Source organism: Perca flavescens, chromosome 12 (genome assembly GCF_004354835.1).
Source record: "Perca flavescens isolate YP-PL-M2 chromosome 12, PFLA_1.0, whole genome shotgun sequence".
NCBI lineage: Eukaryota > Metazoa > Chordata > Actinopteri > Perciformes > Percidae > Perca > Perca flavescens.
Window position 1 is genome coordinate 12,763,851 of NC_041342.1, and position 261,612 is coordinate 13,025,462.

The 261,612-nt window shown below is 40.9% G+C and overlaps 3 protein-coding genes and 2 long non-coding RNA genes across 8 annotated transcripts; 2 read left to right on the top strand and 3 right to left on the bottom strand.

Annotated features, from left to right (window-relative positions):
- The first annotated feature begins 41,962 nt into the window (after positions 1-41,962).
- Positions 41,963-94,612, top strand: LOC114564993 (calcium-binding mitochondrial carrier protein SCaMC-3). 2 transcript variants are annotated; one of them, XM_028592755.1, is made up of 9 exons: positions 41,963-42,156; positions 43,296-43,494; positions 72,711-72,859; positions 82,948-83,106; positions 88,963-89,115; positions 89,429-89,542; positions 90,982-91,149; positions 92,893-93,043; positions 93,143-94,612. In XM_028592755.1, exons 1-9 carry the CDS (start codon positions 42,145-42,147, stop codon positions 93,331-93,333), a joined length of 1,296 nt encoding a protein of 431 aa, XP_028448556.1. In that variant the 5' UTR covers positions 41,963-42,144; the 3' UTR covers positions 93,334-94,612. The 2 variants fall into 2 exon arrangements, with proteins under 2 accessions (XP_028448556.1, XP_028448557.1); XM_028592756.1 differs by lacking the exons at positions 41,963-42,156; positions 43,296-43,494; positions 72,711-72,859; positions 82,948-83,106 and adding an exon at positions 87,335-87,419.
- On the bottom strand, positions 65,860-67,821 carry LOC114564994 (uncharacterized). 2 transcript variants are annotated; one of them, XR_003693874.1, is made up of 3 exons: positions 67,800-67,821; positions 66,637-66,707; positions 65,860-66,492 (listed from the first exon to the last, which is right to left on the bottom strand). It is a non-coding gene; the product is annotated as an uncharacterized LOC114564994 (long non-coding RNA). The 2 variants fall into 2 exon arrangements; XR_003693873.1 differs by lacking the exon at positions 67,800-67,821 and adding an exon at positions 66,797-66,901.
- Positions 94,613-100,401: 5,789 nt separating the features above from the next.
- Positions 100,402-103,433, top strand: LOC114565511 (uncharacterized). The gene is made up of 4 exons (XR_003693937.1): positions 100,402-100,563; positions 101,119-101,305; positions 101,415-101,494; positions 101,662-103,433. It is a non-coding gene; the product is annotated as an uncharacterized LOC114565511 (long non-coding RNA).
- Positions 103,434-120,177: 16,744 nt separating this feature from the next.
- ptch2 (patched 2) lies at positions 120,178-150,070 on the bottom strand. 2 transcript variants are annotated; one of them, XM_028594040.1, is made up of 23 exons: positions 149,482-150,070; positions 147,553-147,745; positions 138,416-138,605; positions 138,259-138,328; positions 138,070-138,161; positions 135,545-135,653; positions 135,347-135,433; positions 135,081-135,202; positions 133,906-134,053; positions 132,617-132,748; positions 132,351-132,506; positions 132,126-132,218; positions 131,881-132,006; positions 130,663-131,050; positions 130,013-130,537; positions 129,152-129,294; positions 128,796-128,976; positions 128,400-128,680; positions 126,720-126,857; positions 126,033-126,175; positions 122,640-123,045; positions 121,982-122,531; positions 120,178-121,768 (listed from the first exon to the last, which is right to left on the bottom strand). In XM_028594040.1, the coding sequence occupies exons 1-23, from the start codon at positions 149,626-149,628 to the stop codon at positions 121,734-121,736; spliced, it is 4,455 nt and encodes a 1,484-aa protein (XP_028449841.1). In that variant the 5' UTR covers positions 149,629-150,070; the 3' UTR covers positions 120,178-121,733. The 2 variants fall into 2 exon arrangements, with proteins under 2 accessions (XP_028449841.1, XP_028449842.1); XM_028594041.1 differs by lacking the exons at positions 120,178-121,768; positions 121,982-122,531; positions 122,640-123,045; ... (3 more) ...; positions 128,796-128,976; positions 129,152-129,294 and adding an exon at positions 129,475-129,551.
- Positions 150,071-160,778: 10,708 nt separating this feature from the next.
- On the bottom strand, positions 160,779-196,116 carry eif2b3 (eukaryotic translation initiation factor 2B, subunit 3 gamma). The gene is made up of 12 exons (XM_028594120.1): positions 195,756-196,116; positions 194,757-194,922; positions 191,953-192,110; positions 185,060-185,219; positions 184,646-184,757; positions 173,519-173,608; positions 171,630-171,766; positions 169,907-170,097; positions 169,144-169,206; positions 168,762-168,910; positions 164,065-164,168; positions 160,779-160,996 (listed from the first exon to the last, which is right to left on the bottom strand). The coding sequence occupies exons 2-12, from the start codon at positions 194,902-194,904 to the stop codon at positions 160,944-160,946; spliced, it is 1,365 nt and encodes a 454-aa protein (XP_028449921.1). The 5' UTR covers positions 194,905-194,922; positions 195,756-196,116; the 3' UTR covers positions 160,779-160,943.
- Between the last annotated feature and the right edge of the window lie 65,496 nt (positions 196,117-261,612).

Here is a 261,612-nt window from a genome sequence, read left to right on the forward strand (position 1 = left end):
AAGCGCTGACATTACAAAGAAAAACGGAACTTGACTTGCCTAGGAAACAGAGAAAATTTGTTTTAAAATTATTGGAAACTAATCCACATTTAAATGTTGAGGTTACGAAACCAGTTGATGAATTGACACCTAGAGAGTGGATGTTGAATAAATTGGGATTTTATTATGTCGAGCCGTTTCTGAGCGATTTAGAAAGATGGACCGATTCTAGATATCCTATTTCCGGTAGTTAAGAGTGATTTAAATTTGGTAAGAGAATATGTAGTTGAAAATACAAAAGTAGCTGATTCAACATGGGATATATCATATATGATGGAAGTTCTAAATGCGTGGGAACTTTTGAGTTCACAATAGCCCGAAAATGTTCGAAAAGCTAAAATACGAAAAGATAAACGCTTATTTAAACATTTCATGTTGGCTCAAGAGACAGGAGAGCAAGGGGGAGAGAATGGTGTTGCAGCCGCATGCCCTTTGACCCTTCCCCGGGTCAAAGCTAGGAATCAACATGGAGACAAAAAGTCTAGCTCAGAGACAGAGCCATTTAACTATAAATCATTATATCCTGCTTTGAATAATATCACAAAACCACCGGTAGACACAGCCGACCAAATAGATGAAATAGACGAAGATTTAATATGGGCATTTGCAAATACGAAAGATTCAACAAATTATAAACCAATTAGGAAAGTTGTGTCAGAGGTTATTTTCCCTGAGAAATGTGATACAAGTCTAAGCTATAGAGCATATTTAGGACAATGTGAAGAGTTGTGGTTTTTGAATTGTTTGAGAGCGTTTGAAGCTGCAGAACGAAGGTTTTCTGATGATGAGAGTGCAATGAGCGTAAGCTGATGTTTGTGCGTGAGTGCATTGAGGCTAGATTTAAAAGGATTCTTGTTATAAAAAGGTCTGACCAAAATCAGGAACTTGAGAAATCAGATGTGTCGGATAACATTTTTAGATGCTTTTATACAGCATTAACAAAATATCATCTAGACAAAAAGGCTGATATTACATGGAAAGCCCTTAGTCATCACCACATAGCAAAGATTATGTCTTATGTTTCAGATGACGAGGTGCAGAGATTTTTACACTGGATTGTTGTAATATTAGACTATAATAAACAGCGTATGCAGGAGTCTACAGAGATGGAGAAAGATGAACATGTTGAAGCTCCTTTATTAATTTTTGATAAGGTTATGGAGAAACCGCTAACTTTGGCTGAAATTTCGAGAATCGCTCAAGACGCGCCCAATCCGTTAATTAACCCATTAGGATTCATTAATTGGTGGACGTCAGTGCTACTGCATGGAGCTATGTCTGGGAAGGATGTGAGATATATTTTGATGACTTTAATGCCTAATGTGTCAATGGAAACTCTAATTGAGGAATGTCCAACATTGAGCTTTGATAATGATGGCCCAGTAGAGGGAGAAGTTACCATTAGTGATACATTTCCCTGGTTGTCTAAGACACATCAGACAAATCATGTGACTGAATTAAAGGTGTATTTAACAAAAACGCTGTGGCAGGACAGGATGTCACGCAAATATTAAACTGCAAAAAGAGATCAGAGGAAAATGTATCTGAGTTTGCGATTCGGTTTCTTAAATGTTGGAAGGAACAGGCAAAATTTGATGTGTCGGATAAGGCTGACGCATTTTTTGCATCAATGCTGATTAATGGACTGGGTACGAAAGATGCCTTTACACTGAAATTAGCATGTCCTGACCTGTTCTCATTAACTCCTGCAGAGTTATTGAAGAAAATAAGAGCATTAGAAGCAATTAATCTCTTTACCTCAAACACGAAACTTCAGGCTGTCAGTGAACAGCTCCAAAATGAAATTTTAGGATTTCAAACAGGAAATAGAATGAGAGGAAATGCAATGAGATGAAGAAGCAGAGGAGCTAGACAATCATATGATACACCGCGTTACAGATATGGAGGGAATAATGATGGTACAAGTTATCAAAATAATATTAATAATCGTGATGTGATTGACCAAGAGCGTAGGGCCAATAATTCGTGTCTTTATTGCGGGAAACACGGACACTATATTCGGAATAGGACAACCGACAGAGGGACACGAATAATTTTCAGCTTATGAAAGTGCAGTTATTGGATTCACCAGCGACGTTACCAAAACTTTCGCTACGAGTTATGGGAAAATTACTTCCTTTTTTAGTTGATACAGGAGCTACTTTGTCCTGTATAAGACGTCAGGATCTTAACTGTCCCATAAGTAAAACATACCTGTTTTCGTTATCCTTTCAGCAACAAAGTGGTATTTTGACCAAAACTTGATTTTCATAAATCCCCAAGAGTCCAAGGAAATGTAATATCAAAGCTTTATATTCCAAAACCATCTCTTCGCCTCACAATGTTTAAGTTTCTGGCCGAATCACAAAAATGCGAAAGTTTTCCATTTCCGCACTTGTTATCGCCGCTAGCTTCGCTGCCCAGCTTGCTAAATGCTCGAAGTGGGCGTCATCGTGTACAGACAGTATCTTCTTTGTAGTTTATTGGCGGTTGGCAAACCAACTTAAATGTGCATTACCGCCACCAACTGGACTGGAGTGTGAACGAGAGATAAATGCAGAAAATAAATAAAAAAAAAAAAAAAAAATAAAAAAGTGTTCGGGTCCAGCCCTAGTAGTTTGTATCTTATCTACACAGTCAACCATGTCAGGTGGTTGTAAGGCGAATCAGCACTTGGTAGAACAGTTGTCGTGTCCCTGTGACCTGTCTTGAGCGTGGCTATGGTGAGCTGTGCCGCGCTCCACTTTGCCACACCGTCCTGGGTCGTTGTCACTGCCCGATGTGAGACGAGTGCAGATGTGAGTTGCGCATGCGTCAACTAGCCTACAAGAACCTGCTAACGAGAGACTTCTGTAATGCAAAACAATAAAAATGGACCTACATAAGTAAATTCGTTCACTACTGGCTACAAGTTGGCAATCAAACGCAACCAAGGCTGTCACTTAAATGGCGTTTTGAGCTAACATTAGCAATCAAAAATATCATGGATAGCTAAAACGTTTTTAAACGTTTAACGAGAAGTTAATTATTTTATTGATTTCACACGTGACGTTATGCCGTAAACCGTGAGCATACGGAACTCACCATTTTATTTTTTTAAATTTAATATTTTGTCTAATTTATTATTTTTATTGAGCACATAAGTATACAGCCACAAGTGTAAAACAAACAGGTCAAGAATCAGGTTGATTACATAAAATTGAGAGGTGAGATTTGTGTGTGTGTGTTAATGAAACCAAAAAGCCAAAATAAATGCACAAGAGTTTCTTTACCCACAGAATGTACAGTTTACGTTAATGTCTTTTTTTGAGTGGTTGGTTGGGTAAAACCTATGAAGCATTTTAAAAGTCAGTCTTCTGCGGCAGAAGCCAGTCCTTGTCCCAACATATCGCCAACAAAGCTGGACCAATGTGATAAAGAGGAGGGTGTACTAATGATGTCATTTTGAAAAAGTTGACATATTATTTTGTTAATATTCTATCTAATATAGAAAAGCAACTTCTACCAACATTGGTATCAAATACATTATGCGCAACTCACATCTGGACTCGCATCGGGCAGTGACCGTTGTCACCCTGAATGTTTTCTTTTTTTTTTTTTTTTTGTCGTGGTAAAGTCTCAAATTTTTTTTTTTTTTTTTAAGAGGACTTAAAGGGTCTTAAAAGTCATTAAATTTGCCTTTTAAAAATGTGCAGATACCTTTTTGTACAGTGTTATAAAACACTGTACAATTTACATTTCTGTATTGTATTTGTTGATTTATTTACTGATTATTTGATTGTACTTCTTTGGGTATGTCAGCATTGTTGTGGGCAAGGGAACGGTTACTGAACCTTGAAATACCCCAAATAACAGTCTTCAGGCTGAGTCATGTAGACTCTCCATCATCTGATAATCAGACAGTAGCAGGTAGTGTAGATGCTGCGGTAAACTAAACCTCTTCCATTTGCATTGCTCTTTTACTGGCTCATTGGTACTTTACAGCAACAGCACCGACCTCTGCTGTTCAGACATAAACTTTGCAGATACTGTAAATACAAATTCTGTCTGGGTGTCGCTCATTAGTGATTAGTGATCTTACTAAATCAGAATTACATTTTTGTGAAAGAACTTTCTTGAATGTGTTAAGTCTTTACATCTTAGTAACAGTTTTCAGAAGCGTGGGTCTGGAAATGGAGAACCTCTTGCTAGATTTCTAAAAGGTCAAAACTAGTCATTTTAATTTAGTTAATGGGGGTTTGTTTCTTTACACCGGCTGGTTGTTGGGTTTCAAGGTTTGCCATAATAACTTGCGGTGTGTTTGTTCCATGTATCAACAGGGGTGTCCACATGTATCTGGCACACTAAACACTAACCACATGGGACTTCAGCTTTTACTCAGTGTAATGTTCATATTGAATTAAAATATGTTTCTCCCACAGATGATGAGCAGGATGAAGGTGTGAGGACACGTTCCCAAACTGGAGTCATGAAAATCTACTTGGTGTGTGTGACTGTACTTTTACGTGTGTGTGTGTTACTTTACTTTTACTTCTGTGTGTTACTTTACTTTTACTTTTGTGTTACTTTACTTTTACTTCAAAATAAAAGATTTTAACTGACGCTGGGAAAGTCTGCTGGTTGAGCTCAATTTGTTTATTTCTCACATGAAATAATAAAAACAAAATGTAGAAAATGTAATGCTCATGGATGGTCCAGGTAATTCTGAAAGAGGGCTTCACCAATTGTTTACAGAATAACTCAGATTATAAATCACTTGGTTCGACTAGTCAAGCAGTTCATATTGCCAAAACACCAATTTCAACAACTGATTTCTGAGAAATAACTGTTTGCTTTTTAGTTTAACCTTTTTATTTAACAGGGAGACTTCTGCTATATGTGATAAAGGCTGATGTGAAAAAATGCTGTGAAAAGTGTTATTAAATTAATCCAAAGACTAAAACTATTTGGTTATAAATTGAAAAGTGAAGGTCGCAGTCTGATCCAAGAACATGCCAGTCCAGATGTATCAAGTCATACAGTTGTATAAACTTGGTTTATAGAACAGTGCAGTATGTTTAACTTTTAGTATACGGTGTACACCCATGCTCTTTCAGCACATGAAAAGAGGTCACTTGAGTTCTGGACTCGCAACTAAGTTCTACGACTTCCAGTGTGCGCCTCAAAACCTTCAGAATAAAAACTAAATATTTGAAACTTGTTTTGCAATTTTATATACTCAGCAAAAAACACCCCTTTTTTTATAGGACACTGTAATTTAAAGATACTTTTGTAAAAAAATAACTTTAGAGATCTTCATTGTAAAGGGTTTAAACAATGTTTTCCGTGCTTGTTCAATGAAACAAACAATTAATGAACATGTACCTGTTTAACAGTCGAAAAGACAATAAGCGCTTAAGGGCGGTAAGTCAGTTATAAGAAAATTAGGAAAATATAGAGACCCTTCTACTGACTCTGAAAAACACCAAAAGAAAGAAGCCCAGGGTCCCGGCTAATCTGTGTGGACCTGCCTTAGGCATGGTGCAAGGAGGCATGAGGACAGCAGATGTGGCCAGGGCAATACACTGCAATGTCCCTACCGTGAGACGCCTAAGACAGCACTACGGGGAGACGGGAAGCACAGCTGATCGTGCTCGCAGTGGCAGACCACGTGTAACGACACCTGCGTAGGATCGGTGCATCCGAATATCACCTGCGGGATAGGTACAGGATGGCAAAAACAACCGCAAGAACTGACCAGTCTTTTGCAGTACATTAGGAGGAGATGCCCTGCAGTACTTAATACAGCTGGTGGCAAGTATGTTTATTTGGTTAATCGTGCAGCATGAAATATCCATTATTTCATGTTTTCAGCGATAAATCCATAAACAATTAGACAACTTTGGAACAAAGGCTTTGGCGCCAATGCACTCCAGCATCACAGCGTTCGGTGTCACAGCGTTAGCGGTCAAAAATCGTTTGCCCTTTACCTGCTGGCAACAATTTGGAGCTCACCTTTATAACCTTGCCCCAGGTAATGCCACAGCGACACCCAATGTACATTACATGTACACTTGAAACAACATATTTGGCTCCTACAAATGTTATAATAAAAAAAAGTAAAGCGAGCTGGTCAGTATTGCGAACCCCTTCAGGCTGATATAAGACCTCTCCGCTTCGCATCGGGGTCCTGCATCATCCTGTCAGGTGATACGTCCTACATTATCCCTTACTTACTGGTTCATGAAGTTTGGGGACGCCACGTGATTTCAATGTGAGCCAGAATACGTGAAAACAGCTGTGAGGGTGTGCAGGGTCTTTACTGTAATAGGAGAAGCATATAAAAACATGACATTTGTAAACTTATTCCTTTATCATGGTGTTGGTCACACAATATAGAGGATAGACAAATAATTGACTTTAAGCCAGGATGGATCCAAGGTTGTGTTGTGGAAGTTTCCTTTGCAGCAGGGGGTAGAGTTTGAGAGTTTAGTAAATTGAAACAAATAAGACAGACTGAGACTAAAACCTAGTTGGGTTTTTGTATTTTATTAAAAGATATATTTTGCAAAATAGGAAGAATACAAGTTCACAAAAAGCACATAGCTCGGTGTGTCAAAGATTCTTCAAATGAGTGGAAGGAAGAGTGAGCTTAAATGCACATTGGGAAAAGGGGAGTGACATTTGAACACAATCAATTGTATACATGACTTGCACATTCTTTCAAACAATAAAGATAGCAACCTTCTAGACATTTTTTTCTGACGACAGTAAAGATATAGATCCAGTACTGGCATCTATCAGGGAAACAGGCATACGTCATTCATCTAATCCTTTGCCCCTTTCTGACATACATCCTAAAATCTAATCCTCTGTCCTTTCCTGACGTACCTCATAAAAAACTACTTCATCTAATCCTTTGTCCCTTTCTGCCCCAGCTGGGATCACGCTCCCCGTACATCTAAACAGACAAGGGGGGGTGGGGGGTCTGGGAGGAGGATGTTAGATTTTGTGGCCTTGTGGGTTATCAGTTCACACAAAGGGCATACACTTTCTCTCAGACTCTCTGTCTATGAAGTATAAACACACTCCAATCCACATGCAGGAATGCGAATGAACTGTCTTTTCTTTGGTGTATGAAAATGCAATGTGCTGAATAAAAACATAAGGATTATAAAGAATAAATGCTTAAATGTGATTTTGCCATTACAGGTGCATTGAAGGTTCAGTACCCTGATTCAGGTTTGGTCCCATGATTTTTATTCCACAACAAAACATGTAGGAACAAGACTTCTAGTTTGGTAAGAGGAGTGTGAACATTCTATGGAGTGGTTGGAGTAGATAAGGGATGAGTGTTCCATGCCATGTCATGGACAAAGTGAAACCCTAACCTGACAGGTCGGGGGTTTTGCAAGCTGTATTGCAATAATTGAGTCACCATAAGTGTTGTAATTTCTGGTGTAACTCTCTCTCTCCCAGTATGGACAGGGATGGCACTATGACCATTGACTGGATCGAATGGCGCGATCACTTCCTGTTCAACTCTTTCCACAACATGGAGGAGATCGTCCACTACTGGAAACACTCCCATGTGAGTCACCTGGTTCCAGTGATAGTAATGTTACAGTTAATAACAATGACTTTTCAACAGGCCCACCCAAAACATTTCCTCAAAAAACATTAATTAATTAATATATTATAATTTGGTGAAGAATTATTAAAAATCGGCAAATAATCTCATAATTTGTGCTAAAATTGTCTTAATGTCCATCCATCCATCTTCGTCCGCTTATCCGGTGTCGGGTCGCGGGGGGAGCAGCTCCAGCAGGGGACCCCAAACTTCCCTTTCCCGAGTCTTAATGTTTAGTTTTCAAAAACAATTTAAAAAAACTGGTCATGTCTATTTTTATGTTTCTGCGCAAGTTCAGCAGACAGTGAGGTTTGGATCGGATGTAGCTTGTCGGTATGCTAAGCTAGGTCCCAGTTATCTGAGAGTGTGAAAATCATTTCCAGTAAAGGACAAGGTTGCAACAGCAGTTGTTTAGGTACCTTAAAACGGTCTCAGAGTCATCGCTGCAACCAGGAGATGGAGAGCTGAGATCCACAACGCCGAGCACATCTTTGTCTTGGACGCCGCAGGATGCTAACGCGGCTAGCGCGACCAGCGCCGGTGTTATAGCCTTTGCCTCTGCCTCGCGAGTGGATGATATAGCCCCTATGGATATAGCCCTGTGGATCGGTCTTCCGTGGATGAGCCCGCAACTCAACCAGTGCTATAGTATCCGGTCACTTCTTCTGCTGAGTTTAATTGTGTAGGACCGCCAGAGGATAACAGTAAGGTATGTGGCTACTCTGCCTGTATTGTATTATGTCGTTATATGAGATATATGGATTAAAATAATCAATTAATAACCCGCTACAGAAGCTGCAGGCGCAGTTCTATTTCTATAACAGCTTGTTACTGTTGTCAAGTTGTTGTTCCCTCCTGGTTTTCTCTTGTTATGGCCAATAATGCTTTAGGGCTATTAATGCGATTTATTTATTTTTGTTAAACATGTTTTTAACATGTATCATCACACTAAAGTAAGGAAATAACTTGAGTCTTGTTTTACATGACAGATGACGTTGTCAATGAACATGTTCTGTGGCCGAGTATTGATTGAAACTGTCGGGCAGTGTTGTTGATCTGTATATTGTTGAAAACTTAAAACAGTTGAAAAGAATTGTGAAATATTCGGCCTCATGTTATACGAGCAGAACTAAACTATGTTTTGGGGAAATATTAGATTCCTGACCACTTTTACAGTCAATAGGCCTTAGGTTAGGAGAGATGCGCTATAGCGCAGCCAGGTATGGTGCGTAATGGAGATTCCAAAGCGCTCTTCTTTTGGGCAGAACCAAGGAGAGCGATCGCGGATAGGTCCGTCCTTTGCACCAAAACTTTTTACAATGCAACAACATATAAATAGCATCAAGCTATTACAATCTTTATTATGTAAGCACATATAATATATATAACAGTATATTAGCCTGTCATTTTTATTAAGTTAAACAGGGATTTGATAACGTTTTTAATTTAAGGCCCACCCACAATTGGTCTGGCCCATCCAAAACTGGAATCCTGGCGCAGTGCCTGGTTGCCAGGCTGAGACCGCAGCATTCACAACAATGTTGCTAGACGCTTTTCTCACATAGCCAGACATTACCCCACAGCACAGCGGAGTAGCTAACGTTAGAGGCTGGCTATATTGACAGTCATAAAAGCCTGTGCTCACGCGGAGCTCTGTAACCAACTAGGGCTGAACGATTAATTGCATTTGCGATAATATCGCGATATGTTAAAACGCGATTTCCTAATCGCAAAGGCTGCGATTTGGTCTCGATTTGATGACTCGCGAGAGCAAATCAGTCTGCACTACGCAGAGAAAGCATCAACCTAGCACACTAACGCTACACTGTACCTTGAGCTGATCTCTGTCATTCAAACAATTCTGAGTTGAAGTTTAAAACTTTTACAGCCATTTTAATAAAATGAAGGGTTTTGCTCGGGCTCGAGTCCATACATGCAGTTAATGGATACAGGCACGCAGAACTGAAGGATCGGTTGGCAACGAGCTAGCTCTGATTAGCGGTTATCTCCGATTAGCGGTTAGCTCCGTTATAAAGATATGGGTGGAGGAGCTGCCACTGAGAGGGGTAACAATCAGACTGATAAATGACGGTTCGGGGAGCTTTCACAGCAGCGTGGCCGCGGTGTTTCAACGTTTTATTAGTACAGTTAATCCCACAGCAAGACCACCAGCAGCTAACGTAACGATAGCCTCTCTGAGCTAGTTCAGTGTTGACGGTGTCAGCACGCAACTTCACGAGGGGGAGGGGCTGGAGGCAGCTCCTCTCTGTGCACTGTAAAAAAAAATTGTGTGTATGTATGTATATGTGTGTGTGTGTATATATATATATATATATATATATATATATATATATATATATATATATATATATATATATATATATATATATTGTGATATATATATATAAATAATATGTATGTATGTAATTGTGTGTTCATACTATACAATGATTTATTGTTCGTCTTTGTTGAATAATACAGAAGACAAAGAGCTTAAAAAAATAATCGAATATTAAATCGCAATTGCAATATTTGGGGAAAAATTCGCAATTACATTATTTTCAAAAATCGTTTAGCCCTATAACCAACTGACAGACACACTTTTTCGGCTTAAAATTACAGTATGAACCGCTAAAAACACAACAACCTCACTGTCCTCTCCACGCGCCAGTCAGGCACACTTCCTCGGCTTAGAATTACAATACGAAACGCTAAAAATACCACTATCTTGCCGACGGAACACACTTCATTGGCTTAGAATTACGGCAACAATCGCTAAACACAATGCAAACTCACAGTCCTCTCTTTCCGATTTACAGCCCCCCTCTCGTGGCTTAAAATAACTCACCGTTGTCGCTGAACTACACGTTGTAAACAGCCATGGGCTGCTTGCCTGGTCCTCCGGTAACGTTAGCAGTTAGCAGGGTTAGCATGGCGGCGTTAGCCAGGACCAGTCGGGATCACTTTACTGGCTATGTCTCAATTGTTTTTGCGAGTAACCAACTCGGGTACTCTAGCTATATAATTCAATGTTAGTACACAAATGTTGAAATGACAAAAAATGCCCATCCCTAGTAGCTGTGATAACAATCAACAATAAATAGTAAAGTAAAAATATCTGAAAAGTCTACTTGAGTATACAGTAACGAAGTATTTGTACTTTGTTACTTCCCATCTCTGATGTCGTTCATAGTTGTCAGTACCCGATCCGTTCTGCCTGCACGATCTGTTCTGCGCATGCGCAAGATGTTCGCGCATGCACTATTGTACGAGGATTTACGACACTACCCGATCTGTTCCACGCTAGCCTCCACCGGGAAGCTAACGTTAGTTTAGCTAATAGCTATTTCGACTAACCGCTAGCTGATTGTAGCGGTCTGCCATTAGCCTCCACCGGGAAGCTAACGTTAGTTTAGCTAACGGCTAATTCGGCTAACCGCTAGCTGATTATAACGGTCTGCCGTTAGCCTCCACGGGCCATATATATATCTATATCCACAGGCAAGCTAACGTTAGTTTAGCTAACAGCTAATTCGGCTAACCGCTAGCTGAGACAGCATGTAAACTTTAAAAGAACCTCAAAATAAAACTTGAAAATAAACGTAAACATATAACAGCTGTTACGTCAGTTCTACTTTACTTGTGCTCATTTAAAATACAATCACTCAATACTTGTCTTTATTGTTATTACTGTAAAGTCTCAATTTAGCTGTAGCCTGCTTTTCCCATTAAGTTTGACTTAACCTTATTTTAGACTGAATCTAGTTGCCGGTTAGCGGTTAGCCGAATTAGCCGTTAGCTAATCTAACGTTAGCTTCCCGGTGGAAGCTAGCGTGGAACAGATCGGGCAGGTCGTAAAACGGTATTATCATCTGGGCATGCGTGAACAATTTGCGCATGCGCAGAACGGATCGTGCAGGCAGAACGGATCGGGTACTGACATGCGGCTTGCGGCCGCTCATGCCACGCTCGAGCCGCGCCCGAGACTCGTGCCTGCTAGAAATAGAACCAACGCCTATTTGTCACGCGAGACGCGAGCGTGTTGGAAGCGTTTCCAGGCAACATAGAATAGGAAAATATGTTTATATGTCATTTAGACACAAATGCATATTAATAAATGATCTTGATGTTTGAAAGTCTCTAGGTTTTGACATCAATGTAGATATAAATGTATATTTTCAAATGTTGCACCTGTCATACAGAACGAAATATTCTGTAACATATTTTGCAGTCAATACTGCCGACGTTGTCTTGCTTTAATCAAATCAGTAGGCTATATATAAAAGGGTAGGATAGGCTACAATAACAACGTAGTGTGTGTTCTGAGTGACGGTCCAACATCAGATAGGCTATATAGGCTCTTTACAGCTACACAGACAGCCCACTCAACAATTTTTCAGAGTTTGAATCTGTCGGCACTATGTCCCGAGATCAGCCCTCCCTGTACCTAGCAGCAGGAGCAGCGCCGCGTCAGACACACTTCTGGTGTGTAGGACACAGAAAAATCCACGCAGCTGAGACGCAACAGAAACGCCACACTCGCGCAACGCGTGCAGTGTGTAACCGGCCTTAGGCTACTATCTACAGCAATTGATTTCAGGATGATGATAGCTTACAGTTAACAGGGTGTTAAAAGTATGTTAACGTTAACTTAAGTTAGCTGTGTGTCAGCAAATGTATGCTCCCATAAGCAGGATGTTAGGCGTAATGGGATCCGGGTCGGCAACATCAGCGGACACGTAGCCAAAGGTTTGGCATTCATAATGCCCTCAACTTCAGCGAGTACCGTCCGCAACACGGTCTCCGGCACAGACTGCTCTTTGAGGATGACCTTCAACGCCGTCTTAACTGACTTGATTTCTCTCTCCCAGGTCCCACCGAAGTGAGGAGCACTTGGTGGGTTGAAATGGAAAGGGATTCTCTGCTCGGCCAACTGTTGCTGCAATGTTGGGCCCATGGTGTAGAATGCCTCTCGCAGCTCCCTGTCACCTCCAACAAAGTTTGTGCCATTGTCTGACAGTAGCTCAAAGGGCTTACCACGTCGAGCAACGAGTCCGCTGCCTCTCTAAACAGACATCAAAGCACAGTGCCGCTCACTCAACAGACATCAGACTGCAGTAACGCCGTCCACCTGCAGGGGGCGTGGACAGGCTTTCCAACACTAACGTTAGCTTAAGCTAACTCTGACAGTTAGAGAGAGTGTGTGTGTGTGTGTGTGTGTGTGTGTGTTGGAGTGAGGTACTTCGGATGATGGTAGTTTTTATTAAATGAAATATGACAGAGTTTCAGAAACACTACAAAGTGACATAGTCACTTTAATGTAATTTGAGTTATTGGCTTCTTTTACTAACATTGTGTTGCATATATAATTTCTTCCTCTTCTCTTCAGTCTGTTCTGCCAGAAAAGAAGTGTCTTCTTTGTGAAAAGAAGGAAGACTTTTGTAAGCTGGTCCCTCATTTACAGGGCCACAAGCAGAACGCAGTTAAACATGCAAGTATGTTTTTTGGAAAAGATACAATATCTCATGTTTTATTGAAATAACTGTTTACAAATATATGATGGTATCGCCTCATGACTGTGGTGAACAATGGATGAAATTTAAGACCTACACATTAAAGTACAGCCAAATGCAGTGTCACAATATTAGTTGAAAAGTTAATAAATTTATTCAAATTGAATAAAAGCAACAGAGTAATAATAATGCGGTCTGGCATATCTGGCATCATTATTATTGCTACATGACATTTCACAACATCATTACTGGATTTATGTATTTTGAACACCAGAAGAAACAGAACTGATTACTTTGTATGTACACCCTGACACATGGTCCCCAGGACATTTACTTTGTCATTGAAAATATCTCTGAGCATCTGAAAAAGGAAAATTTGTTTTTAGTAACAAATAAATAATACAATTATTATTCTTTTTATGAAACAAAGCGGTGTGAAAAAATAATTGAATATGTACTTGCTGCATTTATTTACTCTCTTTTTCTCTTTTAGTGCTTCGACCTAGAGAGTGCCTTCTACTCAAATGTGCTCTATTGTGACCAGCCAAGGAAAAGGAGAACACACACAGACAGTAGTTGCATTACCAAGGACTCACCCATGTAACAAACACAGCTGCTGCCACCCACCTTTTGTGTCCTCCAAAAGGTGGGACTTTGCTGTGACCCTAGAGCAGGGGTCACCAACCTTTTTGGAACTGAGAGCTACTTCATGGGTATTGAGTCAGACGAAGGGCTACCAGTTTGATACACTCTTCTGAAATAACAAATGTGCTCAGTTTGCCTTTAGTTATATATGATTATTAATGATTAATGATGCTCATCTATGTGAAGACAATCATCCTTTTAATTATTTCTCATTATCAATAATTATCAACAATGACTTAACAAGGTGGGAAACAGATAATATCAATTATTAGAACAGGCCTGAGGGCTCCTCATGTGGTCCTTGGGGGCTACCTGGTGCCCCCGGGCACCGTGTTGGTGACCCCTGCCCTAGAGACACCCTGAGCTATGTATGCACCAAACAACGTGTCAATCCATCCAGTAGATTTTGAAATATTTGGAGAAGTGAAAACTTTGACCTGTTGGCAGGGCTACATAAAAAGTCAGGGGATCACCAAAGTCATTAGAATTCATCTTCTGGGAACTATACCACATTTCATTCCATGTAGTAGCTGTTGAGATATGTCAGTTTGAACAGTTTACAGTACCGACTGAATGTCACTGCCATCCACAGAGCCACTCTGCATTGAGTTGTTTGAATATGGTTAACACTTGGTTAAAACAAGTTAGGGTGGGACAAGCCAAACACTACAATATTTCTACCTTCCAGACAGAAGCCCAAGAAATAAAAGTGGACACACTACCTGCCAGCAGCAGCAGCCATTATACAACTCCAAGTGATGCAGGATCATGGTGGGAGTGCATGCCACACACACAAGCTTGCAGGCACTTAGACAAACCTTTTTTGCCGGTTAAAGCTGCAAACAATACCCAACCTCTCAAAACATCATGCTGTGAGAAGAAAATGTGAGGCAATCCAGCAACAATCTCAGCACTTTCAACACCCTCCCAGGTAACTCTTATGTGAGCGGAAGAACAAAGAACTGAGTGACCTTAAGAGAGACGGGAATTCCTGAGAGAAGAGCAGGTTCATCTTCTCAGACCAGCGGTCAAACCAAAGAGAGACGGTGAAAAAGATTGTTCATTGATCACCAGGATACCAAAAACTCTAAAATACTTAAATAAGGTTGTTCGGAACACAAAAGTTACTCTCACAAAACAAAGAGGGTTTGATGGAGATCAGATGAATAAGATAAAAAAAAAAAAAAGAAGGCAAATCCTTACCCAGCCCCTTTCACATCAATCTAACATGTCCTCTCATATATTTACATCCACATCTTCATGGTTGACTCAGTGTTCAGTAGCCTGACGTGGTCATACTCAGATTCTAGTCAGAATGTGAGTCTGAAACCGCTCCATTGGGTTGTGATTATGGGGCGTGTTCCAACCGAACCAGGAAAAGAAATGCCTCTGCATTCATTGGATAGACCTCCAACCAATCAGAGCAACGGAACTCAACACTGTGTATCGTCTCCATAGCAACCACTCTTTGCACATTGCATTCGTTCTAACTTCCGACTTTTAGACTTTTTTGAAGCTGGATATATCATTTGTTTCTTGTAAATATAAATGTGGATAACGTTAGTGATAGTGAAATGCTTGCTACAGTTGCATTTCTAGAGATGGATCGGCGAAAACACGTTTTATTTCTCTGATTCACGGCTTTGTTTTAGCGCCGGCGGTCCCTCTCTTCAGTCTCTCTCTATGTCTCTCCACCATATAACGCTCTCTCTTCAGTCTCTCTCTCTATCTCGCTCCACCATATAACGCTACTGTGCTTTCGGGCAGTTGTTGAGGCTCCTCCGCTGAGGATTTTAAAATGAATGCGCTGTCGATATCGTCTGTAACAGACGCGATGGTGGAATCTACACCTCAACAAATTCAACCCAAGCGTTCTTTGGTGACGTGATTGATTCTGTTACTGTTGATCATCTTTCCGACAATGTGATTGGTCCAAACAGATCCTGTTCGGGCAATAATTGCTTCTCAATGGAGCGACTCCAGACCGAACTTCCCGACCTCAAATTCTGTGGGCGGGGCTAAGTTTGGCTGGCATCCAGGCTAAGTGTTAAGCACTTTTACTGCAAGAATGTTCTGGTTTCAAACCAGCGGGGGTCTTTCTGTGTTCAGCAGCATGTGTTTGCATGTGGTTGTGTTTCCTTACAGTACAGTCACGATCTCTCCCATGTCTGTGTGAGTTTCCTTCCTTCCTCCCACAGTCCAGACATGTTGAACAGGTGAAACATTGAATCTAAACAGTCTGTAGCTGTGAAGCCTGTCCAGCTTCACTTCTCTTCTCCTAAAAAGTGTTATAGCTCATTAGCATATAAATCAAAATGTTATCACAATATAATTATATTGTGTTGTTTATTACTGTGATTTCACCAGTGCCTTCCTCTGATTCGGTCTGTACCCTTTATTTATTATCCTAGTTTTGCACAACATATTATCTTGTGCAAAACAAGAATAGGCAGGTACAAGTACGGATTTACCTACAGTATGTACCGTTGGAGCCTAATAATTACAGTAAACTAACCAGTTATTATCATCTCCAGGAGCCTGGTTGACTGAAACGTTTTACAGCAGAATGAGAATAAACCCAAAGTTATATTATTTAGTCCAAAGCATAAAACCTATCTGCTTTATTTTGTCTTGTCAAGTAGTTTTAATCAGGCAGTCCTGCATTATTTCCTGACTCTTTTTCACACAATTTTCTGTGTTTGACTTGGAGAAAGTTAACAGGCTCTGTCTATTTACTCTATGGATATTCTTTCTAACTTCACCTTTAAAACAAACACTCTTACTTGTTGGCTTTTAACTGTGCCAAACATGTTCTTCTTAAGCCTTACTGTAAGTAATCTGCTGTTTGTGATATACATACTGTATGTATTGATTTTGTTTTTGAATAAAATGTTATTAGCAACAAATTCTCTCAATCAATTCATTTTTATTTATAGTATAAAATAACAAGAGTTATCTCAAGACACTTTACAGATAAAGTAGGCCTAGACCACATTCTATAATTTTCAAAGACTCAACAATTCCAGTAATTCCCCCAGGAGCAAGCATTTAGTGCGACAGTGGTGAGGGAAAACTCACTTAACCAAGGCATTGTGCCCTGGTTCTTTCCCATTGCCAAATAATCCTTTTATTTCCTTCCTCCTGTCACCAATATCTTCTTCCTCCACTTTTGACTCCACATCTTTAAAACAAAGTAAAATGCATACATTTCCAAGCAGTGGTGAGAGGGATTGAAATTATACTACGGATATAGATTTTTTTTTTAAATACGTATTTGAAGTTTTGTTGTTGTTTGCAGTTCAATGTAGCCTATTATGTATTAGCAAATTAAAAGAACTAATCCAATACAATATGAACTGATGTTTGCTTGCAGTTCAATGTATTACATATTAGCAAATAAAAAAATTAAATAATCCAATACGATACGAACTGATTTTGTTTTTGAATGACATTCTATAAAACGGGATTTTATTTTGAAGGTGAAGAAAACAAGGGGCGTGGCGTGAGCCGAGGGGGGCGTGCCACGCGGCTGTTGGTTCAGGTATAAATAGGACACACAACACAAACTAAAGTCAGTTGATTTTCTGGAAAAATGGAGGTCCCACAGTGTCCTTTGGTTCTGCGATTTTCAGATAATGTCAAAACATGAGTAAAGCTAATGTTAACAATTAGCATCACTGCTAACGTCCCACAGGTTAACATTACTGGTAGCCACGTTTATGCTAACGGTAAATTATGTTGATTTGTGTTTGGCATGTAGCTAACTACCAGCATTGAAGGAAGTGGTATACGTGCAGTTTAGTTATTTTCCAAAAACTTGAGTGTCCCAAATAATGAAGGTCTTATTTGAGACAGGTTAGTTTATTATTTTCCAAAAACTGCGCGTGTCCCAAAACTACCATAAAGATACCATCTGCGGGATTATGACTGAACGCCTCGTCGTCTATATGAGTCTACACCTTAACTCAGAATCCCTCCCAGACGGGCCGTCGGGTCCGGATTAGCAGAGCCGTTCGTGATCATATCGCAGCAAACGCTGTCTGCGTGAAGTTATTAAAAACTGTAACCACACTTGAAACCACCTATGGAAACCACTTTATCGGCATTTCAACAAAATGCAGAGCCGATGTAGTTTGCAGCACTGCGTGTGTGCGAGTGTCTGTGTGTGTTTGTGTCAGAGCGCTGCTCTCTGTCAATTTTAAGAGAGGACAGATAAACTTGCGCTTATGCGCTCTCAGGTATCGAAATTTCAACGTTTAACGTACATGTTGCAACTGGCAAAATTCACTCGGACACTCTCAAATTTTGGTCGCAGTCTGGAGCCCTGTTAGTGCCGGGAAAACATTTGGCCTCATTCTGTTTTGCCACAAGAATTCTGCCAGGTAAGACTGAAATAACGCTGTTGCTGTTGTTCCGTACTGCTGCCTGAGCTGCTTCTTTGCGCGCATCCATGTGTTCTCGATGTTTTGACTGTGGGGTCATCGGGTTCTACAAAGTTGTGCTGATGGACAATGATGTCGTGGATGTACGAAACGATTCGGCTTCCCGGTGTTCTAGCCCTACTGGTTTCTACCCTAACTGGTTTCCGTATGTCGTGTTTACCTAACAGCTGCCGATGTGGTCCGCCTGCGTCACCAGATTCGTCACACAATAGAGAGCCGAAGTCCCGCCCCTTCCGGTGGACCTCATGGGACCTTAAAGATGAACTGAACTGAAATAATTAGGGTTGATAATGTGTTGGTTATGACAAATAAAGAGGAATTACACTAAAAATTTTAATAAAAAAAAAATCAATATAGCTTTTTTTAAGCAACACAAAAATTACGTTTTTAGGAGAGTCACCCAGGTTAACCTGAGGTTAACCATAGATGCACGGAGGATTCACGAGTTTCGCCGCGGCAGATTTTTTTCCTTGTGGTCGTTGATGGATATTGCACAAATGGATACTGCACAGATACCGCTTACTATGGAACTAGCAGCTTTATCTGCGAGTTGAACTCTCTCTGCATCAACGATGTGCCCTGAGGCGGTGGACACCAGCTAGCATCAGGGTGAGTAGAAAGGGACATTGGAGTCTGTTTACAGACCTGCTGTGGTTTAGCTAGCAGCTAGTAACGCATTATTATTGATCTGTGATATCATCAGAGTCAGGATTTATTCATACAGTCTACGTTCAGAGTGCTAGCTTGTGGAGTTTGACATAAGTGTTTCCAACGTGTTTAGCTGCTAGCCCTTTCCCTAGGTTGGAGCGCGTGGTATCTAGCTTGGTTTTGTGACCCACTTTCAATGAATGGCCAGTGTGTCAGTCTCAGTTTTGTGGAACGCTATAAAGCCTACCCGTTAGGCTTTATTTGGGTGTGTAAGTGAATATGTACGTGTTTTGTGTATGTGACAACGTTACATCCAGCCATTTGCCTAGTAGACTAGCTAGCATGCTGGATAACAGCTAAACATACCTCTCTGTCCTCTGCCTGATGTGAGCGTTTCAGCGCCCTGTCTCTACGGCAGATAGCATCGCTGGTGTTGGTACTTGCCGTGGGTCTATCGGTCGGCCCTGTACTGTAGTCTGAAAAGTTGATCTTTGAGGGTATGGCCTCAGGTTTCAGTCTGTTGGACTTAACCCTCACCAGTGACCCTGTTGTATCAAAAGTACAGCTCTCGCAATAGTCGGTCGCTAAAAAATGCTGGCTAAAGCCAGGGGCCACTGGAGGGCTAGCCAGTTTTAAGGCGGCTAGCCATGAGTTTAGGACTGGTTTCCTTGTCAAAGGTAGCCTGTGGAAATGTAACATAACCCCAGCTGCCTTAGCCCTATAAAACTCATTACTGCAGCCAGGGGTAATACAGTATGAACCCCCCTAGACCTGTTGGTTTCAGTTTCCTCAGCCATGTCCGTTAGCCTCTGACTGTTTATGTTCTATGGCTGCTTACCATGCCAGTGACGTAGCAGGTTGTGGAATTCCAACATGGCGGCGCCCATGTAACAACAACAACAACAACAACACTTTCAATGTACCATTTCATCCCTTTTAACAAATTCAGCCATTTTAATCATTGTACCAACGAGAAAAAATAAAATACATCTGTTATATCACCTTTACTCAAATTCCAGTTCAGTTCATCTTTAAGTCAGAAAAAATATGAACGGTAGTGAACGGGGAGAGGCAAATTATTTTTTGATCCCGTTTGAATTGAGCCATGGATTACAAATATGATCGTCAATTTAAAAGAATTTTTTCAACCAAAGAAAGTCTCAGTTACCTGTAGGTTTGTCATATGACCACTTAGATTTGTCTGAAACCGCTCAGTGGACTACATCTCCCGTTTCACACAATCTACGTCACCTAGCTTGATGCTTGGTTTGCTCGCTAGCTAGCTAGCTAGCTTACCTCTGGTCCACAACACATGTAACATTATCTTAACTGCTGTGTTTTATCCAGTCAAGTGTTTTCAGCAGAGAAGCAAAAGAACAAGTAAGATCCTCTGCTCATTAGGGGTGGGGGAAAAAATCGATACAGCATAGTATCGCGATATTTTTCGTGGCAATACTGTATCGATACACAGACGCCAAGTATCGATCTTTTATGATATGTGTGTTGGTCAGTTTGTCTGCTTGACAATCACATTTTGCACCAATAAAACTGAAGAGTGATGAACAAACAGAGAAATGTATATTTTTAGATACAACAGATGTTGACAAAATTGTCCTTTCGGGACATCATTTGAAATTTGGAAAAATCTGAAGTTGTAAAAAAAGTAAAATATTGCAATATATCGCAGAATATTGCAATATCTTTAAAATCGCAATAATATCGTATCGGACATAAGTATCGGGATGATATCGTATCGTGAGGCCTCTGGTGATTTCCACCCCTACTGCTCATTTGTGTAACGTTTAGGGCTGAACGATTAATTGCATTTGCGATAATATCGCGATATGTTAAAACGCGATTTCCTAATTGCAAAGGCTGCGATTTGGTCTCGATTTGATGACTCGTGAAAGCAAATCAGTCTGCACTCCGCAGAGAAAGAATCAACTTAGCACGCTAACGCTACACCGTACCTTGAGCTGATCTCTGTCATTCAAACAATTCTGAGTTGAAGTTTAAATCTTTTACAGCCAGTTTAATAAAATGAAGGGTTTTGTTCGGGCTCGAGTCCATACATGCAGTTAATGGACACAGGCACGCAGAACTGAAGGCTCGGTTGGCAACGAGCTAGCTCTGATTAGCGGTTAGCTCCGTTATAAAGATATGGGTGGAGGAGCTGCCACTGAGAGGGGTAACAATCAGACTGATAAATGACGTTCGGGGAGCTTTCACAGCAGCGTGGCCGCAGGGTTTCAACGGTGTTATTAGTACAGTTAATTCCATGGCAAGACCAGCAGCAGCTAACGTAACGATAGCCTCTCTGAGCTAGTGCAGTGTTGACGGTGTCGGCACACAACTTCACGAGGGGGAGGGGCTGGAGGTATATATATATATATATATATATATATATATATATATATATATATATATATATATATATATATATATATATATATATATATATATATATACACATATACATATACACACACACACACACACACATACATATACATATATATACATATATATACACATATATATACACACATATATATACATATATACTACCGGGTTTCTACTGATGCAAAGCTTAATACTAAATCTGTGAGGTACCCCTTTTAAGGGACAGTGTAAAATACCCTATATAATCACCCCTTTAAATAACGTTGGATATAAATGTGTCTTTCCCGTTTGTTCCAGGATTTCGTGTCGGAATTATACATGCAGTCCATATTTACGGAGGTGGGCAAGCAGACTAAAAAATCCTTAGTCATCCCCGGCTCGCTGAGTCCCAGGACCGGCACTGGCTGGCATAGAGCGTCGGGTGAAACCATCTATGCTCTGGCTGCACCGGCTGATGGAATTGTGCTGCTCTCTCTGCCACCGCAAGGTGGCAGACCTGCCAAAATGTACAAATTTTTCGTACTCTGCACACATTTTGACCCTTAAGTACGCTTGTACGATTCGCTGCTCTCTAGGTACGCATTTTGTTGCATCTCTCATTTCTCCGGTTTCAGTTTCTATGCAATCTGATGTTGATTCTGCCGCTGAGCAGTGGAGTGAAAAGCTTTCGGCCAGTCCAAACGCTGCATTTTAAATCTCCGCCCACCTGCCCCACCTAGCCAAATGCTTTGCGCGTTTAATTCAATTCAGTGCCTCAGCGAGCCAGGCTGTCCGGATAACCGTAGGCTTGCATGCCATGGCTGAACCGCCTCAAAAGGTTTGTAACAATTTGTTATCGGGAGAGATAGCCTTGCCTCCACATGTCCAGGCTACCTCACCTAGACAGTATATAGAACCTCCTCAGTCCTCCACATGTCCAGGCTACCTCACCTAGACAGTATATAGAACCTCCTCAGTCCTCCACATGTCCAGGCTACCTCACCTAGACAGTATATAGAACCTCCTCAGTCCTCCACATGTCCAGGCTACCTCACCTAGACAGTATATAGAACCTCCTCAGTCCTCCACATGTCCAGGCTACCTCACCTAGACAGTATATAGAACCTCCTCAAGCGTTCTGCACAGTGTGCAAGACAGACATCGACATCAGTCACCATGGGGCAACAAGGAACGAACACAGTCCCATAAACCCCCTGAAACATAATGAAATTAAAAAGAAATGGATGATAAGAAAAACATGTTCATAGTGTCCATCAGTGATGGGAGTAACGCGTTACAATTCAGTGGTTGAAATGACTGCAGAGACGGATACATTTACGACACGGTCATTATTTCCCCGAGTTTTGTTTCCCGTCACTGTTCCCCGTGGTCAGAGCCAGAACCAGAGACGGTAACTGACAACATCTGTGTCCTGTCAGTGACGACATCAATGTGACTGAGCAACTGACAGATAACATGTCGAGAATTAATGTTAAGTCTTGCTACAGGTAATATTACATTTTATCAGCGGTGGAAAGTAACTATAGCCTACCGTCTGCTACTTTAATTCAATTTTAATTGGGTATTTTTCATTTAATCCTACTTATTAGGCTACTTCTAGTCCACCACAATTCAGACTTAGTCAAGTAGGCTATTTTAAGTTTTACTTAAAGGTCCAATATGTAATATTTGTACTGTAATAAATCCAAAAATGACACCAATGCCTCATCAGATATTAAGGAAACATGTTAAACTGAAATACTATCTTTTCTGACAACAATGCTAATTTCAGTATTTTTCTTTTTGAAATTTACATTCCGTGACGGAATTTATGTTTATGTTTTGATCTGTGTGTTGTTATCAACGGCCCAGTTTGACAGCCAGGCCGGGTTGCCAGATATACCTGTAAAAACGTAAACCCAGCGCGCTACAGCTGTAACGGTAGTACAGCCATGAAAGCAGCAAACAAACAAACAGGATCAACGGAGATAGATTCTACATGACATAAAAAAAGAAAACAGCATGTTTCTAACAGTTGCGTGACCAGAGACGTAACAACCCCCTGGTAAATATTGGATATGTATTTGAAAGATGGAGACAGCTTAGAGACCAAAAGGACGCAGAGTTGGCTTATTTTCTCCTGAACCGGTAAGCATTAGCTTCAGGCTAATTTATCACAGCTACTAGGGACGGGCATTTTTTGTCATTTCAACATTTGTGTACTCACGTTGAATTATATAGCTAGAGTAACAGAGTTGGTTACTCGCAAAAACAATCGAGACATAACCAGTAAAGTGATCCCGACTGGTCCTGGCTAACGGCGCCATGCTAACCCAGCTAACTGTTAACATTAACGGGCAGCCCATGGCTGTTTACAGCGTGTAGCCTCTTCAGCGGCTGGAGCCGACAACGGTGAGTTATTTTAAGCCACGAGAGGGGGGCTGTAAATCGGAAAGAGGGGACTATGAGTTTGCAGTGTGTTTAGCGATTGTTGCCGTAATTCTAAGCCAATGAAGTGTGTTCCGTCGGCAAGGTAGTGGTATTTTTAGCGTTTTGTATTGTAATTCTAAGCAGAGGAAGTGTGCCTGACTGGCGTGTGGAGACGACAGTGAGGTTGTTGTGTTTTTAGCGGTTCATACTGTCATTTTAAGCCGAAAAAGTGTGTCTGTCAGTTGGTTACAGAGCTCTGCGTGAGAACGGGCTTTCATGACTGTCAATATAGCTAGCATCTACCGTTAGCTACTCCGCTGTGCTGTGGAGTAATGTCTGGCTATGTGAGACTAGCATCTAACGTTAGCTACTCTGCTGTGCTGTGGAGTAATGTCTGGCTATGTGAGAAAAGCGTCTAGCAACATTGTTGTGAATGCTGCTGTCTCAGCCTGGCAACCAACGTGAACTTCGAGTCTGGGCAGGAGGGGGCGGGGGAGACGACTCTCCAGTATTTTGAATTGGTAGTGCAGTAACTATTTTAACCGCTAGCTGCCAGTATTACACACAATATTACATATTGCACCTTTAACTATTTATTTTATAGCTTTAGTTGCTTTGCAGCGTCAGATTAATAATATGAATGAATATAGATAGATAGATAGATAGATAGATAGACTTTGACCCTGTGGTGAAATTCACAAGCTACCTGCATTACAATTCAGAGACCGTAATATAACTAATTACTCTCAAATGACAGTAACTAGTAATCAATGTATTACATTTTGGAATTAACTTGCCCAACACTGGTGCCATCCTTCCCATTAGTTGGGGGCAGTTAGAAAAGTGGTGGAATGGCTAGAAAACTAAAATGTTTTAGAAAGGCCAGGTGTTGATTAACATAAGAAAAGGTAACAGACTATTTATGTGACGGCTTAGAATTACGGCAACAATCGCTAAACACACTGCAAACTCAGTCCTCTCTTTCCGATTTACAGCCCCCCTCTCGTGGCTTAAAATAACTCACCGTTGTCGGCTGCAGCCGCTGAACTACACGTTGTAAACAGCCATGGGCTGCTTGCTTGCCGTGTCCTCCCGGTAACGTTAGCTAGCAGTTAGCAGGGTTAGCATGGCGGCGCTAGCCAGGATCAGTCGGGATCACTTTACTGGCTATGTCTCAATTGTTTTTGCGAGTAACCAACTCGGGTACTCTAGCTATATAATTCAATGTTAGTACACAAATGTTGAGATGACAAAAAATGCCCATCCCTAGTAGCTGTGATAAATTAGCCTGAAGCTAATGCTTACCGGTTCAGGAGAAAATAAGCCAACTCTGCGTCCTTTTGGGCTCTAAGCTGTCTCCATCTTTCAAATACAACTCCAATATTTACCAGGGGGTTGTTACGTCTCTGGTCACGCAACCGTTAGAAACATGCGGTTTTCTTTTTTTATGTCATGTAGAATCTATCTCCGTTGATCCTGTTCGTTTGTTTGCTGCTTTCATGGCTGTACTACCGTTACAGCTGTAGCGCGCTGGGTTTACGTTTTTACAAGTATATCTGGCAACCCAGCCTGCCTGTCAAACTGGGCCGTTGATAACAACACACAGATCAAAACAAACAAATTCCGTCACGGAATGTAAATTTCAAAAAGAAAAAATACTGACATTAGAATTGTTGTCAGAAAAGATAGTATTTCAGTTTAACATGTTTCCTAAATATCTGATGAGGCACTGGTGTCATTTTTGGATTTATTCTAGTACAAATATTACATATTGGACATTTAACCCAGTGCGCCCCTTGTGGACACAATAAAACGCCAGCAATTACAACATGAGAAACGTCACATTCATAGCCTTAATTATTACAAGCCACTTCCAAAAACTAATATAGGCTACATAATGTGATTGTGGACTTTAAGCTGTAGCCTACATTTAAAGTGTTGATAGAGAAATCACAACAGATATGTTGGGTAGTTTAAGATACGCTGAAGGGAAGCTACAATAGGCTATTACAATAGACATGAGGAAATTATATAGGCCTATTCTTGTTTCAGATCAACCCAAAACAAAATGTTGCTTTGATGTTAGCGATCACTGTGAGGCGATATACAGATCAACTTTCTTTTTGAATGTGTTTTTGTAAGTGGCTTGTAATAATTAAGGCTATGAATGTGATGTTTCTCATGTTGTAATTGCTGGTGTTTTATTTTGTCCACAAGGGGCGCACTGGGTTAAACCCAGAGAGAAACTCATATTACTAAAGATGAATAAGCTCATTAAAAATATCAATAGCTACTCTGCTGTGTCGGAGTTAGATTTCAGAACAACTTTATATCAGTTTGGATGGAATGATTCGATTAGAGACGCATTACAATGCTTGGTTAATTTGCAGCAAAACTAAAGTCGGTTTACACTGTATTACAACTCGTAGTTTTGCAGATTGTGAGGTGTATATATTAGGCTACTAGTATATTCTATCAGTCACAATGTGTAGCTAGTAGGTGGCTGTGATGAAGTAGTAGTAGTCCATATGGCCATATCTATGCGAGGAAAGAAACGTGAAAACTATCATCGGGTATTTCCTCAACTAAGCCCAGGTAACCAGTTGTTTTAGATCAGCTCAAATCAAATTGTTACCTGGTTGATGACGTAGCTGATAGATACGTGACTGGAAGCAACTTCGTTCAGAGCTTCGATAGCTCACTGCGTAGAGCTGCGAACTCAGGTGTTAACTATTATATTTATGCCACAAGATCGAAACCAGCTGGACCCGAACTTGAATGATTATATTTTTATTTTTTTGTAGGTGGCTGTGATGTGGTGATTACTTAGACAAACATTTTTGCGACAGTAGATCTGGAAAACTATTTGAAAATCGGCAGTAATGTTTGTGATTGTGTGACGAATCTGGTGACGGAGGCGGACTACATCGGCAACCAGTTAGGGTAGAAACCAGTGGGGCTATAACACCGGCAGGATACACCCCTGAATGATTGGTCTTTGTCACGTCCGGTCCGGTGGTGAGTTTGGGAATTGGCCTCATTTAAATTCCTCTCATCCACGTTTAATTTGATCCTCCTCGAGGACCTTGCAATTTGACACAATCGTTTCCGAAGAACGTCGCCCTGCCATTTTTTTTCTCTTGTAAATAATGCACATTTGCAACAAAATGACAAACTTGTCACGCGCACATGAATTACTGTCTGTTAAACAGCACAGGTGGTTTACCCGGTTCATAATTAAAGACATTGTATGGGGAATTTCCGATTCGGCGGTTAACCCTACAATCTCCACGACCCACACATACTGCATGTGTAGCCTATTATTTAATGTTCCAGAGCAGTACAGTGTAGAGACTTGCTGTCTTTTTGTAGCTGGATATTTTTGTTGTTTCTAAATATGAATGTAGATCACGTTAGCGATAGTGAGAAGCTTGCTACAGTTGCATTTCGAGTGAGAAATCGGCGAAAACGTTTTATTTCTGATTTAGGCTACTGATTTGTTTGAATGCCGCCAGGCGCTCTTCTCTCTTCAGTCACTCTCTACCTCATTTGTTCGCATACCGTTACGTGCATGCGGGCGCTCGTCTCTGCCTTGTCCACCAGTTGACAATCTGGAAATCTATCTAATAAAGCGAGACCTATCTGTATGTATGCGTTTGTGTTGGTGGGAAGGTAACCTGCACGTCACACGCAGACGTAGGGTTGGGTATGGTTTAGATTTTTTCCGATACCAGGAGGAACGATTCATTTTTCACTTAATTAATTAAATATTTTCAATTAATTTGTAGTGCAACCTGAAGCCAGATGTAGGCTATCAATCCAACCACAAAATAAAGTCCCATTCAGGAGGAATACAAAATACAAACTTTAAGTAAATAGCAAGTGCAAAAATAATAAAAATAACGAATAACCGCTTGTTTAACATCCAAGCTCTTTTCTTTTTAATTTAACTTTTATTTGTACCTAAAGGCTGGTTAAGCACTGTAGGGAGGAGAAGTTGGACAGTTTGAGTAATTTTTTTTTTTGTCTCGTTCCAGTGATTGGCGTCGAATGATGGGTGATGGCGTCGGATATGCGTTAGCATGTTAGATGTATTTCCACTCACATACCCAACTGCTGCTGAACAATGCAGACACAGTCCTCGTCTTATTCACCACTCTCTCTCGCCTGAAGCCTACTACTGTAACTGAACCGAAGACCAAAATTTGAGGCGGGGACGGCATTAGACGAGGGCATGACACTGGAGGTTCCAGGATGCAGCCGTACAGTCTCGAAGTTTTCCAAAACTTGCGATGTTAAACAGGCTGGCGGGTCCTCTAACTCCAGTGGGTCGCCACCACTCGCCATACCACTTTCGTGCTGCTATCTCTGACTCACTCACTGGACCGTCGACCTGACAAAAACATGCATGTAGGCGGAGGAGCTCTTAGGAGATTAGGTGTCCCTAGAACCCGCGTAGGGCCTACATGTAGTTCCGCATTACATTAATTTGCACGCAAGTTTTATTTATTTTATTTAGTAATGCGTCGACGCAAATTATTTGCGTCGACGCATTTACATAACAGATTACGTCAACCAATCGTCCCAGCCCTAGATACCGGTGCAAAACAATACTTTTATATGTATGTATGTATGACCGACCATAACGGGCTGGGGGATAGAGCACTTCCATGACGCTAATGTTGGGTTACTCCACATTTTAATTGTGATATTTTGTGATTACATTCTCCATCTGCAACATTCTCTGTCAGGTAAATGTAGTAGCACAACATCTTCCTCTGATGTAGATGTAGCCTACACTAAGTTAGGTGCATATTAAGTGGTTCGGTGTCAGGGCGGATCTACAGGGGGGCAAGGGGGGGCAGGTGCCCCTCCCCACTCTAGAGCCTCTCCCCCCTTTACCGTACACCCATGCCACCCTGCCAAGACCTCTTGCCACCCAATGTAACATTTTCTAGAGCTGCCACGGTTCGGTGTCCTTCTGTAAGTCATTTTGGGGTACAATTTGGTTTTGGAGAATTCTATGAGCGGCAATACCAAAGACCAAGCAATCGGCTCGTTCCAAACAGGCACATTTTGAACGGGCTCTGTACTAGTATAAATAAAACGGACTGCTGTGCACAATGACACCGACAGATGATTGGTGAAGGAAGATTGATTCAAAGTACTGAGTGATACAGAGTGTACTGTAAAAATTAAAATATTTTCCTTATTTGGGGGGCTTAGGAACATTTTGGGGTAGCGTCAGCACCCCTAAAATAGGCCTAACGACATCCCTGGTTTTAATGCAGAAATGTTACATATTGTACCTTTAACCAGTATATTCAGTAAGAATATGTATTATGTGACCCTCATATCTTCCTGTTTGATTTTCTACAGAATTATGCAATTTCAACAATTTGGAGTAAGTATAATTAATGATTGTAGTGTTTATAACAAAAATACCTAATGTAAGAAGTTAATTTCAACTATGTAATTGATGATTACACATGTATGTTCCTCAGCATACAACAAAGGACGTCCCTGTTAAGGAAATCATGGAGCAGTATCTGTCCATGATGTCCTTAACAGGGACCCTAAAGGAGAAGGCAAGGAAAGTCTGCCTAAATCTTAAAATCCCCGTGTCAGCTTGCGACCGGGTTTATAAAGCTTATGGCAATTACAAGGTATGTATTTTAAATGGTCTTACCTGAGATTCAGAACTAACTATTCTGGGTTGTTGTGGAGATCTACACATAATATCTTCACATACATACATCTACACATCAGATATTGAGGAATCTATAGTATCCTATAAAAGAGGATGTGTGATAAATTGAGTCAGGATTTTATCAATTTTAAGTGACTTCTAATCACGTAGCTCGGACCAGAAGCTGTAGGACACAACAAGATGTGTTCCAAAGTCTCAACAGCCATCTCAGAAAATACACAATGATCTAGGCTACTTCAAATATGAACCTTTTCTAAGAAAGTCAGCCACCGGTCAGATTTTATAAATTATTTAAAAGTTAGTCTCTTAACCTTGAGGGGGAATGGGCCATTTTATGAATGTATGGGTATGTTTTTCCAAGAACAAGGTATCCATATTCGGAACTTGTACAAACAATCTTGTTAATAAAACCATTCTTTAGGTTTTAGAGCATCAGTCTGAACCGCCTTGTTGTTGCTGGTTGGTAACAAGCGTGTTCTGTCTCTTTTAATGTTTGAACGGGCAGCGCTTCTTCTCTTGTCCCGCGGATGTCTGCCAGGAAACCACCTCAGTGATGATGGCGCAAAATTTTAAAACGGTTGCTACATTTGAGCGGGAAACTCCGCACGGCTTCAGAGACGTTACCGTTGACCTCGGTAAGAGAGCCGCTCTGTGGTTAGCACACAAGCTAACAGCTAGCGCCGCTAGCACGCAGTTTGATGTTAGCAGCGTTTAGCTAATGTAGCTGCTAAAGCTGTCATGAAAGCATCCAGTGGTTGAGAAAGTTTCCAGATTACTTTACTGCAGTTAAAGTTCTGTAAAACTACTCTGTTACAGTAAAAGTTCTGCAAGTTATGTTTCATTTATAATAAAAATCAGATTGTATAAACTACATGTGTTTTGTGTGCAGAAATCTTAATGTGTAAAGTAGTTTCCCAACAGTGAGGGGGCCTTTCAGTATGTCGAGAGCGGGACGCAGGGCTCTGTCACCAGCAACCGATTAATTCACTGGTGAGTCACATCCTCCTTTAATATAAACTATAAAGAAATGGAGTCCGCTAACGTCAACAAACGAATCCCTTTACATGTTAACATACTGTTAATGTTATCACATTATGACAAACTGCTAAATCTAAAATCTTCCACATGTATTGATCATATTTTCACTAATGCGGTTGAGCTATGCTCAAAAGCATTATCTATACCTACTGGCTGTAGTGATCATAATTTAGTTGCTGTTAGAAGAGCAAAAGTGATGAAGCCTGGACCTAAAGTAATAAAGCAGACCTGCCAACATGTAGGCATTTTGCGTACTCTGCACGCATTTTGACCCTTCAGTACGCTTGTACGATTCGCTGCTCTCTAGGTACGCATTTTGTTGCATCTCTCATTTCTCCGTTTGCAGTTTCTATGCAATCTACATCTGTGACGTTGATGCTGCCGCTGAGGAGTGTAGTCAGGGGCGGATTTAGTCATTTTGGGGCCCAAGGCAAACACAGACATGGGGCCCTCTACATCTCTTGTTTCCACCCTTTTGTCCATCCTTATTTTTCTAAGAAAGTCCTACTTGTAACTTCTCTTCAGCAGTCTTCACACAGCAATGATGTCTAGACATCTGGAGTTGCATCTGTAAGAAAAAAAGAAGAAAAAAAAACACAGAACATTCTGTTTAACAGATGCATCCACTGTAAAATTGTATTTAAAATTTTCTCAGTACAATAATATGTATTGTCTTTTTATAGGGAAGAGCTGCCATTGGTTGTCATTTACCTTGTTTGGCGTATCTCTTATATGGATCTGCTTGCTGCTACATGTTGTTTGTGGACTTCTGTCTTGTGTTACTAAAGTGAGAAGAAACACACAAGACAATAAGTGATCAATTATGGAGATATCATTTTAATAAAAATAACTTACCATTTAAAATGTTTACCTTTTTTCTTTCACTGAATTTGTCCTGCTCTCCCTTTTTTTTCTGACCATTTCTTCATTTCTCTTGTCTCTGTTTTTGCATCTGTCTTTCTCATCTTCTCCCTTTGGTCTTTGTCTTTCTCCTTCTCCATTTTCTATTTGTATTTGTCCGTCTTTCTCTTCATCTCACCTTTCTTCTATGTCTTTGTATTCTCTTCCTCTCTTGAATGTATTTATGTACATTGAGTTTCTTTGGCTTTCTCTTACTAATTAATTCAGCTTTAATGGGTGAGTAACAAATGAAGGACATCTTGGGCTGATCTCTCTCTCTCTCTCTGTGTGTGTGTGTGTGTGTGTGTGTGTGTGTGGGTGGGTGAGTGTCTGTGTGAGTGGGTGGGTGAGTGTCTGTGTGTGAGTGAGTGTGTCTGTGAGTGAGTGAGTGTCTGTGTGTGAGTGAGTGTGTGCCAGTGTGAGTGTGTCTGTGTGTGAGTGAGTGAGTGTCTGTGTGTGTGTGTGAGTGAGTGAGTGAGTGTGTGTCTGTGTGTGTGAGTGTCTGTGTGAGAGTGTCTGTGTGTGAGTGAGTGAGTGAGTGAGTGTGAGTGGGTGTGTGTGTCAGAGTGTGTGAGAGTGTCTGTGTGTGAGTGTCTGTGTGGGAGTGTCTGTATTGTCATGTCTAAAGCGCTGTAATCTGACCTTGCGAGCTTTGGCCTCAGCAAATCTTGCTATCACTGATTCCATATCCAGTGACTTCCTGCTCGATGGAGAGAACAGCTAGAGCAGACTAAGACTAAGACTTCTATGTTGGAAAATCTGTTCTCTACTGTGACAAGAGCTGTATCTATTAGAGGTAGAAAAAACTCTTTTGAAGAGCTCTTCTGCAGTTGACTGAATGTGCTCTGTTCCCTCATAATCAAACTGTTTGGTTTTTCTTATCTGACGCACCTCAGGCCAGCTCATCTCCACCTCCAGCTTCTCTGCTATCTCCCTGGCATCTGTTTTAGCAGAATGAAATCCATGACTGCGAAATTCCTGAAGGAATTCTTTCACTGCCCTGATTTCTTCCCTCACTGTCTCGACTGAAACTTTGGGGCTCTGAAGGATCTTACTCACTTTGTTTATCTGGAACAACACATTGTACCACACTATGGTACTCACCACAAAAGGCCATCTCTGCAGCTCCTTGCAGAGGCTTTCAGCTGTTGAGACAACATCTGCATCTCGTTTCTCTGCGGCGTACTCCTTTAGAGCAGTTAATGCCTTCACGATTTCAGGCAGCTGGTAGCGAACAGCTTTCACAGCTTCAACTCTGCACTCCCACCTGGTTGTTGACAATGCTTTAAGTGTAAGATTCTTGACGTGTTCTTTGAGAATGGTCCAACGTTGAACTGAGGAGCTGAAAAGAGTGTAAAGTTGCTGTAACAGCCCAAAGAAGCTGATGGACATCACAGAAGACTTGGCTGCATCACCGACAACAAGATTCAGTGTGTGACTTCCACAAGGAACATATAACGCTTTGTCGTTTAATTCCAGCGCTCTCTTTTTGACTCCCTGCTTTTTACCCTGCATGTTGCTCCCGTTATCGTAAGACTGGCCTCGACAGTTGCAAAGATCCAATTTTAGTGTTTCTAGTTGGCCTAAAAATGTCTCACATAAGCCTTTTCCTGTTGTGTGCCTGAAGAAATCCAACAAAGTGCTCATGGATGGAGACACCCTTTGATAACTCACAATTAACAATTCGTAGCACCACTGAGAGCTGCTCATTGTGACTGAGGTCTGGAGTGCAGTCCATAATTACTGCATAGTATTTGGCTGTTTTCACTCTCTCTACAATTGCATCAAGGGAAATAAGGTCATTTTGGATATGCTTGCTTAAATAGGTGTCAATTAGCGGTTTTGCCTGAATCCTCCTCAGATGCTCTCGCATCACTGGGTCAAACTGAGCCATTAATTGTACTTGGCCAAGGAAATTTCCTATGGAGGAAATATTTATTCATAATTCAAATTGAAAGTCCAAAGAGAAATTGAAAGTCCAAAGGGAAAACAGAGCAAATTTCAATTTAACATTGGATTTTAATTTTCATTTGGCTTTTGAATTTCAATTTAACATTGGATTTTAATTTTCATTTGGCTTTTGAATTTCAATTTCCATTTACGATTGCCTTTTCATTTGGACTTGACACATGTCAATGTAAATGAGGAGGCGTGGCCCAAAGGCTGGTGGGAGGGTCTGAAACGAAAGGGGTGCAGAGGCACCTTATGAGCAGCAGGGGGAGCTTACTTCTGTCTGCAGATTCACCACTAGGCTGGGTCTTGTTTCACATGATAGAAAATGATGATGTAAGCTAAACACAAACCACATTTCATGCAACAACCGTGAAGTTTTCATGTAGTTACTATAATTGGGCCCGTGTTAGTGAGGACTAGATTAGGACTGGATTTAAAGCTGATTCTGGTTCCCAACTTCGCCCCAGGTGTGTCTGTTTAAAACACGACTCAGACAACTTCTCTCTTTTGATGTTATATTTAATTAAGCAACAGTAGAAACATGGGTGTGGGTAGCTCTGCTTACGTGTGTTTGTGTGTGGTCAGATTTCGAGGACGCACACACACGCGCACACACACACACACACACACACACACACACACACACACACACACACACACACACACACACAATCTCAACCGGATCGTCATTGTCCGATCTGCGACCTCTCCTTTTTCTTTCTCTCACTTTTTTCTCCGGGTGGTGCGCGCGGTGTGAGGTGCGTGTCCGCGCTATTTTCCAACGTGTAGCCTCCTCACAACAATCTCTCCTTATCGACGGCCTTTTGTACAGCCCGTGTAGGCTACTTTTTCAGACTTCCAGCTAACAGCGGTGTCTGTGAACATCCCTGGCCAGCCAGCAGGGAGGCGATCCCGGCCGCCACCAGCTGGCTGTCCCGTCAGACTGAAGCTTCTGACAACATCGGAGAAAATGTGCAGTTGGCCATCAACGTTTGTAAAACTGCCCATATTCAAACTCTACACAGTTAATTTATCGCATAAAAAAGTCTCAATAGTGAATTTAGTGGTGGAATAGCAGATAAATTGTAAAAAGTTTCCAGTTGTTTGCTGCTGCTAATACGGCAAACTCCCGATCTAGATAGCCCATAGAATCGATTGCTTTTTTATAATAGCGCGGACACGCACCTCACACCGCGCGTTGAGATTGTGTGTGTGTGCGTCCTCGAAATCTGACCACACACAAACACACGTAAGCAGAGCTACCCACACCCATGTTTCTACTGTTGCTTAATTAAATATAACTTCAAAAGAGAGAAGTTGTCTGAGTCGTGTTTTAAACAGACACACCTGGGGCAAAGTTGGGAACCAGAATCAGCTTTGAATCCAATCCTAATCTAGTCCTCACTAACACGGGCCCAATTATAGTAACTACATGAAAACTTCACGGTTGTTGCATGAAATGTGGTTTGTGTTTAGCTTACATCATCATTTTCTATCATGTGAAACAAGACCCAGCCTAGTGGTGAATCTGCAGACAGAAGTAAGCTCCCCCTGCTGCTCATAAGGTGCCTCTGCACCCCTTTCGTTTCAGACCCTCCCACCAGCCTTTGGGCCACGCCTCCTCATTTACATTGACATGTGTCAAGTCCAAATGAAAAGGCAATCGTAAATGGAAATTGAAATTCAAAAGCCAAATGAAAATTAAAATCCAATGTTAAATTGAAATTCAAAAGCCAAATGAAAATTAAAATCCAATGTTAAAATGAAATTCAAAAGCCAAATGAAAATTAAAATCCAATGTTAAATTGAAATTCGCTCTGTTTTCCTTTTGGACTTTCAATTTCTCTTTGGACTTTCAATTTGAATTATGAATAAATATTTCCTCCATAATTTCCATTATCAGACTCGAACAATTTGTCTGAGTGGCCACGAAATGCAAGATTGTGCTCTGCCAGATGGTTTACAATTGCAATAAGTCTTCTTACAATCTCTTTCCAGCGGTTTACTTCAAGAGCAATTAGATCTTGGTTTACCTGATCTATAGCTGTGTTTGTTTGTAGTTTCTGTGAAAGATTGCACCAAGCATCCATGTTTGTGATGTGTTCTGCAGACCTCTCATGCTCTGTCAAGTGGGCAGAAAGATTTTTCCAGTAATTGAACCCATTCGCACTTAGCTGAGTGGCCTTTTCTCGGTTACCAAACAAGCGGCAACAAAAGCACATAACAGTCATTTTTAAGCAGCCAGAGGGAAGTTTTGAGTGAAAGCTTCTCAGCCAATCAGCGGCTTCTACCCCACGTGTGGCCTCTTAAGCCCCGCCCACAGGCTCCATCATCACCAGCAACTGATCCAATGAAATGGATGACGTTGCGCGCAAGCTTTTCAAGCAAGCTCAAAAAAAAAAAAAAAAAAAGACACAGACGGTAACTATTAGCTAATATGAAACGCAAAGCAGCTCGTTTTCATTTAAATTCAGCAAGAAACGCTCCGAGGAGCAGGGCATTTTAAGTAACGTGGTTACCATCCTGCTCGGCCACCCCACCCCCCCCTCACACCATCAATATCCTGGCGGCGCTAGTGGTACTCATTAATTGTTCATTGGAATTGTCATCTTTTTCGTCGTCATCATTATTATCACTGTCACTGAAAGTGAACGCGGAAGCTTTGTTACCTGAAATTGAAGGCTCCTCCTCATCCTGTAAAGTTGCCTTGGATGTAACGTTAGCAGCAATATCGCTTGAGCAGCCTGGGCTGGCACTGTCGGCAGCAACGGGTAGCTCCTCCTCGCTAGCAGCAGTGCTAACGCTCGTGATGGTGGTTGTAGCGTTGTTGTCATTGTCAGCGGCGGGCATCACAAAAAAGTTTGTTAACTTCGGCAATTTTTTAAAAAACGTTTTGCTTTCCTCCCGCTTCCTCCTTTTTTTCAGCACCGCTTGGGTAGTTTCGCTTCATTTTTACTCTACTCTGTCTCTCTGTCACTTTCTTTTCTCCGTTTTTTGCTTTTGGCGCTTCACAGCCTTGTCACTTTCGCACATGCGCAGTAAGTGAGATAATGGAATAGTCCAATGTAGTGAGTGAGGTGGGGGGAGGCCCTCCGGTCTGCGAAACTAATGATTTGCTGCTCCATTTTTCGCAAATGGAGTTTTAGAAATATATAATTTGCGAAAAGTAAAAAAAAACAAAACCTTAAGCATAAGTTAATGGGGCATTTTGGGGGCCCCTAGGTAGCTCGGGGCCCAAGGCAATTGCAGACCTTTGCCTAATGGTAAAGTACGCTGAGTGTAGTGAAAAGCTTTCGGCCAATCAGAGCGCTGCATTTAAACCCTCCGCCCACCTGCCCCTCCCTTCTTATATACTGTCTATGGCCCCCTTATATTTTATCAACGGTGGAAAGTAACTATAGCCGTCGGTATACTACCGTCGGCTACTTTGATTCAATTGTAATTGGGTATTTTTCATTTTCTCCTACTGATTAGGCTACTTCTAGTCCCCCACAATTCAGAGTCAAGTACGCTATTGAACGTTTTACTTAACTATTTATTTTATAGCTTTTAGTTACTTTGCAGCGTCAGATTAATAATACAAAATAATATGAATAAACTATGATGTATTTCATATTCACAAGCTACCTGCCAAGAATACTTCTGCTTCTATTTTGGTGAAAGTAACTCAAAAGTAACGCAAAAGTAGTGTAAGCATTACAATTCAGAGACAATAATATTGTAATATAACTAATTACTCTCAAAGACCGTAACTAGTAATCAATGTATTACATTTTGGAATTAACTTGCCCAACACTGGTGTCAATAGGCTAGCCTATCACAGCGTCCATCCTTCCCATTTCAATCAGGAGAGACTTCTTTGCAATTATGAACATATTTATTGTACATACAAACATGTAAATGTACAAGTCTCTGGAGATTGGACTCCATCGAACCCAAATATCCTAAAGGGTTTAAGGAAACCCAAACAAATCCCCTGATGGAGTCCAGACACTGGTGGTGGTGAATGAGCAGAGGAACCATCGACAGCCAAGCTTAGACGAAACCCAGGTCCGAGGGTGTGACCACCGGTGGCAGAAGGGGAGGAGGCGGGACGCACTCTCTTTCCTGAAACGACAACTGCCAACCGCGGAAGAGAGAGCAGATATAGCAGGGTGTCAAGCTGTGATAGTCTCGTGACAAATGGCCGACCCTGATTGGTTTAACTAGCAATGACAAAGCTGCTCTGATTACTACTGACAAGTGACTTACCATGAAACAGCTTATCTATCATCATCTATCCATATATCTATCATCTATCTAGAAAAAACTATGGAATACGTTGAACAGCTTAATGGGGGGAAAAAGCACTAAACAAACTCCATCTTTTTTGGAGATTCATGGAAATTTCCTCACCAAACCAGCAGAGATCGCAAACCACCTTAATAATTATTTTATATATAAAATAAATGATTTAAGAAATAATGACGGAAATAGAGGATGAGATATCTTATTTATTAATAAAAGAGAAAATCATGAGAGACAAAGATTGTAATTTTAAATTTGTTAGAGTAAATATTAAAGTAGAAAAAAATGTAAAACTTGATGCCTTGATGGTAAACTTCTTCAATTGGTTGCAGACCTAATTTCCCCCGTTATCTGTCATATTATAAACCAAACTTTAAGTGAATGCTTATGCCCTCAGGAGTGGAAAATTGCTAAAATAATTCCACTGCCTAAAAATGTAGGGTTACCATTCTCGGGGTCAAATAGTCATCCTATACGTTTATTGCCTGTGTTGAGTAAAATTATGGAGAGTATAGTATTTGAGCAGATTCTAGAATATTTTTCTTTTAATGACTTAATAACTGATTGTCAACATGCTTATAGAAAGGGACACTCAACAGCTACCGCTCTAACTCCTATGACTGATGACTGGCTGAGAGATTGTGTGTGTGTGATGGTTTCTCTCAGTCAGCAATGTTATGGATGAAGAGTTATTTAACAAACGGGCAACAACTAGTCGTCTTTTTTTTAATAAATGGTAGCTACTCGGATGTTGGAGTGGTTAGCTGTGGAGTTCCCTAGGGGAGTTGTCTTGGGCCATTGTTGTACGCTATTTTCACAAATGATTTATCACTTGTTTTAAATAAGGTTGTATATCGATGTATGCAGATGATTCAACTATGTACAGTGGGGGAAATAAGTATTTGACCCCTTGCTGATTTTGCAGGTTTGCCCACTTACAAAGAATGCAAAAATCTACAATTTTAATCATATGTACATTCTAACAGTGAAAGACAGAATCCCAAGGAAAATTCCAGAAAATTACATCATATGAATTTATTAAAATTGATAACCATCTGATGAGGAAAAACAAGTATTTGACCCCCTGGACAAACAGCATGTTAATATTTTGTAGAAAAGCCATTATTGGCCAGCACAGATGTCAAACGGGTTTTATAGTTGGTGACAAGGTTTGTGCACATTTCGGCAGGGATGTTGGCCCACTCCTCCCTGCAGACAGCCTCCAAATCATTCAGGTTCCGAGGTTGTCGCCTGGCAACTCGAATTTTAAGCTCCCTCCAAAGATTTTCAATCGGATTCAGGTCTGGAGACTGGCTAGGCCACTCCAGAACCTTGATGTGCTTCTTCTTCAGCCACTCTTTTGTTGCTTTGGCGGTGTGCTTAGGGTCGTTGTCGTGCTGAAACACCCATCCTCGACCCATCTTCAGCTCTCTCACTGAGGGAAGGAGATGTCGGTCCAGAATTCCACGATACATGGCCCCGTCCATCCTCCCCTCAATACGATGGAGTTGTCCCGTCCCCTTGGCTGAAAAGCACCCCCAAAGCATGATGTTGCCACCACCATGCTTGACGGTGGGGATGGTGTTCTTTGGGTTGTACTCGGTGTTCTTTGCCCTCCAAACACGACGAGTGGAGTTGAGGCCAAAAAGTTCTATTTTGGTCTCATCTGACCACATCACCTTCTTCCAGGCCTCTTCTGAGTCGTCCACGTGGTGAATGGCGAACTTCATGCGGGCCTGTACATGTTTCTTCTTGAGCAGGGGGACCTTGCGTGCGCTGCAGGATTTCAATCCATGACGGCGTAGTGTGTTACCAACCGTTTCTTTTTGTAACTGTGGTCCCAGCTGCCTTCAGTTGATTCATCAGTTCCCCCCCTTGTGGTTTTGGGATGATTCCTCACTGTTCGCATGATCAGGGACACCCCCACGAGGCAAGATCTTGTGTGGAGGCCCAGACCGAGGGAGGTTGGCGGTGGTGTGGTGCTTCTTCCATTTCCTGATAACTGCACCGACAGTTGATCTTTTCTCCAAGTTGCTTTCCGATTCTCTTGTAGCCCATCCCAGCCTTGTGCAGATCAACAATCTTGTCCCTGATGTCCGTGAGAAAGCTCTTTTTGGTCTTGCCCATGGTGGTGATGTTGGATGCTGGTTGTTTGGGTGTTGACAGGTGTCTTTTATACAGGTAACGAGGTGAGGCAGGTGTATTTGATGTAGATAATTGGTTCGGATTGGGGCTGTGTCTTAAAGAAAGACTAACTGGCTTGTAGGAGCCAGAATACTTGCTGTTTGTCCAGGGGGTCAAATACTTGTTTTTCCTCATCAGATGGTTATCAATTTTAATAAATTCATATGATGTGATTTTCTGGAATTTTCTTTGGGATTCTGTCTTTCACTGTTAGAATGTACATATGATTACAATTGTAGATTTTTGCATTCTTTGTAAGTGGGCAAACCTGCAAAATCAGCAAGGGGTCAAATACTTATTTCCCCCACTGTATATGTCTTCATCTACATTTCATGATTTAAACACTATCCTATCACAATAGCTGCAATCGGTGGTTGAATGGATAAAGAAAAATAAGCTGGTTCTTAATATTTAATTTTTTGTATTTAATTTAATAAGACGAAAAGCATGATGTTCACATTATACTCTTCATAATCAACCTGAGTTGAAGCTTTGTATAAATGAGGTATCTGTTGAACATGTCCATGAAACCAAACTCTTAGGAGTTATTTTAGATATTAAATTATCATGGACTAAACGTATCTATAAAATGGTTGTTAAGGTGGGAAGTGGTGTTTCTGTTAAAAGATGTGCACCATATTTGTCACAAAGTTCAATCAAAGTAGCAGCAAAAGCTTTAATATTGTCTAATCTTGATTATTGTTCAGTGGTATGGTCTAATGCAACTCAAGAAAAAAATAACTAAACTGCAAATTATGCAAAATAGAGCCACGCTTAGGTGTGGATATTGGGCAAATGTTACAATGCACAAATGTTTAGGTTGGTTATTTGTAAGAAATAGATTATTCTATTCATTATGTGTTTGTTATTTTTAGGAATATTCTTGTTACAAAAACTATTTTGTGTAATAAATTACCTTTCAGTTTAGATATACACGACTATGCGACTAGACAGGCCGCAATAGGTAACTTTACTTTACCAAAAGTAAAGACTAATACTGTTAAACACATGGTCATGTATAGAGCAATGCAAGAATGGAATGTGTCACCTGAACAAATAACACAAGAAAGCAGTAAAAGGAGATTTAAAAGTTTAGTTAAAACATATCTATTGTTTAAAGAAGTTGAGTAGACAAAGAAACCACATTGGTATAACAATATATGTATGTTTGTTCAATTGTGAGATGAGTCCAGAGAGGATGAAAGAAATGTTATAGTATTAAAAGTAAGGAATGACTAATGACTGCACTGTTGGAGCGGTCTATGTGTCTGTCCTTGTCTTAGGTGTGTATTTTGTTATTTTTGTCATGAAATTATAGTGTGTGTGGTTTTAGTTCTACAATTTTTATTTTTTTATTGTTTATGATACATTATGTGTATTTATTATTGCACTGCTACATTTTCAAGTGAGTTGTAAGGACCTCAGGAAGAATAGCACCTGCAATGCAGGAGCTAATGAGGATCCTAAACAAACAAACAAACAAACAAACAAACACGGTCTCTACAATAAAGGGAAAAGCCCCAAAAATCTGCCTGTGTGTAGGTGTTGTGATGGAAGTTTCCTATGAAGCAGCAGCGTTTAGAAATATCAATGATCAAATGAAAACGAATAACGACTGTTAGAGAATTAAACCAAAGTTTGGTCTTTGAGTATTTATTTACATTTGCAAATGGAGAAAACACAGTTTCAAAGATACACGCAGCACAACTGAAAATGTCTTTCTATACTAAAATCTAAACATCACATCATCATATAGTCAAAACCTCTCTTTAGCCACCCCTCTCACTTTATCTTTTAGCATGGCCATAGTTCAAAAGAGGACATCATTAAAAGTCAAACTATCCTCACCTTCCCCTCTGCTCCTGTTCTTTTCATTAGCCTAAACAATAGTTAATCTCAGGAGGTAGAAGCCTACGTAGTTCTCACTGTTGTAAACAGTCATCGACCTTCTCCACTTCTATCTAAGCAAAACTTTAACAAATGAGAAGGTTCAGGCTAGTAGAACTAAATAACTCTACTGGGCTATAGTTCACGGTTGCAGCTGTCCCTCTCTAGTCTTTAAGAGTCTACTAAGAAGGAACAGCTTTCTATGGAGGTTTTAAACAATCTTTAAGCAAATGGTTAAAATCATTAATCAATAATGGTTAAAATAAAATTTGCCACCACAGTGTACGTCCGGGGACTCTGTGCAGCTGGTGGAGCAGTCTCTGGACACCAACCTGCTCAACAGCGCGGTGAGACTCCGGCTGAGTCACTGCAGCGTTCTGCCCGGAGGAGTCCACATCCAGGAGACTCAACAATGTCGTCATCCTCGTCTCCACTAATCGGAGCGTCCACAGGCTGCTGCTGCCGCACCCCACATGCATGTACCGCAGAGTGAGTAAACATTAGCCCAGATCCTGGAAGTAACTGGCAGCAAGGCAGCAACCCCAGCAGGCACCGGCCAGCTGTCACGTCAGACTGTGGAGCTTCTGAAGTCTGACCAAATTTGCTGCTTTAGAGTCTACTCTCAAGCCACACCTACCGTTTACAGACAGACAGTGAGACATTCAACTCAAGTGTGTTTATTGTCATTTCGTGGTGTTACACATTTAAAATGTATAAAAACAACATATTAAAAACTACATACGAAATAGGTTACATTTAGTGCACACACATTTATAGGCTCCATAAAGTTCAGCTAACGCATACTAGCGTTAGCGCTTGGTGGGCTGTAAACTGAGTATAAACGCAGCTGTAAATTTGAGTGGAATGTAGAATGGTCGGCAAACTCAACCAGCAGTTAGTTGGATACAAGCACCACCACACAACCCACCTCCACTAGTCTTAACCGGCAACAGAGCAGCAGGCCTGGTAGCTGGATAGTCCGGTACACCGTTGTTCAGCCATGTTTCCACAACAACAAAAACACAGCAGTCTCTGAACTCGCGTTGGGAGTTTTGTTGAAGTTGGATGTAGTCCAGTTTGTCTAATGAGCGGTCACTTTCAAGCAGGATTGATGGAACAGGTGGCCGGCTAGCGTTAGCTTTCCACCTAGCTAGCTCATAGTCTATATACCATGGGTGGTAGTTTGAATGCACATAATTGTTGTAAAAGTTTTCTGCCGAGAGATGGCTGACGCTCCTTTTGCTTCGGAAAGCTTTGTCTAAAGACCACAGTCCGACTCCCTACGGGCGGGTTGAAAACATGCGGAAGTAGCTCCTGATACTAGTAGCTACTACTGATAAAGGACTACAGTCCATTGCCTCTGGGCAAAAAATCTTCCGATGACTCAAACATCGTCGTTTTAAGTCATCTGAAAATTTGTTTCCACACAACAATACAGAGATCTCTCGTCTCAGGGGGGACATGAGGGAAGGAAGTACAGCCATTCAAAAATACTACCAGGTTTCTACTGATACAAAGCTTAATACTAAATCGGTGAGGTACCCCTTTAAGGGACAGTGTGAAATACCCTATATAATCACCCCTTTAAATAACGTTGGATATAAATGTGTCTTTCCCGTTTGTTCCAGGATTTGGCGTCAGAATTATACGTGCAGTCCATCTTCACAGACGTGGGCAAGCAGACTCTGAAAGACCTAGTCATCCCCGGCTCGCTGAGTCCCAGGACCGGCACTGGCTGGCATAGAGCATACGGAGAAACGATCTATGCTCTGGCTACACCGGCTGATGGCATTGTGCTGCCCTCTCTGCCACCGCACGGCACGCAAGGTACACACAGACTAATGGCAGACCTGTCAAAATGTACGAATTTTTCGTACTCTGCACACATTTTGACCCTTAAGTACGCTTGTACAATTCGCTGCTCTCTAGGTACGCATTTTGTTGCATCTCTCATTTCTCCGGTTTAAGTTTCTATGCAATCTATGATGTTGATTCTGCCGCTGAGCAGTGGAGTGAAAAGCTTTCGGCCAGTCCAAACGCTGCATTTTAACTCTCCGCCCACCTGCCCCTCCTAGCCAAATGCTTTTGCGTTTAATTCAATTCAGTGCCTCAGCGAGCCAGGCTGTCCGGATAACCGTAGGCTGGCATGCCATGGCCGAACCGCCTCAAAAGGTTTGTAATGATTGGTTATCGGGAGAGATAGCCTTGCCTCCACATGTCCAGGCTACCTCACTTAAACAGTATATAGAACCTCCTCAGTCCTCCACATGTCCAGGCTACCTCACATAGAGTATATATAACCTCCTCAGTCCTCCACATGTCCAGGCTACCTCACATAGAGTATATAGAACCTCCTCAGTCCTCCACATGTCCAGGCTACCTCACATAGAGTATATAGAACCTCCTCAGTCCTCCACATGTCCAGGCTACCTCACCTAGACAGTATATAGAACCTCCTCAGTCCTCCACATGTCCAGGCTACCTCACCTAGACAGTATATAGAACCTCCTCAAGCGTTCTGCACCGTGTGCAAGACAGACATCGACATCAGTCACCATGGGGCAACAAGGAACAAACACAGTCCCATAAACCCCCTGAAACATAATGAAATTAAAAAGAAATTGATGATAAGAAAAACACGTTCATAGTGTCCATCAGTGATGGGAGTAACGCGTTACAATTCAGTGGTTGAAATGACTGCAGAGACGGATACATTTACGACACGGACATTATTTCCCTGAGTTTTTTTTTTTTTTTTTTTTTTTTACACTGCATGTCCCGTCACTGTTCCCCGTGGTCAGAGCCAGAACCAGAGACGGTAACTGACAACATCTGTGTCCTGTCAGTGACGACAGCAATGTGACTGAGCAACTGACAGATAACATGTCGAGAATTAATGTTAAGTCTTGCTACAGGTAATATTACATTTTATCAGCGGTGGAAAGTAACTATAGCCTACCGTCGGCTACTTTGATTCAATTTTAATTGGGTATTTTTCATTTAATCCTACTTATTAGGCTACTTCTAGTCCACCACAATTCAGACTTAGTCAAGTAGGCTATTGTAAGTTTTACTTAACTATTTATTTTATAGCTTTAGTTTCTTTGCAGCATCAGATTAATAATATGAATGAATAAATATAGATAGATGGATGGATAGATAGATAGATGGATAGATAGATAGATAGATAGATAGATAGATAGATAGATAGATAGATAGATAGATAGATAGATAGATAATGAGACTTTGACCCTGTGGTGAAATTCACAAGCTACCTGCCAAGAATACTTCCGCTTTTATTTTGGTGAAAGTAACATAAAAGTAGTATAAGCATTACAATTCAGAGACCGTAATATAACTAATTACTCTCAAATGACAGTAACTAGTAATCAATAATGTATTACATTTTGGAATTAACTCGCCCAACACTGGTGCCATCCTTCCCATTAGTTGGGGGCAGTTAGAAAAGTGGTGGAATGGCTAGAAAACTAAAATGTTTTAGAAAGTGCCAGGTGCTGATTAACATAAGAAAAGGTAACAGACTATTTATGTGATGGCAACTGACATAATGCAATGTCACCCATGTCAAATTTTTAAAAGCGTATCTGAAAATATCTGACCCATGTTATTTACTAGCCTATAATTGTGTCTTGTGGTGGCAAATTTTATTTTAACCATTTGTTTAATGATATTAACCATTTGTTTAAAGATTGTTTTATAACGCCACAAGATTTAGCTTCTTCATGTGTAGATTCAAAAGACTTCAAGTGAAATAGTTGGCAACCGTGAACTATAGCCTAGAGAGTTATTTAGTTTTACTAGCTTGAAGCTCCTCACATTGTTGACTTTTTGTTTAGATAGAAGTGGAGAAGGCCGATGACTGTTTACAACAGTGAGAACTACGTAGGTTTCTGTCTCCTGAGATAAAAGTGTTGTTTAGGCTAATGTTAAGAACAGAGAGCAGAGGGGAAGGTGAGACAATGGTGTGACAGTTAATGATGTCCTCTCTTCAACTATGGCCATACTAAAAGATACATTTAGAGGGGTGGCTTAACAGAGGTTTTCACTATATGATGTTTGGATGTTTAGATTTTAGGTTGGAAAGACATTTTCAGTTGTGCTGCGTGTACCTTTGAAACTGTGTTTTCTCCATTTGCAAATGTAAATAAATACTCAAAGACCAAACTTTGGTTTAATTCTCAAACGGTCGTTATTCGTTTTGATTTTATCATGAATATCACTAACGCTGCTGCTTCAAGGAAAACTTCCACCACAATTTGGCGTTGTCCGGCAGGATGGATGAGTTAACAGAGAAAAGAGCTCCGTTGGGTCGCTGATGACTGGCTATCCAGGGATCAAAAATCACCTGCCTCATACCTCTAAAGCTTTAAAAAGGTTTTTCAGAGAGAAGAGGGTTAGGACCGCGGAGCGCTCTTGACTGTTTTCCACTCCGTTAAAAACGAACAGGAAGAGATTTCAAGCAGCACGGTAAGATAAAATTGATTAATTACATTAATTCATTAAAAATGATTGTGAATTCAAGGTTTGTTCAAAACATTCTAAAGAAGCAACCGTTGCTAAACGAATTAAGTAATGAATAATTGGCGAAATCATTCTCTTAACTAAAGAGAATAAATGAAACTAATTCTGACTTTTGGGAAGTGAGTAACTGGGTATTTCTTTTGGGTCATTAGATAGGACAAAGATAACTGAGGTTATGAATGACATCTTTTGGCAGACACGGACAACGTCGGACATATTTATGATTGAATTCTCATATGGTGATAAGACAATTGATTGACGGACAAGACCAGTAAGAGAACTGGCAGAACAGTAGGCAAGGCCTAAAGAATTAATCTACAAAACTGATAGCACGTTTCGTGATTAAAGAGGCGGACTGCAGAGTAAAACAAAACAAAAAATAGTTAACTATTTTAGATTTTTGACTGCAGGGTCGCACCGGGTTTTTCATACAAGTTTCCCGAGCAAAAAACAAATAGTCTAAACTCTAAACGAGTTCTGGACCCTTTAAGGACAACCTGCAGGACGGTCTGGGTTGTAACGTTACTCTAAGAGAGCCTCTTGATTATTTAGAGACAGACTGCAACAAGGCAAAACATACTAAATAGGTCGAGTTATTTGACTATTAAGTTGATTTTGTCCACAGGGCTGTACACGGGTTTTCACGCAAGTTTCCCGAACAAATAACCTCGCGGTGTGGTGACGATCACATCGAGCAAGACATAGTATACTATAAAGTCCAAGAATCAATTATGGGAAACGAAATTTCCCCTTCCGGTGATGCAACTAGACCCATAGTGGGTGAAATGACTCATAAATATGGACCGGAATGTTTGCGATGTCTGTCATAACTGGTCATAAAGCTTTGGCTTTCCGAGAAACGGATCTTTGTGTACAAAGACACTGAGAATGTTAAAGCAAGATTTTAGAAGTAGTAGAAAGAAAATGAATGGGAAAATCAATAATTAAGACACAGGATTTAAAGCTACTGAGGAGCCTACAGGAAAAACAAAGAATGTTTTAAGAAAACAGTGATCTAGGGAAAGAATGCAAACACACATGCACCAATAACCTCATCAGTTCTAACCAAAGCCTATTTCTGAGCTTTCTCTAAAAATCAGGAAGACAAGCTGGAGAAACGGAGGGACGAAGAGGACACGGACTCAACAATCGGACAGGACCAACAGCATCAGTCACACCTGCATCGGGTGGAAAGACCAACAAGTACGTGAGAAAACCATGTTTGAAGTGTTTGTCTGCATGTTACAACAGGCTGGTGGGCAACATATGGAGCGCGGACCCGAAGGGAAAAAAAAAAAAGGTTGCTCCCACAAAGGATGTGGTCGAGCCAGAGAGAGGCCAAGCCGGGTACCGTGGGCAAAATGGTGAGCCCTACAACCGAGACCAGTGTTTGTACTGCAAGGACTTTGGACATTGGGTATGTAAATGCCCGAAGAAAAAGCAAAAAACACCTCCGACAAAGAACAACACTTGTCCCTCTGTTTGACTGAGTCCAAAAGCTGAGGAAGGTAGTGCTACCACACACACACACTCGCTTCATGCAATGAAGAAATGCTTTGCACTGATACACCGTTTTTGTTTTTGCTATTAGGAACAATTGATAGGTTAGAAAGTTCTGAAAAAGAATCTAATCAGTTAAAGAATTATAGTATATTATCTTCTGAAACCTAGAAGAAAATACTGAGTGTAAAGTTAAAGGGGTTCCACTCACATAACTTGATTATTAGAACTAAAGATTTGACACTGAAGATTATTTGGTCATTCTATTTGGTCAATTGGGGTTACAGATCAAACAGTAAGAGAACAATTCTCTGTTCCTCTCTCCTGTACATGGGAAAAACAATTCTTGGTGTATGATGGTTCCACTTATTTGGTTAACCTGACAAACAATACATCACTCAAGGCTGCATCTGCTTTTTATCCCTCATGAAAAGTTTTTTGGTGCAGTGCTGTTTTCATGTAAAATAAATAAGAAGCAGCTTGTTCAGTTTAGTGTTAACAATTAGATTTGTACTTGAGCCGGTCACCTAGAATGTCTGTACACGTTCCTGATGTCACTGTAAGACTTTTGCTGCCAAAGCTATTGAATCGTTCGTGAATATGAAACTGTCTCTGCAGTCTTCCCCGATGCTGGGACTGCCAGATCCCTAAAAACAGTTCATACAGACATACACGTACATACACATGCTTGCAATGAAGACATGCTTTTTGCACGCTACAAACACTCCCCACACGATGGACAGATCAAATTAGACGCAAAAACAGCACGACAAACAGAAATAACTTTTGGAAAATATGTCCAAGTATTCAATGTGTTTGTCTGGTGTGTATACAAATTGCCAACCATGGTGTTAATTATACAAGGGAATACAATTGGATATTTAGTTGATTCGGGAGCAGCAATTTGGGATTAGTGAAGTTTTGTTCTTCAAATCAGAAGCTCTCTGGTAAACTAGGGTTTTTTTTCCCTTAGAGAAATGGTTAGAAGAATGGTTATCTCAGAGGAGTTCACCATTCTTATGATTTGAGTATATTCAGATCCTTAGGATCCTGAACTAGATGAAAAAGGAAAATGTTCATTGTTTTTTTTTCTCTCCCTTCCATCTGAGTGTCTTGAAAATGTATTAAGCAGAGATTTGAAAATGTCTATTTGAAATTGAAGACATTCTTTCACCCACGGGTCTTAGGAATGTTTATTCTTTTGCCCACTGGCTTTAAAGTTGTGCGGTTTGATAAAAATCACTCTTTGGCTGACATATTTTTGTTGCAGCCTAAAAGTACTTATTTGTTTACAAATTTGAATGTAACACGTACCATGTCAGTCTGTTAATCTCCTGATTACGGTAACAAATTGGGACACCTGTAGTTAAGTTTAAGGAATCACAAATATTACATGCATTCCTTTTGTCACCTTTTGACCCTGATGAAGACTACGTTGAAAAGTTTTTTTTTAACAAATCAAAGGACGAGTATGAGTTTTCTTTTGTCTACATGGCCATATACACAAGTCCAGTGGCTGTTACCTTGACTGATAAACTACAGAAGTTTTTCAGAAATTCTAACTCAAAAGCTCACATTCATGTTTCTTTGTCTCCAACAGAAGAGGAGACAGACCTAGGACACCTTGTGACCATTTGTAAAAATTGACTGACTGGACTGACATTGCTGATAATGTTTTTATTTGTCTCCATCGACAGGAGACTATAGAAAACCTATATCACAGCGTAGGCCTTGTATTCACAGTGTTTTACATGTTCAGTGAACCTGTGACTACAATAGATGCATATTCACACGGTAAAAACAACATTTTATCTACTGATGTTTCACCACCTATTGTCTCAGGTACAGCGTTATCTCTGGGCAAAACACACAAATGTGACGTGGATTGATAGACAAATTGTCAACCTGTAGTCATCAAGCTGCGTTCGGACTACAGGCCCCAGAAACATCAGTACACGCTAAAACAGGAAGTAATCCACAGAAATCCGACCGTGTTTTTAACTCTTTATTGACGGATGGGGTTTATAGTTCCATGTTTAGATTCTCCAACACGTACACTTATTCTCTCAAGTAACATAAATAAGAAGAATTTTTATTATGAATGTTAAAGTTTTGTTTCATTCAGGACCTTCAAGCAGTAAATGCAGTGGGTCTATGCTCGAGCACCTAATTTCTCCCACAGCTAAACATAACATTCTGCAGGGAATGTTAAATGTTTTGATTCTCTGTTGTTTCGTCTAACATTTTTCTTTTCTCAGAGTTCCAGTAGAAAAGACAGTAAATATTGTTTTATAGTTCTGGGTGATGGTAAGCTGTACACCTTGACACACCTTTCAGGAATACATTGAGTTGTTAATTAATGATGCCATAAATTACAGAAAGAATAACAGTGTGTTTATATGTACCCTGGAGAGATCCTTCTTTCTTCGACAGAGGACAGCCAGAGGAGGAGACACACACACACACACACCACACAGATAAGGCACAAGCTAAAACCAAACATGAGTAGTACAAGTGAAATTTTGGTTTAATGAAAAAATATGTGATTATGTTTCCCGTAACGGGTACGATTTGGATAAATAGATGTTCAAAGTACACGTGATTAGGTGTGCTTTAGAAGGTTAAAAACTTTAATTTGTAATGATTCTTGGAACTAGCAGATAGTAATTAGTGTTACTTTGGTTTGTAAACTATAGATAAAAAAAAATGAAAAACAATGTATTTTGGGTAATTCGTCTTAGTTTAATGGTGATATTGAATAAATGAAGGTTTAAATGAGATTTAATCGTAAAAGCAGTACGTTTCATGTCGTACTCTGAGTTTTTGAGTTGCTATATCAAAAAATGTTTTAACTAAATTAGTTGATGTTGACGTTGAAAAATTTACTGAGGTGAAAAGTCCCCTAAAGAAATTATTTATTGAACTTTTGTTACGGATAAACAGGATTTGCTGTTAAACCTAGAACAATGTTAAGGAGTAGAATATTAAACAGATTATTTATATTGCTGTTGAGTCATGAGCTTTGTCATGTCTCAAAAAGGAGGGATATAGTAGCAATGATAAATAAGGGGTTTAATAAAGTAGCAAGGGAAATAAATAGTGTTAAATAATTTTTCTAAAGACGTTTGAAACACTTGTTGTGACATCACTGTACCTCCAGTTTAAAAGACCTTGAATAACCAAAGTGCTAGAATAGTTAACAACTGTACATTTAAAGACAAAATCTGCTTAGCTGAGAACAAAATTGACAAAATTGATAGTTCAACTGTAAACAAAAGGATCATCTACCCCCTGATTGACACTGTAGTGTAAGGGGATGCAATAGTAATTGTTTGTTTTATTGGTTCCTATTTGCTCCAAAGAATTTTGCTCTAAAGATTTTTTTCTTTATTTATACATAGGTAGGGAGAGGCCCATAATAAAAACACCTATTTCTTCCACGGCAGTATAAGGGAAATGATAGGTTAGGGTAGGTTATTGCGTGAGAATTTTCTTCTGCTCTTTTGGCCATGAGAATCCAGGTGTCAAGCCTGGGGATTCTGTGGTGATAACAACTTCAGGAGGAAGGATTGGCAAATAGACGGTGAAAGAGACCATTGCGATCGTTCCAGTGACACAGGGCAGTGAAAGGTTCCAGGGAGAGTCACCTGGATACACGCATCACTACAAAAGGTTCCGGAGGAGAAGAGGAGGACAGGTTTTTTCTACAACCTGCAACAAGTGAAGAGCAGATCTTCTGCTGAGTCACCTACGAGGGAAATCGATTCAGAGATCAGCCTGACAGACGACGTTTCTGTGCTATCTCTGAAATCAATCAGGGAAAACTGGAGTTTTTCTCACTGTTTGCAACACATTGAGAGAGGAGGAAAACGAGAAGTTTTTCCAAGGAGGAAAAACCAGAAGCTACATATTGGTATTGTAGCCTGCTGTTTAAAATCATTTCAGAAGACAGCAGTGATACTGATCTCTTCTCTGACAACCACAGCACATTCTCTGACAGTGACAGCAGAATATACTTCACAATTGTAGAGGACACACCACCTCTCTCTCTCTGAACACACACACACTCACTGCACATTCTTTTGAGGAACTGTTGACATTCCTCTGAGATAAACACACACACTTTCAGAGCAGAGTGCTCTGGCGCACACATGGAGCAGATGGACAGAAAGGACTGGAACAGGTACCCTTCAAGAAGAACATGGGGGGTTTTCCACATTTGTAGTGTGATTATTATGATTTTCAATTGTGTTTATGGTTTTTGCATTTTATTTTTGATGAGAGAAAAGTATGATAAATCACGTGTAACCATTTCTCCCAATATTTGCATACAAAAACACTCTAGGAACAATAGTGAAGAACATGGAGAGAAAGACAAGTGATACGTTCACTGCTTTCCATGTAAAGGAGAAAATGGTGGTTGGAAGTACTAGTACAGAGCTAATATTACTGTAATGATTAACTTACGTCCACTCTTATGTTCCAATAACAGGCATTAGGATGTTTGGCATACAAATGCTACTAAATTGGGGCTAATTGGGGTTTTGTACCTTATGTGGTTCCTCATGACCACACAAACTCAACCGATAGATTATTGATGAAAGAAAGTAAATTATTCCTAAACAGCAATATTGTGAATATTGAACAAAGTTAAGTATAAAGACCTAGGCCATTTTGTTGTGTGCTTTAGAACTTAGGAAAAGTCCCTTGTGGATCTTTTATTACATTAAAGTAATTTCACCTTCCACATTTTGATGACACATAGACACCATGTTTGACTAAGACTCTTGAAAGATTATCTAATAGATACATTTTCTACTAATGAATGACTTGGGTTTAGTTAGGAAATGTATGCGTGATGTAGGTCATAATGATTTTTGTTCACTATTTCTTCGCTCACATAAATAAGCTATTTCCAGTGAAACTACACACATAGAATAAGTGAATATTATTTGTGCTGTGACAGCACTTAATGACGTTATAGACAAGGAAGGGTCAGTATTATTCTGATTCTTCTCAACTTTCACTCTGTCAGAGCTTTGATAATTGCACTGAGTGTGTTTCAATTGATTTATATTAAAATAACCAAAGGGGGGAAGCATTTGATGGTATTGCATAATTTAATTATCAGCTTTATGGAAAATTTGACTTTGCCGTATGGGTAGATATGAAATTAGTAAATGTTCACACTTCACACCAGGTTATTTTAATGTTTAAATACATAACACATTCTTTACACAAATTATAAGGCAGTAGTCTGATGTGACATTAACCAGTGACATTTATGTCCAGGGTTTTTAGCAGATTATGTTTGGTCTTCAGATTTGTTTTGTTTGCTATGTCGTTACCCTAATCAAGAAAAAGAGTTCACTTCATTCTTATGGTAAATATGATTGAGCCTTCTGACGTATTCCGTCTTTCTGAATATGATAATAATGTTTGGACACCGTCTCCGATACTGTGGGAGATTGATTCATTTTGTTTTATTCTTTGACGTGGATGCTTGCTACTATTTAAAAGAGGTTTTTTTGGTACCTTTCCATTTAACAGGTAAGAAATAGACATGAATATCCATAGGGCTGAATCTTTAAAATTTATTTTTGTGATTATTTTTTAATCAAAAGGGTGAACTGTGGTGGCAAATTTTATTTTAACCATTTGTTTAATGATATTAACCATTTGTTTAAAGATTGTTTTATAACGCCACATGATTTAGCTTCTTCATGTGTAGATTCAAAAGACTCCAAGTGAAATAGTTGGCAACCGTGAACTATAGCCTAGAGAGTTATTTAGTTTTACTAGCTTGAAGCTCCTCACATTGTTGACTTTTTGCTTAGATAGAAGTGGAGAAGGCCGATGACTGTTTACAACAGTGAGAACTACGTAGGTTTCTGTCTCCTGAGATAAAAGTGTTGTTTAGGCTAATGTTAAGAACAGAGAGCAGAGGGGAAGGTGAGACAATGGTGTGACTGTTAATGATGTCCTCTTTTCAACTATGGCCATACTAAAAGATACATTTAGAGGGGTTGCTTAACGGAGTTTCTTCACTATGTGATGTTTGGATGTTTAGATTTTAGGTTGGAAAGACATTTTCAGTTGTGCTGCGTGTTTTCTCCATTTGCAAATGTAAATAAATACTCAAAGACCAAACTTTGGTTTAATTCTCAAACGGTCTTTATTCGTTTTGATTTTATTAGTTTTTATATAAGGATAAAGTAAGGATGGGACACTGTTGACCTCAACTGAGGAGGTAATAGGGCGGTGGAAGGAGCACTTTGAGGAACTCCTGAATCCGACTAATACGCCCTCTATGTTAGAGGCAGAGCTGGAGGATAATGGGGGATTGTCGTCGATTTCCCAGGCGGAAGTCACTGATGTAGTCAAACAACTACACAGTGGCAAAGCCCCGGGGATTGATGAGATCCGTCCAGAAATGCTCAAGGCTCTGGGTGTGGAGGGGCTGTCCTGGTTGACACGCCTCTTCAACATTGCGTGGAAGTCTGGGACGGTGCCAAAGGAGTGGCAGACTGGGGTGGTGGTTCCCCTTTTTAAAAAGGGGGACCAGAGGGTGTGTGCCAATTATAGGGGTATCACACTTCTCAGCCTCCCTGGTAAAGTCTACTCCAAGGTGCTGGAAAGGAGGGTTCGGCCGATAGTCGAACCTCGGGTTGAGGAGGAACAATGCGGATTCCGTCCTGGTCGTGGAACAACGGACCAGCTCTTCACTCTCGCAAGGATCCTGAGGGAGCCTGGGAGTATGCCCAACCGGTCTACATGTGTTTTGTGGATTTGGAGAAGGCGTATGACCGGGTCCCCGGGAGATACTGTGGGAGGTGCTGCGGGGAGTATGGGGTGAGGGGTCTCTACTCAGGGCCATCCAATCTCTGTATGACCAAAGTGAGAGCTGTGTCCGGGTTCTCGGTAGTAAGTCGGACTCGTTTCAGGTGAGGGTTGGCCTCCGCCAGGGCTGCGCTTTGTCACCAATCCTGTTTGTAATATTTATGGACAGGATATCGAGGCGTAGTCGGGGTGGGGAGGGGTTGCAGTTTGGTGGGCTGGGGATCTCATCGCTGCTCTTTGCAGATGATGTGGTCCTGATGGCATCATCGGCCTGCGACCTTCAGCACTCACTGGATCGGTTCGCAACCGAGTGTGAAGCGGTTGGGATGAGGATCAGCACCTCTAAATCTGAGGCCATGGTTCTCTGCAGGAAACCGATGGAATGCCTTCTCCAGGTAGGGAATGAGTCCTTACCCCAAGTGAAGGAGTTCAAGTACCTTGGGGTTTTGTTCGCGAGTGAGGGGACAATGGAGCGGGAGATTGGTCGGAGAATCGGGCGCAGCGGGTGCGGTATTGCATTCAATCTATCGCACCGTAGGCGAAAAAAAGAGAGCTTAGCCAGAAGGCAAAGCTCTCGATCTACCGGTCAGTTTTCGTTCCTACCCTCACCTATGGTCATGAAGGCTGGGTCATGACCGAAAGAACGAGATCAAGGGTACAAGCGGCTGAAATGGGTTTCCTCAGGAGGGTGGCTGGCGTCTCCCTTAGAGATAGGGTGAGAAGCTCAGTCATCCGTGAGGAGCTCGGAGTAGAGCCGCTGCTCCTTTGCGTCGAAAGGAGCCAGTTGAGGTGGTTCGGGCATCTGGTAAGGATGCCCCCTGGGCGCCTCCCTAGGGAGGTGTTCCAGGCACGTCCAGCTGGGAGGAGGCCTCGGGGAAGACCCAGGACTAGGTGGAGGGATTATATCTCAAACCTGGCCTGGGAACGCCTCGGGATCCCCCAGTCGGAGCTGGTTAATGTTGCTCGGGAAAGGGAAGTTTGGGGTCCCCTGCTGGAGCTGCTCCCCCCGCGACCCGACACCGGATAAGCGGACGAAGATGGATGGATGGATAGTTTTTATATATGTATATATATATATATGTATATATATATGTGTGTATATGTATATATATATATGTGTGTATATGTATATATATGTGTGTGTATGTGTGTATATATTATATATATATATATAAATAATATGTATGTATGTGTTTTTACTTATATAACTGTCTAGTGTGTAATTGTGTGTTGTTCATACTATACAATGATTTATTGTTTGTCTTTGTTGAATAATACAGAAGACAAAGAGCTTAAAAAATAATCAAATATCGAATCGCAATCGCAATATTTGGGGAAAAATTCGCAATTAGATTATTTTCAAAAATCGTTCATCCCTATAACCAACTGACAGACACACTTTTTTGGCTTAAAATTACAGTATGAACCGCTAAAAACACAACAACCTCACTGTCCTCTCCACGCGCCAGTCAGGCACACTTCCTCGGCTTAGAATTACAATACAAAACGCTAAAAATACCACTACCTTGCCGACGGAACACACTTCATTGGCTTAGAATTACGGCAACAATCGCTAAACACACTGCAAACTCACAGTCCTCTTTCCGATTTACAGCCCCCCTCTCGTGGCTTAAAATAACTCACCGTTGTCGGCCCCAGCCGCTGAACTACACGTTGTAAACAGCCTTGGGCTGCTTGCTTGGTCCTCCAGTAACGTTAGCAGTTAGCAGGGTTAGCATGGCGGCGTTAGCCAGGACCAGTCGGGATCACTTTACTGGCTATGTCTCAATTGTTTTTGCGAGTAACCAACTTGGGTACTCTAGCTATATAATTCAATGTGAGTACACAAATGTTGAAATGACAAAAAATGCCCATCCCTAGTAGCTGTGATAACAATCAACAATAAATAGTAAAGTAAAAATATCTGAAAAATCTACTTGAGTATACAGTAACGAAGTATTTGTACTTTGTTACTTCCCATCTCTGATGTCGTTCATAGTTGTTGTCAGTACCCAATCCGTTCTGCCTGCACGATCTGTTCTGCGCATGCGCAAGATGTTCGCGCATGCACTATTGTACGAGGATTTACGACACTACCCGATCTGTTCCACGCTAGCCTCCACCGGGAAGCTAACGTTAGTTTAGCTAATAGCTATTTCGACTAACCGCTAGCTGATTGTAGCGGTCTGCCATTAGCCTCCACCGGGAAGCTAACGTTAGTTTAGCTAACGGCTAATTCGGCTAACCGCTAGCTGATTATAGCGGTCTGCCATTAGCCTCCACGGGCCTTATATATATCTATGTCCACAGGCAAGCTAACGTTAGTTTAGCTAACAGCTAATTCGGCTAACCGCTAGCTGAGACAGCATGTAAACTTTAAAAGAACCTCAAAATAAAACTTGAAAATAAACGTAAACATATAATAGCTGTTACGTCAGTTCTACTTTACTTGTGCTCATTTAAAATACAATCACTCAATACTTGTCTTTATTGTTATTACTGTAAAGTCTCAATTTAGCTGTAGCCTGCTTTTCCCATTAAGTTTGACTTAACCTTATTTTAGACTAAATCTAGTTGCCGGTTAGCGGTTAGCCGAATTAGCCGTTAGCTAATCTAACGTTAGCTTCCCGGTGGAAGCTAACGTTACGCGAGCGTGTTGGAAGCGTTTCCAGGCAACATAGAATAGGAAAATATGTTTATATGTCATTTAGACACAAATGCATATTAATAAATGATCTTGATGTTTGAAAGTCTCGAGGTTTTGACATCAATGTAGATATAAATGTATATTTTCAAATGTTGCACCTGTCATACAGAACAAAATATTCTGTAACATATTTTGCAGTCAATACTGCCGACGTTGTCTTGCTTTAATCAAATCAGTAGGCTATATATAAAAGGGTAGGATAGGCTACAATAACAACGTAGTGTATGTTCTGAGTGACGGTCCAACATCAGATATATAGGCTCTTTACAGCTACACAGACAGCCCACTCAACAATTTTTCAGAGTTTGAATCTGTCGGCACTATGTCCCGAGATCAGCCCTCCCTGTACCTAGCAGCAGGAGCAGCGCCGCGTCAGACACGCTTCTGGTGTGTAGGACACAGAAAAATCCACGCAGCTGAGACGCAACAGAAACGCCACACTTGCGCAATGCGTGCAGTGTGTAACCGGCCTTAGGCTACTATCTACAGCAATTGATTTCAGGATGATGATAGCTTACAGTTAACAGGGTGTTAACAGGGTGTTAAAATTATGTTAATGTTAACTTAAGTTAGCTGTGTGTCAGCAAATGTATGCTCCCATAAGCAGGATGTTAGGCGTAATGGGATCCGGGTCGGCAACATCAGCGGACACGTAGCCAAAAGGTTTGGCATTCATAATGCCCTCAACTTCAGTGAGTACCGTCCGCAACACTGTCTCCGGCACAGACTGCTCTTTGAGGATGACCTTCAACGCCGTCTTAACTGACTCGATTTCTCTTTCCCAGGTCCCACCGAAGTGAGGAGCACTTGGTGGGTTGAAACGGAAAGTGATTCTCTGCTCGGCCAACTGTTGCTGCAATGTTGGGCCCATGGTGTAGAATGCCTCTCGCAGCTCCCTGTCCCCTCCAACAAAGTTTGTGCCATTGTCTGACAGTAGCTCAAAGGGCTTACCACGTCGAGCAACGAGTCCGCTGCCTCTCTAAACAGACATCAAAGCACAGTGCCGCTCACTCAACAGACATCAGACTGCAGTAACGCCGTCCACCTGCAGGGGGCGTGGACAGGCTTTCCAACACTAACGTTAGCTTAAGCTAACTGACAGTTAGAGAGAGAGAGAGAGTGTGTGTGTGTGTGTTGGAGTGAGGTACTTCGGATGATGGTAGTTTTTATTAAATGAAATATGACAGAGTTTCAGAAACACTACAAAGTGACATAGTCACTTTAATGTAATTTGAGTTATTGGCTTCTTTTACTAACATTGTGTTGCATATATCATTTCTTCCTCTTCTCTTCAGTCTGTTCTGCCAGAAGAGAAGTGTCTTCTTTGTGAAAAGAAGGAAGACTTTTGTAAGCTGGTCCCTCATTTACAGGGCCACAAGCAGAACGCAGTTAAACATGCAGGTATTTTTTTTGGAAAACATACAATATCTCATGTTTTATTAAAATAACGGTCTACAAATATATGATGGTATCGCCTCATGACTGTGGTGAACAATGGATGAAATTTAAGACCTACACATTAAAATACAGCCAAATGCAGCGTCACAATATTAGTTGAAAAGTTAATAAATGTATTCAAATTGAATAAAAGCAACACAGAGTAATAATAATGCGGTCTGGCATATCTGGCATCATTATTATTGCTACATGACATTTCACAACATCATTACTGCATTTATGTATTTTGAACACCAGAAGAAACAGAACTGACATTTACTTTGTCATTGAAGTTTTGACAAATATCTCTGAGCATCTGAAAAAGGAAAATTTGTTTTTAGTAACAAATAAATAATACAATTATTATTCTTTTTATGAAACAAAGCGGTGTGAAAAAATAATTGAATATGTACTTGCATTTATTTACTCTCTTTTTCTCTTTTAGTGCTTCGACCTAGAGAGTGCCTTCTACTCAAATGTGCTCTATTGTGACTAGCCAAGGAAAAGGAGAACACACACAGACCGTAGTTGCATTACCAAGGACTCACCCATGTAACAAACACAGCTGCTGCCACCCACCTTTTGTGTCCTCCAAAAGGTGGGACTTTGCTGTGACCCTAGAGACACCCTGAGCTATGTATGCACCAAACCGTGTGTCAATCCATCCAGTAGATTTTGAAATATTTGGATAAGTCAAAACTTTGACCTGTTGGCAGGGCTACATAAAAAGTCAGGGGATCACCAAAGTCATTAGAATTCATCTTCTGGGAACCATACCACATTTCATTCCATTTAGTAGCTGTTGAGATATGTCAGTTTGGACAGTTTACAGTACCGACTAAATGTCACTGCCATCCACAGAGCCACTCTGCATTGAGTTGTTTGAATATGGTTAACACTTGGTTAAAACAAGTTAGGGTGGGATAAGCCAAACACTACAATATTTCTACCTTCCAGACAGAAGCCCAAGAAATAAAAGTGGACACACTACCTGCCAGCAGCAGCAGCAGCAGCAGCCATTATACAACTCCAAGTGATGCAGGATCATGGTGGGAGTGCATGCCACACACACAAGCTTGCAGGCACTTAGACAAACCTTTTTTGCCGGTTAAAGCTGCAAACAATACCCAACCTCTCAAAACATCATGCTGTGAGAAGAAAATGTGAGGCAATCCAGCAACAATCTCAGCACTTTCAACACCCTCCCAGGTAACTCTTATGTGAGCAGAAGAACAAAGAACTGAGTGACCTTAAGAGAGACGGGAATTCCTGAGAGAAGAGCAGGTTCATCTTCTCAGACCAGATGTCAAACCAAAGAGAGACGGTGAAAAAGATTGTTCATTGATCACCAGGATACCAAAAACTCTAAAATACTAAAATAAGGTTGTTCGGAACACAAAAGTTACTCTCACAAAACAAAGAGGGTTTGATGGAGATCAGATGAATAAGATGAAAAAAAAAGAAGGCAAATCCTTACCCAGCCCCTTTCACATCAATCTAACATGTCCTCTCATATATTTACATCCACATCTTCATGGTTGACTCAGTGTTCTGAGTAGCCTGACGTGGTCATACTCAGATTCTAGTCAGAATGTGAGTCTGAAACCGCTCCATTGGTTTGTGATTATGGGGCGTGTTCCAACCAAGGGGGTAAGCTTCGCTTCAGAACTCGAGCCATCATGGCGCCATTTTGTTGCTAACTGGCCATCACCTCCTGTTAGCATTCCGCTGACCGCCATTTTTTTTTACGTCACTTGACTGCGAATAACTTTACATCTGAAGCGTTTAAAGACTCTATTTGTCCGTTGTTTAGTTCCAAAGAAACACGACAATGTATAAAAGGCTCCATTACCTTGTACCTCACGTTATGGCTCCGTAGCAGACGTTTTTGTAAAAATAGGCTAACGATTGTGTCATAACCAAGCGACTTACTGTCGCATAGTAGAGGAATTACCGTATAGTACAGGAGAAGCTCGCAGGCAGTTTCGACTTACATGAGATGTTTAGGTTTAATTACTAATGTTAACTAGCATGTTAGTGATCAATAATTAGCCTGTGCCCATGTTATCTCCTTACATACACCTACAGTCTCCGTATCTGTAAGATTGGGAATGATTGAGATTTCTCTTGGCACAGCTACCAGAAGACTTACAACTTTCAGACACGTTGCTCACGTCACATTCTCTCAGTTGGAGGCTGCGCAGTAAAGCTGGCCATCACCGGAAAAGTGCTTCTAATAGCCTTCACTGGTCTCCGTCCAGAGCAACGGGGTCTATTGGTCCATTATATACTGTCTATGGTTCCAACCAAACCAGGAAAAGAAATGCCTCTGCATTCATTGGATAGACCTCCAACCAATCAGAGCAACGGAACTCAACACTGTGTATCGTCTCCATAGCAACCACTCTTTGCACAATGCATTCGTTCTAACTTCCGACTTTTAGACTTTTTTGAAGCTGGATATATCATTTGTTTCTTGTAAATATAAATGTGGATAACGTTAGTGATAGTGAAATGCTTGCTACAGTTGCATTTCTAGAGATGGATCGGCGAAAACACGTTTTATTTCTCTGATTCACGGCTTTGTTTTAGCGCCGGCGGTCCCTCTCTTCAGTCTCTCTCTATGTCTCTCCACCATATAACGCTCTCTCTTCAGTCTCTCTCTCTATCTCGCTCCACCATATAACGCTACTGTGCTTTCGGGCAGTTGTTGAGGCTCCTCCGCTGAGGATTTTAAAATGAATGCGCTGTCGATATCGTCTGTAACAGACACGATGGTGGAATCTACACCTCAACAAATTCAACCCAAGCTTTTATTTGGTGACGTGATTGATTCTGTTAATGTTGATCATCTTTCCAACAATGTGATTGGTCCGAACAGTACCTGTTCGGGCAATAATTGCTTCTCAACGGAGCGACTCCAGACCAAACTTCCCGACCTCAAATTTTGTGGGCGGGGCTAAATTTGGCTGGCATCCAGGCTAAGTGTTCAGCACTTTTACTGCAGGAATGTTCTGGTTTCAAACCAGCGGGGGTCTTTCTGTGTTCAGCAGCATGTGTTTGCATGTGGTTGTGTTTCCTTACAGTACAGTCACGATCTCTCCCATGTCTGTGTGAGTTTCCTTCCTTCCTCCCACAGTCCAGACATGTTGAACAGGTGAAACATTGAATCTAAACAGTCTGTAGCTGTGAAGCCTATCCAGCTTCACTTTTCTTCTCCTAAAAAGTGTTATAGCTCATTAGCATATAAGTCAAAATGTTATCACAATATAATTATATTGGGTTGTTTATTACTGTGATTTCACCAGCGCCTTCCTCTGATTCGGTCTGTACCCTTCATTTATTTATTATCCTAGTTTTGCACAACATATTATCTTGTGCAAAACAAGAATAGGCAGGTACAGGTACGGATTTACCTACAGTATGTACCGTTGGAGCCTAATAATTACAGTAAACTAACCAGTTATTATCATCTCCAGGAGCCTGGTTGACTGAAACGTTTTACAGCAGAATGAGAATAAACCCAAAGTTATCTTATTTAGTCCAAAGCATAAAACCTATCTGCTTTATTTTGTGTTGTCAAGTAGTTTTAATCAGGCAGTCCTGCATTATTTCCTGACTCTTTTTCACACAATTTTCTGTGTTTGACTTGGAGAAAGTTAACAGGCTCTGTCTATTTACTCTATGGATATTCTTTCTAACTTCACCTTTAAAAAAAAACACTCTTACTTGTTGTACATGTTCTTCTTAAGCCTTACTGTAAGTAATCTGCTGTTTGTGATATACATACTATATGTTTTTGAATAAAATGTTATTAGCAACAAATTCTCTCAATCAATTCATTTTTATTTATAGTATAAAATAACAAGAGTTATCTCAAGACACTTTACAGATAAAGTAGGTCTAGACCACATTCTATAATTTTCAAAGACTCAACAATTCCATTAATTCCCCCACGAGCAAGCATTTAGTGCGACAGTGGTGAGGAAAAACTCACTTAACCAAGGCATTGTGCCCTGGTTCTTTCCCATTGCCAAATAATCCTTTTATTTCCTTCCTCCTGTCACCAATATCTTCTTCCTCCACTTTTGACCCCACATCTTTAAAACAAAGTAAAATGCATACATTTCCAAGCAGTGGTGAGAGGGATTGAAATTATACTACGGATATATATATTTTTTTTTAAATACGTATTTGAAGTTTTGTTGTTGTTTGCAGATCAATGTAGACTATTATGTATTAGCAAATTAAAAGAACTAATCCAATACAATATGAACTGATGTTTGCTTGCAGTTCAATGTATTACATATTAGCAAATAAAAAAATTAAATAATCCAATACGATATGAACTGATTTTGTTTTTGAATGACAGTCTATAAAACGGGATTTTATTTTGAAGGTGAAGAAAACAAGGGGCGTGGCGTAAGCGGAGGGGGGCGTGCCACGCGGCTGTTGGTTCAGGTATAAATAGGACACACAACACAAACTAAAGTCAGTTGATTTTCTGCAAAGATGGAGATCTCACAGCGTCCTTTTCTCCGGTTTTCAGATAACGTCAAAACGTGAGTAAAGCTAATGTTAACAATTAGCATCAATGCTAACGTCCCACAGGTTAACATTACTGGTAGCCACGTTTATGCTAACGGTAAATTATGTTGATTTGTGTTTGGCATGTAGCTAACTACCAGCATTGAAGGAAGTGGTATACGTGCAGTTTATTATTTTCCAAAAACTTTCAACAAAATGCAGAGCCGATGTAGTTTGCAGCACTGCGTGTGTGCGAGTGTCAATTTTAAGAGAGGACAGATAAGCTTGCGCTTATGCGCTCTCAGGTATCGAAATTTCAACGTTTAACGTACATGTTGCGACTGGACGTAAAATTCACTCGGACACTCAACTTTTGGTCGCAAAATGTGACCATTTGGTCGCAGTCTGGAGCCCTGTCAGTGCCAAAAATTACGTTTGTTAGTATTAGAATGCTGATAATTTCAATGTGGCTGAGTCAGCCAGGTTAACCTGAGGTTAACCCTGCACGGAGGATTCACGAGTTTTGCCGCAGCAGATTTGTTTCCTTGTGGTCGTTGATGGATATTGCACAAATGGATACTGCACAGATACCTCTTACTATGGAACTAGCAGCTTTTTCTGCGAGTTTAACTCTCTCTGCATCAACGATGTGCCCTGAGGCGGTGGACACCAGCTAGCATCAGGGTGAGTAGACAGGGACATTGGAGTCTATTTACAGACCTGCTGTGGTTTAGCTAGTAACTCATTATTATTGATCTGTGATATCATCAGAGTCAGGATTTATTCATACGGTCTATGGTCAGAGTGCTAGCTTGTGGAGTTTGACATACGTGTTTCCAACGTGTTTAGCTGCTAGCCCTTTCCCTAGGTTGGAGCGCGTGGTATCTAGCTTGGTTTTGTGACCCACTTTCAATGGATGGCCAGTGTGTCAGTCTCAGTTTTGTGGAACGCTATAAAGCCTACCCGTTAGGCTTTATTTGTGTGTGTAAGTGAATATGTACGTGTTTTGTGTATGTGACAACGTTACATCCAGCGCTTTGCCTAGTAGACTAGCTAGCATGCTGAATAACCGCTAAACATACCTCTCTGCCTGATGCGAGCGTTTCAGCGCCCTGTCTCTGCGGCAGATAGCATCGCTGGTAGGGCTGAACGATTTTTGAAAATAATCTAATTGCGATTTATTTATTTTTTTTTTCCCAAATATTGCAATTCGATTTTTTTTTTTTTTTTTTTTTAAGCTCTTTGTCTTCTGATTTATTGTTTGTCTTTGTTGAATAATACATTGTATAGTATGAACAACACACAATTACACACTAGACCGTTAATAAAAATATATATATATATATATATATATATATATGTGTGTATGTGTCGCTATATATCGGTATGTTTATTCAGTAAGAATATGTATTATGTGACCCTCATATCTTCTGTTTTTTTTCTACAGAATTATGCAATTTCAACAATTTGGAGTAAGTATAATTAATGATTGTAGTGTTTTATAACAAATACCTAATGTAAGAAGTTAATTTCAACTATGTAATTGATTATTACACATTTATCGTCCTCAGCATACAACCAAGGACGTCTCTGTTAAGGAAATCATGGAGCAGTATCTGTCCATGATGTCCTTAACAGGGACCCTAAAGGAGAAGGCTAAGCAGGTCTGCCTTAATCTTAATATCCCGGTCTCGGCTTGCGACCGGGTTTACAAAGCTTATGGCAATTACAAGGTATGTATTTTAAATGGTCTTACCTGAGATTCAGAACTAACTATTCTGGGTTGTTGAGATCTACACATAATATCTTCACATACATATATCTACACATCAGATATTGAGGAATCTATAGTATCCTATAAAAGAGGATGTGTGATAAATTGAGTCAGGATTTTATCAATTTTAAGTGACCTCTAATCGCGTAGCTCGGACCAGAAGCTGTAGGACACAACAAGATGTGTTCCAAAGTCTCAACAGCCATCTCACAAAATACACAATGATCTAGGCTACTTCAAATATGAACCTTTTCTAAGAGTCAGCCACCGGACAGATTTTATAAATTATTTAAAAGTTAGTCTCTTAACCTTGAGGGGGAATGGGCTATTTTATGAATGTATGGGCATGTTTTTCCATGAACAAGGTATCCATATTCGGAACTTACAAACAATCTTGTTAAAACCATTCTTTAGGTTTTAGAGCATCAGTCTGAACCGCCTTGTTGTTGCTGGTTGGTAACAAGTGTGTTCTGTCTCTTTTAAATGTTTGAACGGGCAGCGCTTCTTCTTCTCTTCTCCCGCTGATGTTGGCAAGGGAAAGTCAGTGGTGCTGGAGCCAAGTTTTAAAAAAGTCTCTACATTTAAGAGGGAAACTCCGCACTTCAGAGAAGTAACCATAGACCTCGGTAAGAGAGCCGCTCTGTGGTTGTGTTAGCACACAAGCTAACAGCTAGTGCCGCTAGCACGCAGTTTGATGTTAGCAGCGTTTAGCTAATGTAGCAGCTAAAGCTGTCATGAAAACATCCAGTGGTTGACAAAGTATTCAGATTACTTTACTGCAGTTAAAGTTCTGTAAAAATACTCTGTTACAGTAAAAGTTCTGCAAGTTATGTTTCATTTATAATAAACATCAGATTGTATAAACTACATGTGTTTTGTGTGCAGAAATCTTAGTGTAAAGTAACTAGTAACTAAAGCTGTCAGATGAATGCAGTGGAGTAAGAATCATTAGTAGTAAAAACATAAGGTGTGTTTTCTGTGTGCAGGTGAGAGTGCTCTCCCTGGAGGGGTGAAGTTTCCCGATAGTGCTGGGGCGTTTACATATGGCAAGAGCGGGACGCTGCGGTCTGTCACCAGCAAAAGATTAATTCACTGGTGAGTCACATCCTCCTAATATAAACTATAAAGAAATGGAGTCCGCTAACGTCAACAAACGACTCCCTTTACTGTTAAAATTTTGCGTACTCTGCACGCATTTTGACCCTTCAGTACGCTTGTACGATTCGCTGCTCTCTAGGTACGCATTTTGTTGCAGCTCTCATTTCTCCGTTTTCAGTTTCTATGCAATCTACATCTGTGACGTTGATTCTGCCGCTGAGGAGTGTAGTCAGGGGCGGATTTAGTCATTTTGGGGCCCAAGGCAAACACAGACATGGGGCCCTCTACATCTCTTGTTTCCACCCTTTTGTCCATCCTTATTTTTCTAAGAAAGTCCTACTTGTAACTTCTCTTCAGCAGTCTTCACACAGCAATGATGTCTAGACATCTGGAGTTGCATCTGTAAGGAAAAAAAGAAGAAAAAAAAAAAACACAGAACATTCTGTTTAACAGATGCATCCACTGTAAAATTGTATTTAAAATTTTCTCAGTACAATATGTATTGTCTTTTTATAGGGAAGAGCTGCCATTGGTTGTCATTTACCTTGTTTGGCGTATCTCTTATATGGATCTGCTTGCTGCTACATGTTGTTTGTGGACTTCTGTCTTGTGTTACTAAAGTGAGAAGAAACACACAAGACAATAAGTGATCAATTATGGAGATATCATTTTAATAAAAATAACTTACCATTTAAAATGTTTACCTTTTTTCTTTCACTGAATTTGTCCTGCTCTCCCTTTTTTTCTGACCATTTCTTCATTTCTCTTGTCTCTGTTTTTGCATGTCTTTCTCATCTTCTCCCTTTGGTCTTTGTCTTTCTCCTTCTCCATTTTCTATTTGTATTTGTCTGTCTTTCTCTTCATCTCACCTTTCTTCTATGTCTTTGTATTCTCTTCCTCTCTTGAATGTATTTATGTACATTGAGTTTCTTTGGCTTTCTCTTACTAATTAATTCAGCTTTAATGGGTGAGTAACAAATGAAGGACATCTTGGGCTGATCTCTCTCTCTCTCTCTCTCTCTGTGTCTGTGTGTGTGTGTGTGTGAGAGAGTGTTTGTGTGAGTGGGTGGGTGAGTGTCTGTGTGTGAGTGAGTGTGTGTGTGTGTGTGTGTGAGTGTCTGTGAGTGTGTGTGTGTGTGTGTGTGTGTGAGTGTCTGTGTGTGTGTGTGTGAGTGTCTGTGTGAGAGTGTCTGTGTGAGTGTCTGTGTGGGAGTGTCTGTATTGTCATGTCTAAAGCGCTGTAATCTGACCTTGCGAGCTTTGGCCTCAGCAAATCTTGCTATCACTGATTCCATATCCAGTGACTTCCTGCTCGATGGAGAGAACAGCTAGAGCAGACTAAGACTAAGACTTCTATGTTGGAAAATCTGTTCTCTACTGTGACAAGAGCTGTATCTATTAGAGGTAGAAAACTCTTTTGAAGAGCTCTTCTGCAGTTGACTGAATGTGCTCTGTTCCCTCATAATCAAACTGTTTGGTTTTTCTTTGACGCTCCTCAGGCCAGCTCATCTCCACCTCCAGCTTCTCTGCTATCTCCCTGGCATCTGTTTTAGCAGAATGAAATCCATGACTGTGAAATTCCTGAAGGAATTCTTTCACTGCCCTGATTTCTTCCCTCGCTGTCTCGACTGAAACTTTGGGGCTCTGAAGGATCTTACTCACTTTGTTTATCTGGAACAACACATTGTACCACACTATGGTACTCACCACAAAAGGCCATCTCTGCAGCACCTTGCAGAGGCTTTCAGCTGTTGAGACAACATCTGCATCTCGTTTCTCTGCGGCGTACTCCTTTAGAGCAGTTAATGCCTTCACGATTTCAGGCAGCTGGTAGCGAACAGCTTTCACAGCTTCAACTCTGCACTCCCACCTGGTTGTTGACAATGCTTTAAGTGTAAGATTCTTGACGTGTTCTTTGAGAATGGTCCAACGTTGAACTGAGGAGCTGAAAAGAGTGTAAAGTCGCTGTAACAGCCCAAAGAAGCTGATGGACATCACAGAAGACTTGGCTGCATCACCGACAACAAGATTCAGTGTGTGACTTCCACAAGGAACATATAACGCTTTGTCGTTTAATTCCAGCACTCTCTTTTGGACTCCCTGCTTTTTACCCTGCATGTTGCTCCCGTTATCGTCAGACTGGCCTCGACAGTTGCAAAGATCCAATCCTAGTGTTTCTAGTTGGCCTAAAAATGTCTCACATAAGCCTTTTCCTGTTGTGTGCCTGAAGAAATCCAACAAAGTGCTCATGGATGGAGACACCCTTTGATAACTCACAATTAACAATTCGTAGCACCACTGAGAGCTGCTCATTGTGACTGAGGTCTGGAGTGCAGTCCATAATTACTGCATAGTATTTGGCTGTTTTCACTCTCTCTACAATTGCATCAAGGGAAATAAGTTCATTTGGGATATGCTTGCTTAAATAGGTGTCAGTTAGCGGTTTTGCCTGAATCCTCCTCAGATGCTCTCGCATCACTGGGTCAAACTGAGCCATTAATTGTACTTGGCCAAGGAAATTTCCTATGGAGGAAATATTTATTCATAATTCAAATTGAAAGTCCAAAGAGAAATTGAAAGTCCAAAGGGAAAACAGAGCAAATTTCAATTTAACATTGGATTTTAATTTTCATTTGGCTTTTGAATTTCAATTTCCATTTACGATTGCCTTTTCATTTGGACTTGACACATGTCAATGTAAATGAGGAGGCGTGGCCCAAAGGCTGGTGGGAGGGTCTGAAACGAAAGGGGTGCAGAGGCACCTTATGAGCAGCAGGGGGAGCTTACTTCTGTCTGCAGATTCACCACTAGGCTGGGTCTTGTTTCACATGATAGAAAATGATGATGTAAGCTAAACACAAACCACATTTCATGCAACAACCGTGAAGTTTTCATGTAGTTACTATAATTGGGCCCGTGTTAGTGAGGACTAGATTAGGACTGGATTTAAAGCTGATTCTGGTTCCCAACTTCGCCCCAGGTGTGTCTGTTTAAAACACGACTCGGACAACTTCTCTCTTTTGATGTTATATTTAATTAAGCAACAGTAGAAACATGGGTGTGGGTAGCTCTGCTTACGTGTTTTTGTGTGTGGTCAGATTAGCCCAGATCCTGGAAGTAACTGGCAGCAAGGCAGCAACCCCAGCAGGCACCGGCCAGCTGTCACGTCAGACTGTGGAGCTTCTGAAGTCTGACCAAATTTGCTGCTTTAGAGTCTACTCTCAAGCCACACCTACCGTTTACAGACAGACAATGAGACATTCAACTCAAGTGTGTTTATTGTCATTTCGTGGTGTTACACATTTAAAATGTATAAAAACAACATATTAAAAACTACATACGAAATAGGTTACATTTAGTGCACACACATTTATAGGCTCCATAAAGTTCAGCTAACGCATACTAGCGTTAGCGCTTGGTGGGCTGTAAACTGAGTATAAACGCAGCTGTAAATTTGAGTGGAATGTAGAATGGTCGGCAAACTCAACCAGCAGTTAGTTGGATACAAGCACCAGTCCGTGTTAACACAACCCACCTCCACTAGTCTTAACCGGCAACAGAGCAGCAGGCCTGGTAGCTGGATAGTCCGGTACACCGTTGTTCAGCCATGTTTCCACAACAACAAAAACACAGCAGTCTCTGAACTCACGTTGGGAGTTTTGTTGAAGTTGGATGTAGTCCAGTTTGTCTAATGAGCGGTCACTTTCAAGCAGGATTGATGGAACAGGTGGCCGGCTAGCGTTAGCTTTCCACCTAGCTAGCTCATAGTCTATATACCATGGGTGGTAGTTTGAATGCACATAATTGTTGTAAAAGTTTTCTGCCGAGAGATGGCTGACGCTCCTTTTGCTTCGGAAAGCTTTGTCTAAAGACCACAGTCCGACCCCCTACGGTCGGGTTGAAAACATGCGGAAGTAGCTCCTGATACTAGTAGCTACTACTGATAAAGGACTACAGTCCATTGCCTCTGGGCAAAAAATCTTCCGATGACTCAAACATCGTCGTTTTAAGTCATCTGAAAATTTGTTTCCACACAACAATACAAAGATCTCTCGTCTCAGGGGGGACATGAGGGAAGGAAGTACAGCCATTCAAAAATACTACCAGGTTTCTACTGATACAAAGCTTAATACTAAATCGGTGAGGTACCCCTTTAAGGGACAGTGTGAAATACCCTATATAATCACCCCTTTAAATAACGTTGGATATAAATGTGTCTTTCCCGTTTGTTCCAGGATTTGGCGTCAGAATTATACGTGCAGTCCATCTTCACAGACGTGGGCAAGCAGACTCTGAAAGACCTAGTCATCCCCGGCTCGCTGAGTCCCAGGACCGGCACTGGCTGGCATAGAGCATACGGAGAAACGATCTATGCTCTGGCTGCACCGGCTGATTGCATTGTGCTGCCCTCTCTGCCACCGCACGGCACGCAAGGTACACACAGACTAATGGCAGACCTGTCAAAATGTACGAATTTTTCGTACTCTGCACACATTTTGACCCTTAAGTACGCTTGTACAATTCGCTGCTCTCTAGGTACGCATTTTGTTGCATCTCTCATTTCTCCGGTTTAAGTTTCTATGCAATCTATGATGTTGATTCTGCCGCTGAGCAGTGGAGTGAAAAGCTTTCGGCCAGTCCAAACGCTGCATTTTAACTCTCCGCCCACCTGCCCCTCCTAGCCAAATGCTTTTGCGTTTAATTCAATTCAGTGCCTCAGCGAGCCAGGCTGTCCGGATAACCGTAGGCTGGCATGCCATGGCCGAACCGCCTCAAAAGGTTTGTAACTATTTGTTATCGGGAGAGATAGCCTTGCCTCCACATGTCCAGGCTACCTCACCTAGACAGTATATAGAACCTCCTCAGTCCTCCACATGTCCAGGCTACCTCACATAGAGTATATAGAACCTCCTCAGTCCTCCACATGTCCAGGCTACCTCACCTAGACAGTATATAGAACCTCCTCAGTCCTCCACATGTCCAGGCTACCTCACATAGAGTATATAGAACCTCCTCAGTCCTCCACATGTCCAGGCTACCTCACCTAGACATTATATAGAACCTCCTCAAGCGTTCTACACCGTGTGCAAGACAGACCTCAACATCAGTCACCATGGGGCAACAAGGAACGAACACAGTCCCATAAACCCCCTGAAACATAATGAAATTAAAAAGAAGTGGATGATAAGAAAAACCCATTCATAGTGTCCATCAGTGATGGGAGTAACGCGTTAAAATTCAGTGGTTGAAATGACTGCAGAGACGGATACATTTACGACACGGACATTATTTCCCTGAGTTTTTTTTTTTTTTTTTACACTGCGTGTCCCGTCACTGTTCCCCGTGGTCAGAGCCAGAACCAGAGACGGTAACTGACAACATCTGTGTCCTGTCAGTGACGACAGCAATGTGACTGAGCAACTGACAGATAACATGTCGAGAATTAATGTTAAGTCTTGCTACAGGTAATATTACATTTTATCAGCGGTGGAAAGTAACTATAGCCTACCGTCGGCTACTTTGATTCAATTTTAATTGGGTATTTTTCATTTAATCCTACTTATTAGGCTACTTCTAGTCCACCACAATTCAGACTTAGTCAAGTAGGCTATTGTATGTTTTACTTAACTATTTATTTTATAGCTTAAGTTGCTCAGCGTCAGATTAATAATATGAATGAATGAATAAGTGTGTGTGTGTGTGTGTGTGTGTGTGTGTATATGTAGATAGATGGATAGATGGATATAGTGGATAAAGATGAGACTTTGACCCTGTGGTGAAATTCACAAGCTACCTGCCAAGAATACTTCCGCTTTTATTTTGGTGAAAGTAACATAAAAGTAGTATAAGCATTACAATTCAGAGACCGTAATATAACTAATTACTCTCAAATGACAGTAACTAGTAATCAATAATGTATTACATTTTGGAATTAACTTGCCCAACACCGGTGCCATCCTTCCCATTAGTTGGGGGCAGTTAGAAAAGTGGTGGAATGGCTAGAAAACTAAAATGTTTTTGAAAGGCCAGGTGCTGATTAACATAAGAAAAGTTTACAGACTATTTATGTGATGGCAACTGACATAATGCAATGTCACCCATGTCAAATTTTTAAAAGCGTATGTGAAAATATCTGACCCATGTTATTTATTAGCCTATAATTGTGTCTCTGTCAGGCTTCAATGTGCTTTTTTAGTAGTTGCTTTAGGCCTATTTAAAGTTGCTTTATAAGTAAATCATTACTTGGACTAATTAATTTCCCTTAAGTAATCAGAAGAAGGCTATGTGTTGACCTGGTCTAACTCTCATCTTTAACACAGAAGTACTTAGGCATATTTATTAGCTCTCTCTGCCTCCTGTTAGTTAGACTAACAAATATATGGGCACAAAATATTGGACAGGATATAAGAAAACATTTGTATAGTAGTTTCACTATGCGTACAGCCATTCATTGTTGTACTCATAAAATTTCTTCAAGTTTGGCAGGTCTGTAATGGCTGAATCTCTGCCGCCTGACTGCACGCAAGGTACACACCGGCTAATGCCTGAATCTCTGACACATGTCAGAGCTGTTTACAAACTCCAAAAAGATCCTTACGAGTGTGTCTCTGTCTGTAGGTAGCATGTCGGTGGTGGAGCTGAAGAGGAGCGCCAGGAGGACTGACCAAGCTCTCACTTTGGCTTTCGGAGAGCTGGAGGAAGACTGTTTAACTACTACTGCTTTTGCTTTGTGTAAGGATCACAAGCTGCGCATGTGGTCCTTCACGGTGAGAAACTCCACCGAGCTTCACATGTACATCGGACCGGCACATACCGGTTCTCCACAGGCCTTCTGCACTCTTTAACAAGTCTAAAATAGTCTAAAAGTTCAAAATCCAAGTTTAGGCCTTAAGAAGTCTTAGATTCTCTGAAGTCTTGTTAACCTGAAGCCAGAGCAAACCAGCAAGGTGTAAAAACTCTCTAGTTGTTTATTGTCTAGAGAAAAACCCTTAAAATCTACAGGAGAAATGGTAGCTCTTCTGGGTTTGAATAAAGTTCTGCCTGTAATTTAAAATACCTGATGAAGAGAAGATTTTTTGATGTTGTGCTATCTCACTGAATAGTTGGTTTATTAAATGGAGAAATAAAATGTTGAAGAGACACTTTACAGATAGAGTAGGTCTAGACCACACTCTATAATTTACAAAGCCCCAACAATTCCAGTAATTCCCTCAAGAGCAAGCAGTGGAGAGAAAAAACTCTCTTGGGAAGAAACCTCAGACAGACCCAGACTCTTGGTAGGCGGTGTCTGACTGTGCCGGTTGGGGATATGATGAACAGTGGCAATAATAGTCACATTAATAATGGAACAGTGACTTCAAATGGTAGTCGTAGTAGTTCATGTCATATCAGGGCGCTGCAGGGCTACAGGATGTAGCGTGGCCCAGCAGAGCATGGATGGACGTAGCAGGAAGCAGCAGGGTTTGACATATATAATATATATCTCAGGCAGATGCATGTGCACTATCAAGTCTTCTGGGTTAAAATGGAGTTACAGGTTGTTGTTGCACTGTCTCAGATTTTGTTCAAATCTTGTCTATATCAAGAATGTGTCCCAAGGCCTGTAAAATATTTCTGTTCAAATCCTATGTCTGAAAAGACTGAAACAAATGGTAGCGTAAACTTTGAGCAAAATCTAAGAGGGTGCACCTTTTTTTTTTTTTTTCCTGGATTTTGACCCAGAATGACCCAGCTGCATGTCATTTGGCTCTCATCCTCACTCAGTGCTCCTCTCCATAGCTGTCTTGCTGTACGTTATGTTAGGAACCATGAAGAGAAGGTGATAATTCAGGGTTAGTGAAGTGAACCTGTCGAGTGATTTTCTTTGGGGTAATTGTTTTTACATTGACTCAGGCAGGTTAGATAGCAAGCAAAGTCTACATTTTGAAAAATAAAACTTGTGTTTTGCTTAAATATCTGATCCTTCTGCTATTACGAAACACAGTGTTGGCTGTTTATAGCATTATGTCTTTTAATGTGACAAAAACACAAATTTTGACTATGTATTGGTATATATATTTTACGGTGGTGTAAAGTGCTGGAAAAAGCTTTAAAATGGGCCTTGAAAGAGCTTGAATTTGACCTTGGAAAAGGTGTACGAACCCTGATTCGAGGGCCGTGCCTCCCCCTACCACAGGCCTTGGCATGGCAAAAAAATATCCTCATGACGACTTGCGGGGGGAAAAAGCAAAAAACTTCTCAGACGATGGTGAATTGCTGCAAATTGAATTATAAATTCGGCCTGTTCTCGAACAGCGCAGGGAAACCTGATCTATAGACTACCTATATTAGTAATACCTTCCGAAACGGCAGGCATTACGGCACTCGGGGACAGTTTCGATATACCAGACTTATAAATTAAAATTTAACAGAACTATATATTATAGGCTATCCAGTGATAAAGATTATACTATATAATATTTATATAAAACACTTAGCTGTCTGACATTTCCCTCTGGAAACAGCCGGTTTCCCCCAGAGTGGCGAGGACCTGTATTTGGACCGGGATGGCACGGTTCCTGTGCGTTACCCTCTCTATTGGACTCACTTCGCTACATAGAGCCAAGAGCACAGCTTTAGGTAATCTAAATCGGCATATTAGCCAGTCATCGTCGTGGTCCCTGAAGTCTCTTTTTCTCCTGATTCTTCCATTGGGGGTTAGTCCTCCTGCAGGGCCATCATGCAGCGTTACGCACGGGTTCACCGCAGTATTTATGTTTACTACAATTTGTGGTTAACACCTTGCCAAAATCACAGCATCATCTAGTGGTATCCCTCACCCAGAGATAGAATTTGAAGACGAAAGTCTAATAGGCAAACACACTTTTTTCCTTTGCAGGTTTTGTTATGAACAGTATTAAAATTAGGACAGCTAACGAGGACATTAGGTGTAACGATTGCGCCAGAGCTTAAGGGCTGGATTTCCAGACTTTGACATTTGATGATCTATGCACAGTTTTAAAGACAGATATTTAGTGTTCTGCAGTTATCTAATGGTAGGGTATTAATGCTATCCTGTATTCCATGTAGTCGGGCCATCTCCTCCTCACAGTCACATTGTCCGACAATGTGACTGAGACAGAGCCGATTAAACATTAACTTTTTTGTTTTAGATTTGAGTTGGATTTTACAAGGTGCTTATGGAACAATTATCACTCAGTACAAGCGCAAATAGCACTGCTGGATGTCATTTTAAAAGTTTCTTATATTAAAAAGGAGATACACAATGACAAGCCAGCTGGAATCTGCCACTCTCTTGTCTCTCTCCTGAGCGCGGTGCGTTCCAAATTAAGTGGAGTAAGTAAAGTTAGATCTGCTACGTGGTGGTATGATATAGAAATTAACAACATAAAAAAAAATGCCAATGAAAATAATAATAATAAAGAACTTATTTCGTTTTTGATCAACATTTCTGATGTGTTGGACTATGTCGCCACTGCGTTTAAAATATTTCTCAAAACTGCAGTGACCCCCCCCGCCCGCCGATGACCCAATACCCCTCCAGAGGATCTGCTCTGGCGCTGACTCTGTGCTGCAGTCAAATGTCACACTCAAATGTTTGAGAACTGGCTTAATGTATGAAACCAGAGCACCCAGACTCAGAACTGGACCATATACTGAAGATTTTACCACCATTTTTTATTTGTTTTTTTTACCATTTGTGTTGGAGTACTGCATCATTCATTAAGCAAGTTTTTTTTATTTTTTTCACTTTCCATTTGTGAGCGCAAGGCTGACAGCTCAGGACAAGCAGAGCAGGCAGTGTCAAAGTCATCCACTGTGAGGGAGCTTAGGATAGCAGAAACTTGTGCCACTATTTCAGGTTCTGCATCAAGGGTAGAATCAGCAGGCACATGTAAGGGGAAACGTGAAAGGCAATCAGCTGTATAGTTCTGAGAACCTGGTCGGTAGATGACATCATAGTCATTTTTCTGCAGCCCACACACAGGCAAGTGCTTCTTTTTCAACAGTTGAATATTTCCACTCTGTTGCAGTTAGTGTGCGGGAAGCAAAAGCCACAGACTTCTCTGTGCCCTCAGGTTGTACTTGTGCAAAGACAGCGCCAAGTCCATAATCACTTGCGTCTGTGGATATTACTGGACGTAGAGAAGGGTCAAACAGGGCAAGTGCAGGACTGTCCACCAGAAGTTGTTTAACTTCTTCAAAACTGATTTGTGCTGCAGGAGTCCATGTAAAAGTGTCTTTGTCACTGGCACGTGCACGCATAGGGGCCACAACTGTTGCAACGTTAGGCAGGAACTTTGAGTACCAGGATACTAGGCCCAAGAAGGAACGCAGGGCAGCAATGTCAGATGGAGGCGGGGCTTTCAGAACAGCATCGATGTGCTCTTGGTCAGGAAGAATGCCATCTGCAGTGATGACATGGCCTAGGAAGCGTAGAGAGGGCTTCCTGAAGTGACATTTGTTGTCATTAAGCAGTAGTCCGGCCTCTTTCAGTTTTTGGAGGACAATGTTGAGGTTCTAGTCATGTTCAGCAGGAGTGTTGCCATAGACAATGAAGTCATCCAAATAATTCTGGACACCTGGGATGCCTTTGAGGATGTCAGCCATCATTTTCTGAAATGCTGAAGGGGCCGATGCAAGGCCATAGGGAACCCTACAGTATCTGAAAAGACCCTTGTGTGTGATGAATGCTGTGAGGGCTCGGCTATCTTCATGGAGAGGCAGCTGGTAATATGCATTAGCCAGATCAATTGTAGAGAATACCTTCGCACCTTGTAGGTTTGCGAACAGTTCATCCACATGAGGCAGGGGGTAGCAGTCTGTAACTACCGCTTTGTTAGGTTCACGGAGATCTGTGCACATTCTTATTCCACCAGTTTTCCGTCCTGTGACTACGATAGGTGAAACCCACGGTGATGCATCAATCTTCTCAATGACGCCAGCTTTCACCAAGCAGTCCAGTTCCGCTGAGACGGAAGCCCTTACAGCAAAAGGCAGGCGTCGTAGTTTCCGACGTACAGGTTTGACAGTATGGTTGATTTTCACCTTATGCACAAAGTTGTGTGCACAGCCGATGTCAGGAGCAGCAGGGATGCAGGATGCAGTTGTAGAGTCAGTAGTCATCACAGGAACAGGAGGAGCAGTGGACGGAGGTAGGACAATACTGCCTTGAATGCAGATGTTTAAGGCAGCCATGAGATCTCGTCCTAGGAGAAGGGTGCCCTTTTTCACCACAAAGAACGTGGCTGAGGAGGTCGAAACTCCTCTACTCACTCTGACATGTATGCATCCAAGCACTGGAATTCTTTTCCTTGTGTAGGTCACCAGTCGACTTGTAGGTGGGAGCAGTGGTATTTCACTGAAGTACATATCGTAGATGTGGCGTGGCAAAATGGATACTGCAGAGCCTGTATCCACAACTAGTTCAAGCTCTTTGGCGAGGGAAGCAGGTGTACTGACGGTAATTTTGCACAAAAGTGTATCTGGTGCATGGCAAGGGTCTCTCAAGTACAGCACAGTCAGTTTAGACAGCTCTATCTCATGTACATCACTGGTTTTGAGTGAGCGGCAAACACGTGCAAAATGTCCAATTTTATGACTTAAGATTTACAAGTTGCCTTGGCTGCAGGGCACTGGGGGAAATTAGCTACATGTTTGTCGGAACCACATCTGAAACAGCTGCGTGAGGATGTAGCAGGAGCATTGGCAGGCTTTCTTGTATGGACAGGGCTGTACAGCTTGCGCTGAAACACTGTCACCTGCTGCAATCGTTTTAGCTTGCTGAACAGCAGATTCCACTTGAGTTGCAATTTTAACTGCTTTATCCAGTGTCAAATCCGTTTCTAACAGAAGCCTTTCCTTAATGCTTGCGTTGGTCACATGTTCAATTAGCTGGTCACGGATCATTTCATCCGTTTTATCATCAAATCCACATTTTGAAGCAAGGTTGTGTAATGCAGCCACATACTGTGTAAAAGTCTCCTGAGGTGCTTGTGTGCGCTTTCTGAAGATATGACGCTCCACGACAACGTTAACTTTGGGCGTAAAATGTTTCTCTAAGGCAGCAACAGCGGAGGTAAAAGTGTCACCTGTATCTGGAAATGAGTAGAAAGTCTGTTGTCCCTCGACTCCGAGGCAATGGAGTAATGTAGCTCTCTTGCGATCCTCAGGCCAAGCATTCACTAATCACCAGCATGTAATCCGCATCCACATGTCGAAAGGCATCGGCGGCTCTCCAGGGCAAGGCAAAAACATCGGAGGCGGAGGCACGTTAGCCATGATGAATCAATAAAAAATCTTTAACAAGTGCCGTTTACTTCAACAGGAAGCATTATATTATTACAACAGTTCTAAATAGCAAGCATGCTAGCAAAGCACGTTACATTCAGTAGTCGCCATCTTCTTCTCTCACTCTCTGTACTCAGGGTCTCAACTTATAGCTGCTTTACAACAGTGCCTAGTGGTAGAATGCAGCAGACATACAAAGATAGAACACAACAAATCTAACGACTATGAAGAGAAGCATGTGGGCCTGGTTAGGCGGACGCTGCAACTCCTCAATCCCTAACTATAAGCTTTATCAAATAGGAGAGTTTTAAGTTCATTCTTAAATGCGGTGACAGTTTCCGCCCCCCGAACCCAGATTGGGAGCTGGTTGCATAGGAGAGGAGCCTGATAACTGAAGGCTCTGGCTCCCATTCTACTTTTAGAGACTCTAGGTACCACAAGTAACTCTGCATTCTGGGAGCACAGTGCTCTAGTGGGACAATAAGTTATTAGGAGCTCTTCTAGATATGATGGTGCTAGACCATTTAGAGCTTTGTAGGTCAGGAGAAGGATTTTAAATTCAATCCTGGATTCAACAGGGAGCCAATGCAGAGAAGCTAATACAGGAGAAATATGATCTCTTTTCTTAGTTCTTGTGAGAACACGCGCTGCAGCATTCTGGATCAGCTGGAGAGTCTTAAGGGACTTATTTGAGCAACCTGACAGTAGGGAATTACAATAGTCCAGCCTGGAAGTAACAAATGCATGGACTAGTTTTTCAGCATTGTTTTGAGACAGGATATTCCTAATTTTGGCAATGTTACAAAGATGAAAAAAGGCTGTTCTTGAGGTTTGTTTTAGATGGGCATTAAAGTATATATCCTGAGCAAATAAACCCCTAGATTTCTGACAGTAGTGCTGTAGGCCAGGGCAATACCATCCAGAGCAGCTATGTCTTTAGATAATGAGGTTCGGAGGTGTTTAGGGCCCAGCACAATAACTTCAGTTTTGTTAGAGTTTAACATCAGAAAATTATAGGTCATCCAGGATTTTATATCTGTAATGCACGCTTGAAGTTTAGCTAGCTGACTGGTTTCGTCTGGTTTGATTGACAAGTATAATTGGGTGTCATCCGCATAACAGTGAAAGTTAATTGAGTGTTTCCTAATAATATTACCAAGAGGAAGCATATATAAGGAGAATAGAATTGGTCCAAGCACTGAGCATTGTGGAATGCCATGGCTAACTTTAGCATACTTGGAGGATTTATCATTAACATTAACAAATTGAGATCGATCAGAGAAATAGGAATTAAACCAGCTTAAAGCGATTCCTTTAATGCCAATTAAATGTTCCAATCTCTGTAACAGGATGGTATGGTCAATAGTGTCAAATGCAGCACTAAGATCTAGTAAAACAAGAATGGAGACAAGTCCTTTGTCTGCAGCAGATAGAAGGTCGTTAGTAATTTTCACCAGTGCCGTCTCTGTGCTATGATTCTTTCTAAATCCTGATTGAAAGTCATCAAATAAACTATTGCTATGTAGAAAATCACATAACTGATTAGCAACTACCATCTCAAGGATCTTGGATAGAAAGGGAAGATTAGATATAGGTCTATAGTTTGCTAAGACCTCAACATCGAGAGTGGGTTTTTTCAGAAGAGGTTTTATCACAGCTATTTTAAATGACTGCGGTACATAACCTGTTAATAAGGACATATTGATCATATCTAGTAATGAAGTGTTTACCACGGGTAACGCTTCTTTGAGTAGTCTCGTTGGGATGGGGTCTAAGAGACAGGTAGATGCCTTAGCTGAGGATATCTTTAACATTAATTGTTGAAGGTCTATAGGATAAAAGCAGACTAAGTATAGGTCTGGAATAGTCGTTCTTTCTAGCAGTCCTGCGTTTAAAGGTGAACCGTTAGAAGTTGAGGGCAAAAGGTGATAGATTTTATCTCTAATTGTTATAATTTTATCATTAAAGAAGCTCATGAAGTCATCACTACTCAAAGCTAGAGGAATAGATGGCTCAGTAGAGCTGTGACTATCTGTCAGCCTGGCTACAGTGCTGAAAAGAAACCTTGGGTTGTTCTTATTTTCTTCTATTAGTGATGAGTAATAGTCTGATCTGGCCTTTCTTAGGGCCTTCCTATAGGTTTTGAGACTTTCTTGCCAATCCAAACGAGATTCTCCCATTTTGGTGGAACGCCATTTACTTTCGAGGTTTCGCGAGATTTGTTTTAATTTGCGAGTTTGGGAGTTATACCAAGGTGCTAGTTTCCTTTGCTTCATCATCTTTTTTTTGAGGGGAGCAACAGAGTCTAAAGTCGTCCGTAGGCAGGTCGTAGCACCGTCTACAAATGTATCAATTTGAGAGGGACTGAGGTCAACATAAAGGTCCTCTGTTATGTTAATGCATGACATAGAGTCAAATGCTGTTGGAATATCTTCCTTACATTTAGCTATAGCACTGCCAGATAGGCATCTAGTGTAGAAGCTTTTATCTAATTTAGTATAGTCAGGTAGTAAGAATTTGAAAGTAATTAAAGAATGATCTGATAATACTGAATTCTGCGGAAATATTATTAAATCCTCAATTTCAATACCATATGCCAGCACAAGGTCGAGGGTGCGGTTAAAACGGAATACGGACCTGGAGCCCTGTAAATAACAACGAATATAATTGGCTGTAATGTTTTCCATTTTGGATGTTGAAGATTAAGAACAAGACTCTCAAACGAGTTATAATTTAGTTTAGGATTAATTAACAGGCTTGAATCAAAGATGGCTGCAACTCCCCCTCCTCGGCCTGAGCCTCTAGGAATTTGAGTATTAATATGACTGGGAGGAGTGGCTTCATTTAGACTGACATATTCTTCATGACCCAGCCAGGTTTCAGTAAGACAAAATAAATCAATTTTATTATCTGATATCAAATTGTTTACCAATACTGCTTTAGAAGACAGAGATATATTTAATAGTCCACATCTAATTTTCCTATTTTGTTCTATCGTTGCAGTTGTTTTAATTCCAATTAGGTTGTTAAGTATAGCGCATCTTTTGTTTACCTTTGATTTAACCGATCTGAGCCGGGGGAAAGACACCGTGCTTATTAGACTATGAGTGGGCGACTGCTCCAACGGAAGCACAGAGGGGCGCATTGCACTGCACCTCTGATTACTAATATCAAACTTGGGTTGTCATGGTTTATGACCGATAATAGACTCAGTCAGATTTTTTGATATGAGAGCGGCTCCGTCCCAGGTGGGATGAATGCCGTCTCTCCTAGTCAGGCCAGGCTTTCCCCTGAACACCCTCCAGTTATTCACATAGCCCACATCATTAGCTGGGCACCACCCCGACAACCAGCGGTGGAAGGATGACGTACGGCTGTACAATTCATCACCGATCAGGTTTGGCAGGGGTCCAGAGAAAACTACTGAGTCCGACATTGTCTTTGCGTATGCACAAAGTGACTCAACATTAATTTTAGTGATCTCCGATTTACGACCATTACCACCAACGTGAAGTATGACCTTACTGTATTTACGGTTCTTTTTAGCCAGCATCTTTAGATGGGATTCTATATCGCCCGCTCTAGCCCCGGGGACACATATGACTGCAGCCGCTGGGGCCGCCGGCTTCACATGTCGCAGTATAGAGCTCCCAATAACCAGAATTGGCTTCTCACCGGGTGTATCACTGAGTAGGGAGAAACTGTTAGAGAGGCGAAGATGCTCCGGTTTAGAGCGACCGTTATCATGTGCGCTCCCTGGTCTAGATCTAACGCTACACTTCCCTCGGACAGTCACCCACTCGTCCGGCTGCTCGGGGTCTGCCGGGGGACAGCTAGCAGAAGCTACAGTATGTTGGCCCGCTTCAGCTACGTGGCGGTGGCTAGCTACGGAAGCATATGATTCTGATTCCATGATGCGGAGCCGTGCCTCAAACTCACTAAGCTTTGCCTCCAGAGCAGCAAATATATTACATTTATTACATGTATCATTATCAGAGGAATAGCTCAACATTTGACACACAGAGCAAGAGAGAGCAGGAGAGGGAGAGGAATTAGCTATTGCTAATAAGTAAGGAGGGAGACGTGCTTACTCCAGAGCAGGCTCATATTCTGAAACTCTTTGGCATCGAGATGGCAGAATTCAAGGTGCAGATCAAATGTATGTGGAACTCAGAAACAGGCGAGTTTGAGAATGTTGCTGGTGAGGAAGAGTCTATGCAGGATAATGAAGAGGAAGATGACGAAGATGCAGAATGAAACGTCTGCAAGAGCAGACACTTGTACACATCTGCTAAAGCTAACAGCGTTTTAACAACTGTAAGATCAGCGAGGCAGTCGCTGTAAGGGAAGCAAAGTATAAGTGCTTGAGTGGAACAATTGTAATTAAAATGCAATCCAGGCAAATAGCCGCAATAAAGCAGAGTTGAGTACATTTTTGCTGGAGCAGCAAACTAGCACTTGTAACCATGGATGTATTAAGAGAACACGGGAACACCGGAAGTGACAATACGCTTACCGTACACGTCAGCATGTCAGGCACGTTCCTAAGCTAATGTTGTTATAGATGTTTGACATTGGGGAACAGCTGACGGTACCAGACGAGTTCTCAGAGCAGGAGCGACGCTCAGGTCTGGTGTGGAGGCAGCTGGTTGCTGGAGCGATGGCAGGGACTGTGTCCCGAACAGGAACTGCTCCTCTGGACCGCCTGAAAGTCTTCCTGCAGGTGAGTCATTTCACTTTCACTCCGACGCATATGATGGAGGAACTTTTTAACTAGCCTCACTCACACACACAGTGAAACTGGAACATTAGCACTTGCTTGTTAACAACATTCCCTTATTGTACTGAGTGACAGATTTCAAGCTTACCATCTTTTAGGTAACTGATACTCCAAGTGGCTGCATGACTCCATTTCTTGTTTCTGGCATAAATGTTGGAGGGCTGAACAAGAGTGGAAATCACCAAGCTCCATGTTCACTGTCTCTATCGCAAAGGCCTCTAAACTGAGTTTAACAATGGGTTTAACCCTTGTGTTGTCCTTCGGGTCACCGGGACCCGAATGACAAGACAAGGGGTAACTATACGTTTATTTGATGTTTTGTATTGGCCTGGTGTTGAGCTTCGGGGTCCCCCCACCTCCCCCGGGCTTTATCAATTTTGAACTGCTTCTTTCCCATTTCCCTGCAAGATACAAGATACACCAATGATACACCTTGCGTGATCGTGCATCGTTCCCACCCCCACACAGTTGTTAGTAGCTAAGGAGGACAAACAGGATTAAAAAAACATGGATGGAATCTTCAGAAGAGGTAATTATCGTCGCTCGATTTTTCTGCGCGCAAAAGTCCCCGGACGACACCAGTTTCTGAACATAATCAGAACTGAGAAATACTTAGAGTTTTTGTGGAGCTGATAGTCTTAACCCTCATGCCCTCCTTAAAAAAACATACTCTCGACACCTTTGTGGCAAAAATGTCCACGCACACAAAAACTGTTATTAAATCATCATATATCAATATTTTTTTCTGCTTGTTTTTTCATAAATCACTTAAACAACTTGTAACCTAATCAAAACCACCAAACATTCAATCATTTTCAGGATTTTAACCCTTTAAATGCCAGTTTATTTATTTGAAGTATTTCATTTTTTATTACAAAAAACAAAAAATTATTTTTTTTCCATATAATGAATAATATGTAGATGGGGCTTTGGTGGGGATTAGAGGCTTGGATATGTCAAAGATAAGCAACAAAATTAATTTGATTGCATTAGTATTTTTTACATAGTGCCAGATACTCCCTTTGGACACCTTCGAGGCAAAAATGTACATGTCCAAAGAACTGATATTAAATCATCATATATCAATATTTTTTTCTGCTTTTTTTTCATAAATCACTTAAACAACTTCTAAATTGCTCAAAACTACCAAACATGTAATCATTTTCTGGATTTTAAACCTTTAAATGCCAGTTTTAAATCTTTGAAGTAACAATTATTCATGAAAAACCCAACAAAACATTAATTATTTTCCATAAAATAAATCATAGAAGAATGGGGCTTTGGTGATGATTAGAGTCTTGGATATGTCAAAGATAAGCAACAAAACTGATTTGATTGCATTAGTACTTTTTATGTAGTTCCAGATACTCCCTTTGGGCACCTTCGAGGCAAAAATGGCCCTATTCACTTCCATTATAACCACATGTTTTGATCTCACTGCCTTTACAGTATAAAACCATGCATTCTGTAATGTCAGCATTTCATTTTGTACAAAAGTGGTCATATTTGACATTTTTACAGTATTTCACCAGATTCAACCATTTTGCCCTTGTAGGCAGATGCATGAAGTCATTGTATTTTTGCCAGTTATATTATGGAGCCGTGTGTGTGTGTGTGTGTGTGTGTGTGTGTGTGTGTGTGTGTGTGTGTGTGTGTGTGTGTGTGTGTGTGTGTGTGTGTGTGTGTGTGTGTGTGTGTGTGTGTGTGTGTGTGTGTGTGTGTGTGTGTGTGTGTGTGTGTGTGTGTGTGTGTGTGTGTGTGTGTGTGTGTGTGTGTGTGTGTGTGTGTGTGTGTGTGTGTGTGTGTGTGTGTGTTAGCAAGCAATGATCATGAAAGGGTAAACCTGAAAAAGGCATCTTTTGAAGGATGCATTTCATGTGTCTTTGAAGATGTGCTTGAATAAAAACATTGTCTCTTGCATTTGCTGTAAACTGGTGCTTATCATTTCAAATTGTTTGTGGGACATGGTGGCCCTGAAAACTGGTCTCCCTCTATGGACATCCCACAGGCTCCGGGTGGATTCCCCTTTGGACCGGTACACACCAGCCAAGTGTGAAGTCCCATGTATGTTCAAATCTCTTGAGCATCCACATCACTCCATCCTGAGATTGAACACCTGCCGTGTAGGTTTGTCATTTCCTGAATTAGCTGGATCATGTCAGGAGTGAAGAAAAGGTCGAAAGAGGATGCCACATCATGGCTTGATATGGCATATCTCGTGGGCTCTGGCATCATGCCGGTCGGTGCTTGAATATTGCGCAGCGTCTCAGTATTAGATGGAGATGAGACTTGCCAATTCTTCACTGTACATTCAAGGTTAGGATGGACAGGATCTTCAGTGTCCTCTCCACTTTCAGAGTAAGGGTTAGAGGCACTCACAGAATTGGAAGACACCAGTGACCATTTTGTCAGACTCCAGGAACTTGTGTCATCTTCAGATGAGTCCTGCAGTTGGCTGGAAGATAAAGGCTCCTTCTCTTTGCTCCAGGTCTTTCTCCTTCTCTAGAGCCAGGTGCATGAACACACTAATAGTTGGTTTTGTTTACAACAAAGGCAGGAGACAATGTTTTTATTCAAGCATGTCTTCAAAGACACATGAAATGCATCCTTCAAAAGAAGCCCTTTTTTCACCCAGATTTACACAAACTCTCTCTCACACACAGACACACATGCATGCACGCACACACACACACACACACACACACACACACACACACGGCTCCATAATATAACTGGCAAAAGTAAGGTGCGCTTTTTTCACCACTAAAATTATCATTGTTTGTTTACAGATTTACACAAACTGTCTCTCACACACAGACATGCATACATGCACGTACACACACACACACGCATACATACACACACACACACACACACACACACCCACACACACAAATATACACATACATACATATATATACACACACACAAATGTGTTATAATGGAAGTGAATGGGAACTACATAAAAAATACTAATGCAATCAAATCAGTTTTGTTGCTTATCTTTGACATATCCAAGCCTCTAATCACCACCAAAGCCCCATCTAAATATTATTCATTATATGGGAAAAAAATTATTTTTTGTTTGTTTTTTTATAAATAATGACATACTTCAAATACATAAACTGGCATTTAAAGGGTTAAAATCCTGAAAATGATTGAATGTTTGGTGGTTTTGATTAGGTTAGAAGTTGTTTAAGTAATTTATGAAAAAAAAGCAGAAAAAAATATTGATATATGATGATTTAATAAGTTTTTGTGTGTGGACATTTTTGCCACGAAGGTGTCCAAAGGGTACAAAATTAATCATTTAAGTATAAAGACATGTAAGAGTAAAAAACACTGGATTTAAAAAATGTGGCTGAAAAGAGAGATTCCTACAAATGTCATGCCATAAGCAGTAACACAGCAAAAATGATCAGAAAATAAAAAAAAAACTTGAGAAAAATGTACAAAAATGACAGAGGAGGGCATGAGGGTTAACTTTGTATCAACTCATTTGGCGATGACTTGAATGTAACAGACTAAAGCTTTAAAGTGGTGGCGCCGACTCTGTGGAATACCCTTCCTACTGTTCTGTGGGTCTCTGTTGACACATCTAAAAAGCAGCTGAAGACTCAACCGTTTAAACTGTCTTTCTCTCATGATTGTAATTTTAAGGTTTTATTTCACCTTTTTATTTTATATTGAATGTTATTTTATTCTTTTTTATGGGTTGTTCTTTTTACTGTGTAATTATTTTTTTTAAAACAATTTTTCTCTTTTACTTTGTTATATAAAAGGTGCTATATTAAATACACTTTAAAATTGAATTATTATTTATTATTATCATTCCAATTAGAATATGTGATGAATTTGTATGTACACAATCATCTAAGATGCACGAAAAAATAAAGGCTTCTGGGATCAGTTGATAACTTAAACTTAAAAAAAACCAAGAATTTAGACACCGTTTGACTATAGACTCATGCAGTACCCTCGGTTACGGTCCTTACGGTCTCGTTCAGAAGCCTGGTCCGCGGTCTCCTCGTGACAGCCTACCTACCATGTAGCAACATTCACTTCTCTAACATTTAACTTAATATAACTACCAAGATAACATGACATGTATTTGTATGTGATGTACTTCCAGTTGAGTGCAGACGCATTTTCTTTCTAGGTTCAGTTGAAACACGCCCCATAACCACAGCCCAATGGAGCAGTATCAGACTCATATTCTGACTAGAATCGGACTATGACGACATCAGGCTAGTATTGTAAGTGACTAATCTCTGACACTGACTAATTAGGTGAGTTACCACACTACTAGTGTAACGATTGTCAAGCATCAGGGGAACAGAGGCGAAATGTTGAATTTTTCTTCTTTATTTTTCCTTTGGAAAATAGATCAGAACATTGTCTTCAGACTTTGGTGTACACATTTACAGCATCCGATCAAAAGTATACAGCTTCTCTGCCAATCACTCTTTCAGCAATAGAAAATGCATACAAAACCATCATCTGAATCATAACTTCTAAACTTCTCATATAGAATGGCATAACTGCAGCCTAAATGCATAACGTTCTAGCACTTCATTAAAACCTAATTACATTATGGAGCCACATACCTTTGGAAAATAGATCAGAACATTGTCTTCAGACTTTGGTGTACACATTTACAGCATCTGCACAAGCAAAATATAAATTGCGTTACATGGGCTACATGTACTACGTCAATATCCCATTGTACACTATCAGTGCTTGCTAGCAAGCAAGGCACGCAGACAGAATGTTAACACACATGGAACGACAACTAATTAACGTTTGGGAATACTCGCTTAACATACACTGTTGTCTCATACATATACTGAAACTATACTGAGATTAAATATACACACACGATAGACACGGAGTAATATTGCTCTCAATGTATGGACGTGACTAGCGGAGTTTACGGCTTGCCACGTTAGCCACGTTGGCCTCAGTGCACAGAAACTCACAGTCAAAAAGTACATAAACAAACTTTCTGTCAAACCATGCAAAGTGCAGTACGATCGTTACAGTGCATAGGAATAATAAACCCATTAGATACATTGAAGTTATCAACCTAAACATCAATTTACTTTTAGAAAATTGATATACTGGATGAAGTACTTTGTACGTTGAACCTACCCGATCAAAAGTATACAGCTTCTCTGATCGGGGAGGGAAGTAACGCGAGACTACACGCAGCAGATCTGTAGTACACCATACGGCCAAAGGTGGCTCCATTCACAACTATTAAACAAGGGTATTCATTTTTGGCGAAAATCATATATAACAATACACTACATTTTTAACTCTGTTACACTAGCAAGGAATGCTTTTAGCATTTCCTTCCTTCACAGATTCATCATGGTTAGATATCAGCGGTTAGTGAATGCCACCTACAGTATGGCTGTATTTCAGCGTCTGAAGCTCACTCTATCCCTCTAATCTCTCAGCAAACGGCAGAAGGGCACAGCTAGAGACTAGCTGGTGAACTTAGTGGAGCATTTAGCAGCTAAAGATCTAAAGAAAAATATATTTCATCAGGAGTTGATCGAGACAGATAGCTAAAAGAGAGTGAATATTGGACTCACAATCATCAGATGGACACAAACACGTCTCTAAATGAATGGTGATGTTGCTCTGTTTGCCAACATGTTAGCATGTTGGTTAACTTTTCTACCTACAAAGTCTTCATCAGGCAAAAGCTGAAAAACGTAACCTAAGGTAACATTTCAAACTAAGCACAGGTTGTAATATAGATGACTGACCCGGCAGTGTTTGTGTGTCCAGGTACATGGCTCTACATCTCGGGGGATAAATCTGAGGTCCGGACGGAGGGGGATGGTCCAGGAGGGAGGCGTCGTCTCACTCTGGAGGGGAAATGGCATCAATGTCCTAAAGATTGCCCCTGAATCTGCCATTAAGTTTATGGCCTATGAACAGGTAAGTGCAATTCATCCATGACAAAGTGAACATCTGTCTGCTTGGATATGCCCGCAGATAGATTAGCTGTTGCCCAGTGTGTCATATTGGAACGTCAAATAAAATATAATTGTTATTTAGGGGCAATCATAATGGTTCCTCTGTCTCAAAGAAATTGAAAAAATCATACATGATTTATCATCAAATTCTGTGTATACCTTTGTACTTGCCTTCTCTCATGTTGAAACCTATGACCACCACTCTTCTGCGCTCGCCCAACCTCTTCTCCCATTGCTTATGCCTTCCCCTCCTCCTGTTCCTTCTCTTGCTCTAGATCAAGTGGCTGATCCGAGGAAGTAAAGAGGGGGGCAGTTTAAGGGTACAAGAGAGGTTCATTGCTGGATCTCTGGCAGGAGCTACTGCCCAGACCATCATCTACCCCATGGAAGTCAGTTTGAAATTTGTATAATTGGAAGGTTCATAAGATAAGGCCAATTTGCAAATTTCTTGCCACTGCCAAAATCATGTTCTCAATGGAATAAGGATGTCCTGAGCCACTTTAAGCATTGGGGTCCAATGGATTCCTACTTAGTGTGCAGGTTTTGTGAATAACATAGCTTTCTGATGTGGTCATTTTATTTACAGTACATAGTGATCGCTTCCCTGCACAAACTCACGTGTTAATGATCAGGACACTGATGTCTCACATGTTGAAGCTTTGTTAGTAGTCTTCAGAATTCTGTTCTACGTGAAAAAGGAGTAGTTTTCTTGTAATCAAAGCAAGTACTGCAGCAGCATAATAATGAAGCATACAAACAAGACTCTACAAGTGTATTTACACTTTGTAAAAAATGAAGTGTCGTTATGCTTTATGGCATTATAGAACAAAACTCCAGTTCACGTCATGTCACTCTTCAGCACCTACTGTATCATCATAAGAAGCAACAATAGAAAAGACTAGAAGGGCACTCGGAGAGCGCAGACCTCCGTCAAGGCCTTGTCCTCTCTCACAATGTTAATGCAGTGTATATTTTCCCAGTCAGACCCTCATTTTTCTGATTATTCTGACATCATATGAGTGCAGCACAAACACCATGTTAACGAAAGTGAAAAATAATGTGTGTCTCGGCCCAGTGATTGGGATACACTTCCAAACATTTTCCTTCTTGGTCCACGCTACACCCTTCCACCAAGTTTCATGAAAATCAGGCCAGAAGTTTTTCTGTGATCCTGCTATCAGAGAAACAAACCAACAAACGGATAAACCAAACATAACCTCCTTGGTGGAGTAAAAATGACTGAGGTCAAAATAAATGGGGATTGACATTAGAAATCGTAGTTCTTAATTTATCAGTCGATTTCCGTTCCAACCCTCACACATGCTCATCATCTCTGGGTAGTGCCGAAAAGAATGAGGTCGCAGATACAAAAGGCCAAAATGAGTCTCTTCTCCTGGGTGTCTGGGTTCACCTTTAGGGACAAAGGGAGGAGCCTGGACATCTGGAAGGAGCTCAGAGTAGAACCTGCTGTTTCCAGTTGAGTTGATTTTAGAAATCTGGAGGGCTTCTGGACATCACAAGATCCTGGGGGAGACCCAAAAACATGCTAGATGGATTACATAACCCATTGTGTTCTGGGAAATCCAGAAGAAGTTGGAAGACTTGGCTAAGTAGAACAATGTCTTGCATAGCCCGCTGCTACCATGACCAAGACCCAGATAAGCAGCAGAAAATGAATGGTTGGAAAATTGTCTCTTGATGCGATTTCTTTGTAAATAAAAGAATACAAAAACAAGTCCAATGTCCAATTAAAGAATAATCTCTTTTTCCCATCTGTCTTCACTCTTTTACCTCCTTCAACCTTCCCCTGTCCCCCTCTGTGGGGTAGGTGCTGAAGACTCAACTTACATTAAGGAACACGGGACAATACTCAGGTATGGCTGATTGTGCCAGACAAATCATAAAGACGGAGGGAGTCCAGGCTTTCTACAGGGGCTACCTGCCAAATATGCTGGGCATCATCCCCTATGCTGGCATTGACTTGGCTGTGTATGAGGTGTGTGTACATTACAGTATGTTCTATGTGTAACTTAGCCACTCTTCTGCAATAAGGGAACCGTGGTGGGAACTACACAAATTAACTATAGATTATAGATAGATTATCTATATAGATAGATTATCTATATAATAGTATAGCATAGATTATCTGACAATCCTAAAATTAATATACAAATTAATGGTCAAAATGTACAGCAAGTGAAAAAGGTGAAGCTTCTTGGACTTTGGCTCGATTCTACATTGTCATGGTCTGATCACATCAACAAAGTCGTTGCTAAAATGGGCAGAGCTGTTGCAGTAATGCGTAAATGTGCACAATTTTGAAATTCACGGTTGTTTAGTCCTGTTGTTTGTACATTGGTTTTGTGTCATTTGGATTATTGTTCTGTTGTATGGTCTGCTGCATCATGCAGTCATTTAAAAAAATTACAAGTGGCTCAAAATAAGGCTGCTAGACTGGTCCTTGGTTGTTCCTTGAGAACTTGTGTTGCAGAGATGCATGAACGTCTTGCTTGGCTGGTAGTCAAGCACAGACTATCTGCTAATATGTTAGGATATTTTCATAGAATTATTAACACTCGGATTCCAAAATTTCTTTATGACAATATAATTTACTATTCAGATATGCACTCACATTACACAAGAGGGGCGAATAGTCGACAGATTTCTTTACCCCTACCTAAATCTGACTCTATGAAGAGGACCGTGTTTTATAGGTCAATTGTGTTTTGGAACAATCTTCCAGTTGGGGTTCGGGATATCAAGGGAAAAACTGGTTTTAAAAAAGACTAAGACTATATTTGTTTTCAACATCATAATATTGTCTGATTGGCTGAGAGTTGTTGTATAACGTGCTATGTTGTTTTGTATTATTTTACTATTATTCTAATCAGTACTTTTTGTATTGTTATTTTTTCTTGTTCTTTTATGTGTATTAATATATGATATTTTTGTGAGTAATTGTGATTGCAATTATTCACATATACATTTTGTATGTATTGTTTGGACCCCAGGAAGACTAGCTGTCGTCTCGGCGGCGGCTAATGGGGATAAACAAATAAACTACAGAATGTCCTTGAATTGGTAGGTAATCATGTGTGTATGTGGCTAAGTGTAAAGGAAAGTCTGTTAAATTGCATTTGGAAGTGTAAATGTGGCCGAGATGGATATATTTACACTTTTTAATCATCTCTGTATCTCCAAAGGTGGTTTGAGCGGTCGGATTTCAATGTGAAAATCCATCCAACTGCTTCTTGGATGGACTTCTGATCCACCCAAGACACTTGAAGTGGCTAAATGTAAATGGAGCGCAATAAAATAAACCAGGCTTTGGATACACAATACACAACTAATTACTTGTTAGTAGGATACCTTTATTGTTGGTTTGGTCTTTTCATGACAGATAATAGTAAGAACAATATAGAATGTCCCCAGCCTTATGCTTTAAATATATGTTTCCTAAGAGGGAGAAGGGAATCCTCTCTCTTATAATCCAACACAGTTAAAAGCAATCTTATTTTCCCATTTTTCTTCCAATAACATTACAGCAGCATAAAAGAACATACAATTATACTTATTTGTCAAGGCAAATTAAAATGAAGTGCATATAAGAATATATTGATTGTTTTTTAATAAGGACTCTCATCTCCTTTCCTTTTTTCTTTCCTCTTACTGTATACCCTATTTTCTTTCACTCTTCTCCCTTATTTTTGAAACTCTTTCTGACGGCTCATGCTTGGAGACTCTGGAGAACGCTTGTCTCCAGAGGTACTGTGTAGACTCAGCAGATCCAGGAGTTTTGGTCCTGCTGGGCTGTGGCACCATCTCCAGCACCTGCGGCCAGCTGGCATCCTATCCCCTCGCTCTCATTCGGACACGTATGCAGGCGCAAGGTGAGATATACGTAACCTACTGTAGATTCAGACATGCTGTAAACATACAGAGGATGAACAATGATCCAGCAATAACCTCCATTGTGCCTCTTCTTTCAGCCCTCTCTGAGGGTAAACCCAAGCTGACCATGGTGGGCCAGTTCAAATACATCATATCCCATGAAGGTGTACCGGTCCTGTATCGTGGCATCACCCCCAACTTCCTCAAAGTGGTTCCAGCTGTCAGCATCTCCTACGTGTACGGTGTACGAGCACATGAAGAAAGTTCTGGTGGTGGGTTACTAGACTGACACGGAGCAGAGGGATTCATGACAAAAAGGGACAGAAAATGCTTCATTATGCTTTTAAGAAGAAGAAGAAGAGGAGAAGTAATGATGCAGCTCCTCGGACCGCAATGAAAAAGAAAGGAAGTCTAGGGCGAGGAGAGGGTAAAAGAGACATTTGAGATGGTGCTGCTGTATGCTTCCCCCTTCTGTTGACCCAGTCAGGTTCAAGCTTGTGTAGCTTGCGGGTAGTCTGCAGGTGGATCATATTCATTTGTGGAATTGGGGTAAAGAGAAGAGGTGAATGTGGCTCCCCCCTGAAACCATTATGCCACATACATATAATACAAAAAATGCATTGACACCCAGCGTATTTGGATTTTAACAAGCGTCTTTACTTGGTTCAAAGCACAGTCAAACAATAGAGACATTTTAAGTACTATGAAGTACTAGGACAGGTCATATGACTTTTGGAATACCAGGGTAAACAGTAGAACTACCCGTTACAAAGTTATCTACCAGGAATGTGTCCTTGCACTACGCGGGGTTGCGGCAAAAGTCAGACCTTCTTGTTTTTGCTGGAGCCCTCTGGATTATTTTAGTGTGCATGGAGTTTATCAGTCCAAAACTAAGCTACATAAGCAAACCCACAAACTGTCACCAGCTTTTGATTTTAAATGTTGCTAAATCCTTATTGGTGCTCAGAAGTACATGGCATTGCCTGTTTCTAATGAAGGTCCGCCCACTTTCAACCACTGAGAAGAGCACAGGCGAAAACATGCAGAGAAGCTGTCATTTGAAGTGACCAAAAGAGTTGGCATTTTGGCAGAAATGTTGTGTTAATGTTGGAATCCATCATTCAAAGTAGCAAGCTGAGAGAAAATATTTTTTCAGAGGCTTGAAGGCTGAGAGTAGCTTCTAACTGGCAGATATTTGGCAAAAGTTTGAAACTTCCAATGTCTCTTTATTTAGAGGTTGCCACTGCTGCCTCTGTTTGTTTGGTTGGCGTGAGCAAAACTAGTAAGCTCATTTTGTGTTTGTTTTTTTGTTTTATCAGTTTTTATAAAACAGATACATGATGAATGTGTATGTGCACTTTACATGCCTCAGTGATGGAATGATTCTGTGAGACTGTAAAAAGGACAGGGCTCTAATTGTTCAGTGGTATCTGATGTGTCGAAAGCATTCAGCTGTTTCCATCTGTACACCTGCAACATCCTCATTACACTTTTATTAGCACATGGTCATCTTTAAAGCTGCACTAATTCATTTTTACTGCAGTCATAACTCAGTTCTCAAGGCCCAATCAATAAATCAATCAATCAATCAATCAATCAATCAATCAATTGTATTTGTCCCAGTGAAATGAACATAGATTGTTAACACTGTTGTGGTTGTGTTCATCACACACCTTCGCCCGCCTGCTGCAAGAGTTGAATTATGTTTAACTTTTTCCAACATGACGACGAGCAGTGCAAATCAATGAAGACTGATTCTTGTTTGTTTGTTTTTAAGATCATTTTTGGGGCATTTTGGCCTTTAAGCCGTATAGTTTGGGCTGAAAGTGAAAAAAGGTGTGTGTTCCATTTCCCTCCTCCGCTCCTGCCCCGCCCACTGTCCCTCTGCTGTCCATGTGGCCTCCGTGCGACGTATGCTATGACGTCATACCAAGGGCTGAGGGGGGGTGAAGGAGGGCATGTTGAGACACCAATGAAACGCAGCCTAGGTCTGTGTTTTGTTTGCTGCTGAGCAGCTAGTGTTTTGTGGCTTTATCAGAGCGTTTTCCCTGGAAACAGCTGCTACTAAAAGCTCTGCAGAGATGGTGATCATTCTGTGTGGGTTTTTCACTACAAGTCTCACCTTTTACATTACAATCCATCCATTGTGAATATGACAAATATTGATTGGTGCAGCTTTAAATACATGTTTAAATGTGCAACATAGCTGACACGTTTGTCTCACATATTGAGGTGTTTACGATGGATACATATTTGCTTCATTGAATTGGCTCATAATATAGAAATGAATTATCTACAGCCTACAAATTTAATTTGCAGACTGTACATAAAAAGAATTTTCATAGTTGCATTTCTTAATCATGGCTGACAACATTATTTGTAATAATTGTATTACTCAGTTCACACTAGTGATCTTAAAACTACACTCCGCTCCAGATCTCTCTAAAAAAGCAAATGTATCTAAAGGTTGTTATATTTTCTGCTGCAGCACTAATCCACTAATGAAAAGTAAAGAGACAAATAAAATGATTTATTTCAAACATGTAATAAAATGCAGATGAGCTGCTGGTTATGTGCCAGAGTAATAAGAAAAACAAGAAATGATACAAATAAATGGTAACTACATGATGTTTGCAGTGCAGTGGGTTTTAAAATTAATAATTTCAATGCAATTATTTACATTTTGAATTATTTGTGAAAAATAAGAACAACAAAAAAGAGCCCTACACACATCAAACTCCAAAAGCACCTTTTGCAATAAGGGTTAACTGTTTAAGAAGAACTTTATTGATCAGAAATCATGTACAACTAAGTGATATGTGCATCGCTCCTGTTCCACCCCTCCAATCACATGAGTGTTAAGAACAGAATGATACTACACAGTACCACATCCAACATGACTTTGATACTGAACAACAATTTGATGACTGAAAGATTTATGACTGAGGTGAACTGTATCTGTCCAGAAGGCTTTAAAGGAAATGAAAATAAAGATATGTTTTAAGTGTATGTTTTTTTCATTTTGCACTTTCACTACTTTTAATATAAGTGGCACTGGGATTGCATTAAACTGTTATCTGAAGTAGAGCTGAAGATCTTTGCCCGAACCCGACGAGCTCGGTCGGGTTCGGTCTTAATTTCTATCATTTTACACAGGCTCTGGCCGGGCTCGGGCTCGGGCTTGAGCTTGCGAGGTAAATGAGCGGTCAGGTGATGTGTTTCGATTAGCGCGAAAATGGAGGCTGAGGAGGTGAAACGGAGGCGGACCTCTGGAGGACTTATTTTATTTCTTTGTTCCAACTTCAAAGTGGCTTATAGCCTATGTTAGTCACGAATACATGATGTTAAAAAAGTAGAAATTACTCATTCTTGACAAAAGGCAAAAGAGCTGTGTGCGTGCGCACATTTTAATAATTTTTTAAAAGCTGTCAATCGAAATATAGACTACTTGTCGGGCTTGGGTTGACTTCTGTCGGGCTTGGGCCTTGTAGGACCTAACTTTTAAGGCCCGATTACAGCTCTAATTAGAAGTCATGTGATCAGAGTGTCTGAATGTAACAGATGCTGACTAACTAGTGTCTGCATATGACACCATCGGCTTGTCAACTTCTCTAGCTTTGTTTGTGCTCTGATGCTGTTATCACCATATTCACAGATACTTCAGCGCTCCAGACTGGTGGCCTTGCTGGGGTTTTAGTGCCAACACCAATTCAATCAGGAGAGACTTCGTTGCAGATATGCAAACATTTATTAACAAGATAACCAAGTAAGTACAAACACAAGTTGTTTGGAGATTAGTCTCCATTGTTAAGGGGTATCTATGCAAATGTCATGGTTAAGGAAAACCAAACATCCCCCAATGGAAACCAGACACTGGTGGTGGCGAGAAAAAGCCGAAGACGAAACACAAGCCGACAGCCGGGAGGAGACCGAGGACACCGTCTAAAAGGCCTGGAGGTGGAAGGGGAGGAGGCGGGTCGCACTACAGTCTGAAAAACAACTGGCAGAAGAGAGAACAGCTTTAAAACACGGTAGTCAGCTGTGATTGGTCAGAACCTAAGTGCCCGCTCCTAATTGGTATACATAACTGTAACACCCACCGCCCAGCTGATCAGTGAAAGGGAGAGAAGCCACGTAATAGAAGTCTCCCTGTCTGAATTTACGCTGAGCTACATTAGTGTTCACTATAGACCAACCAAATTAATCACACCAAGGGCCATACATAGTAGAGTAGAGTTTACTGACATGCTTTTATTTAAAAGAAAAAGTCTAATATATTGACTGTATTATTGCATGTCTCACATAGCACTCTCACTTACGATTTGGTCGACATAAAGTCTGCAAAAAAGTCTGCAAAAAAGTACCTCAGCCATCATAGAAAAAAAAGCAACAAAAATGCTGAAAGAAAAATGTCAAAAACATTGAAGATAGCGCCAAAAACATCGGAAAAAGCGAATAATATAGCTTACTGTAATTGGAATTCTTTTTGGACATAAAGCCCTTCATTTTAAAATCCTACATCAGAATGGTTCGATATTACCCGAGTGACAGTCTGGGGGTGGTGTAGGCTACTATCACCCTGAGGTGAAATGAGTCTGGCTAAACAGGAGGTTTCATTTTTAGAGAAGCCTGAAAAAGAGTTAAACTATAGCTTTAGTTAGCAGCCTGAAAAATAGTTAAAATATGGCTTTAATTAGCAGCCTTAAAGAGTTACCTCTACAAAGTGACCTAACAAAGACATTTATTTTAAGTAAACTGAACATTAAAAAACTATTTAAAGTGCACAACCCCGCCTTGAGTGTAGAAGCCTGAAAAAGATTTACAATATAGTTTTAACTGGACATTTTCAATGCCTTTAATTTTAAAATCCTACATCAGAATGGTCCAATATGTGTGATATATCACTGTACACTCTCAGAAATAAAGGTACAGTGACGGTACAATTAAGTTCTTTAAGGTACAAATTTCACAAATGTACCATCAAAGGTACAAATATGACTCCAGCTGAGTACAAATAAGTAGGCTACCTTTCAAAAGAAAAGAGTACACAATGAATTATGCAAGCTGAAAGGTTATCGGTGGCGGCTTGTCAATGGAGGGCGCTGGGGCGCCGCCCCTATCAAAATTCCAGAAATATAAATGTAAAACAAAAATGATATAAAAATGAAATAAAAATAAATGAAATAGTTTACTCATACGATAAATAAAAACTGTCTTTAATTGGTAAACTATTTTCTATGTTTCAATATGTTCCATGGGCAGTGACGCAGTATAAATGGATGTCACTTGGTGCGTTCATGCCACCTCGGAATAACAGGGACCGCCCCCGTGGTTATGTTGTTTTTCTAACTGGCAGCGTTCACCATAGACAGTATATAATGGACCAATAGATCCCGTGTCTCTGGACGGAGACCAGTGAAGGCTATTAGAAGCACTTTTCCGGTGATCTCTTGCTTTACTGCGCAGCCTCCAACTGACAGAGACCACGTAAATGTGACGTGAGCAACGTGTCTGAAAGTTGTAAGTCTTCTGGTAGCTGTGACAAGAGAAATCTCAATCATTTCCAATCTTACAGAGACGGAGAGAGCGTAGGTATATGTAAGGAGATAACAAAAGCACAGGCTAATTATTGCTAACTAACATATAGTTAACATTAGTAATTAAACCTAAACAGCTAATGTAAGTCGAAACTGCCTGCGAGCTTCTACTGTACGTTAATTCCTCTACTGTGCGACAGTAAGTCACTTGGTTATGACACAATCGTTAGCCTATTTTTACAAAAACGTCTGCTACGGAGCCATAACGTGAGGTACAAGGTAATGGAGTCTTTTATGCATTGTCGTGTTTCTTTAGAAATAAACAATGGACAAATAGAGTCTTTAAACGCTTCAGATGTAAAGTTATTCGCAGTCAAGTGACGTAAAAAAAAATGGCGGTAAGTGTAATGCTAACAAGAGGTGATCGCTTTGTAGCAACAAAATGGCGCCATCAGAGGTTCGCGTTCTGAAGCGAAGCTTACCCCCTTGGCGTTCACATGGTCGGGATGAGTGTTCTTCTTCTTCTGTTATATTGCTGTTTGGCATAACAACTTTTTGCATGACTGCCACCAACGGTTGGCCGTAGCCTAGAGCATCAGGTGTGTGAAAACATGGAGGCCACAATAACAAAAGATTTTTGATGCTCTAGGCTACGGCCAACCGTTGGTGGCAGTCATGTAAAAAGTTGTTATGCCAAATGCCAATATAACAGAAGAAGAAGAACACTCATCCCGACCATGTGAACGCTGCCAGTCTGAAACAAACTAAACCAGGGGGGCGGTGCCTGTTATTCCCGAGGTGGCTTGAACGCAGCATAACTTTCGGCCAGCATATGACCTGAAGCTGGTCTCTTGGATTTTAAATTTGAAAAAATGCCATAAAAGAAGAAGGCCGCCGAGGACCAATCAGATCCTTCAATACCCGGAACACCAGTTTCAAACTTTGGCGGCGTTGAAATAGGCTATATCAGAGCCTGTCTATGGAGAGCCTGTTCACTCCCTATCTCACTCCCTATTAGCCCCATTGTACCAACCCGGAATTTTCCCGAGAGTGGAAGTTCTCCCCTTATTAGACATTCTCTGGCTATATGCACAGTTACTTCCTGGTTACGGACAAGCCAGCCCAATCACTTCCGGTCGTCTGTCGTCAGGTGAGCTCATATATGTCAATGGGTGAGCTTTCTGTCAGAGCCGGTGTTGTGCCGAAAAAAGACTGCCTGCCGAAATACGACTGCACGCCGCTAGAGGGCAATGTTGGTCAGTCTAAATAGTTATGTGCACCAATATTAACCAGGTTACTTGTGAAGGGCTTCAGCCCCAAATGTTTTTATTGTAGCCCCGAATGTCATTAGTCTAGTTGTTTTAAGCAACACAAAGTTTAAGTTCCCGTTTTGCTGTGACGTTAACAGTCTACATGGTTCAGGCTCAAACTCACGGAGCTCTGGAGCAGACCCGTGCGTCGCTTTGTGTGTGTGTTCCGTATATAAAATGTAGGCCTAATAATGTAAATGTAATAAATGTGACTGAGGTCTACTAAAAGTCCTGAAAAGTTTGAAAAAAATACAGAAGCCAATTGTGTGATTGTCAGACGTTGCTGTCCTGAGTTGGGGGGCAGTCACATTTCGGCAGGTCCCATATAGGCCCTTGCCAAAAAAGGACTGCACCCCCATAACTCAGGATTGCAAAGGCTGACAAAGACAAACTTTTTGGGACTTTTAGTAGACCTCATAACATGCAAGTATAGCAAATTGTGTGATTGTCAGACGTTGCTGTCCTGAGTTGGGGGGGCAGTCGTATTTCGGCAGGCAGTCTTTTTTCGGCAAACCAAAACAATGACTTTCTACACTCGTTGCCTTCAAGACTTACCCCGTGTCACTATCAACGATGTACACCGTCTTATTAAGGCCTACTCAACCACGGCATCAAGCAAAAAAGAAAAAGGATTTAAGCTGTACATAACCAGCTATATTCATGACTATGAAGGTAAGTGTACAATGTAACCGTTAACCTAACGTTAACTGAGGTTCTGCGAGAGTAGCGTTACATATCAATGACGTTAACGTTTATAATGTAACATCGAACAATATAATATAATCATGCTGAATCACATATTAGCAGTGAAATGTATGTGAGCTCCTGCTCTTTGAGATAAACAGGCTGGCAGTCATAAAAATAGTGTATTAAAGCTATGTTATGCTGGCGTAAACTAACGTTATGCCGTTACGCTAGCTGATATGTTTCTGTTTCTCAGTTTCTGACAAGAACGAGTCAGGAGAGGTGTCTTTGAGGAAAAGCGAGCGACCACACAACTTAAGTGTAGGGAAATGAGAGCAGGTTCAGTGTTGTAAAAAATGCATTTTAGGAATGAATGGTATTTGCAGTATAAGTATCAAGATATTAGTTCACCCGCACACAGCAAGTGACTAAATTCCAGTAGGTTAATACATGTACAGTATTTTAGTTATATTATACACTAACATACCCGAACATCAAAAACACATAGGTTACTTTACCAACTTGTATACATTTATTTTACAGATTGTTCTCAAAGCCTGTTGAACTGCTGGCATGCCAGTGCTCATGTGTGGCAGGGCTTGCGCTATGCAATCACATTGCAGCATTGCTGTACCAAACCTCACATTACAGCCAACAGGGAGCAATAGCTTTCCCCCCTACTCACAGCTGTACAGGGTCTAAGCAACAATGGCACAAACCCAGGACCCAGGTATTGTTTGTTTACAACACTTCCACAATTAAAATATTTCAATCAACTCTCAACAGGTTCGCACATAGGCTACATCATCCTTAAATAAGTATTGTACATTTGCTTACAGGGTTTCAAGCCTGGTCCAACAAATGAGATGGTAGTGTTGTCAGCTCGGCCCAAGGAGAGAAGAGTGGCTGAAGGAATCAGGTAACATTAGTTAAATTGAATATTTCTGCTACATTCTGTGTCTGCTGTGTCTGTCCACACACACACGCACTTAGCGTAAAGCAGCAGAACACAGATGTGTTCATTCATTTCTGATAATAATAACATTACTGCCTGTTTAACTGATCAGTTATGTTGTATGTTTTCAGGAGTAACTTATACAAAGGAGCCTGTAACCTGACCTGTGACCTTCCAGACATGTCAGTCCTTCGGTTGAATGACATCTACCAAGGCATTCCAAGGGAAACTGCTCCACTAATAACAACCATGGGAATAGCAGGGGGTGTACCATTAGTAGACAGTGCCTTTGGAAAAGTCCAAGAAGGTAGTGTTCTCTCCTACCATCTTCCAGCATGGACTCCACCAATGACACATCTACATGCGACTGCACCACCACAACCATCCTTACCTCTTGATGGTTACTCTTTGGGGCCCTCGTAGTGTTGTTTTGTGCTTAACTACCATCAGCAGCTGCACATGAAATCTCTTGAAACATCAGAGATCATGGCGCACCAACTTGAGGAAAGCACAAGACAACAGAGCACACTGAAGGAATGGCATCTTCTAAGAAAGCCACGTTGTTTAAATACTTAGACCAAGTTGTGTGTGTTCATGCATTTCTAGAGAGGTTTGCCATGTGAGAGGACAGTCCTCAGCGGAGAACCTGGCACTCAGGATTTTAGGGCCAGGTTATCAGACTGCAGAAATGAAGAGGGGTCTTCAGATGGAGCCCAAGGCTGTGGAAGAATACTATATTAGAATATATAAGAAGGATGTAAACCACTATCCTTGCGGTTTCATCATCCACCCAGATGCACCATGGCTCGGGTCATCACCAGATGGGTTGGTATACGACCCGAATGCTGAGCCTGCGTTTGGACTGCTGGAGGTGAAGTGTCCTAATGTGAGAAGCTATGTAGACTGTACGTACCTTAGGGTCTCAGATGGAGTGCTACAGCTAAAACCATCTCACACGTACTACTGGCAGGTACAGGGACAACTGCTCATTACTGGTCTGGAATGGTGTGATTTTGTTGTCTATGCAGAAGATGGCATGTTCATTCAAAGAATATATAGGGATGGCAGAATCATGAAAACAATGAAAGAAAAGGTTGATTTCTTCTATTTTTACTTTTATCTACCTATGCTTTTGGCTTGAAAAAAATCATGCCATTGACAGTACTTGTTTCAATCAGTTTTAATCAGTTAGTATTTATTTTAGGTTTTAGTGTTAATTTGATCATCCATTTCAAAAACTAATTTATCCCAGTGTCTATTAAACTCCTAAATAGCCATAAGTAAAATGAAGATCAGGCCTGCATAGATAGAGATACTTTATTAATCCCGAAGGAAATTAAGGTGTCTAATATCTTATACAAATACACATAGGCACACAGACATATGAAATCCACGTACACATACATATTACAGAAATACAAAGGAAGATATCTATAGTGTGCCCTCTCAGTAAAATTAGATTGTAGCATGTTTAAATGAGCGGTGTGCAAAAAAAGCAGAAAGGTGCAATGGTAACGTAGTGCAAGAGAGTGCCAGTGCCAACAGTATCACTCCAGTCCAGGGTAGTTTTTGACGATGGAGATTTGTAATTGTTGTACTTGTGAACTCTCTTTTTTAATTTATTTATTTTAAGTAATGTTTAACTGATGCATTGCATGACACAATGTTTGGTTTTATACACCATCAGGACCATTGTACACTCTGTTGTATGGTGTTGTACAGTATCTGATGTTTGTACATGCTGTCTGAAATGATGGACATATTTTTTTCCACTGACTGAAATGTATTTAAATTGTTGACTGTAGAACATGTCACCTTCAATTACATATTTTCTTATGTTTATTTGTATCTAAACACAGTATTGTGTAAGTGCTGCTTGTAATGACCACAGTAAAATACACGTTTTGTGAGATCCCTAAAGAAAGGCTGTGGTATCATTTTATTTTTAATTTCACTGTAGCAAAATTATATGTGGAACGGCCATCAACTGTGTTTTATATACAGTAACGGTTTTAACAAACAATAACATTAACAACTATAACAACAACAATAACTATATTCTTTGAATGCTCTGCCCTCCACAGTACCACGCCACAAAAATATTGACACCTCTACTTAGACCAAGCTTTTACAAGTGGACCATTCTGGTAATTTAATAGGAGGCATGCGACTACATACAGCTGGTTAATATTTCCAAACATGTTTAGGGGGATAACTGTGTCAAAGAATTTGTGCTTCTTCAACCGACGAATTAGCCGCTCAACATGCACCCTAAGCCGTGCAATAGACTGGGTCTCCCTGACCTCGTTTGCTGGCATTTGAGGACTTCCGGCTAGGAACGCAGGCCTGTACACTTTACAAGGCACACAGTCATCCACCAGGAAGCCTCTGTCCACCATGATTGCCATATCCGGCCTGAGCAGTTTACATAGTCCTGACTCCACAAGGATCTGCTTGTCACTGACTGAGCCAGCAAAGAGGGGAGAAACAAAGGTTACAGCACCATGAGGGGCCATGCCAATCATCCCCTTCAGTGTACAATGGGACTTGTAACTGGAATAAACTTCACTCTGGAGTAAAGGAGAGGAAGGTGTTTGGCATCTGAGCTCTGTGCAGTCCAGGATAACTGTAGTGTCTGGGTAATCTTTGAACTCTGCTGGCAAGTGCTCACTGATTTTGTTTTGGGGTATCCAAATTCGCTGTGAGCCAAGAACACAAAACAAAAAATTACTCCAGGTGTGAATGATCCTGCTAACGATAGACTGGTGTACCCCATACCGGTCAGCCAGGTCCTTCTGCTTCAGTCCAAGGGCAAGGTATTTCAGGAAGAGGAACAGTTCATCTACTGGCTGTATAGACTGTATCTGTACCATGGCTGTACTTTGCCTTGCTGAGTCACCATCTGCAGTTCTTGTTCTGGTCCCTCGAACCATGTACTGCAGTGATGGTTCGATGACCTGCCAAAACCGCATCAGGTGGTCATAAGATAAAAATCTGTAAAAAAACAAAAGTAGGTCTAGTGAATATAGGAAGCTTTTATTAAATCTACTAGTTATTATTATTGTACCATGCTCACAAGCCTACAGATGGTTAGAGGTGAACCTGTACCTTAGACAAATGGACGTGCATACAGGAAAACAAATGGTAGGCTGCATTATGCATTTTTGAATTGAACACACTAACACTATAACATAAAAAATGTAGCAGTAAAGCTAGACCAGGGGTCATCAACTACATTTTTCCAAGGTCTAGAATTTTTCTTAGACTTAACTAGATAGGCTACTTAACTAGAAAATGATCTCAGATTAGGGAACAGTTCGCTGAGGAGTGATGGTTAAAGTCTTTGATTACTGAAACGTTGTTGTAGTATGCAGTGTCCTGATTGGTGGAAAATGCTTGCAGAAAGAAAGGCCTGTTTACGCCTGTAGAACAGGTAGGTGGGTACTAAGTATGTAGGCTACCTTTTAATCATGGAGGGTTTATTGTAGGCTAATTACAGTAACGAGTGTAGCGTTTGTTCATCTGCGCCAGCAGCTGTAAATAATCATCGCTACGGTTTCCAGTCAGTTACATGTGCTGCGTTAAGTAACGCACACACCTCGGCTCTGCTGTGTGTGTGTGTGTGTGTGTGTGTGTGTGTGTGTGTGTGTGTGTGTGTGTGTGTGTGTGTGTGTGTGTAGCGCGGGTATCGCTGTTCAGAATCCCGCCTATGTCGAGCCCTGAATAGTTTAGCAGGTATTATAATAGTATAGTCTATTAAATTACGAAAAAAGCTTTACACACCTTGTGTAAAAACGAATGTCTGTGTCCGAGCCACCAAATCGCTGTAACCCGAAACGTTGCGTGAGTTGACAGCTGCTCCAGCTGCTGCCTCAGCTGGGCAACTTCATCCCGGAGACTCTCATTCTCAGAGACCACCGAGTCCACAAACGCAGGGTCCGGCCTTGAACAATAATCATGATCGTTGGCACAAAGAGTGCAGCAACTTTGTCGGTCTCCATCCTCTCTGGTCTGGCTCTGATCCGCTCCTGTACCCCAAGTCTTACTTTTCCGAGAGAGAAGTTATTCCAGGGAAACAAGACAGGAACGGCGCCTGGCTTTAGCCTCCTTCTACCCCCTTCGACGTCCTCTGATACAAAGTGTCTACTGCACACTCGAGTGTGTGGTGAGAGATAACAAACTTTTCTCTTCTGATCTTCACAATCCATTGTTGACGTCGTTGATGGTCAGAGGGGAAAGTATGGAAGCTCAAAGACGAATTCAATTTTGCTGACGATGAACACAGAGGGACACAGCAGTGCTCAGCTGTCGTTCCCTCACGACGCTGAAATTTATACGACTTTCTCATCTCTCCATCACTTATGTATTAGACCTACTGCTAAGAAATAACTATATAACTATACTAAACTACTATACTTCGCTACTATAATATAGAATTACTGTCCTGTCCTGGTTGTTTTCTACCTCATAAATGTCCTATAAAGATGCTGCGGTTGGTGGCTGTTGCTGTCAGAGCCTGTCTATGGAGAGCCTCTTCACTCCCTATCTCACTCCCTATTAGCCCCATTGTACCAACCCGGAATTTTCCCGAGAGTGGAAGTTCTCCCCTTATTAGACATTCTCTGGTTGCTGTGCTGACATTCCACCGGAAGTGAATGAGCTGGCTTACATTAATGCGGAAGTTCTAAAGAGCCTTGATAAAGCCTATTGGCGTTATGCTGCCACTACCTGGATCAGTAAGGAATGACATCTGCAATGAAAATCAACTTTGGAAATTGGAAATCACAAACAGTAGGTTTTGTGATAGTATTCTTTATTGCATATAACTTGCTTATAACTAGTAGGCTCTGTGGATGTATGTGTAGGCCATTAGAAATCATTTTGAGAAAGCTATTATACTTTTTGTGACATTATACTTTTGCACCGCAAGGGTACACTTCAGAGAGAAGCACACTATACTTTACTACACTTCTTTTATGTCACCACTTTGCAGAAAGAGTTTATATGCAAAAAGATATGATGAGCTTATAATATTTAATGCACTCTTAATCATGTATAGCCTACTTGCCACCATGTGTAGCCTAGTGATTAGATTTCTCACAACAATAAACTACTTGTTACAGCTGATATGTTTGATAAACCTATTGCAAAGTTCTCATATTTAAAATCCAGGAGTAACAGTAATGTGATGCCAATGACAGAATATAATATGTTTACATATAAGAGCTTGATAGATGATAGACATGATAGAGCTTAACCTAATTTAAATCGGTTTTGTGGAAAATACTTTTCTGAAAATAATGCTTGTTTACTGAATGCCCCTGTCCTAAATTGTAATCTGACTTTATGAGATATTACAGTTTTCAGATCAGGTGAACATGACATAATTATGTAACAAAAACAACACATTTAAAACTGTAAAACATTAATATAGATAAGTATGGTGGCAATTTCCCCTGTAGTACATTTACTTCCAAATGTTACAGTTCATGACAGTGTTGCTGTCACCAACACGTCCCCTTCCCTTCTGTAAACACATGCCTCCAGCCTCAGTCAAAATGATATAGACCAGTGTCCTGAAATGTATCAAATCAAATATTATTGGTATTAATTTTGTCTTGCATCACAAGGACTTTTTGTCATTTATTACATTATTGTCTAATATAATTTATCATATTGAGTTTGTTACTGCACAGTTAAATGTGCTGTTTCTTAAAAAGCAAAATAGCACATACACTGTAGTAGCCTAAATACGTTTTCATAACAATAAAAAAAAGGTATTTTGTATATAAATCACTGCTGACTTATATTTATGGTTGGGTGATGTGTACTGTGAGACAAAAGAAATGTGTCAAGTGTCAGTGGTTTTACTATGCTGTGCATACAAAGGCACTGGATCCATCCCTTTTTTATTTTTAATATTCCTCATTGTAGGTCACTGAGGGCAATGTTACAAATCAGCTGTGAACTGTGAATCCATGACTCTTACTTACACAGTAACTTTTAACTGCTTCCTGATCAGGCCACAGTTGTGCCCAAATTCTGCCAAATTCTAATCTATTTAGCCTATTGCATTTCATCCATGTGACCACAGGAATCCTGTGTTTGTCCACATGCTCCCTCTCTTCCCACACCCATTGCAAATCAGGCACAACAGTTCAGTCCCCCATGACATCAACAATCAGGGACAGCTGGAGAATGACCCATAATGCAGTTCAGACTTGCCTTCAACGTGGGAGGCTTTCCATTTTTCCTCTTTTTCTTTTTGCCCCCCAGCCTCCTCCACTCCTCCATGCCCACACCCTCTAAGCCTCCAAACCTCCTAACTATACACACGCTGGACTTATGTATACACATTCCCCGCAAGCGAACGCTGACACATGACAAATCAAAGGTCTAATAAACAGCTTGTGCTGAACAATTTTCCCCCCACCACCAAAGGATGAAAAATAAACAAATCCCTGTCGGTTTGGCCCAGCCAGGCCATTTGGTAGGTCTGTCTGTCGATGACTGGGTGGCCCAGGGCTGCTTGGTGTGAGGCCTGGGATGGAGCCACAACTGTTTCCTGTGAACGGCCCAACCCCCAGAACCTCTCCACAACTTGCTTAGTGGGTGGTATTCCCCTCCTCCTTCTTTTCCTCACATCCCCCAAACCCATACACCCTCCTCTCCCCTTCTTTACTCTGAGTGCTCCTCCCCCCTTTTCCTCCCCTCCAGTCAGTCAGTCCATCCATTCTTACAGCTTTAGTCTGAGGCTAAACACTTCCTCAGAGTGGATGGAGTCCTCAGAGTGGATGGAGTAGGCTAAACAAGTTTTTTTTTTAAACTGCTGTGTCTGTGTGTTTACATGGTCCCGTCTGCGTGTTTTTGTACACGTGTCAGCTCTATAATGACATTAATTGCGATGACATTGTTTAAAATGATGCCACGTGGACACTTGAGCCACAATATTTTTCTCTTTTATATGTCTCTTTGAAATGAATGAATGAAATCTAGTAGTAAACCTGAAACTTCCTGTTTTAAATTATAGTCTACAAAGAGGGAGATTAAACAGCAGTGGATGTGTGTGCATCCTTAAACGTTATGACACTTTGAACTTCTATGGTATTTGAATTCATGCAATTATTCATGATATCTTTACTGGTTTCAAGTTAGTCATTTAAGTGTCTCCATGTGTATGTCTGTCTCTGATAAGTCTATATCACATCTGAGTATTCTGGTGGTCTTTACCTATTGACAGCTTTTTACATGAAGGCCAGGTCATAGAAACACACAATGTGAAGTGGCAGCCATTATGGTGATGATGAATGTTTCAGTTATTCTTCTCAGCTGTATAAGGCAATGTGCATGTATACTGTACATTTGTGCTAACAGCTAGATGTCATAGCAACTACAACAGCTGTAGCTTTTGGTTTTGTTAGTTTTTGTGTGCATTCATTGGGAATTGCAGAAGAGTTTGAAATCTTGCTCAGCATGTCATGAATTAAAAGTATCCATTTAATTCCATCTATACACTGGATGGAAATTAATTTCCCTCAGACAAACTCTGTGACACAATGCTTTGCTCATGCTGATAAGGATTAAATATTTCACTGGGAAGAAGTTCTTCCTAAACGGTAGTCTCTTTAGTCCCTGCACCAGCATGCTGTGTGGATATTGCAGTCATGGAAAAGCAGCAGCACAATTTTGAGGTGCTTGCTTCTCAGTCTGGAGGGTCTTGGTGGTTGATTTTGAGTGAGAGGGGCCTTGTATCTGTTGGCCCTGAGTCTGTTTAACTGCTCCCCTTTTTCCATCTGTCCAAAAGCATATTTTCTCAGTGTATAGAAAATTGGCAGAGGCCATGGCTCTGTTCCCCTATACAGACTAAACAAACACACACACACACGTGCATACGGTACATGAGCTAAGCACACTTAAGAACCACCCAGGACGGCTGACAGACTCTGAGAGGAGCGGTGAGAGGAACAACGAAGAAAAAATGATTGAAGAAGACTACTGATTCTTATACTCTCCTGTCACTTTTTTTAAATTACGTAATTGTTTCGACAAACATAGCATTTGATATCCATAATTTACGTCTCTAGAATGGCTTTAATATTTGGATGTCGATTTTTGACAGCCACTACTCGCAGTGATGCTGGAATACAGACCAATAGGATGGTGAAGGGAAGATTAAAGAAAGAATGTATATGTTGTTTAGCTTGAAAATAAATGGTAAAACTAAAAAGTTAGTTTTCTACCAAATAGTTTGTATCTTATTTAAAGGAAACCCTATCTCACATCTCTGTAATATTAGGATATTAGGATGTCGATGTTGCATTGTACAAAATGGCCAGCAGAGAGCAATATAGCTACAAACACTAAGAGCAACATGCAGGCATTGACAGCAAACTCAGGACTTGGAAATAAAAGCATAAACTGGGCCAATATTAGAATATAACTTTTATATGTGTACTTTTCTATAGTGTCAACCAGTTGATGGTCTGGTGTGATTAATGTTTCATAACTGAACTTAGTGTGCGTCCAACATAGCTACAGCAGGGATGTAAAACTTTGACGGCCAAGAAGCCAAACTGAGCAAATACTGAGTGAGTTGGGACCTTTCGCTCATTAAAGCATGTTAGTATTCTTGGCATGTGGGGATCCACTGAAACATGCCAGTGACCCATTTTGGTTCCCGGCCCATCGTTTAAGAAAAGCTGCCATATAGACTAAGCTTACTCTTCAAACACATCATTTAAAGCAGTGAAGTAGTTCAGTAAGCTCTGTCACACAGATCATGCCCCAGTTAGCCCAGCTGGCAAATTTGATTTGTTATTTTTATAATGCTTTTTATTTATTTGGTCTGCAGTAAAGATCGGTCTAGGTAGTGCACACAGCTGCAGTTACAGTATAGCAATGGCTTGTCTGTCTACAGGTTGGTTACTTCTACGGTACCACACATTACTGATAGCAATCATTTGAAACTGTGTCCTACCAAAGTTGATTTATGAGAGTAATAAGAATCACTTTAGTTGATGCAGAGAACAGTCTTTGTGTTAATGATTAACTAGTAATACATTTCACTTCACACAGATAGCCTTACATTACAGTATCAAGCAGCAAATTAGTCTGTGGACAGAGTGAATGAAATGCTTCATTAAACAAAAGCAAGGCTTGATGCAGACTAACTTCTGCGACCCATTTCAAAACCTGCTAATCCTCATTGACCAATCCTCCTCTCTGGTCTTCATGTTCATTTAATACAAGCAGCATTAAATGCAGACTGTAATCACTTCCAAAATTTGTTTAACTGTAACTATGCCCCCTGTTGGTCACAGCACGTTGCAGATGTTGGATGACACAATCATTGCAGCATTGTGTAGCCTATTCCCAATTAGTCTATGTCCATAACTGCTCCTCACATCTCTGCAGGGTAAATTCAATACTGAGGTTGCACAACTAAAACAACCATTGAACGTACACATGTTCTACCAAAACAAGTTCCTTCCTGAGGTTATTTTGCACTCAGCACCGCCCAAGACGATTGTGATTGGTCTAAAGAAATGCCAATAAACCAGAGCATGTTTTTCTCCCATCCCAGAATGTTGTGTGGACTAGCCAGACCCTCCTCCGCAGCACTGTGGAGGAAGGTCTGGCAATCCGAGACTAATTCCCAATAAAACCATAAAATATATGAAATATATATGTCTAAAAAGCAATATTTGCACTAGTAAGAAGAACTTTTATAACCAATTACAGAATTGGCAACACCAGTTTTGATATTTAAAGTGATATAATCTGACATTTTTAGTAAATAATAAGACACGTAGGACACTTTTAGGGCTCTTTTAGGACACTTTTAGGACATTAAGGTCTTGTGTGCTGTATTGAATGCCATTAGTGTTATTGCTTTACACCCACAGCCACACACACATGTTCAGTCACAGAGTGCAACTCTTGGTTTCTCTGTTTCTCCATTTGGTCAGTAACTAGTCCACAGGGCCACTCTGTCACTCACAATTTCCCTGTTGGTCTTCATCAGTTTTCCATGTCAAACCACTGAGCACAGAGAAGGCTACTTCACTGCTAAAAAATAAGAAAGACAAATTAGACTACGACTTTAATCCTTTCCATTGAAACTTTAGTGACAAAATAAAAATGTATCTGAAACAAAGTTGTATCCTTGACTATGAAATTAGCCCATAAATGCTATTCTTGAATTCACTTCTTGAATTCGTTTCTTCATGTGAACGATAAAGGTTGAGATACTGCAGGCCTGCACACAACCTCTTCAAGGGAACACCAGTCATAACCACAAACCATGAATAGTGCAGAAATGTGTCAGTGTGCTTTTGAAATTAATCCTTAAAACCCACCACTGTTTCTTTGTTTCTTTTTTTATGGGACTCACCAGAGAAGTCATATGTTTGCTTGCATAGTGCAGGGCACAACATGTAGACCCCAAGTTATTAAAAAGAAAAAATACTCACATACCCAGTTTTACAGCCTTCCCTGAAACCATGACCATGATGCAAACATTACCATCTTATCAAGTCATTTGTGTCTATCACTAATTCCTAAAAGCCTTATTTTCCTACATTAAGAGAATAAATCTGCCAGTGCGGTTAGAAAAATGCAAAATGATCCTATACACACCAGGATAATATTTTCATGTTGTGGAATTAAAGCTAAGGGTCATCTTTGCAAAAAGGATTGATTTAGCTTGGATAAAAGTTGTCTGCATTTATAATTAGCTGCATATTTTTTGGCAAAACTACCTTGGCTCATCATAAGTAATGTGCTGTTTGTTAAGAAAATCAGCAAGCCTTCCATTTGAGACAAATGGAAGACTATACTTACCATGATCAAGAAAGCTGAACTGACATAGGGGAAAAAGTTTAAAAAAAACTTTATGAATAAAAAAATACAGAAATAAAGAAACCACAGCACTGGCCACACTGTGAGTTCTGAAGTGTGGTTAAAAAACACCACACTTTGGTTTATTATCAAAGCTATCACCATCATTAAAAACAAAAGATTGGGAATAGTAATCTTGCACATTACCACTTACACCTCACAGTGACACAATCATTTTAGTGTTGTGTATTAAGGCAGCATACATATATTGATGTATTTATTCAAAGTTAAATTAATTGAATGACCTAACTTTCCTATATTATTTCCAAATGTACTTGTTTGTGATCGTTACTGGGTACTCAACTAAGTGGACCTGTGCTTGTTAGCTACGTAACCCTTACAGTACTCTAATAAGATACACTGTTAGTTTTATCGTTAGTGCTCCACAAATGTGTTAATGCCATTGTTTGCCTTTTCCATTGCATAGACAATCATTTGGCAGACCCTGCAAACAATATTAAAAAAACACGCTTATGCATGGTGTCAATTACAGTTTATCCTCTGGTTTGCCTAACTTGCTTTAGAGTAAGGCTCTGCCTTATTACTCCCCAGCCTGCCCCAGTCATCCTCCTCCTCCTCCTCCTCCTTCTCTCCTCTTCACCACATGAAATGGCTGTCTGTGCCAGCCTAGCGCTGAGCCTTCATTAGCTTTTACTACCCCACTTGGATGTGTTTAGCTTTTCTCTTTTTCTTTGCCTCTCTGTGTGTCTGACTGTGTCTGACTGTGTGTGTGTGTGTGTGTGTGTGTGTGTGTGTGTGTGTGTGTGTGTGTGTGTGTGTGTGTGTGTGTGTGTGTGTGTGTGTGTGTGTGTGTGTGTGTCACCCTCTGTATGTGTCTGTGTCTGCATATGTTTAATTACCAACCCCCGCCCTCCCTTTGGAGTACCCCTCAATGCCATGCCACCATATCATTACACTGTGGCTACAATTTAAACTTCAGTCACACACACACACACACACACACACACACACACACACACACACACACACACACACACACACACACCAACATACTCTGGCTGTAAAGAGAGACAGTGGGGTACTCTAGAGAGCTGCTTTAGCTCCTTTCTTCTCCCTTAAAATGGAGTTCTCAAATGGAAACACACACAAAGAGAGTGATGAGGAGAAAGAGGGCCAACATGAAAAACACAAAACAAAAAATGCAATGCTGCAGAGCACTACAGCACAACGCATCTCGACTGATCTAAACTACGGCTGGTGTTCAAACTGTTATTGTTTGAACTAAACAAACCACTTATAAACACAAGGCCTCTGCCTTACGAGGCTCATATTTAGGCCCTTCTGTAAACAGCAAAGCACAGAATGAATCAATTAAAAGGGCATTACGCTGGTTCCTGTTTATTTAAAACATGTTTACACTATTCGGGCCCTCCCGCCTGTCTGCATGATTGCCTGGAACTTCGTATTCCTCCTCCTCCTCCTGCCACCCCTCAATAGTCCCGGTCACGGCCAAGGTATATCATCAAGTGATCACACACACACACACACACACACACACACACACACACACACACACACACACACACAGAGTATAGATTACAAACACATTTGTTATGTTGAAGAGCGTTTTCAACAAATATTGATCTCGTTCTTCCTGTGAGAGATGATTAGAAGAACTCAGGGCAACAATCCGGTGCAGTGTGCAATCACAGCTGGAACATATATATATATATATATATATATATATATATATATATATATATATATATATATATATATATATATATATATATAAATACAGGCAGCAGTAGAGAAACTATACTCTCAAAGGTGTTTTTTTTCGTTTTAGAGAATAGGCACAAAATGGCGAGAGAGCAAATGATTGCAGCGAAATTAACATGTGCATGCTTTTGGTTAAAACATCTGACAGTAGATTATTTAGAATGCTACATTAAAAAAGTCTACAAATGGCTTCTTAACAGTAAGTTAAAGTGACCTATGTCTTAAGCTATTGGTCATTGCAATCATATACATCATTAGCTGACTGACAGCTTTAAAAAAACATTCATATTTATTTATTTTTTAAATAATTTATCACTGTATGGAGGCCGGCAAGAGAGTTCTTGTATTGAAACAAAGCATTGCTGTGGATGTGGAGAGAAACAATCCCCATTCCCCGGATTTGTGTGGTATGTCACCCTGAAGTCTGCTTTCTCACTGGCTTTACAGCTAATTCCCCCATTCTTCTCTGCTGCGCTTAGTGCAAAAGCACAAACACATACACCACCCCCTGCTTCACACAGACACGCATGCCAGTGCATGTTTTTCCACAAACACACACATACACACACACATACACACTCACACTCACACTTTTCTTCACTTTTCTTCACTTTTCTTCACTTTTCTTCCACTAATCAGCCCTATTGAATTCTAGCAACAATGGGCGCTCATCCTTGGGCCACCCAAGCAGTGCACACACTCACACACACATGCATACAAACAAACACCAGCATCACCAGATCACGAGTTCAGTCTTTTGTTCCTTCATTGTGTTTTCTTTTCCTTCATTGATCTCACCTTCACACACAGGTCAGGAGTTGGCAGTGGGAGAGATCGTGTTATCTGGACTATCAACTGCTATCTGGGCCCACACACTGCACTCGCAGACAGAAAAGAGGGAGCTAGCTCTATAAATCACAGCTACAGTAGCTCACAAAAGTGAATACACCCCTCACATTTTAGTAAATATTTCATTATATCTTTTAATGGTACAACACTGAAGAAATTACACTTTGCTACAATGTAAAGTATTAAGTGTACAGCTTGTATACCAGTGTAAATGTGCTGTCCCCTCAAAATAACTTAACACACAGCCATTAATGTCTAAACCGCTGGCAACAAAAGTGAGTACACCCCTATGTTAAATTCCCATAGAGGCAGGCAGATTTTTATTTTTAAAGGCCAGTTATTTCATGGATCCAGGATACTATGCATCCTGATAAAGTTCCCTTGGCCTTTGGAATTAAAATAGCCCCACTTCATCACATACCCTTCACCATACCTACAGATTGGCATGGGGTACTATATAATAAAAATTTGCCTGCCTCTATGGGATTTTAACATAGGGGTGTACTGACTTTTGTTGCCAGCGGTTTAGACATTAATGGCTGTGTGTTGAGTTATTTTGAGGGGACAGCACATTTACACTGGTATACAAGCTGTACACTTAATACTTTACCTTGTAGCAAAGAGTAATTTCTTCAGTGTTGTCCCATTAAAAGATATAATGACATATTTATTAAAATGTGAGGGATGTACTCACTTTTGTGAGATACTGTACATCCACTGCTCTCTCTCACTCATGTAGATTTACTGCAAGGTTGTATGTTCATGCTGCCTGTGATTCTATTATGCTATACTGTAGACTGTAATGTTCCATTGTTGTTATCTTATTTCACTTTTCTCTGTTACCCTAATTTCACTTCTAAGAAATATGTCCAATAATGTGCCTTGGAATGGTTGAAGGAAGCCGGAGCCCCAGAAAGTGCAATTATTATAACTTACATCACTAAATTCTGTTTTTTGGCTGAAGTGTTTTAGCAATAATTGTGCCAATGATAGAGGAGACAGATAAGAGGGACAGAGAGAAAATTATATTGAACTGTTTTTGTACTGCTCTGTCACAGCAAGTGAATTAATTCCATAGATTTATACAATCATGTGATCAACACTGCTTCACACACACACACACACACACACACACACACACACACACACACACACACACACACACACACACACACACACACACACACACACACAGTAATTCATGTGAGAATGCAGATGGCGTATATTAGAAACATCTTGACACCACATTCATGTGATGGCAGAATTTTCTTTAAGGTCTTTCATTTATTTTCTGTCAGAAAGTATTCAAACAAGGGGACTAGAAGTTCAATATCCTCACTTTTTTTTAAAATTAATGTTAAACATAAAATTGTTAATATATATATATATATATATATATATATATATATATATATAAAAAATATATATTAAAAAAGAAATATATATATATATACATATATATTTCTTTTTTTTTTTCCAATCCCTTTACGTGAAGGTCAGAGGTGAGAATCAGACATAAAGAACAACACCCCTGGAGTGGGTAAGGTAAACGTCAGTTTTTTTGGTTAAATTATGGTCTTTCCGTACTCATATACCATCCTGTTGTCACATACCTATCAAAACCCTGAATAGCCTCCTCCTAACCCAAACATAAAGAAAAATTCAGTTACAAAAGTAAAGTAAGCTCTCTTTTCTTATCTGATACATCTCTGTACAATGCCTAATGCCTGTGGGAAACTCGAATACAACAAAGAGTTTTGTGTGTGTGTGTCTATTGAAACCAGCCTGTGTCACCACATTTGTTTCTGATTATTTCATTTTCTTTCTGGGGCATTAAGAAGATAATGAATGGGTGCTTTTAAAATGTGTATGTCTTGCCTCAGTGTATTCTTAAATTAGAATGTTTTAATATTACAACCACATAAAATGCAATAAGTATTTTGATTATAAAGATGTGGTACAGTGGCTTAGTGATTAGCAAGGCACATTGAAGTAAGGTTGCCTTTTTTGGGTGAAGGTTGCATTTCACCCCCTGTGTTCTCCTTCTTGCTCCTTTGTTCATAGCTGTGAATATTATTCTGAACAGTTGTTCAGCTGATTTCCACCAAATACATGCTGGGATAGGCTCCAGCCCTGCTGTGACCCATAACTGGACAGCATGTTTTCATTTTCTTGTCACCGAGCTGTAACATTAAATACAACATGTGCTCCCAGGATGACATCACTTAGGGGGCAAATATGTTCTCATTAACCTACAACTTTAAAACTAAATCAATTTGGACAGTATAGTTTACTACTTTGGGGTGTGTGTGAGATTGCATAAATAGAATCAAAGTTTAGCTAGGCACTTGGTATTAACATTGTGTACTGTGAGCGTTTGTGTATGTGTATGTGTCTGTGTGGGTGTGGAAGTGTGTGTGTGTGTGTGTGTGTGTGTGTGTGTGTGTGTGTGTGTGTGTCTGCGGTTTGGTTTAGAGGTGGACGTGCATGACAGTAACTTCAAAAGACTGAGGTATCAGATTCAGACGGGCTGCTTTGCTTGGGCTGACAAACGAGGAGCTGTTGTGTGAGAAGCAAAGGAATTTACAGCATCTACCTTTCATCTACACAGGTGGGCCGGTGTGTGTGTGTGTGTGTGTGTGTACATGCGTGTATATTTGTGTATGAGGAGGCAGCAAGGGGGTGTATATAAGTGTATGCGTGTGAGTATATAGTTTGTTTTGTGTTTGAGACTTCAGTTTAGTAGTGATATTTGTGCCAACGCTTGTGTGTATGCTTGTGTTTATGTGTGTGTGTGTGTGTGTGTGTGTGTGTGTGTGTGTGTGTGTGCATTCACAATGGCAGAGATTTAGACAGACGAGTCACAACAATGATCCAGGAAGCCAGTGATCCCAGACACTTTCCAGGTGGTTCAACGCTCCAGTTCAGTGGATTCAGTGTAAATTCATTGTTCATGAAGTGGGGACATTTTAAACTCTGCAGTAAGAAAACACATATTGCCAAATGTTTGCATCCAACAATGTAATAAGAAATCTTATCAAACAAGCAGGAATGTGACAGTGTGTAAGGTAACACATTTTGAGGGATTATTTCCTAAACCCACTGGGTCTGTCAGTGGGTGTCAGGTGACTGACAGGAAGCATGTTGCACAATATAGAAACACTCACCTCAGGCATGATGGAATAACAATAAAACACAAACTAAAAGCAATCTAATTCTATCTTGCAATGAATTATCAATTTAATTATGATATATCTACATTATAATAATGATAGGGCTTAGGCAATACCCATAAAACTCTTCATATTATACAAAAGAGTCCGCAAATGGCTTCTTAGGGTATTACAATAATCCTGACTGTGCCATGCTATCGAGTCTCCTGACTGCACTTAACAAAGCCCTGCTAGCAATCATCACAACCCACAATATGCCAATAGACAAACATGTCAAATATGGTATTCATGTAGATATAAGAACAGTGGTGGGACTGAAAATATAAATATGAAATATTTCCTGATGGTGGAGTTAGAGGAGGTTGACATTTTATGCCTGAGAGTGGCACTAGAGTCAAGTTAACAGAGTGAAATGGTTAATTCTCTGGTGACTATGAATGCCAGCGGCAAACTTTTAGAGAAATCCAACTTTACATTTGGAGACAACTTGGTATGGGTCAAAGTGTTAGTTGCGGGAAAACATTTGATTGATAGTAGCAGTCAACAAAAAGGTCAACGATGTTACCAGGATCATCCTCTGGGGACCATGCAAAACTAATAATAAGACATATGATCAAGTCTGTTAATTAAACAATTTAAGTTCAGGCAGAGACTTGCTGAAACGGCTTGCATGGGAGCTGTATTTTAGATGAAATCTACATGGATTTCATTAGCATCTCATGAGTTCAGTTAAATTATGGCTGATGTACAAAAAATGAACCAGGCATTGCACTCCGAATGTAATAGTTTCATATTCTTAAACGGTTTTGATGCATGAGGGGATTCATAATCAATGCTGATTTTCAGAAATTCAGTTGATTTTTGGTAACCTCTGTGAACTGGGTAAAACAGTTTTTAATCTAAAACTCATTCTCCATTATGTGTTTAATTTATAATAGAACATATCAATGATCTAATGTCCTATCAAGGATCAATCAATCAATCTTTTGCCGGTGCAGTAATACCTTTAATAATGACGGCCTACTGATTGTCACATGTGCATATGTGATTTGTCCTGTATAACTTCTCTTGACTAGAAAGAATTGTTTTTCCATGATTAATGAGGCTGAGAGATCTAATAAGAGTCTTGAGCATCTAGCCAATTTCATTGTTTCAATGAGATTTAGGCCTACAAATAAATTTGTATTCGATACAGGGATACTTCTGGGTTTAAAATATCAACATACTGAAATCCAACCTTTTGTTTGACGCCTTAACAATGCATAATAGAGTAGGCCTATTTAACCACTATGTTTAACCAGTAAACACTGTCAGTTTGTAATTTAGCTTGTCCGCATTTGGGACAGTCCTGATCCTCTATCTTTGCAGGGTCACAGGTAAACACAAACAAACCCACACTCAAAAAAGAAACTGGCAAAGATCACAGAAACACTTTTTCCATTCAATTTATTTTGTTAGTTAAATTTCTATAGCATGTGATGGAACATAACGGTCACACGAGGGTTTTCTTGAGCATAGTTTTCAGAAGTCACAGTGTTTTAGACATGGACAAGAACATTAAAAAAAAAGACAATGAAGAAGGAAGGGTCAAGAGGAAATGTAAAAACAAGGTGTAACAGTGACACAGTCCTACACACCTTCTCCTTCATCGTCCTTCAACTGCCCCCTTTTCTCCACCAAAAAAAAGGCCTCTGCTCTAAAGTGTTGTCAACCCCTCCCACCCACAACCCCCATCCCAAAAATCCCAAAAAAATGCAAACAAAACAAAAACAAACTCGGCAACAAATAGATATATTTATATATAATATATATATTCACTCTTTAAAAATAGAACTTCAGTCTAGATACTAACATCTGTACAAACTACAAAAATAAAATTTTAATATAAATAATTTATATGGCATGACATTAACGTTTTTTTTTTTTTTTGAAATAAACTACAAACCAATGCAGGAGCTCCCCCCCCTCCCTTTTAAACTCCTCACCACTGTCTGACAACACCTGCTGGTGGTCTACGGTCTGATCAAACTGTAAATGGTGCTTTGCTCATTCTGCTTAAGTATTCACAACTGCACAGTAGCTACTCAACTTTTCTTTCATATGTACAAAAGAAAACAAAGCTGCCACTTAAAAAATGAAATGAAAAAATAGATCCGCAAGTTTTTCCCTGCAATTTAACCCGGCAGTGATGAGACCAATACTGAACAACAACAACAATGGAAACTTTGTAAAGCAAATTACATGAAAATCCTAAGAATGAAAGAAAATGTAATGTGGCATATATGAGGTTTGTATTAGCAAGAAGAGTGAGACATTAGAAAGTGAGTCAGAGCAGGTTGGAGCATTATGAAGACTGAACCAGTTTACACAATGTAATATTTGCACAGGGTCGAAACAACATGAGCGTGTTACAACTCTAAAGCAGCCAGCAAAATAAAAATAATATAATAAAATCACTCCCTTTGCATTGGATTTTATAATTCCCTTTCAAAATAATACAAGAAGGTGAACAATTGTCAAACACTAAGTGACAAATGTTAATTCACCCACTGTAGAGCTTACAAAAACTGCTGAAGAAAAAAAATCTTATCACAGCTCCTTCAAGTAGTTTAAAACTGCAGAAGACGTTTGGACACCCAGACAAAGATGTAACATGAAAAATGAGTTGGGTGTGACTCTGTCAGCATGCTGGCTGACTAATGACATTCAGCAATATTCAGATAGATGGACAGATAATGGTGATAACTGGCAAACGTCAATCTACTACTGCTTCTTGACAAACATTCTGTTTCTGAACGAGACAAAACATACATACACCAAAGCAAAGACATAATACTGAGCGCTGAATGCTGATGACAAGGATAAGGAGACAAATTGAAGGCACGACGGTTTCTACTGTTAAGAAAACAGTATCTGCTGTGTAATTCTCTGCTTTTTTGTCTTTCTTTTTTTTTCTACAGTGCACACTGTGACAGGTAGCATCTATAATTAAACTACAACAGAGAGTGTTTCAGATGCAGAATATCTCACAGTAAAACACTGTAAAACCAGAGGGGGAGAAAAGGGTACTGCATTTTTTAAGGCAAATCACTTAAAATTTTGTAGTGTGTAGCAGCAAAAAAAAAGAACATAATACAAATAAAACACTGACCATGTATGTTCAATAGCCTAATATCTTAATAACATCTCACTTTTTTACATATAGCACATTTCTTATTCTATACACTGTGGGGGGAAAAACAATCAACCGCCCCACAAAAAAATAATCTTTTACATCTGAACTTTTACACAAGAGTATACCCAAGTTATACAGTACTCTTTTAAATAGCTTCCTTCTTGTTTAGTATTAAAATATATACTCATAGATTTATATAATTCTTAAAATGTCATTTTCTCTTAATATGTCCTTGAAATAAATCCTCTCCTTTTTGTGTGAAGTCTATGTACAGTTGAGAGTTCAACATGTGATGTGACGCCATGTGATGCGCCAAGGTGCTCTGGAGAAGCAGCCAGAGACTCGGCAGGGTGTGTCAGACAGTCTAGCAATCTTTGGCTGCCTGGATCCTCAACCCACCTACAGCAGAAAAAACAGAGACAAGAGAAAAGGGTCAGACATTGCAAAACGGGCATTTAAAGAAAGAGAAATGAAGGCTAGAAAGAATGGAAATCCGATTAGAAAACTACATGTATTCCTTGATTTGTTCTTCGGTGAAATGTCAGCTCTCAATATGCATTTTTAGAAGATTGAAAGTCAGGTAAATCTGAGATTGACTGGTTACGAACTCACCTTTTGTCTTGCCGATTTGATGCTCTGTCTGGCTCTGCGTTGCTTCCAAGTCCTGGAGCTCTAAAGAGTCTCTCTTACATGAAGAAAAGTTTGTTTTGTCACCAGTCCTCTTAGCAGCCTCAAAACAGTCCAACTCACTGTCCGTGTCAAAACCTTCATGCATGTAGCCTTGGTATGCTGCCCCTGGCAAGGTTGGATGCACAGCCACCGTCACAGAGGCTGTGGCCGTTACCATGGTAACAGGTCCCCCTGTGCAGCCCGTCGGCAGGGCGGAGTTGCTATTGCTATAGCTCGGCCCTTTAGTCCTGTTTGGCTGAGGCCCTCTGGCGTTCTGCAGCCTGGGGCCACTTTGACAAGTCCTCCCAGGGAAGTTAGCTCTGTCGCTGGGTAAGTGTTGTGCCTGGAGCCTCTGGAGGCCCGGCTGCTGCTTGTTTCCATCCCAACATGTAACCTGGGAGCCGAGAGGTGACTGTGCGTTGTGCGAGGATTCATTTAATGGTTCTATCCTTCCGCCAGTGCCTGTTGCATTTTCTCTGAATGGCTTCACCACCTACAACAAATAATGTTTCATTGTTTACTTGCAGAAAAACACAAATTTGAAGCACATTTGAACATACAGGAAGGGTTTCAATCTTATCAGTGTGCTCATGCAGCGTACCGTAAGCTTGGGGAAGCTGGGATTCTTGCTGGCTTCCAGCAGTATGTGAGATGTTGCAGGTGGAACGCTGGTCTGCGATGCTATGTACGCGCTCTGGTCACAGTACTTATAATCCTCCTCCCCGATCCCTGACGTGGTGGTCATCTCCGAGTAATACTCAGAGTCTGACGACTCCGAAAAAGCCTGTTGACGAGACGACCGTGGGTTGTGGTGGCCCGTGTAGTACCCATGGTGGGTCATAGGTGGAGGCAGCGGGGGTTCAGGGGAAGGCGTCGGCAGGCGGCTGGCATTGTCAACCGGGGTGACCTCAGCTGGAGGGCCCATCATGGACAAGAGGACTGGCAGGAGGACCAAGCCATTCAGCATCCCCAATACAGTGAGTATAGCCAACACAGCAAAGAAATACCTGAACAATGGAGAGATGAGGTATACGTTAGTTTGAACAGGAACCTAAAGAAGATACAGTTAGTGCGAGGAAAAACCAGTTTCTAATTAAAACTAGTTAGTGGTATCTCTTCTTGTTAGCTGGTAGCGACTGCTAATTGCGACTGCATCAGCTAGATCACACACACACACACACACACACACACACACACACACACACACACACACACACACACACACACACACACACACACACACACACACAAATGGACAAGACCACAGTGGTCTGATGTTTTGTATGGACAAGAACACACAAACACACACATGCCCCTGCACAACCCCAAACACACATAAACATACTGCAGTTGGCACATGAGGAAGGGAAGTAGCTCAGGGGAAGAAGTCAGGGAAAGCCCAGTGTTTGTGTATCAAAGGCAGGGAGGGCAAATCTGATTCCCAGCTCAGTCCAACTAAAACATGCTTTGATGCCTCTACTGCTGCTGCTACAAGACTTTCTCTCGCTCTGTTTTTCACTCACACTGTGTGTGTGTGTGTGTGTGTGTGTGTGTGTGTGTGTGTGTGATTGCGTGTGTGTGTGTGCGCGTGCTTCTCAGTGGAGCTCTGAGGAGGCCAGGGGTGGAGGCAGGCCACAAGAAAGAGCTTCCCAAGAAAATTAGAGAGGACTCCACTTAAACACTAACAGAAAGCAGAGCGAGAGAGAGACAGTGAGATGCTAACCACTAGCCAGACTTAAAGAGGTAAAATAAAGGGGGAGGAAAAAAATGATTGTTGGAATGAAAAAAAAAAGAAAAGCCAACAAGGACAGGGATAATAGCTGCGTGGTGTTCTGGAAATATGCTTCTCTCCTCGGAATGGACTACTGCAGTGATTATTACTACTACTTCAATTGACAAAGGTCACTCTTCAGGAAAAGGTTCCTGGTTTTCATGTTGGGTGTTATTTCGCAACTCTTATCCGCACCAGTGTCAGCCCCCCCACTCTTGCTGACATATTTTCTTCTTTAACCTGTCCATAAAGCATGTCATCCTAACCACTTTTGACAAAACACTTGAGGGAGATATTTTCAATGTCTTGCTGTGTGCTCAAGCCAACGACACCACACGCAGATATTTAATCTGTACGCTTTATTGAATTGAAAGCATGGACACTGAAATCGCAAATAGGTTGTCATCCTTTCCACTCTTTGGCTCACTTGCTTATTTCACTACAAAATAACTTCTTCACATGGTGAAAAAAAGAGAAAGTGAGACAGAAAGAAAGAGAGTGAGACGTTGGTGGGACCTCCAACAGTGTCTCACTGTTAGGAATTCTGTTGTTTATATAAACTGTAATCTTTTCCATTTGTTGTCAGGGCCTGAGGAGCCATGTGTGTGTATGTGTGTGTGAGAGAAAGAGAGCGTAAGTGTTTACATGCCTGTACATATGTGCATTTCTCCTTGTGTGTGTATGTGTGCACTCATATGTGCCGTGCATGTGTGTGCATAAGAGAGAGGACTCTGAGCCAAGCTGAATTAGGCCTGCTGTTTATTCAGTGCATTACAAGGCCAGGAGATGTTTACAGCAGTATATTTATGCTACTCCCCGGCTAGCCAGCTCTGGCTTGCCCCATTCACCCGACCACAGCTACAGCTACAGCTAAACAAGACCTCCAACAGAGAAACTAAACCTTTCTGTCCCTCTTTCTCCCCCCCTCCTCTGAAAATTATCTAGCACAGAACCATGGGAGAAAAGAAGAAAAACAACATGCTGAAAAAATGCTCTCTCTGACTTCCTTCTTCCCAGTCCTACTTCCCATTTCCTTTCAATTTCTATTCCCTATTTCCACCTCTTTATCTTTCCAATCCGACACTGTGGAGGATACGTTAATCTACCCACCCACCAGGACTTCATATCCTTGCAAAGAAGCCACCCTCAGAGTATTTCTCCTCCTCTCTCTCCGCTTCTGTCACTATTTCTGCAGAAAAACTGAGCTTTTTATGTCATGGAGGCCTGTTGCAGTCTGTGAGCTCAAGGTTGTGGTTTGGGGTTTGGGCCTAGACCACATTTGGCTGAAAAACATCGAGCTATTCGCCTTTTTTTCCACTCTGACCATGAAACAGTGGTAGAAAACACATGCACACACAAGTACACACAATTTACATGCATGCATGCACGCATGCAGGCGCACGCACGCACACACACACACACACACACACACACACACACACACACACACACACACACACACACACACACACACACACACACACACACACACACACACACACACACACACAGAGGGGAGTGATGTCTGTTGGTGGGCTTCAGACCATCTGACTGGCTGACCAGTTCAAATTTAGCTCCACTTTAGCACCCAACTAGGAGGGACAGAATGCCAAACGGATGATAGGAATTTTTACAGATTGCCTGTTGTATGTGTGTGTGACAGAGAGAGAGAGAGAGAGAGAGAGAGAGAGAGAGAGAGAGAGAGAGAGAGAGAGAGAGAGAGAGAGAGAGAGAGAGGGAGACATCACCCAGTGGGTAGCAAAACACTTCCATGTTTACGAGCAGCTGCTACACACCCTTGATGTTTTCCCCATTTGTTGTGCTCTGACGTTGGGGAGATGGGTGTGTGTGTGCCCAGAGTGACAGAACCAGGTGCATATTTTCACTGTGTGTGTGCATAAATAGGGGTATAACATTTCCACCTGCATGCACCCCTGACCCCCCACAAGGCTTCCTCCTGTCCCCAAGTGAGGCTAGACAACTGGCTCCTCACACAGACATACACACACACACACACACACACACACACACACACACACACACACACACACACACATGGCGTACAACCAAAACACTGCTACTTCTGAAGGTAACAAATGGGCTGTGGAGGGTGCAGACACCATCGCTGTGTGAGTGAATACTGTCACTCTCTCACACAGAAGCACAAATTTATCACATCGCCACACACACATACACACAGATGCAGCACACACAGTGTCTCACCTCATGATGAAGTCAAACTCTGACCCTGCCAGCATGAGAACACCCAGCAGCGTGGAGATCGCTCCGTCGACCACCGGGGCAAACATGTGCTCCAGAGCCACTGCCGAGCGCTTGTTTCTGTTGCCAATCGCTGTCAGGAAGCCCTGTGGCGGAGGGGAGGAGAAATGAGTTGAAAATCTTGCCTATCACCCAAAACTTGTGCTTGCGGCGAGGCTTGGCATTCCTGCATTTGGTTTTTGTTGGGAATCACAACGCTACACTACAAGACAGTACACTATGCTAAAAAGCTGCCAGCATAAACTCGGAAGCCAAAACTTTCCTTGTAAATCTTTAATGACACCTATTTGACCTGTTCCACTCTCCAATGTAGGCATTGAGCCACAGGATTCTATGCTTTGCACTGATTTTAAAACAAATGTTTGCAATGCAGCTTATTGCTTTCATAAAATGTCAATTACAAATCCTTGTAGCGAGACAAATACATTTAATCAATAATAAAAAAAAAATACAAAATATTACCCTGAGGTAGGCAAATAGTATGGTCATATGTCTAAATCTGTAGTAGGTTTTAACATTTAGACCAAAGCATCAGGTTTCAAGTAAAGTAGGTGTTTAAGTGTAGGAGCTTAGTCCCCCTAACAGTTAATCCATGTGTGTTCTCTTGCTTTGTGCTGAGTCTTGACTTACCAGTGCGATGTGAACGGTGAACTCCACCCCAATGCCCACAGAGGCAATCAGAATGACTACAGGGATGGCGCTCAGCTTGATTCCAATCAGACCCATGATGCCAAACAACTCCACCGTCATCATGGCCAAGATAAACACCTGAAATAAAGCCATGGAAAGAAAGCGTTACAAAGTGAATCATTTCTAACTGCCCGTATTTGAGAAACAGTGAGATGATTAGGAAACAAAAATAAAAGCATGTTAACAATAAAAGTGAAAATGCCTTCCTTAGTGACTGAGTTGAGCCCTTTTGCCTCTTCAGCCCACACAATGTTTGACCCTGTGCTCAGGGTCTCAACCACATGGCATCAAATTACCCACCCTTCCCCTCCCTCCCTCCCTCATTCTCTTTCTCCTCTTCCTTCTCAGAGGTTGTGGAAATGATTGACAGCGCCTGAGACAACAGAGTGTGGGCACTCTGTCACTATCAGAACCCCATACACATCTGTTTGGGTTTGTGGAAAACAAATTATCTTGTTTTTCACGAGATAGCAGCCTGTTTGTTTATTTTATTGTTTCCGATATTTTAATGCAACATCTTGCAGTGTAATTCAGTGTTTCGGTTTACTAATGTCTTAATAGTAAAAGTGTGATATTACTGTAAACCTCAATGCAAACAACAACAACAACAACAACAACAACAACCAGTCTTAGAAAAGAAGGAGGAGAAAACAGTTCCTGGCCAACAGGAGTTTTTGATCCCAGCAGGGGCTCCGAGCTGGGGCACGGTTAAATTGGAAATAATAAAAGCTGTTTTACTGCTCGACCACATACAGTGAAACCTTCACAGGCAGGCTGATGCTTAGAAACCGTACATGCATGTAGCTGTGCCTCTCTCTCTCTCTCTGTCTGAAGAGTCTGTGTTATGTCGCTGTCTCAATCAGTGCTGCTACGGACCCCTACTTAAATTAAACACATTCCAACTGAAACTGGCACTGTTGTTGTGCTACACTGCAGCCCCCCCAGTGGTCGGGGATATGTGGATTTGTGTATGTGTTCGTTTGGGGGGCCCTTAAGGACCACCGGTCCCACCAGCTTGTGTGTGAAATGTTTTCCAATCGCTGAACACTCAGACTGTCTCTTTCTCTCTCTCTCTCTCTCACACACACACGCACACGCACGCACGACACACACACACACACACACACACACACACACACACACACACACACACACACACACACACACACACACATCCCTGATGGATGGGTTGAGCAGGCCAAGGTCGCAACTGAGCAGATCTGTCCTGTCCCAAAGTCTCTCCCTCTCCCTCTGACAAAAGCAGTGAGGGAGTTGGAGGTAGAGGCTTCAGGAGGGCAAAGCCTTTCTTGCTCCTTTGCATTTCCTTTTCTAAGGCTGGCCCAGCCTACATTAGAATGACAAAGGTCCCCGTGTGTGTGTGTGTGTGTGTGTGTGTGTGTGTGTGTGTGCGCGTGCGTATTGGCCCTCCACAGAGAAAAAGGGGCCCCCTAGACAGTGTTATTGAGCTGTGCTGAGAAGGGTGAGAAGAAAGTGAGAGCAGGAAGGGGCTAATGATGTTGTTGAGGTAGCATGAGGTAGAGAATGTAGGAGCAATAGGAAGGTTGAGGATGAGGAAGAGGTATGATGAAGAGTTGTCGGGCAAACTGATTGCTTGCTTACAATGATGCCGGCAGTCCAGGGGTTGAGCAGGAGAATCGCACAGACCAGGAAGGTGCAGGCCAGCACCACGCTGATCGCCAGCAGGAACCAGTGTCTGAGGCCAATGTACTGCTCCCAGAACAGGAAGGGGTATCCGTTAGGGTAGTTTAACACGCCCTTGCGACTAAACTCGTCGCAGATGGAGCGCACACTCTCGATGGCCTCCACAAAGTCGCTGGCCTGGCGAAGGCCGTTCAGGTAGAAGGGGAACTGGGCAAACTCCAGGGGCTCTGCAGCTGGGACTGCAAGAGAAGATAAAAGGTGAGATTTGAGATCATTTGCTGTTTGTACTGCATGGCATTTTTTTTTAGGTGTATCCACTCTCGCCTAAATAATGCGTTAACATAAGATACTTACTGCGCAGATTCTCCCCTGTAGTGTCATACTTGTCGTGAATCCACTCTCTAGGATGGGGGTAGAAATTGGCCTGGGAGGCAGCATAGCCCAGAGGATCATTACTGACCCAGACTGTCAGGTAAATGTAAAACACCTCTGCCGGGATCAAACCCTCTGCATCCACCAGCCGACGAGAAGTCAGCTAGAGAGATTACAAAAATTCTAAAATTGAATGGCCATTCATGTGTTGAGTTTCTGTCAGAACAAATGGTAAAAAGACGGCTGATAAGGTAGTTCTCCACAATGCCACACAGAGTCGTAAGAATGACATGTGGATTTTTGTTTTGAAGTATTTCGTGTAGCTCTTGTAGACATACCTGGCTGTAGTTAAAAGGCTCTTTCTTGGAGCCGGTCTGGATGAGGAGTTTGTACGCCAGCGCTCCGTCCTCTGTGCCGTTACGATAGCTGTCAGAGGTAATCCTGCCTGCCTGCCAGTCAGCATCAAAAGCAGTCTGCAGACCTGCGTGTGAGGTAAAACACACAGAAAAGAAGAGAAACGATTAATGTGGTTGTCATTTATAAATATTTTGATTTATATTATCATAAAAATTATAGGAGCTTTCCTGTGTGTCTGTGTGTGTGTGAGCAGTGACGTTAAAAATGTGAAATATCAAGTTTCCTTTTCCATTTTTTTTTTTTTTTTTGTTATTTTCAGCTGGCTCTAATTGACCTGTTGGTTATCACTTCCTCCTGACTGGGCCTCTGACAAGTTCTGGCCTGAGGGGACACACACACACACACACACACACACACACACACACACACACACACACACACACACACACACACACATGCAAAGATAACCTATGACCCCAACCCGTCTACTGCACCACCCCTGAGCCCAGGTGGATGGGGGTAAACAGCGTGACTGAACTTTTATTCACCCTTCACACATTCTCACTTCGGCACACACACACACACACACACACACACACACACACACACACACACACACACACACACACACACACACACACACACACACATTCACTTATTCATTCATTCAGACATTCACTGTCCTTAGTAAAAGAAGCACACCTGAAAAAACCTTTTGCACCCTCTACCAGATTCTGACATAATTATCAAAAACTCCCAGGGGGACAGAGAGTAATTTATTACCTGACTCACTCAAAAAAAAAAAAAAAAAAAAAAAAACATTTCTGAGCCCGATTTCTTACCTCTTAGCCAGTCCTGGAAGTAGTGCAGCCACATTCGGGGCAGTTTGTTGTCGCTGTCTCTGACCACGTATTTAACAGAGTTGAAGGCATTGTGCAGCTGGATCAGCAGCCTCTGTGACCGGGCGTAATCAAATCCATCCATGGTCACCAGATACATGTTGTAGAAGGAGAAATACTTGAACTGGGCGTCAATGAAAGCATACTCCTTGGTGTCGCGTGGCACAATGTCGGTTAGGTAGAGGCCGTCGTGCACCATGGTGGTCCCATACAGGCTGAGGCCCAGGAGGCCCAGAAAGAGAACCACCACGATGGCTTTGCTTTTGGGTTTGAGGAGCAGAGGGGCGTATTTCTCCCTGGCGAAGCTGGACAGGTTCCAGTGCAGGAAAGGAAGTGGGACGCACTTCTTTCCCGATTTGGAATCCTCCACCTGAGCTAGGAGGTCCCGTGTGGAGCTGGACGTAGGGGTGAAGAGCTGGGAGCCGTAGGGGTCCTGCACAGAGGTGGTGGTGGGGGAAGGTGTGATGGCTGGGGATAGGAAATACAAGCAGGAAATTAGTGATTTTGGTATGGTGATTTATTCATACTGACTTTTAGAGAACGCTGTGTACAAAATAACATAATTGTCGGGATCTTAATATAGCAATATGTACCGTGTGACTGTGAAGTGGGGCAGAGGATGATGGATGGCGGGCTGGTGGAGATCTGTGAGGTAGGTGGTAGGATTGTGACGATATGCTGGCCGGCTGCGTCACACTGCGTGAATGCCTGCACTGTGGTGGTGATTTGGGTGCTGGTGGTGATTGTCGATCCCGCCGAGTACTGGTGCGTGTGTGTTGTTGCCGTCGTAGGCGTGTGCGGCTGCTCCCCAGCGTCTGACAGCTCGTGCGGAGAGAGGTGGATGACGCGGTCAGAGCAGGGGCTGTACAGGCAGCAGAGGACATCCAAACGCTTATCCTCACGCCTGTGGAGGTCCAAACTGAGGATGGCAGGGAAGATGAGCAGCACCATGGCGAAGTTAAACACGACCACAATGGCCGCCTAGGGAAAGAAACACAGAGAGACCAAATGAGAAAAACAAAGTGAGAAAAGACAGAGAACAGTATGTGAAATTACAGACACCCTAACCCAGCTGGGGAGAGTCAGGGCTCCTTTTTTTAAATTCTTTTTTAGTATCTCAGACCACAGCCCAGAAAGTAAAGAAAGGCATTATACTCTAAATCACCAGCCAGGAATACTAAGCGAGCCAGAAGGAAGAAGAAAAGAGTGCCAGAATGAAAGAACTACTAGAAAGAGAGAAAGGAGCAGGAAGGGAATATATATATGTTGTGAGTCTGAGCAAAACCATCACCCTTCACCACCACCGCCGCTGCCTCCCCACTCACCCCAGCCCCTGAAGCTGACATTCTAACTGGCTGTGGTTTCAAGTATGTGTGATGTGTGCATCTATGTGTGTGTTTGCTTGTGTGTTTCAGACCACCCACAGTTAGTCACAGATCAGAGCAAACCGCCTTGACGGGCCAGTGATATACTGATCCACTCCTCCCTCCCTCTCCTTCTCGTTCTCTCTCTGTCTGTTTATCACTCTCTTTGCTCTGATTATTCCACATTATACACACACACACACACACACACACACACACACACACACACACACACACACACACACACACACACGCAAACACAAAAAATGGCCCTGTAGGTGCAGCGACAATAAAACTGGGAACAAAGGCTTTCCTTGCTCTGAATGAATGTCACCTCTCTTAAGTTATCTCTTTCATTTTCAAAGGAGCCTCTGGCCTCTCAGTGTGCGATTGTGTACACATGTTTATGTCTGTGCGCATGCGCGTGAGGGTGTGTGCAAAACATACCTGCAAAGAGAAAGCTCGCAAGGCAGGAATGGGTACGAGAGCAGCCATAAAGAATGCAATCATATTGTTGATGGAAGTCAGAGCCACACTGGTGCCGGTGCGACGCAAACAGTCTCCTGTCCGGTCCTTTAAAACAAAAACAGACAACGTTTAGAGAGGAGAGGAGAGGAGAGGAGAGGAGAGGAGAGGAGAGGAGAGGAGAGGAGAGGAGAGGAGAGGAGAGGAGAGGAGATTCTTAAAAGTACCTTAAAGGGGATGTTACTTCCAGCCTCTGTGAAGGAATGAGCCAACAGAAACATGTCATCCACGCCAATCCCTAGTGCCAAGAAGGGAAGCACCTGAGATGGGAAATTGTCAAAATGAACATTACACATAAAAAATGGCCTTTAAATCACAGAAATACCCCCTTTAAATATAAGCCTTACAGTAATGTAACACAGAAAATGTATGCAGATTGCTTTGTGTCGTACCTGTGTGGTGGCAGCATTGAAAGAGAGGCCAAGCAGGGAGCAGAGACCCAGTCCTGCAGCCACTGACAGAGCCACTAACAGCACCCCGGCCAGCCCCACGGCCCCCTGGGACTTGGCACAGTCCCACCTTAGCATGGTCACACAGGCATAGGCCAGCTAGAGAGGAGACATCCATATTAAATATTAGTTATTTCACAGTAAAGTTAAACATTTTTCATGAACTTACTAGCCATAATCGATTGACTTAAATCAATTATTATGCTCACCATAAGCAGGTATCCTCCAGCCACCCTGATGACACTGACATCAGAGAAAGATTTCATGATGTCGTTAAGGGTGGTGGTGGAGAAAGCGTGGAGGGACTGGCTGGAGTTAGATGGGATACTCTGGTGGACCACCTAAAAGATAAAGATCAATTATCTAAACGGGTCCAGCTAAAAAGAATGAACCAAATTATACATTCTTCAGCATATTACGTAAATAATTATCAATAAGATTGACAAAAAGAAGATACTGAAAGCACTGGAGTTATAGTTTCATGTACTACAACATGCTGAGTAACTTTTTTTTTCCACATTAAAACAAATTTCCTCCCTCTGACCAATGCTACCTTAAACTTCTCCTACAGCACCATATTTCAGGGCCCTCTAACAGAAAAATCCTCCTGTTGCTTTGATGTGTGTGTGAAAGTGATGTGTGTGTGGGTTTTTAGATATGCTAGCATGTGTGCGCGAGTGTGTGTGTATGTATGACAACTGAGGAGTAATGAGCACAGATGCCAGAGGTTGTGAGGTCAAAGGTGAAAGGGATGGGATCACATGGCTTGGGAGGCTGCTCTCTCCACTCTGTGCCACGAATGGACCCAAGCTCCCCCAAGGCTATTAACCTGTCCGCATTTAGTCATCGCTCGCAATCTCAAATAGATCTCGTCTTGTTCTTTAATGTTTCGGGATGAGGTGTCATGTCTCTGTCGGTTTACGTTTGAGTTTGTTACCTCTCCTCCCTTACATATGTCCCTCACTCTCCTCTCTCCCTCCCTCTCTCTTTACCTTTGGTGGGTGTCAGCTATCACTGTAACAGCTTGTTCCTATAACTAGGGCTCTGACAGAGAGAGATGGCTGGCCTACCACGCATACACACACACACACACACACACACACACACACACACACACACACACACACACACACACACACACACACACACACACACACACAAACACACAAACACACCTATTGCCCTGGTCTGCCCCATGATTCACTTTACAAGGGAGCTGAAGACTGATGGAATTCAGACACTGCAGAATAAGTCCCACAGTGTATGTCTGTGTGTGTGTGTGTGTGTGTGTGTGTGTGTGTGTGTGTGTGTGTGTGTGTGCCAAAGCAGACTGCACAGGGACAAGGAAATGCCTCCTTTTTTATCATCCTCCTACTTCTTCTTCTTGGTGGCTACAATAAAAATCTATACTTCTGACCATCTTTATGTGAGCATTTGTTTTATATGTACGTATGTGAGAATTTTGAATATACATGAAATGTGTGATGTATGTTCGCACCTCCACAAACTTCCTCTGCCAGGACTCGAGGATGGCGGTAGCCTTTTCTACATTCCAGTTTATGTCGTGGATCTCGTAGTCGTCTTTAAAGTGCTCGTACAGCTGCTTAGGACTCATCAACAGGAACATGGTTTGGAGAGCCTCCGCACTGAAAAAGACACAGATGTAAGCTTAGGACACCTTAGAGATGTCTGGCTCCTCCTGCAAACATGGTTTATTGTGTGTTGAGCTGAGTTAAAACCTCAACTCCAACATCCATCTCATGAGAAGCACATTAGAAATCATCCAGTCAGACTGTTTTAGATCTTGGTATCCCTTAACCTACACAGGGACATGCCTTTCTGTAAATGACTAAAGGCAGGTTCCCTTTCTTCGAGGATTTGTCAGCCTGCCTGCCTGCCTGCCTGCCTGCCTGCCTGCCTGCCTGCCTGCCTGCCTGCCTGCCTGCCTGCCTGCCTGTCTGTCTGCCAATGTAAGCAGCTAAAAGCAGGTGTTATCTAGTCTGCCTTTCTGCCGGTCTCCCGGCTGCGATCCCAGATGTCCTTAGGTTTTCTTGGCACAACACAGCGAGCAGCAGCGCTGCTCAAAATGTGAAAGAAATGATCATAAATCACATCCAAGAGTATAAGTAAGTGTGGCTCTTGCAGATGGGACTGGAATCCTCTTTCGTTCAAGGCTCTGTTGGGCCTGTGTGGATCATGATCTGGGCTCTGACCCAACGCTGTCACTCCATTTGTATTGGCCATGCTTTTAAATCCAGTTGAAATCAATAGGAAAAAACTAAACTCTGGAGAGCGTCACATTTAAAGAGAGGTCAGCGTCAGAAAAGTTGTTTTTTTCCCCCCTTCTTCTTTTTTTGGTCCCTTACACAACAAATCTGTAACAGGGTAGGGGGGCTTTATGTGGCTGTCAATCATCTTTAATTGGCCTATCCTGGACAGGGGTCATGCAGGAAACCGATCCCTCTCAGTACCAGGCATTCCTAGCATGTGTTTGTTAGGTTATTAAGGGTTACACAGATTCCACAATCACAGCGGCTAACAAGCTGACTGGCTGCCTGCTCCCTTTACAGTCACATCCTCCAATAAGACAAGAGCAATCCAAAGACATACTCTGTCAAATCCCCTCAAACTGCAGTGTCTCATCTTTCTTTATATGTCATAATAAATACATACCTCAGCAGAATATCCTGGCTGCTCTTGACCCGCCCTCCCAGGATCAGCTCTTCCTGCCAGTGCATGAACTTCTGACTGAAACCATGGCAACCACCCTGGAGACGCCCAGCAATGTCAGGACTCTGAATGGACGAGCAGCAGAGGAAAAGACAGAAAACCATAGAGAAATATGTTAGGTGCCTTTGTTGTTATGAGTGCTACTTTCATCTACATACAACGTCTTGTGTATAATGACTGAACTTGACTTCTTATGTGTGAGTTATTACCTCTCCTTGCTCCTTGTTGGGGGCACTGAGAGGGCAGTCAGGGTCTGAGGGGTCTAGACATGGCCTGTTCATGTAGGCATGTCCCACCTAAGGAATCAAACAACGTTATAAAAACGTCTCAGTACATGGAAAAAAAGCGAGCAATTTTTCATAAATTAGTAGCCCTTCATTCAGTAAGTCTGTATGTGTGTGTCCCACCTGGGCTTTGTCCAACATCTCCTTAAATCCTTCCAGGGAGGTGAACTGACTCAGCTCCTCCATCAGCTTGACTGGATCTAGATTCATCCACTGGATATCTGGCATACCCCTGGAGAACAAAGACACACATATGATGAGCAACTGATAACAATAACTTGAAGAAGTAACTGTAAAAATAAATTTTCACTGTGTGCCTGCAAGTCTGCATGGCTCTGCATTCCTGCTATTCTTTACCGTGAGCAGAAAAAACTATGATTCTTTAAATCTCTCTCCCTGGTTGTGCCGGGCTACGCAGGAGGCTAGCTGCAGATACAGGATAAAATAGCGTTTATTATCCTGTTTCACGCTGCCACAATGCCCGTGGAAAAGGCACAGTGGCTGCCTGCTCACTTCCATTCCTCAATGTCCTGCACTGAGTCATAACGATTACCTTTGCCTCCCAAACATCTTGATAAGGAGGGAGGGAAGGGGAAAGGTTGGGAGGATGGATGGGAGGGATATAGGTGGGGAATAAGAGGAGAAACAAAGGGGGAACCCTCACACTGTTTGTTGTGTGATGTTCACGGACAAATAAACTCAATGCTCAGCCTCACCTGTACCACCATCCTCCTCCTTGAGATATATTCATTATTTGCTCTATAATAAGTTCTATAAATCTACTCTAATCTATTAAAATGAATGGCTTTCTCACGGTTTTGACCTTTATAGTCTACTTGCCGAAGGCACTAATGTCTATCTAAAGTCTTGACTGATAAATTAGCATCAATTTAAAGCTAAATCCTACGAAAGATAGCATTGAAAAATATTTTTTTTAACGTTTTATTTATCCTTCCGAAAATGAATCAATCCACTTTAATAGTATTGATTGCTGGTATTTAAAATTAAATATGCAAAAAAAGTGTAAATAATATGCTACATTATTGGCAAGATTCTGTGATTCAGTGCAAGAAAACACTTACGATGGACATTTTCTGCAGTGAGACAAAGTAAGAAAGAAGACATAAAGAGATGGAAATAAAAGAATCCTAAAGTATCTCAACTCTGGGGCCAATCTCCCTCCAATGGCTCATGAAGAGAGCTCCTCTCCTATTCCCACATACCAGGGTCCCTTTTGCTGCTGTTCGCAAAGACACACTCCTTTATCAGCTAGTTTTTGCTTGAGTGAACCGGGCTTGGGCCCTTTTGTTTTTTCATAGATTGCTGCTCTTTGTTCTCTCAAGTTTTCTCTCTCTCTCTCTCTCTCTCTCTCTCTCACACACTCACTATTCCTCACTCTCTTTCCCAAACTGCTTCTCTCCCTTTTCCCCTTTCTCTCTCTCCATCTTATCCTTCTTTTTTTTGCATTTAAAACCAGAGCTGAAGTGAAGCAGAAGCTGAGGGGGACACGGTCCTCAGTGACCACCACAAGTTCTCTTCAGCTCCACTTGACAAACGAGTAAAGAAAACGATTAATAAATAACAACAGATGCTGAACACTGTGTGATTTACAGCAATCCTTGGAGGACGTGTGAATCATCCAAGACCCCCTTCTCCTCTCTCTGTGGCTCACACAAGCCAACCGGGAGATGCTAAGGATGGGAAACTTGTGTTTGTTTCTGTATGTGCTGGCTTGTCATGCAACATACCGCTGTCAGCTTGAGACAGAAATATAAACAAATAATTTGTTTGCAAAGGAACATCTGCTATGATCTAAACTATCTTTTATAAACTAAGGACTCAATTGAAATATCAATCCTGACGATCAAAAAAAAAGCTCTCTTTCAGTGACTCAATTTCTCAAGAGAACTTCGTCCTGAAAAAAGGAGAAGAAAAAAAACCTGAATCTGCAAATGGCCAAATACGCCCAGACTCCACTGTTAACCGTCTTGTAGCCTCTCTCAGTCTTTCTCGAGGGACTTGAGGCATGAATACTGCCCATTTTATTTGTTGGACAACTTGGGAGCTGGGAGCCCGGGGCATTACCATGAGAATGCCGAGTGTTAGCCGTGAGCTGACAAAGCCGGCCCCCCTCCCTCCTCCGGGGCCTCTGCACTGATGGACACTCACTCGTAAACTGAAAGAATGCTTACCATTGTCTGACCCAAAGGGCTCCCCTGCCACCACCGCCGCCGCAGCCGCCTCCCCGCCCTCCGTTCTACCAACCCACCACCCAGTTGCTGCTGCAGCCATCCTCTCTCTCTCTCTCTCTCTCTCTCTCTCCATCCCTCCCTTGCTGCATCTCTCCCTCACTTTCTCTCTTTGAATTTCTCTGTGAGGACACCCCCCTCCAGTCCCTCTCTGGGCCCTAAAAGAACTCTATTACTGACCGCCGCTGTCAGTCACAGCACCCACTGACAGAACACTGAAAGCCCAACTGTATGTCTCCATCGAGCATGTGTTAAAAGTTACGGACCCCTCCAAAAGCTCTAGTCTGCAACGCAAGTCAGATGGAAGCAATGACAGCCAAGGGAGAGCCAAGACTTTCAATGAAATCTTTTAATATGCAAAAAGAAAATGTAAGTTGGGTCAAATATTCCAAGACTTACGGTAAATAGGCGGAGCCTCCCTGTAGTTTGGCCCCTTCCCAAAAACAGTCCAATGGGGTGATTATCATACAGGGGAATAGCTTGTCAATCATCTGGGATCAGGAAATAGAAAGGAAGCATGATTAAAGATCTCAAATCATGGAAAATATGTAAATATAGGAATAACAGATCAATTTGTTGTGAACTTACCCTTTCAATCATGACATTTTCTATAATAGGAACTCCTGATTTATAGCATATTTTGTTAAGATCCCACGACCTACAAGAGAGAAAACAATGTTTAATTTACAACTACTTTATTGTCGACTAGAAACTTTTTCATATACCATGTCTGTGGTCCACTTACTTTCCAAACAGTGACACCTGGACCTTGCTGGCGGACAGGGCGGCTTCCATGTGAACCAGCAAAGCCTCCTGGGTAAGAATATTGGTGCCCTCTTCTTTGGGGGTCTGGATAAGCATCTGTGAGGTAAATACTGACTCGTCTCCCTGCTTCTCCTTGGTGTAGCGAAGCTCTGTGCTCACTCGACTACCAGCTAGAAAACAAAGAATAAAGGACACATGAATTCCGAGATAGATAGATAGATAGATAGATAGATAGATAGATAGATAGATAGATAGATACTGTATATTAGTCATACATTAGCACAGAATTTCTGACGCTCATACAAAGACACACATACCCACACACACATTTGGATTCTATAACAAAGTGTGTTGCACACTCACACAAGAACACACACATATATCGACCAACGCCCTTGGCCCTTGCCAGTGTTGGTTTTGAAGGCACTTCACACAAGCCAGCGTCTGGCCAAGAGAAATGAGTAATACAGCTTCTCATTGGCTCCTTCTGCGAAACAGATGTGCCCTATTCATTTGGAAAACCAACGCTCTGATGCCCCAAAACCCTCTGCCACTCTGCTCAGGGCAGCAGATATTGATTTAGACGTGTTGAGTACATGAGAAAAGATCATAATGAGAAGAGAAGCGTTGGTTTAGGGGGATCAGCAAGTGGTGGTGTTGATATGGCACACAAAAGGTGGGTGTAAAAGACATCAACGAACTTGGAGATACAAGAAAAATAGGAAATAGATTCATAGAGAGAGAGATATTAGATGTCAGAGGTGGTGATAGAAAAGGGGATGAAAAAAATAACAGCGAGAGAGCTATGTTGTGCTGTGCGGTAGACTCCAGCCCCCTAATTACAGGAGGTTGCCCTGAAAAGAGTTTGCCAGCCGGGGGGATCTGTGCCTGTGCCAAGTGGACATGAAACATGCCGCGCTGGATCACAGAGGGCCCGTCTGCCCCTCTCGCTGTCCCACTACATGACAAGCCCAGAGAGAGAAAGAGAGGGAGGGAAGGGGGGAGTTTGGAAACAAGGGCTACCTCCTTCTTAATTCTAACTCTCGTCACTCTTTTACTCACTTTCCCTACGCTGCACTCAATCCTGGCTGCATCTATTCCTCTTATACTCTTCATACTCTCTATAGCTTCTGCCTCCGTCTTTCTCTCTGTCTGTCTCCATCTTTCTCTCTTTCTTTCTTTCTTGCTTTCTTGCTTTCTTTCTCTCTTCCACTCACGCTCTCTGCACCTCCCCCCAGCCTGGAGCAGGCTCCTATAATTGATGGGGAGAAAAGAAAAAACAAACTATTCAGCCTACGCCGCAAAAGTGTGAGATCAGGTTAGAACTCTGAGCCTTAGAGACACGGTCCAATATTTCTTTGCTTTCAAGGTTTTAATTACCTACACAGGGGTTTCAGAATATAAGGTCACCTCGTTATTTAGCACTCATGGGTCTCTCAGTGCATCCCAAAAAGAAGAAGAAAAAAACCTCAAAATGTTCTCGCTGGATGGATCCTTTGCACATCTGGTCGTACAACAATTTTAACTATCTAACTATCTAAAAGCTTTTATTCCAAGGGAGCCACAACAACACAAATACTAATGTCCTCAAGACCTTTGTAGTTGAGAAAATAAAGATGTTTGTTTGACTTTTATTTAACCATTTTCACACTGTCAAGTGCATGTACAAAGAATCTGACTTGGTGTAAAAACGGTGCTTAGAGTTACAGTTCTGCCCGACTCCACCCAGTTTCCTTGCCACACAGATTTCCAATCAAAAAAGGCTACTACAAAATGGAACCCTTTCCGTTCGTGGACCTCTTTGACATCTGTTAAACCTTTTTTGACATTTCGTATGTTAACCTCTGCAGTGTGGGGTTTTGATCCCAACAGGAACTGGGTGGCTCGGAGAGACTCTGGCTCTGTAATTACAGGCCTCCTGAAGTAAATTATAGCTATTTGTGTCTCGTTCCTCCCATCTGGACCACCCAGGCAGCCAGTCAGTCCTCTCTCTTCTCGCTCTCTCTTTCTCGCCTTCTCTCCTCAACCCCTGGTCCGGCCCCAACCACCCAACTCTCAGCTTTGCAACTACTCCGCTCAGTTCAGCTCTGCTCAGCTCACCGCTTACTCAAGAGGGAACCTTGTCCTTTCTTTTCTTATCTGTCTTTCTTTCTATGTCCTGGGTTCTCTTCTCCTTTACTCCCTCTTTCTCATTTTCTTCTTCATTCTCACTCTTTTTCAATCCCCCCTACCCTCTCCCTGCACTCAGCCTGCGCTCCACACAGCCTTAAAGAGACAGTTCCCGAAACATTTCCCACCCTGGGAAGAAAGTGCCTTTGACAGTGGAAACCCAGGGTTTCAACACCCCAGTGGCTGGTAATTTTAGTACATTAGCAATTTTGTAACATAAAATATTAGTCCGTGTTTGGCAACATTATCAAAAATGAAAAAGTAAAAAAAAAGCAATCATAACATGATCACAACTCCTTCTAAATCACTTCCACAGTTCTTTCATTAGATGTTTTTGAGAAACTCGACCACCATATTACAAATTTTTACAAAAAACTCGACTTTGCTGTGTGCAACATCTGAATTCATTTACTAGCTTTACCACTAAAAGAAATTCCACACAACAGCTACGCCGTTGGGAAAGTGAAAAGCAATTGAAAAATGTCACAACAAGCCTTGACATGGTTTCATGGCTGTGTACAAATGTAATATTTGTATGAATGTGTGTACATGTGCCTCTGTGTGTGTGTGTGTGTGTGTGTGTGTGTGTGTGTGTGTGTGTGTGTGTGTGTGTGTGTGTGTGTGTACACTGGTTGAAACACTGGACCCTGTCATTTCCTCTCCACCTGGCCCTCCAAAAGGCGAACACAATATGTGTGGCTTCTCACATCTGGCTTCTAGGGCAGAGGCAAGGCCATCTTTAAAGTGCTGTGCTTCAAATGTATTCTATTCTATTCTATGTTGTCTTCATGGCTTACAGGCCTAGTCCCAGTTCCAGGCCATGCTAGGTCAGACCAGGCCACCTTCAAAGTTCAGTGTGGTAGATTAGCTGGATTAGGGGGCCTCTGAAAGGCCCCACGCTGCTATGGAGGAAGACCCAAGACGAAGAGGGCTGAAAGTGACATGTATGCATTTACCTGCTACAAAGTGCATTGGAAGTTACCCTTTCCGGATTTACATGGCATGACAACATATGAAGTAATGAGTAATGAACAGCTACTTTCTACACAGAACCTCCTTTAATAAAAGATTTAAGGGAAAGAAGAGGACTGGCCTCCACAGAGTAGCAACAATATAAAAAAGACATAAAGCTACCCCTTGGCTGCCATCTTCTATCCATCATTTACTTTTTCTCTTAGCCGTTTTTCTTTTTTCACAATGTCCTCCAATACAGGTCCTTTATTTCTTTTGATTTTCAGCAAAGGAGCCAAATGAGAAACTTATTCTCCTGGCCTGGAACCCAGCATCACAAGAAAAACCTCCTTTTGTCACATGTGAACCTACCAGAATGAGGACTGTGCCCCACTTTGGGTCCTCAGCCCAGCCTTGCCCTATGGCATTCCCTAGCCAGGGCACCGCCTAAAGCAGGCTGCCCCCAGCAGATGGGCCGTTCCTCCATACAGTCCTTCAGTGCAGCAGCTCCAGACTGAATGCAGACCCTTTTGTCATTCAACCCTTCAATTTCTTTCAGATGTTTCCCAACAAACAGCAGAATAAAATAAAGCAAATGGACCAAAACTTTCCCAGCCTGTAAAACAATGCCAGAGCTGGTGGTGGGAGGGTGAGGCTGGGGGCAAGAAAGAGAAGCTGGCACTTTGGTGTCTTACCTATAGAAATACAGTGTGTGTGTTTTTGTCTTCACATGCACGCTCTAGCCTATCTGTTCATTAATCGTCAGAGACAGTTGGGTTTTTTGAGTGGGAGAAAATCCTAATTAATGTGTGAACACGAGAAATCAAAATTGATCAGTTTCAATGTGTTTAAATCCTGCAGCTTCCACCATCATGAGAAAAAAAAAAACACCCTGAGATCACACCTTAAAAACAGTATAAAACAGCGAAAACAACAGGAAAAATCAGTTTCACTTACATTCTATTCAGATGTGCCAGTGGTGTTAGCCACCACACATAAATTTCCACCAGGGTTGGCATTTAGGCACTTTCTATTTCCATATGTATAGGCTTGCCTCTGCTAATTATGCTAATCATGGGCAGAGTTGGCCACTGTGAAAAATAGTCACATTAGACACTCCACTGACCGCTAATACTGCTTAATGTGTGGTTGAAACATACATTCATCCCTGCCTGAAAGGCAAAATTTTTCCACATTGCTGGTCTCATTCAGACGAGAAATGAATTTATTGAGCCCAAGAACCATTTCTTTTTTCCCTCCCAAGTACCAAGAAAATGTTCAGCCTTTCTCCCTCTCCCTTTACTTTTTATACGTTCATGGTGTAAAGACAGAGGCAAAATGGTGCAAACTTGAAGGTGACTGGTGCCACTTTATTTCGCGCAGACCAAAGACAAAGGTTGCTCTTCAGCTAGGAAAGAAAGGGTGCCACACTATATTGATTGAGTTTTCATTATCCCATTTTCAGTTGCATTGCACCCTTTCTCAGTACTCTGCATTCAATGTTGCAAAGACTGACAGTCCGGGGCCCTTTTTATAAAAGTGTTGGCACCAAAAAAAACTGTATAAAGATATGTTTGAAATTACCACTTTAAATGTGGCCACATGATGAATACTTTTGTTTTAAAATTGCTGCTTCAAAAAGACAGGTAGGGAGCAGTCTGTGTGTTTCCTGTATCATGAAGACCATGCGTCTGTAATATGTATCTATAACTGCTCAATGTGTGTTTATTTGTTGGAGGGTGGTCTTGGTCTGACTGTTAAAGAGAGAGTGTGTGTGTGTGTGTGTGTGTGTGTGTTGGGGGGTGCTGAAAAAGGGGATGGAATGAGGGAGACCTGGATTGAAGGATGGTGAGAAGGGGGGTGAAATAAACATTTAGAAGTGACCCAGGTTGACTCTGGTCTTGTTTGTTCTCTCTACCAGTGAGGTCCTGGGCCCTGAGCGCTGGGAGTTTATTTATCTAGCTGGGGCACCACCACGCGCTATTCACCTCCAATAATGCCTCATAGAGCTCCCTTTCTCTGTCTGAACTGGGGCGCTGTGTGCGCTCCGATGAATTATAGCATTTACCTGCTGTGCCGCTCTGAGGTTTGTTTAGAAAAACTGCTCCAAACGCCGAAATGCCCACGTGTGCATTCGCTCGTTTACGCAAACTCAGACCTCTTTTCTCTCATCCAGGCTCTCTTTTAATCAATCTGTTTCTTGGTCTGATTCATTGATAGCTGGCTAAGCTAGCACTTCAGTCTCTATGCATTCATGCAATGTGGACTGTGTATGGTCTTTACCTCCCCCTTTCCTATCCTCTTTCTACATGGCCTCTTTATGGGACATGTGGTGCGCCTGCTATCCGGATAGGCCCTGTCTCACTGCACTCATATTTGGACAGCTTGAGTCTGTGTACATGTCTGTCATGCATCACCCAAACTTTGCCAAGAAGGATGAGTTTAGTTAATGTAAGAGTAAACACCGCCACTTTTACATGGAGGCCATTTATTTCCTCTCTTTTCCCAAACAAGCTTTTCAAATGGGCCTTTGTAAAAGGGGAATAACCAGAGCTGAAAAGTCTTACCATACAATACTTAAAACAATTATACACGTTGCAAAATGAAATCAGATTTTAGTAAAAAATTCAAGCTTAAATAAGCAACTTGTCTCTCATACAAACCCAGACTCTCACAATCCTTTATGGTGGAAGAACGACATGCCTCAGACACTCTCACACTTCATGTTTGTTCAAGTAAGACAAGGGAAGGCAAAACAAAACGGCAGAAAAAAGGTGTCAGCTAGCTGTAAACCTTCCTCCCTGTTCCGGCCCCAACCCCCCCAATGTCTGCTCTCATCCTTCTCTTCTTCCTGCACCTCTTTTTACGATCTCTCGCTCTCTTTTCTGCTTGTGGACAACACAACACCCAGACTGGGTCACACGTTGCTCAGCTCACACCAACTTTCCCACTCTCAAAGGTGGGAAGGCTGTATAATAAACATAAATCATATAGGATAATGTATGTTTACAGTATGCAAAGCTTCATTTACAGAGAAATAACAGAAATGGTGAAATTATATAAATATAATGTAATCCAGGCACTTTTAAAATCATATATGATGCTGAAGAAATAATGAAAACAATGTCCATCAATGTCGTATTGTCCTCAGGTCTACAGACACTTTCCAAACAAATATGCTACTCTGTGATACAATGTTAAAAACATATCTTGTTAAACAAGACCTGTGTTAATAAATGAAGGTATTTTGATAGGTGATGTCTGTCTCAGATTCTTTCAGTCACTGAGCAGTAAGCCAGAAATAGTCCTTAATCCCCCTGTCAGACTAAACACCCTGATACTGTGGTTTTCATTCTTACCTATACAGGTGTGAGGACTGAAGGCATGATTAACCCTTGTACTCTTTTGTTACATGCCTCCCTCCTGCAAATGCACCAGTATCCTTGAGGCAAACAGAAATGATAGGAAATAAAGGCTGTATACAGTGGAGGTATATTTGCTTACCAGCGCAGGTACGCATAGCAGAGACACTTTACCGACCTCCCTGTCTACTCTCTCTAGACAGACTCCACTGCTGTGCTCTGCTTCACACTGTTTTGGAGTAGGAGGGGAGGAAGCAATTAAAAAAGTCCTGGTGGCCTGACTTCAGAGAGCAGGCAGACAGACAGGTAGAAATGTAAACAGCCATACACAAAGCATAGGCAGACAGACGGGTACGCAGTCAGGAAATTCTGGCAGGCAGACAGACGGCTGGGCAGAGTGTACACAGCAAAGGTGGCCAAGATGACAGGTGTGTGTGTTTGTGTCCTATGCGTGAGTAGTGCAGGGGCGGCCTCTAGTATGAATATATGATGGGAAGCATATGCCCCTTACACATTCACACACACCCACCCACACACCCATCCACACACACACACACACACACACACACACACACACACACACACACACACACACACACACACACACACACACACACATACAGCTCACACCATGTTGGCAGTGTTAACACATACGGTGTCAATTCACAGCTAGTTTATTCTGAACAGGATTCAGGATTCAAGTGGGAGAGCTTTGTTTATGCAATCTGGAAGAGCCATTACATTGCATTAGACATGTAATTTCTTATAAGTTAAGAAATATGCACAGAAACAGTACAATAAAACTTAAAAACTAATATTAACTTAATATTAAATCAGCTGTCTTATTAGAGAGAGAGAGAGAGAGAGAGAAAGAGAGTGTGTGTGTGTGTGTGTGTTTGTGTGTGTGTGAGAGAGAGAGAGAGAGAGAGAGAGAGAGAGAACTAACCTCTCCTTGTTACCGAACCACTTTACTCTCCATTGAGGCCCTAGCAGCTTTGTCAATGGGCTATTGGTGGAAACAAGGCAGGCAGAAACTTTAGAAACATGGCCACGGCCTCTTAAAGGCACAGCATTCCTTTTCAGCACCCCCCTGTTGAACTCGCTCAATCCCACAGCAAAACAACTGGCACACAAACATCTAAACATCTCCTTTAAGAGATGGATCTGCCAATTAGCTCAAGAGGTAATCCTGAAGCTTTACACTAACCAAAATGAAACCAAAGAAAAAAGAGACTGTGGAAATGCAAACTCTTGCTTTTGTTGCAAATCCAGGCTTTTGCAGCATCAAGCCAATCATTTCAGTGACTACATTTACACAAGATTGTTTTTTATTATTATTATTATTATTGTGCCTGATACAGGAACTTATTTAAATTCCTGTGTAAGTGAAGCGCACAGCCTCAAAACACTTCTCCTGACACCAGCAGCGTGTGATTTCTCAAACACCTCCACACAGCTCCTGTGGGAGCCGCCTGTCCCCGTCCTCTAGTGACATGGTGGGCTTAAAAAACCCCATAGAGTCTGTTTATATTCACCAACTGCTGTAGCGCTTTTAGAGTGTGCAAAACAGGTGGGTAAACTTCAGCTGCATTCACTTATATTTTTTCTTCTTGCGAGGAGGAGGGAGGGGGTTTTAGGGAGGTGGTGCCTGCTTGCCTGCCTGCCTGCTTGCCTCTTGTTGAATGGAATCCAAGAATAGTTAGAGACCACACAGGGAGCCGAGGGGGGAGGGGTCAGAGCCCTCAAAGATGGCTAACCATTCACACAGTCCATCTGCTGCGGGGATCAGCCCCGGCACTGAAAGCCTGGGGGTTTAAAAGGAATTTGGCCAGTGTGAAAAACCAAATAAAGCTGCATCTACCCCTGAAAATGTACAGATAACCTGAATCTAAAAATGCACAGAAAGAGTGGAGAAGAGAGCACTGTCACATACACAAACACAGTTATGTCTAAAGGACAAGCGACAGATAGTCGGCGTCTGTATGACAGAAGAGGGAGATAGACTATTGTAATGCAGTCGTGTGTTTGTGTTTCTTAGGTAAAGTGTGACTTTTTAAAGACATCAACAGACATGAGCGAACAACACTGAGAACACCATAGAATACAACATACACTATATTCCCCATCCACAACACACAGGAAACAGACATGGACTATTACGCAAAAGGAAGTCAATACTTCATCTACAAGCTATTTGGTTCAAGTATTCCTTCTATACGGTGTTGACAATTCTAATTCACATACAGAAAAAGAACTTGAAACCAGCTCCTCCTTATCTTAGTCCTTGATTTTGGCCAGTAAGGCAGTAAGTCTATCAGTCACTGAACAACTAGTGCCCTCCCATGGCACCGAGATGACTAATCAGGGCCACCCTGCATCTTCCCACCAGCCACTGTTGTCATTCAACCTCCATTTAAACCCAGTGGGAAAAAACAAGCTTGTCAAAATGTACAAACTACCCTCAGCTGACTCTTCTGAACAAAAAGTCCAATAAATCCAACAACGCACCTAAGACCGAAACTCACAGAATGATGCCAAGTGATGTAGTATTTGTGTGAGAAACAGTAACAACACCGGAGTCTGTTGCTTCATAAGAACATCGCTCAAAGGATCAATGGAAATCTCTCAAACTCACCTTCCACCCATAGCTGTTCGATGTCCGTTTCGATGGCTGCGACTCGGAGTCCCACAGACAGAGCCCCGAATACTAAGAGTCCAATAAAGAGGACCTTCCCACAGTGTTTCTGGATGTGGCAGCCCAGAGAGAACAGGAGGGCCTGGAACCTCGCCCGGATCCACAGAGGAGCTTTCTGACCTACAGCCTTCCCCTAGTTCGAAGCAGGAGGGAGGGCGAGAAAAGGACAGAGTTAAAATCACTGTCACCACACATAAATAATGCATCATTGCACAACTCTCAGCAAAGGCAGGTTTCCTAGAGTGTATCTCTATATGTGTATCAAGTGTGAAGAATGTCTGACGCATAATGACAACTTACATCCAAGACACTGGATAACACATGCATCTGTATTCAGAGAGTCTTTCTGTGGAATTTAAGGTGACACTTTGTATAACATGGTGATTTGATGCCAGTGCTGTCCTACCAACAGAGTGTGAGCAGTCAGATTCCTGCTAAAACCTATCTATCTATCTATCTATCTATCTATCTATCTATCTATCTATCTATCTATCTATCTATCCATCTATCTATCTATCTATCTATCTATCTATCTATCTATCTATCTATCTATCGCTTGAACTCAGTCCAGACCCAGGACAGGATCTCCCATGACACCCCACATCTGAGATGATTTAATCTGCACAGTTGCAGTGGCAATGATTTGTACTAATGTTAAGTCGTTGGGGGAAACTAGTTCCTAATAGTTTAAACGTACAGAGTCAAGAGAAACAGCAATGAAAAAGAGCTTAAAAAAACATTAATGGAAGCTACAGTAATTGTAAAAACTCTGAATATTGTTACAGTCGAAGCCTTATCAACCTTATCGAAAAGGTGTCACTCTATATGAGACACCTTATATGAATCTGGTCTTTAGAATGCAATACAAAGTTATCACCACATGTGTACTGCTGTGGAACAGCATATTGGTGGTTAACTCTTTTTATTCTATTCTATTCTAACTATTTGGGTAAGTGGAAGCCTTGTTCAATCACTGGTTGCATGAGTCTAAACTAATACTAACAAAAATGAGTTGGTGATGAATAAAGTTTCAGCTGACATCTATTTCCCCGCAGTAATCTACAGTTGTTTTTTTCCCCCCTCTAATTTGTAAAGAATCTCGACTTTAGGGAGAAACATTCAGTTCCTTTGCTACAAATGTCACTGCTGCAGTACGACATTGCGCTGGTGTTGTGGCTTCTCTCAGCAGTGCTGAAACACGTCCAAGCATCCGGGCGGTCCAAAGATGCTTTGTCAGATTAAACTCAATCAGTGAATTCCTTTACAGGACCCACCACATTTCCAAACAGACCCCGGGCCAGTGCGCTCTCCACTGCCTGCACAAAGCCAAAAACACGCACAACACGACTGGGATATGGGAACAAACCCTCACTCACTCCCTCCCGTTGGCTTTAGCAACATAAATGAATGGGAGCCTGGTGTCCATTCAAACAAACAGCAAAGTTAACAAGCTGCCAAATATAAAACACTTTATTCAAGAGGGTTCCCAAAGTGTCATGCGAGCTCGGACTTCAAACAGGTTTTGTTGCATTAAGCATAACATTTCTGTTGTCTAGCCTATATTTTACCCTCTGATGACAATTTGTATACTTTTTTTCTTTTTCTTTTTTTCGCTAAATGATAAACAGTTAAACTGAAAGACTCGTGATTTCACTGTCGTCGCCCTCGGAGGAGCTTTGCTGGTCCTCCGGACCCCGGTTTGGGAGCTGCTGCTTCAGCCTACCCTACATTCCCACATGCGCCCTCAACTCACGATTAGATCAGGGTTAAATCAAAAGCTGCCTTTGAAGACTTTTCATTCATATTTTGCCGACTGAATGAAAGCTGCCTTCATAGTAAATCCACACTATACTGCGAGCAGTGTATCACCTTTGAGATCTGTTTAAGTGCGAAAGCAGCGTGGCAGTAGCTGGGTCTCCGGAGTACGTCTGGATTCGCAGGCTGCTGGGAGCGCGTATAACTCGGGGGTAAATCTCCATAGACGCCGGCCCCTGGGACCCCGCGATCCGAGGCCATAGTCCAAAGAGGGTGAACAGGGCGCAGAGCGAAGCGACAGAGAATCGGTGCGAGTTCAGAAAAAACGACAATAATCCAACATAGAAGAGGAGCGCATCCAGCACCGCCGGCGACAAGTCAGAGAGACGTTTTCTAGTCTTCCTTGGAGCCAAACAAGTCTCGAAACTCCATCCCAACATTATGCGCCGAAATCCGTATAAATCCTTCAGTCTTCATTCGTCCCGATGGTTTATGAAACGACGTCTCAGAGAGGAGTAGTAGTTGTAGTAGCTAGGAGTAGTAGTAGTAGTAGTAGTAGCCTATGTCTGAGCCGTCCGTGTCAAGTCTAACTCCGATCCCGTAGCGGTAACATTTGGAGAAGTTCGCCTCTCGGCAAATCCTGAAAAGGGAGGTTTGATGGTAAAGTGCTCCGGCTCCCATTGGCCAAGGAAGAGGCAAATTACTTTGCAAACATCGCCTATTATTAGCTGCTAAGCAACAGCTCACCAAAGTGGAGAGAGAGGGGGACCACCCAGGCTGCTGCTGCCTGGGCTGGAGGGAGGGAGGGAGGGGAGGAGGACGGGGGAGGAGGAGGAGGGGTAGGGGGAGAGAGGAACTCTTTCAATAAACTCTGCACAGCCGCGCACGCACCTACGCACGTACGCACACACGCGCGCGCGCGCGCACTCACGCACACAGCTTGCTGCCTGCCCGCCTCACTTGCTCTGTGAACATTATTCCCAGTGGCCGGGTCCTCCGGTTTGTAAGAAGCAATCGCACATGCCATCTATTGATATCACAGCCACGCACGCACGCACACGGTGTATCTGTTTCATCAGCAAAGGACAATCAGTGAAAGGAAAAAAATAAATAAAAAAAAATAAAGAATTTAATTCAGCTTTTTAGACAAGAATGTAAACATGTGATTCACTTTTCTTCTTTTTTTTGTATGGGAGAATTACACGTCTTTCAGCACTTTTCATATCACTTTAGGCCAAAAGATTAGTTTTGCCCTCTCATGTTTTTGCTGCCAGAGCAGTGTGTTATAGGCAGCTGTGAGCGTGTAGGTTTTTAGCACGAACAGCTGTAACCTCAACTCTTATGGCCAAAGACTTCTAAAAGTAGGTTGATGGGCCTTCTTACACCCTAGAAAATATAACCACACCTTGGACCTGCCTGGTTCAGTGTGACACTTTTGGAAAGTTTCCAATGCAATGCATGATTTCATGAGTTTAGAGAGCAGTTCACCTAAGAACAACATTTGAAAATGAAAGAAATAGACAGAAAGACTGAAAGAAAGGAAGGGGGTCCTCAGACCTGATTGTTTCTAATCTCTCCGAGGAAGAAAAATAGGTTAAGGAGTGTCTTGGTGGTTTGCTAATGTAAGCACCCATTGGCCCCACTCATGACAGTATGGGGGTGAAGAAGAAACACGTTACCAGATTACATTCTCTGCCTAAACACCAACCTGTGCTGCTGTGTAGAACATGTGTCAGGTGGCTGGTGCTAATTTGAGGCCCTTTGGGCGATTGTAAAACAATTTGAAGCTGAAGTAAAGCAATTTGAATGTAGGTGTCGGTGCTCTAAGCTCATTCTGTTTGTGACAGCTACAGTTAGGTGCACGTTCATTCAAATCCATTATGTCCATCATGACTGTTTACATGCATGGAGACAAAGGACACAAAAACAGATTGTGGACGCGCTAATGTTGTTACTGTTATGAGGACTGGGGCTCAGCATCGTGTCTATTTAATGTAGTGCTTCATTGGGAAAAGAAGTCATTAAATATTTATAAATACTGTAAATCGTGCAATGACAAATGAAGTCAGCTTCCCTGACAGTTCTCATTCACCCCAAATTGTTTTTACACTCAGTGTCTAAGATGAATTGAAATGATTTGAATAATGATTTTTCTTTATTATTGAATAATCTGTCAATATTCTTTTTTCAGATTGATTTAATTAATAACATTTACTCTATAAAATGTCAGAGCAAAGTGGAAAATATCTATAACGAGATCCCAAAGCTCAATGTAGCAGTCCAACACTCCAAAATCCAAAGATATACAATTTACAATGGCAAAACAAGAAAAAGAAAGTGTATATGTTTAAAAAAAGCTTTATATGTTTGTATTTTGTCTTACTTTCACAGATTTTATACAATGTTATACTTACATAAAATGTTTTTTGATATTGTTGTATAGTACACCGTATGTATACTTTATTTGACATGTTTGTCTAGTACTTAAATGCTTAAAGTATTACATACCAAGCTACCAAAGTGACTGTCAGGATGAAAATGATGATGTTCATGAACTGAACATATTGTACATTTTTAAATTGACATCCATAAAGAGTTCAACAACAGTGTCCAACATGATATGCATTTTTTTCTAGCTAAAACAATACATAAAAGATGACGTAATTCTACCAATAATCAAATCAAAATAATTATTAATGAACTATGTACAGTTACTCAAGTCCTGCACTTAAGTATAATTTTGAGGTACTGTACTTTACGCATACTATGCTACTTTATACTTCTTCACCACAACATTTCAGAGGTAAATCTTGCCCTCTTTACTCATTTCAACTGAATAAAGAGCAGCTTTCTACACTAGTTACTTCGAATATTAGAATATAAAAAACATGATAAGCCTATATAATAGAAAGTGTTGTTATAGATTAGGCTGATTAAACTATATAAAATAGTTCAAATGAGCTCTACCTCAAATAACTACAACAATAAAATGATACTTACACATTTATGTATCACTGATTGATGTATTAATAATCTATCGATACAATATAACAGGGGTCAAGTACTTTTATTTTGATGCTTTGAGTACATTTTGCTGATAATACTTAAATAAGGTTGTGAATGCAGGACTTTTACTTGTAGGCTAATGATTTTTTTTTCCTTTTGTTGTATTGGTACTTTCATATAAGTGAGGGGTCCGAATACTTCTTCAACCACTGTTCACAATCATTATGAAATAAATTATGATAAAGCTCTAAATTGTTTTGTTTGCGTTTACTTCAAAAGTGGGATTTTGTTCACTGAAACATGTCAGAGTAAAGACCATAAGTCACCAGTCTGGCTAAATAATCAAACATTTCTTAGAAGCTATTAAATAAATTAAAAGGCTGTGCAACTCTCAGTCATTATCTCATTATCTATCACTACCTCTTTCAGATCTTCATCTGATTCGGCGTTCCTATACTCTAAATAAATAAATGTGGGTAGAAATGGGCAACATTACATTTTAACACTATATGCAACACATATGCAGCTAAAGATGCCGTTTTAAAGCCTTACATGTGTAAAAGAAATAATACTGGAGTCAAGCTTTTCTACTGGTCTCCTCAAATCTCTTGGTTTATCTTGGATAAACAGGATGTATCCACTGACTGCATCAGTCTATCTATTGACTTGGAACGTATATCACAGATACTGTTGTAAACTTGTCATTTACCACCACACCACAGCTCTCTGTGGCAGTTAAATGATACACAGGTCTACATATCTATACAAACGTACCTCCTCACCCATCTGTCCAAATGGAGGTGACCATACGTTCTTGTAACCCGCTCACGTTTCTGTAGCGGCACGGGTTAGGCCTGGTTTTTTTTCTGCTTCGCTGGAACTGGGTATAGTTTGCCTGGACTGGGTTGGGTCGGGTTGAGTGGTAGAGGGAAACAGGCAGCTGGAAATGGGAGCTAATGTGGAATGTAAGGAATTGGGTTGTGTAGTAGGGGGCCCCCTCAAGCCTAACAAACTCAGGGAGGTCCGAGGCCTGGTCTGGAGGCCTTGGATAAATAAACCATCTGAGATGACCATGCGCTGTGCAGATATCTGCCATCACACTGCCCCGGCCTCCAAACACAAACCGCCCAAGCCTTCGCTCCCTCCTTCCCTTCTCCATGTCCTGTGTCCCACATGGTCCCTCTCCCTTCATCCTTCCCTCCCTCTCTTTATCCTCTCCATTTTTATCTCCTCTACTCGTCCATTTTTTTAAGATGAGTTTTTTTGGGCATTTTTGCCTTAATTTGACAGACAAAATGGGGGAGAGAGAGGGGTATGACATGCAATAAAGGCCCCGAGGCTGGAATCGAATCCAGGACGTTGTGGTTATGGATGCAATATAAGCGCTCAGCTACCTCTGCCTTTTATTTCTGATTTATTCTTAACACCTTCATCTTTCCCCTCTGTTTCATCTGCTTCTCTACTCCTGCTCTCCCCCCCACCCCCATCTCCATTCCTCTATTTCATGTCTCCCCAGTGACTCCATCCATCCATCCGTTCATCCATGCATGCATGGCTGGCTGTCCGTCCGGGGTTCTGTATGTGCTATAGGCAGAGCTACGGAACCACTCTGGCACTCAGCCATCGCACAACAGCCGAGACGCCCAGGGTTCAGGCCCAGAGAGTGTTTATTTATCGAAGAGAGAGGCAGTGAGGCAGCTCATGGCTGCATTTCTTCTTTTTCTCTCATAAGAAGTAAGTAAAGATGGATGAGTGAGTAGAATAAAAGAGGGATCAAATATATGAATAATGTTGTTATTTACTGGAGCAACCTTGATAGTCATAGTAGAAGGGAGATAAAAAATGCAGGCATAAAAGATATTATGGGATATGACATTTCAAACAACAGTGGTGTGTATCTGGGGAACATTGAGGAGGTTCCACAAGGAGGAGGCAGATATTCCCAAGAAAGGAAATATTTTTGACAGAAACTTGAAACAGGATGCCAAACAAGTAACTTAACTGATTAAACATGGAAAAAAATTGGAAATATATTGTCTATAATACATGTCTGAGTACCCACATGGCAACTGTTTGTTGTATGTTATATATATTTGCACTATTGTCACATGTTCCTGGTTGCAAAAAAAAGTAGAGCGGTGAAAATCCAACTTTCACTTTAAAACGTTATATCAGAAGCAGTTATCTTTTAAAGCCTAAAGGGAAAAGCACCCTTTTAATGTTAGTCCCTTCTGTCTTAATGAGCTGTAGTGTGATATCAATGTGTCCTCATAGATAGTCCCTGGCACAAACAGCTATCGCACATAATTATAGAAACATGTTGAGAACACATAGTCAAAGATGTGTATTTTTTCAAATAACCTTTATACACTCGCCCATTAATTGTCTAAATGTATTACAGCCTCTAAATGACAAAAAAAGACTTAAAGTTCAGAAGCTGTGTCTACACATACAAGAAAGTCAGATGGGAGGAATGAGATCTACACACAGTTATAAAGCTTTTACATCCTAAATATAAGGTTGATCTAGACTTACTATATATAGAAAACTAATCCGGCCCCAAAAACCTAAAAAAGAAAGAAAAGATGTTTGATGCAGGTCTGGATCAAAAATAAAGACCCTATTAACATTACACAATCACTGAGCATTCTGAAGGCAATTGAGGGCGTATGATAATCATTTTTCTACCCTCTCATTACATCCTGTGTATACTTATCTATGTGTGAGGGCAATTTACAGCAATTTCATTATGCAAACCACTTTAAAGCATATAACTAAAGAGCATCACATCTAGTTCTTAAAAAAAAGACTGAAATATAACAAAAAAGGGAAGAAATCCCAAACACATTTTGGGTCAAGGCTAATCCAAATGAACAAATCATTTTCATAATAACCAAAACAGAATATTTGGCTATGGGCCGGCAGACTAGACAAACAAAGCTGTTTGAAAAACATACAAAGAGTTTCTGTGATTTGATGATGGGAAAAAATACGTGCCATGTTTCGGATGAACCGAAACCTTTTTTCAGTCTTAAAACATTTTCATTTTGGTTGTTTGATTTAAAGTTCACAAAGTCATCTTGCATATTGTTGGGAAATCCCATGAAAGGTTTTTCAACTTTACTAGTCTATAATTACATGTTCCTCAGATATCAAATGAAAAGGCAAAAAGTTGCCCGGTAGCAGAGAGACACTTTCTGCATTGAGCACTTCTGTCAGTCTCAGAGCAGAGTCAGAGCTGCCACCCACAGTCTCACACAAGATTAATTATGATAATGCATTTCTTTACCCCTTTGTCATCGTAATGAATGGTTGCCTTTCTGGGGGAAAAACACACAAAACACAGAGAGAGACAGAGAAACACACTTTTCTTTAAGTCTTTGTTGGTGCGGTTGTAACAGAGGTATTGTCAGACGCAGCTAGCAGGTGGTAATGCAAACTCAGACCTGTAGCTTTAAAAGAAAGCACAGAACCTCACTATTGCATGTGTGTGTGCATATGTAAGTATATGTGAGCAAACATGGCTGAAACAATGTAGCTTTTCAAAAAAGCCTTGCAATATTGTGATTAGTTACAAATGATGAGGAGGCCTATCAGAAAAGCTCCAATCCAAATGCTTTGAGACAACATACAGCTGTCTTTTTAGGCACATAAATACATTTTTGAAGAACTGCAGTAGGAAAGTAGGAAAATTTGCCTTGTTTTTATAACACAGGAACTTTCTTTAACCATTTTTTTTCTTATCATCTCTTTTACATTAATAATATGAAATATCTGATAGCTTGCAATTCAGGAATCACTCAATTTTAAACATCTCTTGTATCCATTTAGCTCATTACTAGTAGCCTTGGTGTGAAATTGAGCAGTTTAAAGTGATTTTAAGGCAAAGTGATTGTAAAATTACAGTGCAAAAACCATAATTTGATATTTGAGATCGAAAAAAAAAGTTTATTTTTAATGATTTGGAAAAGCCAATCTGTTTGCAGTTACAGCTGTAGATGGTATAAACATTTTAACTAATGAGATTAAAAGAAAAAGGTCACCTGAGGGTGTAAAGCAGGTCAGTCTTTTGCTTCGTCCTGTGATTTTACGGCAAAAGCAATTTAAGATGTGATCGCAATCAACCACCCAGTCAATGTTTAGTTAATTAGCTGGGGGCCTCCACAGTGACAGACAGGGATATCTGGTTTAGTGTGTGTGTGTGTGTGTGTGTGTTTGTGTGTGCGTGCGTGCATGTGTGTGTGTGTAAGGCATGTCACTGAGGTTGTTTTCCCATACATGGGTTCTGTGTCTCCACACACACTCTTTGTTGGCTAAGCAATAACAGCAACTGTTGTATCCCTAAAGCTTATAAAAAGAGTGTTTGTGTGCAAGTATTCAGATGTTTAAGTTAGAGATGGGGTGTGTCTGCATGTGTGTGTGTGATGGGGGGGTAGCATCTTGAAAGGTAATGTGCGGAGAAAAAAAAAGGAGGGAGGAAATTCATTTGTGGCCGGAGAACACAGAAGACAAATTGAGGAAGTGTTGTGCTAATGTGTAGGGGTCAGCAGCAAACACACACAGGTTTCTGACTGACTGCCACTTGGGTGGCCTGCTCTCTCTCTCTCTCTCTCTCTCTCTCTCTCTGTCTGTCTCTCGCTCACCCACGATCAGCCCTCAAGCCATGAAGCCACCCAGCTACTCAGCCAACCCCCCAACCCGGAGCTCAGACTCCACCCCACCTCTCTGTGCATCTGGGTATGACTATGTATCGCACATTTCTTTCTCCACCATCCATCCAGTCCGTCTAAGGGTAGGGATCTTTTTCTATTTCCCACCCTTAGGGTTCCACAGAAGCAAAAGCAAGACATCATGTATTCGCAGAGGATGTCTCAGAGACCAGCATGTGTGAAGGCACTCAACATGTTCACATTTTAGCCCTGAACACACATTTGTCCCCTTTTGTTTCACCTTATTTATCTTTGAAGGTTAAAACCATCTAATTCCACGCAGATGACTATCTCATATTCGTATACAAGTCCCTTAAATTCCAACATGACACATTTGGTATCTTTGGAATTCATGGGCTCACCATTAAAATGTTTGGGTGCAAAGGTTTGAGTTTGTAATAACCAGTTGCTTTAGGGGGATAATCTTGAACGGGAAAGTGTTAAAGAAACACTGGCCAAACTATTTGGTTGCACATTTTCTGTTCCTAAATGGTGTTATTTGGTTGTTTCTTAGTTCACATCTCACTTCATAAGTCAAAGTTGTGAAAGATAAAACACTTCCTCCCCAACTTTATCAACTTTCTTTTCTTTAACTTTCACAGACTTTACTTTGGACAGTCTTCATAGTAGCTTCTTCCTCAGTAGAAAGTAGTTCCAATAAAAACTATTGCCAGACATTTGGATCTTTGGATTATCCAGAATAACTTGAACTTTTGAAAAAAACATTTTTGCACATAATTTTTCAACACGTTGTGCACCACAAACAAAATTCCATTCACCTCCATTGTATTCGGGTTGGGCCCACAGGCCAATATCTCAGAACGGTGGCCCATATAACGAAATACGTCATGGCCAGAAACCACTTGTGATAAGTGGAGAAATGGTTATGCTAATGCTTAATGTGATTTGGGAAAACTGACCCTTTAAACTACTAACCAACCAGCTGGATTTTATTTAGAAAACTGTGTTTTTAGAGGTGCATGTGAGACCTGAGACAGCATCAGGATAACATGTCCAGAAGTGTCAGATAACACATTTATCTTCACTATAAGCAGCAAATGTTGACACCCATTGGAATTTTCCCCAACCCGCTTTGGGTCCCTTCCCAGACTTTAAAACTCTGATGTGAACAAGCCTTTCAATCTCCAGACTTCTGTCAACTTCTGTCCTAAAGAAGTAGTCTTCATGATTCACTCTGCACACATTGCGCTTAGACACTGAGTATGTCCAACAAAAATGGATATTTTTTTGACACAAAATAAAAGAAGCCAACTTTTAATGTCACTGTAGATGTGCAAGAGCATCTTCATTTATTAATGTTATTTCATCCTTGTTAAACGAATCTTGTGGGCAAATGTGTTGCCAGAAAAACGGTTAACTGATGATAATCTGTGCATAAAAATGTTTTATTTTACAATTCACTTCTCTTCTCCTCGGTTTCGAGACACAGTTGTTTGGGATGCATAATTAGATAAAAATCTTACGTAGAGATGTCAGAAAATTCCACAAGGCTACAAAACCAAAGACCGACAGACAGCCTGATATATGAGCTGCAGCTCGACATCTGATCTCCAGATCTGCAAAGCAAACATGCACATTTGTGTACGTATGCGTGCATTCACTCAAAGGGGTGTGAGACAGCATTGACTGGTTTGTGTGACAGAGGATTAACAATGGTCACACACAGGTAAGCCTGCACACATGTGTGCACATACACCAGCAAACACACGTATGTGCTGGAAAGCGGGCTCAGCCTTGGTGGCGTTGCATTGAGGGGACTCTGGGGTCTCTGAGTAAATATACAAACCTCTACCCAAACACACCCGGCTGCCAGATCTCATCATGTGGTTGAAGAGAGAGTTCAGAGTGTGAGACTGCTAAAAAGGTTAACACAGCCAAGACAAAAAGCACGGACAAAGTGAACCTTAACTGTGGTTTTCACGATCTGTAGCTCAAAACTCAGGTGACAAATGTAGTCTGTCACCTTCTCATCTACTCTCTCTTGTTGGGTGGGGGAAATCACTAGCTTTTCGTGATCCAAATTTACAGTATAGAAGGAAATAACTGACAATGCAAGTATGAAAAATTAGGTATCTTCAAATGTAGAAGTACACAATGTGAATAAGAAAAGGGAACAATGGAACAGGAAGATGAACACAGGTAAGACAAAGGGCATGGAAAAGTACTGAACAATGAAGTATTTCAGTCTGTGAGCTGAAGCCACATTTAGAGTAAACACAGCGAGAAGACAATTCACACATTAAGAATACCTTGTTTATTTAGCAGTTCATATTTTTAGTCTAAGACCCACATTTATGGAATGTATTCTTGCACGAGAAATAATCAAATTAAAGTGACTCCTTGTTTTTGCATTCCATCGTGCAGACTACACAAAAATCAATTGTTGAATTTACTTTGTGGATGACGGGTTGAAAAATGCTGCATCCTACATTTCCAATAATATAACTTTAACAAAGGATTGTCAATAAAAGCATGTGAGTCGGGGATCCCAAGTCAACCCTGATGACATTATCATCACGGTTACATTCTCTGACTTCAGAAAGCTCCTCCAGAGCCACAGAAGACCTTATACAAGTGTTTTATGGACTGAGTAGCACCCCACATGAGTAAACTGATCTTGATGTGTAAAATCAATAAAATGTCCCTCGAAAGAAGGAAAATGCTAGAGTGTGAATTTACTTTAGAAACAAAAAGTAAAAGGTGTTCATCAAATCCAGTGTACTTCAAGAATCATTCACAAAGTTGTAGGTATATGGTACAGATGAAAGCCACATTAGTAATTGTCAATCTTAAGGAATAATCATGAAAACATGCCCATCTGACAGGCTAACAAGCTCTTCTAATGGACAGTAGAGATGGAAGACGAGACATCATAATCTCATTTTTTTCTCTCTCTCTCTCACACACACACACACACACACACACACACACCACAAGAGACAGTCTAAATGACTCCTCCAAGGCCACAGACACAATAGGAAACAGGACAGAATCACACACAAGCACCCCCCACAGACATCCCTGTCTTCATCTTCCTTCTTCGTGACTGAGGAACTTCAAACCTGTAATTTAAGAAATGCTCTGCCGAAGGAATGCAATAAATCTTGTGACAGCAAAGGGGAAGAGAGGGTAAGAAGAGGAGAAAAAAGAAAGAAGTGTCAGGCGCGAGTCAGCTTCCTCCTCTGCTGTGTTTGTGTGTGCGAGGGTGGGGTGTCTGTGTTAACTGATACAGGATCAAGCTGGGTGGTCCGGGGCCTACACATACACCATTTTTGTGTACAAATAAACTTAACCCCCCACGCCATTGTGGTCACCCCTCCCACATCTTTTTTCCCTCCACCTCTGGTCTTCACAGCTGCAGTGTGCACGTTAACACCCATGCACACTCAAATGTGGACGACTCTCCTGCCTCTCAAACGGGGTAAATTGAGTAATTGAGCCCTGCCATTATAGGAGACAGCAACAGTCTGATAATAACTAGTGTGGCAAAACAATTACAAAGATCTACCTCGAACTGACAGTCAACTTGTCTCTGTCAAACAGTTGACATCATTGATTTCTTTCAGTGTGTGACTTAACATACCATTTTTGTTTATCTTCTCAAAGCGATGAAGACACATCCCGAAAATTCCTAAAAGATGAACAAACAAATAAAACCACCAACATGCTGATGCATGGGTTTAAGCACTTGTCTTTATTTGGACACAATGTACAAAAGAGCCTTTGAGAAGAGAGTGTAGAACGGTCAAGCAGCATCCAGGCTTCTGATTGGCCAGTCAGCCAATGAATAAGCTGTCCGCTGTGTTTTGCTGCTCTCTGATTGGTTAATGATGCCACTCTCTAGATCTCCATCAGCTGGTCCGTTCCAACAATGACCTCATTAGTCCTCTCAGCTGAAATGAGAGAGAAATGTATACATTTACACCCAAAATATTATAATAAGGCAGGTATTTGGTATCGTTTTGAACTCTTATCTTGAAAAATGTTGTTGTTTCAGGAATTAAAAAAAATTGTTTGGCAGGTGACCGTCAACTCTTGGATGTCAGTTTCATCAACACTTTTTCTAAAAAGTCCTTTGCTCACAACTCTATTACATGACGCAGATAACCTAACTTTTAGGAAAGATTTAAAAGCACTAATGTGATTAATTAATTCATTTCTGCATAATAATTTTTATACCATACCGAAATGAATGGTAGACAATAGTTGTATGGCCAATAGGAAATAAACATAAATGCAAATTGTAAGTAACGGGCTACAGCATGCAAACCCACTGTATGGTGCTATCATTTATTAGAAATCAGTCCCAGAAGCTCCAGTGTGGTTAGGTCACCCTGACTGCTACCTGAACCTTACTAAAAGAAATAGATGATGCTTGAAACTGAGTCTGCCAGCATTTTCTCGCTATCTCTCTCAACTCAAAGCTATTTCTGCATGAGGAGAGCAGCCGCTACTCCTCCCTCCATCTTCCAGCATCGGTACTGATCCAAAGCAAACGGTGGCAGAGAGTAATGTTCCATCCACACAGACAGGTTTTAGTGTGAAGGAATCTGCTTCTCAGAGCGAGTTTATCCTCTGCTGTGTGGAGGGGAGGACAAATGGACCATGGGACAGCAGGAGAGGAGAGGGAGCGACTGGAGAGAAATGAGGAAGGGTTACTCAATTTGGCTCGGTTGATTCATCAGTAACTTATACAGTGTTGTAAATGTATTGAGACTATATATTTACATATTTCTGCTGCTGGGCCAATGATAATACACAGCTCCAACTCTGACCCAACTCAACAAATAAATGAGAAAATCAAGCCATATGTTGCAAGTCCATACTCTAACTAAGTATAGATGATTGTCAGGTAAATAGTTAAATGTAATCAGGATGCAGCATTAGATAAGAACATTGTGCCATCTCCAAAAGACACTGGGAAGAAGAGGAGAGACAGTGTGTATTTATCTACAACGTATGGCCACTGTTTTAATGCATGCATATGTGTGTATTTATCAAAGCACCCAGAGGAGAGGTATGTATCTTTTAAATATCAACACCTGACAGACCTGTATCTGTGTGTGTGTGTGCGCGTGTGTGGCTAACTAGCAGGGTGGTCCTTCACTGCTAACAGCTTCAGCAGTACAGTGGGTTTGTAATGTCTTTCGCAGCCTACGGTCAGCCAGCTAGATAAGTGGCGAGAGACAATCCTGTACTTTCTTACAATTCAACATAAAGTAAACCGGAGAGCAGGTTTAGATCTAATCTGACCCGATCTCGGTTACCTGATCGATAAACTGGCAGATGATTCTACCAAAAACTGTTGAGGCATGTTTTCAAATGGATTACAGTGGACTGCATTACTCCCCTCATTACTTATTTGCTGAGGACAACTAGTTTTTCACAATTAGTGTATTCTACAGACAGATGGCACTGGCCATACAGGTGTGTCTATGATCCAAGATTATAATAAAAGATTAAAATTCTTACATTTCAGGTTTGTTTTTATTTCCTTTGTACTCTGCTCAAGGTGAAATTGATTTTGGTATCCACCACTTGTCTGTGTGCCAGAAAGTTAATGCTTCAAATGTCTATAATTATGAACAACTTTGTGTTTCAAGGACCTATATGGTTATATCCAGTCATCATGCATGGATGAAGGGTCATCTATTGCTATTTCTGACATTTCTCCTTTTTTATTTCAAAATCAAAATGAGTTTATTGCCACAGTGGTTATAATTTGCCTTGGTGATTTGTGCATACATACAAACAAACATTAAACATTAATGAACAATAAAGAATGAACAATAAAGACAGAAACAGAGACAAATATATACAAAATAGCTAGCTAGCTAATAGCTTCCTATATCCAGATTGAGAATAGGAATAATTGACTGCTGTATGTTGGACATACTGTAAAGCCCTCTTGCGTTGTGGGCTATTTAAATAATCTTCACTTGACTATATACAGCAGATCCCTTATAAGATGCCTATTGAAGAGACAAAAAGGTATTTTATAAAATAATAATGAAAGAGAGAAAACAATACAATATGAACAACAATGTGTCTGCATGTGTGAGGAGGACATTTTTATGCGAGACAGAAAATCAGAGACAAAGAGGTTGGAACTTTGGCTATACAGTGTATGCAAAACAATTATGCAATCAGGGGTCCAAGTTTTCAGGGTTCAATAACATAAAATTAGCAGTTCACCCTCCAGCATCCAGTGACCGCTGACAGGATGCTCCAAAACGGCACAAACATTTTGAGTTTAGCTCAAATTCACACTGTTGTTACGTAGAGTACCCTGTTGTTCACTCAATTAGGCTGCTCAGTATGGTAGCCGAGCTTGCTCTCTCTTTCTCTATATGTGCGTGCGCGCGTGTGTTGGATGTGGCTGGAGGCTGCTGCTGTTGAATTCCGGGTGGTCCTGTTCTGGCCCTGCTCTCTAAAAGCTCTCCATCAATGTGACGCGCGTGCGCGCACGCACACACACACACACACGCACATGCTCACGCACACACACAGCTTTGAGGACAAGAGGATTATGGAAATAAAAAAAATTCTCTGACAAATCTCTATATCACACAGACTTCAGAATTAAGAAACGTTCCTAGTTGGCTTGAACACATGGCACTAACAGACAGATACCACACACATACATTAACACCCTATCTGAGTCAACTGAGGAGAAGTGCCAGGGGCTTTAGAGATAGCGTGTATTTGTTAAGTTGTTGTACTGAATGGTGTTTTAATGTGCATCTTCTTTCAGTGTACAGTTGATTTCATTTGGGGATGCAAAATGGTCAACTACTGTTTGTTTTACATTTAAATGCTTAAAATGCTAAAATGCACTTTGAGCATCCCTGGGTAATAAGATAAGAGACGTTTAGCAAGGCATCATGTGCTGACAATTACTGTGAGATTTTTTTTGTTGGTGGGGGGCATTATTTTGTGTGTTTATGTGAGTGGACCTCACCCTCTGGTTCGATCCGTTGTCCGTTTCCCACCAGGCAGTATTTGAGGTCTGCTCCTCGGCCTATGACAGCATTACTGCAGATCACGCTGCCCTGGATATTACACCTGGAAATCACACACACACACAATATACATTAATCACATTCTTCTTATATTTTCTACAGCACTAATACCTAACTGGGTGTTGGGACTCCTCATGGGGGTCACAAAATAATAAAAGGGAATAGTAATCAAATGCAATAAACCCATCCTTCATAAAGGTTTAATGTTTCACAAAGAAAAAGAAAATAAACAGATGAATCAATAATGATACACAGCCACTCAACAATATCTCCAAACCTTGAATTATTACATACAGGCCTGAAAGTGGTGAGCTACTCTTGAGTAATTAAAGATTCATATTTTGCTGGGATACGTTTGGTAGTGTTAAAACATGATTTTGCGACTCTTGTCATTTGCTCTTTGGGTCCGCTGGAGATTCAATCGTGTTTATGGGTCACATTCTGTTTTGTTCCATGTACCTTATAATAATAACAACAACAACAACTTTTATTTATATAGCACCTTTCACAAAACCCAAGGACACTTTACAGAATTACTGGGGTAATCCTGTAATGTACTGTATGTACAAACACACACGGGCACGTACACATAGTTAAGAACATCCTAGTCTATATCCTTAACGTTCCTTTTCCAGGATTGCTCCGGTGCAGCAAGAAATTCCGCCGGATCCATGTATTTTCCCTTTCCTTCCGCTTTCTTTGCGTTGGAATCCACCGGGAAAAAAACTCCGGTGGATTTATGAGAACTATGGTTGGCTGCTCCTCAGATCTCTGCAGGGTAAATTGAGAGAGCTAGCTAGACTATCTGTCCAATCTGAGTTTTCTCTCGCACGACTATTTTACAGTGGCTCCGTGCTGAGCTTAGCGCCGCCCGTGACGATTGTGATTGGTTTAAAGAAATGCCAATAAACCAGAGCACGATTTCTCCCATACCGGAATGCTATGTGGACTAGCCAGAATCCCCTCCACTCCGCAGCATGTGGACGGTCTGGCAAAGCGAGACTAAGAACATTCATACTGGGAGCTGCCCAGTACAGCCACAGCCTACCACTGTTCTCCACCCATACAGTTGTGGAGGGAGTGCCATACTGGAAGTCAAAGTGACAGTAGGAACATTCAGCTCATTTCACCATCAGGGATCCTCCCACCTTCTCCGAACACTCAAACACTTCCAATCAACTGAACTTAAACATTAAATTAGCATCTTTATTAAAGAAGAACAGCAGTCCATGATTTGTGCATGTGTGTGTGTGTGTGTGTGTGTATGTGTGTTAAGACATTGTTGGCCCTGTGCTTCAGTCCCACCTGAGCTGGCAGTGCCAACCCACTGTGCACTCTCACATTCAGCCAAACCATCACCATAAAATTCTTGGAGGGGAGACACAGACAGTCTTGTGTGTCCTGTGTCGGCTAACCATGGAGGGTGTGTATGTGTAAATGCGTGGGTTAGAGAATGTGTGCTTCAGTAGCTTGGGGAGCCCGGTGGAGAACACATGTTGGTCTTGCCCAGGCAGTGACGCACACACACTTGGCCCTCTGCACCTCACACACAGACAGGTTTGTATTGGCCGATTCTATTCAGGTGGTTAGGCCTGGAGGGAGAGGGAGAAAGGAGTGTGTGGATGTGTATGTGTGTGTAAGTGACTACCTAGGAAGTGGTGGTGGTAGCTGGTGATGGGAGATTACAAGATTCAGAGTTTTGTAACATTAGAGAGAGAGAGAGAGAGAGAGAGAGAGAGAGAGAGAGAGAGAGAGAGAGACCACCAAAGAAGCTTCGGAGCTGAAACACCACTAATTACTAACACCAGGGCTTCTCCTTGCCATGACCCCCCCATCCTCACGCACACGCACACACACGTGTACACACACACACACACACACACACACACACACACACACACACACACACACACACACACACACACACACACACACACACACACACACACACACACACACACACACACACACAGACACACGTCAACCCCCACCTCCTGTGCCAACCCCCCTGTAAAGTTGACCCTTACTATGTCCCTTCCCAAACACGCAGCGCTTTGTCAACAAGTTCTGGTCAGCTCCAAACAAAGAGAGCAGAAATGCGAGGGGTTTCTGCGACATGGCCGGGGTCTGCTAATCCTCTCACACTGGCTCTTTCTTTCCCTCTTTCTCCTTCCTTCTTATGTCCTCAAAAAAAGAAAAGAAAGAATTGCAATTTCTTTCTTGCGTGCTAGCTTGCTTTCCCCTCGCTTCTTTCTTCCCTTCTCCTGTCTCTCTCGTTCTTTCATGCCTTTGTGCGTGCACCTACATGGGCATGATGAGGGTCCCCATGCGGGCTGGCTGGGGTCCCTGAAAGGCTTAAGATGAGATGGAGAGAGACAGAATGAGAGAGAGAGAGAGAGAGGAGAAGGATGGCGCCGAGGCCTTGATGGAGAGAAAAGAGAGGGAGGAGTAAGAAATTGACATAAAAGAAAAGGAGACTGTGAATGAGTGCATTAAAATCCAGACTTGAGGCCAAGATGAGTCTCTTTCCACCAGGGTTTCTGGCTAAGAGACTAAGCAGATCAATCTACATGCTAATTCTACAGTGGCTACTGGCGCTCTTGGTACAAGTCCTCTTTTGTTGCAACAAAGCAGTCAATTTTGACCACTTTAACTACTTGCTACATTTGACAATTGTGATGTGCAATAGCGTGGCTGATCATGATGCATCACTATTCAGTTTGGGGCTTTTTGGCCTCCCTAAGTGAAATCATGATGTAGCAAATACAATATCTGCCATATCCTGCATGTTCCCCAAGAATTTTCTAGAATTTCTAAGAAGAAAAGCAGCACATTGGTAGGATTTTTAGCACATCTTTTTGTAGTTTTTTTGGGGGGGCGAAATTATAGCCGGAAAATGTCTGACAAATCAAGTCCTGACATTGTCAGGAGTTCACATATGCCGCACACAACAAGAGATTGTCCCTCTCAGACGTGTTCTTACTTACTGGAAAAACTTGTTTGGTTTAGATGCGGATTAAACCGCGTCACGGCCGTTCCTTGATATTGTCTAATAATTTCAGCGTTCCTGAATCTTGCAGTCTCTCCGGTTAGACATTTTCACTGCCATCTTTGTGGAAATCCTGCTTCTTCTTCACCCTCGGATGTTTGATTTCTTCCGATTTGGCGAAAGCTGATAGAAACGTCATCAACACACCCACTCACTTGCTGTGAATTCTAACACTTTGGATTACAAGACTAGGGAGCTGGCAGGGTAAAGACAGTTTGAAGTCCAATTGAACTGATTTGGACATTTGCCGTATTACATACAGCTCTACATCATTTCAGGTTTGCAGTACATGTGTGAAAGGTGCTCGTGTCTAGCCACCATAACAAATAGCCCATACAAAAACAATTAAATCAGCAAATGCTAGATATCTCTTCAAAACAAACCAACCCACTGGTGAGCCAATCTTTACAAACTCATGCTGTACAGCCAACATTTCTTCAAATGTACAAAACTTTATTTCCAAGTTTTGTAGCATACCAAAAATGCTGGGCTTACTTCTGGGGAAATGTGTACAAAATGATCTACAAGACCTTTAGAAAAGTTCAATTTGATGGATTGGTGCAGCCATAAAAAAACGTTGGGTTTGAATATGTCGCTGTGAATATCATATTGCCAACCTTAAACCTAATGAAAAAGGGGAAAAAAACTAAACGGTATGTTAACCTAATAAATTACTTTATAAATCACCGAAATGGAAATTGAAACATTTCTGGCATTTGATCAGCTTGTATTGATTAAACTGATCAATTAATCATTTCAATGATACTGTCCATGACAATTATCCAATAGCCCAGACTGTTGCTGTCTGGAATATACCTTTCAAACCCCCAGCGTGTTCCACAAATTCCATAACCAGTAGGAACCTTGGTATAAGCAAGTAAATTAGCGGCTAAATGAAATATATGGATGTTGTGTGTTTCAGTTCAACAGCTTTGTGTTTGTTTGGAACTGGTCTCTGGCTGGTTCCACACCAATAGATGCATTGTTAACTCAGCGTTGCCTGTTTGACCCCATAGAGCACAGAAAACAAAACCTGTTACACCTCCCATCAACGGACACACACACATTCACAAGCATCTGTCCTAAAACACACACACACACACACACACACACACACACACACACACACACACACACACACACACACACACACACACACACACACACACACACACACACACACACACACACCTAGAAAACTAAATGAAAAGATATGCAGTGAATGAATAACTAGTCATACCACTGCTTCTACATGTGAAAGCCAAACAGTGTTTACAGATGAAGGGAAAACAGGTTCAAGTAATTTCAGAAGATAGTGTAAAGACAGTTTTTTTCTGGAAACATCAGATCACTCAACTTGCTTTGAAATGTTTGTTTACTAAATTCCACTGTTTCGTCGCACACTATGCATGTACTAACTGAACACCTAACAAAAGCTGACGTGAGGATTAAAACGTTTAAACATAAACATGCCTCGAAGGTGAAATTCTCTTTCAGCCTAAATTAATGTGTTCGCAAAAGCACTTCAAAGTACATGTTATCAACGAGTATGTGCACGTGTGTGTGTACAGATGTGCGTGTTCTCACCCCTCCTCGATGGTAACACCATGCATGATGATAGAGTTGGTGACTTTGACCTTCTCTTTTACAGTGGTGGAGTTTCCGAGGGTGGACCTCTTTATGGAAGTCTTATCTGCTACCTGGCACAGTGCTCCGATGATACTGTCTGATCCCATCTGAGGGCAGAGCCAACACACACAAACGGTAACATTACTCAGACATAAATAAACACACGGGCCTCCAATGACGATCAAGCACAAATTAGACTCTGGGAGAGATAATAGCAGGTGAGCTGTGATACAGGAGTAAAGATGCTAATTGAAAGGGAAATGTAAGATAACAGCAATACGAACAAATATGATTCAGACTTGTACACTGACTAATAGTACTTCAACTACATTATACATACCTGACATCGCTCAGAAATGCCTGCTGATGGGTGAACTGCTGGCTCCTCAAACAGCTTCGGGGCCTAATAGGGAGAAGACAGAAGAGAGTGAGACATTAAAATAATAGAAAGATGATTTAATAACTGTAATGATCCATATAGAGGAATTGGGTTATTAGGCTAAGTACAAAGGATTCAAAATAAGCAATTCTGTATTAAAATACAGAATAAAAATAGAAGCAACATTAGGTGCAATATGGACAACAGTGACATTCACAAGAATAAGAGGGATAAAAAATGCGGAAGAGAGAATATTATTTCCATGATCTAATTATCTGCAGATTATTTTCTCAATTAAAATTGTTTAGTCTAGGGGGGGAAATGACATTCACAGTTTTGCAGAGCCCGAGGTGATGTCTGCAATTTGCTTATTTTTTTACGACTAACAGTCCAAAACTTGAAGATACTTAATGATACATGACACAGAAAAACAGCAAATTATGAGGCTGGAACCAGAGCATGTTTGGTATTTTTGATTGAAATGATTCATTGATTATCAAAATAGAGTAAACGACTAATCTTTACAGTTCTAATACTACATGTAATAAAGTTTTATATATATATATATATAGTATACATGTACTGTATATAGCTATACAAAAGAACTGAATTCCAACCAATCATACTCAATTACACACGCATACGTAGTATGTACAGAACATGCACATTCGAAAATGCATCTTTCACAAAAACCCTTGAAGGAGCAGGCTTATGTCCGACTCACCAGTCGGTTTGCTTCTATGTATGCAGCTAAAGTGTTGACGCGGCAGCAAAGGCCCTGGTCAATAATGTGAACATAGCAGCGCAGCTTTCCTCCATGGTAAGCCTCGCTCATGTCACCGCGGTGGTCGTTCCAACACGAGCGCTCCTGGGCCAGCTGGAGGAGAGACTCGTCTCGTGATGAGATGAGGAGCTCTGGACAATAAAAACAGACAGGAAGAAAGGCAGAAAGAGCAGAGTTAGGTAGTGGTAGTGGTTAGGTAGTAGAGTTAGGTACGGTATTTATGGAATGGACCACTGGAGGAAAATAGGGGAGGGTCATGTGTTTTTATTCTTTGTTGATGGGAGGGTCATTCATTTTTTTTTTGTCTACGGGGAGGGTCTCCCAACTTTTGTATTCATGAGAAGAGCAAAATTTCAAAGTGGCTTGTTTGGTGCATATTTATCCATGTAGTTCCATGTAGCTCTCTCAGTCTCGGCCCCTATCGCTAGCAGATGGGTCCCTCTGTATTTAGTCAGCCAAACCTGTAGCTTAGAGAGCGTGGGATTTCCCAAACTGAATAAATCCCACTCGCACATATAAATACAAAACTGCTTTGCTAGCTCAATCGTGTTGTATGCTGAAAAAATAATTTTATTCATTAGTATGATTGCCGTACTGTTTAGTTCAAAAACATCCAAAACACCGTACGAAAACAAAGCTGACCAGACGCAAGCTTTTATTTTGAAAAGCCAAAACTTGCGCCGCGGATAGCACCAGCTGGCAGCTGGGAAAGCATGAGACGGGAAGTATATCCTTTCGGTCCCGGTGATTATTTGTGAAATTGTGCAAACGACAGCCTTTTCAAGGGATTTGAGAAGGAAGGAGTGGTAGCATGCAAGCTCCCAAATTGACGCTTGTCTGAGAAATGGAGTTTTGGATAATGTCCAGCTTTGGCAACTTTACCTATGCTAAAATATACAATGACTGAGGAAGCCTAGTGACGAGTCCTTAGCAAGCAGTGTTGAATTACCCATTGTGCTTTGATGAATGGTCTCAATGTTTTATTTCATGTGAATACTAGTTTACTAGAGGAGTAACTTAGTATTTGAAGTAACGCAGGAAGTGTGCATTTAGTTTCCATGCTTATTGTGTTTCCACAACAATGTTAGTGAGTAAATCTACTGAAATGGCCACCACACCATAACAGAGGAGTGTGATGAGACGTCAGATGAGAATGCAGCCGTTTACCCACCTACGTCATGGCTGTAAAAAAAACAATGGAAATCTGTACAGCTTTGCCAAGCGCAAATCAGTAGCCTACAATAAATTGTTGGGGAGGGTCATCCTTTTTCTCCCAATCATGTTGGAGGGTCATCCAAAATGTATTGCTGATGAAGGGAGGGTCAGGTCTATTTTGACTAAAGGTCCCAAAACTCCTCCGGTGGCCCCTTAAATAAATAACGAACAGTCCCTTAGGAGTTAGAATAATGACACATACACACTGGTTTTGGGGATTTAGCGTGCCTTGGGTTTAAGCAAAGTTGTCCTTTTTAGTCAACTTGTTTCAAGTTCTGTGTCAGTGTTCATTTAAAGCAAAAGGCAAACATAGATATTCTCCATGCTGACGGCTCATGAATAAGACCCAGAGCGGTTCTAAATAGGTTACACTGCTGTGGCTGTAAAATGGTGTTGTCCCTCTGATTCGAATATGTGAAGTCTGTGATGTGTCAGTGCAAACACTGACCGTGGTTTGTAGAGCCGTCATTTGTTTTCTGGTTCTGATTCTCTGCATCGTCTTTGATTTTCGGACTGTTGGTTGTTTTGGAAAACTGCTTCCGCACCAAATACGGTACCAACTCACCACGGATTGAAGAGATAGACCTACGATACAAGAGGTAAGATAAAACAAGATTTCAACATATATTATATATTGTGCTGTCGTTGAATAATGGTACGCTTCCTAATCGTCACTTGGTAAAGAAAGCGTAACTGTTGCTGCTGTGCATCAAAAACATAGAAAAGACTGCTGAGATGGTTAACATATTTGTTGTGACTTTGCAATTACTCATTTTTTCCCATATTCACTTCCTCTGGCTTTGCTGCCTTTTGTGCTCCCCATCTGATTTTGTATCAACATAGAGGAAAAGGCCAAGGTTGTGTCAGAAACTGACACTACTTTGAGAAAAAAAAAAAAAAAACAGAAATCCTAAAACAAATAAATCACCCCTTTAGCTACTGCAGTTCAAGTTCACGCACTACATGTGAAATCCACAGGACACTATGTCTTGGTAAGGTAATAATTAAGAGGGTGACACACTGTAACTACATTAGACTTGTATACTATATATATATATATATATATATATATATATATAAAATAGGACTTTTAGTAATTGCAAAAAGGAAGTCAAATGATGCTTATGTGTCATTACTGTAATAAAGGCAAAAGAAAACAAATGCAGTGAATGATGTATAATGTAGTTATTATTGCTTAACATACATTTTATAAAAAGCAGATAATGACAATGACCAGCTCAGGTCCTTATGACTTAATGTCTCTCTTTGTGTAAACCAGGAGGTAACTTCCTTGTCTTAATTTCTTTTTCCCCCTTTTTGAACTGTGTTGAGTTCAGTGCCCCTCCCCTTCACTTGTCCTCTCTTACTTTCTTTTAAAGAAGGATTAGAATTTCCATCTGAATGACAGGAGAAAAACAACAGTTACTCTGTCCATTTCTCTCCCAGAGCAAGAGACAGAGAAAGAGCATGGAGGAGAAAGGAAGAGAGAGAGAGAAGCTGTTAGAGAAACTGTTGGAAGAAAATCCAAGAAACAAGCTGAAGAAAGAAATTAGTTATCTAACAAAAAAGATGATATATGGCAGCGTCAGAGATGCATTTGTAATGTAATGATGTAAGATTTATATCTGTCAAATTACTATAGTGTTCAAGTGTACCTCTTGCCTTAACCCAAATTTCCACAATCTTTAGCCAAGTGCCCACTTTTCAATGGGACCATTTCCAAAACATTTATCAAAATACACACGTTGGCAAAATCTCATTACCACCCTGCTTTAAGAAGCTTGGGGTCATGCTGTTCCTTAGCAGGGAAGACCTGGTATGCCTGGTTGTGGGTAGCACAATATTTTGCAATACACACGTATCAATACACAGTGTGGTCCTTAAATATGTTTTGCAATATCAGTTAAATCTTATCAGTTGGCCTAACTTTTTTAAGTGCAAAAACAGCTCATACATAGATCCTTTATTTTTTCTAACCATGCATGCATGTATTGCCAGGGTGGCTACAGAAGGCTCCCTGTGACACTGCCTTACCTCAGAGGCTAAAGGCCTAACAGCCTGCCTCAGTGGCACATAGTAAAACAAATTAACACCTCGCTGAAATACCCTGCTAACAGGACCTTTCAAAGCTTTACACACCATGTAACCATGTTTAACACTTGCTACAGATTAAGCAGCGAATGTGAATGTCTGTCTGTGTGGGTCCATGTCCAAGTGTATGCATCCAGATACAAACTGGTCATTTTCAATGATGGTTAAAATTCAAGATTGGATAGCTAATTGTCTTATTATATGTTCATTGCTATATTCATAGTCAGAAATAAATGAGGAACTCACTTGTTGTCAGCGAGAAAGTCCACCACTGCTTTTTTCAGACAGTAGAGATGAGCGTCCACGAGGCCTGTTTTGATGTGCATCCTGGGATGTCTGCAGGTAAACGATAGACAGACAGAGTCAAGAGAGGAAGATAATATCAATATCAATTTGACTTTTTATATGGATTTGTGGAGTCCCACCACACTGCATACATGCACCAATTTCATGACAAACTGTGTAACCCTGGCTGCTACTTTGAGGACAATTTGCTTTGATTCTTCTCATCGCCTGCTGTTTTTATGTTTTACGTTTGCTTCTCGTTTACTGAAAACCCTTTTAATTTACCTCCGCTTTGCACATAGGACAGGCACACTTGATGAAAACCAGACACAGCCATGGGCTCACATAAAAGTCAGAGAACAGTGACATCTGTCTATTGTCCTCCGTCAGCTACCGTAGATGTCGCGCAACATAGCTGCTGTCATGAGACAGTTGCCAGTGAGACAGGTTTATGTTGACCGGGGGGCCACATGCACAGAGACACAACGTCACCCACTCATGCATTCACTCATTCACACACGGACACCCAGTTTGAACATGTGACATTTACGAAGCAAGAGCCAAAGAAAACCATTTCATCCTCCAGGTTTCAATAAACAAATCCACATTTAGCCCTTTTATCCTCTCTGACTACCTATCCCTGTCCTCCTCTTCCTCTGCCTTTCCAATCGTTACATAATAAAAACTGCAGGGTGCATCGATGGTTAAAGGATCACACCAGCAGTTTTACGTGTTTTAGTCCATTTACTACAAATCACATATACTGTTCCTTCCATTACTGCTAACTATCTTTCAAAGCATGCTGCAGCGATTTCGATTTTTAAAGTTGTACAAGCAGATTGATTTGAAAAGTCTGTGTCTCATTACCACACAACAATAACATAACTTTGACAAAATTAAAAGCAGACATGATGTTCACTATTTACAGTGATGTTCAGATTTGAGCATGCCAATTTATAATTTAATACTGAAATCAATAGAAACTAACCTTGAGATTCTACGTTATGTTACAAACAATATGGGCGGTAGCCAAAAACAAACAGCGGGTGGGCGTTGCGGGTTTCACCAAAGTCTTCGTGCACACAAAAAAGTAATACAACAACCGTGGTTAATACCTTAGCATGGTAAGGAGCGAGTCAAAGTTGTGCCTTTGCCTGACAAACACAGAATACAATACAAATGTCTGATGAATTAATAAAAACATCTACAAAACATGTCTTTGTAAGTGGTGGACCACTGCAAGCAGGCAGAATGGCTTCAGTGCTTCTTGGCGTTTATTGTACACGTGTGTTGAACTCAACAGGGGAAATTAACGTAATTTTTCTAGACGACATTCCTTTATTTTGTGTTTTTGATGATGGTATAGAGCATTGTCTAAAGTGTTGGTCAAAATCTCTCATAGGTCTTTAACTGGGTATATATCTGGTGACTCACTGGTTCCTCTAATATTCCTCTTGGATTTGGGGTTTCTTTCTTTTGCTTTTAGCCAGAGCCACCAGCGGTGGTCCCCCTAACGAGCTAGTCATCAATACAGTACCTGTGGTGCCAGAAGCATATAAAAAATGCTTATATAAACAGGATTAAGTGACAATATTTGGTATATTTAAATGATATTTGGCTTCTGTACAAACAACCAACATTCACGATTTAAAAAATCTACCATAAAAGTAGTGGAACATTTCTTAAAACTCAAAATAAAAGCTAAATTTTACACAATTAAGGCTTGAAATTCTGCTTTACTTTTTAACATGTACATACATTTTTTTAATAATAATGTCAAATAAAATATCTTCAATGATACAGGATCGGATATGGAGGAAAAGAGAATTATGGCACACCATCAATATTTCTCTTTCTCTACCTCTCCTCCGCTTGTTTCCTTCCCGTGTCTTTCCTCGCTACAATTCCAGCTTTCTCAACTCTCTGTCCCTCTCTTCACCAGGCTTGTAGTATACCTAGAGTGACTCAGGAGGATTGCTTGGTCACACATATTTTACAACCAGATGCTGAAAGCCATAAATTAAACTGTGTATGTCCATCTGTGTTAAGCCATTTTATTAAAAAGCATAAAAACACATGTGCATGCACACACAGACACGCTCTGTGGGTGTTTGTCAAATGTATTTATTCATACATTTCCCAGGTGTGTGCCTGCGTGTGTGTATTGTGGGCTTAAAATGGAATTTATGGGAACACCCAGCATGTGACATCACTGTTTGCCACCTGCGGGTGGGCAGGAGAGAGTGCAGGGGAGGGAGAGAGAGAGAGAGCAAGAGAGAGAGAGAGAGAGAGCAAAAGTAGGAACAGGTGCCCTTAAAAGTTTAGGGCAGCAGGGTGAAGAACAGGTATAACGGATGTGCAGGCTTTTTCTTTCATCACAAAAACACATTTTACGGCAGATTGAGGTCTCACAATCAAGTGTTCTGTTCAAGTTCTGCCAACTGCAACCCGTCTGATGACAGCTATTGATTGTTATTAATCCAGCCATTGTATTCATTTATTTTGACGTCAGCAGAAGTATACTTTATTTCATGTGAGACAGGGTTTTTTCATGCAGAAAAAAAAAATCCAAACCAATAGCAAAAATAGTTTGATCTGACACTATGCCACAAGCTGGTTTATGATGTCAAAGGACTCCATTATAGCAGAGTGAAAATTGCTGGGTCACATGCATGGGGACAATGAGGGAGTCTCAAAGTATAGGTGCTGCACCCTATGTAAGAAGTGGTTTGGGTAAAGTGGAAGGCACCTCAGAGGGTGTCAGTAAAATTACTCATTCAATACTTACTGGCCTTACTTGCACAAGTCCAAAAAAACCCCCACAAAATTAGAGCCTTAAAAGATTAATTTAATCTAATCTTTAGTTAATTACTGAAATATCTCATTAGCACATACATCTTCATTACTGAAATCAGAACAAAACAGCACACACTGAGCACTGACCACATCCCACTTTATTTGTTTACACTTTTTGCAGAATCCAACTACATCAAACATCTTGCATTTCCCAAACAAGGGTAAACATCTTGTTTTTCCAGCAGCATCATGTGATTTCTGGTTGCTGCGAGAGTGCTGTAGAGCTCAATGTCTAGGGGAGCAAGAATTTAGTGTAGGCAAGGATGACTCAACCCTTGGATTAATCATGGACTACTAAAGGACCACTAAAGTCCTCAGTGGGAGAGAGGAGTCACATATCTCACACTCTCAAACACACACAGCATAATGTCTTATTTAGTTACAACTAAAACCCCCCAGCGGACGATGACTCAGACACAGCAGAATGACTGTTAATACTCTCATTAGTCAGGTTTCCAGTACAGAGCCAACAGGGCTGAAGGGCTTACGACGTATTCAGGGCATGCAACTATTGCTTCCAAAATAAAATGTGTGATTTACTTAATACGATGCTAGTCTAATAGATCTTTAATTGAGCTCACTCACATATCTGAACCTGTGTTATAAGCCTAAAGTGTACACGGCCATGCAGGTGTAGTAAAATTACTCTGACAACTAACCAGCACAGTCTGTCTTGTGAGATCATAGACACATCTTATTTAGTCTAGAACAGGGATCGGCAACCTTAGGCACGCGTGCCACCATGGGCACGTGGGACCTTAACCAATGGCACGCTGACAATATGTTTGCAAGAGAGTTATTGATGTGTTGAAATCATGGTTGAAATGCTGAAGCACTCTCTCATCCGCATGCCAAATTACAACGTTCACAGTTGCCGACCTCATAGGTGCCAATACCGTGGGTGCTCCGGAGCTTGAGCACCCACGAAAAATACTGAGCACCCATGTGTGCCAGACTGCCAGTTCATTTTTATATTATTTTAATATTAAACATTGCAGGTGGTGCTAAGTGGAGCGTCATAGTGTGATTGGTCATGTCGGTGGCATTGATTTATAATTTCCCACGAAGCTGATTAAACTTCTCCTCTCCAATCCTATCTGTGAGAAGTGGCGCTGTCCTGAGTTGAAAGCTAGCTTACTTTACGGCGTGTGTTCGTGTCGGCCGCTGTCCATTTCCTAAGGTTCTGAAATGCAAACATTGTTGACTACTTTTTTTTTTTTTTTTAAACTGTGTGCGCGTGTGAGCACCCACGGAGGAAAACATAAATCGGCGCCTGTGCGCGACCTGTTATTTACGGTAGTTTGATTGACTCATATCTCTGACTGGGAACAATACAAAGAGGATTACCAACGGCCGCTGGGGCAGATGAACTAACGCTAGTCTCGTTACTGTAAGGAGGCTACAATTAAACCTTCGTGAGTTAAAAGTCAATACTTATCAGTGCACTCACCTGGGTAGACCGGCATCAACATGTAGAAAGCGATATTTCAATCTGCTCTGTCTGCTCAGTCCACTCTTGTCCACCGCACTGTTTTACACAAACACAGATCTACTCTGCAAATAGCTAATTTTTACAAAACAAGCTAAAAAAAAAAGCTGTCGGTTTGTAGTCTATTTTTCTTAGTTTGCAGGGAATCTTGAAATTTGGACAAATTCTTATAAACTTAAGCTGTCTGAAGAAACCATCCTCTCCGCTGGAGCGGTAAATATGGATGCATTATTAGACCAAAACAAATACATGTGGCTACTTAATATGCACATGAATGACGCAATGGTTATGTTCGTGTTCTTCATTCTTGATAATGATGCTGGTTGTGTTATTATTTTGCCACAGCATCGTTTCATTGAAAATGAGGCATACAGGACCTGCTTATCAGTCCATTCGTCATTAAAGCTAGGCTTTTCCACAACTTTTCGCTTCAGGCTCTTTGACAGTGATATTTTTGTCAGCCCATTTTCCACCAATCAGGACTGCATACTAAAACCATGTTTCCATAATAATAATAATATACAATAATAATAATTACAAGGTCCTGATTATTACAGATTCCCTGGATATTACATTTTGATGTGATGTCATAAAAAAAATGTATGTTAACATGGCACACTAATAAACAAGAAATTATGAAAAGGGCACTTCATATCAAAAAGGTTGCCGACCCCTGGTCTAGAAAATGTCAGAAAATAGTTTTTCAGAGCACAAGGTCAGGTCTTAAAATTGCATTTTGGTCGAACAAACAATCAGAAGCAGAAAGATATTAAATTTAATATAATATAAACAGAGAAAAGTAGCAAATCCTCACATTTTAGAAGCAGTAATCAGTGCCATTTTTGTTTGATAAATTACAATTAACCGATCATCAAAATGGTTTCGCTTATTTTCTGCCAACTGACTAATTGAGTAATCGTTTCGGGCATTAAGGTAACGTTTTGAAATATCAAAAAAGTTGAAGACAAGCTAAAGAAAGAAGAAAATTAAAACCAGAGTGCCATGTATGCCAGCACTTCTTTTTTAATTTTAGATTTCAAGCCTGCCAAATGATTCAGAGGTTCTGACATTTCCAAAATACTATAAAGAGCCAGCAAGTAAACAAATATCCATCAAACAAATAAAACAGATGCACAAAATAACTCATATGAACGTATAAATAAAAAATAATAACTACTACTAATAATACTACTATGCCTTTATGGTTTCCAGTCTATATAGACATTAGTAGCATATTGATGGTCCTTGTTACATTTAGTACTGCACAATCATAGTTCTAAAATGTGTTTTTGAATTAATGTAATCCTGCTCTTTTGTTGAACTGCAATGGAAGTTATTTATTCTTTGGAAGGTACAGCATGTGGTATTTGTGTTGATTGGGTGGGTTTTAGCCCCGCTGTCTTGTGCCATCATTGCTAACAGATGCAAACAAACTGGTCCAATATCTTAAAAGGTCAGTGCAGTTAAGATATGCCTTTCAAACATGTGAATCAACCTTTTTTAGCTTGCCTGCTTGGTTGTTTTTATAATTATTTGAACTTCAAAACTAAAAAGAAAATTACGAGCAACTACACTACCATGTTAGTTTGTTACTGGTGGGGCCATAAGACTAATAAAGCTGTGTCATTGGCGTAAAAAAGAGATGCCAATCCATTTTTAAGATGCTCAATTAAAATTGAATGATCTAAAGTATCAAAAGGCTGCAGTGAGACCTAAAAGGATTAAAATAGATGAGAGGCCAGAGTCAGCTGCTAAAGGAAGATCACTGATTACCTTGAGGAGTGCAGTCTCTGTGCTATGACCCACCCTTAAGCCTGACCAAAATCTTTCAAAGATACCGTTTCCGGTCATGAACAAAATGACCTGTTTTGCAACAATTTATTTTTATAACCTTGGTGAGGAATGGACATTTGGAGATGTGAATAAAGCTGTTCAGGATAGTGGGGTCTAGTGAGGATTTTTTGAGAAGCAGTTGTACTATTGCTGACTCAAAATGATCAGGGGACAGTAGGGCTGCACGATATGAGTAAAATATGAAATATACAATAACATGGTTGAATATCGCGATAACGATATAACTTGCGATAAATAAACAGATATTAAAGGGTACTCTGCTGCTTTCAGTATTCTGCTAAAATACAACAAATTGCTTGCTGAATTTAAAAAAAAAATTATATTTTTTTTCATAATTATTTTATTGAACACTGAATTGAACATAAAAGGCACCATTAAAAAAATTACATCATAAAGTGCAGTTTTCTACCTTCTTTCAACAGCGATACGTCGCAGTTTTTCATGATGTGCAAGTTGATATTGCAATAACGATTAAAAAAATCTTGCAGCCAAAGGGGACCGATATGAGAGAGGAATTGATTATGATTAAAACTAGAACTGCAAGTAGTTATGAACGGGGTCCAAGCCTCCCCGGCGTCAGTACCCCCTGGCGCAAGTCACCCCTGGCGCGAGTCACCCGTGACAACGCTAAGAGCCCATGGAAGCGGAGCCAGCGAAAGGAGAGCCAAAGCACGATGACGGCGAGGCAAAAGTCAGGAAATTTGACCAAGTGCAAGGTCCAAAGTCTGTAGTGAAATGCAATTGCAAATTTTCTCTTCATTGCGTAAAAGGCCAAAACACTTCTACCTCAATTATAGCGCCCCCTAAAGGGCGATCATCACCAAATCTGGTGGAGAGCCGCAGAGTGGCATGTCGAACAATAATCTCAAGTTTTGTGATGATAGCATTTACTGCAGCAGAGATATTTCCATTGCAAATTATTCCCATTTAAATGCATTGACTTATTTGCCAAAAGGCCTCTACGTTCATTATAGCGCCCCCTAATGGCCGATTTTCACCAAATTTGGTAGGGAGGCTCGGAGTGGGATGTCGATCAACAATACCAAGTTTTGCTCTGATACCTATTAATTTGGCCAAGATATGCTAATGTTCGTGTTTTGTGGCTAGCTATGAAAATTAGTTTGCTTCTAAATTGCGAATGGTGTAACGTAGCAAAATTCTTTTGATAACTTTAGGTCAGGTCTGTATGGAGATGCTACCTACCAAGTTTTGTGCCAATAGCTTGCACGGCCTAGGAGGAGATAGAAAAAGTTTGTTTTGCGCATTGCACGATATTGCGAAAAAACTTCTTAGCGCAAATGGGTGTGATCTATATCATCAGACTCAGATGGATTCAAGGAACACGTGGATATAAGGGTTTCTAATCTGCGATGTAGACTGTGGGAGTTATAGGCAAAAAACACGTTTTACGTGATTATAGCGCCACCTAGTGGTCCATGTGTGTAATTTTTGGTAGGTAAGGTCCATGAACCATTGTACATCTACACTGTAAATTTTAAGTTGCTCACATTAGTGCAAGTGGTGAATCCAAACCTGGGTCCCATAGGCCATGCCCACTTTGACGAATCAGTACCCCACTGTAGGCGTGGCCTCAGGAGTGGGCCGAGATGGTACACTCAAAATTTTGTAAAAATCGGATGAGCAGTTCATGAGATATAAACTTTTTGTACTTGTAGCGCCCCCTAGTGGCCAATTCTTTTAAAAATTGGTTGGGGAGCCTTAGAGGGTCATGACAAACAAGAATCTAAAGATTCGCGATGATTTATTTTGGCTGAGATATGGCAACGTTTGTGTCTTCGTAGCTAGCTACACAAATTTGTTTGTGCATAATTTATGCAATTTTCATCCGACAAAAATTATTTTGATAACTTTTTGTCAAGTTGGTCTGGAGATGCTACGTACCAAGTTTCATGCAGATCAGTCGCACGGTCTAGGAGGAGTAAGAAAAAGCAGGTTTACGATAAATCACGATTTTTCACGCAAAAAAGTCTAGGCGGAAATGGCCGTGGCCTATATCAGGAGATTCATCTGAATTCCGGGAACTTAGCTGCAGGACTTCTTTAAGGAAGAGGGTGGGAAGGATATCAAGAGAACAGGATGCAGGCTTACTGTAATATTGGAAATGGTCTTGGCTAAATGATCAATTGACACGCAGTCAACCATTCCTCCAGGCCTGCGTCCAAGAGACCCTGACAGGTGGAGATGTAATGTACGAGGGGAAGCTCTGCTGGATTCCTTTCACACCATTTAAGTGATTGCCAGGTCAAACATTCTCACATGTGCAGAATGTTTTGAGCTAACACACCTCAACCATGTGGAAACCGTAGAGAAATAGAGGAGGTTGAACAAGGATGAAAGAATGAATGAACGGACGCATGGTATTGAAGGTATGCACAGAATAAGGGAGCGATGGCTGAAAGAATTAAAAGGAAAAATTAATAAGATTTAATACTGAGACAAAATGAGACACGATATACTATTTTTACGTTTTAACATTGGACGGCTCTGTGAAGAGGCTGTGCTGTAAATGCGGTATCAGCACAGAGATTTCATTTTGAACAAGGATTAAGATTGGATAAACAGTTGTATGGACAGAAGCACATAATAAGGGAGATGGCTGAAAGCATGAAGTGAAACTTGAGGCAAAATTTTTTTTGGGAGATTTAACTTTTTGTGCAAACGACCCAAGTTAGGACCACACTGGCGAGAACAAAAAATGCATATGTACAGATGTAAAATAAAAATTACAAAGGAAGGCACCTGCAGGGTGTGTATGATGTGCCATGATGAAGTGTTAGCCCCTCAGTCTTGATCCAATATCTTAAAAGGTCATTGCAGTTAAGATGCTTCTCAAAAATGTGATCTAAGCTTCATCTAAGATGGATGGTACTGATGTGCAGTCAGATATTGTAAAATTTTATAAAAATCTTCAACTCTGGAATTTTTTCTGGCATTACCTTAGGCGAGAAATACATGTGATGTGTGTTTATAAACGATCAGAGGTGATTTAAGCGTTATAAGTACTTGTAAGCCATAAATGTTTAGCTTTAGGCTTGTGTTTTCTCTCCATCAATGTCCACCTCGAAGTTGTGTTATGGGTTTCTTTGTGTGTTCATATAAGCATTTCTGTATGTGTGAAAAAGACAAACACAACAAATAACACAAATCACACCTTTCAAATATGCTAACTGCAATATTTCTTCAAATGATATTACACACAACTACCCCCTTACCCGTTTCTCTATGAGTTTCCACTTAAAACACTCCAGCTACACAAAATTATTCCTCCTTACAGAAGTTTCAATGTAAAACTTACTCAAACCCTATTAAACCACTGTGTTACCACACACCTACCCAACCACACACGCCGAGAGAAAAAAAAAGAAAAGAAAGTTGCGGGCCTGATGGTAGCTCATGTGGACGTGCAGGACGTTATCTTCAGTAAAGCAAACACACAGAAATCCAACTTACAGTTAGCTGTTAGTCCAAGAAACGCCGCTCAAACACGAAAACAAAAACCAGTCACCAGCTACGGCAAAGTCCTCTTCAGCAGAGAAACACGCCGTCATCCTCTCTGGTCCAAAATCAACGTCCTCCGAACCAGCAACTCTCCGCCATTAGCTCCAACTTTAGCTAGTCCGTTAGCTCCAACTTTAGCTAGTCCGAGCTCCAACTTTAGCTAGTCCGTTAGCTCCAACTTTAGCCAGGCACACTAGCACAGTGTCGTACCTCTTCAGCTTCGTTATTCCACTTAGATCTTCTCCAAGCTAGCTAACTATTCTAGTGTCTCTCGATGTTTCTTTCCTCTTCTCGATTTGTGATTCTCTCCACTCTCCCGTGTCTCCGCTCAGCCGTTTTGCATTTGTGTGTGTGTCTGGGTTTGTTTGTGTGTCTGTCTGTGTGCATGTCTGCCTGTGTGTGTGTGTGTGTGTGTGTGAAACTGGTTAGGCTACTGAGAATGTTATTTTTCATTTGAATGTTTATGCCGCGGCTGAAAAATTAAAGAGCGACATCATTGCGTTATAGTCGATTATGGTGGGCCACTGCATCAATGCAACATTGTCCATGTCCGCATCCCGATGCATCAATTATTTCATTAATTTCAACACCTCTAGTGTGTGTGTGTGTGTGTGTGTGTGTGTGTGTGTATGTGTGGCCCAAATCACGGACCGTGGGTGCGTTAATCACGTGTCAAGAAATTTGTGACATTAAAAGGAATTTGTGTTAACTCGCTATCGCGTTAATTTTGAAAGCCCATATATGTATACAGTACAGGCCAAAAATTTGGACACACCTTCTCATTCAATGGGTTTCCTTTTTTATTTTCATGACTATTTACATTGTAGATTCTCATTGAAGGCATCAAAAACTCAAAACTATGAATGAACACATATGGAATTATGTACTTAACAAAAAAGTGTGAAATAACTGAAAACATGTCTTATATTTTAGATTCTTCAAATTTTTATTAATAAGGGAAAAAATTCCACTAATTAACCCTGACAAGGCACACCTGTGAAGTGAAAACCATTTCAGGTGACTACCTCATGAAGCTCATTGAGAGAACACCAAGGGTTTGCGGCGCTATCAAAAAAAGGGTGGCTACTTTGAAGAATCTAAAATATAAGACATGTTTTCAGTTATATCACACTTGTTTGTTAAGTACATAATTCCATATGTGTTCATTCATAGTTTTGATGCCTTCAGTGAGAATCTACAATGTATATAGTCATGAAAATAAAGAAACACATTGAATGAGAAGGTGTGTCCAAACTTTTGGCCTGTACTGTATGTGTGTGTGTGTGTATGTGTGTGTGTGTGTATGTGTGTGTGTGTGTATATATATATATATATATATATATATATATAGGCTTTTTAAAATTACTTACGTCCTCATGATAGACTTCCTAATTGATAGCCCATCTTCCAGATCTGCCTCATTGGCCATGAACAGCAGCCTCTTCCCTGATTGATCCACTCCGACAAAGTCTCTCTGTTCAGCTGGGGAAAAAATAGACAATATTTAATATTAACACAAAACAATGAAGGATAACAGTAATTGACACATTTAGCCATTCCACAACACTTTTGATTTGTTAAAATGTATGAGGAAGCCTGTTCCCCTTCTTCAATATTTAGGCAGTAAACATTGCATTACACAATAACAAGCATTTAAAGCTTAAATGAAATGAATTCATTGATATGAATATATCTAGACCAATCATACATTGTATCAGAATCATGTCATACATGTAATGTCTCCAGTAACAGTCTCATTTCCTGTGATTAGTTTGTCCTGTTACCTGTCTTTTTCTTGCCCTTCTGGCCTGGGACGGTCTCTGTGAATTCATGGGCATTGCTCATTAGCATGGCCAGTGTTGCATTGTGGGCTCTGAAAAGATCAACCACCTCGTGAAGCGCCACATCTGTTATCAGGTCACAGCTCACCACTAGGACGTCCGTCTGAAGGAGGAGGTTGGAAAGAAAAAGAGAGTAAAGGGAGACATCCAAACCAGCCATTTATTTTAATATCTAACAGTAAGATATGACAAAATTACCATAATATATTGGATCATTCAGGCTTTCAAATAGAGGTTTCTATTTTGTTTTCCACCTGTTGTGATTTTAAAAACATTGCGCACACGCACACACAAAAAAGCCCATAAAAACACAGAAATGTATGAAATATAGTTTGTAGTGATGTTTATAAAGGGAGGTTTGCTCACTCACGACAGTCATCTTGGCATGCACGTAGACTATACAAAAATATATGTGGCGACAATGCTCCACATAAACACCTCAGAACATGGGAGCTTAGACTGTGTTATTTTCAATATTCACAACAGAAATTGGCTCACTGACCAGGATTTTGAGACATACATATAGACAAAGAGAGAGAGAGAATGAATAAATAAATAAATAACTGTTTGGTCAAAAGTGAGCTATTCCAAGTTTAGCATTGTTTGTATACAGGCGAGTTGCCTTTTCATCTTTTCAGCTGCATAAATATTGCTATATGTACAGTAATATCACAGCAGTGAATTCAAAGAAATTAAATGTTGTGACATTCAGTAAGATTTATCTATCAGTGTTCACAATAATATAGTTACAGATAAATTCAGTTCCCAACAACAGAAAACCGCCTTATAGGATACTATGAAGACCAAACACTAGCTAGCCTTTCTGCGGTTTGCTAAATGCATTTGAAATTTTGTTCAACTCTTTTGTACTAGTTGTATTTTTTCCATTTTTTGTTTTAAGGACCGTTTAAGTGCTTGACAGATGACATATATGACACGTTTACTTTTCAGCCTGTCGGCGCTCATATCTCTGGCAAAAATAAGTGGGTAAAATAAATCAAGGCCACCTCTAACTGTGCAAATATCAAAATATGTTTGTATCCGGGCCTGGCTCATTTTTCTATCATTCTCCTGGCAGAGACTGACACAATATTACATAAATAACTTCCTACCTCCCTCTTTTACCCAGTACAACTAACCAGGCTGGCTGGCTTTAAGCACCTTCCTATGAACTGATCCAAAAACAGCACTGCTCTATGACACAAAGGAAACAAGGATTTTGAATCTTAATTTCCAAAACTCAAATGACAAAATCATTTGAGTTTTGGAAACCCTCCATCATATAAAGAGAAAGAACATTTGTTTAGCCTTTCCAGAGATTATTATTCCATCATAAATGCAAACTATTTTCAGCATTCCAGGTATGTAATAAATCTTTTTTTTTTTAAACTGTATATCAATACACAGCTTGTGAATTCCATAGACATATCACTTTCTCTACCACAAACAGTGAGCACAATACAGACATCAATCTTATTAACTGGCCTCCATGGACGCAACATATCTGCATCTGTGTTTGCATGTGTGTGCAACCACATTTGTGTGTCTGTGTGCGGTATCCATCTGTTTGTCCAGTGATGAAGGCTGTCAGCATAAGAACTAATCCCACCATTAGCACCAGCCACCTTAATGACAGAGACATCTTTACTCTGTCTGTGACGGAAAGAACAAGGAAAAGAAAGAGTGAGAGAGGAGGGGGGCAGCGTTAAATAAAGAAGAAAAACTCATGAGTAAAACAAAAACAACAACCACTCAACAAAGAAAGAAAAAGATAGGAACATTAGAAGTATAGAACAAATGCAAAGATGGATGGAGGGATAGAGGAAAGACTGAAGAGAAAAGGGATGATGGGAGGCAATACAATCAACAAAATACTGGCAAAACGACATGTACTGCATTCACTGAACCACATCGACATATAGTTGTAGTGCATAGTGTATGTAAAAGGATGCATCTTAAGATATTTTAGAAAACACAACCATGACCTTAACTGTTTAGCCTGATGAACAATATAGAAAGAAAGAAAAAAAAAACTGCAGCAGTACACATCTTTTTCTGTCTTCTACATTCTTAATTGCTCACAATGAAAGTGGAGAGGAAGCAGAAGTTAACCTGTAGCACATTTCAACCTGCTTTCACACTGTAATTGCCAGTTGATGGATTAAGGGTTGTGGAAACTAAAAAGGATTAAGAAATGTACTTGATTTTGTAAGTAATGAACACTGTGGTTGAATGTTGACGAGCTGAGTAGAGTTCTGTGTGTGTGTGTTAGTAGAGGGCCAGGACCTAGATGTAACTCCCAGCATAACCTGGTCTGGACCTGGCGACAGGAAGCTGCCACGGCAAAGCTGGAGGTGTCTGCAGGAGATCTACTGACACTGAAACTCACAGACCTTTCAACTCTCTCCTCCCTCTAAGACACACACACACACACACACACACACACACACACACACACACACACACACACACACACACACACACACACACACACACACACACACACACACACACACACACACACACACACACACACACACACACACACACACACGTTCAGAAACAGAGCACTAAAGTATGCACGCACACATACGCTCACACACAAAAACATGCGCCTGCACAATCCCCACACACAGGCACACACACTCACTCAGGCGACAGCAGAGTGGAGTCAGCTGGAGAGGCAGAGACACTTTGGCCTTTCAACAGCCAGGATCACTGGACAGGTCAGGACCACACACACTGATGCACACACACACACACTGATGCACACACACACACACACACACACACACACACACTTTCTTGTCCCAGGGGTCCAAAAGTACTGGTTACACAATCTCAACTCACTTTATTAGTACTTGGAAACTTTGTATGTATGGTGATTGTGTCCTGTCGTTTTTGAGCTTGCATTAAGAAGGCCTTTTTATCATCATCAAATAATGTCAACACGGTCACTCCTTTGTCACTAAAACATTACTTATACTAAATTGAAAAATGTTCAAATCAAAGTATAATATAATATATATAATATTTTGAACTGTAGAGAACAAGACTATACAAATTAACTGGCCATATATCTTATGAGAGTCTGAACATTTTGGAAAACTCTCAATTCTCTGTTGGTATTGCGTATGAGAGTGAATGTGTCTTTCCAGGATGTACTCATGGATGTATCATGAGAACTGAATACCTTGTTTCAAGATGGTGATCATACAATTTATACAATCTTCTCATATTTCTCTATTTTTCATGTCCGTAGCAAATACCAAACTAGTGCATTTCCAACACCATCTGATCCCGCGGGCCACTTTTACCATGAACTGTGCCCAAAACTTGGCTTAAAATAACGTTCTTTAGATTATTTGAACTATTGTGTGCTACAGTGAGTAAGAAATGGGTATATAGGATTGGAGGTGAAGAGAGAGGTGTCCCGCTCAAATGAAAAGCCTCAGCTCCTTCTCTCTTCACCTTTTGTCTTGAGTCTTACAAGCTGACTAACAGATGAAGACCAAAGATGAACCTTTGAATCAGCAACAGCAATGTATATATTTTTCTTTTAGTCTGCAAACACTCATTCTGCCTGATGATTAAGCCTGAATGATAATACAAATGTCAAAGAGGCTTTAAGCATACAAAGCAAAAAGTGCCTGTAAAGTACTCCTTTCACTAGTTTGGCTTATTGTGAAAGACCTAAGTAATAATCAGGAACATCCCTCCACTTTTGTGTAACTTCACTGTTTGAAGAGTGAACAAAATAAAATATGCTGCTTGTAATCTCTCTTTTCAATAATCAAGAGGAATGACCTACTCTGCTCACCCACAGTGTACACTGATTACTGTAAGTATTTTGTTTGATAGGTTACACCAAATCCCCTCATGGGAGGGTGTTTGTGTAAAGAGATGAGTGAGTGAGTGTGTGTGTGTGTGTCTATACTGTACACATGCATCAGTTTGACAGTTTGAGTGATCTCTGTGCTAGGATTTGGCAGGCAATGGTTACAGTTCTTCACTCATCACCCTCCAGTGTGTGAGTGTGTGTAACTCAATGCCTCTAATCTAGCTGGCTGCTCAAAGGATTAGGGACTTGACTATTCTCAATGGGAGCATGCTGGAGCTAGTCCTGTGTGGGGTGTGTGTGTGTGGGGTGTGTGTGTGTGTGTGTTTACTATGCATATATCAAAAAACTCTTGAGCAAAGACAAAAATAAGAATCTGTACAGACTTATTCAAATGCCAAAGGAAAAACATTAAACCCACTTGTCACAACAAATTCGGCAATTTAAGTCTCTGAAAAATCCGTTCTCAAAAGCAAAGCCGACTGATTTTGCTGTGAAGAATGTAATGAGCTGCCGTGGCAGGACACTTATGTCTTCAAATGTATGTTTGATGTGGTACGCTTTAAATAGAAAAAAGGTATGTGGAAGCACATTTCACTTTTTTTCAACTGAGACTGTTGGGAGTGTTCTTGTTACAGATTGTTATGAATCATTTTTTATTTTATTTTTGGGATCACAATAAAATTCATAATCAATCTTTAAGCCAAAATTCAAAATCTTTTTTGGTAATGTTACTGCAGAGAACTGCCAGTAAAATGGCAAATGCCTGCAGTTACCTTAACTTATTTAATAAAAAAATTGACAAGAAAGCAGAGAATAGCATGTGGTGAAATGTGGTGTTTACATTTCACCACATGCTATTCTCTGCTTTATTTTCAATGTTTCAGACATTGATCAACATTATTTAGCTTATGTTTCATACTACGGTATAGTAAATGCCTACTATTTTATAGGGGTGGGAATCACCAGAGGCCTCACGATACGATATCATCACGATACTTATGTCACAATACGATATTATTGCGATTTTAAACATATTGCAATATTCTGCGATATATTGCAATTATTACCTTTTTTCCAACTTCAGATTTTTCCCAATTTCAAATTATGTCCCCAAAAGGAAAGTAAGGAAAGGATAGTCTTTGTCAACATCTGTTTTATCAAAAAAGATACATTGCTCTGTTTGTTTCTCTCACTTCAATTGTATTGCTCCAAAATGGGATTGTCAAGGAGATCAACTGACCAAGACATATATATAATAAAAGATCGATACTTGCCATCTGTGTATCGATACAGTATTGCCACGGAAAATATCGCGATACTATGCTGTATCCCTTTTTTCCCCCACCCCTACTATTTTAGTGCACATTGCACTGCACTAAGTAAGAAAATATCCCTAAAAGCTTGCATATTGAATGAGTCATGTCAAGCTCATTCCCCAATTTATCTTTTTTTATTTTTTTATTTTTTTTAAAAACATCCAAAAACTTGACTTCATTAAAAATTGGACAGGTTGAAGTATTTTTTCTATCTCCATAGCATCGCTAGTACACATTGTGTGTTATGTAATATGGCATTTTTAACGTACACTATTGTTTGGGGGTATTAGAAATAGAGGATAATAACTATGATCCTTAGGTAAATCAATACTTCCCCCAACCCTGGAAAGTGTAGAGAAACCAAACAGGAAGCAGTAATTATACTATAAAGTACAGATGTCTATAAACTCAACATTAATAAGCCATGTTGCCAACCCTAAGCGATCAGTGATGGTCAAACAATAAACAAGAGCAATTGCTTTAGAAATACATCAACAGTTTTAAACTACACAAAACCTCATACAAACATGTCTGCATGGTCTCAGGAGGTCAGTCAGAACCATGGCATATACAGAGGGACGACATATAGCCAAACATACCCAAACACAAATGTTGCACAGATGTGCATGACTAAAGGATGAAAATAAATGGTGCACTGGGTAAACTGGCAGCACAGGGAGTTTGAGTCTTAACCATGACCTCATCTGTTTAGAGAGAATCGGATGGAGGGATCATCAGGCAGGATACAGAGGGGTGTCTGGAAATTGGGGTTGGGGGTCATGGATGCCATGTCGGCATGCGTAAATGCGTGCGCCTGTGCGTGTTTGTGTGTGTATTTTAAAAAGGTGAAATGAGGCACTTCAGCAGCCTTGACCATTTGGGGGAGGGAAAGGCACGGCTCAGTGGTCACCCAGCAGTACACACAACGCCCACCTAAACCTCCCCCTCAATCTTTGTCATTTTGCTTCTCTACCTCCGACCTCTCTCTCAATTTTTCTAAGGGTTCACATTACACAAGAAAAAATCTCTCTCATTACAAAACACTGGCTTACAGAACATTTGGTATGGGCGAGTGTATAATGATTGTTGGACTCTCCCCTTCCACCACATAATAAAACCTGTTCAGTTGTTCATTATAAACAACCTAACCATATTATCTTGCTCAAACTAAGGTTGTAATGAGTCAACAATAATCAATTAACAACAGTGGAACACTTAAGTCTTCTGAGGAACTGGCCTTCTTTTCATTAACTCATAACAGATTGTTTTCTGTTTGCTATAGTATATCCCTGTCCAATTTAGTTTATCAAATAATACAGATTGATAAAACATTACTCTATTTATATTGAAGCAATAAGAATATCTTGTCTATCAGTGGGCCAATGGGAAACTGAACTCATTTTTAAATGCTGCTTTTTGCCATTTAAAGTGAAAACAACATACCATAGTTTGCATAACTTGCCTTTTGTAATTTGCTCAAATTATTGCTAACTGTAGAAGTAATAAGTTAAATGTAATATTCAAAATGTACACTGCAAATCTGGAACATCAGGGGGGACTATTACCTAATGACTATTCTGTTGGAGAGAATTCAATTTGGCTGCCATGACCTTGGCTATACCCCAAAGCAATTAATGGTCAATACCCCCCCATGTCTACATACACAAAAATACACACACCTTGATCTTCTGCTGGATGTGTCTGAGAGCGTCTGCAGTGCCCATGTCTCCATCTTCCTGGATGCAAACCACATCCAGTTTCATCTTCACGTCTATCTTCATTTTAGGGTCTGCTACCATCATCTTCTGGACCTCTTTGGTGGTGATCACTATCACCTCTGGAAAGACAGTTCACAGCAAATAATTGTCAGGCATCATATGCAGCAGACCGCTGCAAATGTCAGGATAACTCATAGCTGCAGTGCTCCATGTGTTTCTTTTAAGTTAAGTGTTCCTTTCTTGCTAATAAGCTATGCATCATTTCTTCTAAAATCATAATTTTCTTCACAGAAATACATTTAAAAAAAAATGTCTTCATCTTCAGAAAACACATCACGTAGCTCACTAAAACCTTATGTAAACTACATTTAGCTCCTAAAACAAAGACCTCCTAAAACTTTTTATGATGATAGGATATTTCTTAAAAACTTCCCTAGACCTGCATTTTCACAGGAAAAAAGAATTGTAAAAATAAAGGTCTTTCTCTCTGATCCTTGACTGAATTACATTTACCTAAATGTGAAATATTGCTCACATAGAGCTAAGAACAATACCTTGATCATTACAAAGATGACCAGGAAAACCACATAAGATGTCTATTTGACTATGATACATCCTTAATTTTAAATCAGGCTAGGGCCACTGCTCCCCTTTTTCTTTTTTTTAGAAAGTTGGTAATAACATTAACAGACCACTTCATGAATCTAGAACAGTGCAGAGTCCGTGTGGCTTAATTAGCCTTGCCTGCATAAAATGTTTTCTACCGGGCATTTGTTCTATGTCAGCCTAGTAAAACCAAATTACAGGGCTTTGGCTAGCTGGCTGCACACAGTAAACCATTGGCCACACAGGATGATTATGTATAGAAAGCTAGTTTTATTTAGGCTAGTGAGGACCTAGAGGCTTTTATAACAAATGGCCCTGTTTACTGGCAAGAACAGCATACTGCAACAAAACCCTTTATAAGCCCATAGTTTCTGGACCTACTGCATGCTGCAGCACAAGAGGCAAAAATCTGGACTGTAAATCTAGACAGGAAATGCACACCTGACCTAACAATGGCTGATGATGTGATGGCAAGCTGGTGAAAGTAAGACTAGAAAAGCAGCACAGTTGTAAACTTGTTTTAGGTGAAAGGAGCAACGTTGCTGGGGGCAAAGTGAAAAAGGAACCAAACAGCATAGCTACCACTGACCAGGAATGGAATAAAGAATTACAATTTGGTCTTGTTATCAAAAATTTAACAGCATCAAAGAAAGTGTACCACATTTTTAAACTAACTGTTTCTTTTTTATTTCAGTATATTTCGACAACCAGTGATAAACTTAACTGATTTTAATTCCCAACTATTAGAGTCAATATTTTATTTCTCTCTCAGTATAACATCAGGAGCTGACATACAACTGCTTGTGTTTTAAACTTGCACAGGCAAGTAGAGGAAATCTTATCTACCTGCAACATTGAATTTTGCAATTTATCCATCACAATAGATTAGATAACGTAGAACTACAGTTTGTAGTTCCTCAGTTGCTCTCTGACTTTAGCCACAATAAATGTCAACTGTAATTTATATTTATTTTTCAGTCACAGTTGATTTGAATTTCTTGGTAATTATGATAAAAACACTACAGTTTGTATGATCTTGTCTGCCAACTTGCCCGTGTTATATCATAGGGAAATGATACAAGTACAACAAGATCCATTTTAAGTATCTCAGTAACATTACTAATAAATAAAGAGACATCATTTTTTTTTATTTTTACTTGGCTTTTAAAACCTGTAATTGTACCTATAGAATACAATGTTTGAAAAGAAAGACAGTTATACTCGTTGGGCCTTTCCCAAATTCCCAGTCTTAGTCCCGCCCACAGGAGATTCAAACCGAGGAGTCGGGGAAGAGACGCCAGGAGAAAAGAGTCGAGGCAACAGGCAACAGGCATAGCCTTTATAGGCTATTTTAGTGTAAAGCACAGCAAATGTTTGTATAAAAAGAACTATACAAATATATAGAGTATATCACAAACACACTATTAGTGATGCATGGATCAGCTCTTCCTCCAAATCCATGCGTAGTCTTAAAATCATCCACGCTCCACCCACCTGAATGAGTTATTTACTCCAATTTAGAGACGCGCGAGTGGACCCGAGTGAACGCTTTACTACCTCTCTACCCCTGTAGGCTCAGTTGCTTTTTAAATTATTTATTGTATTAATGTATGAGTGTCTGTTTTAACAATTTACTTTAATTAAAGAGGCGGCTTTGTAAGGCAGTAATGTCATTGCAGTTAATATCGTGGGATATTAAAGCAGCTAAACTAAACACTGTAGTTATAAACTTGACAGAGGAAACAGAACTAACCTTTAGCTTCTGAGCTAATAATAATGAAGTTAAGCAGCTGTTTCTCGAGCATCTCTCTGGACGCACTTACAAATGAAGCTGTCTGACAGAAGCTGTGCTATGTTCACATTTTAGAGAACATTAATAATGTTTTTAAAAGGAGAGTGAGGGGGGTGTCAATCAAGCACAGACTCTACACGGCCACACAGTCCTGAGAAGAGGACTAATTAGGCAGAATAATTTCTGAAGTTGTATTTTTTGCCTAGTGACATTTTTAAGACAGTATCCTTAGATATGCAGAAAACATGAATAATAATAGTATTCAGTAGTAGTGGTAGCAGTAATTGAGGCAGGTGTAGCAGTAATATGGGTATTAGATGTAGGCCTTATTGTTGTAGTAGAAGTGAGAAGTACTTTGAGCTCTCACCTTCAAAGCCCACCCTCTCCAGCAAGTTAAGCGGGTACCACATGAGGGGCTTGTTGCCGACAGGCAGCATTGGTTTGGGGGTGTTGTATGTCAGATCAGTCATACGAGAACCCCCACCAGCCGCCATCAACACCGCCTGGAGCTCCATGATGTCTGCTGGGGAAGGCTAAGAGGGAGGGACAAACGTAGATTAACAGATTCATATAAACTGAAAATGTACCACAACTCAGATTCAAATCTTTTTTATTTGTATGTAGACGCTTCTATGTGGATAAATGTTGTATAGAAACATAATGTTGCATAATTTGTATATAGTTTGTGAATGTGTGTATACTTTTAGTTCAGTTGATGCTTTATATGGCCTTTTGCTAAGGCAACTCTGAGGTTAGTCTCACTTTGCCAGACCTTCCTCCTAAGCGCTGTGGAGGTGGTTAACTATCTTACCAAAAGTAGAGACACTTGATACACCTGTTGGTAATGAATTGAATAACTCGTTTTTGATGACTGACTCAACACTAAAGCTAAATAACTATTGCACACTCAAGAAGGTGAAATGTTTTCTGTTTTCTTTCTTCTCAAAAAAAACAAGTTACACTCTGTGTGTGTGTGTGTGTGTGTGTGTGTGTGTGTGTGTGTGTGTGTGTGTGTGTGTGTGTGTGTGTGTGTGTGTGTGTGTGCACACATTTGAAACAAGCACGTGTCAGTTTTCAACACAGCATGCTGTCATCATACTACATTGTAATACAGTACTGCCGTACAGCACAAGCTAACAAAGTGAAACCAAATGTACTGTGCAGGCATGGTCATTTTTTCTACATTATATCCAAATTAGACAGCAGCAACCAGGGCTTAAACGTATCTGATACAACTAACGTAAGCCGTGCACTGGCAAAATATGGTCAAGGCACACTGCCAACGGAATCTACAACATGGCATTAAGAAGAAGGTGAAATTGTCATGCTGACTCGCTCAATGTTTGAAGAATGAGTCTAAATGTACCTGTCACTGGTCCCTGTAGATCCGCTGCCACTTGAAATGACAGCAACGGTAGACGCATGTAAAGTTAGTTGTTGTCACTGTTGTTAGCACTTAGCTAACGATAAGCACAGAGCAGCAAACGATACCGCTGCTTCAAAGACAGCTCACGAGCAGCTGGGCACGTTTTTTGAAAAGCGAACACCCACTCGGATAAGTGTCTGTGAAAAAAATAAATTACTCGTTTAATATTTTGACAACGGTTATGTTTTAGAAGCTAACGGCTAGCATAGTATGATGACACCTGGGTGCTTTCAGTGAAATGCGTCCGTGTAGGAAACTATTTCCTCCGTAAAGTGGTTCCTACGGAGAGGAGAAGCGCGGAGGGTGTAGTCTTTTATATATGTCAATGGGTGTAGTAGGATACTGATTATGTTTACAATACAATAGGCTACAACTTTATTTGTTGAACATGTGTCTTTTACCCAGTGGTGGAAGAAGTTTTCAAATGATGTAGGCTACTTAACTAAAAGTAGCAATAGCACACTTTAAAATCCATTACAAGTAAAATTCCTGCATTCAACATTTTACCTAAGTAAAACTAGTTGCAATAAAATACTTAAAATAGCAAAAGTAAAAGTACTCATTAAGCAGAATAGCCTCTGTCAGTGTTATATTATTGGATCATTATTAATCATGTGTAAATAAGCACTACTTCAATTTTTTAGTTGGTCGAGATGGAGCGTATTCTTAGTTTAATCTAATGTATCATATTTTATAAACTGGTAGGCTACAACAAGTCCATACGTTTTGTAGGTAAAATCTTAATCTGAAACTATAACTATAACTGTTAAATACATGTAGTAGAGTAAAAAGAGCAATATGTGCCCCTGAAATGTAGTGGAGTAGAAGTATAAAACACCCTAATAGAAATACTCAGTACCTCAAAATTGTGTGAGTAAGTGTGCTTAGTCACTTTTCACTAATGCCTACAATGCAGATATAACACAGAAACAGAACATTAAACAACAACCAGATGTACTACAACAAGTGTTATTTGTAGATGATGGAGTGTTCTCTAATATCTGTTTATTCTATCAGAGCAAAAATAAATAAATAAATGAATAGCATAATATAGGTTATCTCGAGACACTTTACAGATAGAGTAGGTCTAGACCACACTCTATAATTTACAAAGCCCCAACAATTCCAACAATTACAGTAATTCCCTCAAGAGCAAGCAGTGCGACAGTGGCGAGGAAAAACTCCCTCTTGGGAAGAAACCTCGGACAGACCCAGGCTCTTGGTAGGCGGTGTCTGACGGGCCGGTTGGGGGTGTGATGAACAGTGGCAATAATAGTCACATTAATAATGGAACAGTGACTGGATGTAGCGGGAAGCTGCAGGGTTCAGCAGGAAGCAGCATGACATTGCAGGGCACCGCTGAGCTTAGCAGGGAGTGCAGCAGGACCACGGCGACAGCTGGAACCAGGATCTTGGTGCCAACGTTCTCCAAGGAAATACACTGGGGGAAAAAAACATAAGGACTCCGGGGAGTAAACTCCCCAGAAGCTAGGATTAGTAACAAGCATTTCTGGGACGGGATACACACAAATAGTAATAGTAATAGTAATAGAAAGGGAAAGGAGAGAGCAGCTCAGTGTGTCAAAGGAAAGAAGGAAGTCCCCCGGCAGTCTAGAACTATAACAGCGTAACTATAACAGCGTAACTAAGAGAGACAGGTCATAAGGAGAGGTAGCTTTTTCGGGCTTAGAACTCTCCCCCTGCCGGATCGGGCTTGGCTGGCCTGCCTCCCTCTACTTTGTTATGTATTATTAATCTAACAATTATGAAGAGAAGCAGGTGGGCCAGTTAGGTGAACACTGCAACTCCTCACTCCTTAACTATAAGCTTTATCAAATAGGAGAGTTTTAAGTTCATTCTTGAAAGCGATTACAGTTTCTTCCCCCCAAACCCACATCGGGAGCTGGTTGCATAGGAGAGGAGCCTGATAACTGAAGGCTCTTGCTCCCATTTTACTTTTAGAGACTCTAGGTACCACCAGTAACTCTGCATTCTGGGAGCGCAGTGCTCTATTGGGACAATAGGGTATTAGGAGCTCTTCTAGATATGATGGTGCTAGACCATTTAGAGCTTTGTAGGTCAGGAGAAGGATTTTAAACTCAATCCTGGATTCAACAGGAAGCCAGTGCAGAGAAGCTAATACAGGAGAAATATGATCTCTTTTCTTAGTTCTTGTGAGAACACGCGCTGCAGCATTCTGGATCAGCTGGAGAGTCTTAAGGGACTTATTTGAGCAACCTGACAGTAGAGAGTTACAATAGTCCAGCCTGGACGTAACAAATGCATGGACTATATTCTTTTTTTCAGCGTCGTTTTGAGACAGGATATTCCTAATTTTGGCAATGTTACAAAGATGAGAAAAGGCTGTTCTTGAGGTTTGTTTTAGATTGGCCTTAAAGGATATATCCTGATCAAAAATAACTCCTAAATTTCTGACAGTAGTGCTGGAGGCCAAGGCAATACCATCCAGAGCAGCTATGTCTTTAGATAATGAGGATCTGAGGTGTTTAGGTCCCAGTACAATAACTTCAGTTTTGTTAGGGTTTAACATCAGAAAATTATCGGTCATCCAGGATTTTATATCTTTAATGCACGCTTGAAATTTAGCTAGCTGACTGGTTTCGTCTGGTTTGATTGACAAGTATAATTGGGTGTCATCCGCATAACAGTGAAAGTTAATTGAGTGTTTCCTAATAATATTGCCTAGAGGAAGCATATATAAGGAGAATAGAATTGGTACAAGCACTGAGCCTTGAGGAACCCCATGGCTAACTTTAGCGTACTTGGAGGATTTATCATTAATATTAACAAATTGAGATCGATCAGAGAAATAGGACTTAAACCAGCTTAGAGCAATTCCTTTAATGCCAACCAAGTGTTCCAATCTCTGTAACAGGATGGTATGGTCAATAGTGTCAAATGCAGCACTAAGATCTAGTAAAACAAGAATGGAGACAAGTCCTTTGTCTGCAGCAGTTAAAAGGTCGTTAGTAATTTTCACCAGTGCCGTCTCTGTGCTATGATGCTTTCTAAATCCTGATTGAAAGTCATCAAATAAACTATTGCTATGTAGAAAATCACATAACTGATTAGCAACCACCTTCTCAAGGATCTTGGAGAGAAAGGGAAGGTTAGATATAGGTCTATAGTTTGCTAAGACCTCAGGATCGACACCTCAGTTTTAATAATCACTGACATGAGGTTATAGGTATATATATATATACATATAAACCAGAAAAATGCTGATGAAATAGTGTTAATATTTGTCTTATATTGACTCGAGAATCACTAACACATTAAAGGAATCTCATAAATGTAACCCTAATGACCAAGACGATTATGGGGATGATGGTTATTATTATCATTAGTTGATGTTTCAAACAACATACATGAACAAAGGATACAAAATCATAATAAAGATACAAAACAAACAGTTTCTTGATGCTAGAAATGCTAAAAACCATAATATTACATAAAATACAATGTAGCATCACATATCGACAACCAGCCGTCACTATCCAACCCCATCATTAATGGTTAAAAACATCATCACCATCACCCAACACCAGTTGTGTAGAAGACTCATCATCAATGTACACTACCACCCACCTAAAGTAACCCTAGTAATAATAGACAATGTGATATCAGACTCTAAATGGAGTTATGAAAGAGTTCAATGCGTTGTTGTTATTGATGATGTTTTTACATTTTCACATTCATTTTATATGTCAATTTTTTTTCAGTTCCTATGACTACTATGGAAGAAATAAAGAGCTTTGAAATACACAGGCTTTTTTTCCTGTTGACCATAGTAGAAGTAATTTCTTGGGTTCACACACACACACACACACACACACACACACACACACACACACACACACACACACACACACACACACACACACACACACACACACACACACACACACTCACAAAATGGTGTGAGCCGATTAGCAGCCAGAAGCCACCCAGCTACTCCTCCAGACTTCAAGCTTGAAAACTCCCAATTCACAGAGCTGAGACGTAACAGCAAATTGAGCTCGGGGAATGTGGCTTTGGTTTTGTTTGCTCTGGCCAGGAGATGAGCTTGACTGCTCATTGCTGCTTGCGCGCAACCAGAAGAGCGAGAGAAACGACTGAAGAAGGAGGCAGAAAAAAGAGAGGAGGAGACAAACAAGCTTGTCTGTCTGTTGTTGCCTGAATGCCAGAATAATGAAATAAGATAATAATGAAAGAAGCAAGCCTGGCGGGTTGAAATGTTGGAGGAAGAAGAGAGAGGAAGTAAAAATTGGTTATAAAGACAGGTTCCTGGAAAAGGGGTCCTTAAGTAATGAGGAGAAAGGAGTCGGAGAAAGGAAACAGCTGGGAGAGGAGTGAACGAAGGGTAGAGAAAAGAAAGAAGGGGGGAAAAAAACAGACATGGACACAGAGATACAGACAAAGAGAGAGTGGTTTTCTAAGATGTCACAAAAAGTGGGGAGGCTTCACATTTCCTTCCCATTTCGGTGTAAACAGCTGATGATGTTACCTTGTAGTAAGAGTTCAGTCATATATTGAATAGACGCATGCTCAGCTTGAGTTCCTTTAGGAGTGAAACATTCAGGGAACGTATGGCTCATTATGTCAAATGGGGGTGGAAAGTCAGCGCCATTAGCACCGAGATAGTGATAAATCCACTTTTCAGCAGCAAATCACAGACTGTCGTCCATATAACAACATACACCAAAGGAGGAGGGGGAGGACCAGACAGATAGTGGAGTTAGTTTGCAAATACCACACCAAGCATTAATGTTTGCATGATTAAGCAAACTTCAATTAAAAGTGCTGGTGTTACATTTAAATATGTAGTCCAGCAGTTTAGTGTTGCATTTTCCATAACAAATAATTATAAGTTTGGGGGGGGATTAAAAGAATGGGTCAAACTTCCACAATGTGACCAATAGCAGTGTTTCATTAAACGCTCCCTGCCTGGTAAATACCCAATTATTTAAATGTTTCAAAAGCCACATTTCCAGGTTGTAATGAAGGTTTTCTGTTAAATAAATAAATAAATGTGGTATCTAAGCCCAAGCTGAAATAACCTCATTACTTTCTTAGACTTGAAGCTCTTTCTTGTCTACTGAAGACATATACAAATTGCTGTCTAGTAAATTGACCTTTATTTGTTAAACGGGTAGATTCCATTTCTTGCTTTTTGTTTGAAACATCAAACATCTCTAAAAAAAAAAACTAAAAAAAATGAATTGTTTTGCACACTCTGTGACATTGTTTGGGTACTTTGGACTACCTGACTTGACTCAGGTAGGATTACTAAACACACTAAATTACTGTAAAACGTAAATCAAGTCATCTAATGAAAAATGATGAAGCTGTTTACCTTATCAGGAGATACTGAGGAAAAGTCAACTCCCAATGCACTGTAAAAAGTTACTACTGATAGCACATTAAACAGCATTTGTGAAAAATGTACACTTATAACCAAAAACCAGATGAAATAATTTGTCTGGCAAATATTGCAAGCTACAAAAGGTCCTTTATGTTTTCCTGTTTCTCCTCAGTTTATAAGGTGTTGTCAGTGTGCAGGTGCCTCCTACTCATTAAAAGGGGGATCTTGCAAAAAAAAAAAAAAAAAAAAGCGGAGCTCCAATAAAAGTCAACCCAAACCACTGAGACTCACAGAGGTTACTGCTTGACTGGTTTACCCGTGAGCGCTGATGGGTGCAACACATTCCACGTAACTAAACTGGAGAACTGGGCTGCAGTTTACTGGTGTCACTGAAAGCTCACATGACAAGAGGCAAACATGAAAGATACAAAAGGTGGATGATAGTGTCTTTTGTCCCAGCACACAAGAAAAGAAGAGGCCATGCCCGCGAATGCTGCTAAAGTATAGTCATATCCTTTTTTCCATGGAAAGACAATGCTATTGCGTCATCTTGTTCTGCATATGGCATGTTCATCATGAAAAAAGAAGTGCGTGTGAAACACAGGGACAGATCGTTATCAGGATTGTCCTTTCTCCCCTTTCTGTGGGAAATTAGAAAAGGAGAATAAAAAGCTGAGAATGAGGGCGAGAGCCTTCACAGGCAATTGAAAATTCACTGATCCCTTATATTTTGCATATCATCAAAGCCTGCTAATTTGTCAAATAAAGACATCCGTCTAAGCGATGAGAGGGGGGGGTCAAATGAAAAAATGAGCCAACACACCCAGCTCTGGGATAGAAACAGATGGAGATAGGCATGAGAGCAGACACAGAGACACGTGTGCAGGAATAGTCACAGAGTGACTTGAAATGGAGCCCGAAGATTTCCTCCTCCCTCCTTGGCCCTGTTGCTGCGTCTTGTAAATCATTCTCAAATCACTGTAACAAGCCAGTTGGATTAGCTTGGTTTAGATCATAAACATTTGCAGCACAGACCACCCAGGGAGAGAGCACAGCCAAGATGAGAGTGTGTGTGTGTGTGTGTGTGTGTGTGTGTGTGTGTGTGTGTGTGTGTGTGTGTGTGTGTGTGTGTGTGTGTGTGTGTGTGTGAGAGCGTGCATTCACGGGCATGTATGTGTGTGAAGCCTCCCTCCAAGTTTAGAGATGGGCAATGCAGCACATTCAAATGTGGTCTCACACACACACACACACACACACACACACACACACACACACACACACACACACACACACACAGATATACTGTGGTTTGTGTTTGCGCCACTTCCAGGGCCAGTGCACTGTGGGACCCTCACCGCTGCCGTGGAAACCAAAACAGGCTTGTTCACCCAATGTCAGAGATTAACACAAACACACACAAGCCACAGATAAAGATGTCTCACTGCACTGCGGCTTAACAATGCTGCAGATATTTTTTGTTCTGTAAAAAGAGATTCAGACATTCATTATTTTTTTCTTTCACTGATTACCATAAGTAGTCAGCTGATTGGCTGGTACCATGTACATGCTTTTAATTACAGTGAATGTCTTTTCCTTCATTGTTTACGAAGACTCAGCCTTTTGTTATGCAAGTTTTCAACAAGATACGGGTCATAAGGGTCTTTTTGTAGCAAATAACCCAAAACCGAATAGATTTGGTCACCGTCACCTCTTGAAACCAGCTGCAAATTGTTAAGTGTCATCGACCCAAACAACTGTGATATGCAGCATGTTTTCCAAATAAATGCATTCTTTTTCTTCCAAAAGTTCAACAGTCTGCGTCACCAGACCTTGAAATTCATTATTTTTCACTTGAACGCAGTTTGAGTAATTCTTCTCTTGTTTCTCACCACATGCAGGAGGGATCTGAGAGCCAAGCTGGTGTCAGAACCAGGAAATATTTGGGCTGGGTTTTTACTAGCCAGAGTGGGAAATGTTGGGCAACTCCCTGCCCTAAGGCGCTGGCACTATTCTCTGTATGCTGTTTATCTGTCTAACTGTGTGTCCAACTGACTTTCTAACTAAGTGTGTTGTCTTTTAATTCCTCTCTGTTAATTGCATTAGGTGCCAGTCTTATCTGTCTCACTGCGATATATTTCTATGTTACCTGTCTATATTGGCCCAAATATGATCGGATGCTTTTTGTCAAGAAAAAAGTCTGGGTGATCTTCTATTTGTTGACAGGTGTTTTGAATGGAGTGAGTAATAGCTCCTGTTCAACCGAGTCAAGCTTGTGGTGTTAAAAATAGTATATTTGTGCTTTTTCTTTCTCCAAATATAGGTGTTGCAAAAAGGGTAATAAATTTCACCAGGGGTGACCCCGAATAGTCGAAGATTCGATGCATCGATATGCGGAGCCTGATTCGACCACCAATCTCACAGTCGGATCTTCGCGGGTGTTATTATGAAACGAGGATCATACCATTTTGGCAATATGGGGGTGCTCAATGTCTAATTTCACACAGAACTACTGGTTTTGTACGGTTATATTAAGTTATATACAGCCTTTAATTATGATAATGCTGTAAAAAAAACGTGAAAAGAAAGAAAGAAAAGTTCAAGAAATATTTTTTACGTGTGTGTGTGTGTAAATCCAACCACCCCTGTGAAAGATTTAAGTTTTACTTTCCCTGATCCACGACAGATGAGGAGCATCAGACGAGGAGATTAACGTTACTTAACAATGTCTGGAAAAAGAAAATCTAAAGTGTGGATACACTTTCAAATGGTAAAAGATGATCCAAAAAAAGTAAAATGCAAGTTGTGCCAACAGCTCATGTCCTACCACTCGTCAACAACAAACATGGCTTTCCACTTAAAACGGGTAAGTTTATTACCAATAAAGACGTTTCACTTTTTCATATATAATGGCGCTTTTAATTTACGAATAGCAATATCATATGTTGGGACTTAAAATATGTTAGTCTTTTTTCTTGTTCCACCCACAGTATCAGACTGACGACAGCAGTTCATCTAGTAGTAGTAGTAGTAGTAGTAGTAGTAGTACCGGAGCTGCGCCAAAACTAACTCAAAGAAAGCTAGATTTGAGACCGCCATTGCCCGAGAAAAGGAAAAGAGAAATCCCGGACAAAATTGGAGAGTTTATTTCGCTTCACAATGAGGTCAGTGAAAGTTGTGGACGGTGAAGGTTATAAAGAATTAATGCGCACACTTGAGCCAGGATACACAGTTCCCAAAATAGAGACGGTTATGCATGCGGCGGATGCGAAATACGCGTCCATACGCGCCTGCGGTTTACATGTTACCCTCCTGCTGACTAGTGTCGTGCCCCTCCCAACCCATTCACACACACACACACACACACACACACACACACACACACACACACACACACACACACACACACACACACACACACACACAGATGATTCGACTATCAGTCGACTATAGAAAGATTCGTCAATTCTGATTCGAATGTGTAAATCCTTAGTCGGGGACACCCCTAAATTTCACGTTTCATGTGAAAAATGTATAGTAGAGCAAGACAAATTTAATGAATAAGGAACATAAGGAACAATATAAGATGAAGGATAGAAGGAAGAAAGGAAGAAAATATGTAAGTCAGAGAAAGGAATCCCATCGAGGTTTGACCACACTTTTTCAACCAGCTTCCCTGTCTTCAGTGTGTGTGTGTGTGTTTGTGTGTGTGTGTGTCTACATGTTTGCCCTGTGTGGTTGACGGACCTCCCAGTCAGTGGACAGTGCGTAAGTAAGAATGTGGCCCCAGACAGACACTCACATAGAGACAGTCTTTGTATATATCACTAGTTAGATATAATACATGTCATATTAAACATGTCTTTGCGTTATGTTCAAATTAAAAATTGAATTATAAAGGCCCTGAGCAGTTCAGCACACGGACAGTTCACGGACCTCTGAATGAATTACCTTACAGGAATGACCTGGGATATCAAGTCTGCTTTACTGTCTTTCACAATATGATGTGACACAATAGTAGTTCATATTATTCCGTGTTACTGTAATTAGCGCTTTTGTTCAGCGGATTTATCAGCTCAATCTTACTGCACACAGGAAGTGGTAGTAGTTTGATTAGTTTAAATGAAAGTATGAACAAACAAAACAACAAAAATGTATTTGGAATGGGTAAACATTTTCTTGCAACTTGATCACAAGGATATTTTGTGCAAAAACATGATACATTTAAATAACAATTAGAGCATCATTGTAATACGTAATAATTGAAAAATACAATAAATTAAGGGCTGTTAGGATCAGCATTTAAACATCTTAATGCATTCAGAAAGAATCCCAACTTCTCTTCTGTAATCACAAAGTCTGACTAAATGCACCAGTTCAGGATGATTTTTAAAATCACTTCTCTCTACTTCTGAAATGGTTCATGGGTAAGCAGTGACTCAGCAATGGATTTAGCTCTTTTTATGTATAAACCTGTCCCGTTTTATAGACAACACACCCAAAATATTTGGTCATGTTTGATCTCATTCTATCTGGTGGCCTACATGTGTAGTTAAACTTTCCTTCTCTTTCAGCAATAACAGAGAGTGCACACACACACACACGGAAAAAAAATCTTTTTTTCAACCGAAATAAATGTTTATGGCATTCCAAACATTTTGTATGTGAACGGTATGTGTGGTCCTGTCTGCACCTAGCATGAGGTTTGAGGTTAAGGTGTTTGTCTGCTGGCGTGTGAGCTGTGTGTGTGTATATATATGTGTGTGTGTGTGTGTGTGTGTGTGTGTGTGTGTGTGTGTGTGTGTGTGTGCACGGTGTGCATGTTCACATGTTCGTGTAGGTGTGAGTGAGTGAGTGAGTGAGTGAGTGAGTGAGTTTGTGAGAGAGAGAGAGAGAGAGAGAGAGAGAGAGAGAGGTGAACACCCATGCTGACTTTTAAGATAAAAGAGATAGAAGAGATTAGATAAGAAAAAAAGGTGAAATACTGGATCCAAGTTGTTTGGTAACAGTGTGACATAGGTACGGCAGTAGGTTGATGAAGTTTGGTGGAAGAATACAGTAAATACAGTTAAAAAAGTTGTGATGAATATTTTGAGAGTAAAAAAGAAGATTCAGCAAAGAAGAAAATGTCAGTGTGGGGATGGCAAGGAATGGTGAGAAACACAAATGTACACACACAAAACTACAACAAAAAAGACTTGCTACTGTGATATGCTTCCATAAATTATAAAAAGAAGATATTTGTATTATAAACTTAGCGGTTGAAAAGCTACTGTTCACTATATGTGAAATGGATTGCTTTAATTCTGCATAAAAAGACAAGAGAGCAAACATTACAAATATTTGAAGTGCTCGCACATATTGTAAAGTGCCAATTTCCAAAAGGACTAACATTAATCGTATGCAAAACAATATTAAAGGAACATTTTATTTTTATTTTTGGTGTAATCTTTGCTCTTAGGATAAAGCATAACAAATTGCTACAGGTTAAATGTTTACAATAGCTATAAGCATTTTACTATTTTGTTACATATGTGCCATGCCCCAAAACTGGTTGGCCTGCGGCAGCTGTATTTTGATGTCTTTTATGGGAGTCAAAAGATGGTGTGCCAAATTTGTAGCGGATTGGCTCAAATGTCTGACTGGTTGGCCATTAAAAGTTCCCCTTGTTCACATTTGCCATGAAATGAGTGTGATGAGATTTGGACAAATATACGCTGCAGCACTTTAACTCTAACAACATTAAAACATACAGTACAGCTGCAGCAATGACGAAGGGGCAACTAATGGACACACACACACACACACACACACACACACACACACACACACACACACAATATTTATTACACGCCTACACAGCCACTTGATACTGTTAATATTGCAGTGACACTTAGAACAAATGCAATTACCATAGTGAAATCAGAGTTTGACAGTTAATTTTTAACCTTGAAAAGTTAAAATCTCTTACTCGCTTGTTATGCAGCCTTTGACCTCATCAAATGTCTTCATCAGCAGGTGAAGGTTGCTTGGTTGTCATGGAACTGTAGACGTTCAGAGCTAAATATCTGAAAGTGTCAGAACTTACAATAACAAACACTGCTGATTTCGCGGTGTAGCACAATGGCTCGATGATGCTCTCCACATCAATTATTATCTGTCATGTTGAAATATACTAAAGAAACACATATGTTAAATATGTCTACACCATGTATAATCCAAAAGAATTTGACACTGGCCAACTTTGTTTTGACATATAAAGCAGACTCATGCTGTAAAAACAACACCCAGCCCTAATAACAGTAAAGCCATTCAGTAACAAATAGCACACAATGCCTTTCCAGCATTTTACAAATCTCTGTTGTTTCCCCAAAGAACCGTTACACCAGGGACTATAAAATACATGCATTTAGAGACCATTATACGAGTAAACAGAACAACACACACACACACACACACACACACACACACACACACACACACACACACACACACACACACACACACACACAGTATGCAGGCATACTCACACATGACCACACACAAAAATGTTGAGGACACTGAAATTATGATACATTTGTATGTGTGTTATGTTTTATGCTGTGCTATGCTTTGGCTTACATAAGAGTTTCACTGTCGATGCCAATACAGAACTGTGAACACGAGCGTCCGCCTTTTTCACCTCAAATTTATTACTATTGGGTGGTTTGCCATGACATTTTGTACAGACATTCATGGTCCCCAAACGATCCACTGACCTCGGGTCCAAACTTTAGTCAATAACCAAATACCTTTTATAACTAACGACATTTATATGCAAATAGCAAATGTTAGAATACTAACACACTAAACTAAGACAGTGAACATGGTAAAAATTAGACCTGCTCTTCATCAACATGTAAGCATTATCACTGTGAGCATGTTAGCATGCTAACATTAACATTTAACTCCAAGCACCACTGACCAGACCTATCTCCACAGTGCTGTGGAATAAGGTCTGGCTACACCACACATACATACTACGATAGAAAATGCTCTGGGTTGTTTGCATTTCTTTAAACCAATTACAATCGTCTTGGGTGGTGCTATTCTCAGTAGTCATAATGGTTTTGGGAAGGATCTTGTTTTTGTGGAACATTTGCACCCCGCAAAAAAAAACGCAGCATACAATATTAAATGAAGAATTGTTCACACATATAGTTATGATATAGTTTTGCTGTTGTTAAACGCAGCCCCCTATCACTTCAATTCATTGAGAATGTTCCCTGTTTTTGGATTCTTTGTTCATCGTGGAGGCATCGTGGAGTTTTCTTCACTTATTCAAAGCAAGTGAGTAATTAATATACAAATGATCATTTTGGTGGTGAAGTATTCTTTTTAAGACAGTGAGAAACAGAGGGAGGAAAGAACAACATCTAAATTACTTCTTGTTTCTTGTGAAATATATTTTGAGTAGGAGGCTGATACCATTAAGAAAATGACGTGCATATGCTTGCACACACACACACACACACACACACACAGATGCATCTGCTCCACTCCAGATGTTGAGAGTATTTTATTTCAGTGAAGGTAGTGCAGCCTCACATCGGAGAGGAGATAAATCAAAGCCCCTGGACAGCAGTGAAGACACTTTTAGAGGCATTTGTTCACCCACCGCGTTCACTTTATTCACATATGGCAATATTCACAGATGCTGTTTGGAATGACACTCATATACAGAGAGCAGAAGGACAGGTAGTACACAGGGCCACTTATTTCCAATGCTACTCATCAAATTTGATTTTCTGCTCTGGAGATTCAATTCAGTTCAGTTTTATTTATAGTGTCAACTCATAACAGAAGTTATCTCAGGACACTTTACAGGTAAAGTAGGTCTAGACCACACTCTATAATTTACAGAGACCCAACAATTCCCCCCAAGAACAAGCATTTGGTGCAACAGGCTTGACCGGTTGGGTGAGAAAGAGAGAGAGAGAGAGAGAGAGAGAGAGAGAGAGAGAGAGAGAGAGAGAGAGAGAGCGAGATAGAGAGTGACAGAGGAGAACACCCATGCTGACTTTTAAGATAAAAGAGATAGAAAAAAGGTGAAATACTGGATCCAAGTTGTTTGATAACACTGTGACATAGGTACCACAGTAGGTTAATGAAGTTTGGTGGAGCAGTGTTTAAAGAATACAGTAAAATAAGAGAAAGAGAAAGATTTTTTGATTTTTATAAAACCTTTTCTTTTTTTTTGTCAAGAGAAAGAGAAAGAGAAAGAGAAAGAGAAAGAGAGAGAGAGAGAGAGAGAGAAAGAGAGAGAGATACAGAAATGCATTGAGTATAATAGATTGACATGATGAGTGACAATTATGGTAAAAGTAAATAAAGAAATGAAAGTCATGGCATTATCAGACGTACTGTCCATGATAAAGTGACAGGTGTGAGAGGGATGTTGGGTTTCCTTGTCACCCTCTACATTTTCCAATTATGAAAGGGCACAACTGAGTTACTGTTTTCAAAATTTCACACACACACTGTATAGCCTACAACAGTGGTCCCCAACCTTATTGACCTGTGACCTCTGAAGATAAAGCAACATCTACCTGTGACCCTTATCCCAGGTTATGACCATGGTTTTATTAGTAACTCAAGAGGGCCTGTGAGGTGAATGTATCTAATACTTCACAAGAAGATAATGATTATTATGTGTAGAATGTTTTTCTTATCCTTGTTATTCTGTTGTTACCCCTCACAACATCCCATATAAATTAAAAGATATATGATTTCAGTGTGGCTGTTTAACATTGGGTTCTACATGATAATACTGTATATGACAGTTAAGGTTTATATAAAATACCCGGCACTCAACCACATGCATTTCCACACATGCATTCAGGTAAATGATGAGATCATTTATTAAGACAAAACTTGATCGTACTGTAGGGCCGTTTTCAAAGAGGTCCCTTACAATAATTATGATCATAGTAAGTTATTTTAAATTGAAATTGACAGGGACGTTTGGAGGGATAGAGAATAACAAAAACTGTGAAGTCATTTTAAATAAATGATATGAGGATAGTAGAGATCAACAAGCCAGACACAAATTTACTTATCTCCATAAAATCACACTGGGTCATTCATGGCTACGAAGTTGAATTTTATCACTGACTTGATCAAAAGAAATTGGCACTCGTCTGACTGTGTTCTTGTTCTTCTCTTCTGGCCAACGTCATAGAGATCCAAAATATATTACCGCCTCTATTGGATATTAGCCTGCATGAGACCTTCATTCATGTGGGGGATTCAAAATCACCATTTGTGGTTATGTGAATGGCAGCAGTTTCCTGGCCTTGACCACTAATGTAGTTGTTTCTCCTCTCATCTTGATATGGAGCCTTTTTGAACAGAGAGGTGTCATCAATCATGTCTTCAAATGTGGTCACTCTCTTACACACACACACACACACACACACACACACACACACACACACACACACACACACACACACACACACACACACACACACACACACACACACACACACACACACACACACACACACACACACACACACACACACACACACACAAATATACACCAACATATGCAAAATCAAAGGTCTGATGTGTGTTCTGGTCTCTGCCAGTCTGATGTGTGTTCTGGTCTCTGCCAGTCTGATGTGTGTTCTGGTCTCCTCAGGTCTGATTTGTGTTCTGGTCTCCACAGGTCTGATGTGTGTTCTGGTCTCCACAGGTCTGATGTGTGTTCTGGTCTCATCAGGTCTGATTTGTGTTCTGGTCTCCACAGGTCTGATGTGTGTTCTGGTCTCTGCCAGTCTGATGTGTGTTCTGGTCTCCACAGGTCTGATGTGTGTTCTGGTCTCTGTTAGTCTGATGTGTGTTCTGGTCTCCTCAGGTCTGATGTGTGTTCTGGTCTCCTCAGGTCTGATGTGTGTTCTGGTCTCTGCCAGTCTGATGTGTGTTCTGGTCTCCTCAGGTCTGATGTGTGTTCTGGTCTCTGCCAGTCTGATGTGTGTTCTGGTCTCTGCCAGTCTGATGTGTGTTCTGGTCTCCTCAGGTCTGATGTGTGTTCTGGTCTCCACAGGTCTGATGTGTGTTCTGGTCTCCTCAGGTCTGATGTGTGTTCTGGTCTCTGCCAGTCTGATGTGTGTTCTGGTCTCCACAGGTCTATGTGTGTTCTGGTCTCTGCCAGTCTGATGTGTGTTCTGGTCTCCTCAGGTCTGATGTGTGTTCTGGTCTCTGCCAGTCTGATGCGTGTTCTGGTCTCGACAGGTCTGATGTGTGTTCTGGTCTCCTCAGGTCTGATGTGTGTTCTGGTCTCCACAGGTCTGATGTGTGTTCTGGTCTCCTCAGGTCTGATGTGTGTTCTGGTCTCCACAGGTCTGATGTGTGTTCTGGTCTCCTCAGGTCTGATGTGTGTTCTGGTCTCCTCAGGTCTGATGTGTGTTCTGGTCTCCACAGGTCTGATGTGTGTTCTGGTCTCCACAGGTCTGATGTGTGTTCTGGTCTCCTCAGGTCTGATGTGTGTTCTGGTCTCCACAGGTCTGATGTGTGTTCTGGTCTCCACAGGTCTGATGTGTGTTCTGGTCTCTGCCAGTCTGATGTGTTCTGGTCTCCACAGGTCTGATGTGTGTTCTGGTCTCTGCCAGTCTGATGTGTGTTCTGGTCTCCTCAGGTCTGATGTGTGTTCTGGTCTCTGCCAGTCTGATGCGTGTTCTGGTCTCGACAGGTCTGATGTGTGTTCTGGTCTCCTCAGGTCTGATGTGTGTTCTGGTCTCTGCCAGTCTGATGCGTGTTCTGGTCTCGACAGGTCTGATGTGTGTTCTGGTCTCCTCAGGTCTGATGTGTGTTCTGGTCTCCACAGGTCTGATGTGTGTTCTGGTCTCCTCAGGTCTGATGTGTGTTCTGGTCTCCACAGGTCTGATGTGTGTTCTGGTCTCCTCAGGTCTGATGTGTGTTCTGGTCTCCTCAGGTCTGATGTGTGTTCTGGTCTCCACAGGTCTGATGTGTGTTCTGGTCTCCACAGGTCTGATGTGTGTTCTGGTCTCCTCAGGTCTGATGTGTGTTCTGGTCTCTGCCAGTCTGATGTGTGTTCTGGTCTCTGCCAGTCTGATGTGTTCTGGTCTCCACAGGTCTGATGTGTGTTCTGGTCTCTGCCAGTCTGATGTGTGTTCTGGTCTCCTCAGGTCTGATGTGTGTTCTGGTCTCTGCCAGTCTGATGCGTGTTCTGGTCTCGACAGGTCTGATGTGTGTTCTGGTCTCCTCAGGTCTGATGTGTGTTCTGGTCTCCACAGGTCTGATGTGTGGTCTCCACAGGTCTGATGTGTGTTCTGGTCTCCTCAGGTCTGTTGTGTGTTCTGGTCTCCTCAGGTCTGATGTGTGTTCTGGTCTCCACAGGTCTGATGTGTGTTCTGGTCTCCTCAGGTCAGATGTGTGTTCTGGTCTCTGCCAGTCTGATGTGTGTTCTGGTCTCTGCCAGTCTGATGTGTTCTGGTCTCCACAGGTCTGATGTGTGTTCTGGTCTCCTCAGGTCTGATGTGTGTTCTGGTTTCTGCCAGTCTGATGTGTGTTCTGGTCTCTGCCAGTCTGATGTGTGTTCTGGTCTCCTCAGGTCTGATGTGTGTTCTGGTCTCTGCCAGTCTGATGTGTGTTCTGGTCTCTGCCAGTCTGATGTGTTCTGGTCTCCACAGGTCTGATGTGTGTTCTGGTCTCCTCAGGTCTGATGTGTGTTCTGGTTTCTGCCAGTCTGATGTGTGTTCTGGTCTCTGCCAGTCTGATGTGTGTTCTGGTCTCCTCAGGTCTGATGTGTGTTCTGGTCTCTGCCAGTCTGATGTGTGTTCTGGTCTTCTCAGGTCTGATGTGTGTTCTGGTCTCCTCAGGTCTGATGTGTGTTCTGGTCTCCTCAGGTCTGATGTGTGTTCTGGTCTCCACAGGTCTGATGTGGGTTCTGGTCTCTGCCAGTCTGATGTGTGTTCTGGTCTCCACAGGTCTGATGTGTGTTCTGGTCTCTGCCAGTCTGATGTGTGTTCTGGTCTCCACAGGTCTGATGTGTGTTCTGGTCTCTGCCAGTCTGATGTGTGTTCTGGTCTCCACAGGTCTGATGTGTGTTCTGGTCTCTGTTAGTCTGATGTGTGTTCTGGTCTCCTCAGGTCTGATGTGTGTTCTGGTCTCCTCAGGTCTGATGTGTGTTCTGGTCTCCACAGGTCTGATGTGTGTTCTGGTCTCCACAGGTATGATGTGTGTTCTGGTCTCTGCCAGTCTGATGTGTGTTCTGGTCTCCTCAGGTCTGATGTGTGTTCTGGTCTCTGCCAGTCTGATGCGTGTTCTGGTCTCGACAGGTCTGATGTGTGTTCTGGTCTCCTCAGGTCTGATGTGTGTTCTGGTCTCCTCAGGTCTGATGTGTGTTCTGGTCTCCACAGGTCTGATGTGTGTTCTGGTCTCCACAGGTCTGATGTGTGTTCTGGTCTCTGCCAGTCTGATGTGTGTTCTGGTCTCCTCAGGTCTTATGTGTGTTCTGGTCTCCACAGGTCTGATGTGTGTTCTGGTCTCTGCCAGTCTGATGTGTGTTCTGGTCTCCTCAGGTCTGATGTGTGTTCTGGTCTCCTCAGGTCTGATGTGTGTTCTGGTCTTTGCCAGTCTGATGTGTGTTCTGGTCTCCACAGGTCTGATGTGTGTTCTGGTCTCTGCCAGTCTGATGTGTGTTCTGGTCTCCACAGGTCTGATGTGTGTTCTGGTCTCCACAGGTCTGATGTGTGTTCTGGTCTCCTCAGGTCTGATGTGTGTTCTGGTCTCCTCAGGTCTGATGTGTGTTCTGGTCTCCACAGGTCTGATGTGTGTTCTGGTCTCCACAGGTCTGATGTGTGTTCTGGTTTCTGCCAGTCTGATGTGTGTTCTGGTCTCTGCCAGTCTGATGTGTGTTCTGGTCTCCTCAGGTCTGATGTGTGTTCTGGTCTCTGCCAGTCTGATGTGTGTTCTGGTCTCCTCAGGTCTTATGTGTGTTCTGGTCTCCTCAGGTCTGATGTGTGTTCTGGTCTCCTCAGGTCTGATGTGTGTTCTGGTCTCCAAAGGTCTGATGTGGGTTCTGGTCTCTGCCAGTCTGATGTGTGTTCTGGTCTCCACAGGTCTGATGTGTGTTCTGGTCTCTGCCAGTCTGATGTGTGTTCTGGTCTCCACAGGTCTGATGTGTGTTCTGGTCTCCACAGGTCCGATGTGTGTTCTGGTCTCTGCCAGTCTGATGTGTGTTCTGGTCTCCTCAGGTCTTATGTGTGTTCTGGTCTCCACAGGTCTGATGTGTGTTCTGGTCTCTGCCAGTCTGATGTGTGTTCTGGTCTCCTCAGGTCTGATGTGTGTTCTGGTCTCCTCAGGTCTGATGTGTGTTCTGGTCTCCTCAGATCTGATGTGTGTTCTGGTCTCTGCCAGTCTGATGTGTGTTCTGGTCTCTGCCAGTCTGATGTGTGTTCTGGTCTCTGCCAGTCTGATGTGTGTTCTGGTCTCCACAGGTCTGATGTGTGTTCTGGTCTCTGCCAGTCTGATGTGTGTTCTGGTCTCCACAGGTCTGATGTGTGTTCTGGTCTCCTCAGGTCTGATGTGTGTTCTGGTCTCCTCAGGTCTGATGTGTGTTCTGGTCTCCACAGGTCTGATGTGTGTTTTGGTCTCCACAGGTCTGATGTGTGTTCTGGTCTCCTCAGGTCTAATGTGTGTTCTGGTCTCCTCAGGTCTGATGTGTGTTCTGGTCTCCACAGGTCTGATGTGTGTTCTGGTCTCTTCAGGTCTGATGTGTGTTCTGGTCTCTGCCGGTCTGATGTGTGTTCTGGTCTCCACAGGTCTGATGTGTGTTCTGGTCTCCACAGATCTGATGTTTGTTCTGGTCTCTGCCGGTCTGATGTGTGTTCTGGTCTCCACAGGTCTGATGTGTGTTCTGGTCTCCACAGATCTGATGTTTGTTCTGGTCTCTGCCGGTCTGATGTGTGTTCTGGTCTCCACAGATCTGCGTATACATTTTGTCTGCATTGGACTTGGACTGAAGGCTGAGCTTTCTTTCTTTCTCATTCCACCCACCATTTGTTTAGGATGCCTTTAATCATATAAATCTTTTTGTGCAACATAATACATAAATAATTAGGTAATAGGTAAGTCCAAAAAATGTGGACATAAAACTCTGCTGTTGGCCTCTGCTTGTGCAAGAGCCAGTGAATGAGCACCATCTGCTGGTCTGGTGGAAGTATTGCCGTTGACTTGGAGATGTGTGACTCAAAAAACAGATGGGACCTGCACCCTGTTGTCAATGGACATGCGAGTATCCGGCAAAGTGATGTTAAACTCCATCCTTACACAACTTTCATGTGTGAATGGCTAAAGTAACTCAAAATAATAATGTTTCTGTTCTTACCAGACCTTTTACATCAAATACTTTCCATCAGGGCATTTCAGCCATCTTGCAAGAAATTACATCACAGTATTTTTTAATGCTGTAATATACACGTTTCAAAGGACTTTTCCTTAGTTGAAGCAATGATGCAGCTCCACCATAAGATGATTTGAAAATGATGATGGCTGCATCAATCTCTCTTTTACATTTCCAGCATGCATAGTGCAAAGAGACAGGTGCTTTTCTTTTTGAATATAGAACAAAAATCTTTCTGTTGACATTGTAGGAGTCATTCTGCAGAACGCAAAATGTTACCATAATTCCTTAGCGCCATTTGGACTGCCCAGAAATGTCATGAATCAGACACAATCCCTCCATATGTCCCATTTACTTCTGATGTAAATGTTTGAGCTGGGCTGCAGCGAGGAAACTTGCTGCTTAATTATTAAAAGTGTGTGCTGTCTGCTCCAAGGGGGAGATATTCTCTGGACATGATGTGACTGACCTTGTTTCTTTCAACCCATTCACACTCCCGCCTTGCTTCACTGGTGGATGTCACCTTGTCACCCACAGGGATGAGGGAGAGAGAGAGAGAGAGAGAGAGAGAGAGAGAGGTGGTCGGTACACATTCCTACACTGGTTGCTACTTACAACTTCTGCATTTACACACACACAATACCCAAAAAAAAAAAAAAACACTCACACATACACACACACACGCACAGCAAATCGCAGCATCCTCACGTATAGATCTCTGGCAAAGCCAAAGCGATGCAACTGCTTCTCCATTGTCGGACCCCTTAACTCCCTCCCTCTCCCCCTCTTTCTGTCCTCACTCCCCCCAATCTCTACCCCAATGCCTGCTAGCTGGCCCCGCTCTTTTCTCCTGGTTGTCATGGAGACGGCTAACAAAGCCATCACTTTTACCAATTTCCTCAGAGACAGGTGCTGGCACAATGACTGCTTCCTTGCCGGCTGAAAGGGGAAGGGGCAAGAGGGGTCCATGGGAACTCCAGGCGGACACTCTGAGGGTTGTCCAAGTGTCCTCCTCCCCAGGCCTTGCCGAGAAAAGAAGGCTAATTTGTTGTCCCTGTTTTCCCAGGGAGGGGGGATGCAGTAGGAAAGAGGAGGGGGGAGAGAGAGAGAGGCTGGGGGTGGAAAGAGGGTGAGCGAGTAAGAGAGAATGAGGCAGAGAAAGAGAGAGAGAGTGTGTATGCAAAAAGGGTGTCCACCAGTTTTCAAAACAGACCGCCTAATATCAGTCTCCTCTCGCTTTCTCCTGCCAATGGGTGGCAAGGTCCTCCTCCTTTCTCCCCTTGTTTCTTCATCTCCTCTCTGTTCTCCTATTCTCCTGCTACAAGTCTTTGGGCCTGGAAACAATGGCGAGTCATGGCATCATGACTGCAAGATGTTTCAATTTAGCTTTCAGCAAGCGTTCACTTCCCTCTCTGTGTGTGCATTTTTGTGTGTGTGTGTGTGTGTGTGTGTGTGTGTGTGTGTGTGTGTGTGTGTGTGTGTGTGTGTGTGTGTGTGTGTGTGTGTGTGTGCGTGTTTGTGCATTGTAATGTTTAGTGACAAATAAGATGAGCAGTAAAAAGAACACCAAGTATGTGTTGACCAAAAACAAACTTGTTCATGGCCATAACAATACATTTTTGCAACTGATACCTCTTACTGGTAATCATATGAAGGAACTGCAAATCTATATTGCAAATCACCATATATGCTATTGTACAACTTTTGACAGTCTAGTTTTGAGTGTGTTACTGTACCATTACATGAACTACATTTTTTTTTTATATCAAACTGTTCTTGACAGTTGTTCACTTTTTGCCTCATTGATATTCATCTTTAATATCACTGAGGCAAGCAAGGCTAACATCTAAGTTAATATTCAGTGCTGAAAATAAAATGTGTAAATTTTGTTTTACATCTCCACTTGATAAGATGATGTTTTCTTTAAGTCATTGTTTACTGGTTTCCTTCAGATCCTGGCTGACCCTCTGAAAGAAGGGCTGTCTGTTGGCACAACTACAAAGTATTTACTGCCCCTCTAGGGAGAGAAGCCATGGACTTTAAGTTTGAGGGAGGTGTATTATGTGTGTCTGTCTGTGCATGTGTGTCTGTGTGTCTGTTTATGAAGTTGTGTGAGTTTGTGCATGCGTGTGTGGGAGCTCTTGTTTGAATAGACCATACAAACGTTTTGTTGGTGGCACAATACTCTTTGAGGCAGCATGTGAAACACTTGCCTTCTGTAAAGGACATGCCATTCAGCTGCAAAAGACCCCAACGGCTGTTGTATTGGTCGTGTGTGTGTGTGTGTGTGTGTGTGTGTGTGTGTGTGTGTGGGTGGGTGCACATCAAAGCTTTGAGGCCCTGTGATTGATTAATAGGTGATATTTCCAAGGTGTTGCTGTAATAGATTCATGACAAAATATACAGTAGAAGCTTAATGGATGGATAAATGGATTGATCAAATCTTAAATTGACTGGTATGAATTACATTTGAATCTGAAAGTTAATCTGATATCTGAAATTCAATTTATCGAACTAAAGTTGCTGTATGAAAGATAATTTAATCATTATGGTTTACTTTCCCGTAATAGTTTTTTTGTAATGTAGTGCAAATACATTGTAACTTGTTTCTCATGTCAACATTGAAACATGCAACTTTCATAAATTATTATTTAAGGTTATTTATTTAAAATGAATAAATGACTGTAGAACATATCTCTGTAACTGGAATGAGATCAAGTTTTGGCTGTATTATTTATTATTTACTTCCTGAAACTAAATTGGGCTTGACATCCATCTTGGTTCCCTGATGTCATTCATCTACGTTTGTGGAACTGATAACAATAGGTTTTCAGTTTATTACATATTAAGATGATTAATGCATGACATAGAATACAATTTTGGTGACTAATTGTAACTCTTTCTTGGTTAGTTTACATGTCAAAGTGTGCCTTGCTGTCTGCCACACTGCCTTATATTCAAACTATCCCTCAGGAGCACCAAACTTTCAAACCTACACAGTGGCTTTACTATCTTAGCATTACTGTAAAAAGACTTTCACTCCTGCAGTCATTATTTCCTCCCAGTGTCATTCTGTATAGAAATGGTTTTTCTCAGGTTTTTGTTCAGATATATACTGTTTTCAGATAAAATTCAGGTTTGATACCTCCTTATATTATATTAGTAATACTTAGTAATAATGTAAGATTGATGAACTTCCAAATGTGACGTTTGAGCAGGGTGCCATGACGTTTACATCTTGGTTGCCATAACACACTGCTGACCAGCAGGAAGTGTTTCAGCTGTGAGGGAAATCCTCAAGTGTCACACTCAGATCTATGTTTAGCATCCATTACCCACCTTCCCTGTGACAAGAGAACTGAAATACCGGACTCCGGGGTGAAACAGGGCCAGGGAGATGAGTTCAACATGAGTAAAGAGTTTTCACAACAGAGACTACCCAGACCCGTCCTTTGGGTTTTCAGATTGATAGAAACTAAATATAAAACCCAAGTGTCAAAGCAAGATGATAATATAAGTTATTTTTTTATTTATTTCACCCTTATTTTTACAGGCAAGTCATTAAGAACAGGTTCTTATTTACAATGGTGGCCTGACAAGTGGCATAGCCACTTAGGGAAAGGGAAGGAGGGCTAGAAAATAAATACATTAGAAATACATACAGTTTAGAAATTACATAAAATACAATTTGAAATACTACACAGACAACAGTAAACACTCATCACGAGATAAGTGCACAGATACATGGGTGAGTAAGAGAGGTTGAAACCATTCAAATATTTAGCTGGAAAAATTATTATGTAGAGAAGCAACTGCATATGTCCGTGAACAAGGATGATATGATGGTTTTGAAGGATGAAATATAAATTAGTTTGTCCAGTTTGAGAATCTTTTGCAGAGCATTCCAGTCGCGATTGAGCGGCAGCAGATCGAAAAGATGGGAGACCAGAGGCAGAGTTGGTTATGGGAATGCTTGATAGACCATTTTCACGGCAGACATGTTGACATGTCATAGCAGGAAAAGCACAGGTGTATTCAAAACCGTTCATTAATGATGGCTGCATTCCACTTAGGAGAGGCCCTGGCATTGGGCATGCTGACTCACTGAAATATCTTACTGGGAAACTTGATGGAATTGAACCATCGTTAAGGTTATCAATTTCAGCTGTCCTTTTCCTACTATGACAAGTCAAAATGTCTGCTGTGAAAAAGGTCAATTGAAGATGAAGTGAGGACTGGGTATTGCATAGTGTCACCATAATCTAACATGGGTAGAATTGTCATTTGAATGAGTTTGGGTAGAAGTGGTGAAAGGTAAGCGGTTACTGTAAAGGAAACCAAGTTTGGCCTTGACCTTAGATTGCAGCTTTGATATGCGGATGGAGAAGTATTAAGATAAAACAAAACAAAAAGAAATTGTAATTGACACGTTAAAAATAAACTGGACCAATCAGAAGAAATTCTTCAGATAAAAGTTAATAAAAGTGAGATTAATACTGAATTTGTTAACCTGAAATCCTCAGGCACGCAGAGGGTCATGGACTAAAAAGGGCCGGTCAACCCTTCATGATTTCTGTGAATCATTTTGTATCCTGTTGCCAGGAGGTGGGTTTGTTTGGCAGGGTTGAGTCATTTCCTAATAGTGCAAATAGTCATGCATCATAAATGTGTCTAGCACTTCCCTTTATAAGTTTATGTGTGGGAGGGTTGCCATTACAGCATATGCCTTATTATTTACAAATGACCTTTTGGACCTTGAATTATTTTTACATAATATTTCAATTATGTCCAGTAGATGTCAGCAAAACACCAATAAAGAAATGTCTCACATCAGAGAGGAAGTCATGTGCCCCACAGCAGACGCTGAACATGATTGACTATTGACTGTGATTAATGATAATGTATTACTTATTGTCACAGTTACAATGGGTTGTTATATTACAAAATGGTGGTATTTTCATGAACATCATTTAAAACCTTTATAATCGTTCCTGTTCAAGCTTAATAAAGACATGTTCTGCAGTGTGAAGTCTCAAACAGTGAATCTCTTACTGCCACAGTATTATATTCCAAAACTGTGGTGAATTTGGTGTAAGATTGTCTTTAAAAAGCACTTGTCTTGAAATATTATTAGTCTAAATACGTTTTCACACGTCCGTTCCAGTTGATCGACAAAAATCAAGTCATAGCTGTATTGTCTCAGACAACAGCAGCTTGTTTCAGCTTAAGCTGCTGTTCTCTTCCAAATATTAATTTAATGATAACTAATGGGACATATCATTAAAATATGAGCTACGCATAGTGTTTTGTATTCTGGCCATGACTTTATAGTGGTTATTATGGACCAACTGCATAATGCTGCACAGCACGAAGGCACAGAGGAAACTAACACACACACACACACACACACACACACACACACACACACACACACACACACACACACACACACACACACACACACACACACACACACACACAAGTTGTGTTTGATTTATTTTCAAAGGAACTGCTTCAGGCTTTTTTTTGTAATGTAATGTTGACTTCCTATGGTCTTTAGAATAACATATTTTTCTCCATCGGGGGGAGCATTGTGCAAGCAATACCTGTCTGCCCAAGAGTATTTTGTGAGTGCATCCATCCCCTTGTCTCTGTCTCTCTCCCTCCTCTATTGAACTGTAAATTGATCTGTTTATTAGCTTTCCAAATGAGAATAGTGAAGTGACAGTGAGGTGGTCTGATGTGAAGACAATACAGTGTTGGATTCGTGACCAACAATACTCCTGTGTGCAAAACCTGACTCTTTTGGCTGGTTTACATCCTCTGCTCCTCTGCAGCTCTTGTTCCAAAAATGTTTTATTCGCTCCAGTGATCCAGAACCCGAAAGGGCCAAACAGTGACAGCTGTGACCAGCTGTGACCATCTACTGTAAAATGTTGTTGATCTGCCTGAAACAACCGGCACTGAAACATATATCATCACATCACCACGTAGGCTACTATATTATTATTTCTTCTATTTGTTCTCTTCATGTGTTTTACTATAATGAGGGTCTCATAAATGTTGCTGTTGCAACTGGCCTACATACACAGTTTGCATGCTAAATCACTCTCAGGAAATTCATATTCAACAGTTCACTGTTTTCACTGGCTGACCAGACAAACACTAATAAATGCAAAGGTGGAGAGGGATATACAGTACAAATACTAAGTGCAGATTTACTGCATATGTACATAATGCTCATGGTTGTGTGAGAAAAGAAGATTATCACAGTTAATATCAGGATCTCCTCTTACTTCTCTTATGTCAACTGCATGTTCTCTCCCTATTCCGCTTTGAAGAGTTCCACACTAGTGTATTAGCCTATTTGGACTTAAAAAGAGCAAAAGCTGAGCCATTTCATTGTTGTCCTTGTGCTCTTGTGTCACTGTAATAACCCCTCTCCATCCTCTGCTCTGACCCTGGAGAGGGATTCACAGACGCAGACAGTGGGAAGCTAAAATAGCAGCTTTTAGTCAGTCACCCACTCCGGAGATTATCCGACTGTTGCCATGCAGGACAAGGTAGACGTGGAGTGAACAGGGACACACAAACACTCTCTTCTCAGCAATATATTGTATGCAAAATGAATCCTCTCTTTCTCACTCTTTAAACATATCCATCTAAGCATCAACATACTATTATATAAAAAACTGGATTTTGTTGTGTTGGCAGATTGAAAGTGACTGAAGTTAGAAATGGCAGCAGTTCTATTTATGGTAAATTGGCAGTTTGGTACATCTAGATGCATTCACGCCTGCAGTTTAATCTGCAGACTTACTGTGCCTTGTGGTGATGCGTTACCCTTTAAATGTGGACTTTTGTATGTCAAATTTGCTTTTTCCTCTGCCCTTAATCTTTTCATATCCTACGTCAACGTCCTCCTATAGTTATGCATTGTTCTATTCTAGTAAGATACACAGCAGGCGAGGGATCCACACAGAGGCAAGCTATAATAGACAATCAACGAGACTGTCTCAATACTTGTAGAGACTATAAGTGCTGCAAATGTTTCAGCCATACATAGTAAGTGGGAGAAAGGAACACACTTGATTTTTTTTTTCTTTACAGGTGCTCACAGAACTGTACAGTTTACTTGTGTGTACAGTAGGCTTGCATAAAAAAACTGGCCTGCAATGTTTTTTTTCCCATTTGCAGAGTTGAGTGCAGGACACAGATAGCCTGAGAGAGGTGGACTCATGAAGTGAGGACATATAAGTGAAATATAAGTGACAGAAGGATGGAGGACCATGTTTTTGTTAGAGAGGAGGAAAGAAAGAAGGATTAAAGAGCATATGTGGGTACAGAAGGTGAACAGGCAGAGTGAGTAACTGCCTAAGACTGGATGCGCCTATAAAAAGACAGTGACATACAGTGAGTCACTCATAACAACTAATAGGTCAAATAAATCTTCTAATATCTTCTTTTATATACTGCAGAGAAACAATGTTGGCAACGATACATGAAATCTTCAGAACAGAATCCAGACCAAAGTCAAAAATTCAAAGAGACAATGTAGAGCAATGCCATAATGGCAAAATGACAAACATTTAAGCAAATCCAGTTTACATTTATGTTAGACACATAAAGATTATTTCCACTGTTCAAACATGTAGAGTTGCTTCTTTACAGTGTGAGTGGATCACTGCTCATTCAGTGTGTCCAGACAGATGCATGTGTGTGATATTAGCAGGAAGAGTTGTGCTTGACAACAATAAAAGCTTTATTCTTCTAGATTACAGTTACATCACTAGCTTGGTTAGCTAACTTCTGTACAAAGGTATCTTAATTATTTTTTCCCTTTCCTTTCCTTTTTTTACCCTATGGTCTCACTGTTCTACAACATACTTTAGGCCAACCAAGAAACAAGCACAAATGAATAACCAATATACTGTGTTATTGTGTTGATGAATACTAATTTAAGAAATACCATTAAAGCAATATCAATCTCTGTTTAGTCTGTATCAACAGGATGCAGGGGATGCTGCTGCTGCAGTGAAGGGCACTACAAGCAAACAGGAAGTCAGTGCTGTGCTGTCTGGAAATTTCTGAGAATGTCACTGCTTTATGGTATTCACCACAGTCTTCTGCTGTAATTTGTCAGTTACAGTAGTAGAATCCTCATTTGCATTCATGCATGTCAATGTTTCTCATTTCTTTTAACTTTTCACGATTTATTCTCACTGATTAGTAATTAGTTTCCCTTTCTTCATATCTGTTCTTGGTTATTATTACTGTTGACATATCTCACTCTCTCTGTAACACACACACACACACACACACACACACACACCAGACACAAACACTGCAATCTAGCCGCAGTTGTGATAGATTGATCACTCAGCTGGCTGAGCTCCAACACACTCTCTTTTCTAATATCCCATGACTGCAGCAGTGTGATAGGGATTTAGACTGTTTATATTTGAACAGTGTAATGTTGTGATGTCCCCCTTCACTCCCATTGTAAAGTGCCACCATACAGAGTGCTTTATAAAAACTTCAGATTTGGTCCCACTGCATAAGAGTTGTTGCTTGTTAAGCACTTATCGTGAGATTACGACATCTCAAATCTAGTGCTTGAATACATCCCCGCCAAACGGTGACAATAGGGTTTGTAGTAGATGAAGTAAAAAAGAGGCTACAGTGCTCTCATGCTTATCTTAGCCTACATCCACTTCATGTTGACTCATTTTTTTTCTCTAAACTGTGATTATATAATACAGCATGCAGTCATTTTGTTGTATGCTGTTATATAATTGTATTAAAGGCCTTTTTAAAATGCTCTGGGGATGGTTTAGTCTGCCAATATGCCAGAATTGTGTTACAACTAAGTACTGCTTTCACAATGCACCATCTGTTTGTCTGTTTTTGGTTATATCCATTTAGTTCATATTTTAAACATTTACATCTTTTAACTATTTAATTTAATGTAGCACATAACGGGTGGACGGAGGTGGCTGTGAGATGTGACAGGTGCCACCCCAAGTTCACTTGTAATGTTTGACTCATGGTCCCAACAAAACTGAAGATAGAACCAGAAAATAATGTCACAATTTGGCTGTCAAAACAGACACCATTGTTTCGCACACATCACAGATATGTTGGATATTGAAATCTTTACTATGGCTCCTTCAACGTGGCACTGACCTTATCTTGGTCATGTTACTGTAATTCTATGCACTAAACATTGCGTTACTGTATAGGTAAACTAATCCTCACAGCGCTAGCACATAACCTGAACCAATGAGCCACACAGAAACACTCCACTTCTCAGTTTATTTTTCACTCTCTTCAATCTTCCATCTCTTCCTGAGCTTCATCAGGGGAGGACTGGCCTCCCTGTGGGCCGCTGCTAAGAATAACATCATAACAAGATGACTGATAAGTGTGATCTCCAAGTTCGTAAGATGTGTTTGAAACTTCGTTTTAAAGAAACGTATTATATATCTGCCTAAAATGATAATTTTATTTTTGAAGATTCTACACAAAAGATTATGCATTACATCCAACACTTTCCTTTTGTGTGTTGTGTAAGCTGCATGGTCAAATATCCAGGGTGGTTGGGTACCTGGGTGGCTCAGTTGGTAGAACGCGCGCCCACATATAGAGGTTTACTCCTCGATGCAGCAGCCGCAGGTCGACTCCGACCTGCATCCCTTTGCTGTATGTCGTTCCCCCTCTTTCCCCTTTTGTGTCTTCAGCTGTGCTATAAAAATAAAGGCCTAAAATGCCCCCCCAAAAAAGGGTGGTTTTCAAATCCCAGACCTCTATGATAAAGCATTATGAATAGAAAATACTGCATTATGATGATATACAAACCCAGTTAATGATAATCAGACACTCTATTTTGTGACTGTTATTGTAAGACGTGTCTTTTGTGCTCTGCTGATAGGTAATGCAAGGTGAAATAATGGGCACAGTAAAAGCCTCACCATCAGTTCTGTAATGAAAGCACAGTCTTGTCACTTCAGTGCACACTCACACAGCAGCTCTAACGCTACACTCCCTCTTTATCTCAAACACACAGATACACAAGTGCACAAACACAAGTGTGCTGATACAGTGCATGTATCCACCAATATGCAGACATGCATCTGGTATCCAAACATACTCAGCAAACTATTGTAAAATCTGCTTTCAGCAAGCAAAGTAATACTCAATTCTCAGATGTTTGAGCCTTTGCTGCCACATAATGGATAAGTTGTCCTATTCACAGAAAAACTCCATTATCCTTCCTTCTCTTTCTGCTGTGATTGTCTCAGCAATAAAAGAAAAGTGACCATACTTTGAGAGTGACAATTTGATTTACAAACTCAAACATGTACCTGTGTTACTGGTCTTTGCACACACACACACACACACACACACACACACACACACACACACACACACACACACACACATACACACACTTAACTGCAGAATATAATTTTCCTTTGTACTGACATATCCATTTGGGGTATCATGTGCCTTGCATATAGTTTCTTCAAAAGTGCAGGGAAACATACTCTTTCTGCTGTTTCTTGATTACAGATTCAGCCCTTAAGTTACAGTAATTATGCAGTGCATTTGTGAGTGTAATTGTACCAATTCACTGAAATAAACTTGAAGTGGATTTATAGGCTGTGCAGAACTCTTGTTTTAGATGAAGTCTTCGAGGGTGAAATTATGTGCGTATCAGCGTGTCAGATGAAAAACTTGTAAGTAAGAGTTTTTATTTTGATCAGCAGCCACCAGGTATTTTTGAGTGTATCCAGTGCCATTTGAAAAAGAATTTAGAGACACAAAAGACCCTAAAGGAGAGACTGTGAGGGCAATTGTTTCGCTCTCTTGAAAACTTCTCCAATCTATTGAGATTGTGTAATACCAAGAGACAGGGACCCCGCATTCTTATGAATGGGTTCGTATGATATCGTACGAAATTTTATGCCCACTGTGAGCTCTGTGAGCTGTCGGTCGTATCAGCAGTTGGTAGTTGAGTTTAGCCGACAATTGGTTACTTGTAGCCGGTAGCGGTGCAACTCTGTGCCTTGAGCTGAGAATATTTGAACTTTAATTGTCGTCTAAAAAATGGTAGAAAACAACGGTTTTGCTGGCGATGCGTTCCTAGCGATATCTCTCAATGTGATCGGGGCCTAACTCCAAACCCCTAGATTTTTTTCATTTTCAAATTTGTAGTCCCAACCGCTGCTGACCCATGTGACATCACTTGAGGCAATTTCGCAGACTTCACACAGCTCCCTCTGGAGTCACAGAAGGTTTTATACAACTTTTTTTTTACATATGCAGTAGTACTCCCCGATGCCTGTAAACACACTTTGATGTGCAAAATCGGAGCATTTCCCCTTTAAATGTCTAAGATGTTGGTACCACGTCTGTCTTTGCAACACCTTTGATATAAATATTACCCAGCAAATACACTTAAGCACATTCTGACAATTGGTGGGTTGACCCTTTTTGCCAATGAATGTTTTACATTATTCCTTAAATAATCAAATACATTTAACAATAGTTAAAATAATCATAATTTTGAATGGTGCATTTAATACAGTCTATGGTCCTAGACTGTTTTGAAACAATTAAAATACCTGTCTGACACTCATCTAATAAATCTTGACTATATTAACCATACTTACATTTTACGGTAAATTTGAATCCCACTTTGACTTACTACGAAAACCTCCTCAACACAAAGTGTTTGCCTCCTCAACAAAATGATCGTATTGGGACAATCAAAGCCACAAATCAACAAAACAAAGTATCTCCGCACGCAACATCTCTTAAAATCTCCTTTTCTAACAAACACACACACAAACACACCTCAAAGCTCAGAAGGATGTTTATAGCTTAGTTTTGGGCGGTTGCTCTCTGTTTCCCTTCTAATCTCATTGTGTCTCTGCTGGCCTCTGATCTTTGGCATTTTCAACATTCCAGCCATCTGCTGGTCTCTCATTTGCCTGGCAGCACCCCAGCAGCACTAAACTAAACAGACTGCTTGCAACCTCAGCTTTTATTTCTCTGGCTGTCTGTCTCTCCTCAGTCAGAAAGAAAGAAAGAAAGAAAGAAAGAAAGAAAGAAAGACAATTCTTGTTGAACCCCACTCCCAGTATGATAGCTTTAACAAAAAGACAGTTTCATCAACACATTCCATTACGTGCTGTGATAACCACAGATAGTGATGAACAATCGTGCGGTGGGCACGATGACATGTCAAACTGTAGATTTATTTTGCCTGTTTTGAACCAAAGGAGCACTGTGTCACGGCCACAGACATCATTGTTTTCCTTAACACCATATCAATCTGAAAGTGTGTGTGTGTGTGTGGGGGGGGGGTTTGATGCCAAAGGAGGCAACGCAATAGTTGAATATTACATTTTATGGGTCACCAGTACACACATTAACATTACAAAAAGGAGTGATGAGCAATGAAAATGTAGCTGTAACGTCAGACAATTTCCATTGAGAAAGGTTATGTTTGTTTCCTCGCTGGTTTGTTAAAAGTAGAATGCAATGCTGTGGTTTAAAAGGCAGGATGTTAGAAGGTCAAACAGTGGTTCTATCACTTTCACAATCTCTCCCCATGTTTGCTTTTATGTTTTCTCTCTCTTTCATTTCTTTTCACTTTTTTTTTTCCAGGTCAGAGAACAGCAGATCAGTTTTTGAGGAGAGTTCATTTAAGTTCATATAAATAAATATAAACAAGAAAGCTGCAATGGGACTGCGATAACCCTTCGGTGTCATGTGAGTGTTTTTGCTGTCTACATGTTTTACAGGTTACTAATTAGAGTAACTCAACTTATCTGGGTCTGGTGTGCTGAGGCCTCTTAAACTGCAGTATCTGACCCCCCCCATGTTGTCTCCACAGGCACACTAAGGTTTGGTTATGTTATCCTAGTTTGCCTTTTGCTGAGTTTACTTTATAACACCAACATACATTCAGTCATGCACATCCTACACCACTTCCTCCACTGATTTCTACATCTTATTCTATAGTTAATTTGGTCTAATTTGGTTCAATTTGGTTTGATAAAGTATTGTTTAAACATTTAACATGGTGTTGTCTCCCTCTTTGTTATGACCACCAGAGCCAGGTCATGAAGAGGACTTTAAAAATAGCGTGATAATCACACTGAAAACCATTTTGTTTCTTTTCAACATTATCATATACTGTACATTCTGAAATGCTGAAATTGTGAAATGTGGGCAGAGATCTGGAGCGAGGCTGCTCTTTAAAGCTGCTCTAATCAATTTTTCACAAACAAACAAATCATCAAATGACTATGTGCAATGTGATATGGTTTGATTATAATGAACACAGAACTAACTACCAAACTCAGTTCACCTCAGATCTGCGGAGTGTTCTAGCCCACAACTTTAATCTTCTGGTTGCCTCTCACTCTCATCAACCTATTTTTAAATTCCAACCATAGCAGGCAGTTTTCAGAGACATCTCTCTTTGAACCGCTGGACACCACGTGCTCGGCACCAAACAGCAGACGGACAAAGTTGGCAACTAGCTAAAGATAGTGGAGCATTTAGTTATAGATATTTCTCTCAGGGGTTAGTGAAGTCCAGAACTATGATTTCCAATGAATGCTAATGTTGCTCCATGACTGCTGAATGTTTAAATAGTTTGCCAAGGTGAATGTGTTTGCCATAACAACTTTATGAGGTGATAATAATGAAAGTGTTGTGTTTACAGCTATTAAACTACTCCCACGTAGCATCAAAAGAAATTGAAGTTCTGTATTATAAAATATTTAATGAGTAACAATGACAAAAGCATATTTCAGTAGCTTGCCAAAGTTTTAGTAAACATCCATTTACACACTGTAATAAAGATTGGCTTATCTGAGGCACCTAAACGATAAGTAGTCTGACTGTTTTATCTGGCAATAATTGCTAGAAATGCTTTCAAAGGTCAATCTTCAGGGGGGTTTTTAAAGGGCAATATTTGAATAACATGTTTTATAGTGACAGGTTCAAGACAACAGACACACTGACTTACACAAATACACACACACACACACACACACACACACACACACACACACACACCCATGCACCGCCTAACAGTTACTAAATCCGACCACAGGAGCGTCACATGGGACATAGTTAGTGACATCCTTTGTGCTGTTTACAACAGGCTGCAAACTCCCTGCAGTCCAACAAGGTGTTCATGTTTTTGTACTTTATTTATTTATTTTTTGCATATTAGACTGAGTTAACATGACATGAGTGTATTTTTTTGAAAGAGAAAGTGAGAAAGATAGAGGAAGAATGACAGAAAAAGAGACTCAAGGCAAAAACATTGCACCTATTTACAAGAATCACTTATAATGATGTGAAATGTGAGTGTGAGACGGAGAGAGTCAGACTGAGAGGAAGACAGAAAGAGAAAAAAGAGATAGACAAAAAGATAAAGCGAAGGAGGGAGAGGAAGAAAGGGAGGGGAAAGAAAGGGCTGGGGTTTCCTTGCCTCTCCTTTCTGCAGTCTAATCAAGGTAATGACGCAGGCCCAGGAGATAATACTACACACATATGCATACAGTACACATCCACTCTCTCTCTCACACACACACACACACACAGACACACACACACACACACACACACACACACACACACACACACACACACACACACACACACACAGCAATGCAATGCAATTGCCCCAAACACAGTCACACAGCATTTCGCAAACCGCCCACGGCTGCATCACTCTCTCCCCTGCTTTCTCCTCTCAGGGCATGTCCCCTCACATCTGTCTGTGTCTCATTCTTTCTCTTTTTTTCTTTTGTTCTTTCTACCTCTTTCTCTCAATCTGCTGCTTCTTTTATTCCTTCCTTCCCTTTTCCTCCATCACTGCATTCATTTATTTTTTATAAGCTCAGCCCTTTATAAAACCACTTCCGGTAAATGGATTGTGTGTGTGTGTGTGTGTGTGTGTGTGTGTGTGTGTGTGTGTGTGTGTGTGTGTGTGTGTGTGTGCGTGTGTGTGTTTACTTATTTAATCCTTATAAATCCCTTTTGCTCTGAGATGAAAGATATTCATTGCAGATGAATCATCTACGATTCTTGAAGGCATGTGTGTGCCAACATGTCGTGTTTGCAGACCTGTACACCTCAACCATCCTTCACTACATCTTGAAATCAAGGCATTAGCAGGAAAATTGTTCCCTAGTTTCCACTTTACAACTTTAAAAAGTCAGCAGTAGACAAACTTTCAACCAACTAATGGAGGTAACATTAGCTTAATTAGCAGAGGCTATTGTAAAAACAAAACACAGTTTAATGGATACATGTTTTTTCTTTGTTTGACATCCTGAGTGATGAAAGGATTTAAATTGAGCAGATAATAATAATTCATCCTCTGTCCTTGTAAACACATGTACTTATTTAGCTGAGCAGGTACTTCTGTGGTTGTATAATGACTAGTCTCACTTTGCCGATAGAGGAGAGTCAGGCTACTCCACACAGCATTCAGGGATGGGAGGAAAACATGCTCTGGTATATTGTATATGTCTTTAAGCCAATCACAATTGTCTTGGGCGGTAGACAAAATATAGCATATAGGGTTTGAACTGATTTACATGCCTATCTGTGTTTTGGGAGTTGGTGTAAGATTATTTGATTGTTTGAATGACACATGGAAACCAAACAGTGTCTGGTTTCCAAAGGTGGGACATTTTGAGGTGGCAGACAGGTCATGTAGGCTAAATGTCTTCTTACATACAATATTTCTTACACTGTATATAATAATAATAATAATAATTGTAAAACTTTTTAGTGGTCACTCCTTATTCTTTCCTGTTTTGTTAAAAACCATATTCATTACTAAATCACATTAGTTGTTTGTAATTATTATTATTATATTTATATATATATATATATATAATTTTTGTTTTGACTGTAGTAATTTACATAATGGAACCGGAAATGTTACAAACAAAAGGTACGTAATAGTCCAGACATTTTACAAGTTTTTTTTATCAACAAATTGGATGTCTTCTTTTGAACCTACATTATCTCTAAATACAAATGACTGTGGTGTTCCCATTACTTTGGGAAAAACAGTAGCTTTACTATAGTAGAGGAAGTGTTTTTCACATTTTCACAATTGTGTATGTAAGGTCAGACATCTTACGTGGACGTATTGGTATCTTTGCTCTTTTACCTGTTCACTGTTTCTCTTAAATGGTACAATGTATACAGTAACTGTTTCATTCTTACTTGGTGTTTTTTTATCTGAGTTATGAGCTTTCCCTATATACTGTAAACAGTATGTGTTCACTAACAAGTCTAAAACAAGAAAGCATTGCAATCAGCAGTGTTTGAAATGCACCAGGCTGAAATCCGTACAGTTTTGAATGCGTGGTTAACAGTTTTGACAGCAGCATGCTTAAACTTATAATGCTTATTTTAGACAACATCATTTATGTTTACTAATGATTTTTAGTAATGACTACTAATGTAAACTTGATTTGTCTACTGCATCAACGTACTGCTCTGTGTTAATACAACTTGACCTGTTAAATTTCACCTGTGTAAAAACTTTGGTTTACTGTAAGCAATCATGTGTTCACGCACCTGATGGCTGTGTTTCACAGATTGGCTCATAGGTGTGGTAATTTGACAGTCACTGCTTTGGAATTGCAAGGATATAACATCATGATATACTTCTGTGTCTAATGTATATAAGTGTGTGGCAAATATCCTTTTTATTTATGTTTTATGTTGCAACACACACTGTTGCTGTTTTGGGTGTGTCAGTGATGAATCATTTTTGTGATATGACTCATATTCTTGCTCTTAACATTTACTGTTACCCAGCTGATAAGATTAGAACACGGCAAGATTAAATTTTATGGTACAATTCTCTTAATTATAAAGCCCTTCTTTGAGTGTGCAATACAAATATGAGGTTTCCATTACAGTCATTGAAATGGGCCAGTACGTACCAGTACTGAGTACCGGCACTTAACCTTACTTCCTATTGTTATTAACAGTAGGCCTATTATTAATAGGCTGATATTTATACCAAAATAGGCTATATGTGATGATTTCTTTGGGAAAAAACATCATTTTTACTCAGCACCCCCATAAAGGCCGAATGGAATGATCCTTTTCAGACACTACGACGATTCTGTGACTGTGAGATTGGAAGTTGAATCAGACTCTTCAGATTGAATCAGACTCTGTGGATTGAATCGTCAAATAGTCGATTCAGGGTCACCCCTACAAGATATACGTATGAAGATAAATATATCCACGATACATGTGATGATCATGTCAAGCAACTGCTAAATTAGGGTACTGGCCCCTTTTTGGGACCAATTCAGGCAGTGATTACAGTGACCTTCAGTAAACATCACACACACACACACGCACTCACACACACACACACACACACACACACACACACACACACACACACACACACACACACACACACACACAGTAAGTGCATACTGCATACAAAGCACTGTTCAAAACAATTTTTCCTGTGTGTAATGACACCTAATCAGAAGGAAACAATCGAAAAACAGAGTGAAAGGGATCGCATAGATAGACCAAAGCTGCTTTAGCTAGCATACAGTTAGCTTCATTTGAGTAAACTCAGTTATCATGGAGATAGCCCAGTTGTCATTACATGACCTAAGTAACATGGTACTCTTCTCCACAGCGCTGTGTCAGTGCTGGAATATGGGCTGGCTACAACGCTTATCTATTGTGGGATAGGGGAAAAAACTCTCTGGCTTGTTTGTATTTCTTTCAACCAATCACAACCGTCCTGGGCGATGCTAAGCCCCGGATGCAGCACTAACGATTAAATAATAATGATTGGTGTGTGCTGACCTACTGCTTACCTGTTGCCCCCATGCCTACTAATCTCTTGTCTTTATTTCCAACAGTGTATTCTAACAGGGCTAGACACAGTAGATTATGTATTTGCGTATGATTCTCAGTAATCACACAGAGAATGCCTTTGTTTTCTCTCTAAATCCCTTTATATAACATGAATGTATTGGTCTAAATCTCTCTCTCTCTCTCTCTCTCTCTTTCTCTCTCTCTCACACACACACACTCCTTTAATCACACTGTAAACTAGTTCCTACCTGCCAAAATGTCTTATTGGCCTGCTGACTGCTGTGTACTCCACTATTTGGAAGTAATTCAAAGTGTAATCTGCTTCCTTGATAAGATCTGAAGCCTATACATCAGCCGCTATATATTGTTGCACATATTGTAATTCCAGAGGCAGCCTGCCAGTGGATGTTTGGACATTTATGCTGTATAATAGCCTGATCAAGGAGGGGATTTCCAACTTAATATCCTCTCTTAAAAGGAACAGACATTAGGATATAAAAAAGGGAATTTATGACTTGAAGAAACTGAATTTCCCCATACATTTGTCTGCTCAGCTTTTCTGGAGAACCATGATGCGTTAGGGTTTTCATGCTGATTTAAACTAGGAGCTCCTATTCTGCAGATAATGTGTTTATCTTGTGTATGACAACGTCTCAAGATTATTCTGATTATGAACTGCAGACTTTAGGTTGTAAGGACAAGAAATACGGCCCCTATAATCCCATGTGAGGCGGGCTATCAACACACAACCCTTCAATTAAACTAATTTAATAGCAAACCATCATAGCTTTCATCTTAAGACATTCTTAAAAATCAAATATTATCCTAACGTAACTGTGAAATTACCTGACTTTGTTCATTCAATAGAGCCCAGTTGTGTGAACACTGAACATTGACTGATAAATATAATATAAAGTGGCTTTGATTGTCGTTTCAATATGGACCAACAGGGGGAGCAAATCAAAAACTGAAGCTCAGTGTTCCAGGGAGAACTCTGTTGATTTTAAGCAGGGAAACTGAGTAGGATCACCTTTCTTACTCTGGCAACTGTGTAGTAGAGCTTTTGATGAAACATGAAGTATTTTACGTTGCTGACTAAAAATAAACATAAAGATTCAAAGCTCTCAGTATTTTTTCAATATGTTACATTGTTTACATTACAGTTTTTTTTCGATTGCTAGACGACAGTGGGCACAACTGGAGTCACATGTGCAAAACTCTAACTACAGTCTGCACAGCAGCAGCTCATGTGGACCAGACTCTAGTTGGTTTTTCATTGCTTGAACACAGTTTTCAAAACTCTACACACTTATCCCATGACTTTAACCACAACGTGCACAACACTGTAGATTTACAGCACTTTGTTCAAATGCTAACGCACTGCTGTCAAAACTGTAAACCACGCATTCAAAACAGAATAGATTTCAGTCTGGTGCTTATCAAACAATGCTGATTGAAACTTTAAAGATGAGAAAGTTTGTAATTTGTGTATTGGTGTTTGATGCTAGTGTTTTTACTCTCAGTGTGTTCTGAGAGACAGTGTGTGTTATCTCAGTGAGGATTGTGCATAGTGTTTGGCTGCACTGAGCCTGTTTTGAGACGTGTGTTAAGAGTTGTGTTACTTTGAATGAGTTTTGCAGGTGATGTGAACTGTTTGAGTTTTGCACATGTGACTCCAGTTGAGCCCACTGTTGTTTAGCAATTGAAAAAAAACTGTAACTGGGGTCACCTAAAATTGACCTGAATGGTATGTTTTTAATAGACCTGCTCTTACATCATATATTTGGAGTTATTTTCATAATGCATTATTGATTTACCCTCAAATAAAACAAAAACAGTGACGCTTTTTACTGGGATGCATCTGATTAGTTTGATCAAAGATGCACAACAAACATGTAGGGCCCTTGACAGAAACACACACAAGGGAACTCTCACCTTCAAACAAGTGGCGAGGATATACATACACACACTAAACACACCAGACATGGACACGAGGGGTGTCTGCATTTAAAGCAGCCCTATTTCTCAGAAGTGTGCCAGAGAGCGCAAGAAAGAACAATAGCAGAGATTAATCAAGTGAAAAGAAGCCGCCACACACACACACACACACACACACACACACACACACACACACACACACACACACACACACACACACACACACACACACACATACAGACACACACAGACACCCAGATCCCTGACCTTTGAAGGAAGGCGACAGATGGGTCTTTCTCTTTGGCCAGGTCCCTGCTGACAGCTGTCTGGGACATAGGGAGGTGTGTGTGTGTGTGTGTGTGTGTGTGTGTGTGTGTGTGTGTGTGTGTGTGTGTGTGTGTGTGTGATGGGGGTGCAGGAAAACGGTCAAAGGTCAAACATTCACTGGAAGAAAGAGTTGAAACATAAGCAAATTTATATGGACGTGCACAAAGCACACACGTGCAGGCTGGCCTAATCTCGCATTCATGTAGACAAATCCATATTCATAAATGTTGCTCTCTGTTTGTCTGTCCATCTGCCTGCCTCTGACCAACCATTTCTTTGTCTCTGTCTAATCAGCCTATTGTTTTGACCTGATTGGCCTCCTTCCCCCCACCGGATCAGAAAAAGCAGTGCTGATGATCACATTTAAACCTTGCAAACCTTCCAATATACAAATCCAATGTATTGCATTTCTTGAACATACAGGTCAGTCTTGTAATTCAGGATGCCCAGCGCTTCCCCACCATGTTCAGGGGTTTCCCTTCTCCAGACTGGACATGTCCGTGCATGTTTGAAAGAGAGAGAGAGAGAGAGGGAGAGAGGGAGAAAAAGATCAAAGAGGGAGGAATGTAAGCGTCTTTTGGCATTAGCGCAAACCAAAACCAAACCAAACCAAACTGTGGTTATTATAGTTAAGTTGCTTTCAGACCATTCTGTACTTTGCTGTCAGCAGCAGTTTTCACACTTTCTTAGATTTGTAAGTCTTTTGAATGAGCTACTGAGCAGTAGGCATCTTCTGTTCAGCCGACTTAGCATTCTTTTTAAAGATTTTTTTAGGCATTTTGTTGACAGGGAAAGTGGAGATAGAGAAGACCTTAAGCAAAGGGGGACCCGGGCCGGACTCAAACCTGGGCCACTGTGGCAAGGACTCAGCCTTAATGGTACGCTCTCTATCCTTACAGCTACAGGGGCAGCACACCGACCTTTAAGAAGGTTAGACACAGGCAGTGATGTACAAAATAAAAAATGGCCTTAATGGTTTGAGCATTGGGTCCCCAGCAATACATCTGCCAAGTGTAAAATAGATCAGCTGAACAGTTCTCGAGATATGCCAAGGACAAATACACACACACACACACACACACACAAACAGATTCCTTGTTTTACAGTCAAATTAATGGTTGAACTTGAATATAACTGAAAATCTTCTTGCACCCTCCCCAAAACAGAATTTTAAGTATATCTGTAAACTTTTTATTCAAGTTATTTTGAAGAAGTTATTTGTGGAGTCCATAGTGTCTGCCACTACCTAGTCTCGCATTGCCAGACTCAGCACAGCAGCGAAAGGTCTGGCTAGTCCACACAACATTCCTGTATAGGAGAAAAACGTGCTCTGGTTTATTGGCATTAAAACCAATCACCAACAATGTTTTTACTGAAAAAAAAAAATATATATATATAAATATAATTTAATTGTCAGTTCTAGCTCGGAGGATGTTTGCCGAATCATGCGGAGTTTAGAATGCCAACACAAAGAAAGTGGAAGGTGAGGGACATCCGGACGAAAATGAGGGACATCCGGCGGCAGCGGAACTATCCCGTGGATGACACGTTGTCGATATGGTGCCTTTGGTGACCCAGATACTCGATATACAGCAGTGTTTTGAACTCTGCTTTTTATGTATTAAAATAAAACACACTTAAATCAAATATGTATATATTTTTTAATTTCCGTACCCACTTTTTTGTTTTCACTTTTCTAAATGCAGCAAAGGCCATACCACTTTGCTTTCTATTTTTGAATTCTGTCTTATTCATATACACCAAAAACCTAAGTTTCCATCTCATGTTGGTAGGCAAGCTACGTGTGTGAGGTGTTGCTTGTCTCATGTTGAAGCCACAGAGAATGATACTTAATTCTGCAGCTCTGCAGCTCTGGAGCTTCATCTTTTTTACGGAGTTAAAAGATGTGGTAATTGGACACCAGAAACACTCCACTTGAAGGCTTGTGTTGCTCTGTGTCTGCTGGATGTACAAGGCCATTTTCAGATCAACATTAGCACTGTCTAAAAAACACAGCCCCCTCATTCAGTTCAATGAAATCACTGTGTTGATGCTGATGGGAGTCTTAATAGGGTTCCAAAAAGAAAAATGCACAGTTGTCCAGTAAAAAAGGTTAACCCGGCTCTAGTTTTGCTGCCGTGCAAGACGTCATCATCCGCCAACATACGGCATTGGCCAATCAAATACATGTAAGCACTCGTATCAAGTAGAGTGAGGTGTGAACATTGTGAACAACTGTTAGCACTAGCCACAACAACTAGCAAAAATAAGTCAGGGTGTTCTGCCCTGAAGTGATTAAAGTACCTGTAAGAATACACAGTCATAGACACACTTTGTGTACTGCTCGACAATTAGGAACAGGGGTTTCACATGAAAACACCTGAGGTGGTTTGAGTAGTGCCTCATGTTAGTTTTGGAATTAATAATGCAAATGATTATCATGCATTTGCCTGTACAGTATGTGTATTTTAGGTTTTTGTGTGTGTGTGTGTGTGTTTTGTGGATGTGAGTGAAAGAGTGACGGTTTGCCCACAGACCTGGATTTTAATTCAAGGGCACATCATTAAACAGCACGGTTGCATAAAGACAGAACCGGTCAAACAAGTTTGGAGTTGAAATTATTTGAACACAAGGTTGATACTGGAACACTGACAAGGTAAAATTGATAAAGCCTTGGGAGAGAGACGATGACAACAGCAATGCATCAACATTCCTGCTGTGAAAAGCTGCAGCTTCCCCACATTACTTCAGATAAAACTTATCTTTGCATGGTTTTACGACAGTTGACCCTGGCTACATTTACATTTAGCATTGTTTTGACTCAGTCTCTCAAGCAACATTGGTTTTCGATTCTCTCTGACTAATCAATGGTTTTCACCTTCTAACGGCTCAGCTCGCTTGGAATCTCGACCGAGGGGGTACCAACAAAAAAAAACGTACTAGTACCAGGTACTATCCACAATTTGAGCTAATGGAAAACCAAAAAAAGAGCGAGTCAAATAGAGTTGAGCATAAAAACCAGCTTAAAGGTCACATTGTAAAGGTAACATGTTACTTTCACTTCACGTAAGTGTGGCAAGCCGACTTGTTTTTGTCAATTCCTTTGTCTGATGTGTGTCACCGATTTATCAGACAAGCACTATGTATTGATCGGCCTTGAGCCTGTGTGAACCCCTTGAGGCTTGTCCCAACCTATCAATCAATATCAATCCCAGTGTACCAACAGTGGAGCACGCAGAGATAACGGGATGTGTGTCGTGATTAGTGTGCCCCTTGAAGAATCTGTTAATATTGAAAACAAAAAAAGAAAAGTTTCCCTCTGGATTGCTTTTTTTAAATTTAAACAGGTGATTTCTTATCCACCGTGTTGAGCAAATTCACTCTTTGAGAGTCTGGTAGGTTCCACTGGGATTCACATAAACACACAACATAGACAGACAATAATCACACATGAATCTCTGGGCATGGAAGAGCAGAGCAACAGATGGGAAGCTAAAGACCTTTCTCTAAAGGCACTGATGAAAGTGACAATTTATATACACACAGAGCCACAACAAACACTACTTTAGTCTGCACTGGCAACATATGGTATTGCCTAGATCCTTGATCCAGCAGCTCTGCAGACCACTTAATTTTTTTTAATCTGTACATTCACGGTGCAATTTGCCGGGTGCATGGGATTTCCCCCTTTCTGGTCTACATATCCATGCCTCTGCTGAATTATCTTATCCCTCGTGGGGACAAAATGTACCAACTCATCAAAGTGATCAATGCTACTTCACCAATAGACCATATGCTAGTACCTAAAATAGCAGTATTTTAAACTAAGTAGAGCGTGAACAGTCTATAGTGCGATAGAACGATAAATTCTGAGTGGCAGTTGGTAGTTGTGTTTACAGAGCTCCGTCAGAGCTCCGTCCTATCAGCAGCAGTTGGTAGATGTGTTTCGCCGCTACAGAGCTCCGTGACACCTGCTACAGAGCTCCGTCGTATCAGAGGCTGTTGGTAGATGTGTTTAGCCGCCAATAGGTGACCATGAGCCGTCTGTTCAGAGGGCCATGGGAGATGAGTTTAGCCAAGAAAAAGTGAGCGTCATGCGATGACGACTAGGCACCAAAACGACTAGTTTGGGATTAAAAAACTCCCGAGGAACAAACACTCGTTTCCTGGGTGAAAGTGTTTTGTATTTTCCCCCGGGATGTGAGCAAGAATACTGAGATTGGCTGTACATTTAGACTAATTTTAGATTAACATCCAATTTTACTGCAACTATATTTGAACAACATTTGGTATGTGTGTGTTTTTTATTCATTAAACATTATAAATAGCATAAGCACCGCACTTGGCACAAGAGGTATTTTGCAAACTGCTCAGTGAAAACAGCTGGTTTGGTTGTGCACCAACGCATTCCTCTGACCCCCCATCTTGTCTTCTTGGGCAGACATGCTAAGAGAACAGGTGTGAGCCTATTGCCTGCACACATGCACGCAGCTGGGATTGGGATTTCAATAATGTCATTCACTGGAGCTGAATAGGAGTCAGTAGGGGCCCCACTCTGTCCTGCGCCTCTGGTTGACAGACGAGCAGCCGTGTCTTTGTGCTGAGCCGAGGGGCCCCGGATCACTCAGCAGAAAGGAGGAGGTGGAGGAGGAGACGGTTGGTGGGTTTATGGGGGTTTTAGCAATGGCAATCAACGGAGTTTGTAGTCACTTAGTGAAGACAGGAGGAGCAGGAGGAGGAGGGAAAAGAGGAGGAGCCGTGGCGGTTACGGTTTCGTAGGGCTGAAGTAGTGGCAGCCGTCGAGGCTTAAGGTCGTGTCAACTCAGTGTTCGCCGCTTTCGTCATAGCAGATGGAGTTTTTGTGTGCCTCCGTTTTTTTTCAATATATTATCTGTTTCTGCTGTGCACCCACTGTACTGTTAATACCGTACATCTTTACTGTTCCCATGCACACTGCTGTGAGCCTGTTTAAAATAAGCTTGTTTGCTGGCATCCATGAAAATGTATATGTGTACCAGTGTCTGTTTTTGTGCAGGGCAGGGGTGGGGGTGTGGGTAGTTGGGTGGCTCTGGCTGATCCCACCTGCTGAGGTCCATACAAAGCTTTGCAGTGTCGACTTGCCACAATGCCCCTGCTGCTGCTGCCCCTGCTGCTGCCTTGCCGCCTGCTCTTCAAGGATCTTTTTTTCTTTCAGTCTATCTGCTGCGACCATGATAAACACTTCTCTAAAAGGATCTCTACATCCAGTCTGCCAGGGGTCATATGAATATTAATGCACGGCACACGCAACTGCTGCAGCTTGAGCTGCTCCAATGCATCCCCCTTTACAAAGCTTAGTCTGGTTTTCCAAATCCTTTACAGCTTGAAGCACAGCCACCTATCTAGTTAAAAGGTCAGACTATTGAAATCACAGCAGCTCCTGTAGTCGCCAGTGCTTTCTGAGAGAATGTTAAATGAGCTAATGTTGCTACGCATGCATACAATGCCAGCTAGACATTTTTAGCATATATTGACAACCTATACAAATGGGTTCAAACCCTAAAACTATGCATGTCTCTTACGCTGGCCTAATCTCACATGTCCTCTCTAATCTAGCACCTCTGCGTGTCCTGTGACGCACATTGCAATCAATATTCTCTTTTAATCTTCACGCATCTCGTTATTCTTTCTGTGCTTAGTCTAGCACAGGGGTCAGCAACCTTTTTAAAATGAAGTGCCATTTTACAATGTTCTTGTTAATCAGTGTGCCATATCAGCGTTATAGTAAGCCTGCCATTATCTACGTAGCCCGCTCAGGCAGTGCTGTTTTTTTTTCTTTGCGTCCCATTCTGTGAAGAAGGAAACGAGTACTAGCCAAGAAGAGGCAGAGTAGGGCGGGTCTTAGCGGAATGCGGTAAATAACAGGCTGTGTTCCACAAAACCCTCTTGCACACTTATTGCTTGTGTGCTATTGGTTGAGCTTCCTAAGGTTGCTGACCCCTGGTTTAAAATCTAGCTTAGCCTGTCACAGTTAGCTATGGCTATGGCACAGTTAGCCTCTCCAACGTAATTAAGATGGTTTGTGCTAACTATTCTGCCTTTGCAGATGAAGTGCCTCTTCTTGAGAGACATGGCCATATGTTGGAACAGTTTATCTTCCACTTTCTTTGTGTTGACATTTTAAACTCCAGTCGATTTATGGGGGCTATGGTTAACTGCTCCACAGATGTCTGCAGGGTAAATCCAGACAGCTAGCTAGACTATCTCTTTAATCAGAGTTTTCTGTTGCACGACTAAAACAACTTTTGAATGTCGCATGTTCCACCAAAGCAATTTCCTTCCCGAGGCTATTTTGCAGAGGCACTATTGCTCCATCTGGCACATAACGACACCCAAGACGATTGTGATTGGTTCAAAGACATGCCAATAAACCAGAGCACATTTTTCTCCCATCCCGGAATGCTGTGTGGACTAGCCAGACCTTCCTCCGCAGCGCTGTAGAGTAGGGTCTGGCAATGCAAGACTATCTTTTGTACTACTAGCTTGCGCCCAAACTTTAACCCAAGGCTTTATGGAGGGCTGTTAGCAGAAGCACTAGCGTAGCTTTCTCGGCAGATGAACAAGAAAAAACAACTGGTTGAGTGGCAAGGTCTGCAATCATCCCTCCCGACTGCAAACCGGTTTTCGACCCATGCCAGCTTCTTTGGTAGTCTCTGTTTCTCCATTTTGTAATTTTGCTATACAGTATGTCTGTCTACTCTGTAAACAACATCTACTGCATGTCAGTTCATCCTGGAAGAGGGATCCCTCCTCTTTTGCTCTTCTTGAAGTGTATTCATTTTCTATTATTGTGAGTTTTTTCTTTACCTGAACTGAGGATCTAAGGGTGTCGTATTCTTCTGGGCAGATGTAAAGCCTTCAGGCAAATTTGTGATTTGAGATTTGGGTGTATGTAAAAAAAAAAAACTGACTTAACTTGACTTGCCGTCTAATGATGAGCATTTCCTAATGTTAAAATGCCCCATGCATTTAGTTTTACAATGAGTTAGCATCTTATTGCAATACAGGAGAGATGTATAATGACAGAAAGACCTAATCTAAAGGTGAGACTTTGGGGAATGTTAGCTAGCTGATAGCTGAAATAGTTTGATGTATCACACAGACACATTCACACATACATAAGGCCATCTAATCACCAGTTATGCTCCAGGCCAACTCTCTAAACCACATTTCTAAACCTAATTTGAGCACAAGAATTCACAGCATCTCACACAGACTTGGATGAGTCACCGTTGTTGCAGGGAGTGACTAAAAGCAATGAAACACACCAGCTGCAGAGGTCTCACGTAGCAGAGTTTATTTTATAGATATGAAATATTTAGACTCCCTGTGTTAACGTGTCAGAGCTTGGCTTACACAAAGAGAAGAAGACAAAGATGATGATGCAAGGCATTAATATTTAGAGCAGGGAAAGCTACTTCAGTGACTGTCAGTCATCCTTGTATATGCATACAAATGCATGCACAAAATATTTAGGCAGAAAGCTATAATATAATTATTATGTTCCCATTCATGAATATTTTCTACAAGGTATTACTTTATCTAAAGCATGAATGAATTGAACACGTTAAAAATGCACTGATTCATTAACCAGAGGATGAGTAAGGATGGCAGGTGTGGTGGTAAACCGGTTGTGTAGGCAGATCATGTCTGAGCCGTGACATCATTGCACTGTGTGCTCTCTCTCTCTCTCTCTCTCTCTCTCTCTCTTACTCTCTTTTTCTGTCTCCCTGTCTTACTCTCTATTTGGTATTCTGCTGCAGCTTCTAGCTACTCCAAGACACAACCCTCTATGCCCAGCTTGGTTTGAAGTACAAGCAAGGGAGGGGATGAAGAAAGAGAGAGAGCAAGAGTGGAAGTGCATAAATAAAAGAAAATTTGGGGGGTGGAATAAAGGTCAAAGCAAGAAATTAAAGAGGGAGAAAAGAAGTAGACAAATGATGAAGATGAAGGAAGGAGACAGGCAGAGAGAAGTGGACAAGGGAATGCAAAGACAGAAAGAGAGGAGATGAGCGAGACAAAGTGAGGGCTGAGGATGAGAGACAGAGAAAATTGTGCACCCTGGCCTCCCATTTTTATTCACCAAAGGAGTACCTCTGGGAACTACCTGTCTGTGTCTAAATGCATGGATGGTCGGTTGGCTCTGTGTAGAGGAAGCTATTATACTGGTGTCTTCCTTTCTCTTGCTCTCACTCGTTGGCAAGGCAGCTCCTCTGTGCTGAGAGAGGCATGATGCACACTGTCATACTGTCCTACTCCATCATTTATGCACTCCGTTTTGGTCTCTCCCCTTCTAAACTAGTCTGTTTTCACAAGTGTACTAACAGTTTTCAGCCCTATAGACCAAACGCAGGCTCGCAAAAGCCCCTTCACTACTCAATTAGATTAATTGACCTCAGTGTGAAGACATGCTGATCTCAGTTCACCTCAAGGCACAAAATGCATAGCATATTTGTTTGATTGCAACCCCCAGGGCAAGGAAATATGCATGCATTCACAAAAGCAAGGATACTCCGTGGCAATGTCTATTCATTCAGCATTGAGAGGCCACTCTGCCTAAATATGTGTTTGTTCAGAAATGCAAGGACACTATTATACCTTTTCCTTTCAGAGTGGAGAGAAACACTGCTGTGCTGTTTCCAGCGAATTAATGCATATTGGCAGTCATGATTCATTCCTACCTAATTTCCCTCCTGCGTAGATCCGCTCTGATAACAGATGCATGACGTACTCCCTCTGGAGCTTGTATTGATGACATTGGCCTCCCAGACTATCGATCTGGGTCGGGAACCTCATGGCCTCGCTAAATTAACATGTATTTTTGGGAATTAAACTCAAAATTTCATTTCATTTGGAATGCAAGTTACTTAAAGCAACTATAATCAAAGTTAGGAAGTCACAGAGAATTATCATCCGACAAATCAGTTATTGCAGGTTTAATACAACAATAAAGAGGTTAATGGCAATACAGGAATTATTGTAAACAATACAGTAGCCTAAGACATTATCGATGACAAACTACATTGTCAAATGTAAGACACAAAGTAAAAGGTGGAAGTCTGGAATTATTCTGTGCTTTCTGAATTGAAGCTAAAACAAATTTCTTGCAGTGGATTTCTAAATACAGTCACGATGTGTGAAGTAAGATTAAGGATTAAAAATGTTGCTCTGTGCTTCATTGGGGTCAAAATGTGAGGAATGGTTTGATCACTCAAGCAAAGCTAACAGAGGTATAGCATATAAAACAATTGGTTATTCATAACGAATTAACCTAAATGGCACGCCAGGTTGGAGATTAATTAAACATTCCTCAAATGCAATGAAATCAGCTGAACTTGGTTGTACAGTGGCTACCTCTTTTGTTCTCTAAATCTAAAATATGTGCATGCTGACTCACTCTGCTGTGCTCTGGTCATGTCAGTTTTTATTTGAGGAACATGATGATAGTTTACAACCAAAACTGAAAATATGTCACTGATGAACATGCAAACATTTGACTGAATGTTTCAACCAATATGTTAATAATTGGATCCTGCATCGTATACTTCTGGTCTACATGGCTAATGTACACCGGAAGTGTATGCTAAAATAACTAAATGATTGATGTGAGTCAGGTTTCATCTACAAAGTACCTCAAGGCACAAAGGTAATGTACTTCAGTTCATTGGCCTATACTGATGTCCAAGCTATATATATATATATATATATATATATATATATATATATATATATATATATATATATATATATATATATATATATATGTGATGATGAACATCAGTGCATAGCAACATTTACATACAGTGCCTATACGTCAGTTGGGTCTGGATGCATTATGTAGAGTCATGCTGCACACACACTCGCATCCTACTGACCAAGTTACAGCTGCTATGGCAACTGTATCATAATCCTCTTTTTCTGGTTGACTTTTTCTCTGAATTAGCTGTGGGTTCAAAGAACTAAAGCAGCAATCGTTCAGATACATTTTCCTAACTTTCACATCTGCCTTCCATTGAGTTTCTACAGTGCATTCAGTATTTTGTTTGGCATGCCTTCCTGTTTTCATACAAGGGTTTCTGTCTACTTAAAATTAAGTAATTTACTTTAATCAGTTCTGTCGTTCAGCCTCTTTTCCTCATTCCCGGTTAAGTTTTGAGATACAAGAGATACAAGAGTGGTGTTATTTACACAGACATCCACCACAGCTAGTGTAGGGTGGAGTACTCAATTTGTCAAAGAAATTTCATAAATTCAGTTACTTTTCCGTTTGTCACTTTACTTAAATTTAATACATTTAAATGCAGGATGGCCAGCTAAAATCACAAGAAGGACAAATTAGCCAACAAGATCAGTGCATGACATCTCTACTGTTGGTGGACACTACATAAATTACATGTCAGTCATTCACCACTTTGTTTCTTTAGTGGGAAAGCCCATTTATTGCGCCATAGAAAAACAGGCACTTGCAGCGACATTTTCCAGAGACATTTATTCACAAGACAACTGCAGCAGCTGTCACAGCTGGAGTCTAAAATCCCCACTCCCAAACCTGGCTGAGGAATTCAATGTAAACGTTGGCCGACCGTTTTCCCCACTGTGCTGAATAGCCTTTGACATTATCTGAAATGTGGAGCTGAGCCAGAAATGCCATTTATAGACATAACTTTAACATGTGTAATTTCCGCCACAGACCCCCCAGCATCACATGCTAGAGTTGCCTGAGAGAGTCGCTGGGAAGAGTTCACACCAGCCCGTCATAGATCACTAGCCCTGCATGAGGCCCATGATTCACCCAGGAAGTGTTAAACGCAAACACACAGATAACACAAATCCCAGCAACACACATACACACACATATCCCCCTCCTTCAATAATAAAACAGTATGGGGTACAGCAATATGGTCATATTAAAATCACAGGAATAGACTAAGCACACAGATCAGAAAATGAATTGTTTTCTAGACTGAGCCTTTATTTTAAAGTTTAAAACAATTACATTGTTACATTACATTGTTATATTACATTGTTACGTTTAGTTGACCAATGTACTTGTATAATGTGTCTGTTGCTGTAATGCACGAGGTCCATTGTTTTTGTATTGAGCTGCTTAAACAATGGGATATCTAGTTAACCTTACACTACATTGTGTTAGTATTACCAAGTTATGTTACATTCAGATCAATATGCCAATCTGTTGCGTGATGGGCTTGAGTTTGCCATATTATGCTTTCAGCATATTTTTGGAGCATACAGTACCTTTGAGGTTATTCTGGATAATATTCCAGACAGTATTTGTCATTCTTTTGGATTGTTGCAATAATAATAAACATTTGCATAAAGAAAGCATATTTGTCCACTCCCATGTTGATAAGAACATTAAAAACTTAAAAAGATATCTTGTTAAAAGTACATTAGTACAAAAAATTGCGAAGTTAGTCCTGCATCTCTAGACCTAGCTCACTGGAATTATAATGGATTATATTGGCTTACCATTCAAATGTAAGACAAGTATGTCAAATTACTAACATATTTACGTAACAAAGTGCATGTTTGAAGAGGGAGGGGTTTGATTGCACTGTGGAACCAAAAACAGGATCTTCCGAAGTGCTGTGTTTAGCTTTGCACCTGGGACTATACAAGACTCAGCAAGGGGGAGGATCCTGGATGAAAAATTGAGGACCTAGACCTAGAGAGAGAGAGAGAGAGAGAGAGAGAGAGAGAGAGAGAGAGAGAGAGAGAGAGAGAGAGAGAGAGAGAGAGAGAGAGAGAGTTATGACAAGAATGATGGAGAGAGAGAGAGAGAGAGAAACAGGTGGTCACTGGAGAAAACATTAGGTACACTTTTCAGCAAAGTAACTATCCCATATCCCATCCTGTCTCTCTCTTTCTCTCTCTCACACACACACACACACACACACATAAATCACTGACACACATTAATTCATAAGCCAAATGGAAGAAATGCAGTCCAAATACTGACAAATAAACTTCAATGATTCAATTCAGAAAAACACACAAATCCACAGGACTGCACACATATAGGCACATGTAAGACAAATAAGCACTCAAAGGACATGAATATGGATTAATGCTGGGTGACTCACCAAGACACACACTCACAGTGTGATTATGGGTTGTCGCATTACCATGGCAACACATCCGGTAATGTGCTAATGCCTCATTTCTGTGAGTGTGTGTATGTCTGTTTGTGTGTTAGTGGGTGGAAGGTGTCAGTTATGCCACACTTTCCCTTAATTGCAGAGTCAAACAGCACAGATATTTTCAATGTGACACGGGGGCTGCAATGTGAGAGGTTCATTTGAAAGAATAAAGTACATGTGGGCTACAGTGTGTTACTAGTTTTGTTAGTTGATACTGACTGTCAAAGTTTTCTGACGAAAACATGCATTCATTTTTGAATATGGGCCTAAATATGTAGACATGCAAACGTGCAGCTCTGGGGATACAATCACACTGGCCTTCCATTTTGTTTCACCCTGTGTTTATGTTCAGTAGTGGAAAAACGTGGATAACACGAGCCGTTAACTTAACGTTTCACATTGGTCAAAGAAATATGTCACTTTAAAAGTTTTTGTATCTGACTTACAAATATTTTTCACAGCTGGGTTGATCTAGTCTACACTTTTTTCTGTCGCTTTAGTATTTCATTAATGTAACTAAGATTCTAACTAGGATGCTAGGTAGTTATGTACACAGATGGCACCCCCGTTCTTAAACCAGCCTACTAAGCTCTGATTGGTCAATTGTTTCTCTAACAGCCGTCAGAGGGCACAACAACAGACCAATAGCAGATGTTGCCGCTGATTCACAATATTAGCATTCCCTTCCTGTCGAATGGGTCAATTCATATTCTCACATTGTTGTCACTGTGTGTGCAACTTTTACATTAGCGAATGAAAAATGTTAAAAGATAAAACGATGACACAATGTACTGTAGCATGGAACCCGGGCTTGAATTGAGTTGATGATACTGATATGCATACATACTGATATGCATGTGTGTGTGTGTGTGTGTGTGTGTGTGGGTGTTTGTTTGTTGCATCCAATGCTTGTGCACTGATGTTTGCAATGTGCAATATGTGTTTGTCAATGTCTGTATCCGTCTGTGATCTCTATCTCGTTATCAGGCACAGTTTTTGCAAAAGCAGACAGTGTGCGTGCGTGCGTGCGTGCGTGCGTGCGTGCGTGCGTGCGTGCGTGCGTGATTTACACAGGCTTAGCTGACACTATATGAAGCAATATAACATCCACAAGAGTTACTTCTAACTAACCTAAAAACGGGCAGGCACTTTCAAATACCTGACAAGTGACTGGATGAACCATTTGTCTATCAAGTCACACACACCTGAACCACACTCGCTGTGGCTGATAGCTCCTCACCGGACACTGATAGGTTCGGGGAGCTGTTAGATCAGACACAAATGCATTACTTGAAGCCTAGTCTATATCCTTGGCGTTCCACTTCTGTGATTGCACCGTTGCCGCTGGAAAATCCGCCAGATTTTACTCATTTAGGCTGGATATCCGTTGCCTTGGGCATCCTTTGTGTTGGCATTTTAAACTCCGGTGGATTTATGAGGACTATGGTTAACCTTTTCTCAGATCTCTGCAGGGTAAATCCAGACAGCTAGCTAGACTATCTGTCCAATCTGAGTTTTCTGTTGCACGACTAAAACAACTTTTAAACGTACACATCTTCCACCAAAACAAGTTCCTTCCCAAGCCTATTTTGCAGCGGCACCGCGGGTTTTCTCCGGTGCTTAGCGGCGCCCAAAACGATTGTGATTGGTTTAAAGAAATTCCATTAAACCAGAGCACGTTTTCCTCCCATCTCCGAATGCTATGTGGAGTAGCAAGACTCTCCTCCAGCGCGCTTTGGAGGAGGGTCTGGAAAAGTGAGACTACTTGAAGCCTGACAACATGGATTTTGTGTGAAATGTGATCCCGTGACCCTTGCGCGATCTCATGATATTGCGAAAATCCAGCTGCCATGCAAGGTAAACTTCTAACTACCGTGCTGCTGAGAACAGATTAATTGATGACCACCTCTACTGAGACCAGACCCACACACATATAACATATACAAGTAATAAAGATGGATACAAAATATTAACAACAGATCGGAATAGAGTCTTTCATGCAGGACTGAGTTTCGTCCCATCTAAGATTGGCTTGGAATTTCTGCAGCCTCTCAGAGTGGGAGTGCTGACTGCTGACAGGAAACAGTGCAAGAGAACATTTACAGCATGACACAGACTGGTACAAACTCCCCGAATTGAACTTGATCCAAATCTACATTCGGACTTAGGGTTAATTTATAACACTTTTATAGAGAGATACATATCTGTATGCCTGTAAATAGCCTACCTACCTTTGTGGACGAACAAAAAAGAAGTATAATTAACATGATTTATCGTTCTTTCAGTTTTCATAAAAGCAGTTACCATGACATTCTCTTTCAATGTTGTGTAAACAACAATGTGATAATAATTGTGTAACCCATTGTGTGCTTACAAAGACATTCCAAGGAAAAATCAAAGATAGAAAATAACCCATTAAATTATGGGAATGAGAGCTCCATTAAGTGTTTATTAGTGACAGCAAATATAATACACGCAGGCTCCTGATATTTTGCTGGCTATTTGCGACCTACTGAATTATTGTGTAAAACGCCTTTGAATTGTAGTCCTACTTGTACAATTGTACTTGTGTTGTAAATTATTGTTTTACATTTATCTTATAATAATGATGTTCTGGCATATAATGCTGCATTATTATTATCTCTCATTTCCTTCATGCCTTGCCGGAGGACAAGTGTTTGTCGGATGGTGAAACAGCATAAGAAACCCCCCTCCTTCCAGACATTTTGGACCTCAGAATGTGGGGTCTGCGTGTGGGAATTTCTTAAACTTCTCGAAACCAACAATCAGAGGTAAGAAAATAAGCAGGGCTTGAACTTCTCTCTCTAGATCTCGGTTTTCCATTTGTTACACAACTATTTCTGTCATTTTTCTTATGTACAAATGAGTACAATACTATAAACAACATGACATCATGACTTTGCATAAACATACAGTACACGCCCACTTTCTTTAGCCAAGTGGCGTGTTATCTGTACGCATTTTGAGTGCCGTATACAGCGAACGGGTTGGGTTTAGGAAAAGAAGAACCGGTTGGGTTTAATAAAAGAAGAAAGCAACTGTTGGGTTTAGGAAACGTGACACGCAGGTTGGATTTAGGAAAAGAACAACCAGTTGGGACACGTGGGACACCAAGGAAACGTGACACACGGGACACGATCCCCGGTCTCCTGGGTGAAAGTCCTGTGTTTTACCCATCCTCCACCTCGACCAACGTCCCTATGCAGATTTTTGCCCTTTCATGCTACTCACTACGGTGTGAATTCACACGCAATCGCAAGGTCATTTATGTCAATGGAGGCCAAAAGGCGTTGATACACACGCTAAAAAGCGAGTATGCGTCTTGATAACACCCCAAAAATGGCATACGAATTGGTGTGTCATACATACGCCACTTCATGAGATCAGTCTGCTATATCCTAAACGTCTTCCAGGAGAGACTGTCAGATAAAGTGCGCCATTATCCACATGTTCAATCGACTATTGCTTCTTGCCCATCTCTATGTTGGCCAGTTTTTCTCCCCATCGTCAAGCGTTGCCATTCGGAACACCTTTTGCCTTCAGTTCCTACAAACTCCGTGGATTTGAGCATACCTCGCTAAGAGATCTCTGACTCTCAGGTAAAGGTACTTTTCCATTGAATTCACATATGTTACTGGTGAAAACAGAATTTAGTCTAAGTAAATACATAAAGCTAATAAAAAAATACAGTCATTGTCAAAGTCATTTCATAGGATCTTTCCCTCCTCTGTTCACAAGTTCAAATGAGGTCCCTCTGATTCACAAAAGTAAAACAAATGAAAGCTTGTGTGGAATGTTTGTGGTGGTGTTTATAGAGAATACTGTAATTTCAGTGTTTGCAGATTTTGTGCTGGGGAGCTAATTTAGATTTGGTGACATTCATACTTCCCTTAAAGTTTTAATACTTTTACTGTGTGACTAACTCAGTCTTTTCCTACCCACTCACTCTCCTTTCACTTCCCTCTTTTCATTCCCTGGAATCTCTTTTATCTGAAAAAGGTCACAAGTGAAGAGTGGAGTGTACGCCACATAAAAACCAATGAACCTGAAATGTAAAGCTTAATGAAAAATGGCCAAAAATCTAACATCTAACATTATTTGACCACACTTTGATGAGATAAAGACCATCAAGTTTCATGAGCAAACAACATCAGCAGACATTTATAAAATGAAATACCAGCCTTATCTTGCAGCTATCATAAAATACTCTCCTGCCAACTTCAGCTATTTACAGTCGGCTGTATTAAAGTCTGACGCCAAGATAAGTGATGGGTTATATGAGCTGTTTCGATTGCCTTTATGGTTTTTTTCTGGAGGGCCTAATTGTCCTTTCAATGTTATTTCCTACCATGATGTTGCAGTATTTATCCTTCAGGCCCACTGTTTTGTTTAAACAGGGAAATGCATGCTGGTAAAACCTGAAGAGATTACAGGAAAAGAGGTAAACCCCACAACGTCAAGCAGAGAAACCTTTTCTTTCAAGCAAAAACTTTCAAGATAAACTTCTCACTTCGGTTTTACCCACACGCCAACACACACACACCTTCACAAACACATACGCACAGCTCAGATGTGGAAGATGGTTTTCTAGGATCCCCCTATTGAAAGATTGGTTATGAATACACACAGTGGGTTGTTCTGATGAAGGTGGCATCCGTGGGACAGCCCCGCAGTTTATTGAAATACATCGTTATGAAAAGTAGTGGAGGCTGTGATGGGGAGATCCAGAGCTGGGTAGCTGGGTGTTTTGCTGACTAATAGAACTAATTGTTGTCCCTCCTCCACATTCACTGTTTGTGACAACAGTTTACCATGTTATTAGATGGCAGAGTGACTTATCAATCCTCTCAGAATTTCCCTGTTCCAATAGTGCTGGTGCTGTTAGAAACAAAGTCAAATAAGTTACAGAAACTAAAACGCACAAGTGAAAATGCCTTCAGCTTTTAGACAAATTGTATTTACCAAAAATAACGTAAAAAAAAAAACCCCTACAGGTAAGGATTTTGTTTTGTACACCACCCCCTTACTAAAACTATGCTACTCACTCATGTGATGGCCATGGAATATTGATCCTTCAGATCTACAGCAACCTGTTTCTCATATACTGTACAGTGAGCTTGGGATGGGATCCAAAATGGGCAGTAGACAGAAAAATCCTTCATAGTGGTTTCCAAGCCGGTTTCAGCTCTAGGGGCTCATGAAGTCCAAGACCTCTCTTGTAGTAAAGAAAGTCATACAACTATTCTAGCTGTCGTCACAGGACAGCTTGAACTATAGCACAATAATCCCATTATCACAGCTCGCTGAGTTTGCTTCCAGGCAGTCAGTCAGGTTTTGGGTTTTCCCCCACATTCCTCCTGGATTAGATTAAACTTGTTATCTCTTTATGTGAATAGTTGTCAGCTTGCCTTGGGGTTTTATTTGTAGACAGTTGTATGTTGTCCCGATGGCCACCAAATGCCATTTTTGGCTTTATGCAATTCTGTCACAAGGTTTAAAAATGTGCTTCCCAAGTACTGTATGCCATGACATCTGAATGCTGAATCTTATTAATAATTGGTTTACCTTTAAAAGAGACTCGCTTCCCTATTCAGGTTTCTATGTTAATTCACAGAAAAATGGGGATTTTATGGCCAGAAGTTCTATCTCACAAACAAGTCTTCTTTCTTTACTCTAACTACCTGTGTATGTAGGGGAATCACATTGCAGGTACTTCCCATGTTGTAAATCAAACATTTTCCCTTCATGTTTCCAAAAGTTAAAGCTATAATGCAAAAATAAATCTTTGCTGAACTTAAAGTCTCAACATGCTTTTCATCTGAGGTTTGACACTTTGGCTCTTTTCTGTGGCTCTTTGTATATGATGTGTGCATGTGTGTGAACACGTGTGTGTCAAATGATCCACAGTGTGGGAATTACCCTCTTATCAGCCTGGTCTGGTCTGGTCTGGAATCTCTCTTCAGCGCTAATGTTTGTTTGGGTTTGTGGAGAGCGGAAAGAGAAGCGGTGAACGAAAAGAGAGAGAGGGGAACAAAAACAGGGACTAAGACTGTCTCAGCAAGTCATCTTACATTTTCTCTGTGCTCTTTTCGATCATCTATCCAATAAAGCGAGACGTATCTGTATGTATGTATGTGCGTCTGTGTTTGGGGGCGTGTTTGGAGGGAAGGTAACCTGCATGTCACACGCAGACGCCACATGCAGAATGCTTTACAATGGGGGCTTTGACTCTTTTCCTGCTTCCAACGTTAAAGCCATTTGAGCTGTAGCCTACATTCACTTCTAAACAGAGGCAGAATATATCATAATGTCGGAGATTATTTCTTCACATTACATTCTGAATCTGCAACGTTCTCTGTCAAGTAAATGTAGTAAAAGGCCTACAACGTCTTCTTCTGATGGAGACGTAGCCTACACTCTAAGTCAGTAGTAGGCTATACAGTGTAGTTGCATATTAAGTGGTTTGGGGTCCTTCTGTAAGTAATTTTGGGGTACAATTTGGTTTTGAAGAATTCAACAAGCAGCAATACTACAGGCCAAGCAATCGTCCCGTTTGAAACAGGCACATTTTCAACGGGCACGGTACTAGTTTTAATAAATCAATGAAGCAGTATTATTTTATAACTGAGACCCTTTTTTTCTCTTGTCAGTTGTGTTTTTCCACCAAGTCTTGACTTTGAATTAGGAGCTAATGGAGCCTCCTGGGGGTGTTTTCAGACAACCCCCACATAGAAATGGACACAGCACAAAGTGTCCCATTGAGATGTGTGAGAGGGCCCAGGGTGCCTTGTCCTACAACAAGCGCTTATTCTACAACAGATGTAGTTGTAGCTCAAACATACTTGTAGTAGGAGGCTTTTCAGTGTCTACATTGTCAAACAAAGTAAGCAGCCTTCAGAGATTGTAGAGTGCAAAGAAAAAAAAAGCTTGTCTTGAGGCTTACAAAAACACTTCTCAGTGAAAAGGAGAAACATTGTTAGTTGAAACAGGCTGGGCCCATGAATCTGACTTAATGATCTTGTGATCTGCTGGATCAAAGGAGTAATTACGCTTATAGAGAGATTAAAATTGAGAGTTTGTTTTAGAAAAATTCCAGGCACAAAATTCCCATGTGATTTTATGTTTGACACTTTATAACATTTTGTCATTATTTGTCGTTATTAGATGAAAATGTTCCAAAACCATGTTTTTCAAGTTAAAACCTGTCATATATATATATATATATATATATATATATATATATATATATATATATTTCCCATGTGATTGTACCATCATCACATGTAGAGATTTTGACCAGGAATCTCATGGGATTTTCCATACTGAGCTAAGCTAAATGAAACTAAGCATGAAAGTTAATTTTTCATCTTGGAAAGAGTAGAGTGACAAAACAATCCCAACTCAAGAAAGTAGTTTCAATTGTCAGGTCAACTAATGAGGGGAGCTTGTGTTCGGATTGTTTTGTTAAAGTACTATTTACTCACATGTCTGCAGAGCCGTCTCTCAACTGATGAAAGGCTGTCAGTTGATGAAGAAAAAGGTACTCGGAATTTCTTTGTCGAAATAAACTCAACAAAGCCAAAACAATAACAGTCTGAGTCACAGAAATGACAAGGGCTGGGTATCGATACCAATTTCATAAAATCCATTTTAACAAAAAGAAATCACAATATTACAGCCAAAATCTTTTTATTTATTTTTCAGCTCCTGCTACGTGAGCTGTGTGTAACATAGAGTTTTTCCTGTGTTCCTCTACAACGTGTAACGTTAGACAGCCAATCACCAGCATTATTAGATCTTAGTAGATGCATGCTGCATGCTTATTGGCTCACTGATGCTGATGAGATTTACTCCTTAGGTAGTGCAATTTGGTCTTGAATGACGTGACATTTTTAAATACTCGGTACTAAGGAGGCAATTCGATCGGTGCCAAAAAAGTAGTGAATTCGGTACCCAGCCAAATGACACTAAATTTATATTCTGAGGTCAAATGTGTCATTATAATTAAGACATTCTATTTAAATCTATGATGACAAACTCATGTTTTTACGGCTCCCGGGCAACCTGAATGTGTCCATTGTCAGACCATTAGCATTATGATGATTATATCTGAAGGAAATCAGGTTAATGCAGACAACCTTGCTGCCTCGCTTGTCTCTTTGATGACTTTGCTCATTCCTTTTATTCTGTTTTGGTGTCTGTCATGTGAGCGGTTGACCTGGCTGGTGAATGAACTGTCTCAGCTGTCATATGAGTGGAGGAGCTGCTGATCTGTCCATTCTCAATGATCTCATTCAGCCGGGGGATGAGATGTCCTTGCCATCATGCTTCCTATCACAAGTGTTGTTGACCACAGTGTGGTCTGAACGCTTGCTTGTGCTTCTTATGTGCTAAACTTCACTTTCAGTACATGAATTCAGTGATGATGGTGTGGATGACGATTAATGACAAAGCATATGTCCTGAAAACAATAAAGCAGTTTTTACTGCACATCAACACATCATTCTCATATTCGAGCACATACTCGATAATTGATTCAAAGTGCCTATACAGATATTGTTACAGTGCAAGCCCAATAAATCCCTTTTAAAACTTAATCTGGAGACTCAGTGCATCCTCTGCATCTTCTGGCCATCTGTTTCCAGGCTGTGTGAGTTTCTGGCTTGTCAGCAGAGTCTCTTCTTAGCAAAGACATTAGTGGATTAACAGTCTCTCACACAAGGTGTCTCCACATTATTCAACAGTGTGGACACGCTGTTTCCAAGAACATAAAAAAAAATGCTGTCTCATGGGAAGCTGACGAAGAGAAATAAACTCTAAATTGAAGGAATAATAGCAGTAGTCTGTTGACAATTCATACAGTAAGTAAGTATATGTGCAGATGTTATCTCTTGAGTATTCACATCCTTGAGCTTGCTGATAAAAAAGATCAAATGAAAAAGGGAAGAGGAATCAAGTTGCAGTTAACAGCGATATTCCCGGAAGACATTTGCATATAAAATCAACATACAGTATTTACATCTTGCAAAGTCATTTTTCCTGAGGTGCAGCAGCAAAGTATGGAAAACAAAGTCAGACAGAAAGTTAGATGCAACTCTGCATCAGAGGTGTTAGGGTCACACCTGTGTGAAGTAAACTGAAATCCTCCAACTGCAGCTGATTGCATCTTTAATGTTCATAACTGATGGAAAAATCACCATGGAAATGTTTTTATTTAGCTCTGTCTTACAAGTTTGTTGTTGCGTGGGCGCTGTATTTGGCTTCCTCTGCACCTGACAAACAGGAAGCTGTTTGTGTGTGTGTGTGTGTGTGTGTGTGTGTGTGTGTGTGTGTGTGTGTGTGTGTGTGTGTGTGTGTGTGTGTGTGTGTTTACCACAGGATGTAAGATAATCATAGTTGATCTTTCCATCACACCCATTGTAGTCCCCCCCCCCATGACTTTTCAACTCTATAAATAGTTTTTCTCTCAGTTTCCACGTGTTCGCATGGGTTTATCGTGAGTAGTATACACCCCCCCTACACACTCACACACACACACACACACAAACACAGAAATAAAGGGCAGTCACAGCTCTGACTTGGCTCTGTGCTCAAAGGGCTGAAAGCCATCTGGACAGTTATTAGCAACACACTTGTATGGGATATCAAAGAAGTGAGTAAGAGCTACACTGATGTAGGCTTACTGTTTTATCCAAATAACTGTTAAACATAAACTGTAATAAAAAAAAAACAAACATTTGATTCACACAATTCAGACCCATGATAGAATCTGTGAAAAATGCAGAAGTGGTGAATCAGTTTTGGCCAACACAGTTTTCAGCCAAGATTTATGAGATATACTCAGTGGTAGAAAAAGTACTCAGATCCTTTTCTGAAGTAAAAGTACAAAGACCACACTGTGTAAATACTCCAATACGAGTAAACGTCCTGCATCCCAAACCTTACTTAAAGTACTAAAAGTAAAAGTATTCATTGTGCAGCAAAATGTTCCCTGCCAGTGTTTTACTATTACTATGATGTTTTTGGATTCATATTTCTGCTGCATTAATGTGTATGTTGCGTTTTACTGCTGTGGATGTTTAAGGTTGTGCTAATTATCCTTTATATACTGTTGGGTAGTTTAATCTACAGCAATGTATCATATTCTATAGGATCATTATATGTTTGTAGCGGCGCTGTCCTGTGAGAACCACGTGTCTCTAAAAAGTAAACTTTTCATGGTGTCAGAAAAACAGCTGATCCAAGAGGCTTTTTTAAAATTGTTTATTTAGCTTAAGAGGTAGGATAATGTTCTCAACACATAAAGGAACACTTCATCAAAATCAACACATCTGGACATACATGGGGATGGGGAAGGGGATGAAAAACCGTAATCTGAAAAGTAACTAAAGCTGTGAGACAAATGTAAAAAGTACAATATTTGCCTCTGAGATGAAGTGCAATTGAAATATAAATAAGTATAAAATGGAAATACTCCAGTGAAGTACAAGTACCTCAAATTTGTACTTAAATGTGCTTAGTGACATCCACCACTGGTTATGATTGACTGACAGCCATGTTGTCGGCAGAGGAGGACAAAAGACCATCAAGCCAGCACGTGTAACTGAAAATGAGCATGGCTAAAATATCAGAAGGGATAGGATCTGCAGCACATTGTTAAAAGTACACTTTTAACATTAAAATAAAATATCTGAAAAGGAAGAACAGAATAATTAAAAAGAGAGATCTAAAATGGGGAAAGCAGAAGGAAACCAGGAAACTGGACACTGTGAAAGATGCTGTGAAAGAACTGGGATTATTTTTGTGCTCCTCCTGAGGGAGACATACTTTTCTGTGTTAAGGATGCAGACGGGGAAGCCATAAACATAATAAATATATCTGGGAAATGAATGTGCAGGTCTGAACAATGCATTAGGATGTACCAGGTCTGAACGCAGAGTCGTGGGAAGGGAAGGGTTTGATGAAACTGATGCAAATGACTCAGAAACCCTTGTTCCTGAGTGGAAACGAGTGTTAGCCTAAGAAACCCTTTAAAAAAAAAAAAAAAAAAAAAACACCCGCACACACTCACACAGGCCTTGGCTTGTGGCCTCGGCTGGAATTCATATGAGGAAAGAGCATTACAATGGCCTCACACACATTAACACACACACTGAATGGGGCTGGGGAGAGAGAGAAAGCTCTCGAGAAAACAGAAGTTACTAATTAGGTCAAATTGGCCCTCAGCAGTTAGATGTCTGGCGGAATGCTTCCTCTTTCTCGCTCCCCTCATTTGTCTCCCTCCAGATGTTTGACTTCCTGGCACACTGACTTTGGATTTAGTGCTGTTTCATGTTCTGTTGTCACAGCAGGATGTATTGTGGCTGATCATTAGTGAGGATGAATAATGACACCAGCTGTAAGAGTAAGAAGTAGACACGGCAGAAAAACAGGACATATACGTTAAACAGGAGACATGAGATACAGAATAGGTTTATTAAACAGATTTCAAAGGCCTCTATCTGTATATAGAATATCTTGGAACAGGAAGTCTACAAAAGACCAAAAATGACCAGGAAATGGATATTTAATGTCCCTGTGTGCTCTTTTCAACAAAGCTTCCTGAATATGCAAATAACCGCAACTGACCTGTTAAATCATCAATCACCGTGTTGCTTGTCCAAGTAAGGTCATTTTATTGTTATTGTTAGCATCTAAACCGTTCAAGATTCATGTTAAAAACAAACATTGTTATCTGTCAACGAATACAGTGCTATGATACTACGGCTAAGTAGCTCGACTCTGAACAATGCTGCTCCTTTATTTCCATGTCCTCTACATGATTCATCGACTGGTTAGGATGATGACGTTTTGCCATTGCATCATGCACGTAGCCATCACCTGTGTTTCTATATCTTCTCGTTTTACAACGGATTAGAAGGAAACATTCACAGCCGTCGGCAAGAAATGTGAGCCTTGCTTTTGTTTGCTTTTGTGTGAAATGTTTCAGAAATGACTTTCAACTTCGAGTGGTCACCGGTATCATCGTAAACTGCATGGCCCATGTGTCTGCTAGAACGGACGGTGTAGGAACAGTAACTAAGGTGGGTTAGTGAACGGTCAATTGCAGTTGCTGCGTCTGCTCAAAAGCAAACAACTCTCCCTATTGATTATTTTAGGGGGAAAAGATAAAACTATAAAATACTGGTGGCTGGTAGCTCATGGAAACATCAGGGATCATGCAATGGAGCGGAGTTTGCAGTGAGGCATGTGTCTCCAGATCTGTCTTTTTTGATTTGATTTGACAAAGTGTGACACAGTCTGTAAACTGTATTTAAAGCTCCAAAAATGTTGGCTAGATTGGCTTTCTTAAAAAGGCCCGATTCGACTGAAAATGCTCGGAAACAACTGCCCATTCTTTGCTGAGTCACTGTGGTGTGCTCACTGATTCAGTGAAACGTGGAGAGAAAATTTCAGTCTGGCAGCACAAGAGTGGATGACATTCTCCTTTGTGCTTTTAATGTGAAACAGAGGGAGAATCGTAAAAAGGAAACACACTTCCTGTTAGACTGGTGTGTGACGTGCTTAAGTGTGTGTGATGCACTCCTTGTTGCCTTAACAGGCAGGAACGTGACATCAGCAGCAGGATCCCGCATGAAGGATATGCCGTAGCCAACACAAAACACACACACACACACACACACACACACACACACACACACACACACAGGAAGGGAAGGATGTCCCCTCCTTTGACTGCTTTTCCATGCCACCCACTTGGATTTGCCTGACACTCCCGTTTTCAAAAATCTTACAGCTCACAGTAAAAATGATGATTCTTTTTTTTCCCCTCTGTACATGTAAGTAAAAAAACAGTTCCACAAAGTAAGCAATCCTCACAAAACCAACACTTGTAAGTGAAGAGTGGTACAGGATAGCGGGGGACTGGAAGAAATAGTTGCGTTTTCTGGTGAATTTTTTTTTACAGAAATATAAACACAACGTGTACAACAAAAGGCATCGGCAGGTCTGTCAGGTGGGTTTAGAGAATGTCAAATAAAATTTGCATTAATATTGATTGGATTTACTGCTACCTAACTCTGCTGTTAAGGAAATGAAAAAATAGAGCCTGTTTAATGGATGACTTAGTTCCGAACAGAGGCTCAGATCTTTATGCTGATTGGCTGCCGCTGTTGTCGGCCGCCATTCAAGACAGGCAGACGGTTTGCAGTATCATGGCTATTATACATAAATATTAATGCAGCTATGGAAATTAGAAATAACATCCCCACAGAACAGAATGACTTAAAAAGGAAGCCCACATTTAAATATACGTAATAGATATTGATGATTTGTTGAAGTGACGTTAAGACAATTGCGGAGACTATATTAGTTCAGTTTTTATGCCCCACATATCTGGAACAGACTCCCAGAAAACTGCAAGTCCACTAAAACTCTCAGATCTTTTACATCAAGGCTTAGGACTTTTCTGTTTGTAATTGTCCATTTCTTACACTGCACTGTAACTTTTTATTCTTGTATTTCATACCTGATGCTATTTTAGCTTGTTTTTATTTTCCATTCTCTTGAATGAATGTTTTTAATTATTTTTAATTTCTCTTTAATGTT

What these genes read in the sequence shown, in the direction of transcription:
- LOC114564993 (XM_028592755.1), top strand. An exon ending in GCCACCGCACGGCACGCAAG is followed by an intron (nt 43,495 to 72,710) that starts GTACACACAGAC and finishes CTCTGTCTGTAG; the next exon opens with GTAGCATGTCGGTGGTGGAG. An exon ending in TGCGCATGTGGTCCTTCACG is followed by an intron (nt 72,860 to 82,947) that starts GTGAGAAACTCC and finishes ATGTTGTTATAG; the next exon opens with ATGTTTGACATTGGGGAACA.
- ptch2 (XM_028594040.1), bottom strand. Translation starts at nt 149,628, where the DNA reads ATGGCCTCGGATCGCGGGGTCCCAGGGGCCGGCGTCTATGGAGATTTA. An exon ending in AGCCAGGATATTCTGCTGAG is followed by an intron (nt 134,054 to 135,080) that starts GTATGTATTTAT and finishes TGTCTTTTTCAG; the next exon opens with TGCGGAGGCTCTCCAAACCA. An exon ending in CCCCACTTCACAGTCACACG is followed by an intron (nt 130,538 to 130,662) that starts GTACATATTGCT and finishes TCCTATCCCCAG; the next exon opens with CCATCACACCTTCCCCCACC.
- eif2b3 (XM_028594120.1), bottom strand. Translation starts at nt 194,904, where the DNA reads ATGGAGCTCCAGGCGGTGTTGATGGCGGCTGGTGGGGGTTCTCGTATG. An exon ending in GGAGAGGGTGGGCTTTGAAG is followed by an intron (nt 192,111 to 194,756) that starts GTGAGAGCTCAA and finishes CTGTCTTTCCAG; the next exon opens with AGGTGATAGTGATCACCACC. An exon ending in TGACGGCTCTACAAACCACG is followed by an intron (nt 170,098 to 171,629) that starts GTCAGTGTTTGC and finishes TTTATTGTCCAG; the next exon opens with AGCTCCTCATCTCATCACGA.